This window comes from Archocentrus centrarchus, chromosome 4 (assembly GCF_007364275.1).
Source record: "Archocentrus centrarchus isolate MPI-CPG fArcCen1 chromosome 4, fArcCen1, whole genome shotgun sequence".
NCBI lineage: Eukaryota > Metazoa > Chordata > Actinopteri > Cichliformes > Cichlidae > Archocentrus > Archocentrus centrarchus.
The window spans coordinates 28,816,759-29,105,116 of NC_044349.1; the positions used below are offsets into that span (position 1 = coordinate 28,816,759).

The following is a 288,358-nucleotide window of genomic DNA, read 5'->3' on the forward strand; positions in this document are numbered from 1 at the left end:
TCACTTGTTTATAGAACGGAGACTTCAGCTGACTCAGTGATGAGTGCGGTCAGTGAGTCGTTAAATTGTTTCTCAAAAGGAACCCAAAAAGTTTAATTTGCCAACCCAATGACAATGTGATGTCTTTTTTTTTTCCTTACCTGGGGGGTGTCCCTTAGGGGAATTCATTCAGCAGGTCCAACTGAAAAAACAGCCATTGTGAAGCTGTTAGCCTGATCTGCATGTCAGCACAATATTGCATTCTCACACAGTCCTTTTTATTACTGAGGTTTTTGTAAGCAAAACAAACTTTTTCAGTGAGTTTCTTTGGAAGCAAAATAACATTTGAAAAGTCCACAAGGCAAGACAGACAAAAGATATTGGATCCAGGATATAACTGAGGATGTTACAGTGTTGCTTTAAGTTGGAATCAAAGAAAGATGGAGCAAGTAAAAATCCTCTCACTGTTGATACCGTTTTAATAGCATGCAGAAAGCTGGGAGGCAATCTTTCCATGGCTGATATTAACAAAACGAACGCTTAGAGCAAGAAAAACTCCTGAAATTATAGAGCAGTGTTTCATCTATTTATACTTTCACATAACTTAAAATCCACAAAACTTGGAGGAAAATGATCCAAAAAAGACAATGACACAGTAAAATTGCCATAAAAGTCAATCACAACTAACAAATAATTATTTACTAAATGACTGATCTGTTTTTAAAGAATGTTTTCAGCACATATTTAAGATCACGTGTCCCAGAAATGAATCCTCCAAATAGAGGAAGACATCGGTCCAAATGAGGATTTATGAACGGGCACCTTACAGTTGCCAAAGGCAGAAGCCTTAAGCACCACTTGAGATGTCACTGAGCACCTGGTACCTCTCGAGCTGCTGTATAGCTCAAAGCAAATATTTAGTATAATTAGTTTACATAGCAGTGGTTGGACCCACCATTTTCATTGGGTGGTCATACCACACGTTTCGGTGCTGTTGTAGGAGCAGAACATGGAATCGAGCTAATAAGCTAGGTCAGGCAGACAACTCGAGCTGTGCTGCGTCATACATGCTTAATCATTCTCATTACACAGTATCCCAAACGCACTACCCCAGTCTATTTGAGCTTCAAATATCTCTCCCTGTAACATATTGGTGTGGCTGCTGCTCTGCATCACAGGGGAGATGAGCTCAGAACTTATGCTAAATTCAAACTGCATTCTTCTGTTGTAATAAATCATTTATAACACGAGTTTTAGAACTTAATAGCTATCATCATGTTCCACAAATCTTTCACGTCTGTCTCGTTGTGAAAACCGACTAATTGCATTCACTCAAATACTATAACTTCAGCACTTCTGATGTACTTCATTATATCTGTTTCTGCTTTTTTATACTTCTGTTCCACTACATTTGGTAGGAAATATTTTACATTTTACTGTACTCGTGTTTGTGATTTATTACCCTTTCCAAAAGAGCCAATTTATATTTTTCAGCAGATTCTTTTCTTTGCATACTCATTAATTATCTCATGCCACATCAGATTTATTTGGAGGGGCACAAGCACTGGACCAGACCTGTGAACTTTGCTCTATTAGCTAATAAAAACTGATTCCACAAATGTAATACACAAAAGCGTAAGTTCATCTAACATGACAGATTTTACTTCCTAAACCTGTTCACAGCATTCTTTTTTAACCTGCCAAGCCCTAGAGAAAAGGAAAAAAAAAAACTTTCTTCATGCAGCGTGTTCAGCCTCAGCTCTAATCATGTGGTCTTCTGTTAAATCCGTCACAAATCTTTTAAGACACACACCAAACCACAGCAAGACGACAAACACACACTCACTCTTGATGAGCCTGTGTTCTCACCTGATCTCAAGACAAACTCTATCTGTGGCAGGCCACTTTCTCATAACCATTATATTTATTTCAGACGTGACAGCTCATCATGTCTAACCCCCCACCCCCCCACAGCCATCTGGTTTCCATGGTGTTGGTTTGTGGCTGTGCGCCTGTGTGCCTGTGGCAGCTCCTGGGGAGGTGACCTATTGCTGCGGATGGGGACCAGCTACAAATGACAATGACCTCGGGGTGGCACTAAGAAAAATCCCTGTCATTTCTGCAATCAGCCTGACCTGTCATTTGACCTGCAGGGAGATTAAAGCCATCAGTCGTGCAGAAAAACTCATCTTCAGGTGGTAATGACTTTTCTGCACCTTTTAATAAATGTGACCGAGAGGATGATATTCTGTCAATAAAAGTGATCAAATTATAAATTGCAACTTGTAGCATTTATGTTTAACTGCTTATTTATTAGTTCTGTAGCTGTAGATGTAAAACTCATCAAAGCAGCACCTCTGCTCTGCTGCTGGCTCCATGTGGGAGGTCAGCTTAGTAACCTGACTCCACCTCAGCCCTGTGTGAGGGAGGTGGGCCAAGAGATGGGATTATAAGGAAGCATTCAGGGGAATTTGACATGGTTTATTGGAGGGCTAAAATGATTTCCGGACTTTTCCTTTTTTGTCTCGGTTGGGCCTGAGTTGATTCATAGAATTCTAATCTTTTCTAAATTCCCGTTTTCACTTTCTCAAAATTTATAATTGCATCCCTAAACTTTATGAATTCTTGTATTTCTGGCTAGATTGTTTCTTTCAGCATTTCTTGAGACTTTTTTTCATCCTCTAACTCTCTTAGTTCAATGAGCTGTTACTGATGCTGGTGCTTTGGGTGTTTCAAACTCGCTTGATTTTGGGTTCGGGTTAAAGGTCAGGAGGACTGGACTGTTGGTGTGACCTCCTGTAAACACTGCCACCTATGGCACTCTATGAATCATTCAGTAATCTGACCTTCTGGAGCTGGATGCTCACCAGTCTGCATCATGGCAAATTAATTTGAGTTGATTTCATGCAGAAATAAGTTTGTATTCTGAGTGTCTGCAAACAGATATCAAAGTTAGCTGCTCTAAATCACAGCACATCGTGTTTTAAAATAGCTTTACACACTTTGTTGTGTAAGCCAACATGTTTTCTGGTTTGTGTGTGATCAGAGTTGCTGTTCTCTTCCACGGGATCCATGTTTTGCATTCCAAACACGTAGTGTTTTATGGCTTTTGGTGTCGGTGGTGGGGAAAAAGCCAAAATCCAGGCTCCGTCTGCTGAAGTCATTAGGCTGCTGATGGACAGCCTCTGAAATATTTTACTGTTAAAGGCCCAGTGCCCAGGAACTCCCGCCCTCTCCCATGTGGACCCCCACATCCAAGCCTCAGTTTGTACACACAAAGTGCAGCTGCGTGCAAAAACAGAAGTATACCCAAGGGATACTTAGTGGGCTATATACCCATCCTTTTCACTGAATGACACCAAACATATCTCAACTCAAAGCATAACACATCAGGCATTTCAGCTCATACACACAACACACGTATGCCTCATATGAACTCAGTAATACATTTAATAGTTGTCAGTGCCCCAAAACCTAGAAACTACGGTCCAAGCTGCATCACCTTCCACACCTTCATGCCCCATTTATAAATCTCTGCTTTGAAAGGAACAGACCCCTGAACCCCCATCCTAGTCCAGCCTGCAGGAGGACTGTTTCCCATGGGCAGGCATGGGGGAATGGCCCGGGCACAGACACAGAGGTCATCTTGTTGACTGCAGAAAACGAATGGTGTGCTCATCTGCTGATTGACTAGCATGAAAATCCGTCATTGTTGCCCTGATTTTAACCACTTTCACAGAGGTGTCTGCTAACCTCTAACCCTGTGGTCACGGGGGGACTATGGCAGATCCATGTAAACACACACATGCATACCAACAAACAGACTGTGGTTTAAGGCTTATGTAAAACCTCCCAGTTAAACATGACTCATTTATGTTGTCAGCCCAGCAGGAACAACCAAGAACAGTTTCAGTATCGCTGCATCTGTAAACAATGGAATCTTGTAGGTAATTGACTGAAGATCATCAAAGCATCTGACAGTGACACATACCTTACTGGAAGTGTTTTCCATTAAAGCAACAAATTTACTTCTAATGAAAATGTCAAAGCTTTTAGTCAGCCAGGATTTAACAGCTGGAGGCTAGAGTGGAGTGGTTTGTTGATTTGTGGAAATATGATCAGTACTGCATAACCCAATGGATGCAATGAGTAAAAATGAAGACATATATAGTGTGAAATTTATCAGAACAGGGGTGTTTATTCATCTAACCTTTGGGAAAAGTCCTTATATCAGGCATTCTTAGCAGAGGTGTCATGGCAGGGGCTGCAGGGTTCATGAGGCTAAACAGACTCCAGATGTTGAAGGAGAGCAGAGGACAACAGTGCACGAGGCATGACAGCAAGAGAGTATACAAGCAAGAGACGCTGCAGGCCCCCAGGGCCCCACAGGGGACATGACTAACCACTGGGTCACATCCGTCTCCTTCTTTCAACATAAAGTCATTCCTCTTTTTCCTCCTCTTCCTTTGCAACACTACAATGTGTGTCAAAGCCCTTCCTGGCAGCATTCCTCCAACCTCCTCTTCATCAATACCGTATCTGCTAAATTTACTATTTCCGCTGCCAATTTGGTTCAAATCTACTCCTTTATTCTATGTTTCATCCCTTTCCTGCACCCTTCTCTCTGCTTGTGGCCAGTGTTGAGCATACTCAGCTTCTTCACAGTGATGCCTCTGTCTGTGGATTACAGAGGAATTTATTTACTGGAAACATGAATGCAAATTAATGCAGGACTAGGTTTATTCTTGCTCAAAGAGCTGGCTTGTTTTCCCGACAACCTTATGTAGCGGAAGAAGAGAAATCTGCAGTTTCCATCAGAGGTCCTGTAAAACATTCACATGCACAAACAATCCTGTATTTCTATTACATTTTGATCAAAGGTCTCAACTTGATAAAGCAATTCTGTTTGCAGGTACAAGAATCATATGAAGTGATTTATTTGAACAAGTGTTTTATATTTGCACATTTATGTAAATGTGAGCTGGATAAGTTAACATAGACTGGTGATTTCTGGAATAATGGGATTTTTCCATCAGAAAGAATGATGTCGGCTATCGGTGGCTTGGATAGCAGTGCACACACACACATACACACAGACACAGACACACACACGCACAGACACAGACACACACAAACATACAGAGGTGCTGGAAATCTGTGTTACACTGCCATCTACAGAGACACACAGCTATGTCCTGTAGCATCACTTTGACACAGGATTCATCTCTATTACTGCTGCACATGTACGTTTCTCATGCATGTCGATGCTACAAATAAATTACAGCTGGTTCGTTTTAGAAACATTTTAGTCCAATTTAGGGAAATGACCAATTTAAATCAGGAAAAAATAGGTTGTAGCTTCAGTCTGTTTCCATTAAAGGTCTAACTGAAATAGGACACATATTTGAAGATAAAAATTTATGCTGCATAGACTCCTACATATGAATGTGTGAATAGCCAATTGTTGGAAAAAAAAAAACTTACAGGCAAAAAGCTTTAAAACTGCATCTTGTAACCAGTTATTAACTCCTCCACCTTTTTCTGAAAGGAGTCAGTCTCTGAAAAGCGCTGTAGTAAACGCCGGAGTTCATTGTTTCTGATTCAACTGAATTCCCTACTGACTGGTTAGAAGCCTGGAAAGAAAAAATGCATGCAAGCAAGATTTCAGGAGGGAATATGTGCTAAGGTGCATAGATAAACCACAAAAAGAAGATGATGATGACATAATATACAATATAAATAATGCACAAAATACTGATGTAAAGCCACCCTACAGTGTTTACTTTAGGGTTACATCTTGCCACCCTAGTCTTATCTAAACAAATACTTATGGTAATGTGTTTACTCCAGGCAAAGCAATCGATTTCCTTATCATGAAGGACTATTCAGAGTCCACAGGTGAGCCAATAGATTAGGGAAATGAGGAACTGCAATGCCACGGAGACGATAACATATATTCTAAAAAGCTTAAGTGATACCCTTGACAGGATTTGGGTCCCCTTTACCAACCATTTGGGCAATGTTAAATTTGAAGAACTGATAAAGGGAAGCCAGGAGCAATTTGATTATGCTTAAAATGTAATACATATTTACATTAGGGTAAGAATAAAAACTATTCAAAGGATCACATTAATTTATGGATTTTGTTGTGTATGTTTGCGTATTTAGTGCTATAAATGTGTGCCACTGATTGACAATGGCATTCATACGTAGAGTTGGACACGAAATTCCCATTCTCATGAAACTGCAGCGTGTAACTGGAAGATGCCTGATTGAACACATCTTCCTTCCTCAATCCCACTTGATTATTGAGCCGGCTTCCACTGACCCTGCCTCAGACAAAGTCACTCTGGCCCATTGTGACTAAGAGACTTCAATCAGAGCAGTGAGCCGCAGCTGTAATGACTTCCATCACACGAGGAAATTGGACCAAACTTTGGGGTGTTTGACTTTGCGACATGTAACAACGCACAATCATACAGGTATGCATGGGCTCGCTCACACACACACACACACACACACACACACACACACACACACACACACACACACACACACACACACACACACACACACACACACACACACAGATACACATGAAACAGCTCGTGCTCATTTCTATTCTCCATTTCTCTTATCACTATTTCAGCACTGCAGCAACAACAAAGATGCTTCAAAATAAAGGATTGGCCATGTGTTTCATTTTCTCTGTGGCTCAGACCAATCCTATTATCCCCAAAGGGCCACAAACACATCAACCCCCTGCCGTTCATCCTATCAAAATCATGGGATAAATCAGGAAAGAAAACATTTTAAAGGCAGACAAGGATTTAGTGATTTGTCTAGTAATTAGGATTTGTATGTGATCAAGCCTTTCACTGCTGTTGGTAAAACTGAAAACAGAACAGACAAGATATAGAGTAGCATTGCCACTACAGGTACAGGTCCCAGCAAGATGACATGCAGACAGGTTTTTTTTTCCCTTTAAAAATCTTCCTACTGACAAAAATCAGCTGTCAGCTGAGCGGTGTTGTGTTGGTGGCCAGAGGGAAATATTTATGGGCAAGGTAAACTATTGATAGTTATATATGCAATCATCAAAAGATTTGAAAGCTTGCTAAAGAAGTTTGTGTTGCTGCAAAGCTCCAGTCCAGATGTTCGCAGAGAAGGAGGAGGTGGAAAGACAAATATTAGTCTACAGGAAAGCTCAGAGGAGTGGGCTTTGGGTTTGGAAAAACATCAACAATGAAAGACTGAACAGAAAAATCTGGTGAATGAGGAGATAAGGGGAATAGAACACTTGTTCCAACCAAGTTTTGACAGAGGCATTTTAGGCTGGGAAGATTCTTTGTTCAAGTATATAAACTCAAAAGAAAAAAAAACATTGCAAAATGGATGTTTACTTTGTGAAAACATTAGTTTCTTAGCAAAGCTGTTCTTTATGTATTTATGCAGAGGGACTAAAATGGAGGAGCGTGTTCATAAAGTATAATTTGTGGTGGGAAAAACAGGGTCAGCAGCCTGCGAGGGAGCGTCTTTATTTTAATCAACCACATGGAAAATATAAAAGGAGTTATCTTAGATCACATCCCCAAGGATATCTATTTCTAAAGGATAAATTATACAGAAGTCTAGTATCTATGGTATATACAGGCCTTTTTATCATTTGAATATATGAAGGAATCGAATATGTCAGAAGAAGTGTGAGAGAACTTTTATGTCTTTAAATCTGCAGGCATCATTAGGTACGTTATCTGAGCAGATTTGAATATATCTGCACGTGTGTTGAATCATCTAGTCACATGTCAGGTTAAGAAGTTTGGCCAACACAACTTCAACTTCCCTTGACCCCACAAATAAAGTCAGTGTGAACCTATGCTATTGTCACAGTTTTTTTTTCCCCTTCCATGTCAAGGTCATACTGGTCAAATAGTATGTGAAGTTTTGAGGTGACCTCCTCAAGACACCTTGGTCATCCCCACTCACCAGTAAACCAACCGAGAGAACCACCTATGCCAGAGTGAACCAGACTCTCCGTGCCTCTGGGGCCCTGTCGAAGACAGGGCTCTGGGTGTTAAGTGACACCGAATTGAATTAGCAAATAAAATGGACAGGCTGTAGCAGGGTAATTTACCATGTCAGTGCAAATCAAATTATCACTGAGGTGCAGATGGCAGTGTGTCCATTACTACAGCTGAACTGGTAAACGCAGGTCGTCTTTATCTTTAGTCTGCCAATTTCCTTCTATTTGTTTTGTGTCAGAGGGAGTATGTTAAGCAATGATGATAAAAGAATCACTGATCAAATAAGATTACTGATATGGTGTTTAAGAAGCCACTTAAAGGAGGCATGCCAGAAATGTTTTGCATTGTTTTGTGGTATCATAGGTCACATTTTGGGAAACTGCAGGTTGCCGTCAATTTGCTGGTTTCTACCAGATTAGGAAAAACCTGGTTCAAAGTGGAACAAGCCTATAAAGCTTGCACCAATGCTAGAATCACTGTGGTATGGTGGTACTTTAGGCTGAGTGCTAATGTTGACACGCAGCCTTGTGTCTTAAGGCACTTATTTAGCTGATCAAAGATGACACAGTTTGACAGGAATAAAATAGCATTTTTGCAAAGCTATTAGCCGAAAATTGGGCATATCTCTGCAAATGGAGAAGTGGAGGACAAAAGAAGATGTTGAACAGTATCTGAAAAAGTATCATATCCTTAGAAACAGAAAAATGTCCAACAAAGCCCTGACACAGGACCTGAGAGATGCAGCGGACACCTTCAGCTGATCCATCTACTGCTTATTGAAGCCTCATCAGAAATGTTCTCAGTGGAATGCCTTCATTTTTCAGCATGACAGTAATTCCAAACACACCACAAATGCAGTAACAACAAACCTGGATAGAAAAACGTGGAGTCTTTATTGAAGCAGTGTTCATCTTGACAGAGAATGGGATAAAAAAGGCAGCCAACGTCCAAGGAAGAGCTTTGAATGTCCTTCAAGAATCCTGGAGAACTATTTCTGAAGAACATTTAAAGAAATAACAAGAAAGCTTCATAAGAGAGTCCAGGCTGTGTGTTAAATCATCTAGTCACATGTCAGGTTAAGAACAGGTGGTCATAGCAAATATTGACTTTCTAAACTGCTTTTGTCTTATATAGTATATATCCATGTATTTTTGCAGATCCAACAAATTACTGCACATTTCCCATTTTCCTAAATATAAAAAAAAAAAAAACAAGAAGCACTGAAGAAACATCCACCAAGGCAGCTCACCCTCTGGGCAGTATTTACTTTTAAGGGAATAGAATTGTATTTTGTATACATTCCTTTTGTTTAATTTGTTCTTTTTCAACTTACTTTAAGAAGTTTATAGTGCAGTAAAAACAAAGTGCAAAGTGCAGGCTTCTGTTATTGTTAAACCCATTTACTTCACATAATTTTGAGCATAATTATTTTGTATTCTTTTTTGATTTATGTGGATTCATTCTCTTGACAATATTTTCTTTGATAACGCATTTTGGGGTCAACCCGAAAGAAACACAAATGTATAACGTAAAAGTGAGGTCAGAGGTCAAATGTGACATGTTATCTGGATGCAAACCTAATGACCTAATGAAAGTTTGACCTTAAAGAAGAAGTCAGAGGTCCAAAGGAGCGTGATATTTAGAATCCACATATATATAATTCCCTATATGCCTTTATGTTGTCAATACAAACAATGACAGTAAGAAATAAAGCTTCAGTAGCTCTATATTAGCATTTTCATCACTTCTGCTTCCTGATTCTTCAGATCAATTCACTGACCTTGAAGGAGAGGTCAGAGGTCAAATGTGACAAGATTTTTTAAATCTTTACATGGTACTTTCTATGTGTTGACAATACACACCACACTTGTAAGAATCATAGTTTCTAAGTTATAAGGCTTTTGGCCAAGTTTGGACCAATAAATCAATAAGTTGACCTTGAAGAGCTCGGTGGATGTAAGTCAAATTTTAATGGATTGTTAACATGACCCCACTCTGCATTCATTAAAAACCTTTCAAGTTATTGTGTTCACAGATAGAATGACATGCATGCAAACACTTCCAAAAACATCCTTTGCAGAGGTAATAAGGGGTGTCTCAGTATTTTGCACATTACTGTGACTGTTTTAGTGTGCATGGCAAAATTTGGTAAGTAGCATAAAATCAAACTCTGATTCTCAGGGAACATGAGGGTGCCAGACAGGGAGATCATGTTGGTCCAAGATTATATCTCATACAAATCAATTTCAGCGTCTGGATGTCTGAATACTTCTGCTGGACTTCCGCTTCAGTGTTTAACAGTCCAGATATGAGGTTTGTAAATATTCAGGCCACTGAAATGTGATTAGTTGTTAATTTTATTCAAAAGTTGCCAGTGTTAGCTGAGGCGCCTGTTTAAAACAGATGATGGATTTCACTCAATGCCACAAATATCATCTCAAAACACAAACAATGGGCCTCGTGGGAACCATAAAGACATTACAGTCTTGATCAAAAGCGGTCGAGTGGCAGATCAAACAGAATAAAATTGCCATCTTCAGTGACATGCTGCAAGCATGGCTAAAGACATTGTTATTACAAGTGTTTCAAATGTAGGATAATATATCAGTAAGGAGAGCGCAACAGCAAAAGACTCAGACTCGTTTTTGTGCCCTGCGCGGGCTTCCTCCTATGATACACCAACCTCTCGCCCATCCCCTTACACAAATATTTAGGTTCCCCTGATACACGTAATAAAACTGTTTAGACTGTTTCCCCAGTGTTTCACCTCAGAGGAAGGACATAAACTATTTCGCAGCTCAAGAAAAAGAGGAACCACAGAGCAAAAGGAGATTGAATGCCTATGCACACCTTATGTAAATATTTAGGACATCTGCAGATTCTGGGTAACCTTTCCTGTCTTGAGAGATTAGATGCTTCCTGTGATCTGAATCCTGCCTCATCTTTCCAATAAATAGTGTATCTTTTTTTTTTTTTTATCAGTTTGTCCATCCTGTATCTGTCCTGACCCTATAAAGAAAAATAAAAAAAGTCTCACACAGTTTTGAAAGAAGCTTTATTGCCTCTACCTTTAAAATACACATGATAACCATGAAAATTAGAGTATAAAAAGAGACAGGAGGATGCATGGGAGAGATCATTATGAGTCAGACACTCAGGAGAAAATATATAACAGCACTTGTAACATCTCTCACACTCTTCATGCACACGTGTCTGCCTCCTTCCCACTGGAGCTGAGGCTTACATAAGTGGCATCACTGAATTAATATTTAAGGTTTGTTTTGGGGATGGTGCTCCTTGCTTTTTTTTTTTATTATGCTTCCCTTTCTCCCATGATGATATTTCAATTGAGCTGTTACATCATCTGGATCACGGCCACAGCTGAGATAAAAAAGCCCCGTGAGCCATTAGTGCTGGAAGTATGCTGCAGTATAGTCCATGTGATACATGTTGGGAGCTAATGGGGATAGCTGCTCATTAATATCTCTCAGATGTGTTTCCAATAACAGAAAGACTTAATAAACATTAATCTGGTGGTTATCACCAAGGTTATTTATTAGCAGTGGATTTGTGCATTAATTTGACTAATAAAGTAAGCCTGTATGGGTATTAAATCTTAATTTGATAACATTTAAAAAAAAATCTGTGCAGTTTTTTACATTTTATATGCTTTGCACATACGTAAGAAGTGGGACAGAAGGAATCACATGGGTGCTTCCTCCTTGGTATAATATGATACTCTTGACATCATCACGACCTCAGAGCCTCTTTTTAGGCCGCAGCTGACAGATTGCTCAAAAAAAAAAAAAAAAAAACATTACCGGCCAGATGAGAGAGAAGCTGAAGGCTCTGTCTTTCTTTCAGCGCCTCGATCATGTCATTCTTTGATAACAGCACTCACAGATTTATCACAGTTTGAGGCAATGCTCAGTGTTTCTGTACTGTAGATGGTGTTTCTGTTCTCTGTGATTATGCATACCAGTTTCTATTAGACGCTCATCAGCAGATAGTAACATTTTTATCTATATTGTGACAAGTTTTTTCTTTAATGACTGCAGCTACATTACGTTACCAGTCTTTGTGAATCTCCTTTGAGACGTGGCCATCAGCAGGTTTGCCGTCTTACCGGGATTCAGATGCCTAATATCAGTTTGCTCTCGCTCTGTTCAGCTGACAAGTTGATCTGGACTATGTGAGTGTGGCCGGGGGGTAAAAGAAGAAAAAACTGACTTATCGTGAGTTTAAAGTTGTTACACTTTTCACATCAGCCACTGGTATTCCTGCAGCAATTAAACTACTGGCTTTGTTTAGAGTTGGGAAACCCAAACATTCACTGTGAGGACTGCGGGATAAGTTAATTAGCTATTGATGTTTCAAGAAATCTGTGTAATGTGTGTAACTAATTACTAATATCAGTAACTTATCTGTAATGAGTAAATGGTTACAGCAGCTTGCCAAAAACTGAGTAATGGACTTTGGATTTAGCGCCCTCATGGGCTTCATTGCTTTTTATGAAGACGTTTGAGGATTATTTGGATCCTTGTAGTGTGGGTGGGCAGAGGTGAACAAGCTGTTTTATTTGTGTATTTGCATGTGGTGAATAATGTTTCATTTGATTGCCCTTATAAATTTGTATTTGTGTGTCTGGGGAAGAACCCCAAAAACTAGATGCTGCATCTTAAAGAGCTATTCAGAAAATGATGGTTTCTAAATGTTACATCTTAATGTTTCACATCTAGTGGCCTTTAAAGCTCATGAATAATTTAGTAACACTTTTTAATAAGTAGTGCTACTAAAAAGCAAATTGAAAGTTAATTAATCTGCAGTAAGTAATTATTTAATTTTAAATAATTAATCATCTTTACTAAAGACTTGTAATGTTATACATTCATGTTTATTTACAGTACTAATTTGTGTAATAAAATTGATATTTTTATGAATTATATATCATATATATACTGGTCAAAGCTGCTGTTGTCTCAGTAAGTAGTATTATAATCATGTTATAATCACTATAGTGTTTATTAACACTGTTCCATCAGTTGCAATCTTACAATAACCATCCAGATAATGTTCACAGATGGTTTATAAACTAATTCCATCCATCCGTCCATCTTCCACTTTAGCCGGGGTCAAGGAGGTGCTGGAGCTGCCATAGGACGAGAGGCAGGGTTCACCCAGGGCAGGTCGCCAATTAACAATAAATTTACCATTTAGTGTTAGCAGTGATTTAGCTTTACAGACATGAGCCCTAACTGAGCATTTGCCTTCATGTTCATGTCGTATCTTTCCGATTCCACTATTCCTGATGGTGAGCGTAACTAGGCAACACAGTGAGGCAGTAAGATTAATTTAAAAAGCCAAATAGGAAGCATTTTCTGTCATTACTGCCACACGTAATGAAAATCAAATTCCACAGCTTGAAAATAGTGCGAGCTAGATGAGATGTCACATTGACTATAAAGTTGTCAGAGTTTGTGTCTTTCATAATTATTTCCCTGAATATTTTCACCTCATACTGCTCATTATGTTGCACCCTGGTTGCTGTCAGTTATCTGGCACCTTTGGGAAGAAATAAAAGTTCTGCTGAGAAATAATCCTTCCAAAAATATGTCTTCTAACAAATGTTATCATTATTGTATCTTTTTTTTTTTTTTTTTGCTTTTGCAAGCAGAAAAATAGTTCATTTCAAGCTTGGTTTGCTACCGTAAATTTTATTTCTTAAAAATATGAAAATGTCCACAAATTTAATTACTTTTAAAAGACACTAAAATGGCACCAAGACTTACAAAACTGAGCCGTCAACAGAGGCCCTGAAAACAGACTGTATCTTTAAGTAATGCTGCTGTTCTCTGTCGCAGTCACGAAAGATGACGACATGTTTTTATTTATGCCTTTATTGTGGCTTTAAGACACGGGCAATTGTTCATAAAGAACTTCAAACACATACCATCAGCTGTTCATCCATATGGAACTGCAGCAGTAACTTTTGGCACACCGTCCACACTCCTGTTTTTCATGTCACTAGTCAGCTTCCTTGTCTCTTTGTCATGTGTTGTATATTACATCGCAGTGTCCTAGTATTCTGTCAGCTCTGGCCAGCAGTATGAGTAAGATGGCTGTCTGTATCCATCTCCAGCACCCTCAGGGTTTCTTGGGTTCCTTCCTGTTTTTACATTTTTAACACTAAGCCTTTTTATACATACAAGCCTCAATATCCCCATGGCCTGTCTGAGCCCAGGCAGAGTGAAATGCAGGGTTGGGTAGAGTAGGACACAGTGAGCAAGAGAGAGAACAATTTTGGTGACAAATTATTAGAGTTATGTTCTTTTTTTACCCTCCATTGATGGAAATGATTTCCCTCCGAGTTATATTGTAATTGATCTGCGTATTGAACTATGTTGTTGCATCCTTTTTTTTTTTTAAATTAATTTAAATATTGCCCAGAGTGGGGATGTGTGACACACTGCAGAGTGAAGACTTTCATCAATCCAGCTTCATTTTAATGCACCTCTAACCACATTTTAGGCTATACTGTGGTTTTTCCTCACTGAGTGATGAAACACTGTATATGTCTAACTCATATTCAATCTATTGTTCTTCAACATGAGGGTGTCTCAAATGAAATAAACATGAATTTATCACTTCAACTTTTTTTTTTTCCTCCTGTGTTGTGTAACATTTGTTCTTAAATTATAAAAGAGATTACGCTCTGGACTTTATTATGCAATACAGCATCCAAAGACCACTGGTGCTATATTCAGCCTGTCAGAAGTACTGGTCACAACGCACCTCTTGGGAAAAAGAATAAAAAAAAAAAAAGAGTGATGAATATTTGACATGCATTTATGATGAGAACCTTTATACTTGAAACGGTTTTAGCTTCACTGCTCAGCTAAACTTAAAAAACTCCAAATTATTAATCCATTAAATGGATTGCCTATACACAGCGGTCTCACAGCGGCCATGTGAACTGTGGAAGGTGTGCTAAGGTGTAAAGGAAATAACACAATCAATTCTATTACCCAAGTTAATCAAACCTGGCAGATTGTCAATTTCATTTATGAGAGCAAGTTTAAGGTTAACAGTTGCAATTAGGTCTGACACGTGGAGGGTGAAGGCAATCAGCAGTGTTAGACAGTGGATCTATAGCAGTGCATATGTAATTAATGCATTCAGCTATGCACAGAGTGTTCCACAGAACAAGTGAAATGCAAAGGCTGCTTTAAAGGGGAGATAAGTAGAGCTGCAGATATGAGTGCAGTTTTTTTCTTTGTCAAACCCTTCTTTGTCGCTTTGCTTATTCTGCATGTGAGTGAACTGTTAAGTGCAGAGGGTGACTTCATTTACTTGCAAACCCTTTCTTTTAATGTACTGCCTGGGTTTCTCTGCATGCATGCACTTACAGTATGTGTCAGGACATGTGTGGCAGAGTTGACAGGCCATCAGAGTAGCTGTGGCAAATGAAAGTGATGCTCAGGAGGAAAGATGCCTGGAGGAAGGCTGGGAATAAATAGCCGGATCTGTGACGCACTTTGAAGCCCACATCTGAGAGCAAAGGAGGAGGAAGGAGAGGGGAAACAAACAGGGACAAAGTCTAACTATGAGGAGGCTTTTTTTTTTTTTTCAAACCCTTACTGAGACAAATCTTTAACTGACCAGACAGCAAGTCATCTTCCAAATCAGAGTAGCTCAACACTGAGGACTCAACTTGATGCCAGCCTGTAATTCTTTCAGCATCACACACGTCTACTTATGTGCATAAAGACACGCGCACTTTGAATCAAGAAAGCTACAAGGTCGACCTGTGAAACATGGCTTCAAACTGCTTTTTGATGTCAAAAATGTTTTCTTGTATCCTGGATGAATAAAACAGGTAAAGGTAGCAGAACAAGCTGACAAGATGATGAAATATCAGATAAGACTGCCATGCCTATAGCGTCGCCCCGAGGCACTGTGACAACGTTTCTTCAAGTTCTTGTCACAGAAAAGACAAGAAACCGAGGTCCTCCAGGGGCAGACATGATGTTATAAGGGAACTCAATGTTTTGCTGCAGAGCAAATATAGGTTTTAAAGAATGTATTTACTGCAGTGTAGGATTAGGGTCATGTCATTGTACCAGCATGATAAGAGGTGCTGAGATTACAGACATTCTTATCTAAAGCCCACCACCACTATGGGCAGCACTAGTCCGCTTACTCCAACATAGGAGTGTGTTGCGCACACTGTTATCTACATGTGCACACCATGCGTGCATATGTGTGTTGTGTCATTGGAGAGTCAGATTTTCTACTTTTTTTTTCCTGAAAGTTTTTAATCCGATTATTAGGATGTGGCAATAAAGAAAAAAAAACCTCCTCTCCCACATAAAGTTATATCATGTACTCTGGAAATCTAAAACATCAAAGTGCAGTAGTCTAATGCCTGCTCTTGCTTTGGGTATATTGTCACTTTTAGAGGGCAAGTCTAGGGAATCTGGAGAACTTAAAATGTTAATTATGGGAACATTTCTTTGTCATCTTTTCAATATTAAACAAAGACTATAATCTTTCCTGCAATCAAGTCTGGCACAAACAACACACACACACCTAACACCACATACACATATTCTCCCTCCACCACTCTGCATAGTGTAATGAGCATATGAGCATCCAGAGGCCCACCAAGGTTCTGAAACAGATCAGAGATGATCTTGATCCTTTCGGAGACGAGAAGCTCTGAATGCAGGTCTCCCATTATTGGCCAGGCAAACGATGCGGAGCACAACCTCATATTAATGCTAATCGCTTCAATGTATCACCTGCACATTCTGGATGATTAAACCAGGATGCATTTATAACCAATCTCCATTTAATACCATGAAAATGAGCAGGGATGCTGGATGCTTCAGTAAACACCCGTGTGATCAAAGAGTGTCATTCCATGTGTGTTATAAGCAGGAAAAAGTACAAGAATGAGTGTGTGGGTGTGTGTGTGTGTGTTTATACAAGAGTGTTTGTGGTCTAGTGAGAGGCCATCTGTATGTGTTTGAAGTGTTTATGCATTTCAATGTGTATACGCCTGGACCAGACTGGTGATAAGTGATAAGGGTCATAGAGAGTGACAGGGTGGACAGCCGGCAGGAGTGTGTCGGTGCTCAGACAGGTTAAAATCTGGGTTATCTGACAGGGATTTTAGCTTGTGCACAGGACACAGCTGCTACTAAAGGAACAAAATCCAAGGTAGCAGGCTGTGGCCATCCCACAAAAACTGCAGCAGCCTGTGTGAGTAGTTTTTTCTTCTCTTTGACAATTCAATATGAAGCTTGATACCACTCTCTAATCTCCATGTTCATTTTCTGCTACTGTCAGGAACTGATTAGTTTAGCAATGAATCTCCTACCCTAGTCACAATACCAAAATCCACCTATCAAAATATAATTTTTATAGCATCTTACTTATTCATTCTTTGTGAAATATGAAATGGTATTTGGAGTTTTACAGTGTGAGACTACATTGCATGTAAAACAACAAATTTCCTCAGTTTTTGATAGTGGTAGGTTTTTTTTTTTTTTCCTTTAGCGCTCATTATTTTGTGTTGTCGCTGACTCTTATCTAAAGCAGTACCATTACCTCTTGCACTATCCACTGGTAGGCACAATCTTTAGAACTCCATACTCCTCACAGAAATATTGTAATCTGTTGCATTAAATTGCATCAGCTCATACCTTAAAAACTGGGATAGTTAAAGTATGTTACCTGTGCAGTTGTGTGTGAATGCCAAAAGTAAGACAGTGGAAAGAAAGTTGCAAGTTATTGTCAACACTTTGCTCAAAAAAAGCCAAACTGCACCTGCAGAGAGTAGCCAAACTCACAGGAAGCCTACATCCACTGAAGTGAGTATGATGAAACCGATGTGGTGATGGAAATCATCTGAGGCTCTGGATGATTTATTCAAAGACTGATGTTTTTTTTATTATTATTAAATGTTAATATTAATTGCAAATACTGCTTGAAAATGGGATTATTTATACATTACATTGCAATAAAAATATTAGTCCGTATTATCCATAATAATGTGATGTATGTGAAGGTGACCTGCAATAAAAGCCGATATGGTGGAAAACTCCAATAAAGCCCATAGAGGGGATGGAATAATTCAGACAGGGGAAACACAGGGAGCAAAAACAGACAGTGACAAGGACTGAGCTAAGACACCACTATATAACTATATATATATATTATATATACATACACACACACACACATTATATATACTAATATAAGAGGCCAATTAGGGAACACAGCTGGGAAAGAGGTGCAGGTAAACAGAATCTATGTAATGAGAAAAGGAGGCAATAAAGCTAAATAAAAGCACAAGAGGCAAAGGAGCACCAAAATAAAACAGGAAGTAACTAACAAATACAAAGGTGAGACACACGCCTACACACAGCAAGTTTACACTACGGAAACACTGGGGAGGCTAGAAAACATGTACAAGAAACTCAAAGGCTAACCGCATGAAACTAACAGAAAAACTAATAATCACAAAAATCCAAAACTAAAAAGCACAAAAGTCCTAGGGCCATGACAGTCCTGACAGCTGTCATCAATGCATATGGTTAAAAAGAAATTAGAACTACTAAATTACTCGTGCTGAAAATAATCCTGTAAGCGAAAAAATTTCCTGCTCTGATATTTGAACCTTTTAGTTCAGAATGCAAAAGCTCAGCACTTTAAACTAGATTTAATAACTTAATGTGAACACACAGAGCATAACAGCAGTCATAGCAATTTATATCATGAAGGTAGTATCAGCTGCAAGCTCCACTTTCAGCACAACTCCTCCGATTCTTGACCCTAGTTTGGGATCTATTGCATATTTCACTTTTATTACAATATTTTTCTTGTGAAATTGTCACATAACTGTCCTCGAAAGAAAAATTGTTATAACTTACATTCAATTATATACATATATTTAAGACTTGATTTTAATTAAGAGTAAATAGTGGTGCAATGTCACCATATATTTTGTCCATGTACTGAGTATGACTGCTCTGTATGGCATTAAAATTCAGGTGATTATGTACCTGGCCATCCAGGGAAGAGTACAGGCTGGAGGCTATTTTTCTTCAATTGCTGTGGTTTTATTAGGTTCAAGCAGAGAGCCTCAATAAGCAGTGGTTCCTGTGTGTGTGTGTGTGTGTGTGTGTGTGTGTATGAGTGTGAGTGAGAGAAAGAGACTCACAGGGAAGAAAATATATCACAGCTGGTGAACTGCAGTCAAACGAAATCTGCCAAGCAACTTAGAAATCAAACCTGACATCAGCAACAGGCAGTTATCAGTAAAAGTGCAACAGGTACAACAAAGAAAGAATTACTCCCACTCTGCAACACCAAGGCAACATAAACAACCTGGCAAACTGCAAAGCTAAACGCCCTCTATATATCCCGGGGAGCTAATGAGCAAGCAAGCAGCAGCTGTGCAGGCAGGTGGCTGATCACAAGAGCAGTCAGGTGATTTAACGGTGGCAGGGAAGCTCTGAGAATGCCTACTGGCAGGTAAAGCATGGTTGGGTCTTAAAAACAAAGTAAAAAGCCACTGCGTCACGGGCCTCCCATGTTCCTCACTGGTAAACATCAGCATGTAGCTCCCCCGTTTCACAGGAAAAGTAACTGAAGAGTTTTTTGTTTTGTCTGAATTGAACAGACACAGCACGGCACAGTGGTTACATGATTCTCAGCTAGTGAAGTTGGCAAACATTAAACAAGACTACATACCTTTCCCAAGGCTGAAAATTCCATACACCCCATGAATCTATCAGGATGCTGGTTCCAGATGATGAAACCTGGAATGTCAACACAGTGTTTCCCAAGTTTCTTATTTAATTTTTGATTTTACTTGATTTTGATCCTGTGCAGCTGCAAGCTGCTCTGCAACCCACTGCCACCCCAGCTCCTCTTTTCATATTATATTGTTATGAATGCCTGCTCAGCCCAGCAGTCTTGGTGCTGCTTTTAGAACAGAGACATCGTGCGGTGGCCACTCAGCTGCAGGTATTTTGACCCATGTGCAGAGAAATTCTCTTTCGTTTGCTTCAGGTGTTTGCCAAATACACATAACAAAATACATCTGGAACATCTGGTAAACAGTTTAAAGTAACAGTCTGACAGTTTTGGAGATATACTTTTTTACTGTCATGTAGACCATGAAATATGGAAGGACTGTTCCAGGACAATATATAATCTGAAACATAAGTCGTTGCACAACAATAGATTTTCATTTTCTGTTTGTTTCTTTAAAACAAACAAGTAACTTGTTAATCATTGACCATTAGAGATGCTGGGACACTGGTATTGTTACCTGTGAGCACTGCCATGCTCTGCTCAGTTACTCCTTTAACCAAAGCCCCTAATCGGTGCACAGCAAAAGTGCACAACCATGACAAAAACACCCATTGTGCACTAGTGCACTAACTCTTGTTGAAATTAATGCAGTATTCCTTTCATGAAGAAACTTTAAAAAAAAATAAAGCTTCTCTCATTTCCTGAGGACATGTAAGCTTAAAACACATTGCATCTTGATATGAAAAATGACTGATTTACATTGTATTGTGATTGCTGTTGTTAGTAAAAAACAACAGAATGGAAAGAAACGAGTGCTCCGGTCAAACGACGTTGGTCACCTTCACACTGACTCAAAGACACTTTCTAAAGTTGTTGATGCTTTGGCTACTCGAAGCTGCTGGTTTATGAAGAGTGGAAGCTGCTGACAGGAAACTCCCAAGAGCACCGTTAGTGCTGTCAGCAGTCGCTCAGCAGGAAATGCCCAGGCTTTGGGCCTATCAATAGACCCTTTCAGCAGTCACACACCAGCAGCGTTCAAGCCAGGTAAACAAAATACGAGTCACACCTTCTATATAAAGCAAAATATACACTCTCGCTGCACATCCAGTTCCTGATGCCATGATATGTTGCATGCATGGTCTAATTCCTTGTTTAATTGGACTCTAACAAAAACAAACTGTGAAAAGAAGATTTGCTGTTTAGTGCAGCAAAAACATCTCCAAATGTATTAGAAATGAAATGATTTTAAAGTTATTTTTGCTCACACCTGTGTGCAGAATTGACTTGCTAATTCTAAAATTATAATGAAGATAGCGCAGAATAGGTTAATTAAGTAAGTGAAAGCATCTCTGAGACAGAGGATGAATAGGAGCATTAACCAAGGACATTGACTGAAAAGAGAAGATGGAGATCCCAAAAAATAAGAATCTCATAATCATGAAGATTAATTGACTGTTTTTACTTGTTTATTTGTTTACATTTTGTTTATGGCAAGAAATTGGCTTTGAAGTTAGTGCTGATGAAAGTAAAGTGGAAACAGTGTGTGTTTGTAAGGCAGAGACAAGAGACAGGCAGAGGGAGAGGAACAGCGAAAGGGAGGGAAACCCTCCTCTAGACAGCTGGTTTTCATCGTTCTGCTTCATGCTCCGTCCATCTTCCTCGTTAGGGGCCACTCACACGGCTTTCATCGGCATTTCTCACATCTCTGAGTTTGAAAAAGCTATTTCTCTTGTGTATAACTCCCACTCTTTCATAAGTCACCTTCTAGCAGTCATTCACATTGCTTTTAAGCCAGGTAAAATGATTCAGTGCCAAGAAGAGAAAAAGAAGGGTTTGCATCAGATGAAAAATGAAACCAAATACATACAGATAGATTCTGAGTGCTGCATAATATAGCAAACCTGTTAAGCTATGTGCTTAATGATATGAAACAGGGCTTTCAGATCATCTGATTATCATACTGAGTCATTCCCCTGTAGGCTGTGAGCCTTTCACATAACCTTGTCTAATGACTGATCTCCCACATCAGAAGTGTCAAGCTCCTGACATGAATTCTGGCAACTCAAAAGGTGGCGCACGGACTGTGCGCTGAATAACAAGTAAAAGTTACTGCTTCTCTGGGAACAAGGTGTTACCCTTTCTATTTTTCCCCCTCTTTCTGTCAGTCTGCCTCCCTTTCCTCTTGTATCTCCCTCAAACCCCACTTCCCTCCCCCTCCAGGTGCCCCACCTCTCCTTACAGCTCTGATAAGAAGACAAAAGATAAACAACCCCTCCAGCATCTGCCATCGATCGCTCCGGGGTAAAAGCCTAATGGCTTGGCTCAAAGTAATAACACTCCTGGAGTTCTCTCAGCTGATGGAAATGATAGATTCTCTGCCCTCTGTGTTTGTAACCAGAGATAGTTTGTATGTGGAAGAGAGGGTGAAAGAAGGGGCATGGAGGTCAGGATGAGGAAAGAACAGAATAAGCACCTCAAAGAAATACATGAATGAGCATAAGGGAGCTTCATTTCTTGAGGCATAGAGCGCATTGCTATGCTTGCCTTCTCTCTCTGAGATGGTTTGGGATGTGGCCCAGCACGTGTCACTCATCTCGATGAGCTGCCCACGTTGGCATAGTGTCTGGCTTGTGGTTGAGTCGCCCAACATCGCTGTGCAGATGTCTGGTTTCTTTGTCTTTTTGATTGCCAAACTCAGCTCTTTTTGTACGTATCCTGAGAAAACTGAAGAGAGACCGAGAGAGTAGTATAAATGCTATTAAAAACCTCATTTCAAGCAAACAAAGGAATCGAGAGAACACGCCTGATAATATGAAATAGGATTTCACTGTCCCGTTGCTGTAATATAATAAAGATGAGTAAAAACTCATAACAGAAGGTGATCATAGCATTTAATTCAGAAAAAACAATTCAATACAAATTACTTTGGTGGTGTAGTGATTGCACGGAAGGAAGTAAAGACTTTGTTTGTCATACAATTCAAGCGGACTTTTTCAGCTTGTACAAAAAAACTCTGCACAGTCATATAGTAGAGACTTGTTAATCATAAAGGTGGCCCGCCCTAAAGCATCCTCTATTTTACCCTCTGTTTTTTATTCTAATGAGGACCGCAATTTACAAAACGAGCATCATTGATTCAGACAGACCCCACAACAAGTGATTTAGAGAAAAAAATAATCAAGAAAATCAAGAGAGCAGTAGATTAGATTAGTCTCATACAATTTGTCTTCTTTTACAAACCTTTTCAAAAACCTGAGGGAACCCCCCACCCCCACCCCCTTGCCTGCCATTAGAAAGAATGTAGGTGTATGCCTCTCCACATTGGCTTCATTTTTCAGACCAAGGAAGCTACACCCTGATCTGAAAAATGAGTCCTTTCAATTGTTCAATAAAAAGATTGCCTTGCGCATTTTTGTTTTAAGTCAGATTTTGCAAATGTGCTTCTTAGCAATGAATGTATGGAATTTGCCAACTCCAAAATTACTTCATATTGTATCTAAACATTCAGTAAGACAGGAAACTATGCTTGGCAAAAAATAAATAATAAAAATAAAAACTGTTACAAACAGTAACAACATTTGTTTTTTTAAAGGTGACTTTTAAAATTTTGCTAAGTTGGTGTGACTAAGAATGAGAAGAAGGAAAAGGACAGGAATAAATGACACTTTTCTGGCAGGACCCCTTCTCTTAATGTCTCTGTCTTTTTCAAGTGGTTTTCTTCAAGATTGGCTCTGACACTTTTTTACGGCTTAAAAATTCAGGCTCTCCCATGGGGCTGTGACTACTGCTGCCTCTGCCCAGTCAACAACAGCTTACCCCACCCTAGAGTATTTAAAATATTTACTGGGGTCCCAACTTATTTGCAACCACGTGTCAGCCCCCATCACGCTCACAGCACCATTTCCCATGTGTCAGAGCAGAGCTGGAGCTGGTCCATTGTGCAGCCAGAAGCTTTGATAGAGTGACATGTCTTCTTTGGTGTGCAGTCAGTAAGAATTTAGCTCTGTGCAGATTTTTGGTAATTTAGACAGTAATTAGGGAACTAATTAGCCATTCAGTCATTACAGTGACTTATTAGATGGAATGTGTCAGAGATTTAAACAGTGTCATTCTCATACTAAAAATAACAATCTTTTGCACTTTGGATGACTTCGGTAATTCAAGTGGGTTTACAGCGCTGCCATGACATACGCTCTCCAATCAGAATTAATCTGCTTATGTTACAAGGCTTTCTTCCATTATTTTTTTATTGAAACAAGGATTACTCAATATTTCACGAGGGCCCACAACCATATGCGTGCGATTGATGAGGTGACAGTGAACAGACAAGCTCTCCGTGCTACTGTGGGAACAGACAGGACCTCTGACCTCTGACCTCCTGCTCAGACTCCTTTTGCTTGGCTGTCTCTGTGGCTTGGTGTGCCGCCTGATCACAAACACTCACCTTGGGCATGATGGACTGTGATGGATGGTTTACCCATGAGCCACAAGGTCAACTGAGGAAGCCCCACGCAGCTTCGACTAGCTGTCCTCAGACTGGTGTGCGTGGCAAGTGATTAATTAAATAATTCCTTATGTTTTAAATAAGCTTCCTGGCATTTTTGTTTGGGTTAGATGAATTGGAAAAGCAGCTAAACTTGGAAGGATTAGAAGCAGAAATTTGCAGTGGTCTGGTGATTATTGCTTAGCAACAAGCAGAGATGGCTTTTGTTCTGTTTGGATGGAAATTGATTTTAAAAATTCAACAGAAAAAACTTGCTATGAACAGACAGCAAGGATTCAGCTGATGGCTTGTGTTTATCCTGCGCTGTCTCACTGCAGTAGCTCAATCTCCTATGTGCATGGCAGGATAATGATATCTCCCCTTTTTAATCTTCAAAGTGAGTCCTGACACTCATGAAAAGTGTCCCTCGGCATCAGCCCAGGCACGTCCCTGTTCCGTCACAAGCACGCAGATGCATTCCGCCATACATGCTGAAGGGGAATGTTACGTAAGCATCTTGTGATAGACAGGAAAGCGAGCTGGTTGACTGGCTCGTCCTATCTCTGAAATCAGAAGGGCGGAGCTTAAAGACGCATTTATACTGAGATGCTTATGATGAGGACTCAGGAGCTCAGTCACGAATAATCAGTGAAGATTTATTATTAGGCACACCAATTTGTAAATTGGAAGATGGTTACTATCTAATACACATCATATATAATTTCACAGCTGCAGCCAGGTAGAGAAATTAGATAACGGCTTCCCTGCCACCCAGAGATGCCCAGATCACTAACTGCACATTCATGAAGAAAACAGCAATAAGAGGTATTTGGGCGTTTATATACTGTAGCTTTCTCTCTTAAAATCTGTCACTGCGGCATCCCTGTATTTGCAGCAGCTGTCATTACTATAGCAACTGGCTGAATGGGACTTGCTAAAAACACATGGGCAGAAAAAGAGCCCATCTTTTATCATGAAGTGTGTTTAAATCCCCCCCCACCCCCCCCCCCCCCCCCCCCCACCCACCCCCCCCCCCCCCCACCCCCCCCCCCACCCCCCCCCCCCCCCCCCCCCCCCCCCCCCCCCCCCCCCCCCCCCCCCCCCCCCCCCCCCCCCCCCCCCCCCCCCCCCCCCCCCCCCCCCCCCCCCCCCCCCCCCCCCCCCCCCCCCCCCCAGAGAGACAGACGCACAGTTAAACATGGAGGCAGATGAATAGTTTTTACTACCAGAGGGAAAGCCTTTACAAGGCCCTTCACAAACTCTCATCGAACACTTCCTGTCAAGCAGCCCTAATAAGAAGAGCTTACTGAAACTACAGTTACCTACAACTTGGGTAGCTTGGAGTGGACTGGGCATTCTGTTTGCATTTCATCTTACAAATGAAAACATTCTGGCTCATAAAATCAAAGATGAGTTTCCCTTGTCCTATGAGCTTGCTGGCAGAAGCAGTGGTTTGTGTAGGAGAAAGTCACTGGAGTTAATTATGAGAAGGGTCTGTTCTCTGTTTAGAGGAGAAACAGCAGGCCAGCAAGACACTGTTAAGATAAAAGCCGAGGGAAAGACCAAGCAAAAAAAACAGAAGCAGACAAAGAACTTTCGTTTCTCTGCGACTGAAGTAAGAAGACCAAGAACTGAAAATTTTTGTGCTCGTTTGTCTCTTCTGGCTGCTTCATAAATAAAACCAAACCCATGTTTCACCTTTTTAATGTGACGCCAGTCAGTAGTAGAAATTATATGTGAGCATAAGCAGTAGTTCAATACAGCTTGGGAGACCACTACAAAAAAGAAGAAAAACAAAGAAATTTATAATCAAATGCTAATTGCCATGCAGCAAATTACTATGTTATCCATAGATACGAGGATGGAAAACTAGTAAATTGGTAACTGACTAAAGACTGCCCAGATGAAACAAAGGCTGGTCTGAGAACACAACTTCCAACACCAAATCACTGAAAAACCTGAAAAATAATGACTACAAACATGTCAGAGCTTACTGCTTGTAGACCAGTCAGGGTCATCTGCTAACACCCGAGCATGTGAAAATCAGAAGTGAACCATGCAGCAAGGCAAGCCATGACCTGGTCATATGGTTTAGGTTTTCGTTTTCCTCATGTGGACACTGGATAAGAAATGGCAGCCAATGCACAACTGGAAAAAGGCAAGATTGCGCTCCATCTGGCAATTTGCTTGACACCATACGACAGCTATTTTAGCAGCATGAGGGAAACCTGAAAATATGACATCGGTGGTTTTGATGTTGCAGCTGAAAAGTATACATGCAGCCAGGTGGGGGATGGGAGCCTGGAGGAGGGGGTTGCACCCCAGACAGGTCACCAGTCTTTCCCAGGGCCAACACATAGAGGCAACCATTCATGCTGATATTAACACCTACAGTAATGTTCATTTAGAATTGCCAGTTAATCTAACAAGCGTATTTTTGGACTGTGGGAAGAACCAGAGTACTTTGACAGAACTCACATGGACAAAGCGAAAACATGGAAACTCTACAACAAAAGTCCCAGCTGACCCAGGACCTTCTTGCTGTGAGGTAACAGTACTAACACTGTTATTTTTCTTAAAAGGCAAAAAGTAGCACAATATGTCCAAATCGGAAAATAATAGTAGAAGAAGCAAAATTCCAATACAGGAAATTCCTTATCCAAACACTGTATCCACATGAGAAAACCCAATTTCTTAATCACTTGACTAATTAGAACATTCTGTTTGTGACTCATGAGTGGCAACAAGGCGAGCAGATGTTCACACAACAAACTGTTTGATCAGTTGTTTTTTGCAGTGTGTTTGGCTACTTAAAGATGTCTGGAAAGTATCCATACTGAAGTTGAATATGAGTCTGTGGAGGATTAACTGCACTTTGTCTTCCAACAAAACAAAAGCACAGGCAGGCATCAGCTCACACTTTCCACTCTCACACATGCGTGCCCATCATGATGCGCCAGGAGAATAATATGCTGCTCAAGGGCCCGACTTGGATCAAAGGTCACATATTGAGTCTGTCCTCACACCGATGCTCGTCTCTGCACCTTTGAAGAGGGGTCGCACACCGTGGTGGGGAGTCCTGCGTGTCAAACAAAGAACTTGTGTAGCAAGGGCTGTCCTTCCTGTTTTAGTATGAATACTTGTGTGTGTGTGTGTTTAGTGAGTATGAGGAGAGTGAACATCAGCAAAAGTATTTTTACATCTTGCATTATTTCACCATGTCATAGTTACTGTAGTTCTTATTATTTATTTAGTTAGTAAATAATAGTTTGTGTGGTTGCCGGTGAAGCAAACAGAGATTTTGTCATGGAACATCTTTATTTTCTTTTCATTTCAGCTTTGGCTTTCTTGCACATCTCAATGAGAGGATAAAATACTAATGTGTGAAATATGAACAGAGTAAAGTTTTTTTTTTCATTTCCTTTAGCCAACCAGTTGTCATGTGATTGGTTGCCTGCGTAACCAGCAGCACCATGCACGTGAATGTCTAAATATAGCTGCTACTGCTAGATATATTACAGTGCTCACCTCATCATACAGTTTTACTCAGCAAGATATAACAATCTTTGTACACTTTCACTCTCGCAACTTTGGAGGAGTCTGGATTCTGCAGCTATTATTCAACATTTTGTGGGAGAATTTGAAAAAAAAAAAAAAAGCTTTCAGATTATTGATTATTTTTTTCCAGGGTTCTCTGCAGCACTTGTGGTAAATAAAATCCTTATTCCACAGAGAGCCTCAGCTCACTTTTCATTTCTGTCAAAAAGAATTTCTGTGAACCGATAATGAGACACAGCAGTAATAATGGAGTACCGAAAACTTACTCACGGCTTATTTGCAGCTTCACGATCTATGATGCATGTTTGCAGTTGTCCAGGGTTTCTACCATTTAATGATAGATGAGCCACAGATTTAGAGATTTCTCTCATCTTCTCTACGTTGACATCTCCCCATCCCTCTCCAATGCTCCCTCCCTCCTGTATCTCTTTTGTGCTCCCGTACATTTCTCTCTGAGCTTTCCTCCAGCTATCTCCCATCACACTTTCTCTGTCCCTCCCTCTCGTGACTTTGTGGATTTTTGCATCTCTGTTACATAATGGCACTCCGGGGAGAGGGCACTTCAATCAATACTTCAAACAGCCCTGCCCTAGAGGACTTGTCCAAATGCCACGTGACAACATGAGAGGATGACATTTGTGGAGGGGGGGGTGCCCCAAATATCTATTGCTACCAACAGTGGGAGGTGGTTATGACTGGGGGAAGAAAGTGCGCCGGGAACATTGATGAGAGAGTAGGGACCACTGGAGAGGGGAAGAAATTTCCAAGAAAAGCACAAGAACAACAGGCAGATAAAAACACATTCACTTGGGAGCCAGAGCCCAGGGTGATTCATATGTCTCAGTGAGATAAAGGTAGCCGAATAAAACAGAATGGATTATTCATACTGGTGCATCAGTAGTAGAGTTAGCACAAACTTTATTTTGAAAAGACAGTAAATCTGCATATAGCAGGCAAAAAACAGCTTCAGGGACAAGTGTGTACGCAACCATTTTTGTGAGGGTTGATGAACACTATGAGGATTTATAATAAAAATTATATATAACATTTGCTTGTAGACTGATGAAGTACTGTTCAGTGTATCGAATCTGCAATCATCTCTCAGATCTGTACAGTAACCTCCCCGTTTTCTAGCTCTTCATCAGGACTCGCTCAGAGCAGAAGGTGAAGGCCTAGGCTTCATAAATATCCCGCCTACTCATGCTATTTTAGGCCTAAGTGGCCGCATAGACCTGACCATAACTGCAACTCTCTGTGTATAAATCTTTATTTATTTGAACCACTTCCTCTGATAGTACATTGTCCTCCTCTCAGAGTTAATCAACTGAATAAAATATTGAGGGTTTGTATGAAGGACGAAAGAGAAATACAATCTCATTCATCCATAAAGAGTTATTACAGTGATAAATGTAACTGTTATTTGTAATACCTAAGCAGATAGAGGTCTTTTGCATGTTAAATGTCAGGGCAATTACATGACAAAATACATATGTGCACTGAACATAGAAAAAGTATTTGTAAAAATCTGATTAGTGAAAAATCAATGTGGGACATGTGCATACTAAAATGAAAGATGTACGTTTTGTAGGTTTTGAGAATGACTTGACAAATTTTATTGAGGAGAGCACAACCTGAGTGTATCTTTCTCTTGCAGGGGGCCAGTTTATAGCAGATTCAGACTTCCTTGTTCCGTCTGCAGACCTGACCTGAATCTTTCAGCCTCTGCACAGGTTTTTTTTTTTTGTAAACTGTTGTGTCCTCAATGTTCTAGCTCAACCTGACAGAGGAGGTTTACAATACCAGAACAGTAGAGTACTGTGTCACAGCTGCTGGGTCATACACAAATGTGTGTGTGTGTGTGGTGTGTGTGTGTGTGTGTGTGTGTGTGTGTGTGTGTGTGTGTGTGTGTGTGTGTGTGTGTGTGCAGTTTAAGTGCAGGAGTTGTGAGTGTGTAAAAAATTTGATTGGAGTATTTCAGTGCCTTGAAAGAAATCCTTTAATCTGTAATAATTATAACAATAATAACAGATCACAGCGACATCATTTGAGTCTTTTAGTTAACTGATAAACAAGTCGAGCTTACCGATTTGATTGGCATGCTAGTGTAAGGTAACAGTATATTTCAGAAGATACCATAAGTTAGGAGGATAGACTGTACACAAAAGACGGATGCCGCTGACAATGTGATTGACAAGTCACCACCAGCAGGCAGTGTCCCTCGGTTTCACAGTCAGATCTGCCCCGACCGAGTGACGTCGGGAGTTCATAAAGTTAAAAGTCTGTCAACTGAAACATCCAGGTTGATGCTTCAAAAAGGGACTTTGTGATTTGTTTGCAACAAAAGGCAGGCCAGTGTGCCGCACGACAGAAGTAGCTAAAAGCAACAATTTAACCAAAAAATTTAAATCACTCCACAGAAAAACAAAACAAGTAATCAAAGTATTACAACTAAATGCATATTTAGAATATCAAGCTCAAAGTGACCAACTGCTCCTAATGCATCACCTAAGCGTACGAGAGGTAATCTGTCAAATGAAATACTATTATCATAATAACAATGCCACATTACAGACAAAAACAATGTTAAAATACAGGTATTGTGTTGATACCCTGGTATCTTAATTCCACCTTTCCTCACATGACAATACCTGTCCAGTGGGTGCAAAGTTAAACTTATGTAAAGTCTGAATAATGTATTACTCATGCTAACATGTTCCCAGAAACAGAACTCAGAAATGATTTTTCAGAACAGAATAACAGTAATCACAGCAGGGTTGCCGTTTCCAGAGCCGCTAATGGAGCAATTTTATCTTACTTTCTCGAACCCCACGTTGAGGTCAATTAGTGAGTCATGGTAGGCTGAGAGTTTCACATTCTTAGTCACCAAAGTAAAGAGCTCATGTGGGTGAGGATACAAGAGAAGTAAAGGCAGTCTGTAATGGGTACAGATCACATGCACCGAATCCCATGAGTAACAGCTTTAAAACCTCACATTTCATTACATAAAAAATATTGATTCTGATTTTTAATGACAAACTGAAACCATATAAAAATTTGAGTTGAATACTAAATGTCAGTGAATGCCTTTTATTCCACGTCTTTACAGCTAAGAGCAAGGCTGTTGACAGTGCTTCCCTATAGTCTACAGGTCTACGTTGTTCTACGTTGTTTTGCATAAAGTCACCAGGAACTCACATTTTTTAATGTAACATTGTCAGAGTAACATTTTGGGGTAAGTTTATTCAGTTTAACAGTGCAGCTCTGGAGGAAAACAGTCTGCTCTGGCTGGCATAATTAAAGGTACATTAAAGTCTCTGGCAAATTCCACTAACCACTGTTGTACACAAATTTTCAATTAGAAATCAAGGAAATGGGAATGAAGGCATTCTCCACATCCTTGTGACTGCCGCATGATGAATAACTCTGTCTTGCACCTCTTTCACCCTTCCACGTACACCCCCCACCCCCACCCCCATCTCTGTCACATTTGCTGTGACTCAGATCATTGGCCTGACTGATCAATCACCAACAGCAATGACCTGCACAGATACCATCCATCACTACTTCAATGGAGGTGTTTGCGATGGTCTCGTCACTGCTGTGTGCCCATATTCAAACACTGGCAGCCAAGTTCCCAGAATTCATTTCATTTGGATGGGGACCGTTAGGATAATGATGATAAACACTGCTAATCCTCGTGTGTGCTTTGTTCCGGATATTAGACTTGCAAAGCTGATCCATTGATCATTTCTCAGGAGATTTGGAGAGAGTATGTTACAAAATGCTAAATTTATTTTTGGGATCCACATGGCACTGTATATAAGTTGTCTGTTGTGTAAGATAATTTTTTAAATTGCTACGTGTTTAATTAACTCCACACTTTGCCTCCCATAAGCCTTGTGTTAGATTATTATTTCTCGGGTCTTGAGGGCCAAATCCTCAGCCTGAGGTGAGATTTAATCAGCGGTTTTGTAAGCACGACAGGAAGGGAGAAGTATTTGTTTGTTTGTTTCTCTAATCTTGATTCTTTTTATCCCAGTTTGACTCATAAGCTGGTTGTATTAGTCAATGGTCATCTATCAGCCTAATTGTCCTGCATCATGTGTTTACATGTTGCCACCCCATGTGTATCTCCTGTGTCTGCTAAGCTACCTACAATATGACTCTGGATTTTAGTTGTGTGGTTAATTATCACAGCCAGTGCTCACAGAGCTGAGGGAGCAGACTAAACTGTTTGCCTGCATTTGGTCCCAGTTCATTTAGCTGCTGCCCGCGGGACTGAAGCTCTTTATTATGAATGAGGTGCCTCATTGATGTGCCTCAAAGTCAGAGGCTCATTAGAGCTAAATACTGAGTGCTGGCTTTGCTTGCATCTTGATGACTCCAAAAGCAGTGCACTACCACTCTGTTGTAATGCCATCATTTTTGTGAATTGGCAGCTGCCAGACTGATACCACTGTTTATAACTACATATATGATTTGGTTTAAGATGTCTGGAGCAAGCATTAAATATAAAGTATGCTGCAAGCAGACTGTAGCTCTTTTGATTAAGTTTTAGCCACAGCTGCTGTTAATGTTTCCATTCAAAAACACACTTAGACCCAGTTCCAATTAGTTTGGGGAAAGAGTAGAAATACACAAACTTTGAGGATCCCTTTGCTTTCTGCAACTGAAACAAAAGCTTCCCATTTAGATCGCAATGTCATGGGAAAATGAAGATCATGTTCTACCTGTAGGCAGCAATTCATCATCATGTAATTAGCAGTTAATGACATAAACCTTAGGTTACATAAATCCCTATTATAATCAAATCTATTATAATCTCTATTATAATCCCTATCTAGTTATTTATTCTATTTTTTTTATCTATTGTAAAATATGTCCACCCTGTCATGGACAAATTCAAATGAAAATACATACATTTTCATAACAACGTGATTATACAATGCACATTTTTTGATAGCTAGTTTGTCCCTTGCTCAATAATAGTATTTATTTGGTAAAATAAGGCTTCTGAAAATAGTGAAATAATTGCAAATTGTGTGTGTCTTCAGAGAATCTGTGATAGCTGTGTTTTCCTTTTTAAATAAAATCTCTAAAAATCGTGATCTGATCAGTTTTTCAAACAATATTATTTGGCAGTGATTAGTTTATTAAGAAAATGTAAAAAGCTTTTACTAACTTGTGACGATAACTTGAGTATTTTCAAAAAACTGAAAAATTACAGGGTGGACAGTGCGATGAGAGGGTGGACAAAAATGTGTTAATTGCTGACATGAGTAGATTTATTAAGAGCTTTCTCAACAAAAGTGAACATTACAAAATATAAATATGAACATTCATAAAATTTTTGCAATTAAGATATATAATAGGCTCTAAGGTGGCAAAAGGAAGTGTATGACAAATTGCTTCTCTGGGGGTCACTTCCTAAGTTCTTCATTGTATCGTATGCAAACTCTCCTGCATTTTTGTCTTAAGTTGTGTGACTGTTTGCTTGTGTCCAGTTTCCATTTGTGTACACTGTAATTCAATTCAATTCAATTCAATACAGAAACAACCCAACAGTCAAAACGACCCCCTTATGAGCAGCACTTGGCGACAGTAGGAAGGAAAAACTCCCTTTTAACAGGAAGAAACCTCCAGCAGAACCAGGCTCAGGGAGGGGCAGTCATCTGCCGCGACCCTTTGGGGCCGAGGGGAGAGAGACAGGACAAAAGACACACTGTGGAAGAGAGACATAGATTAATGATAACTAATGATTAAATGCAGAGTGGGGTATAAACAGAGGTGAATGAAAAGAAACACTCAGATCAGCGTACATAGTCTCTTTTGCAACTTGTGCCGAAGGGACCTCAGAATCTGAATTTTGTTCCTGTTATGTTTCACATGAGAAGAATGGCAATAAATCCTATAATGATACACAGTCATTTCTTTTGGTCTTTAAGTATGAACACAAAGTCACCACACTCTAAAAAGTGCCATGGCTAAAGCTGAAATGCAGATTGTTTTCACTAAGACTTTCTTCACATACACTCTTTACTGTGCAGCGAAGTTGAAACCCAGCCCAAAGAGCACTTCACAGAAAAATGCTGTGGCCACAGGGGAAATAGTACCATAACTGTTAATCACTTCTTTTGTTACCTTTTGAAAACCAAGTTTTAGTTGTTTGGATGGGGTCGGCACCCACATTTAACATTACTGCAGTTTTGTGTTAGCGTTTTGTCTTTGCAGATGCTTGCAAACAGTTGGGGTGGTGTTAGTGCACACTTGTTTCTGGTCTGAATGTAAATTGCACTTTACCATCCTGTTCATGTGCTTTTACGCAATAAAAATCAAAAGTACAAAGAATTCTCCAGTGTTGTGCTGCTCCCTCTGAAGTCAGCTGATTGTAGCAAGTGACAGTTAAAGGCCACCATTAATCATCATGACTGAACATAAATAAGATTTTCCAATATGCATCCACTTGTCATTTTTTTTTCTCATTTTCTTTACATTTACACAACAATAGCAACATTGAATAATAATGTTAAACTTGATTTAAAAAATGTAAAAACAGGTATACTGTTCTGGGAAGCACAATGGTGTGGGGGTTAGCACTGCAAGTCCAGTCAAATCCACCACCTGGCTAGTGCCATTCCATGTGGAGTTGGTATGTTCCCTGCGTGTTTGCATGGGTTCTCTCCCGGTACTCCAGCTTCCTCCCACAGTCCAAAGACATACACTTAGTAGAGTTAGGGTAATTGGTGATTCTAGGTATGAATGAGCGTGAAAGGTCGCCCGTCTCTCTGTGTTAGCCCTACAACCTCTCAAGGATTCACCGCACCTCTTGCAATATGACAGCTGGATTAGGCTCCACCCCCTCCCCCCAACAACCCTGACTAGGATGAGCGGATGAAAATCGATGGATGGATGGAAGTTTTTTTGATAACCTTTTTTCTGTCTGTTTGCTGTGATAGATGTGAAAAAAAGTTCTGCAAATATTGTTTGCTACACAAAAAAAGGTAGCCTAACTCCATTTTCAGTCTCTAGCATTTTCTGGTGTTTTTTTTTTTATCCTAAAGGATTAGCTTGACATTTTGGAAAGCGTTTGTTCAGTTATTGGAGTTTTATTGGATAAGAAGATCGATGCCACTCACATCTGTTCATTAAAATCAACAGCCGATTAGCTTAGCTTTGAAAAAAAAAAAAAAAGTTATAAAAAATCTTAAACTTCCTTTAAACTGAACACTAAAATTAAATCCTGCAACAACTATGCAGTGTATTAGCTAAATGTAAGACTCCATTGTTAGGCTCACAGCAGCTCAAATGCATTTTTTCTGCACACGTAAAGAACTGTGCACTCAACAGAAACCTCACCAAAGCTTTATTTACAGCAGTGCAACACAGATCAATAGCAAGCAATGAGACCGTGCACCTCTAACAAACCATGTGCAGTGTTACAACTGTCTTTTAATGTGTTGTGTTTCCATCCACGTGCATTCTTGCATAATCATTTTGTTATCAGTTTGTCTGTAATAACACTGTCAATAATAGTCCATTTTCAAAAGAGAGAAACAGATTACACAACACCAACTGGAGCTGCTCATTGCTTTCATTTAAATAATTTAGCATAATGTGAATAATTACTGAACACAGATGGGCTTTTTTCGGGGGGTGGTGGTGGGGGTGTTTGTTTATTTGTTTTTTCTGGAAATAAAATGACAAACGAGATTGAAATGAGGTGAATATGTACATAATTTCCTACCTCACCAGTTCACTGCTTTGCTTATATTGGTCCAAGGCCCCTCTGTAGATGTAGGAATTAATGTTCATTTCATTGTTGTTGGTAAGTAGGGAGCTCTGTTTGTTATCATGTGTGTCTGTACGTGTTCATGAGAGAGAGGGAAAGAAAGAGGGAAGTGTTTAAGGTGATGAAAAGACAGTGCATGCACACCGCCCTCTCGGGGGTTGTTAACATGTTTACATCTGAGCTAAGTCGCTCTTCTTCTTTCTCCTTCAATTGACTTATCGATTCACTCTTAATTATGTAACAATTTCAGTTTAAAAATAGACCTTCACCACAGTCAGTGCATTTTGTCATTAGTCTACCCGGCTCAGGCCATATACCACAGTATTGGGGGTAGCTAAATGGGATTAGCAGCAGTACAAGGATCCGTCTGTTATTTACTCTTTCAATCCCTCTGAGATCAATAAGCTGTTTTAGATTCCGGGTCAATGTGTTGTGCCTTCAAACACACAAAAATGGCTGAAAATCGCCTTTTTCCCCCTTATTTGTGTAGTGCATACTATCCCTTACATCTGTGTGTATATTTGTGTGTACTTGTTTTTTAACAGGGGTTTTCTTAACCATTTTATTCCATGTTAAACTTGTTTGGGGATTTTAAGTGCATTGGCTTTAACTGCACCTCGGCTCCGTGCGCACTGTGAGACAAACAATTACAGTGAGAAGTTGATGCGCCTGCACTTTCAGAACAACACGAGAACACAACCTCCACCTGGAACGTTTTTACAGTGCGCCATTTTTGTCCATAAGCTTTAACATGCTAGCTTTCCTTGAGGCTTGCGTGATGTGCTCACGCTACATACTTTAATCAGCGTCTTTGCTGCCAGAACCTGTGATTACGCCGGTGTATGTATCAGATGAGCTTGGCCTGATCACATTTGGGTCCTGAATGTACAGATACTGTCTTCCAACAGGCTTTGCTGTTGGTTACTTCTACACAGTAGAAAAACTTGGGTTATGTAAATGTGTCAAAGCTGGTTGATGTTACATAAAGACACTTCGTCTGGAGATGATAGGTTGGTCTTCTTCTGATAACTTGCACATGCACAAGCTGAACTTGCATTCCTGACATTAAGAGAAAAATGAAATGAACATTTATTTTATTTTATACCTCAAAGTAAGCAGCTTACACTCTTTTCTTATTGACTGTATGCAGGGTTGTGGGGGCTTGGTGGTGTTGTGCTGTAACAAGCCAACTGTGACTACACCGAATGAGAAACCAGGTACCACCCCACAAATGTTGTGTATCATTACACCCCTAACCTTGATCTGTCCCTGTGCACCTGTGCTGGTGGATAAAGCAGAGTACAACCATGCTGAGCACACCTGAGATGTCTGATTACGCTTCCTCTTGTTAAGAGAGGGAGAAAACTTACAAGGGAGGAGACAAAAGAGGAGAGCACTTCAGGGACATCGTACTCAGTAAAGCTGCAGTTGTTGCCATTTTATTTTAAACCTTCGACATAAACAAAAAAAAAAAAATAAAAACAGGTTGTTTTAATGCAACCTTTGCTAAATACAGATGTATGTACATTTAGGTTAGTTAAGTGTCTATTAATGTTATGCAGCAGTGCGTGTTCATGATAGGTCAGTTTCTATTTATGTCTGAGCCCACACCCACAGTTAGCTCTGCTTCACGCCTTCCCCTCCATCCTCTCAGTGATGTTAACCTCCACGTCTGTTCAGCGTCACAGGACAGCCGCAGGGGAGGTTGAGGGAGGGAGGCAGAGAAAAGGGGATGAAAGGGAAGGGATGAGGAGAAGAAAAGGAGCTGGTGTTGGAAAGAGCACAGGAAAACAAGGAGAGACGGGAAGGGACAAAAAAAGGTGGCACAGTTCCAAGTGTGACCTAAGCAGTTCTGCTAGTCTACTCCTGCTGTGGAATGGTAGTCTAGTTTCATTTTACACACATCCATTAATCCCCGGCTCTGTTTTCCTCTCATCCATCTGACATCTCTTCCCTCCCTCCCTCCTTTACACTGTGAACCAGCTATTTGGCTTAAAAGCCTTCAGTTTCTCACTGCACTCCTCATCCTCCTCACCTCGTTTTATTTCCCATGTCGACTTTCTCTCTGCTTTGTGATGTAAAAGCTCTCTTTCATTTTTACTCAGCAACTCTCCTCCGCAGTCTCCCCAAGCATCATAATAACTTCTGATTCAAATGCTGTTATTCTTTATCTGACACTGACCCTTTTTCTGCTAAGCCTCTCGCAAGAGTTTGAGCAGTACTGCTTGAACATCTGACGTCACCCTGAAGGGTAATAAAAACTGAATCAAGTCTCTTGTAGATATTGGGAAAATTGGAAACGGAGAACTGTATGGGACACACAAGAAGATACATTGCCTTTGAAACAGCCTGTGAAAAAGGCTTACACTGAACAATGAAGAAAAATACATCAAGATGTTTGCATATCATCGAGATTAATATAATTTCTAGATCATCATGGGTGTCAGATGTTGCTTAATACTTTAAGCCAGTGTTGTGAAAATGTTCACATAATAGTATGACATGTACTTAATTTTCTGTCAGGAGCTAAAGTCTGAAAAACAAAGCACATACACTCACTGGTCACTTTATTAGGTACACCTTGCTATTACTGGGAGCCCTTTTGCCTCCAGAACTACAGACCCATTCCAAAAAATTAGAATATCACAGAAAAGTTGATAAATTTCCATAATTCCATTCAAAAAGTTAAACTTTCATAGATTATAGATTCAGGGCCCACAATTTAAACGATTTCAAGTATTTATTTGTTTATTTTTACATAATTTGGGCTTCCAGCTCATAAAACCCACAAAAACAGGATTTCAAAAAATTAGAATACTGTGGAGAAATCAGCCCAAATTTTGCACATTCTTAAAGTGCTCTAGATTGAGAGTCTGGTGACTGTGAAGGCCATTTTAGGACAGTGAACTCACTGTTATGGTCAAGAAGCCCATTTGAGATGATTTGAGCTTTGTTATCCTGCTGGAAGCAGCCATCGGAGGATGGGCACACTCAAGCAGGCTGTAGGATGGACATGGCCAGCGACAATACTCAGGTAGGCTGTGGCCTTTGAACAATGCTCAGTTGGTACTAAGGGATCTAAAGTGTGCTAAGAAAATATCCACCACACTTTTACTGTCTTCCACATTTTAATACTCAGTTTAAACTTTAACAGCTCATCTTGACCGTGTCGACATGCCTAAATGCGCAGAGTTGCTGTCATGTGATTGACTGATTAGATAGCTGTGATCAAATGAGTTGAACAGGTGTACCTAATAAAGTGTCCAGTCAGTGTATATTCAAAAATACTATAAAGTGCAGCAGTTTAAATTTGAATTACCCATACTTTACTTGAGTGTCTCTATTTTATGCAGCATTCACGATTATTAAAAGGTAATATAATATAAAGTGCAGCTAGTGTTTTACTCCACTGTATTTATTTGTCAGCTACAGTAACCAGATACCCTCCAGATGTCACAGAACACAAACAAAACATTAAGAGCTACTTGTAGATAACCATTTGCTACAGAAATAAAATGCCATAATGTATGCATGAATGCAGCTGTGTGTGCCCTTTATTTTAATCTAAAAAGTGTATCACAATTAGCCAGCACCAGACAGCAGAGACAATTAGCTAATAGCTGCTGAACAAAGCGGAACATTTAACAACTAAAGGTTTGGATATTTCCCTAGGACAGGAGAGTAGTTTGTGGAAACCAAAAACAGAGCTGAATGCAGAGTGTATATCATTACAGTAGAATATTTTTTGGAAAGGTCTGCCTTATAGTGCACTGTGACATAATTTATACAATACAGTTTTCAGTGGAATGAAAAAAACAAACAAAAACGATGTACTTAATTTGTTCATTTGTGAGCTATTATCTATTTGGCCATTTTCTCAAACTCTCCTGCGCTATTTAAGTTGCTCTCTCCTGTCCTGATTTGCTGCGCACTTGCAAGCTGCTCTGAACCCACCATCACCTCAGCTCCTCCTTTTCACACTCTATCTGACAAAATCAATGTCAGATCTCTTGTCATTGATGCTTGTTCTCTTCTAAACAGCTCACCCCACCATCAACTGCACACAAAGGGCAGGGGGCTGTTCTGTCACACAACAGAGCCGTACCATTGGCCATAAATTACTGCAGAATGACATAACAAAGTTTCATAGTGAACCAAGCAGTGAGTATTATTCTTATAGCAGTAGTATTAATATAGATGCTACTGTGCACAAGCTGTTTTGTATGTATCTTTATGTCTACAGTGTTTCTTCAGCATATGCCTTGTCAGGGTCTGTGCAGAGCTGTATGTGCCCTGCGGCTGAATGAGAGCCATCAGGACGCTTCACATCAATGACTCAGTTTCCCGCCGATAGCTGGCTTAAGAGCAGAGCAGCTGCTGTGACTGGCACACGAAGGACAATAGCCAGAGCAACACATCAGAATCAGAGAGACAACACGGGGAGACTGGCACTGTACTGTGCAAATCAATACAACCCAGAAATACCGCAGCAGGTGTAGCAAGCTTCATGGATATGCAAAGCAACCAGTCAAAAAAACAGCAGAGAAAAAAACAAAAACAAACAAACAAAACAAATCTGCATGTTGTTTTTAACAAACACAAAAGCAACAGAAAAAGAAATATCATAACTGTCATAAACGGATGGTAGCACATCCAGAAAGAACAATTACACTGTTCTGGTAACAACACAACTTTGTGTTAATAGGATTTGGTGCAGTATTTTCCTGCCAAGATAATACATCTCATTTGGAACACATGAACATTTTTATCAACAAATAAACATGTTGAGTTTCACTGTACTAATAAGATTTTAGAGCCCCTATGGAAGTTAGTGCCTGCAAAGATCTGAGGCTTTTTGGCCGTGCGGCTAAGTGATCACAGTAGGGTAGAGCGAGAGGAGGAGAGATTTGTGAATATTTATAAAGCCTAATTCATTCTGCGTTCAACAGTACTTCCCAAAAGGATGTTTGCTTTCAGAAACACTAAACAGAAACAGGCCCTAAGCCATCACTATCGCAACATAAGCTTTTGCACCTGTACTTCTGCATCATCCTTCATCTTTCCTGACTGTGTGCTGGGATCATGCTCATGTATGTGGATACAGGGTTACATGGCAGCTGAGTAAAGTGACTGTCTAATAAAAGGATGAGAGGATTACAGTCATGATGAATGACTCCCGTCTGTTCGCATTCTTGTAAGTCCCGGTCATCTGGACTATTGCATCATAAGCGCAATTTAATCACTCCATAATACTACGAAATGATTGGAGCAAGACCAACACTGTCCTAAACAGGCCTCTTTTAATAATATGCTGCAACCTGACACAACTTTTACATAACCACAACTAACATTATGAAAGATGGGCAAAATGGGAATTTGAGGGATCCAGATAACACTTTTCAGAAGAGGGTTTTCCTGATAGGACAAGATGTTAAGCTGAAACAGGGAAAATGATATAAATATGATATAAATGGCATGGGAAATTAGACTGTGGATGTGTGCCACTTGCCATCTATTCTCAGTTGGCTGAAATCTGTCTTAACACATCTCTTCAGAAGAAAGGAGGTCCTGCTGAGAGCTTCAGGGCTCGTCAGTGGCTGGGGTATGGACAGGTATATACAGTAGACATTTAACAACTGGAGTGATTTATCTGTACAGTTTACAGTACCTGCAGTTTTAAACCCTGCAAGGACTTGACATACATCATTCATTCTTTTGTGCATACCTTTTAGATAAAATTGGAACCCTCTCTGTTTTATTTGTGTGTATTCTCTTTATTTTTGTCTCACATTAGAGGGCATCTTAATCAGCTGTCTCCTGTTACAGAATGTGAAACCAATCAAGCTAATGTGCTGCTACCGAAGGCAACTTCTGAGTGACATACGAGGTTGGCAGGGGTCGCCGGTAGCCTCTCACACTGGACCAGGATAATGAGACTGTCCCGCTGTCAAGCATCTGTGGCCCTGCTCTAGTTTTCCTTCGACACACACACTTCAGGCCACACAAGCAAGCACACACGCACGCGCACATTCACATGCGGGCTTGTGTACAGGGTCACATAAATGTTATTCATTACGGGTCAGAAGTAATCAAATGAATATAAAATCTAAGAACTTCAGCAGCGTAGTGGGTTGTGTGTGCGAGTATACTGGAGGGTTTGAGAGGGTTGGGTCTGCATGCGAGTATGTGTCTCAATGCGAATGTGTAGTTTTGGCAGCAGAGAGATTAACTGCATTCATCTTCATTTGCCGGCTGCTGTTCGCTGTGTTACCTCCTGGAACAGCAACGCTCTACTTCCCCCTGAGACTCAGATCACCGATTTGATGCTGAAAACTGAACCAGACATACCACTCATTTCATATCTCATTTTCTTTCTCCCTCCCTCTCTCTCTGCCCCTCTTCTGATTCTGTATTCTGCTTAGTACCCTTCCTGACTGTCCCACGTGTACAAACGCCTGGCTTAGTCTCACTGTGACATTTGACAAATAGCATAACAAACTGCACCATCCATCCCTTGCACTTTGAATGATGATATTCACATCAGTGATCACTTTTTATAGAGCAGCTGTCAGAAATGCACACATACGCATGCAGGATCTGCAGCCACAATCGCACAAGTTTCCTTTTCCTGTATAAGAAGTTGAGCCTTGTTTGACTCTAATGACTTATTGAATACGTCATTATTTCCCCATATTATATCAGCGGGGTTGGCAAAATTAAAATCGACTGCCCTACTTTATCACGGTGCCTTTTTGTGCGAATGAGAGTAGCGGTAATAAAAGAGAACTGAAACACTTAGATCAAAATGCTCCAAAACCCGTTTCTGATGTCTCAGCTCCAGACTGAAGTGTGCCAGAAGGGTGGCAGGGGGGGGGGGTTAAAAAGGTGGCAGGGCACCAGCAGCATCAAGACTAACAAACTCGTCTCTGATGTGTTTAGTACATGTACGTGTCAAAGTGCATATATTTGTAGGTATGTTTGAGTCCAGGAGCGATGAAAAGTCACTATCTGTTACTGCTGTGAGTGAAAGATGAGAGAAGCAGTATCAGACAGGAACACTTGTGTATTTCAGACTTGAATTATTCAGACTTGAATTAGGTAGCTGAAGATTACGAGGAGAAACTGAAAGCATTTGCCTCAGAAAATGAATTCATGAGCGAAAAACACAATTGCACCACTTTTTTTTTTCTGAGATTGAATAAAATGAGCAGACATACAGAAGAGAGGAAAATAGCGGGATCAGAAGGGTAAACCAACGGGTAGATGGCAAACTGGAATTGCACAAAGAGTGACAGTTTCCATTTTTTCCTGCAATATATGAATGTGTATCATGCACCTGCATTGCTGCAAGTGTTTTTCATTAAAAAAATTGAATTAAATTAAACACACAAATAATTTGTTGACGCTGTCTGCAAGACTGGCTCTGTAAGACGTGGTTAATGATTTTGAAAGGATTTCTTTTAACCTTAATCATGATCTTTTCCTACACTTTTCTTATTTATGATTTTGCTGCCTAAACCTGGCCAAACAGCAATACTATAAAAGAAAAATAGAGCTTTCTGACAGAAAGCGCTGAAGCCAAGCTTCTTCCAGGAGGAAAAGTATGACTTACTTTCAGTTTTTATCAAGCCAATTAAGGTAAACCTTTGTAAGGAACTAAATGTAAAGGCAGCAACAGCGTGTCATATAGTAAAAGGAAGTCTGAACTCAGCATGATGATTAATAGTGAATCAGGTTTGTCTTCTAGAGTCATTAGTCTCAAATTCATCACAATAAAAGGGAAATTCCAGAATTTGTTAATGTTACTCTGGTATTTTTCTACAGTATTATGGTAACATTTACTGCAATGAAACAGTAAAACATGGTCCAGGGAAAACTGTAATATACAAGATCACTACTAGGTTATGTCAAGGGTAACAGTCATTAAAATTTAAGCTAATAAAGCTTTGTAGTGTCACTTGCCAAATTACAATTATATACTATAGATAGGGGTTGGAAATCAGCCGCGACTGTGTAGCTGGCAAAGGCGGCTGGCAAATGAGCCCCCGTCAGCTCATCACAAAGCACATCCACAAAGAAAACAAGTCTAGCCGGGCTCACATTACAGCTTGGGACTTTTGGTGAGTCATTTTTTCCTGATGTATCAGATCCTAAGGTTCCCTCACTTGACAAATCACAATTCCTGCCTGACCACACCCATAAACAAATCTGCATTCATGAATGCAGCCGGTAAGTCACCCTGCAGTTTCACCGGGAAGTGTGGGTCCATTTCACTTGACAGTTTTTATTTACTTATTTTGCAAGAGCTACAGGGATTTCAAAGTGATTCTAGTTGCACTTGGATTTTTCTTGAAAGGTTTGCAGTGCTTCCCCGATTCTGTTCAAGCCACCGTCTGCATTCCTCATATCTCTACAGCAAAAGTGGTTTTGTGATTGCAGCATACCTGTTGATGCCAAATGCAGCAAAGGCTAAACATCTTTAATTTAATTTAAATTTAATATAAACTGAGTTGCTGGTTTGATCTAAATTGTTTGCATTTTTTGGAAAAATCCAAACAGGAGACCTTCAGGTTTTTCTCTTGGCTTGATACCCAGTTGTATGCTCATGACATCGAAATGCATGCAACTCCATTGACTCACACCTGCACTCCTACAACGTCTGTGCTGAATAATCACAGTAGAAAGACAAGAAGGATGCCATCTCCTTGGTGATGTTGGAGGCGGCTCAGTTGCATCAATTTGATTACTTTCATTCTCTTGTTTCCCCTGTTCAATATTCATGGTCGGTACGGCATTTGCATTGGTACCATGAAATATGGATGCTCTGTGGAAGGAAGAGAGAGATAACCGACCTTTTGCTGCCACATGAGAATGGATTTTTAAAAGAAACTAATAAAGGCTGTTTCAAATACTCATGCTCTTTATAACAGCCAGTTTTTTTTTTCTTTTCGTTTTCATCTGCCATCAGAATTCAAATCATTGCATGGTACTTAGAGGAAGGAAGGAAGAGGAATGTGAAACACAGCTATGCTGCGAAGAGATGGAGAAGTAAGACTGTTCGGTGTATGTGTGTCTGAGAGATGGAGAAGTAAGAGAAAGGCAGGGAAGTTTGCCAGAAAAAAAAGGTGGAGATTGGCTTCACCTGCACCAGTGTTTAGATAAGCTCCAGCAGCAGGGAGCTGGGGAATCAGCAGAAATGAAACAGGATGCAGGTTCAACTCAGCACTTCAAAGAGAACTTAAGAGTTCAAGAAACTCAAAATCTTTGGTTTGCTGCAGCAATACACACTGTATAAATTTAGTGAAAGAAGAATTTCATGAGCATTTCCTGGTTCTTAGTACATCCTGCCATATCATACTGTTTGCTGGAGTCACGCTGAGAAGAGAAGAGAAGAGAAGAGAAGAGAAGAGAAGAGAAGAGAAGAGAAGAGAAGAGAAGAGAAGAGAAGAGAAGAGAAGAGAAGAGAAGAGAAGAGAAGAGAAGCCCACACTCATTCAGTTTAGAGTCTATACTATACACTCTTGTTTTACAGTGGTTGTGAAAATATACAGTCAAAGTTTGTCCAAGCTGGTACTATAAGACTGGCAAATACTTCTCCAAATTCAAGGACATTTAAGTTCCTGTCAACAACCTCACATTTGTTGCAGGAGGATTGTGAGCTCCATGTGAACTGCAACTGGAACAAAATGTACGTGGAAATAAAAATGAACTAAACAAATACTGCTGGTATGCTGAATATCATGAAAAACTGAAATCTTAAACAAATGAAATGACTCACATAGTACCCATTACTTCACACAATGTTAAATCCCTGAATAGATTTATTCCAGTTCATTCATGACCTGAGAATTTTCCATTTACCAGTATTTACAGTCAATCTCTCAGACTTATAGTGCTGAATGGTATTTTGCATACGCTATGTCATGTTAGCATGCTATTGGATAGCAGCTATGAATTTACTGTATTCTCTTATCTTAAGTTTAGCATGCTACAATGAACTAATTGCAAATAGCAATCCCTGAGTGTGGAATTATTTGAAGTTTGGAAGGATTTGGGGCATAAATCCAACAAAATGGATAATTTAGAATCTATCCTATTGATGCACATCACTAAAGTTATAACAACTAATTCAGGATCACTAAATGTTTAAAATTGCTTTTATTGTGTAAACGACAATACTCAAATAAAGCAGTTCCATTCTCATATATACCAAATGTTGTACATAGAGAGACAGCGACAATACACTCTACAGTTTACCATGATTTTAATTATTTTTTCTGCAATTTTATTTTAGTTCTGATGACCTTGCCTGTTTGGCCAGTTGCCCTCCTGCTACACTTCAGCCATTGATTTTCTTTTAAGTAAAAGAAAAAGTATCTGCAGTATCTATTCAAACAAAGTAAGCAACAGATGAGGAGGGAAAAAAAACAGACAGGTACTGTATGATAACATGTGACAAATCGGTACTGTTTGAGAATATTCTTAATAAACAAGGTAAATGATTCAGCTCTGCCTGCGTCACTGAGTGACTCATGAATTGTCATTTCGTGTCTGCAGTGAGTCTGGAGCACCTGTGGCTCACAGCGTCTGGCTTTAAAGAGCAGCCCGAGGTAGGAAAAGCAGAAAGGGAAGCCACATGTGAAAACACAAAGGTTAACAACTGTTTTGTGCAAAGCTGGAATCACACACATGGATTAAAAAAAAAAGTAGCTATTCTAAAGGCAAGCTTAACCGCAACAAGAAATAAAGTCCTATACAAGCAGCAAGTATTACAGTTCCTGTCTTTTAGGCAGGTTTTAAATGCTTGCTGTACGGTACCTGAGACATGTTGTCATTTACTCAGATTATGGGCTTCCTGTTAAACTACAGAGCACACAGAGTGTTTCTGTTTCAGTAAATGTTCTGCAGAAAATCAATCATGTAGTTGTTTAAAATGCTTTGCGGGTTATTAAATCTTTATTATGTTTTAGAAAGGTCCTATCAGAACTTGTAGCTCAAACCACTGGTGGCCTTTTGCATGACATTTCAGTTAATTAAAAATATTTTTGTTATTAGCACTAGTACACTTTTGAAATGCTTCAGTTGCCTTTCATGCAAAGTCCAAAGTTTTGTTTCCTTTGCCCTCACCGTTCAGCTTCATCTGAACTGCAAAAGCAGGTTTGGGCAGTTCTCTTATTTTTTCTTTGACCCCGCCTCTATTCTCTGCCCACTTCCTGATCACCTTTGCCTGTTCAGAGGTGAGCAGGTTCTGGGCTCACACAGAAGAAATCCTTTCCACTTTAGACTGGAGAATTCCATAAAGTCCAGCAGCAGGATAAAATTTCCCACTTTCTACTTGAAGACCGTCAGCCAGTCGGCAGATTGCTTGATTTGGACAAAGTCCTCTTTACGGACTCATTCAACTCTCCTATCCTTCCCCTCCACCTCCTCTCTGAATGGTTTAAAGTTACACTGTCTGCCAGACTTTACCTGTCCAGGTGAACTGCACTGTGGAAAGTGAATGTTGCTAATGAAGCCACGTAAGTATACTTTCCCACTGAAAGTGTGGTTGTTATTTATCGTAAGCACTTCAGTAAGTAAACTCTGACTATTGTTATTGTTATCATTAGCCACCACGGCACATTGTTCCAGCATTTATTACTGCTCTAGTGCTTGCGTGGAATACATCTGCACTAAATATGTGTGCTTGATATCCAATTCATCTTATGTGCGAGGGTCGCATGTGTAGTTTTTTTTCTCTTACCTGTGTGTGTGTTTGTGTGTGTGTGTGCGCGCCGTGGTCAGCACAGTCTGTGCTGACCCACTCAGCCATCCAGATACAAGTGACGCTTCATGGAGCTTCACATCTGGCTTCAGCTGTTTTCCCAGATTGAGGTGTCAGGTCTGGCTCAGACTCACTGTTCAGATTGCTATGAACTCACAGAGAGGCCAGAATACACAAACATACACAAGAGCCTGATGTAGAGATTAGTAAAAGGGCAGAAATTATAATAATATTGGATTGCTGAAAACATCAGAAATATTGTGTTGTGTAATATTCTGTTTCCAGCTCTTAATGTGAGCAGTTCATTGCTAAAACCTTTAGTTTTCTAGAATGAAATTAGATAGATAGATAGATAGATAGATAGATAGATAGATAGATAGATAGATAGATAGATAGATAGATAGATAGATATATAGATAGATAGATAGATAGATAGATAGATAGATAGATAATTTAATTTTTTATTTCTCTCACTAATTTTATCCTGTTATGTAAACAGGTGGCTGCATGTTTCTGTTTTTTTCCTATTGTTTTGCTGTGTATGCTTACAAAGAAGATGAGATGTTTGCACACAGAGAAAAAAAAATGGATTGCTGGAATTTTTCTGTGCTTTGGGGACAAGTCTGAACACAACAGACTGTGTGTGCTGTGTGACTTCAGGCTGCCTTATGTTATTTTATGCTTAGTGTCCATGATTGTTGAGCTGTTTGAAAAAATAGTACCAATCTACTATCAGCAGGTTATCTGGTACTATTTAAATATTTTTAGGACCTGGTGACTAACTGATATGTTCTTGAGCAACTTATTGTTTCCTCATAACATGAATCATACACCAATTTACGGTCTTGATATGTGAAACTGCACCTGGGTTGTATTCCTTGTCAATTACAGTAACACAGTGACTTGATTTTACAGACAGATCAGTATGTCGCAGCATGAAATCAATTCTGAAACAATTAGCAAAAGGGGCCTTGATTAAGCAGCCATTCGATCACTGTACTTTGTCTGATTTGTCAGACTTTGACTCTGAGGGTGTGTTTTGTTTGGTTGTTAAAAGTATGGTTTGATGTCGCCGGCTAAAAATGAGGAGTGGATATGTACATAGCAACAAGCTAGCTCAGTGTAGACAATGAGAATGCTGATGCAGACACTACCTTGTCATTGGCTTATTTTTCACACGCATTCGTTAAGAAAAGAAGCTGACTCGGCACGGCCTTGTGTCCTTATTAACTCACCAAGTCATTTCAGATCACAGGAGCGAACCCTGAGTGTGAATCAACAACCTCAGTTACATAAAATGCACAATCTGTGTGAAAGAAGGCATAAGTTATGTTAAACAAAGGCCTCTCTTTGCCTTTAGTTGCATAAGGGATGGTCTGTAGAGCCAAGAACTGGCATAATTTTGGTTCAAATACAAGAGAAAGACCAGCCTTAGCGTAGTATTTACAATCGAAACATTTTCTTTCACTTTGTAGTTCAAACTGAAAGCCTTGATCCTGACAGCCCCACCTTTCTCATTCGCTTTGGATACTGGATGGCCAGTGCAGTCAATAGTCAGCAATATGTAGTCAAGGTTCAGCCAATTAGCTGTCATGTATAAAACTGCCAATAGGAATGAGCAGCAGTCCCACAGGCCTGTTGTGGCAGAGTGATCTTATCACTTCAGAGATTATAAATGATCCAGAAAGAGTCGATGCTCCTCAGGCATGGGAGTGCCCTTTTAATACGCCTGCATGTAAAAGTAGGTGTGTAAAAGCATGCAATTCTGCATGTCGATACATGTAACAGCACCCGGAAAAGCCTTTCTATTGCGCTGTGTTCATTCAAAATACAGACTTTTTTTTAATGGTAAATGTTTCTAGTAAGGCTGTTGGGGTGCTGAAGATGTTACAGTGGGGGGACTAATTATTTGATGCCCTCTGAACGTATAAGTTTGCTGACTCACAAAGAAATGAACTGACTCTAATTTTTATAGTAGGTTCATATTAATGGAGACGAAAAACCAACCAAAAATCCAAAAAAAAAAGCACATTACATAAAAATAATAAATTGATTTGCATGTCATTGAGTGAAATAAGCATTTGATCCCCCACAACCCAGCCAGAGTTCTGCAAGAATAATAATTATTATCATTATTATTGATTAAGGAGCTCTGTAGTGGTCTAATATTTGCATTTTCTTTTTGATAAAGTACCCACACTGAACTGTTGAATAGGATGCGACAGTTTTGATTTTTATTTCTCTATGCATTTGCTTTTTTTTTTTTTTACCTCACTGTATGATACTATTGTTAGTTTGAATCATCTTCTAACAGCTTTTTCTCAAGAGTAAGAAGAAAACAGGCATAAATTAAAGAGAATATCAGACTACCTTTATTTTTCATCCTATGAATTACCGTGTTCTTGTTTTCATCTCCAGCTGGCAGGTACTAGCTCTCTTTCCCTCCCTTTTCCTGTCTCTTGCTTTTCCTGTGTAGTGATGAAAGTGCTCTGCTTAATAGATAAAGCCAGACCTAAGACAGCAGTTGCCACAGTGTGTGATGAATCAGCCGTGCCACCATAAGTTCTCAGTGGGAAAGTTCATCTTTGTTAAGACTGTTAAGCCTCTTCTTATTAGCCTCCCACTCCCAGGAATACCAAAAGACTCTAAGCTTTTTATGGCTGTCACAACTTGCCACCCAACAACTTCATACTGTAAAAAGAAATTACATTGATCTGCATAATTATGCAACTTGGTGGTTACTCTGGACATTTGTATGTATTCGCACAAGAGCTAGGACAGATTTGTATGCATTACCATATTGGGATGCACATCAAAGTCTACTGTTAGTTATAATTTTTATAAATAAATTATTTAGCACAAGACCATGGGAATGTGTCCAATTAAAACAGAACTAGGGCCTGGATTACATAAATATTTTCTAGACTCCAAACACAAGTTTTGTTGTTGTTGGTACTATATTTCTAACTTGATCTAGTGTCTCATTAAGCAGCCAAAACCCAGCAGTGGGTCCAGAAACAAAGCATGTGGAGAGCCAACAAGATTGCTTATGCCAAGGTAACGTGTGCCTGACTGAGCCCATCTGTTTGTGTCCATGTGCTCGCCGAGCATGCCTGTTTTGGATATGACGTGTACATTGGCAGACTCACAATGTAAACCTGTGAAGTAATAATAAAAAAAAAAAAGACTTGGCATGTCTGAAGTCATGTCACATCCCACTGTGGATTAACAGTGATGTGTGTTTGTCAGGCAGTACATTGAGCAGGAGGCTGATTCTATCTGTCTCTGCGCTTTCTGCTGACATGAGTAGTATTGATGTTCCTGCATCCACAGAAGAAATCTCACTTGTTCGATCTCTCTTCTCTGTGTCAGTGGAGAAAATCAAACTGAGGAGAAAAGAAAGGTTTGGAGGACTGCTGCACACATCATGTGCTGTGGTTGCGTGTTTGAAAAAGAAAAAAAAAAAAAAAAAAAGATTCTCAGTGTTCCTGTTCAGCTCCACCAACATGGATCATGATTCATGATATAACTACAGCTGCCGTTTCCCGTTCTTCACTATAACATTACTTAGTGCATTACTCAAGCGCAGTTCTGAGGTACTTGCTACATGGTACTACTTTTTAATGAATCACATTTATGTGACGCTTCTATTTGGTATCAATTACAAATAAATGACGTAACCACTGAGATGTTGGCCTGTGAAGTGTTGTTCTGAAAATTTCAGAAATTTCGCCGTTTTATTTTTGTTTTTGTGTGTGTGTGTGTGTGTGTGTCTGTGTCTGCGTGTGTGTGTGTGTGTGTGTGTGTGTGTGTGTGTGTGTGTGTGTGTGTGTGTGTGTGTGTAGCTAGAATGAATCTTATTGGTATAAGAGGGTGGCATGCTAAGTTATTAGCTAACTCTAGGTGTCTTGTTTTAGACAGTTAGCATCCATAAACTGTATGGGTGTATCGCACCGAAATGGATGCCTGATAATTACATTAGCCTGTTCTATTTCTAAGAGTGCATAACTAAGTAACAAATAAAATATTAAAATAATACTCTCCAAAATCTGCCAGGTCAATCAAATAGACACAAACCATGTTAAAAAGGTCTAAAAGGTATCAATATCACAAATTTCACTGTGCATTGTACTGTGTATAACTGTGCATGTGACAAATAAACACTATCTTATCTTATAACTTTGCTGTTTGCTAAACTTACACATATGTTTGTATTTTAAGTTATAAAAGTAGTTTGCTGTTTGTGGTTTTCACAGTAAAAAAATTAACTTTTTTCTACCCAGATTTTATGTTTTTGGTGTGATTTTAGGTGACAAAATGTAAATAACTGTACAGTCACATGTGATTGCCTACTAAAAGTAACTATGGTGCATATAGTCACTACAGGTTGGATAGAAGAAAAATATGAAGTGAAAGTAAGATGAATAAGTCACAGAAAATAATTAAGTCATTTAATGTTATGTCGCTGACCTTTATTGCACTCCTCCTCACCTCTCACATTATTTAAAGCGAATAACAGCACAGAAGTAAAATTGCAGTAAAAATCGCCTAAGTCGGACTCAAATGGCCCATGGAATTTTATCCAACTTGTAAAAAACATTGTCCTATGCGTAAATCGGATAAAATCCGATTCTTCAAAATTCTTCAAAATATCAGACAGTTTGGGGTCTAATATAGAATTTCACGGCAGTGACTTTCTGCTTCATCTCTGGATTTGCTTCCAAAAATTTTATAATCACATATTTTTGCTTGTAAGTGTGAGTTTGTAGCTTAGCTTGCCATGATTGTCTCCGTTGAAATGAACTGATTCGCCCGGTGCAGCCCAATCCAGACATCACGTGACTGTATTGCCACTCACCTCCGGGGGTTGTTAGAGTGTGTGGGCGTGACAGCAGCTTTGCGCTAAACTCTTCCGACTTATGGGATCACATTTAATTGGAAATGCATCACAATAGGACCAGATTTAGGCGAAAATCTGACTTTCATGATTTAGGTGATGATTTTTATTGGAATTAAGGTAAGGAAAAATTGGGACCTGCACAATCCATCCACCTACAGCGAAAATCCGATTTGTGTGACTTCGACTTAAGCAATTTCAACAGTATCATCAAAAATGACAAGCATTTCAGAAAATTTCCAAAAACCTAAATTTGTATTGGAAATAAGCTTATTTTCATTTCCTACCACATAACTTATCTCCCTTTTAGAAATATGCCACCCTTTGGACCCCCAATAAACTAGCTCACAGTAACAGTTTGAACTTTATAGTAACTGAAACAGAAACATATGGCTTACACAGTGACGTATTAGTATTACCTAACAACTTCATATAAGAGCACTCATAGCTGGTAGTACTTTTGTACTCGAATTTTGAATGCAAATTATTTTTACGCTGTTGTATGTTTACAGTGTATTTATTTTCCCCACAGCTCTCTTTTGCTAATGACCTCCTTACCAGCTCCAACATGGCATCCCAAGTGCTCTCCAAATGAGTATCCAGGAAGCAAGTACACAGCCTGAAGTTACCACAGCAATGGCTGAAGCATCAGCTCCACCTCTTTCCCCATCAGACTACGGATCATTGTCTCCGCCTCCTGAACTGTGTGCATCATGTGGCCACAGTCATCAGCTGGAAGAGAACCATGAGTACCTCTACAAGGATGAAGTGGATGATGACCTCATCTGTCATATCTGTCTGCAGCCACTCATCAGGCCTCTGGACACGCCCTGTGGACATACTTACTGCCAAGAGTGTCTCACCAGCTTCCTGCTGGAGAGCGACTTCTGTCCTGTGTGCCGTGAGCCCCTTATGCTGCAGAGCTGCAGGAAACCCAGCCTGCTGGTGCACAAGCTGCTGGACAAGTTGATGGTGGCTTGTCCCTTCACTGACCAATGCACTGAAACAATGCCCCGTGGAGAAATGGAGGACCACATCAAGTTCAGGTAGGCTGGTAGAAACACAGTTTATACCATTAAAGTCCCTGTTTAAAAAATGATATGATCAATAATGCTGTTAAACAAGTAAGCAAGTATTTAAGCTTCTGGTTTTCTCTGTCTCGTATTTGGCTTTGCTGTCTACAAAACTCCACAATGACCTAAAGTAAGAACACACTCCAAGTCTTCCACCCTCCTCCTCTGCCTGTCGTCATTAGCCCACAGCTCCAGTCCCAAAGGGGAGAGTTCTTCCAACCAGACTTTCATCTAAACTAGGCCCAGATCCTCTGTTTATAAAAGAAAGTACTTCCTTTTTTTCTCAGTCTGGGTCTATTTTCATTAATGCTCATTAACACTTCCCTGGCCCAAAGGCCGCTGGGATAATTAGTGAATCTCGCTCCACATCATACACAAGCACCAGGACTATTTCCTATTCATTTGCACTTAAAACTTAGAAAATCAACTTGCCTAAAACTCCTTAAACTCTAAAAAATGTGTCCCTCCCTGAATCTCATTTCCCACTTCCAAAATACTCGTTTCATCTGCTTATTCTCTCTTTACACCTTCTTTTCTTGTTCATCTTCCCGTCTGTCATTTTCCCCCCAGTCTTTTCCTTCATGTGATGTGAATGTTATAATGAGGTGTGGATCTCTGAGGCCGGTTCCCAGAAGGAGGTGAGAGGCTACTTCAAGTGAGATGACTACAGACGCTGTTTTCAAGAATGTGGAAAGGTTTCAGTGAAAAACCACTTTTAACATTTCTATCAGGGCCCGGTTGAGTTTTTGTTTAAAGACATTATCAAGTCTATATAGATTGAATGTATCAAGTACATATGAATTAAAAACCGTGGGATTATATTTTCCATGTCTGCTAAATTTCATCATCAGATGGTGAGTGTGTGTGCCCGCCTGTTTTTTGTGACCTCGGACTTGTCCACTAAGAATTTACATTACAATGCAGCAAGTACACATGCACCCCAGGCAGCAGACTTCAAATAAGTATAACAGCTGTCTGTGGCCATACCTGCAAGAAAGTATAATCGAGTGTGATTTTATTTCAGTCTGTGGGCAGGGGGAGTTTGGGGTGGTTAGATGGGCCACTCAAGTGTCTGATTTCAGTGACACGGGAGGAAAGCGCATGTAATATTCTTACAAATATGTTCTTTTCACCACAGGCACAAACCTCTCATACAATTAATCAAGGTCTTATAACCATAAGAGAATTGGACATTAGAGCTAAATTGTGATATCTTAGAAACTTAACCAATCTTTAACCACAGAGGTATGAGTTCAGAAAGTTGTATTATTTCACAGTGAGTTAGAGAGGAATTAGAAACGGTGCATTTTAGCATTTCAGTCGCAAAAATGGGCAAAATATTTTTTTCATGCTCATGAAGCTACTCAATGTTCCCATGCACGCCAAACAAGCAGCTTCATTAATTTTGCTCCCACTCTTCAGTCATCTCCTTTTTTCATCTCCTTCCGATGGCTAAATATCTAATATGAGAATAAGAGTTTGAAATGTGAGGGTAAATGCACACTATTTTGCATGGGATGGAAACCTAGAAATGCTTTCTGCTATAGAATCTGTACCGTGGTATTTTGTTTTATGCACCTCCCAGCAAACAGCAATAAGACATCGCTTGGATGTGCTTGAATCGAAGAACTCAGATAACTTGGACTGAAATCAAGTTTCTCGACTTTCATTAAAACTCAAAATGGATGTCGGTGAAATTGAGCCAGTCCAGACATGCTTTCAGTGCCTTTTTTTTTTTAATGTGTGCGACGCTGCTCTTCCCTGGGCCTGAATTTTGATTCTAGTGATGGCAGGGTGCACTGTTTCTGGCTGTTTTGCTACCCCCAAAATCTGGCAGTGTGTCAGGAGTTCTAATGACTTAGACAGCCTTGCCATCTGTTCAGAGCTGATATCATACTAATCTAATCATTTGTGACCTTTATTGGCCTTTGGATGGAGAAAATGCCATTCTGGACACATCCCTGCAATCAGGAACATCTTAACTATATTATCTTCGGTATCTTTTCAGTTTTCTGTTTGTTTTTTTCCTGTATGGTGTTAACACAGCATTTGGCAAAAAAAAAGAGGCTCCTCTCATGGTCCATCAGGTACTTTCTTTTCTTTTCGTTAGCCAGGTTCATGTAGCTACATATGCATGTCTGTTGATAATGCATGAAACTGCTTTTCTCTGCTCTGAATGTCTCTCACTCTCATATTTTTCATATTAGCCAGGGTTTCGTGTTGATTATATTTTGCCTTGAGCATGACAGCATTTTCTTTCTCGTCTTTTTTCTTTTATGAAAACTACCTCGTTTTTCAAGTACGCTTCCAATGCCCACCACGGAGTAGTTCAAAGCTTATGTAAATACATGGGAGAGAAACTCTGGCAGACACTTCTTAGTCCATTCTGTGAGTTTATTTTATATTATTCTGTTTATGCTGTTTGTGAATATGTTCAAATGAGAAATTCAGCAGGCAGACGCTGAGCGAGGGAGAAAGGTCAACTTATATTCAAAGCCGCCCAATGAGGGAAGTGGAAAAGTTAATGTGTTTTTCCTATCTATGTAATTCTTATAGCAGATTTGTAGTCATTTAAATATATCTATTTGATAGGAGAGGACATTAAATGTTCACAGACCTGTGCAGAGAAGGGTGTTATGGGTAGCCTTAATCTCTGAGACATTTATTCTTTTTCTAATACATTAGTGGTTCTCATCTGGATTAATGTGTTATGACGGGTTTTTTGTCTCTGTTTCAAAAGGGCGCTAAGCCCCTAATTGCAGAGTAAATGGTTTGGTCCTCGACACCTCCACGTGACAGGTGTCTCAGTGAAGGTGCCCAAGCTGCTACCGATGGCAGGCAAGTGCCTCCTTGGTTTGTGAGTGCTTGAGTGGATGAATTAGAAACACGTAAAGCACTTTGTGGAACTGCTAAGATAAAAAAAGAACTGAGAAGATTAAAAGGTGCTATTTAAGTACAGACCTATGTCACACCACCGTGTCACACATGAAGTGCCCCATTTTTATTTTATTCTTTTACAGTCAGCAATATTTTGAAACCAAATCATTTCAATCGCAAGTTTGTTTTGTGGGGACGTGTCCCCTTTGCACCCAAGAAAGCAGAGCTTTGAAAAAAAGTGGAAACAGTTCTACTTTAATGTAAACATTGATTATTTTTCCTAAGCCTAAACAAAGTAAGAAAGTTTTTTATTGCCTGTACCTTTTAAAAAATTTTAAAAAATCTTGTCACTATTTTGCGATCTGCTGTGACACTGGGTTGATGATACCACTCTGAGCTTTTCAGATTTTGAATTTCATTGCTACACCATCTACACCAGGAGCTAGATAAATGTACTGTTCCAAGATGCTTTTTCTCTTAGTACTCCCATAGAGGCAAAGAGCAGAAATACACAAAGTGTTACTGCATAATTTATTTTTTAAAAAAGCTCCAGGAAAAGAGAGCAGACACTTCCAGCATACTACTAGCTCTTGCAGTAGAGAGTATAATGGGGCTGGGGAAAAAGATGGAAAGCAAATAGCCTCTTTAATATTGTCATGCCATCTTGTTCCCTTTACATATTACTTATTACATGCAGATAGGGTCCTAAACATCCTTGGTTTGGAAGCTGTCTTTAAAGCAGAACATCAGGAATACAAAATAATACTCACAAAGATTTTAACTTCGTGTCAGTTTGATGAATTGGCTGCTGTGAGTGGGAAGTGAAAAGTAATAATGGTGTAGGAGTATGTGTTTATGTGTATGTTATGATGCCTCTTTTGTGAATCCAAGTTAATGTGCTAGAGTATGAATGAGTCCTGTGGGGCAGACTGGCTTCTGTTCACAAACTGCATCCTGTCACAATCCAATTACTTTTCCATTTCCTCCATGCCCTGTGGTCTTGTTGCTGTGCATACTGTTCAAATACTGTAGGACAACTTATGCCTCAGTATGCACGCGTGCATGCATTAACACACAGTAGCTCAAACACATAGAGAAAAAAAAAAATCAGCCGGTAACTACACTACCTCCATCCATGAAATATTCATTCAGACAGGGTATTTACACCACAATTTACAAGTGTGTTTCTTGAGTGTAGCAGACAGCTCAGTGTTATGAAAATGGGATAACAGTGAGGAAAAAAAAACAACATAAGCGCAAAATAGAAACGAGAAAGCAAAGGCAGACTTGTAATTTCAGACTATATAAATAGAATCTGGCCTGATGGCTCTACTGAGAACAAAATGCTTAAATGAATTATAAACTGCAGGAAATGGGACTGAGGGTGAGATTTGATAAAATGGAGTAAAAATAGATGAGGTCCTGCTGCATTTCATATACAAAGTTATTTAGCCAACATCTCTCCCCACTGTGCTGTGTTTACTACAAATGAATGAAAGAGACACGAGGATGAAAGAAATTCTGTGCCTACCTTCCTCCATCAGTGCAATTAGCAGAATAAATATATCTTGCTTGTATTTAAAAATCAGATCACAGAAATCAATGCTGGTTGCTGCCACCGACCCCTGATACAGTTTGTAAACACAAGCCTCTCCCCCAGTCACGTCCCAGTTTCCCCACAGCTTCACAATCAATCAAAACAGGTGGTGATGACAGATGGGTTTAACCTTTGTTATTATGAATTACCTTTTCTCTTGAATGTGTAATGAGTGGCTGGCTGAATGAATGAAACTGGACAGTGTGTCAGTAAAGACTTATTCTAAATCCTCTCCTTTTTCTTCCATCTTTCTCACTCATGTCACTCAGGATAACAAGACTCCACCTGTGCAGAGAATATTGATTTGCCAGTGTGTTTTGGTCATGCTCCTTCTTTTTTCTTTTTTTCCACACATGTAGGCAGATTCTTTTGAGCGATCAGACCAATCTGCTGCACTGGGAACAATCCATCGTAAGAGAGGAGGGGCGAGGGTTTGGAAGGCAACATATTCTATATACTCCCCTTCACGGGTGATTGTATGTGCAGGCAGGGGGGGAGGTGAATGCAGAGGTTGTGCTTGTGTGTATATATGTCTGAGAGTGTACGTGTGAGTACGCATGTGAAGAGGGCAGAGCCAATCAGAGAAGCACCAGGTACCTCTCTCCCCTCCTGTCTCTTTTTTGGTCTGCTCCATTCCCCCCCACTCAGTGGTTTCTGCTGCAGTATAAGTCACAGCCTGCGCTGTTCTCTCTGACATACACACACGCACACTCACACGCACACACAGAGGGAGACTGACATGCACACACACGCATACGAGCACAAATCCTCTTACAACTCGCCAGTGCCCAGAGCAGATTAAGGGGCCGTACATCTCAAATTGTATTCCAAATGTGCCACCTTTGCACGGGTCTTCTTCCTGTTCTTCTTGTACTTTTACATCTTCCTCTTGTGCACCAGCGGGACTTCTCCTCTGCACCTGCTTCTGCTGCTTCTTCCTCCTTCACTACGTCTTCAACCTCTGGCAACTGGCCCGTTTGCCTCTGCAGCTGAGATGACCAGGCAACCAGCTTGAGGCAGAGGAAGAAACTCACACAGGCAGAAGTAGAGAAGGGAAAACAAAGGGAGAAAAGAGAGGCTAGAAGGAAGGAAGTGAAGGATCAGTTCAAATCTGAGAGCGCCCCTTGAGAAGAAAGGCAGGCGAGGAGGGGTAGGTCAGCACGGCCAGGTTCGGAGAATTGGAGGTGGAGGAGGAGGAGGGGGAGGAGGGGGAAACAGGAGAGGAGAGAGCTATAGTTCAGAAAGGAGAAAACGAGGAAGAAAAGAGAGGAGAAAAGAAAGGAAAAAGAGCAAAGCATTGATCATGAAGGCTCTGTTGCTGCTGGTTTTGCCCTGGCTCAGCCCGGCCAACTACACAGACAATTTGGGCAACCTGCACATCCTCTATTCTGAACTGTGAGTACAACACTCAGCCTCCTCCTGCATCCTCTTCATCAACATCACCCCATCCTACCCCTCCATCAGTAGACCATGCAGCTGTTACAGCATGTGCACTTGTGCATTTAATTTACTTTTAACAAACATTTGTTTGTGTCTCCATTCATAGCATTAATGCATATTTGTGTGTTGCTTCCAATGTTGGCATCCGAATCATCACTTGAAGTGTCAGAGTGTTCTTTGTTTGCGAAAACAACCAGTCAGTTGCTTCCTGATGCTTTGGTCACTGGTTGCTGTGGTACTAAAAGGCAGTAGAGCCAGCAGGTTGTGCTTTATGCTGTCCAGGACAGTTGGGATGCTACAGAGCGGCACTGCAGCATGGCATCTCTCCCTTTATCTCTTTCTCTTTAGCGGCATGTGCGAGTGAATGACTACTGTATTGACTGGAGCAAAATGTCAGCACGCATTTGGTCACACTTTTAGACTTCAAACACTGTGTGTATACAGTCTCGCAGAGCACTTGGAGGGTTGTAACTGGGCTGTGTTTGTTTGTGAAATAGACTTTCACCTGAGCATTAAAAATTCATACCTGGCTACTCTCAGATTGTAGCCGTTCAAAATAAGTGACACAATCACTTATACACAAATCAACTTTGTCACACTAGACAAAAACAAAGTCTGTTTGTGTTCAAAACAGCACAACATAATAACGCACCTGTTGCTGCACATTTCCTTTTAATTAAGGCAGACAGAAACATTTGTCAACATTTTTGTGTTCATAATTAACTGATCTGTACACTGTATTTCTGGCTAATACTAATGATGTGATATAACTTCTTGCTCGTGCTTGTTTTGTCTGGCCAATAGTTTGATACAAATCATTTAAAACAGAGAAAAGTTCTCTTATTTTTGCTTGCAAATTGACTTTGATAACTGATAAATGATTGATAACCATACATTAAAATTCCATTATCATAACTCTATACTGTAGGTCACACCGTCTTCATTCTTGGCTCCACAGTCTCTCTTCGTGTGGGAGCTAATGTTGACTACATTCACTAGCTCTGTGTGAACTCAAAGCCCGCTGATCCCTGAGCTCAGCTATTGCGCTTCTCTCCAGTCTGTCGGAAATGTCCCATTATACTGCATGAACACATGGAACAATGGACCGCCTCGCAAATCCCCTCATTTCATTGTATGCGCTCTCTGCACTGAGTGGGGCTTTAGCTCCTGCAGACAGCAAGAGCCCGTGTTGGGCAGCGATGGATGCCAAAGAGGAGAGGAAAGAAGGGTGATATACTGTAAACACTGTAAATTGAATAAAAGAGGTTTACTATATTAGGTAGGTCGAATTGGTTTAATTACACACAAATAATGGGTGGAGGATGTAATAAGAATAGAGTGGATTACAGAGTGCAGTACAGAGAAAAGAGGAGAGGGGAGATGAGAGGAGACAGGAGGGTGTAAGGTCACTTCCTGTGCCTGCCTTCCATCTGGCTATACATACGGCTGCCATGGTGATGGTACCCAGCATGCACAGTATGTGGGTCCATGCAGCGAGTGCTTGTTTGTAAACAAAATCATATGATTTCTCTCTGACACTAAGTGAAAAATATTGACAGCATCTGTTGGCGAGCGGTGCCAGTGAGGTTTTTGCTGATTATGACATGACAGAGAGAGAAACTAGACGCAGACAATCGCGGACGTGGTGTTTTTCTGCCTGGCTAGAGAACAGTGGCACACCATTTGTCTTTATCCATACTGTTGACAGCAGCAGCCTCCAGCTCCCCTTGTGCAACTACCGCCTCAGCCTACACCCTCTCTCCTTCTTTCTTTTCCAGATGTCTTTCAGTGCGCGGGATTACTACAGTGAGTTTATAATGTGTGGGAATAAGCAAGAGTGTCTGTAATCTGTTTTACTCACACATCAATGTGCAAGCACAGGCTTGTATACAGACTATATTTGCTGTACACAGGGGGTAAATGTAACTAACATTGCAAGTGCAGAGTTAATGTCTCTGTGATGAAATGCTTAATAGGGTTATTGCCATTGTACTCTGTCAGCAACAGCCAATACAAACACCGCAGTGGCACGCGCAACACAGCAACCGGGTTGTGATATTTACTGCTCACATCCTAAAGCATGTACACACAAACACGCACACCAACCACTAAACCTTGCCTATTCCCTCCCCCAGCCCTGAGCTGAGATGCCTTAAACACTATGATTAGCTTAGCTTCCGTCCTTTCAGACCTCATCTTGGAGGTGTTTGATCACAACGAGCAGTATGCACTCCTAGTGCTCCAGACGTCTTCAGCGTGAACGCATCCTAACAGGATTAGCCATCCGGCTGCTGCTCACTCGCTGGATCTGAACAATACCAATAATTTGTTTGTGCCAGGTCCACCTCGAGTCAAAGGCAGTGCGCCATGCCATGCCATGCCCCCTTTGGCCGCATGTCAGAACCTAGTGTGAGGCAGGCTTCACTAATTAGAATTTTGTTTGGATTAAATATTAATCCTTGTTCTGTAGTCATGCAGCTCCCCCTGTCTCATTGTATCTAGCAAGGCAGATACAGTGAAGGCCAGTGGGAGAGAAGCTGAAAGATAAAAGTCATGCTTACCACCTACTTTTACCCTCCTGAACTACTTGCACAGCTCTCTGAAAGAGACAGCATTAAATCAGCTGAATTATGTCTTTGCATGGGATTCTACAATATGAAGCACATTCAATGAATCAACCATGGAAGCATTTAAATGCAAGGGCGGGCAAAGTCTACAGCAGTAATGCAATCAAACATGGAAGGAGACATGGGCAAGGACACATGTAGAGGACACACTGAAGCCATTCAGACAAATGCATTAATCTAAAATTGCACATTACAGTTCACATAAAACAAATATGGACTAATCAACACACCAAAGACACATTTGATGTTGTATAATTAAATAGTGCACCATGCATGTGTAAATACACAGTCACAAGAGAACAGGTGTGTATTCATTTATTCATGAACAGCAGTGAGTAGCAGATCAGTGTGTTTACTTCAGCAGAGCCTTCCTTTCAGATTCCTCTGTTACTCTCAGCATGCAGAGACGGTTTGGAGAGGAGACTGAAATTGGTATTTCTTTAGAATAGAGTTTTACTAAATTAAAACATATGCTATTTATTCCTTGATACAGAAATATTTAAATCAAATGCCCTACTATCACAGAAGACGGGTGTAGTTAACCTCTGCCTCTGGGTGAGTCCAAGTCTGGCTGCTGTTTATGGGTTTTGATGCATGACATGTTTAACATGGAATGCTTTCTGCAGCCTCCTGTCTGCAGCGGCTAATCTCCAGGAGGCGTTCCATATGAGCAGACTGCAGAGCACGCAGCCAGCAGAGTGTAACTGACAGCAGAGAGGAAAACAGTGTGGAGTTAATCTCTCACGTGAAAGGTCCCCTACTAAGTGTCAGGGCTTTGGGTTGAGCTAACCAGTGCTGGCTGTGTTTCAGGCTGTTGTACCATGGCACGTGGAGGTAGAGAAACCAGGACACTGCCAAGGGCTAGTGTGGCATAGAGTGAAAAATATAGGCTAAAAGGTGCCAAGAGCAATGTGGGACAGCAGCCTGGTGGGGATTCTCTATGATCATGCACTGTAGTGTAGTGGAGAGGGGATTACAGTTAGAGTTGTCCACACTTCAATGTACACATCTTGTTTGACTGCAGCACTGGAAAACAGCAACTGTTGAGCTGGGCATATGTAAGGTGTATTAGTAAGCTGAGATCCAGCTCAGCCACACAGCAGAGAATACATCAGTTTTGGTACTTCCTTAACTTATCTTCTGTGTTGACAAAGAGTTTGTGATTGCACTCTTGGTTGAAACCAGACTCTGACACAGTAAATGCAGCATAAATATTCTTCAAGCCTGATCATGGGGTCAGGGCTCAACTGATAATCACAGATATCGATTTGCTCAAAAACCATGACTCAGAGTTTGGGCTGTTCTAACAGGCTGACTCGACTGACACTGTGCTGGCTTGTCATCTGCGCTTGCGAACACTCGGATACATTAAGCACGCCAAACTTGCTGAGCTGCTGCTCACTGAATGGGAGCACAATGGCAAGTTCAAACAGAAAGACAGGATTTATCAGTTACTGTATGCATTCACGTTTGTTCTCGACACCCACTGATCTTTAAATGCGGTAAGAAGTCACACCCAACAGAAGCTCACCTCCTACTTCAATTTAGCAGATCTGTCTTTAGAAACAAGCTTATACAAACTGTCCTTACGCAGTGGACACTGTCCATTCTAGGTTTGGCCTCATCTCCTCCTCATGCGGCAGATGGGATTACCCCTCACAGCAGGCGGATCCAATCAACACACCAGCACAGCCTCTGATTAACACTCTTCTAGTTCATCATTAACTGGATTACTCTGCCTTTATGTCACTCTCTCTTCACTCGTTCTATGCATCTATCTATCATTCTGTCCATTCCCACCCAGTGTGTGGTAAAGAAGTGATATACTACATTAATTAAAGAAAGAAATTTGATTCAAGGTTTTAACAACATCAATTCAATTAATAGCCCCAACTCCTCCCCATACTGTGCTAGCATGCTTGTATGGCTGCTTTTTATGTGTCTGTATTTGTGTGTTGTGACCACAGGTGCTCCCCCAGAGCCTTTTATTTTTATTTCTGCTCAGACTATTCAAAAACAAGTTATGCTTGGGACTCAGCCAAGAGCTGTTACAGACAGGCAGCTGTCTCTCCCTCTATCAGCTAGACTGGATGTACACCAAGGCCAGAGTCTATGCATAACTGCTGTATTTTAAAGATAGATTTTGTGATATTGTTTTCCTTATTTTTTGTCACATATATCCTGTTAAAATAATGAGGTCATTGTATGTACAAAACTGCTCTTCAGACTGTTCTAAATGCTCTGTTTTCAACTGTTTTTTAAACTCTTGGACCTGTATGATGTCAGAGAGAGCAGATAAAACTAATATGGTCATCCCACCAACACAGATATGATTTTGAACGCAGAAGCCTCACCCACCTGCTATTCAAATCTTCTCTTTACAGTGGGAAAACCATTAGAAAAGTGTGCTCAAATCCAGGGGAAGGGAGCTAAAATGGTTTGTTTCAGACTGTGGCTGAACTGAGGGGCTACATCAAGAGTAAGATGTGCAGATTATTTTGGGACTCGTACAAAGCTAATTTAGTAGAGTCCAAGAATAAAAATATGGATCTGGAAAAGAGCTTAATAGGTCCACTTGAAGAGAACGATAAGGGTAGCCAGGCGGTTCTTGGGCACATACCTTACATACCAATGGAAAAGACAGCAAAAAAAGAAAAAATGCCTTTCGTGTTCTTTGGCGCAATCCATTGGTTATTTTTAGTTCAGCGTGGCAGACAGAAGTATTTTTTTTTTTAGCTCTAAAATGACTAAGAAAATGAAAAAAAAAATAAATAAATATATATATATATCCATCTGCATCTGTCCATGCTGATATTCATTAGTCCTCCATCACACAAGAAAACCCTCTGTACACAGATATACATTTCTCATTTTCCCTGACTTCTTACATGTTATGTGTCCCTGGTAGATTTTCAAGCCCCTCAGAAGGTTGGCTGTTGGAGTCAGCACTCGTCAGGAACAACTACCTGCTGCTCTACTTAGCATTAATAAAAAAAATGTTGGAAGAAAAGCACATTAGTTATGCAAAGCCAGTCAAGCTGTAGTTCGCAGGCAGGTCAGTCAGAGGCTGTGTCACCACACACTTAAAGTGTGAGTTTGTGAATAAACTTCGGATAAGCTTTTAGAGTCCAAACTATATGGATCATTATGTGTTACACACGTGAAAAAATGCACTGAGCCCAGTTGCTTTATCCGACAGTCTGACCTGGAATTGTCACCTTATCAGAGGTAATTTGCGTTGTATGCGGACTGTGGCCCAACATGACTGTCCGTGGCAGTCAGGGAGCGGAGAGAGTATTTGGGTTAGAAAGGATAATCCACTCACCCCTAAAGAGGATTGGAGAATCTCATGGGCTTTGATGAGTTGTGAGCTGGTGTTTATTTCACATCACAAGAACAGGGCTGTTTGTGTCACAGCCAGGGCGCTTGGGCATGATCATCGTGTCTCCGAAAGCATTATGGGTAATTGTTATTGCGCAGGGAAAGAGTGCAGGGAAAAAGGAGGGGAGGGCAGTTTCGTAAAAGGGAGCAGGAGGGGCTGAGCGCTAAGGTATTTTAGTGTCATCGCTCTTTATCTTGTCACAGATCCTGGGGTTTAGAGAGATGATGTGATAACTGAGGCTGACCAGGACAAGCATACTGCAGTGCTAATGAGAATCCTCTAAGCTCAGTGATCATCTCCTGAGACATGATGCTGACAAACAGCTTTGCATAGGCACTCAAAGTCCCATTATTAAAATGAAAGGATGTTTTATGATAGAATGTAAAAATGATTGAAAATAAAGAGAAGTCTATGTATGTATGTATCGAACTCTCTGTGGATGTGCAAGCACTTTACCTCTCCAGTGTACAGACTTAATTGGCTCATTTTCCGTGGCTCTAAGGTTCCAGGGCCACCCCGGTGAGAGAGACAAGGGCTTTCTGTCATGCTTCCTCGCCTTTAACCTCACGTAGTGCAGACTCTGGACTTAACATTAAAAGACAGACATTAAAACTTTAAGCAGCTGAGATATGGTTATGGTTTTAAGGAAACTCCTATCCCCTAAAGAAAAGAGAGGAGATTTTAATTAACGGGGGACAAAGCCCTTAATAAACTGGTCGCAAACTAAACAATGGTGCTCTGCTGCTATCTCGCAGACTTTGTGTTATGACGGCCTATATGTTTCAAAGTGTAAAGGGTCTCAATAGATTTCTGTCACGTCTTTATCTGAGCTCAATCGCAGTACAAGAAATGAAGCCTTTAAGATCTTACATGATCTCCTGGTAACACACACACACTCAAAACTGGCGTGTAGTTTGCATTCATCAATTTTTTTCTAAGATTTGGGTGGCCTGTAAGAACTGAGGTAACTGAATGAAACCATATTCATTAGTATTTGCTCGTTTCCGTGGGCTGACTTTGGTTTTCCATATTCCCAAGGTAGAACAGGGGGGGGGACTTAAAAATCTTCTTTGCTTTTATTTTTATATTTGTCTGTATGTCGAATGCATGAGGTTACTATGTTGACTGAGAACCTACAGCCATGATACTGATTCTTATATCCAAACAACCCCTTCATTTTTTTGCAGGCTGAGTGATTCCAGGGTTTTTTTTTTTTTTTTCTGTGTGACAGCGCAGTGGGGACCAAGAACTAGTTAAGAGGGGACCAAGGGAAGCCAGAAAATACTATCAGGAATAAATCCAGCGTTGAAAATTGGCTTAGAAAATATTGAGCACAATTTTCAGGCTCTTGTCCAGTGCCCAGTGCCTTAATACAGATAGTAATACAGCGAAAGTTGTACTATGTAAGAGTCTAAAATAATTTTCAGTTGAACTGTTTGCATACTGTTGAAAGAAGAACTGAAACCTGACACGGGAAAAAAAGTTCCAAGAAAAATTCTAAATCCCGTTTAACTTAAAATACAGAGGAATTAAAATTAAAAGATAGTTATTGATTACGCAAAATGGCCCATTTCACAGTTATACAGACATTAAATTACTGGATCATAATCACTGATTCATTAATTTATGAAATGTTAATGTCGCAGCTGGAAGTGGTTTTAACTGCTTCGTATGCTGCAGAGTAGCTTAATCTATAATATAGCACCATTTGTCAGTGTACCTATATTTCATATTTATAATCTAAATCTGAATAACAGATGAGCCACTGATCAACCGTCAACCCAGCAAAGCCATCTTTAAAGGAATGCCAACATACAGTAACATGACTACTGCTCTCCTCACTCTCATTATTAGAAATATTACAAAGATGGAGGGAAGTGCTGCATGCCTTTGCCCTTCAGTGGTGCCAGTAAAAACATAAAGCCCAGAAGGTTAATATCTAACTTATTATACACCAAGACCTTCTGGACTTGCAGTTTTCACACACATCATACACAAGAAAAAATGTTCATGTTGTATCAGGTGCATATATATATATATATATATATATATATATATATATATATTCTTTCCATGTATATTTGTGCATATACATTTCTGCTTTCTTCAGCAAATATAATGCTATCAGTCCGAGTAATATGTTCAAGCTGCATTTAGCTGTAATTTTCTAATTGACAGTGAGCGACACAAGGAAAGCTTCTGCCCCTCAAGACCGCAGAGCTGCCCTCTCCTCTTGACTGCAATATTACTCTATTCAACCACTTCACTCAGTTAAGTGGTATGTTGCTGCATGGACATGCTTGATGGCGTTCAATTAACTAACTGAATGAACAAGAATGAGTCACCGTGGCACTGCCCACACACAGGCAGACACATGCGGTGTAATGCAGTAGCATGTTTCTAAGGTCAGAGGGAGCTCAGTAGGTATTTCAGCTTTGTGTAATGTTGTATCTGACTGAGAGTCCGCTGACTTCTGACTACAACCGAGGTATAAAATCTGCTTCAGGATTAAATCATTTCCCTTGCAAAATCTGAACAGAAAGCATGCCCCACTGAGACAGATTTGTTATAGAGACCAAATCCTGTTTCTAGTGACGTGGTGGCCTAAGAGGGCCAAAGGCCTCTCTGGGCTCAGTAAGAAATCTTGTTCTTCTTTTTTGCAACTGCTGTGATGCCCACCATTGTACCTTGCTTTCATTTAACATCTCCTTTCCAGTGTAATATCCTCCCTGTCAGACCACAGCACAGGAGAATGGGTGCCGCTCCTCTTGTTTTTTTTCTGAGCTACGGTTGAACCGGAGCCTGGGTTTGATCCAGCTCATTAAAACCCAGTTAATGCTTGCGCTGATGGCTCCACAGAGACAGCCGAAGAGACAAGCCAGAGTTATTCCTGCCTCTGATGAAGCATCAGCTCAAAGCCTTTATGACTTTCAGATGGAAGAAAATTCTCCAGCAATACAATACCATGCTCTGTAGGGATATCTTTAATTTGCACACAAACATTCCCAATTTAATATTGTCAGCGTGAAAAGCCTTTTATGGCTTGTAGCATTATGTGTGTATAATTCTGTGTGTGTTGTATGAAAGACTGTGGAAATGTGTTGCGGTTGTGTTGTTTACAGTAAGAAGACAGCTGGAACTTAGGAATTAGATTTGTTTTTGAGAAAAACAACTATCAAAGGACTTCTGTTTCATATTCATATTTTGTGTCAATTATCCCCCCCCCCCCCCCCCCCTTACATTTGTATTCAGTCATCTGTCAGGGAGGTTCACGCGCACAGCCACAGAAAACCCAGCCTACATGTGACTACAGATACTGTCAAAAAGAAGCTACAAAAACTCCTTTTGCTTTTTTTTTTTTATTTGAGAGTAAATGTGAAATTTCTAGTACATTCTCGTAGAGGATGAATTCTAAATGCAAGCCCTACAAAATGTATCCTGCCTCACCATTTGTTGTGTGTGGATTATTGTACAGGCTGTGTGGTATCTCAGAGAGGTCCTGTTTGAGTGTTAAGGTCAGATAAGCAGCCTTTGTGTAAGGCGGTCCCAAAGCAGAAGATAGAGGTCGGCATGAATAAAGCCTCGGGCTGGAGGAGATGCTGAAATCTGCTTGCATTTGTCTTGAGAGTCTGACCTTTTCATTGGCTGTTAACATAAATGTGTTGACTTTCACTCTGCTTCAGCATTCAGTTTATTAGAGAATTTGAGCATGCTTTAACACATCATCAGTGTCATCATTTCAGCGTGTCAAGCAATAATTGCACCCGCTTTGTAATCTGAGTTTGATCCTGACATTTTGTTTTTCATGTGTTTAGGTGTAAAGGAGCCTCTCACTATGGGCTCTCAGCAGAGAGAAAACGACGCTCGCAGGAGGGCGAATGCACCGACAGCACTTCAGAACTCACCATTGCCACCCTGCCCGGTGATGGCCCCACTTCTGCTGCTGTGGCCCTCCTGTCAGATGAACCGGGGCTGGTCAACCCCGCCTTTGATCCCAGCATGGAGGACAACAGCCAGTCGGGCAGCACGACTAGCCTGGCTGCTCGCAGCACCACCAAGAAGAGTGAGTGTGAGTGGGCGAATAGGTGTTTGTGTGTGGTCATGTGTCGTCCCATATGACGTTAACCTGAAAGAGAGAGGGCAAGAGCTAAAAAGGCGTATGTTTGCCAGAATGACAAACTGAAAACCAATAGAGTGCAGAGCTCTCCAGTCACAGTTACCCAGTCTCCAGTCAAAACCAAGTATGTAATGCATGTAAATGTATGCATACATACATTTACACCTGCAGACTCTTGACACATAAGAGAGGGGCTCATTGAGCCTTAGATTGTCTTTGTTCCACACAGTGGTTGCTGCCATTACACATTTAGCTCTACTAACCAATTAGCTCCACTACCCTGTTTTTTCACCAATCTTTAAAATGTGTCTGTAGAAAACAGCAGAGAAACACAGAGAGACAATGTCACTGAGATGCAGGCACATTATGCAGTCAAGGAGAAATGGAAGGAGAGGTAGGTTAAATATAGCCTGTGCAAGTTTGTGTTAATGCCCAGTGACGTGATCGCAGTTCCTCCCTCATTTCTCCCACCTGTAAAACCAGGAAGCAGTCACGAGTGTTCCTTTCTGCCCCTCCATTCCTCTGCTAAAGTAAGTGCATAGGCAGCGGGGAAACCAAATGACGCTGCACCAGCACTTTAGGCCTGGTCACTCTCCGCCACCACCACGAGCACCACTACTGCTGAACAAGCTGTCAGCTCCAGAAGCGGCTGGCGCTTTTAAAGAATAATGTGGCTGTCAGGAGCCCTCGCATCTCCATGGGCCTGCAGAGGGAGGGAGGGGCACTGCAGAAGCTTGCTGTCCCGTGCTCGAAGCAGGCAGGCTAGCAGCCAGCCTAAAAAGCAAAGTACCAGACAAGAGTCTCTCTGGGAGGGTCTTGTTTGGACCTGGTCACTAGAGTCCACGTGTGTTACATCACTGGGGTGGTTACGCAACCATGTAACTCTACTCGGCATGGATTTGGTTTATTAATTAAAGAGCCACTGGTTGAAAGCAGTTCAAAAGATTTGAAAGTTGCCAAACAAGTAAAACTTGCCTTCCTATAATACTTGCAGTTTCTAATAAAGCATCAAATACACTGGACTGCATACCAGCAGATACCTCGACTTCGGTATCATATTTTATCTGCTAATAGCCGTATTTCTTTGGGGGGGGGGGGGGGGGGGGGGGGGGGGGGGGTAGTGGCATTTCGTTACCACCTCCAGCGGCACATTAGCTGAAAACTGTGAAACCTGCAGCTGGAATGTGTTTTTCTTTGTGAGTCCCCCTTTTTGGACAATGCAAAGGAAATGGAGAGAAAAAAAAAAAGGTTTTGCTCTATAGCCTGAGGGCCAGTTTGTGGTCTCTCAGAACTCACTGAAAGGGCATGCTCTCTGACCACACTGGAAACAAAAGCTGCCAAATGGACACACTCAAATGTGGAGGGGAAAAGATGATCTCTTTTTGAGGACAATGATAATGTTGTACTTAGTTGTTCATATAGGAAATTAGCTGCTCCAAAGATAAAAATGTCAGTGTCTAGCTGCCTTTGCCTTCATGCTGCTGGCCAGCTTTTGTTTGAAGTGGGTGTGGAAGCTTCAAAAAGTTACTCAAATGTCAAACGCTGGTCTCCCTAATCCAGAGATAGGAAACAGGGCTGCCAAAGCTAACCCACCATCTGGTAAGCAAGGTGGAGTGCGAAGCCCATTTTACAAAAGTCAAAAACACAATAGGGAGATGCAACACAGCAAGGCACTGTGCTGGCCAATACAGTGCCTTGTGAACAGTGTTAATAGTTTAATATTATCACTATGCACTGTTTAGGCATCTAGAAAGATTTTAAAGTCTTGGGTATTATTAAAACTGCATTGCTGCATTATACAGGTACTTTACCTTTTCACAAGTTTTTATTGTATCAATAGATTGCTTTTGTGCAGCTCAGAGGAGGCTTTCCATTGGCTGTGAGGAGTCATATTCAGACATGCCTGGGCATGTTGAGGGTGAGGTAATATTTAAAGTGCCTCTCTTTCATCCCTGCAGTCAGAAACTTTGACCGCTCTTCAGTGAGGAGTCGCTCCTTCAGGAGGTTAAACAGGGCCTTCAGTGTCTTGAGGAGGACCAAGAGTGGCAACGCTGTCAGCAATGAGACATCTGAGGAAAGAGACAATGCCAGAAATTCCAGTGTGCCGCAGGAAGGTATGGATTAAAGCCTTTATATTCTGTTTTCAAGGTCTCTGAAGAGGGTGTGTGTTTCGAAATATGTATACTTGAGATGTTTCCTCAGCTGTAAGAGGAGGGTGACACAGCTGGGATCCCACAGTGTAACAGTAGCGTATGGTTCTTTAATAATTCAGCTGCAGGTTGCATAAGCTTGTGCTTCATCACTACAGACAGATCAGGGGGGAGAATGGTAGCCTGAGGCGGGATAGCCAGAGGTCACTGAAGATAAGGCAGATTCTTCCTTCCTTCTCCACTACCTGTTCGCCTCTTTTGTCTCATCCTCCTCTTCTCATCCATATCCCTTCATCCTTGCCATCTTGCACCAACTTGATGACATAGTCTCAAGAGAAAGCAATGTTCTAGATATTGTAGAACCATAAGATGTGGATGCAGTAAAGATCGTGTACTGTAGTGATACTTAATGTAATATCTACAGACTGAACCTTGTGGAGGAAATACAGCCAACCATAAAACATAAGGTTAAAGTAGCATCGCAGCGTGATGGGAAGAAGGAACATGGCATTGCGTAAGAACGAAGGATGACGAATGATCTGGGAGTAGATTATTCTCAGAGGCCATCACTGAGGGGGCTGAGAGAATAGATTAAATATTCATTGCCTGCCACCGGAGAGACAAAGATAGGCAGGAAGGATACAAAAGTGAGGTAAAGATAGTTCCACAAATGGAGGGAAAAGTGGATACAGAATAAAATACAATGGAAATAAATAAATAAGCAAAGGCATCATAATGTCCCCAAGGAGTGGGCGAAAAAAAAGAAAAAATAAGTGGCACAATGAAGACAGAGTTTGAAAGGGTGAATGATGGAGAGAAAGGAGGATTACATAATGGCTGTGAGTCTCTGTTAATGTGCTCTCCACCCTTGAAGCAATCTGTGCTGCAATAAAGACAAAATATTGACTTTGGATTGGAAAAAGTGCAGCGAAGAGTAGAACAAGTGGCTGAGGCTACAGAGAGAGAGAGCTACACAGGGCAACGGTCCACGCAGGAATAAGAAATGAAATGAAAAAGTCATCTTTGTCAGATTTTGGCCGAGGCTGTTAGCCACGATAAGGTCCCCACCCATTTTCACATGAGCCAGTTCAGGATGCATCATTCTGCTGTTTGGTGAAATTGAACAAATTCAGCACTGGGCATACGGGAATATTGCAAAGAGGAATGAGATAAAACTAGCAGAAATGTACACTTTCAACAGAATCCTTTACTTTTGCGCAGCTGTCCAACTACTGATGTGAAAACAAGTGAAAAAATCTGCTGCAAATCAAAGTTGTTGGACTGTGTGCAAAGTTTGTGTGTATTACAACTTTTCTTATGTCCCCACCCAAGTAATAACTTTGTGGAAATGTGAAATTGAGGGTTTTCCCAAGCATACTTGCTACAGATGTATGTGACTAATGATACAAACATCACAGAGGATAATCAGCCAAGCAAATTTTCCCTCTTGACTTATACAAGTTTGTTTTAGTATCCTTAGGGAATGGAGACAGCTGGCTCCATTGCTGAACCTCTACACTACGGTATACCTCTCTTTCTCCCTGGATGTGTTTGTCTTTTCCTTCTGAGTGCTCTCTTTCTCTCCCGTTTCCTCTCCTGTTTTATTTGGCTGTGTTTTTTTGGCTGCCATTGTACAATAGAACTTAATACAGCCTTTTCCTTCTTCCCCAGTGGTGGCTCTTCCTCAGCTCCATCACCTGATCCCTGATGGTGAAGTTACCAGTATTAAGATCACGCGGGTGGAACCCTCAGAGCCACTGGCCATCAGCATCGTTGGTGGCAATGAAACCCCTTTGGTCCGCATTCTTATCCAGGATATCTACAGAGAAGGCGTCATTGCTCGGGATGGACGCTTGCTGCCTGGGGACATGATCCTGAAGGTATAGTGAGTTTAATAAAACAGTAGGAAGCGGGGGAGGAGGGGGGGGGGGGGGTCCCCTTTTAAATTACATGTCTGTTTTCCCCTCAGGTAAATGGCATTGACATTAGCAACGTACCCCACTGCTTTGCTGTGACCACCCTCAAACAGCCCTGCCAACTCCTCCGGCTAACTGTGCTCAGAGAACAGCGCCATCGCTACCGCTCACATTCGCATGGCTACCCACATGGCCATGGCCATGATGTTACCGGAGGCCACCCATCTCACGGCCTACCCCATCATCCCTTGAGAGATGACAGCATCCATGTGGTCCTGAATAAAAGTACTCCAGAGGAACAGCTGGGCATTAAGCTGGTGAGGCGGCCAGAGGAGCATGGAGTCTATATCTTTCATCTGCTGGAGGGTGGACTGGCTGCACGTGATGGGCAGCTGTGTGTTGGCGACCGCGTGCTGGCCATCAATGGGCACGATCTACGTTATGGAGCACCAGAGCATGCTGCTCTACTTATTCAGGTCTGTCAGCAGAGGGTCACAGAAAGACGCCAGAGATTAGCATTATATAGAAAGTTCACAGTTGTGACAAATTCGCACTCATGTTGTTACAGACCATAAACAACTGTGTTGTGATCTTAATGTGAGTCTCTGAGGTATTAAAGATAATTGTGGTGATTCAGGCTAATTGTGTTGTGCTGTGCTGTTGCGTCTGCACTCAGTGCAGTTAATAGTTTTTAATTGTGGTGAGTCCCCGATGGACTGGGCCATGTGGCTGCCTCTGGTTCTTGGTTAATGCCAGTCAATGATAGTGTGTTTTTGGTTAATAGTGGTTAATTGCAGTGTGTCTGCGGCTGACTGTGTAGGGTCTCTGGGCTCCAAGTTCCTGTCTGAGCTGTTTGACTGGCTCTACTGGGTCTCTGTGGAGCCAAGATGGCCTCTCAGAGCAGGCACTTTCTGTCGGAGATTAAGAACTAGCAGGATATAAATTAAATTAGTCCAATTAAGGCAATAATGAGCTGGACTGGATAATTCAGGACTCGGCTCTTTGCTAGAAAGACCAGTGGAACTCTCCAAGGAATGAGAGCGTGGGGAGAGGGATGTAGCCAGCCAGTCTGTGTGGCCGCCGCATGCATACAAATGTGTGAATACATGTAGCTCGACCTGGAGTATAGTTCTGTTTTAGCTATTCATAAAATTTCACTAAGAATAAAATACATTTCTTCATTTAACTGCAACTCATGCCAAAACTTTCTGTTGTTTTCTTTAGGCAAGTGAAGAGCGCGTCCATTTCATAGTGTCTCGTCAGATCTGCCTGCCCACCCCAGACATCCTACAAGAAGCTCCGTGGGGCATGGATGGTCCCCCACCATATTCCCCTGTGGATATAGAACAAACACTGCTGGTGAGCCGCTCGTACAGACACATATATATATACATATACAAGAGACAAGGACAGCACTGATACACAGAGGAGCTTTGTTCCCCCGACTCCCCTTCCCGTGATAAATATTCGCTTTCAGGTGCAAATGATCCATGAAGGTATTATTCTCCAGTCAAAGCTGAGCATGTCACTCAAGTAGTGCAGCAGGAAAGTACACACTTCTCAAAGAATTGCTGTGCACACATCAATCTTCTATTCTTTTCACCACAAGGAAGACATCCCAACCCTTAATCTTTACTGAGCATCACCTTTTCTCTGGCACTACTACAGTATAACACCAAGGTGAAAATTCATGCTATAACTTCAGGTTGATCAATTTGGCACGCCCTGCTCTAGTTTTGATTTTTAAGAGGCAAATTTTTTTTGACTGCCTGCTTTAAACAGAACTTCTCTGATTTCAGATTTGGTTTGAATGCAATTGGAGAAGTGCTTCCTGTAGAAAAAAATTCAAGCCTGGGGCACCTTCTATCTGGACCACAATATTTTAATCACTAATAACAGCACACGTCCTGACAGATCTCCACTTTGGAGACATTTTACATATATCTCGTGGAGATAGGAAATTATTCATTGTCAATCCAGTTCAGTGTTTTCAGTGTTCTAGGGCAGTGTTGACAAACCAGTGATATTCTGGTTAGATTAGCACAGTATTTTATGGCATTAATTGAATCATAATTTTTTTTCCCAATGTCAGTTTAAATGGAATACCGCTGACAACCTGAGTCACTTGCTCTGGAAAAGAGATTTGGGTGGTTTGGCCACAGCATTTCTATTCCAAGATATGAGAAGTACAATAATCTGTGCTTTGATAGCAACTGCATTCAAAAACTGGACTGGAAAGTGAAGTCAATGCGGAAGTGCCTCAAGCCTGCATTTTTTTCTAATGGCCATCAGGGGGCGAATCCTCTGATTGCAAAAAAATTGACTTCCATCCGACTGCATAGAAGTCTACGGGAAACCGACCCACTGGCGTCCTTGCTCTATGACCTCAGTAAACACTTTCCTGATGAGTTTAAAGATCTCACTTACTAGTTTCAAGGCTTATTGAAAACACAATGATCATTTTGCAAATTATGATTCCATTAGTGTAAAAAACAGTGAATGTGCTTTAGGATGGGCCAACCTTGTGATTGATGAGTTGGACCCGTATGAATGTGCCGTGTCAGTTATCCTTCACTTGTCACATCAGCTTTAAAAACACCAAGGTGGAATTGGCCAAAATGCTCAACTCAAGGCGTCGAGATTGCACTTCATTAACCAGTGAGTGATGTCACATTGGCTGCACCATCTTTGAAATCCAGTCTATAAGTTGTGAACACACTGAGTGATTAGTCGATATAACAACTACCCAGCATTTTGCCTAAAACAAACCCAGTAAAAATAGCTGGCAAGCTGCAAAAATAAAGGCCTTCTCTTGAACTCCAGGTGGGTATAATCCTCACATGAATTAGCCAGCTGCTTGGCTAAGCAGAAGAAGAATAGAGATGACAAAACATATTATGAGCTACGTAACAAAATCCTTCTAGCTCCTCTAACGCTCACTATACAGCATTAACGTTAATTAAAAGACACCAAATGGTTGTGTACAAACCACAACTGACAGTGTTTGAAGCAGAAAGCCAGGTAGTGTGGACAGTTTTCACACCGCTATTCACTGTTGTGCCATAAGGTCGGTCCAATGATCTCTTGCTGTGCGCGCAGCTAAAATGTGTGAATGCAGCACATTAGCGAAGACGCACAAGCTACATCCCATCAACCTCAATGTGTCCATGTGTTATTCATTACTACTCAACTCTGCCTCATATGACTCACACACTCGCTATGAATAAAACCTCGCTCACTTTGTTCAAAACATCAAATAGCACATCAGGACTCTATGTATGAATCCCTTTCACTGCATTCAGCATGGACAGAGACTGAGGAGGCACTTGAGCTGCCTAATGTCCTACTATAATAACCACCATATATTATACATTAACCAGTTATGTTGATGAGGTCATTTATCAATCAGCTTTTAACTAGGTCTGTGGTATTGGACTCTTGTTCCCATAACCCAGCATGGGTGGCATTCATGTGACTTCTACCATTATCGCAAGTCTCAGAGAAAACGGTCCTCATTATTATGCAAATGCACTACATCTAAATCTAATTACATTATATAATTTATTTAAGGTGCCCTTGGTGCAAGGCATTATTATGTTTGGAGTGATTGTGCATGTGGATACTCAAGACACCACAGTGACAGCATCAGTTCTGAATGCGTGGCATGTCCATTAACATCACAGTTGGAAAAGAAAATAGGAAAGGGGGAAAAAAATCAACCTTGCTGGTTTTAAAATCAGGCACTTCTATCCATTATACACAAAACTCTCCACTTCAACTATTCTGTTTGTCTGCCTCCTATCCTCTGTGAAGGACTCTTGTCAGAAGCCTGCATGCTATGAGAAGACAGTCATTCTAAATAAGGAGCCGCATGACTCCCTGGGTATGACGGTGGCGGGTGGCATGTCCAGCCGAGGGTGGGACCTCCCCATCTATGTCACAAATGTGGACGCTGACGGAGTGGTGGGACAAGAGGGCTCCATACGTAAAGGTAAAATGAATAACTTGTGATCTAAATATCTATTATCAAAATATTACTGATTTTTTTTTTTTTTTAGAAGAAATGTAATGTTGAGTGCCTCTGTGCAGATAATTGCTCATATAGTGGATTAAGCATGAGTTTCATTTTGTAAAAACTATGACAGCATTTATGTGGATTTGGTAATGAATACTTGTACAGAGCAGACGAGGTGATTGATGCACATTTAAGGCTTGTGTTTCATTATGAAGGTTATTCATGGAGCTGAAAGCTCTGGGGCTGCTGTGGTTCAGTGCTCCACAAATTGGCTCTAACAGATTTAAACAAAAAACACCAACAAACATTAGCAAAGCAGCGCTAGAGACTTGTACCGCGATTGTATTGCAGAGGAGAATTTGTCAAGTACTTAATTATTTTGCTATATGAAATCAGTTAAGTCTGAACCAGCAAAACATTAAGAGGCATACAATAACTGTATGTAAGAGCAGCAGTCTTAAAATCCTATAATACTACTGAAGGCAGGAAGAGTGGAAGATTTTTGCCCCAAATGCTGATTCTCGCATATTCACCTTAAAATATAACCATATTAAGCCTGTCATTACTCTCAATCCCCCTGCCTTAAGCTCTGGTTATGAGAGGAATGAGAGAAATGCTGTGATGGGGCATAAGTAGTACAGGATGAAGGCTTAATAAAAATAGAAGTAAACTGAGTCTGTTGTCCTATTCATGGTTCAAGGTGCACATTACTGTATTCATGAGGGACCAGCAGCAGCAGCTGTCTCTTTTTGTGTGGTTATGAAACATGTTTGCATTTTGTAATGGAGTGTTAATTTGCATTTGCATATCCTCACAGGGAAAATGTGCCCTTTGAGTTGCTTACTAGCAAGCTGGACTCTGCGATTATCAATTTATCTTTGCACCACTTTCATCACTAGGAGGCTTTTTAAAGCACAGGTGGTGCTTAGTTTCCATCTCTTTGTCTTCTAGTGTGGAGGCTGATGAATATTAACTAGGCAGATGCTGTGTCCATGTCCTGTGAGGTCTTTTAAAAAGCTGTTATGAGGGTCATCAACTCTGGGCAGAACTTGAGCTGTGCTGTCCATTTCTTCGCCCGCAGGTGACATTTTGTTAAACGTGAACGGTGTGGATTTGACGGGGGTCACGCGAGGTGAGGCCGTGGCCAATTTGAAGAACACCTCCTCTCCTGTTGTGCTCAAGGTCTTGGAGATGCGTCCTCCTGAGGAATACCTGCAAGAATGCACATTGCCACCTTGTCTTACACCATCACCCACAGATAGCATCAAGAGCCCGGTGCCTAATGACGATTACTCCCCACTGTGGGTGTCATGGCTTCAGCTACCCAGGTAGAGTGCCCACTGCTGTCTTTGCATCATCTACATCTACATTTTTATACTTTTTCTGAGCCCAGTATAAATTGCACCCCTCACACCAGTCCTTCTGACCTATGCCAGCTGGTGCCAACTGAAATTTTGACAGAGCCAGCTGGGAAAGGAATGCTCATTATACTTTTAAAACTAACCTTTCAGCTTAAATATTTACCGCTAATATAGCTGTAAAACTTTCTCTCTGTTCGTAGCATGTGAATTTACCAGGTGTGCTGGGAAGACAGTGGAACACTGATAGAAATAAACAACCGCTGCTCCTGGTTTTATAAAATATGATGAAATAGAGATGTTTTGCTTCCACTACGGTGAGCTGATAGTAAGTTGAAACCAAGCAGTAAGTCATGGTGGAAATGTAGCTTTATATCAGCGGTGCACCTGAAAATATTTGTACATTTAATTCAGCCCTGGGCTGCCTGTATGAGTCCAACTATTCTCAGTGCTTTATGTTTCCAAGAAGGGAAAAAAAAAATCAGTCAAAGGGTAGCCAGAAGAAGAAAGAGCTTTATTTGTCACATACATGTACATGCAGTGAAATTCAGTCTCTGCTTTAACCCATCACAAATGGAGTATGTAGCACACACAGCACAACATGGAGCAGGGGGCAGCCAGAAAGCCCCCAGGGAGCAACCTGGTGGGGTAAGGGCCTTGCTCGGGGACCCACAGTGATGCCAGGACAAGGATTCAAACCAGGGTCCTCTCAATGATGAACCCTCTTCTTCTCCCCTGGGCCCCTCTTCTTCTCCCCTAGGCCACCACTCCCAGTGGCCAGGCCTTTGTCTTCAGAGTAGGGCAGTCTAGCTACAGCACATGTACTCGGTATAGATGCACAGTATGTGTAATCTAAAGATGCCGTTGAGAGATTAGTGTGTTTAATCTCCCTCTTGGCTCATGCAGGCATCTGTACTGCTGCAAAGACATCGTCCTGCGGCGGAGCACCTCGGGCAGCCTGGGCTTCAGTATTGTGGGAGGACAGGAGGAGGTCAACTGCAATCAGTCCTTTTTCATCCGCTCTATCGTGGAGGGGACACCAGCTTACAATGATGGCAGGATAAGGTATCCACTCATTCCATGTCACCCTTTTTTCATAATTGCCCATGAACAAAATATAGAAGTCGACTATATTAATTTTTAATTCCCATCTTCTCTCTGTGTAGGTGTGGGGACATCCTGCTTGAGGTGAATGGAAAGAGTACTTGGGGTATGACACACACAGCACTGGTTCGCCTTCTGAAGGAGCTCCGGGGCAGAATCACTCTGACCATAGTCTCCTGGCCGGGCAGCCTACTGTAGCAGTGCTTTAAGCCATCCGGCACTGTTTCGGTGGCACTAATCAAGGAATGTCAAAGGCAGAGCTTTAGTCTGGCTGACTACCTAAATTTGCTGTGAGGGAGAAGCTTAGAATAGTCGTGTAGCTGTTGGGATACCTCACGCCTGATGGACAGCTGTGACTTCGGCAGGAGTTTGGAGAGGGACCGACATAAGACTGGATTGTTACCAGAGGTTAACTTGCCCCTCAGAGAATGCTGAACTGGGAGGATCCAGACCTGAGGCACTTTTAACTAAGATGTTGGGTGTTATCAGTTTAGAGGACGTGGTCATTCTCTGGCGTCGAGTGGGAGGATTGAGAGGAGACACAAAATGTTGCCAATTCCAGTAGTTATATATTAGGATATGCGTTAAGTTGGACTCACATTTCTCTACTGTAAATGTTGGGTGTCTAAAAAAGATCCAAGCACTTGTAATATGTTTATTTTGTTTGTTTGTTGTATGGCCTTTTAATGTAGGCTTTATTCTGTTTGTACTGACAGTGGTTGTCATCTTCATCTGTTGATCTGAAGACACGTTGCCAAGTAGTAGTCTGTGAGGTTTTTTTATGTTATGTCAGAAGCTATGGCTAAATTATAAAACCACTGACAAAGAAAATATATGAAAAAAAAGGATTAATGTGTTCATAACATGTTAAAATATTTAATTAGATAACAGTGTGGAGGCCTTACTAATTTTCTTACATTTAAGAAAAAACTGAATTGGTTTCTGTGTATCAGTAGAAGGGCTGAGGCCCATCTACTGCAGTTCTGTCTGTCACGCTTCAGCCTGTGTAGTATATCTGATGGTACATTTGGTTAAATGATCAATAAAATCATTTGAAAAAGAGAATGGTGTGAGAAAAATTATTAAAAGCACATTACCCTGGGATTCACAAAGCTACACGCGTACATGACTTTCATCTGAAACAACACAACGAATGCACATTGCATGAAACTTACATTAAATTATTCTTAGTTTGTCAAATAAAATGAATTATTAACAAATTAATTACAGTGAATTAAAGATATTGTAAATATTAATTCCTAAACTATAGCCTCTATTAATTAATTTTCTGATACAACATAGTGTAAGCTGCCATGGTGCAGTTCTCCCTTAATCAGACTGGGAGACTGAAAGTCAGTCAAATTTTAATTTCCTTTCTCGGTCAGCAGAGACCATCCGGCTGTTTTCCTTGTCCTTCCTACTTCTCTTGGCTTTTTTGTGCTTACGTCTATTCTCCTTGTTCCCACCAACATCTCTGCTACGTCTGCTGCAGCTGACACTGCTGCTGTTGAAGACACAAGATAATAAACATTATAAATACTCCTGATGCTTTTCCTCCTTTCAAAAGTATGTGAGTGTGCTCGTTTCTCTGTTAGACCTTTCTGATGTTTTTCGTGATCCCTCGTCTTTGTCTCGCCGCCTCTTTTCTCTACTGCCTCTTTCAAATCTGCGATGCTCGTACCCTCGCTTCCTAGCATCCCTGTGCTTCCTTTGCTCCTCCTTGCTGCAGAAAAATGTTTTTTTTTTCGTTATTTCTTTTACTTTCTTTTTTTTATTTTATATTAATCATTAATAAAACTGGAGAGTTTCTCATTGAGATATAATAGAAAAGAAATAAACCTCATGACCCACAGAAAGACTGTTGCTCTCTTGCTCCAGTGAGAGAGATAAGTGAGGACTTGAGGGATTACAACCGTAACCACAGTGTTTGGCCGCCTGAGCTTGTATAACCTCCCCCTGGCCAAAACTTTGAGCAACAAAGAACCAAACACAAGAGTCACAGCCTGCCTTTTACATTAAAGCCATGCATCTATGCTACTGTATCTTTTAAGCTAAAAAAAAAAAATTTATTGTTCACTGTACGACCTGCAGTCCTATGAGACTTAAGGACTCAAGGACTCATCTGATCATTCTTTACTTCTTCCCACATATGACCTCCAGAAACACACACACACAAGCATATTCAGCGGTGAATGGTGTAAATCAGCAGTGGAGATATATTGGAATGAACAGCTGCAAACAGCTATGATTTATTTATTTTATTTTTTTTAAACCTGTCCAGCAGCTTAAGCAAGAAAAATTATAGTCTCTATGCTGCGTTGAGCCAGACACATTTGCTTTGCCAAGTGGGTCTTTAAAAAAAGGCTCCGCTTGCTAATCTTTTTTTTTTTTTTTTTTTTTTTTAATCTTTCTTTCTTTTATTATTGATATTGGCATTATACAGTTTGGCTGTATATACACGCAGTACCAGTCCAAACTTTTGACTGGTACTGTATAATACATTAATACACACATACATAAACAGACACACACACACATATATATATATATATATATATATATATATATATATATATATATATATATATATATATATATATATATATATATAAAGTAGGAAAAAACTCAGATACACAAACAATCCTGCTATGCTGCAGTGTGTGTGTGTGGGGGTGTGTGTGTGTGTGTGTGTGTGTGTGTCTTTGTCATAAAAGTCACTCAATAATGAGGGCAAGAAGCCGCAACAACATCCCCCAGGATCCAGAGGTAGACAGATAAAAACCCAAGGGACCCAGGCTGTCCACAGCCCGCCAGGAGCTCAGATCTGAGGCCGCACATCATGACCGCAACCGCGTGCACAGCTCAGAAGAGGAAGGAAGGAGGCCCCGGATGGAGCCCCCACAGTCAAAGGCAATGAGCAGCCCACCCCGCTAGAGGCTGACCACCCCAGCACGAGCTGAGAACACGGTCCCAAAGCCCCAGGCGCCTGAGAACTGCCCGACACCCAGCAGAGCCACCCCCTACGCCAAAGAGGCCCGAGTGGACCTTCTTGGGGGAGACAGCAACAACCAACATCCCCCACCCTCCATGACCAAGTCCCACAGGGGCAAAGACTGATCATGACCCAGGGCCAGCTGCGCGCGCACACACACACACACACACACACACACACACACACACACACACACACACACACACACACACACACACACAGAGGCCACTCACACTCATGTACACACACCCATATACCCATCATACAAGGACATACAAGGACACACCCATCCTCACCAAGCCCTCCTATGAAGTGTAAGCAACCAGGCCCTTCCTCAGAGCCAGTGGCAACCTGGGGAAGCAGCCGACATAGCCCCGAACCACCAGCCAACCCCCACCCCGGGCAGGGTGCAGGAAACAGGGGTGTGGGAAGACCCGCCAACCCCCTTTCCCCACTGGAGTGATGTGTTCGGTGTATGTGCTGGTGTATGTGAATTTATGATGTGGAAAGGATGTGTGTGACTATGTGAACCCTACAGTGCTATTAAAATTGAAAGGACATGCGTGACATGAGCACTGATCAACAGTGCCCATCTGCACCCCCAAAGCCCTATATGTACTGTGACGTGTCGTGATCCATTATGACTATGATGCAGTTAAAAACACCTGTGGCTTAAAATTTATAGTGCAGCGGTTCTCAAAATAAGTGAGATGCTGCTTCTCTGTTTGAGCACTCTGAAGCGCCTTAAAGGACAGGCAAAGGCTGACCGAAAAATAATTAGCAATTTTATATCGTACAATTTTCACAACATGCATGTTAAAATTTTACTTTTCTATCACATCTTCAGTGGTGACACCTTGCCAAGAGATCACCAAAAGAATTAAAAAAAAAAAAATGTAACAATTGGTAAAACTGTACTGACTCATAAAAAGGTGCTTATGGCTCACCTGGTTGCACTGGCAACCCAAAGCTGCTGTAGGGGCCTGGGTTTAAGTCTGCCACAGGCCATATCCTGGATGCCATTGTCCCCACTCTCTTCCTGCTTTTCTGTCTACTTACTAACTAAGCTCAACTCATCCTCTTTGCCACTTTTAACACTGGAAGATTTTCTCTTCTGCAATGAAGTCCTTGGAACAACATTGGGTGATGAATTATAGAGTACAGACAGCTGAAAACATTCATGAAAGAATTCTGACTGAGGGGCAAGAAAACTGTGTTTGAGTGTGTCAGCAATGATGAACAATGATGGACCGCTAAAGGGAAATTATTGGTTGGATTACTGCAAGTCTGTCAATGCTCTTTCACCAAGTACTTGTGTCCAGAGGTATGGAGCCAGCGCTTCACTCTGTTTTAAATAGTTGTGAGCTCATCGGCTCCAGTGTTAGGGTTGTTACTCAAAAAAGTAATGTATTACACATTAGTAATGCAGTATGTTACTTAATTACGCACTGGACAAAGTAATTTCTTATACTACTAGTTACATTACTTTCATGGTACTCTATAGCATGATCTGAAAAGCACTGTCACATAATTACCAGTTAACAACATAACCCTTAGGCTACAGTCCTACACACAGACACAAATCCCTATCCCAGTGAGGACATACATACAAGTTTTTTTTTTTTTTTAGTGTTTACATATGAACACAAGACCAACAACACAAAGCAAAGTTGAACACCAGTCCAAAGACACTTCAAAGCAGTCGCCACAGTCATTCTTCTGTAGAAACATGTACAGGTAGAAATGAAAACCACAATTCTACAAGCCTGACTGCTCATCACTGCCTTTGTTATCTGTTGAGGATCAGGCTCTGGCTACTGGGCTGTAGTTGGCATACAGTCAGCTTTAACATCACTCTGGGTTCCTGGCTAGCTTTGAGTTAGCATGCCATCTGTGCCGGTGTTGTGTTAGCAGTATAATGCAGCTGTTTCTGTCCTGGACGCAGTTTGCACTTTACCACTGCACTATTGTCCTTTTGTGCACTAAAAAAATAAAAGTAATGTCCATAGGTCCACTCCTCAAAAGTTGTAGACCCCTCCACCATTTTCCTCCTCCTCACACATGAACTGAAATCAGCTGACTGTAGCAAAAGTGTGCAGGAAGAAAAAGATGTTTGATGTTTTTATTTCTTTCTATTTGAACTGCCTGCAGATAACTGAAGAACCTTTGTAACGCAAGTAACAGCACAATTGTAGCTGTAATGTGATTACTGAATTAAGTAAAGTAACTCTTTAGATTACTGCATTACTGAAAAATCTAATGTGATTATATTGTGTTACTTTGGAATGTGCCAACAGTGGCCAGCTCTAAATCAGAACTGAGAAGCTATGTAGTGACAGGGCGATATCTCATTGATACAGTAAGTGTTTTGTCATTGCAAATTGAAAGAAATGATTAGACCCTCTGTCATGGTCTCCATGCTTCCAGTGCAATTTGCTGCTTTTACATGGCCATAAAAATCTAATCACCCACAGTATTTAAAGACCAGCTCTTCCACCAAATCATTACAGCAGTCCCAACAGTGGCAATGTTCAGGCTCCTCTCATGATTATCTTTGGGTTTTCTGTGTGATCTTGATTTTTCCTATGTACCACCCAGCTTTCTACGTATGTGTCAAGTCTTTGGATCCTCACTATTTCAGATACACTATTGTAGCACTAAAGCCTACGGTCAGTCCCGAAACACACACACAGCATCACCAGGTTGTATGTCACAATACCCTTTTATTTATTGTGTACTCTTTCTGTAATTTTTACACATGTGGCAGGCATCCACCTCAGCCCAGCTCAGTCGTCCCTCTCAGAACCCACTGCCCCACCTCTCCCCTGCAGTTGTGCCCCAAACCACACCCCACCGCCACAACTATATTGCCAAAAGAATTTGCTTGTCTGCTTTCACAAGCATATGAATTTGACTGCCATCACATTCATAATCCATAGGGTTTACTATGATATCAACTCACCCTTTGCAGCTATAACAGCTTCAGTAACTAAAACCCTTTATCTGTGCCTTAATGTCCCGTGTTCTGCATCTTTCAGTCTGCCAGCAGTCTGTCTCCATCTTGCCCACCACTAAGGGTGAATGAGTAGTGTAAAACTTGTTTTCCTCTCTATCCAACCTGCTCATCTCACCACCGTGTCACAGCCAGTGGGTTGTAATTTTAAAATAATCAGCCTGACCTTTAGGAATCATCACACTAAAGGCACTGCTCAAATCCACTTTCTCCAAAAAGTCTATAGGAAAAGTGCAGATACTGCACTGCTTATGCAGACAGTGTGCTCACACATGGTTGGAGTAATTACCATTCACTTGAACAACACAAAGAAGGAGAGAGAGAGCCTTAAGGGGCAACTGTTGCAAGTACAAAGCTGAATATATTCAATATTTGTAGACAGCTCTTCTGTTAGCAGCAGGGATTAGGACCCTAGGCCCACATTTGTTCTTGCTCAGAGCCATTAGTTTTAACATAGCACCAAGAACACAGTTAAATGGCTCCCAAGGAAACAGTGTTGTAAGAGTAAACTACAGTAAATTTGCCTAAGCTTTTCAGGATGAGCACTACCATAGAATTCACAACCTGACTCAGAAACCCTGACTGTTCAGGGAGGGTTGTTGGGGACACCAAGCACAATTTAGGAATTGACAAAATTAAATAGAAAATCTCTAAAATAATATAATAAATAGCAGCAGTTAGAATCAGAATCAGAATCAGAATCAGAATCAGAAGGTTTTTATTGCCATATGGGTGAACAGGTTCACAGCATTAGGAAATTGCTGCGGTACTTCGTGCTTACAGAAAGAAACAAATAAGTATAAAAACTATAAGACAATATACAAGTATACAAATTGCAAATATACAGAGATATTAGAGCTATAACTATAGCACAATATTACAAAATTACAAAATATACAGTGCAGAGACTAATTAAAAGATAGAAGAATGTAGACTATATTCCACTAATATGTACATCAGTGCAGTCAGACAGGTGCATAGACATAGGGTCATCAGCGTTTGTGGAGGGTGGTAGTAACAGTCTTAGGGTAATTGTTCATGAGTCCAACAGCAGAGGGGAAGAAACTGTTCTTATGGCGGGAGGTTCTGGTCCGTATGGACCGTAGCCTCCTGCCTGAGGGGAGAGGGTCAAAAAGTCTGTGCCCAGGGTGAGAGTGGTCGGCTGTGATCCGACCTGCACGCCCCAGTGTCCTGGAGGTGTACAGGTCCTGGAGAGATGGGAGGTTACAGCCAATCACCTTCTCAGCAGAGTGCACAACGCGCTGTAGTCTCTGTTTGTCCCTAGTGGTGGCTCCAGCGTACCACACAGTGATGGAGGAGGTGAGGATGGACTCAATGATGGCAGTATAGAACTGCACCATGGTCCTTGCTGGCAAGTTGAATTTCTTCAACTGCCGCAGGAAGTACATCCTCTGCTGGGCCTTTTTGATGACAGAGGTGATGGTGGGCTCCCACTTGAGGTCCTGGGTGATGGTAGTTCCCAGGAAGCGAGAAGAGTCCACTGTGGTGATGGGGGTGTCAGTCAGGATGATGGAGGGTAGAGGGGCTGTGTGCTTCCTAAAGTCCACTATAATCTCCACTGTCTTCTGGGCGTTCAGTACCAGGTTATTGTGGCTGCACCAGGACGCCAGACGTTTGACCTCCATCCTGTAGGCCGACTCGTCCCCGTCTGAGATGAGTCCGATGAGAGTCATGTCGTCTGCAAACTTAATAAGCTTGACAGACTGGTGGTCAGAGGTGCAGCAGTTGGTATACAGGGAGAAGAGCAGAGGAGAGAGGACACAGCCCTGAGGAGTGCCAGTGCTGATGGTCCGGGAGTCCGAGACATTCTTCCCCAGCCTCACGTGCTGCTTCCTGTTCGTCAGGAAGTCAGTGATCCACCTGCAGATGGGATCAGGCACGTTCATCTGGGACAGCTTTTCTTGGAGGAGATCAGGGATGATGGTGTTGAAGGCAGAGCTGAAGTCCACAAACAGGATCCTGGCGTAGGTTCCCTGGGAGTCCAGATGCTGTAGGATGAAGTGCAGAGTCAGGTTGATGGCGTCGTCCACAGACCTGTTGGCTCTGTAGGCAAACTGCAGGGGGTCCAGAAGGGGGGCTGTGAGGGACTTGAGGTGGGACAGCACCAGACGCTCAAATGACTTCATGACCACAGAAGTCAGTGCCACAGGTCTGTAGTCATTTAGTCCAGTGATCCTTGGCTTCTTGGGGACAGGAACAATGGTAGCGGTTTTAAAGCAGACAGGCACGTGGCAAGCCTCCAGTGAGGAGTTGAAGATGTTCGTGTCTAATGTGGTCAGCAATTAGCCACCTTTCTTTAAGATTTCATAATAATGTTTAATTAAAACACAATTATGACTAAATAAAGCATTCCTTAATGGCTTTGTCATGCCCACGTCTTCTATTCTACTTTGTGATAAACATGCAGGATGCTTACATATTAGAGCTAATTAATATGTCAAATCTACTATGTGACCACACTTAACAATCACTAAATCAACAATAAATGCGCACTAACATAACCCTCAATAAATACATTATCAAACAGGATATCCTGCTCAACTAGACACTGGGCACGAGTCACTGGGCAGCTCTTATGTGAAAAGTTAGGTTGTTTCAAAGATTAAGTGTCACCACCAAAAAGCCTAAGTCACCTCTGTTTTGAGCCTGGATGTCCAAAAGCAGTTACTTCATAGACCTCGGGGCTCTGGCAGGCATGTAGGGCTGTAAAAGTTCAGTTAAACAGGTTGGCACCAAATTACTGATACTCTAAAAAAGAAGGAATAAAATATTAAACTGTATCCTGAAATGGACTAGAAGCCAGTGTAAGGGAGGCCATTACAGGTGTGATGTGATGATGCCGTTCTTTCTGTAAGAAGGTGAGCTGCTGCATTTTGCACAGCCTGCAGGCAATGAAGGAACAACTGATAAAAGCCAACATACAACGAACTACAAGAGTCTAATCGAGAGGTAATGAAGGTGTGAATTACTCTCTCAAAGTCATGTAGACGGAGGTAGACCTTCCCCTTACTGAGGAGCCTTAAATGAATAAAGCTTGTCTTAACAGCAGAGCTACTGTAATCTGTTTATCAAATTTAAAAGCACAGTCAAAATCACGCCAAGGTTCCCTGCAACTGGGTGTCAGTAAGGAGCCAAAAGGCCAGTGAAGCTATCACACCTTTTGAAAGGGTTGGGTTGCCAAAATAAAAATCATTTCTGTTTTGTTTTTATTCAGGTTGAGGAAATGTATCTCCACCCATGACTGCACATCTCTAAGACAGCTCAGCAGAGCCTGTACAAAAGCATGGCTGTTTATTTGTAAGTCTGATATATTTGTAGATAAGGAATGAAAGGATATGTTGTGCTTTTTAAAAATGTGTTTCTTTTTCATTCACCACTTTTAAATCTCCATGTGTCAATAGACCACTCTGCATTTAATCATGAGTTGTAATTATTCTCTGGCTCTCTTCCACAGCCTGTGTTTTGTCCTGTCTCCCTCCCCTCATCCCCAACTGGTCGTGGCAGATGACTGCCCCTCACTGAGCCTGGTTTTTCTTTCCCACTGTCGCCAAGTGTTTGCTCATAGGGGTCGTTTTGACTGTTGGGTTTTCTTTGTAATTATTGCATGGCTTTTACTTTACCATTTAAAGCACCTTGAGATGACTATTTGTTAGGATTTGGCACTATATAAATAAAGTTGAATTGAACTGAACCCCAAGGGAAGCAATATAAGGGTGAGCTACAATCAGAGTGACATAAATTATGTTATCAGAGGGTCAATGCGAGGCTCCGTAGGCATGATATCTGTCTCCTCTCCAACTTACTGTGACATGCATATTCCAAAGAGGCTACAAACTAGTATAATGAAAACAACTACCTGTCTGAGGTGTCCCCACTATCCCTGTGCATGTCTGCAAAAGTGTATAATCCCAGCCTAAGACAGGCTTTGGCTAAAGTGGTAAAGGGGGTTGTCTACTAAGTGCAGGGCTAAAGATTTGATCCTTGGCCCCTCCACGTGCAATACATCCTTGAAAAGGACATTTAATTTTAAGTTGTTCCTGATATTAGGAGAGTACCTTTCATGGCAGCTCCACCACCATTGGTGCACCAGTGTGTTTTTAAATGGATGAATGAGAATCACATGGAAAAACTCTTTATAGAACCTAAGATTAAAAGACAGTATGCAAGTACAGACTATTTGGCTGTTTGTTTAAGAATAAATATGAATGCAAAGACAAGCAAACACTGCAGAGGTATTTAAAAAATTTAGGCACAGACCTCGACTGGCTCTAGGAAACAAAAGAGTTTCTTGCAGAAAGGCAAAAGCATGCCATACTAAGAGCTTAAAAACTCTGGTGGAAGCCAAGTAAAAACAGATGTAGGTAGAAGAATGTACAGGCCCCAAGACAGACCCCGAGGCGAGGATAAGAGTGGCATCAGGCACAAAAGTAGCCCAAAAAAAGTGGAAATTTGGACCATGCTCTGATCCCTAAATCCAAATTTGATGAACAATGTGGTTTGAAGAAACAGCATTGTTCAAAGTTGCACAGAGAAACTGTTTCCCCAAATCACACGCAAAACATATGAAACTTCTGAAAATGTTATTCTGTAAATGTTTCAACTAAGGAATGAAATGACTGTGCAAAGATAGTAAAATCCTTAAACATTTTATTTCCACAGTTTTGCTGTTGTGAATTTGCAGTGGCCTGATTTGGTTGCACAGCGTAGCAGCAAGCCCCCCCCCCCCCCCCCCCTTTTTTTTAATCAATTATCAGATCCTTTTTTAATAGAAAGTCAGGCATTCCCTCTGTTAACACTGAAACGAGTCTTGAAGCATAATGATGCTTTTACTGCAAGTTAATGGAAGATGATTATAATTTTAATTTCCTTATCACGCTAGAATTTCTCCACTCCATTATTATCCAGGTTTGATTGAACTAGCTGAGGGGTATTTAAATTTGATCTATGCCTTGAGTGAACTGATGCCACGTTTAAGAAAAAAAAGAGGATATTGCATATCATCATTGTGTTGTGCAAAGGTTGGCACATGTGTGCATGAAGGAAATGAAGAGAGAATGTGAGGCAGTGCCAACTAGAAAGACCCACATTTATTATCCAAAGCTGAGATTTACAGTCAGGGGACAAGTGTTGACCAAATGGCCAATCAGCTACTCAGCCTGAACCCACCAGTAAAGGCAAAGGGTGCCCAAAAAGTACAATATATCACTCACTCTGAATAAATGCTTTGGTGAACATGTGAGCGTTAGCCTTGTGGAATCTATTAGTACTGGTGGTAAATCCAAGGCATGCTGTCACAGCCACAGCTGATAACCAACAGCTGATACCTAGAGGGCTTCCTTGCCACTCTCTGCCTGTGTGTGTGACTCAGCGCAGGACAAGTGGGCAAGCAAGTTCCAAATTAACAACCCAAACATGCAATGTAATACTCCTGCTGACACAGTCAGTGAACAATAAGAGTGGCTAGCAAAGCGATGGAGGTCTCCATCTGCTTCTCGCTCCTGCCCACACACACTAACGATAAATCCCCCCAGGCCTAGTCTAAAAATAATCAGAGCACAGTCATAAATCAGTGTAACAGAACACATATAACTTGTACATACGTGTGTGCGTGTGTGTGTGTGTGTGTGTGTGTGTGTGTGTGTGTGTGTGTGTGTGTGTGTGTGGATCTGAAGTCTGATCATCTGACCAGAACGTAGGACAAAAATATCAACAGAGCCCATAAGGTGTGAGCAACACATTCTGGGCCACAGGAATAGTCCTTTGTGAGCATAACATTGGACTAAATCTGTAGTATGAATGCCTAAATCTCTTGTGCATTCCCTGTGTGTCTGTCATGCACATGTGATTCCCATTCTTCCAATCTTCTGCATTTGGCCTACAACTTCCCAGCTGTCCCATGTCCCATTTCCCTTATTCGACCCAAAATGTTGTTCTGAGCTTTATGTATAAACCTGAATTCAGACATCTAGGGCATACATACTCAAGGAAATGCTCACCATTTCATGCAGGAAAAGTGCTGAAAAGCAGAACAGTGTGTGGGGATATTTAAACAGAGGCCAGTACAGTAAGAAATACTTCAGCCTGTCATTTTTGCTATTTTGCACTTGTTTTCATTGCAAGTTAATTGCCAGCAAAGCTCTTATAGTAGCTGATGCAGGGATTTGTTGTTAGCTACAGCATTACTGCTTTTGAAACCAAAGAAACAGAAGAAGAATCTAAAGAACAATCAGCTTCTCTGCATGTATTTGTAGTTTCTCGGATTTAGGGGCAAAAGGGCTAGCTTCCTACTCCAGATCTGAGGAAAATGCCTTGGTTATGAGCAATGGTTAGAATGTTACCTGGTACTATCATATATTTTGGTTTGAAATCTTCTGTCACAATAATTACATCCAATTACATGCAATTTAATGTTATTTAAATAACAAACATTCACAACAACAGTCTTCTCGAGGCACTCATATTGTAAGATTAAACCTAACAATACTATGAGCCTGCTTTTTCCTACAGTGTGAGCCTCAGGTCAGCTGAGGAGTATGCGATGAGCAGGAAAGATGTGCCTGTGTGTATTCCAGTTGACAGCTGTCCAAGTTGATAATAATTAAATAGAAATTTGGCTAATGGTCAACACTGAGAGAGCAGGAGAAATGTAGGGCAGGATTTGGCTTGTGCACACGTGAGCCTGTTTGAGAATTTGTACAGCAAGCGCTCAGGCTGTCACACTGTAGGGTAGTAGGGCACTACGTGAAAATTGGAGAGGAAATCATATTGGCTCCAATCACCTATAAGCCTCAGAGAGAAAGGACCCAATTTCCATGCTGAGGAGTGCAAACTCAATCATTCTCTGGCAATAACTGGCAAATGTAGCAAGTTATTCCCTCGTCTCACCGCACCAGAAATAGTTACGCATGCTGAAAATAATTTTCCTTGTCTTGCATTAGTCTTGATTTGTGTCACAATAGCCTTATGCTCTTCTGCAACAGTGTGCATTTCTTTACAAGAGCTGTTTCTCACAACGATCTGTTTATTTTATAGCTATCAACTGGCGAGCCGAGAGGGAAACATTTTGGGATAAATTCATACGCTAAACTAACTTAGCTTATGTCTGCATACTCAGACACAAACTAAGTTATTTAGAGAACTAATGAATGTGTGCAAAGCAACCCTTTTTTAATTGTATTTTTTTCATTAATGCTTGTCTTCAGCAGCTTTGGTCCTTTGCCTCCTCAGACAACATAACACAGAAATTGGCTTCACAGTGTATTATGAAGTCAAGCTGAAATATTATGCTTCTCTAATGCCAACACCATATATTGCAATATCTCATCTCACCTGAAGAAACAGGACTGTTTATTCCACACTCCCCTTCATGATAATTCTTCATTCTGTTTTTCTTCTTTATCAAAGGTTTTCAATTGCTCTACAGAAAAATGTGCCTTCTCCGCGCACACATATGTGTGTGTGTGTGTGTGTGTGTGTGTGTGTGTGTGTGTGTGTGTGTGTGTGTGTGTGTGTGTGTGTGTGTGTGTGTGTGTGTGTGTGTGTGTGTGTGTGTGTGAAAGACTGCAAAAAAAAGAGAGGCAGGCTACAAATGCACACACACTGAACAAGGCCAGGAGGGAAAGAATATCTGGAATACTTCCAATATATTATGTATTGCCTAATCCAGAAGGCCACAGCTGCTAAGCAAGCATTTAAATTCATCCTCTGCAGAGGCACCCAACAGTGGAGAAAGGAAGAATGAAGTGAAAGGGTGCACTACATCAGGTGCTACATGCAAAGAGTAAACTGAAATGTATACATTAAATAAATTCATCATCAATTCACTTAGACTCACCTACACCGCGAAGAGAAGCAGCTCTCCTTCTCTTTGTATCCACTTCTTTTGCTGTTTCTATCATGACCGTGCTCTCTGGATCTGTCTCTATCCTCGTTACGTTTTTCCTGCAATATGTAGCATTCCCAGGCCTTGGTAGCATCAATCACTCCAGGGCTGATGGTGATTCTCCCTGGGATTAAAGATGATACACCCATCAAAGAACAGAACCAAAGTGAAGAGAAGATTTGGGAGAACGATTAACAGCTGCCGCTAGCAACTGCATTACTGTTGTTAACTCGGTGCATATTGCTTTGAGCAAGTCTCTGTATTCAGAGCAGCCTTCAAACTACTATAAATGTACACCAAGCTGTGTAAGAGGCCCATAGTTTCAAAGTGTAGATCACATACTTCATCATAATCATAAGAAAATTATTCAGTTTTCCAATATTCCAGACAGGTGAGAAATATGAGCAAGAGAGCATGGCTTGAGGCAATTTTCAGAATGGTGGGGCGCATTGAGACAGTACCTACAGAGGCTCTCAAAGATGGTGTAGTATACAGTACATGGACTGAAACAGTTATGAAACAGTATACATTATGAAGAGAAATGTACATACTTGATGGACATGGGTATAGTGAAGTTGCTGGGTTGTCGAAGCCTTTAGAGTTTCCACTGAAAAGGAAAAGGAAAGAAATATGATGTGAAATGATGTATTTACATAAAGTCCTGGCAAATATATAAAGTATACTTGCATTTTTCTTTCAAATTTCAGTTTACATAGATGGCCTTCATGATAACAATACAAATTACTCTTACTGAGCAGAATTTAATAAAATATATAATAATTAGTAGTTGTTCTGACAAAAGGACAACATACTTTACATACAGGATAAACACAGCCAGCATGTGAAAAACTTAAATAGTACTTAAACAGTACTTCCTGTCTCTTGTTATCTGTTCCTGGCAGACTGTACTCCTAATTGTCCACCGACTTTCTTTAATGTTTAAAGAATGTTAATGTGTTCTAAAAAAGGAAACAGCATGAGCAAACAAATTTACAGATGAATCAGTGAATGAAAAAATAAAACAAGTGGGTCTGCAAAATGATCAAAGCCCTTTTACAAATGCACAGCTGTGTTCTCCAAGTGTTTGAAGTGACTGGCTCATTGTCAAAGCGCAGTGTGTGCTCGCCAACCCATGAGGAAAGGATGGAGGGCATATTACTGATACTATCTGAATCTTCTGTCCATCCACGTGGCCCGGACACACTCGCGCTTCCAACCGAAAACTTCCGAGTGAGCTGAATGCGAACTTGGTTTTTGTTTGAAGCTCATCCAAATGAACACCTTTCCAGCAGGTGTGGGACAAAATACGTTGCTTCATAAATCCGAAAGTAAATAATTCCATCACACAGGAATTTTAGTTTTTGGCCCAACATATGAATAAGTTGAAAGACCTACTTGTGAATGGAGAAGAATAAATGAATGAATGAATGAATGAATGAATGAATGAATGAATGAATGAAGCAAAAGTCTGGTTCCATGAGCATGTAACTGATAGTAAAGCCCAAAAAAATGGATACTGTAATGTACAGCTGAAGGTTTACAGTGCTCACAATCAACAACCTGTGGTCAAGGAGTCTATGAGCAGGATAAAGTCACAGATCTGTGATGAAACACTAGCTGTGGATATGGCAAACATGCAGGAATTCAACCTGGCTTATTTTGAATGAGTTGCACCCCAAATAAGGTTAATATATATATTTTTTTTAAGTCATAATATGCCCAGTCATTCATCTTTAAAAACTTCATGTTCATATCTTCACTGGAAAGTTTGGAAAATGACTGGACAGATTTTTCTAGCGATTATTGTTCGCAATGTTATTTTAAGCTAATCTCCCTATAAAGGCACATTTTCATGCCTTTATATTAAGATCAATGGTATCATACTGTCACTATAAAGGAACGATATTGTGGAATTAACACAATCCAATTCAAATATTAAATAAGGATTTTCTGGAGCCCTTATGTCCTTTGGCCCTCCAGGCAGCATAGGATGCCAAGGCCCATATCATGCCAGAAATACCTGCTGTTCCTAATATCCCCAAGGGAAAGGCATCAACAGCAAAAGCAACAGTGAAGCAGGGACATATGTGTGCTTTAAAAAAGAAAAGAAAAGTTAAAAAGGAAATGATTCATAAAGTGTACAGGAGATGGCTGGCAGAGTTCATAGGAACAGTAAGTCCCTGAAGGATGTGAGGATTTGGCAGATGGACTGAGATGTGAGAAAAACCATCTTTATGGACAAAGTACTGAGCAAATTTAGGCACACATCAGACACAGCAAATTAGGAGAAAGGGAAAAAGTAGGAATGAGAAAAGAGAAAAAAGATGAAGGGACAGGAAGCTAGTGAGACAGACAAACAGAGCTGGACTGAGGAAAGCTGGATACAGACAACATCCAAGTGAAACAAGCACAGCAGCAAACAAAACTGGAGTAGGGCTGCATTCATTAATGTGTAAGAAAATGTAAGAGAGCTTTGGGTACAATCTGACCCACTTGTGAGCTAAGTTGTGTAAATTACTGCTCAAATGTGGGAGTTTGCAGACAGGTTGTGACATAGATCGGAAGAGCGGAGTGGGGGGGGTGCCTGGGATACTGATAAACAGGGGACAGGAGGTACAAACAAGTTTGCTATCTTGCGCTCTACCTTATATGGCCATTGATTCAGTTGGAAGTTTAGCAAGAGTGCACAGTGTACAGAAATACAACCTAAATACAAGTTGCCCTTTGGTGTCAAATGAGAGACACCTGGTCTGGCTCAGTTAGGCAGCAACAATTTTACACCCTTTATTAATGATTTCTAGTCCAGTCTCTTGTTAACATTTTTTTCTTCTTTTCCCTCTCTTCCCACATTTGCTGAATTTGTTTCTTACTTTTTCCTGCGCCTGAGGCAAACCTCCCTCAATACAGATTTTTACTTTTTCCCTGACACAGTTACCTCCAATTTCTCGTCTTCCTCCACAGCAGTCATTACATACAGAGCTGACGTACCACACATGCATAAATACTTACATATATTATTGGGCTCACCTCACTAAAGTAGCAGTAGGAAAGGGAGGCTGGGGTCCTGGGTGGAAAAGGAAAGCTGCGTGGAAAAATGAAAACATTATGACTATCGAGTCAGGTTGAATTACAATATTTAAATACATTAGTATTAGTGCCACTGCTCTTCTCTGTTGTCATAATTTATGAAATTCTTCATTCCATTTTTATGCAGACAACATGTATATATAAGTTATCTATTGTTCCATTCAGTAGTACAAAACCTTTAATACCTGCAGCCTGCCTCTAATGTTGTTCAGACCCATTTAACTCAATTTAGGTTGGCCCTGAATGCAGGCAAATCCAAGTTCATGTTATTTTTAAATGGCAAAGAGTTGCCATCTACTCTTTTCAGCTGGAAAAGTCAGTCATTACAAAATTCACACTGAAAAGCTTGTCTCCAAGCAGAAACTTAAATTAAGTTTCTCGTCTAGTAATAATTCTTCTTCCTCTATTCATATGAGGAAACACTTGGTTTCTGCAATTTTTTTTTTTTTTTTTTACCTTTACTTGCTTACAGTGATCTACTCTTCATGAACCCAAAATCAGGTAGCAACAGTGTCAGTGAGCTAGCAGTGTGTACCAAATGTGAACAAATTGTCATCTGCGTTTTTACCTTTGAATGCCTTCTATCAAAAAACAGCTGCATAAAATGTAAGGAATCAATATTATTGACTTTGTCAGGGCTGCCCTTTGTCACCGATTCTGTTCATAATTTTTATGGACAGAATTTCTAGGCACAGCCAAGTGGCAAAAGGCTTGGCTATTTTTGCAGATGATACGGTCCTGTTGGCTTCATCAGGTGTTGCCCTCCAGCTCGCAGTGAAACGGTTTGTAGCCGAGTGTGAAGCAGCTGGCATGAGAATTAGCACCTTTACGTCTGAGGCCATGGTCCTCAGCCGGAAAAGGGTGGAGTGCCCACTCCAGCTCACGGAGGAGTTGCTGCCCCGGGTAGAGGAGTTTAAGTATCTTGGGGTCTTATTCACAAGAGACGGGAGAAGGGAGTGGGAGATTGACAGATGGATTGGGGCTGCATCTGCAGTGATGTGGATGCTACACCGGTCTGTCGTGGTGAAGAGGGAGCTGAGCTGTTAATTTACCGGTGAATCTCCATCCTTACCCTCACCTATGTTCACGAGCATTGGGTAGGGATGGCAGATTGGGCAGAGATAGGGTGAGATAGGGTGAGGAAGGCAGCCATTCGGGAGGGGCTCAGAGTAGACGCTCTGCGACCCGGCACGTGGACAAGCAGAAGAAAATCGATGGATAGACAGATGGATATTATTATCTTACAATGCTAGTACAAATCCATTAAGATGAAACATTATTTCCTATTATATTAGCTTATTTTTTTTAATAATGTAACTATGTTCAACCTGAAAATGTTTTCTTACTGGTCTTCAAACCAAGACAACAAGCACACAATCATTTGCTAAATAATATATTGTAGTGCTTTTATCACTGGAGCAAATTTTGTTTCTTTAATTATGCATGAAAATCCATGCAAAAAAGCAGCATATCAAAAGTTGTAAGCATCAACAATTTAGAAGGTTTAGAATACAATAATAGATGCAAATTTTGTCCAACACAGAGCAAATATTTCAATTAAATGGATGCACACACGGTCCAAAGCTACACTTTAAATGTGGGAAGATGTGTTATTATTAATATGGGAACAAATAAGAGAAACACAAGATAAAAGCTGGAAAACATCACCCATTACCAGCAACACACACTTATAATTTATGGTGCTGCACCTTTTAATGTCGAGAAATTAGATTAGCCTCAAAAATGTCACTGCAACAAAATGTACCAAGTGCTACTTGCTTTTGCCTCCATCAATAAAACAGAACAAGTCAAATGCTTGAGTGCACACTTAATGAACCCACTTGTTATATTGCTCAAATCTTACATGACCAAGCTACACAATCAGCTCACACACTTAGTCTGCAGTGCATACACAAACACACATTTAAAGAGAGATTCCTTTGAAGAAGTGAGGCATAAACACATTCACATCTGGATACCATCCCCTTCTTTTTTTTTAAAGACCCCTAACGTGAGAGCGGCTAGAAGCAGAAGAATAATGTGAGCTGCTATGTGTGCTGTATATATGAGCTGCCTGAATTTGAAAAGAGCATCAAGCTTCTCTCCTTTATGAATAAATATTAAACGTCTTCTTTCTCTTCAAATACAAGCCCCACACCGTGTGAGATGGCCTGAAGTACTCCTAGAGGACTGAGGACTTTGATACCTTAGACACCTGGATACCCAAAGAAAAGCACAGAGTTTAACATGCACATACAACTTTGTCAAAATCCAAGTCAGCAAAGTCAGAGAGTGTAGCCCGGAGGTTCTCCAGGCAATTCCCTTCAATAAAGCAAGCCAAAAGACAATGATGTGACTAATCAGGAGCATGAAGTGTGCTGCATGCAAACAAACACCTGAGACAAGGACTCATTACTGCAAACAGATGAAGTCACTACATGAGACACCACCAGGAGTTTGTAGAATGAATTATTGCACAGAAAAAATAGTAAAAGTAGTAAAGCAGATTTTTTTTAAAGTGATTAAGAGGAACAGTAACTGTGCTCTAGGAATGCTATGTAGTGCATACACCATGCACAAATGGACACACAAAGTACACACTAGCTTGTCCATAAATGTGTTATCAAGGTTAGCGTGAGTGAGTAATTGTTTTTACCTGCGGTGATCTCAAGTGAGTGTTTGATGGAGGCTGGAGTTGCATGCTTGGCAGCATATGAGAGAGCAAATGGCTGAGGGCTAATTGCTTCTGATTGTTTTTGCGTGGTTTTGTGTCTCATGCTAATGCTTCACAGAGCTACAGGCTGCAGTGTTTTAGATGCAGCTGATAATTCACATCGGACAACTGGCTGCTGTTCTGCACTGCAGCAGAGGCCTAAGTGATCTTTGCTAGGGTTAACTACTGTCTCCCACACGCTCAGACACAGCGATCTATAAGGACAGCATCCTGTCATTAGGCTGTCACCTGTAGAAAGCATGCCTATCAGCTCTTCACAATAAAGCTAGCATTCTCCACTCTAAACTTCAAAATCAATACTGGGCACAGACTTTTTTTTTGTACTGAATCAAATCTCAGAATGTTTTTCTTTGTCAAGATAACAGACTTTTTTTTTTTTTTTTCAAAAACTTATTGCTCACAGTAATGTTGCTCTTTTCAATTCAAAGATTTCTGCAAAGATAAGAGCTGTAGAGGTCAGGACTGCATACTGATTGCTCTCGTAAGAGGACATTTGTTTATGGTATGGTCAATTCAAAGAGAAGTTTTGAAAAATGTGCTCAGTTCTGATCTTCGGTTAGTGAGGAAAGTCACATACAAGCTCTGTTGCTACAATGATTATAGTGACCCACTAACCAGCTGTGTGGAACACTAGCTCCAGCGCACAGCAGCAGGCAGCGTCACCTTCGCTGTGTGCTGTGCTGCACTGATAGATGACACAAGTATAACCCTGTAATGACACAGTTCCACTCCAAAATTTGCACCTATGAAAAAAACACTTGGCATCTAATGTGACCTTACTGAAAAACAAACCAAAATTAAAACAGCCCCTTCTTTTCCTCTGCCCTATTCCCCACAATTGGGTCTGTTCAGCACTTTTCTCCTGCCTCAATCTGCAGACCCAGCAACTTTTTTCTTTTCTATTTTTTTTTTTTAAACCAGGGGCTATTTTTATCATGCTACACATTTGCCTCACACAAGGAGGCAGGGCCTATAACTTAAAGAAAGGGGAGTGAGCAGCATTAAAGCTATGCATATACACTTCAAAGCTGGTGCCAGCAGGATGTTTGATATTTTGGTTGTATTAGCGGCTCTGGCACGGGTTTTGCTGTGCAGTATGGGGCTCACAGGGTAAGGGGCAAGAAGGAGGCCTAAGCCGGCATTTCTCTTTCAGAGCCTTTGAAGATAAAGATATGGCATGTGCTCAGCTGTGCGCGTACGCTAGGGAGCCTTCCTGGATTTCAATTTGATTCACTACAAAGACTAAGAGGAAGTCTAAAGACTGTCAGACTCCCACCTGGAGAGCACTAGACACCTGGCTGCAGGAAGAGATATATCCATACAATGCCAAACACATGCAGGCAGGCACACACATATACACACACTCACAAATGTTCACCTCTGTCCTTCAACGCCACAGGATAATTTATTATGACACGTGTTGCAGCTTCACAAACACATGGTCTGATTGCTATTAGTCATTTGTGCAGCTGCATGATGCATGGTGTGTCCAACAGAGGGTTCTCCTTGGGCCCCTTCCACCTGAAAATCTCAGTATTCAATATAAATATTCTCCCCCAAATGCTTAAATTATAACTCATATGTTCATAATCATCACATCATAGGAAAAGGAATATACAAGGACCTTTATCAAATTGTTTTGGAGATACAGTGAATAAGTTTTTGGATTAATGAGTGCATTGCTTTTATTCTAGTGGTAGAGTGACTTACATGGTGGAATAAATTCAAAGAGAGAGTTCATATTGACTGGAGGTGGCAGTTGATCAGCATTAATATTGTCCTCATTATAGTCCTCACAAAACACCTGAAAAGTAAACATAATTATTAATAAAAATGATGATTTTTATTCCAGTCATTCTCTAATTTTTTTAATAACAACAATTAAAAAATGCTTATTAAAAATGAAACAAAACAAATGGAAAGAACACAAATGATAAAGAATAAAGTTGCAGGCTGAAGCTTTAGCTTAATGTATATACTGTACCCTTTTTACATAGTATATTGTTAATGATAACATTTTTATAGGTCTCACCAAAAACAACGCCCAAGGAAAATAATAAATGAAAAAATCAGAAGAAAAAGGAAAAAAATCATAAACAATGTTATTCGTAACTTAGGTTTTTATTTGTTTACCTGCTTATTTGTTTGCTGACTTACAAAAAAATATGAGCAGTCTCTAATTTTTATGGTAGTTTCATTTTGAAGGACAGAGACAATCAAGAATCCAGGAAAAAAAGCACACAAGTTACAAATTGATTTGCATATCACTGAGTGTAATAAGTACTTGATCCCCTATAGCACAGCCAGAATTCTGGTTCCCACAGATTGGCTGTGTGCCCATGTGGCACAATTCTTTCATTCCAACCTCTCCACTACCACAGGTAAAACCAAAGAGCTGTCAGAAGATGTCAGGGACAAGATTGTAGATGTGCACAAAGCTGGAATGCGCTAAAAGATCATCAGCAAGAAGCTTGGTGGGAAGGTGACAGTTGCTGGTGCGACAACTGTTGTTATTCGGAAATGAAAGAAATATAAAATGACCATCAGTCACCTTCAGTTTGGAGCTCCATGCAAGAGAGGAGGATGATCATGAGAACGGTGGTGGATCAGCCCAAAGCTACATGGGAGGAGCTTGTTATTGACCTGAAGGCAGTTGGGATCACAGTTACCAAGAACACCATTGGTAACACACTACACTGTAATGGATTGAAATCTTGCAGCGTGCACAAGGTCCCGCTGCTCAGGAAGACACATGTATAGCCCTGTCTTAAGTTTTCCAGCCAATCTCTAAATGATTCAGAAAAGGCTTGGCATAAAGTGCTGTGGTCAGATGAACCCAAAATTGAGCTCTCTGGCATCAACTCGACCCATTGTGTTTGGAAGAAGAGAAATACTGAGTATGACCCAAGGAACACCATCCCTACAATCCAGCACACAGGTGGAAATATTATGCTTTTAGGGCTGTTATTTGGTTGATATTCTGTCAGTCCATTAAAATGAAACTACCATAAAAATTCTCTGGAGCTTGAAAAAGGCGACTGGACTTCTTTTTGTTTCTTGAAGACGTTTCACCTCTCATCCGAAAGGCTTCTTCAGTTCTCAACCAAATGGTGGAGAGACCCAGGTATTTAAACCCCTGTGGGCGTAGTCCCCTGGAGGTGCACCTTGCACCTTGGGTCCACAGTAAAAGGACATAGAGCTGACCAAATTCTATGGAGAGCACAGAACCACCTTTTAAGTGAAAGGATAAGACAGGTCCATTTCACCATAGATGCACTCCAGAACAAAATCCACCAGACTCAGCAGAAACTCTCATCACTCTTACCTCACACCATCGCAGAAGAAGTTTCTACATTTGTGGACAAAGCCCAGCTCGCACAACACATCAAAGGCAAGGAAAGACAACTACGTAAATTTCAAACTCTGCAAACCAAGGCATACCATTCATCTGTTAACAAACAGGACGACACGATAAACAATGGAAACCAAGGAAAGTGGGTGAAGAACCTATCAGACAGGGTCCTCACCAAACCAGAAGAAAATGTGCTAGCCAAAGGACTCAACTTTGCCATAGCCCCACAACAGCTTCCTATAGTAGACCTCATCACAGCAACAGAAACCGCTATAAGAAATAACAAACTTTCTCATCCTGTAGCAGAACAGATCAGGATGAAAGTTTCAGCCACTCTCTCCAGTGCAAGACTTCCTCCATCCAACCTCACCATTCAGGAGAAGAAGGCCATCACAGCCCTAAGCAAGGATCAAAACATCACCATACTGCCAGCCGACAAGGGGAGGTGCACGGTTGTGCTGAATTCATCGGATTACCACAACAAAATTACTACACTCCTCAGTGACAACAATACTTATGAGGTCTTGAGACGTGATCCCACAAGCAACTACAAGAAAAAAAGTTGTTTGCTGCCTGCAACAACTTGAAAAGGAAAAAGCCATTGACCGCCCCACTTACTACCGCCTGTACCCTGGAGAAGCCACTCCATGCATTTATGGACTCCCAAAGATCCACAAAGAAGGAGTCCCACTTCGACCCATTATCAGCAGTATAAACTCGGTCACCTACAACATTTCCAAACACCTCGCCACCATCTTATCACCGCTTGTTGGCATCACACCCCACCACATTGAAAACTCTACAGATTTTACTAACAAGGTCCAGAATCTTGTACTGGATCCAGATGAAACCATGGTGTCCTTTGATGTGGTTTCACTTTTCACTTGCATACCTACAACTGAGGCAGTGGAGACCGTCAGAAGACGACTACAGGAAGACGATTCCTTACTGAACAGAACCAGCTTCACCCCAGATCAGATTTGTGCACTTTTAGATCTCTGCCTTACCACAACATATTTTAAATACAATGATGGATTCTACAGACAGAAGCATGGATGTGCCATGGGCTCCCCAGTGTCTCCCATTGTAGCCAACCTTTACATGGAGGAAGTGGAAAGTAAAGCTCTTGGTTCTTTCAAAGGGAAGGCACCTAGCCACTGGTACAGATATGTAGATGACACCTGGGTCAAAATCAAAACCCAAGAAGTAGAAGCCTTCACTCGTCACATTAACTCAGTGGATAAATACATACGTTTTACCAGGGAGGACACCAGAGATAACAAGTTACCATTCCTGGACTGTGCGGTGCTTATCGAGGAAGATGGAAGCCTCAACATTGAAGTTTACCGGAAGCCCACACACACAGACCAGTATCTCCTCTTTGACTCCCACCACCCTCTGGAACACAAACTTGGGGTGATCAGGACCCTACAACACCGTGCGGAAAGTGTTCCCTCTAAGGCAGAAGGGAAGCATAAGGAACACACACACATTAAGAAAGCCCTCAAAACATGCGGTTACCCCAACTGGGCCTTCATCAAATCAGCTAAGATGCACAGGAATGAAGGCCAAACACAAACTACAGAGAATGGGAAGGACAAGAGGAACAACATTGTCATCCCATATGTGTCAGGCTTGTCAGAGAAACTCAGAAGAATTTTCTCCAAGCATGACATCTCAGTATACTTCAAACCAAGTCACACCCTAAGACAAAAACTGGTTCATCCCAAGGACAAACCCGCCAAACACAAGATCAGCGATGTAGTGTATGCTGTTCAGTGCAGTGAAGAGTGCTCGGACCTCTACATTGGTGAAACCAAACAGCCTCTTCACAAACGAATGGCACAACATAGAAGAGCCACTTCGACAGGACAAGATTCAGCAGTACATCTGCATCTGAAGGAAAAAGGGCACTCTTTTGAGGATGCCAATGTTCACATTTTGGACAGGGAAAACAGATGGTTTGAAAGAGGAGTGAAAGAAGCCATCTATGTCCACTGTGAACAACCATCATTGAACAGAGGAGGTGGATTACGTCACCAACTTTCCCCCGCTTACAGTGCTGTCCTGAGCTCCCTTCCCAGACGTCTCAACCCCCATTCACACCTTTGTTCCAGTGACCTCAATAGGCCACAGGAAACAATGGAGCGGAGTCCTAAGTTGGTTTCAACTGAAACCACTGATTAAATATGACCCACGCCCCCTTCACACCTGGGCACATGTGTTCAAGCACATGATCAATAGAGGGTCATAACCACCTCCAGGGGACTACGCCCACAGGGGTTTAAATACCTGGGTCTCTCCACCATTTGGTTGAGAACTGAAGAAGCCTTTCGGATGAGAGGTGAAACGTCTTCAAGAAACAAAAAGAAGTCCAGTCGCCTTTTTCAAGCTCCAGAGACTACTATGACCTGGATAACTGAGAATCTACACAGACATACCATAAAAATTAGAAACTGCTCATATCTTTGTAAGTCAGCAAACTTACAAATTCAGCAGGGGATCAAATTATTTCCTCCACTGTAAGTTTAAAAAGAGGAATCGGAAAATATTTTTAAAAAGCTGAATTTCTAAGGGGTAAGTTGGGGACCTGTGATGAGGAATTACAACTATGTACATTTTAAAACAGATATTTACATATAGGCTGGTACAGGATAACTTCACCGCATTAAGTGGCCAACAAACAGAGCCATTCTCTTTGTAAAATCTTGGGCAAGAACCTCCTTGTCTCAGCCAGAACACTGAAGATGGGTCATGGATGGGTCTTCCAGCATGATAATGACCCAAAATATACTGCCAAGGCAACAAAGGCGTGGCTAGAGAAGAAGTACATTCAGGTCATGGAGTGGCCAAGCCAGTCTCCAGACCTCCATCCTATAGAAGGGAGCTGAAGCTTCAAGTTGCCAAGCAGCAGCCAAGAAACCTGAAGGATTTAGAGTTTCTGTCAAGAGGAGTGGGCCAAAATCCCTCTTGAGATCTGTGCAAACCTGGTGCAAACCGCTGTGCTTGCCAGCAAGGATTTCTCCACCAAGTACTAAGTCATGTTTTGCTTGAGAACCAAATACTTATTTCACTCAATGTCATGCAAATCAATTTAGAACTTTTATGTAATGTGTTTTTTTCTGGATTTTTGGTTGATATTCTGTCTCTCTCCATTAAAATGAAACTATCATAGGGTGCCAGGGTGCGCCCAGTGTCTGAAGCAGGTGACCATGTATATACCACATGACTGTGGTGGAGGCGGCCTAGGTTCACGCCTGACTTGAGGCACTTTCCTGTCTATCTTCACTGTTCAATAAAGGCAAAAATGCCAAAAAAAAATGAAACTACCACCAAAAAAAAGAGACATGAGTTCATTTCTTTGTAACTGAGCAAACTTACAAATTTAGCAGGGAGCCAAATAATTATTTCCCCCCCGCTGTCTCTCCATACGTCTCTCCAATTTCAAGCAACCTCTGAATGCAGTCTAGAAGTAGATTATTTTTACTTTATACAATAACAGAGCAAAGTTAAGATCAAGTAAATCATAACATTTTGAGGCCTGTAGTTTAATAAATAGCATGTTGGTTGGTTCATGATAATAGCTGTTATGAACAGCTTCAGAGACTGTCCTTGCATCCCTATTAAACCCATACTAACACACTACCTGAATATTGCTGACTCCATCATTAAGATATTGGTGCCAATGCTGTCTGCTGGATTCAGGTTGTCCTCCAATCAAATCAGCGGTAGGATCTGACTCTCTGTTGGTGAGGTAATATGATAAACAGCCAGCAAATACACATTTGTGTAAAGTTTTGATATTGTCCCAGAAAAATGGCACGTAAGGTTTCTTGAACATAAATCCTTTTCATGTGCACATGTGGTACTGACGTGTACTTATATAATATTTTTAAAAACAGGACATTAATTTATCCTAATGTCACTTTCAATGTCCTTACTTAAACCCCTTGCAGATCCATTAACGCATTAAACCTCCTTATCTGGGTCATCTTGCCTTCTTCACAAAACAGCCCTTTACAGCCCTAAACCCTCCTACACTCACGCTGCATGAGCTCATACACACACATACACACACAACTGTTAACCCGCTTCTGTCACAAGGACTTTATCAACTGTGGAGGAAAACATACATAAAAAAGTAATAACGCCTACATTTAATGACAACTCAATAGGGATGTGCCTGCAGCTCCTTAATGCGTCTTTGCTCCAGATCCGAGAACACAAACACTTTTAACCTGAGATGCACAAAAAAAAACCCCAACACTATTGTCATGTAACACACTTTTAAAATGAAGTGCTTGTGTACCACAGGGTACACTTTTTGCATGTTAGGCAACCCCAAATTAAACATACCCCAATTAACAAACACAACAGTAACTTCCTTAAACAAGAAGTAGACTCACAGAGAATAAGCCATATCAAAGCCACAATTAACGCATCATCTATTAGATAATATAGTGTATGTATTTGTCTTCAGCACACTATAATATAACTTCCTTGTTCTACTTTGGTGCAGCCCTGTCATGTGGGAAGAGAGAGATGTGACGCATATACGACTCAGATCCATGACCTAACCTTGCCGATGGGGAAAACTGCATCAAGTAGGACGGATCTTTAATTGGATGGCCATTTCTGTCAGTCAGTCTCAGATAACAGTCAGGGCATCCAACAGACATCTTAATCACCATTAAAGTAAATGAATGGGAATAGCCGGAAAAGAAGCAGCTTTGAATGGGAAAATTTCCTTTAAAGGCAGAAAATACATTTTCATAAATAGAAGCAAACTAACTGCTGAGAGTGAAGGCTACTTTCTAGCATTAAAAGAATAGAGCCCTCATGAGTGCGTGCAGAAACTTCTGCTGGTTTTTAAATAGCTGTTGGTGAATGACTACACACATAAGCACGATCCATCCATACAGTAAAACCAATTGTTTTAGCCTCTTTGACAGAGAGCTATGCTTTCTGTTATTTTTCTGTTACTATTATTAAAAATTATAAATAAAATCTGTTTAGTAGTGCACCAGAAATGTCTCTACGCAGGAAAGCACACTTGTGCACACATAAAGTGTTTGGGGCTTGTAACTGGGTTATAAAGCACAATAGGCACGATCTAAACCGCAGTTATGTTTAATGCATCGGTCACTGTGCTCACAAATTGTGACGTCAAAACGCCAAACCTTTTACATTTGTGCTTGACTGCTTTATACTCACTGCAGGAAAAGACTGCAGTGAGTCACGGCTGAGACAAACACATTGCTACCCAATGGAATAGCAATAAAAGAAGTGATTCACTGATAGCTCAAAATCTCATCTTTTCCTGTTGTCTCCATCCACAAATTCTGTGTCATCTAGAAAACCAGGGCTCCCACACTGATGGATGGCACCTCCAGGTCATCCATTTTGCAAATGTACTAGCAGTGCCTCAATCATCTACATTATCAAAAGAACAGTATACATCAAATAGAAATGCTATTAGTCTAAATCCATCCATTCATTCTCTTCCACTTATCCTGTTCAGGGTCACAGGAGGGCTGGAGCCTATCACAGCTGTCACAAGGCGAGAGGCAGGGTACACCAGCCTGTCACAGGGCTAACACAGAGAGACAGACAACCATCCACACTTACATCCATACTTTTGAGCAATTTAGAATCACCAATTAACCGAAGTAATTGATGTCTTTGGACCGTGGGAGGAAACCGGAGTATCCGGAGAAAACCCACGCAGACACAGGGAGAACATGCAAATTCCACAGAGAAAGGCTCGGGCCAAGGTGGATTCAAACCCAGACCTTCTAGCTGTGAGACAACAGTGCTAACCACCACACCACCATGCTGTCTAAATCAATTCTATAATTTATCTATGTAATACACTACATTTTATTGAGTTGCTACAATTAGTAACAAGAGCTACAGCTGTTATAAATGTTGTGATAGGGTTACACTATAGAGAAGCATAAAATGGCAATACTCAACAGGGTTGTTCCTGACTCCAAATTGGCCTTTTGGGGGATGACTATGCATGCCACTAAAATTTGTTTGTTCAGATGAAGCAATGGGTGTTACCCAAATTAAAATGATACTTAAATTAACAAAAGTGGTTTTAAAAAAAAATACAGTTTCTGGTTAAATCCTTTTGGTGGGACAAGACTTTTGCACAATCTATGATCACAAAGTGGTGTCACACTCTTGTTGGTAGATAAAAATCAAATGTATGAAATGTAAAAAAAAAACTGAAAAAAGAATGGCCAAAAGACTGCAAAAAAAGCATTAACCTACGACAAAATGTTGCCTCAGGCTTAAACAGATGAGCATAAGTCTGTGTTTACCTCAACATTTTGCAGTCCCTTGCCAAAACAACCCTAATATGCTGAGCCCATCTAAGGATCACAGAAAACAGATGGCATCAGGCAGATAGATGTCATGTCACAAACAGAAACAACCAGCTGCCAGCTTCTTCTGGCTCTGAGCTCAGAGCTATAGCATGGAATGGGCTAGAGTGTGTAGCACTGTGGACACAAACTATAACAATAAGTAGAAGACATATTGCTGACCTGAAAGCTAGAATAGATGGTGTGCCTGGGGAAGAATAAGCACAAGAAGTCCCCTCTTCTCTATATCCAGTTTGCCTCTTCTGGCCCTGAGCGGAATAACAAGTTCTCAGGTTCATCCAAATTTATTTTTGCAGATTATTTTCTCCTGTTTAAGTTAAGGGTGCCTTAAAAATAAGACCGAAGACGAAATCAAATCAGTGATATCATTATCTTACCCTGTTTTTAGCATTTTCTTTTCTTTTCAGTCCATGGAGTTCTGCCTGTTTCCTACGATAAGCGTTCCAGCTTTTTTCATCAAAACCATAGTTAAAGTAATCTGAGATGTTAGCACCTGAAAATAAAAACACAAAATGGTAATGACCAGGTCTGAATGTAATCGATGAATACATTAATCTATTCCATCTATGCGTCGGCTCAAAGACCAGTACTTACCAGCTTTTCTCCATGGCTTCTTCTCTAACAACTCTACATTCTGGTTCATTTTTTCATTTCCTTGGATATTTTCTAACTCTGGGTCCTCTGTAGTACCTGTATATTATTTAATAGCAGATAAAATGGTATTAAATATATCTGGTGAGTATTTTTTTTAATCATATGGACACGAGTTAAGTTAGCTGATTTGCAGTAATGAAGCTGCCATTCTCAGTGTACATTTGAATATGTTTGAAATGACTTAAAGTTCACTTTTTAAAGGTCAAATACAAAGTAAAACTCATATATGCAAATTAATATTTAACTTATTTTTTAATTCAAGGTTCAATAACACTACAATTTAGAAAAGATTTTTTACAGTTTAAAAAAAATTTGAATTTTCTGGCAATTATTTCAGGGTTACATTCTTGGCTTGCTCACCAGAGAAAAATTACAGGAACTGTGCATGTTTGGAAGCTGAATGTCTATCAGTTAACTGTTTAATAGATTTCTTAAATCAAGTGCAAAACAAATCCTGGTCTTTGTGTGCCTGTGTTGTTTTATTGTGTTTTCTTTGCCAGAGCACCTACTCACCACCTGCGTGTCGTGTCCTCCTAAGGTGTTCAGATGTATGACCAGAGCTGCAAAAAATTAGGAGGCACTCACATCCTCACCACTGTTATCTCTGTCATTATGACAATAACTTTAACTCTGAGAAACATTTCTGTCTCAGTTCGGTGCTTCTGACTTTATTTCAAATGGCACCACCATTTACAAGACCAACACGTCACCGGAAAAACTGTGGAAATATCTCAAAGCTATATTTTGACAGACGAGGGTTCTTGACAAATAAAGCCCATTCATATTATGCCTAACAGCCAGAAAAACACAATAAAAAGTGTAAAAATTCAACATTATTTTGTCACAAGATGGATGGTAAGCTCATCTGCTCAGATGCACTGTTGTGCAAAAAATAACTGTATTCATCACCAGCATCATTGTCATTGTCATTGTCCTCTTGGCTTTCAAATTGTCCCATAAACAAAAGAAATGGATGAAAATAATAATGATCAAAACAGAAAAGAATTTCCATTGAGACAGATTCTTTGCAGAATGATTTTACATTATTGCTACACAAGATGAGGACAAGCCAAAAAAAAGCATTTAACCATGCCTTTTTGTTCAGGTTTTTTTTCGTGGGTAGCTCAGCAAGAGAAAGACTGTCGTTATTTAAATTGCTTGCATGATTTCAATCACAAATTCCCAATGCAAAAAAAGGCTAAACTATCCCACACACACACAAAAAAACAAGACTGTTGAAGCTTTGGTGTACGTTACAGTAACTAACTGTAATTGGCATGTTATGCTACATTTATTCTGAGGCATAAAGGCTGGCGAAAACATACCACAGCTATTGCCGGGGCTCCAGTTGTATGAGTGCTTGCATTGTCCCAAATAAATAAAATTAAATCCACATTTCCCAGCTCACAAACAAACACCGCTCGCCTGGCAGCAGATTTAATGAGCATCAAATTCTTCTTAATGCCCGACATGACTGGATGCACATTTCAAGGCGGCACACAAGGTGCCGTCACACGAATTGTGTAACTGTAATGTCATTATCATACTCTGAAAACTGTATTATACCTGAACGCTTCATTAGTATAATGCAGTTGGAAATGCTTGGAAATGAGCATGCCATTTGTTTTCTGCTCACTGCACTTTATGGGCTGTCAGACGTGCGTGTAACGCCGCGATATAGATCACAACAATATCGATAGCACTTTGTAACTTTCATTCGTTTTTGTATTCAGTTTGTAATTTCTTTACTTGTTATTTGTTTAAATTTAGTTAAACAATCTTTCCTGTATAGATATGTTTTTATTATTTACAATATCTTTTTGGTTAGTTTTTTTCACTTATTTTGACCTTTTAACTTAGTTTTATCTAAATTAACTATAACCTTGAATGATAGTAAGAGACGATCTAATGTTACATCAATAGTGAACAAGTTCAAATGAAGAACATCAAATCCTATTTTAGGTATGTAAGATACAATACTGTGCCAAAGTCTTGAGCCACCCCGCATTTCTTGATACTCTGCTTCCAAGACAGCCAGACGTCCTTGTAATTTTTTAAAGTGGTCTTTTTTATTTTTTTCCCAGGACATTGGCAGTCAGGTCATTGTAGCTGACCATTTACAGAGGAATGGCTTTTATTTATTATTTTTAAAGCCACTTAACAATGACCTATGAATCTTTCAAGAATTAAAAGGGCACTTAACTCAAGGGATGAACCCATGTTGTGTCTACACATACCACAACTTAGTGAAGAAACAATTTAAAATTGTATCATCAGGCACTTCGTTACTAGCAGCGTGTCTCAAAAACATTTCTTCCCATTTCTCCTTGACAGGGATAAACAGGCATAAAATTGTAGTTTTGTGCAAACAGCTTGACTTCCAAAGAACTATTCGCATTAAACTTGGCATATCTCAGCAAAACATGTTCTCAAAAAATGTGAGGAAACCAGACAAGTGGAGGACAAAATAAGAAGTGGCAAGACTAAAAAAAAAATCCACAACAGAGGAACAGTATCTGAAAGCCATTTCCTTAAGAAATAGGAAAAAAAATCCAGCAAAGACCCGACACAGGACCTGAGAGATGCATCTAGCCCAGTTGATCAATCTACTGTTCGGATGTCAAATTATACAAGTACTGAAAATCAGTGAGAACAGGTCTTCCAAAGTGATGAATACAAATTTGAAAATTTTGGTTCAAATCATTCTCAGCATGTATGGATGAGGTCAGGAGAGAGGTACAACAATGAGTGTCTACAACCATCTGTAAAACATGGTCAAGGCTTTGCTCTGGTTTGGTGCTGCATTTCAGTCAGTGATCTTGTCAAAACTGATGAAACTGATAGAATTATGAATGCAGAAATGTACCATCAGACTTTGATCCACCATGCAATACCATTCTGGAAAGCGTTTGTTTGGCATTGTCTTAATTTTTCAGCATGACAATGATCCCAAACACACTGCCAATCCAGTACAAGGACACCTGAATAGAAAAACACAAATTTGAACACTATGAGTCACAGATTTCTCTCCCCACAGCCCAGATCTCAACATTATTGAAGCAATATGAGATCATCTTTTAAGAGATTGGAACAAAAGGCAGCCAACATCCAAAGAAGAGCTTTGAATGTCCTTCAAGAAGCCTGGAGAACTATTCCTGAAGGCTGCTTAAAGAAATTACAAGAAAGCTCGCCTAAGATAGTTCAGACTGTGTTGAGGAATAAAGCTAGTCATAGCAAATATTGACTTTCAACCTCATTAAAATTATACAAACTCTGTTTTTGCCATATTTAGTATACTTCCATGTGTGCACCCTTCAGTAAATCACTGCACCTATTTCCCATTCTCCTAGTGGAGTGGCTCAAGAGATTTGCACAATACTATTTATGTATTACATATATACTACATGTATTGCTCTATGACATAATTTGCTGGTAGCTATGGGAAGGAAAGACGATGGTTATAAAAGACTGTAAATTTGTATACTTATTTATTTAAAACCATTGGCTACACACCTGGATGGGATTTCTACCCTTTGTGTCTCTTCTTTGTCATCTGTGGTGTCCATGCCATATACTCCTAAAACAAGGAATCCAAAACAGAATTAAGTCAAACTAAGTAGCTTCATTTTATATCATCTTCAGGATAGAGTAGGTCTGTCAGCTAAGGTTTTTCTATGGAAAACAGAAGAAACAGCTGGCCTCTTTGAGTTTAGCTGTATTTTTCCGTCAAACTTTGGAGGAAGTAATTTAATGTAGGCAGAGGTGGGAAGTAACGAAGTACAAATACTTCGTTACTGTACTTAAGTAGATTTTTTTTAGGTATCTGTACTTTACTTGAGTATTTATTTTTCTGAGTACTTTTTACTTTTACTCCCTACATTTTTACACAAGTATCGGTACTTTCTACTTCTTACATTTTCAAAACAGACTCGTTACTTTTTAACACGTCAGTGCGCCGTCAGTCATCAAGCGATCTGAGCCTAAACGGAGGAATATTAACATATAAGAGACAATCGTACTGGCGTATCCTCCATCACCGGGGCTTATCGGGTACAAAGGGATTAAATACACAAACTCATATAATTAATGTCTCATTTATAGCGCTATAATCAGGGGTCACAGCGGGCCGGACCGATTCCGTAACTTATGCTCGCGGGACATAAACAGCTTAGCTAGCGCTACTGAAGAGGAGCGAGCATGAAGGGAGTAACGTGTGTCAGGTAAATGCAACGTTTTTAAATGCTCAACAAATATCAGCAAACACACAAAGTGTGTGCAGTTTGTCACACAGTGTGTCTGCTAGCTAAAAGAAGAGCTGCTGCATTTCAGGGAGAGCAAAGAGAGAGAAGTTCACTCAGAGATGGAGAAAGAGGACAGGAGAGGAAGAAGAGAGGCTAGAATTAAAGGTAAGGACTGGAAAATAAACTGAAGTATGCTGACTTTGTGTTATTCAAAGATTGTATGAAAATACTGCAGTTTAGTACGTAATAAACAGGTTATCTTGTTGTACTGTATTTACAGTAAAGCTCTGTGTTGATGCACTTTGTGTTCATGGTCAGAGTTACAGGTTACATCAGTGCAGCAGAGATGAGTTTGAATCAAAGCTGCTGATGCTGAGATTCATTCACTGAGTCCAACATTTCTACAGCCTGTATGCTGTCAGTGTAGGGGATGGAGATCAGCTCAGATAGCTGTGAAATACTGGGTTACATCTTTGTGAGTTCAGTTCATCCATACAGAGCAGTAAACCTCAGAGCAGCAGCAGCAGGTCAGCTGATCACAGCCTGCACACCAACATCATTTACTGCAGCTCACAATAGAAAGTTGTGATTCTTCTCCCCATGCAGAGCCACTACAGCTGATCTTAGGGTTCCTCCACCTTCTGAATCCCACTGTAACCCCTGAGTATCCTCATGTTTGTGTTTAGGTGGAGACACAGTCACCCTCTACTATGGAGGACACAGAGAATAGAGCTGTGTTTAAATTCCCTTTCACAGTTTGTGATTCAAGCTGAGTACATTCATTAGAATTAAAATTTAGATTGGAATAACGTTTGTGTTCTCATGCATTATTTTATATTATTACAATAATATATAATAAGGTTCAGTTAGCTTTACACAAAAATAGCAGGTAGAAACGTCCTCCAAAGAGCTACTTTTACTTTCTTACTTTGAGTAAATTTCAGAGCCTGTACTTTTTTACTTTTACTTAAGTAAAAAGTTGAACCAGTACTTCGACTTTTACCAAAGTATTTTTTAACACAAATACTTGTACTTCTACTTAAGTACAGAATGTCAGTACTTTTGCCACCTCTGAATGTAGGTACTTTTAAACAAGAACTCACAAATATAAGCAATAAACATTTGTGCCAAATGGCATTTTCATTCAAGGTATTTCTATGGAGGAAGTTCATGTCAAAAATCGTCTTCCTACCTCTGACATCCAAGACAAACTGCTACATTTTAATTAAACTTACTGGTTGGATTCGTTTCTGTTTTGTTTGTTTTTTTCACCCTCGCCTTTTCAGCTCCGGTCGTTGTTAGTTATAGTAGTGAAGTCTAAGCTTATCACTTACTGACTGTAACGGTTGCTCTCGGGATGCTGGTTATTGCCATAGCGACGACGTTCGGGTGACGTTTTTATGCTGCGACGGGATATTGCCACGTCACCTTTAAGAGACTCGTGTTTTGTTTTGTGGGAGCTGAAATTTCCAATGTGTCTTTGATTTCGTTGAATTTACCTAATACACGTACCTGGGAAAATGTTGGTGACCGAGGAGTTTACGCGATTTCCCCTCCTGATGTGGGAGAAGGTGCTGTCGAAGGTAAAGAAAGCGGTTGTTTTCATGGATGACAAATGTGCAGAGGCTTTGCACTGGAGTGGAGGGGCTGCCACTTTATTGGAGGCTGGAGCCAGAAATTTAAAGCAGTTTTCAAGCTTCGAAGCCTGCGGGGCCAATGAGCCCAAAGCCGTGTTTGTAGTGAGCACATTGTTGAAAGGGAGGACAGTCGACATCATTAAAGACATCATATCCCTCAGTCACTTTCAGTACTGCGTTGTCTTCACCACTGTTGCTCACTCCGTGCACCTGCTCGCCAACAAAGTCACGACAGAAATGGAAGGAAACCCTGTATTTGAGCAATTTGAAGAAAAGTTGTGCGAGTGGATGGGAAACATGAACTACACTGCGGAAGTCATGCATGTTCCAGTTGTCTTCGCCCCTGTGTCCCAGCAGCTGATCGTTACACCCCCGTTTGCACACCTGTTCCCTCTGCTGCCGTTGGACCTGGAGACCATCAATGCAAAACGACCAGAGAAGAAGAGATTTGCAAGTCTGAGTGATATAGATATGCACTGTCTCACTGCTGAACTGCAGATTGAAGTCAAATCCCTGGCTTCAGCATTAAATTCAATGTTTGAGACCACCGGTACCAGAGAGGAGAGCTTTGCTCTGGGTCCAATGAGCCGCATCATAGCAGGGGAACTCGCCAATCATCCTCAAGCAAAAAACCGAAGGAAGACAGCCCCTAATAAAGCATCAATCATCTTTGTTGATCGAACAATGGATCTTACAGGTGAAATTTCCGACTATGTTGTGTTTGATCATTCTGCATGTTGCATAACCCCAATCACATCCACGGCTAACCAGTAACTGTCTAGTGCAGTGGTGGGCAAGAGGCCACATGAATGAGAATGCTGTAGGATGGTTTACAGAGTTGTCTCCACTGTTCTCTCGTTGCACTCACAAAGTTGGCCTTCCTTGGCTGGTTTTGTATGCACTGGGAAATATGTACTTTTGTTTGCAGGCAGCAGCCTCTTTCTTTCTTACTGTGAAAGCATCTGACTAATGATACCTCACAACTTAAGCTGATATCCCACAAATAAATGAAATTAAAAGAAAATAACAAATGTGTCAGGGTTTGAACATGCCCACCAAATAGGGCCTTTCTGTGTTGGGTTTCCACAATCTTTCTGTCCTAATGGGGCTTTTGTTTTTCGTGCTCCAGCTTCCTACCACAAGGAAGACTCCATACAATTATTTGTTGTCTCTTTTTGTATCACTGTCTTCTGTAGTGGGGTTACATTAATTGGTGATTCTAAATTATCCATATTTGTGAATCTGAGTGTGAATGGTTGGCTGTCTCTCTGTGTTGGCCCTGTGATAAATGGGCGGCCTGTCCAAGGTGTTCCCTACAGCCGGGATAGGCTCCAGTTCCCCTGCGACCCTGAACTGAATAACTGGAAGTAGATGGATGGATGGATGTCTTCTGTAATTTGATAATGACTAAAATGCCACCCAAAATTGAGTTTAGTTACTGAAGAGCACTGTAGATATTATCTTAACCACCTCCCCAAAGAATATTAATCCTAAATTATCCTCTGACACAACCAGAACATACATTTTTGCATACTTTTCCCCACAGACCAAAAGTACATGTGGACAAATGCCGACTCTCCAGCCAGAGCCACCCACTACACCAAGCAGCCTGAATGGCCTGGAAATGCTGCAAAGGGCCGCACCGAAAAAGCTTATAAAGAGATTAAATGAATATTGAGCAGAGCTGGGTTCAGCTTATTCCTCCACAGCAGTCCCAGATTCTCATATTTCTCCTTTTAATTAATTGATTTACAGGGGCTGTTGGTCATCATGGTGACAACCTGGTAGAGAAGATTCTGACCGTGCTCAAACCCTTACCTGGTCATGTGACAGATATGCAGGTGGACATGCTGGAGCTCACAAGTCTGCAGCAAACCCCTCACTCCAAGACTGTCCTGGCCCCTGGCTGTCTTGCACAGACTCAGTGAGTGTATTTGATTTCTCTATTAATTTATATGTCAGCTAAATTCAACAAAATCAAAGGCACATCAGAAATTTCAGCTGAAGTAGCCCCAACAAAACAAACACATTAGGCTCATAAAAGTGATGTGGCAGTAGCTTGTTGCATCATAATAACGAGCATCCAGAGAACAGCTGTTCTTATCAATAGACATGGTTATTAATGGCTTTCTACACCACATATGACGTATACATTACGGACATGTCAGAACATTTTAGATTAAATGCATTTTAGAACATATTGAATATATACCCAGTATTTTCAGCTTTAACCATGACTCTAAACTATATACATACACAGAGAGACATCAGAATCAGTCGCTTTGATATTGCATTTGCTGTTTGATTTGTTGTGATCATTTGATGATTCACCTGTTTTCAGCCAGTAGTTGAAACAATGAAAATGTCAATATCGGTGCAGGATTTCAGCCTGCTATACCCTCAAATCTATACCCTACCTACATCAGTATGTCTCAAGTTAAGATTTGAAATTTTTTTTTAGCACTCCGTACAATATGTTAGCACGTTAAATTCTGAAGCCATGGTTCTCAGCCGGAAAAACGTGGTTTGCCCACTTCTGGTTGGGAATGAGTTGTTGTCCCGAGTTTAAGTATCCCAAGCTTTTGTTTGCAAGCGTAGCTGGAGATTGTCTGTTGAACTAGTGTGGCTGCACCAGTCCATTGTAGTAAAATGATAGTTAGAGTTTAGAGAGTCCAAGTCTTCATTGTTCTGTTGTTGCACTCACAAAGTTGTCTTTCCTTGGCTGGTTTTGTATGCATTGGGAAGTGTGTGCTTTTTTTTTTTTTTTAGTCAGAAGCCTCTTACTGTGAAAGCATATGACTTAAAAAAGCAATTTTAATTAAAAATGATACCTCACAAATTAAGTTGATATCCCACAAATAACATTAAAATTATGTCTGGCTTTGAACCTGCCCACCAATTAGAGCCTGTGTTGAGTTTCCATGATCTTTCTGTGCTAATATGATATTTTCCTCCTGGTGCTCCAGCTTCCTACCACAGTTTAGACATGCAGGCTAGATTGATTGGAGACTCTACACAATTATATTGTCTCTTTTTATATTACTGTCTTCTATAAATTGGCAGTCACTAAAATGCCTCCCCAGGCCAAACACACATATGGACAAATGAGAGCCACCCACTACACCAAGTGGCCTGAGCAGCACATGACCAGCGTTAGTGCTAATAGTTGAGTGAAACTTGCCTCTGGTCTTGGCTCTGCAGATGCACACGGGGTGGGACTGTTATACATGGCAAAGACTATTCCTAAATCATGTGTTCCATTCCGGATTTGCCCCTTTATGTGGTTGCTGAAGGAAAAGACTTTGACTGAGAAGAAGAGTTTAGTGGCCTGAACTGAAGCATTTTTAATGAACGGGCTTACACATATACTGAAGGGTGCAGGTGCTGTTGTCAGCTGTGGTAGAGATTCTCTTGTAAGAGAATCCATCTTTCCAATCAGTGCTACACTTAATAATAATCTGAACACACGTGGGCAAGTTCACACCAGTCCATAGATGGATGTAGGGCTGAAATTTGGATTCATGTCTCTGGATATTGATAAGAAGATTACCCTGTTATTGTTAATTTTATGATGGTGGAGAGAGGAGGTTTTAGACAGAGCACCCCAAAGAGAAACTGGTAACTGTACAGAAGCTGAGATCCCAGCCACAATCATTGTTCCTGATCCCTTCACCAAATATGACCAGACTCTCAACCTTATCAGGCAGCAGTGGCCGTGGAGTATGTCTCTGGTCAGGGCCAGTTGGATCAGCAGGAGGGTTATTCCCTGTGCTATCTCTAAGCAGATGGCCCAGCTGAGCCTTATCACAGATGTTTAGGAGATTGAAGTGCTGCTCATGCAGAGCAATGGCGATGCCTAGAGTTGCCACTTTCTTTAACTGCCTACAAGTGCCCAGCTCACCACAGGGAGCGTTTACAGTATGTCACTCATTCTAATAGGTTCAGAACAGGGTTCTCTAAATGCATGTTTTTAGAGGTCTGTTCTTCCCTCCTACTGAATGTTTATTTACCCATGATTTGTTGATCTATTTTTAGCCTGGGCCACAGAGTGTTTTTATTGGTTTTGTTGTGTATTATCTCAACCCTTTAAATATTAGGTGTGGAGTTTTTGCATGACATTTTCCTCAGTAATTCCAGGATATTTTTATAGATTACTATGTCTTAAACATTCTGTGGGTGGCTGTTGATTCTAGCTCTACAGGCGAGACCCCACACTTACTGTGCAATTTGTGTAGTATTGTCTTTCATAACTTGGTGTGATTTTCCATATCCTACAACCTGACTTTCACTCTGTGGTTATAATGATCATGCCAGAAAGAAAGCGTACAGTGTATGGGTGGGTACACATGCAAACACAGGTGCTTTGTGCAGTTTCTTCATACATCTACTAATGCTATCTACTCAAACTGCTGCTGTCCCTTTTCAGCCATTAAATAGCGCCAGGGTGCCCAACTTAGTGTATATAGAAAGATGATGAGTGAAAGAGGCAGTGAAAGTGTTGTATGTTTTGTACGTGTGTGTTTGTGTGTTTGTGGTCAGGTACCTTCCAGTCTCTTCTGTGTAATTTGCTGTGCTTGGCTTCACAGCCCTTTTGATCCTGAGTAGGACATTTGAACCCCATTGGCAGAGAACGCCGAGTTTTCCTCAGTCCCAGACTGAACCCTGCTCCCCCATCATCTGGCCGCCGTGGGCCTCGATGCTGTGGTGGGAGTGTGTGCAGTGTGGGCAGAAGCAAGTATGGGTGGCCAAGGTGAACTGGGTCTGCCTCAGGAGCTGTAGAGATTGAGCCAGGCAGTTACCGACCGCACCCTGCCATGAGAAAACACTGTATGGCTGCCATCTCCTCAAGTCTTCCCTGCAGATCCTGCATGCATACCACCAGAAAAGAGAGAAAGCACCTAATTCTGTCCCAGCTGGGAAATATGAGCACGAGTAAAAGCCATGAACACTGATTTTGAGCTGTATGGGAAAAGTAACAAAAACAGTAGAGATAGTAGGGGGGGGGGAGGAGAACACAAATGACAGGCAGCTGAGGATAGTTAAACCTGTTTTTACTCCAAGAATAAGAGTGGAGGATGAAAACTTGCCAGGCTTATTCTATGGTTGTTCCTTATAGGTTAGAGATCTTTTGTTATTCTGTATTTAGACCATAAACAGTGGCATAAACAGCCAAATAAGTCTTTCAGTGATTTATGAGCTTGACCATTCTACTCCTCAACCACAGTATAGTATAGAGTTCCCATCCAGGCCTGCGTAAGATGGACAAAGAGAATGTTCTTTAAACAGGGTCAAGCACAGTTGAACCATGTTATGCTGCATAGGATGTCTTCTGGCCAAATGTCAGGTTCTTGCCATTGTGTTTGGATGAACACAGTAACTGGTTTCAATGTTCCACTATCATGTCGGCTGATTGTACCATTAGTGATAAATACTGGTCCGTGGAAAACCATTGTGTTTATACAGAACGTGTGCTTGAATGGGAGGACAGACACCACAAGGGGAAATTACTTTTTCATTTCTAAGACATAATAGTCACAACAGTATTTCAATTTTATAGCAATAAAGTGTGAAAGTCATTTGGGTGCAATTTCTAATCCTTTTACAAAAGTGAGCCAGCTTTCAGTCTGAGCCACATTCAGCTTCACTAGCATTGTTGGCCATTTTATTCTAATGTTTTATTAGAGGTCCAGAAGACTAATGTCATCTGTTTTCATGCACGGTGGGCTCTGTGCTGTCTGGAAATTACACTAAAACTGTTGAGTGGATTTTTCTCAAATTTGGCAGAAACATTCATTCAATCAGAGGTGTCCCGATTGAATATCTGGGGTCCCACAGGGCCCCAAAAAGGGTAAAAATAGCAAATTTTCACACATGTTGCTTAATTGCAGAAAAACTGTTAAGTTACTTTTTTTTAAGTTCCGACAATTATTGGTTATAATAATAACTCATTGAATATGAATGTAGTTTGAGTGTGCCAAAAAATGACAGTTTGCATACTTTTTTATTTCTTGAAAAATACATCATAAATATTTTTCTGATAGTGATTCTGGAATGTTGTTGTCAGTGTCAACCCTTATAGATACTTTTGTACCCTTAATGCCCCCCCAACCCCCCAGCAAATATGTAGTTTTTTTTGTATAAATACATTTATCACAAGTAAGCTTTCTATTTCTGTGACCTTGTATTAACTTTCTTATGATATATTGTTAATGTTAATATATTCTGTAAAAATTGATTAACTGAGTTTGATTCTCTATAAGGACCCCCATGACCCCCCAAAATGGGGGTAAAATCACTTTCTAATACAAAATCTTTGTGTTCTAGTGATTATTGCTAATAATACTACCTCTGATATTAAAAAATATATCTTTACTACTTCTTGCTGTTCCTATCATGCACCAGGGTTTTCTGTCTTACTAGAACAGGGATGGCCAACTCCAGGCCTCCTATATTTGATTTAGGTGTGTTGGATCAGGGACACATCTAAAACCTGCAGGACACTGGCCCTCGAGGCCTGGAGTTGGCCACCCCTGTACTAGAACTATGAATGCCCACGAGACTTCAGGGTCTCTGTGACCCTAGTTTTATTTAATCCATTTTCACTAAAGATTAATGACAGATATAGCTGCTTGCAAAATAAGATTTATATCAGTATCAGAGGTGCAGAGCTTTAGCTGTATGGCATATTTAAGGATCAAGTAAGCTGATATGTCTTGTGGTCCTTCTCTTAAGTTGTTTCTGTTGCATTCACTGCCTAATTCTGCTTTCTCTTCCAGTGCAGAAGGTATCTGAAGCTGAAACTCAGAGTACATCAATCAAGTAGATTACTTGCACCTGAACAATATGTACTCTGTGTTCCCATCTAGACTGAGATAACATAACCTATTCAGTCTTGTATGCTGTCTTCTGCTCAGTAGTTTAATTTTCGCTACAGAGCACAAGCTCTGAAACTTTGTGTGCATTTGTTCACTTAGTTGATAAAACATCTTGCTAAAATGGTACTTTATTTCCTCCAGGCCCATTCCTTCAAAGAGCCCCTACTGCTGGCTTGTATTTGAAATGTGAACGTAGCCAAGACAGAGGAGGAGAGGAAGACTCCTGCATTTCAATTTCCCCCATTGAGATCCTTTCATTTTTAACCTTCTCTCACATTTGACCGTTCTGTCTGTGCTGCAAAATCAGAAACTTTTTAACATATCTTTACTGTAACCCTGTTAAGAAGGCTTGACTTTCCTTTACACGGGTGTTTTAAAAGATATAATTGACACAATATTTGATGCATTTTTTATGTTTAATTAGATTTTTTTAAAATTGAGGCTTGAAACTGCCTCATGACAAATGACAGCCCTTTGAGTTGGCTATTATAGCGTAATTGCATAAATAAATTATAAAATACATTCAAAAAAAAAATACGTTTGAGGAAATAAATGGGGGGAAGGTGCAAGGAACATAGCACAGAGCTAAGTATGGAAACAAATTCATAAAAATTCATAAATTCAATTAAAATTAATAACTAATTACAGTTGAAAAATACATTTGAAAGTAGATAAACAGTGTCAGATAAAAAGTGTCAAAGGTAAACACAAGCAAAATAAAACAAATGTCCATTTATTTCACATTTTATAAATTAACACATTTTTTTTTCATAATTATATAGGTGCATTGATATCATTTATTTATTTATTGTAGCAGTTTTAGTTAACCATATTTTTAAAGTGTTAAATCTAAATGTACATAATTTTAGAATTAAATAATTCACACATTTCTTTAGTCCATGCATTTTTATTTCTTGTCAACACCTATAACCTACATTATCCACCAAGACTGATTCAATTTAGATTCAGACATATGGGCTTGTAGTGGCTTATGTACACACACGGAGCAGGATACAGAAGTTAGATTAGGTTTCATTGTCAACGTTTGGTTTGCAGCCCCAAATTTAAGAAACACTTGAGGACATTTCATTCAGCTTAACTTCATATGCAGCTGTAGACTAACCCCTAAGTCCTGTAATTTTTTGTACAAAATTCCTTAAGTTTTCTTTCCTTTAGTTCAGTTCAGTCCATTCCCGTAACAACATTGTGGTCATAGGGAGGTATGAGAGATGCTGACATAGCTGTCTGTGTCATGCAGAGGCTATCATTGCTGTCTTTCTCCACTTTGGCCTGTCCTTGACTTCACATGCGGGCTGTTCAGACCAATTATGGTATCAATAATGTATTTTACTATTTTATTTAGATTAGTAAAAGGACAAACCATTTACTATTACCGGAGTGTAGTGTTAGGATACATAGAACGGCCCCTAAAATTGTCATCTCTGTTTATTTTTTTTACATTTTTTATTTCTCTTATTATTTAATTTATTTGTATATTTGTTGGTGTACCTCTCCCATCCTTTCCTCACTTCCTGCAGAACTCCTCTGCCTCTTTTTCTCTCCATAAATCCATTGGGTCATTTGTCCCTCCTGCCAGAACACACAGACACTCAAGGCCAGGTCTGGTTTTACTCCCCCACCTTCTTTCTCTCTCATGTCATGTCCTGTGCTGTATGGGGATGTTTACAGAAAACTGACAGTGTTTTTTGCCCCATTAAACACGCTCCATAAATTAACTCCGCAAGAAATGGGGCTGACCTTGCACAATTCTGTTAAGCCATGTCTGTTACATGCAGTCCTGTTGGAAAGTACACAGATCATCTGAATCAGGTGTGAGTGGGAATGGATTACTGTCTGGTTTTATAGCCTGCTGAGTGTGAAATTTCAATACTTTTTAACACATTGTGGTTAGTAATGTTGATTTGCAGTAGCGTGTAGTGTTAATGTGACTTTTTGCAGAGATGCTGCCTACTCTATGAAGTAGTTTCTTAGACTTTATCCACTGCTCAAAAAAATAAAGGGAACACTCAAATAACACATCCTAGATCTGAATGAATGAAATATTCTCATTGAATACTTTGTTCTGTACAAAGCTGAATGTGCTGACAACAAAATCACACAAAAATCATCAATGGAAATCAAATGTATTAACCAATGGAGGCCTGGATTTATAGTCACACACAAAATTAAAGTGGAAAAACACACTACAGGCTGATCCAACTTTGATGTAATGTCCTTAAAACAAGTCAAAATGAGGCTCAGTATTGTGTGTGGCCTCCACGTGCCTGTATGACCTCCCTACAATGCCTGGGCATGCTCCTGATGAGGTGGCAGATGGTCTCCTGAGGGATGTCCTCCCAGACCTGGACCAAAGCATCCGCCAACTCCTCAACAGTCTGTGGTGCAACGTAATGTTGGTGGATGGAGCGAGACATGATGTCCCAGCTGTGCTCAATCGGATTCAGGTCTGGGGAACGGGCGGGCCAGTCCATAGCTTCAATGCCTTCATCTTGCAGGAACTGCTGACACACTCCAGCCACATGAGGTCTAGCATTGTCCTGCATTAGGAGGAACCCAGGGCCAACCGCACCAGCATATGGTCTCACAAGGGGTCTGAGGATCTCATCTCGGTACCTAATGGCAGTCATGCTACCTCTGGCGAGCACATGGAGGGCTGTGCGGCCCTCCAAAGAAATGCCACCCCACACCATTACTGACCCACTGCCAAACCGGTCATGCTGAAGGATGTTGCAGGCAGCAGATCACTCTCCACGGTGTCTCCAGACTCTGTCACATCTGTCACATGTGCTCAGTGTGAACCTGCTTTCTTCTGTGAAGAGCACAGGGCGCCAGTGGCAAATTTGCCAATCCTGGTCTTCTCTGGCAAATGCCAAGCGTCCTGCACGGTGTTGGGCTGTGAACACAACCGCCATCTGTGGACGTCGGGCCCTCATACCATCCTCATGGAGTCGGTTTCTAACCGTTTGTGCAGACACATGCACATTTGTGGCCTGCTGGAGGTCATTTTGCAGGGCTCTGGCAGTGCTCCTCCTGTTCCTCCTTGCACAAAGGCGGAAGTAGCGGTCCTGCTGCTGGGTTGTTGCCCTCCTACGGCCTCCTCCACGTCGCCTGGTGTACTGGCCTGTTTCCTGGTAGCGCCTCCAGCCTCTGGAAACTACGCTGACAGACACAGCAAATCTTCTTGCCACAGCTCGCATTGATGTGCCATCCCGGATGAGCTGCACTACCTGAGCCACTTGTGTGGGTTGTAGAGTCCATCTCATGCTACCACGAGTGTGAAAGCGCCACCAACATTCAAAAGTGACCAAAACATCAGCCAGAAAGCATAGGTACTGAGAAGTGGTCTGTGGTCCCCACCTGCAGAACCACTCCTTTATTGAGTGTGTCTTGCTAATTGCCAAATTTTTCCACCTGTTGTCTATTCCATTTGCACAACAGCATGTGAAATTGATTGTCAATCAGTGTTGCGTCCTAAGTGGACAGTTTGAATTCACAGAAGTTTGATTTACTTGGAGTTATACTGTGTTGTTTAAGTGTTCCCTTTATTTTTTTGAGCAGTGTATAAAAGTCAGTGAAGTCACTGTGTGGTTGCCTTAGGCTTAAGTCACTCAATCCTGAAGACAGAACCAGAAATGGTTGCCGTTCCCTTCAGTTGTGCCTTACTGCTGCAAACAACACATTTCACAAGGCACAACTTTAAATTTAAAGGCAAACAGGCTCAGTTTGTGGTTTGCCTTGCACTTTTCACAGTTTCACGGCTGCTTGGCGAGTAGTTTTCAGGGTTTTGCAGCCAGGTCGATGACTTCCAAGCAAACTACGTGTGAATGTGGCCATCTGCTAGCAACCAAAACAATCGCAAGAAGGTTTTCAGTGCCGCAGTGTATAATGATTTGCAGTCAAGTTCACGCTGGCAACTACAGCAACCTCCAGAAACCAACCAGTCCCGGAATACACACTTTTCCCTTGTGACCAATAGTTTTTAGATGGACACTAACCGGTATCTAGGCCTGTGTGACTAAGACCTTACTTCTATTCTTTATTAAGAAGAGGTCCGGTTGTATAGAGGTCTATGACTAAGCGGCCTCATTGCTCACTTTATTATAACCTCAGTAAATACTTAAAATGAGTTTATGGTCACAGTTGCTAATTCCAAGTCACTATGTGTTCACTACTTATAATTGTGTAATGTCTGTGGGTTTCACAGTCAGGGCCAACCCCCTCTCATGTGATCCAGTTTCATAAAACCAAAATGCTCAAGACTTCAAAATTGGATTTCATTGACCAGTGGGTCATACTGTAGGTGTCTCCTTTTTTTTTTTTTTTTTTTTTTTTTTTATGTACAGCTGTGACCTGCAGCATGAAGTTTCTCAGACAGAAGCAACAAAATGCTTCTCAATTTGTGGTTTTTGTCTTGGAAGAATCAGAGTAAATCAAATGATCCAAATTAAAACTGTATTTTTTTTCTTCCTTACCTCTCGTTGTATCTGGTCAGATAGATGTTTGAGCTGTAGCTGAAGAGATTATATATACACTTTTCTTGTAATTCTGAGTAATTGTGTTTGTGGTACAAAAATATATATATATATATATATATATATATATATATATATATCAGAAATGTGTTTATTGCTCCTCTGAAACAAAGCCCTGGTTATTTTGTATAATATGCTGACCACAAAGTTTTCATTAGAGCTGCTTTTCAGAGCATAAATACTCTCCAGGAAAGTTGTTAACAGCATCTTAGTTTGATTATGTGAAGTACCAAGGACAGTTTCCTAAAAAAAAAAAAAAGAAAAAAAATGTGTTGCTGTAGACTTTACTGTTATTTTTACTTTCGCCTTCAGCACTTGAAGCAAAATTTCATTTACTCCTTGTATATTGCAGCAGCAGCGGAAACCTCTGATAATTGCATTTTACTGCATAAACCAGCTAACCCGTTAGATCCCGCTGAAGGTAAGTGAGGAAATAAGGTTAGGTTTTTTTTTTGGCAGGGGTGATCATCTAACACTTATTCTTCATACTGTACAGTATCAATCACATGTATGAGTAGTGTGACTCACTCCTGAATCAGAGATATTAAATTCTGTAGTACACACGCTGAAATGTGTGTGTACGCACATACACGTTTGACCAAATGATGAGGGGGCCACAGGATGAGGAGGAAAGTTTAGAAATCCTGAGTCAGGCTGGTTTGAGCAATTCTTTTCTGCTGCATCATACTTCCAGGAATACTACCCCCCACCCCCACTGTCTCTAATGACTTCGATATGGTCAGAGGAACTTTAATGGACATGTACGTGGTCATTCTTTAAAATGGAGCACGCATTGTTTTTCAAGCAAATATTTGGCATTTAACCACATTTAAATGTTACAACACTCATTACTAATAGAATTTACTTCGGGTACAAACTCCCACACAGTCCAAACACCCCCACTCAGCGTATTCAAGGAAGCTGGAGAGGACATCATGATGTACGCAAGTCAAGTGCAAGACTGCCCCCTTCAGTCTCTGTCTGAGCAGCCTTTTAACTAAGGGAGCCTTCATTGTTCACTCAGGCACAGCCGCGCAGATGACCAAGCACACGAGCCCCAGTTTCCCAGCCACCCCAGCTCCTACCCCTTTCCATAGTAAAGTAGTTACTCAATAAGGTTTCTGGCTGGTTCTGTTGCACACCCTGCCAATATAAACCTCACCCCTTGGGGGGGGGGGGGTTACTTCAGCTCAAACCCCCACCTTTGTCTGACCAAATGGCCTGAGGAAAGCATCAGGGGAGTGGGATGTCTGTGGTTTTTTGGGGGGTGTGGGCAATAAGCCAAATGAGAGCCATATTTCATTCGTACTCTGCAGAGGCCCTCCGACTCACAAGAACACATACAGATGTGCAAGGTTGTGCACAGACATATACATGCACACACCCTCAAACAAACTTGTGGCTGCTCACATATGGCCTGGTCAAGTCACAATATTGGTATTTCAGCCATGACAAGCATGTGAGGCATGATTTGGTTAATCTTAGCAGTTCTAATACTTCATTGAGTCCAAGTTTGTTCTCTGAAAGATTAAGAGGTGTTTTCAGGGAATGGCCCTCTGTCATAGCTCTTCATTAATCAGAAAAATCTGGAAAGAATTCAGAAAATCAAGTAATTGTTATTAAGTATCTGATTCTTTTTTTGGTTTCTTTTCCTTATGTTTCTAATGTGTCCGTCTTTACATTAAACACTTGTCCTGAGCTGAGACGTACTTGCTGGTCTTTGTGTCTAGCTCTAGTGTGAAGATGGCGGGTGTCCCATTGTGAGCCCCTCTTCTCCCCATCTAGCCCCAGCCCAAGGTCTGGAACAGATTACATCTGATATTAAACACATGGCAGCAGTTAGAAAGGAGAAAAGGCGAGAGAAGAAAAAAGTTCTGAAAAAAGACAAGAAAGAAAAGAAAAACAGAGTGGATTTGTCAACTAGGTCCCTCCTACCTTCCCTCTGTCCTTAGTTCATTTTCTCAGTCTAGTCGCTTTTTCTCCTTTTGTTTTTGGGCACTCCTGAATATGTAGAAGATCGCGTCCGCTTGTCTGAATAGCTGTCAAAAGTGCAGCCAGATTTGTGGGCTTCTTATGTCCTGTTATTTAACTAGCAAAGTTTAAGTTTAAGTTTTAAATTTAACAAATATAAAATATGTCTGTGGCTGAAATCCAGATATCAATGCTGTTTTGTAAGAAGAACAAATTGAATAATTGAAATTCTGTGACTTTAATGACGATGAAGCTCCTCAGTGACACTCTGATCATTTTAGGGGAAGACTTGAATCCGTTTGTGCTCGCAGCAGATGGTAACAGTCTTACGCACATGCCTTGTCGTCAGTCTCCCATTAGAGATGTGGATCAGCGTGTTTCGTAACAGCGTATAAAAAACTGGGGCCTGAGATGGCACGAAGGCGAGCCTCAGTCTCCAGACCTGCTTTTGTAAGGACAGTGGTGATCAGTCCAGAGGAATGTTGGCACACAGATGTTTAAGGTGGATACAGAACATTCCTAATGTTCCCTCCGCTAATGTCAGTTTTTTCCTGTGCGGGCTCCCATCGGGGAGTCACCAATCCCTAGTCGGCAGGCTTTCTATCGCTGAGACGAGCACTCAGACATGTTCGTGTTGTCCTTTTGTGTTTGTGCCCAGAGGCCTGTGTACTCTGAACAGGGTTATAATAGTTTTGGATTTTACATTATAGTTTAGTTTTAGTTAGTTTTTACTTTTTTTTCTCTAATTCAGTTAGTTTTAATTAGTTTTCAGAGTGGTTTTGCTCGTTTTTATTAGTTTTTATTTTTGGTTTCATGCTTAGTTTTAGTTAGTTTCAGTATTAGTTTTAGTATTTTCATACCTGATCAGGTGCAAGATTCAAGGCGCAAAAGTGACTATTGTGTAATGAAAACTTGACAAAAGATACAGTTTAAAGAAATATAGTCAACAACCAACTGTTCACAAGACATGCTAAATTTGTGTAATATTAAGGACACACATGAGCATAATCAGGGAGAAACAAAGAAAAACATGAACTCCCAAACTCAATAAATTCTACAATAAACTCCACAATAAACTTCAGCATCAGTGCAGCAGATTAATAACGCCTACATGTGGTGTTAAACAAAAACAAACTCTTTGAAGGAGTCAAAGCTCAAATCCATCTGCATCCTGATGTTCTCACCACCTGAAGCTGCTTCTGTTTTGGAGCTAGCTTGGTTAGATGCTCGCTAATTAAACCTGCAGGGTCTTTGCGGCCTCTGTACACAACCTACAGAAGTTGCCGACCTCATGTCCGCATTTATGCTTGTGTAGCTGGATTGTGTGTGTTAATTACCTTGTGGTCGTGTGCAGGTGTTTGTACTCAAAGAACCTCCATACGGGACTCGGCAGCCCGCAGCCATTACTTTGCGGACCAGCGCGGTGAGCGCCCGCACATGCGCACTCACACAGCTGTCCTGTGGCGCTCCCAGCTTAAACTCGGAGAGCGGAAAAAATGATTTCATATCAATCCACAAGGCTTAAAAAACCCCCCCAAAAAAACAAGTAAATGAAAGTCAGTTTATCGATAATTTCAGTTAGTTTTAGTTAGTTTTGTAAACTCACAATTCAGTTTTAATTAGTTATCGTTTTTTCCTTTTAATTATAGTTTTTATTTATTTCAGTTAACGACAATGTTTTTTCAATTTCAGTTTTCGTTATTTCGTTCGTTTTCGTTAACTATAATAACCCTGACTCTGAACAAACAAACAAGAAAAGCAACCATTGCTCAGCTTGTTAGCGCTAAAAACCACAGTTCATTTTCTGGTGCAGTGTTTTGTTTTCCTCATGACTAAACTTGGCTGTTTTGATTGCTCTACCTATCAGGTCATCTGCGAGGTCACTGTGGGAGACCATGCTGACCAGTAAACACAAAGAGGGGCTGATGGAGGTCCGTCGGCAACTGGTGGAAGCAGCCAGTAAAGAAAATCTGCCAATCAAGATGAGCATGGGTAAAAACCACAATACCACAGATAGCACAAAGCACATAATCATGTTTCTCATTAACCAAAAACCAACATGCAAAACACAGAACTGCAAAGCATAAACATTCATATCATATAAAATATGTCGGATTTTTCATGCTTAAAGAGAAGCATGTGCTAGTTTTGTCATGTTTTTCAGTGCCCTCAAAAACATTACAAAAGCGCCTCCTATTGAAACCAAGCTTCTTTGCCTTGCTGTGTATTTGCCCATGTGGCCACAGAGGAAATCTGAACCACATGTTGGCTCCATGACACACACTTACACACACACACACACATGCTGCTTTCGAAAACTTTTGTTGTTCGTTAATGAAGCAAGGGGGACTGAATCGAGGGATAAAAATATGTGTAGACACGCAAAAAATAAAGTCATTACGTGCACAAATTTAGAGTGTCCTTGTGCACGTTCACCTTTATGTTACCCTCTGACTTAAAGAGGTAATGGATGTAGTACACTCCCACAAACACACACACACACACACACTCACATTCACAGTCATGGCTAATATGCAGGTTAGCATCTGGCAAAAAAGAGGGTGTAAAAGGGAGGGGCACTGTGGTCCCTTAGCTCCTATAATCTATGAAGTAAAGAAGGTCTTGTCTCTCGTAACAGGCAGGTTGTAATATGCTGGAGGTCGCACATATACGCACACACCCTAGACACTCTGTCAAGCATCCAAATGTGCACATGGCAGTTTCCCTTCACATACAGCAGTCCTTCTAATTCCAGATGACTGCTGCCTTGTGGATTCATTTAGAGAAATGCACAACATCAAGTGACAGTAAAAGCAAAACGTGTGAAGAAGGTGCAGCATTGAAGGTTCTCCTGCTTGCTGACCGACGGCCTGTTGACTCAATGTTTTTGCTGAGGAAGAGAAAATGAGAGAAGCAGTGAGAGAAGGGGGCACTGCAGTATCCCTAACACACTGAACCTTTATACCCTGCTGGCAGAGGACCAGAATCCATGAAGCCCCCTGAGCTCCACATAGCACCCCCCACACAGTTCCCATCCTGCCCACCAGCAGAGTTTTCAATCCATCACGCTCTGCTCATGAGACCAAGCTAAATCGAGTAACACAAAACGCTTAGCATTAATACCTATCTGCTCTCTCAGTGCCCGCTTGCTCACTAGGAGAGGACGATTTTTCCCCTTGCACCCAAGTGTGTTCTCGGTCTGGGAGGGTTATGCAGATCAGAAGAGAAAATAACATATCAGTGTATTGCAGGCCCTGAATTTTCACATACACACTGACCCAACTTGGCTTCTTTGAATCTCAGCAGGATAAGATCATCCAGTGAGAAACAGAGCAAACAACCCATTTCTCAAAGCCTGATATAACATGTCAGGTTTCTCACAGCACAATAGAATGATGAAATTCTCTGGCTGTGTGTGTGTGTGTGCAGATATGTACAGTATGTGGTTTTGCAGAGTCCAGTGTTTATCTTTGGTGTTTTTGCTCTTAGCAGGGAGTTTGTCAGACAGCTTTGGTTTCATCGTCCATAAACGTGCGTTCGTCTCATCCATCTGCCCGTGTTTGTATATATGCGTGCATATGTGTGCGTCACAAGTTTATAGCGTCTGTGTATGTACGGACACAGCAGCGTAAATGAGATGTGCTGACAGGACTTTTCTTCCTGTGGTGCAGTCCGGCCTTTTAACAGCAGAGGAGCGTGAGTCAGTGAGATTTGGGAAAACTATATTTTTTGTAACAGCAAAGATGGATTTATGTTTAGCAGTCTGAGTTCTTCCTCTTGATACGCCCGTCGAAAGAACAGCGGGCGGGTGTCCGAGCGGCGTCCATTGAAGTGTCCGCTCAATAACTCGAGAACTGTTCGGCCTACGCTTACCAGACTTCATGGGTAGATAGCTTATGACCGGGGCAAGGCGGGGGTCACTGGGGTCAAAGGTCATATGGGTAAATCTATGTTTTTTGTTAATTTTTTTCACGTCCACTTCATATCTAAGAAATGGTTTGAAGGAATTTGCTTAAACCCTGCATGATTATTCTTCGTATCGAGACATTGTGCACAGATCAACTCCTGGAAGTCAAGTGCAAAAGTCAAAGTCACATAATTATTAAATCTTTGTTTTTCATGTGACAATAAACAGGGTTAATACAGCACAACAGGCATATTTTGCCTGCTAGGCGGTGCTCTTTGTTTGTTGATGAATAGAATTCTCGCTCACTAAAACATTTTCCAATTTTTGTCTATTTATTCATCCTGTTTTAACAACTGTTCATCTGAGACATTTAACACTTGGTAGGAGAGATGCTGGCAAACCTGAGAAGTTAAATTGGAAGTGATTTTCTCCAATGTCTTCTTTTCTCCTGATGTGAACTGATACCACAGTTCACATACCATTCTAACTTCTTATGATTGATTTGTCACCTCGCAGATGATGCCACTTTCTTTCATGTTACCAGCTTACATAGTATAATTTCTGAATGAACTTTTTAAAGCAAATATTAAATGAAATAAGTTCGACTAGGCTTCTTAGATAAAATGAAAGACACTGGCAGAACAAGTAACCTTTTAAAAGTTACTTGTTAACTTGTTAACTTTTTAAAGCAGATAAAATGATCATAGCATTTGAAAGCACAGGTATATGTTTTTTAGTGCTGTTTGCTTCTGTTTCTGACTTGGAAAAACCACTAAGCCGCATTTCATGAAACTTGAAGAGGTGAAAGGACTGGTCTTAAAGATTGGCCCTCTAGTTTTTTTTTAATATCATTTACTTGATCAGGACACACCTCTTTTCTGCTCTTGGATGTAATTACGTTACAGCCAGTCTTTACAGTCACACAAATTGTTGAACTCAAATCTTTTTTAAATTCAAATCATCTCAGTTTTATGTTTCAGGAATGGAAATCATTTTAGTTTAGAATGACCAAACTGCTGCATGGCCTACCATGATATTTTGTACATACTTCCATAGTTGTTCCCAGTTATTATTATTATTATCATTATTATTCAGTATTTATGGTTTTGGTACAGATATTCACATTTACATTAACATCGAATTGTTATTTTGGTGATTCTCTGATTTTGCTCTGGTTCCGGGGTAAAAATGTAACTTTGGGCAAATATTAAACTAAACCAAATGTAAAAATATTACTATATGTTTAGTTTCATTCTAGTTTTACCTTTAAAAAGTGATTCATTATTTTAGTCATGTTAAATTATCCCACAGAAACACAGCAATCAAAATATCCAGTGACTTGCTCCAGACATAACACTTAAATGTGAATGAATAAAGCCCACCACTACACCCACCCCAGCAGATATTTCAGTCTGAAAATTACTTAAAGTTTTAACTGAAGAGAAGCCACAGATAAAAGCTTTTTTGGACAGACACTGAAGACACTGAGTGCTGTGGCAGTGTAGCTGCCCACTTGTAACCTCTGCTCTAATGTACAGTAGAGTCTTGAAAGGGTCCCTTACATACATCCTCAGATAAAAGCTCCAAAATGTTCCTCCTCTTGGAGTGCATAAATAAAGGTCTCTCAGCCTTTACTTATGAGGCTATCCAGCTGCTGAGGCAGGCTACCGCTCAGCTCCACTCTGACATCAGCCGACATTTACCCTCTGAGTAACCCTGTGCACCCAGAACGCAAGTCGTCTTCCAGTAACGGGACTAAATCATCGTTGGCCCTTGCCCCTTCTTGCATTGTTGAAGACTTTGATCATGGCCAAGTCTCAGTTGCCACTTCTGCACATCAGGCTAAAATGGGCAGCAGCTCAAGATGTTTATAGCATGAGGCTAAAAGTGTGATTTGTTTTATGGCTGGCTTTGCAATAAATGCACCCAAAAGAATCTTAAAATGCCCAACAGGTTCAGGTTTCTCAACCATCTTGGGTAAAAAAAAAAAAAAAAAGCAACGAATGGCAGGACTGCCGATGCCTGAAGCCTTCGGATATAGGGTGCTTCTTAACAAAATGGACATTCTGAAGTCATAGGTTTATATTTATTTTGAACAACTTCTTATACTTCTTACACCTAATTCACTGAACACTTGAATGGAAATATTTCTGTGCTTGTAACTACAAGAAAGGAAAGCAAGGTCCTTTTACTGCAGATATGGCAGTTAAATGGAGAGCTCAGCTGACAGATCATCTGCCTGAGATTCATTTTTGCATCTGGCAACAGGATGCCTGAAGAATCATAACAGGGAAGTTTAGAGACACAGATAAGAGCTAAGCCTCAACCAGGACTGTTTGATTGTGTAATGGAGAGGAGGCTTTTGTGAGGCTTTCTTGGCTAAAGTACTTTTTTCTGTGTTTCTTTCCGATGTTTTTTGGTTTTTCTCATTCTCATCTGGTCCCAGCTGGTCTGTTCTAGCTGTAAATTCTGATTACCTTTAGCCTACAGGATACCATTCTTGGTGAAATTATTCCTTGGTCCTGTGCTGAATTATAGTTGGCACATGAAGCTCAGTGAACTTTAGTTGTACTGCCAGGATTTTTATGGCTGGACATGCTCACAAAAGCGCTTTTCAGGATTCTGTCTGGACTCAAACGTATTCTTTAAAAAGACTTTAAATTCAACAAGAAACTTGATTCCCCTTTGTAAGCACTTGTTCTATTTTGTCTGTGCCACCCAACACACCCGATCCTTCAGTTCGCTTTAGAAGGTTTTTTTCCAACGCCCACATGGAAATATATGTTGCTGTCTTGTTTACTGATTAGCTGTTGTGAATAGTAGCTGCCTTGTGTGATTTTTTTTTTTCCCCCTCCACATGTAATCCTTCTGAAAATAGTTCATATCTATAGATTTTAATCATCCGGTTTAACATGCGCCTCTTTACATTTCTAGTGCTGTGTCCCCATATTGTACTTAGTATTCTTTAGATTTCTGTTTCATTTGTATCCTGCCTGTCTGTTTCTCTTCTAGTCATATGTTTTGCCTCACTAAAGAAAACACTGGCCATGTAGTCCAACAGGAAATACTCCCACATCTGGTGCTGGTTCAGAACATCAACATGAAGAAGTGGGCTTTATGGAGAGTTAATGTGTGCCCTTTGTCTATCCCAGCCCCTGACACAACCTCTCATACCTCTAGGTCTCCCTTCATACCACCCCTAAACTTTAAACCCTTTACGCTGCTTTTCCTGTATCTCTTTAAATGGGAGATGTGGGGGAGATTCAGAGGTTCCTAAACAGTGTAAGGAGCCCGGCCCCTTTCTGCTACCTCTATAAATAATCAGCAAAAGCCTCTGATTTACAGTTATTAGTCACACTCAACACGGGCTCTCAGCACCTCTTGTCAGTGTTGCTGCACCTCAGCTATATGTAGACATGGTTACGCACCTACACACATGCTTACATAGTCAGTGACTCATAAATGTTGCGCTAAGAAGTATCACAGCAACTCTGTGCGAGAACAAGCACATATGGAGAATAGAATAGCTTTGTGACTGTCACACAGACACACTCATGCACGCTGCACAGCTATTCCTTTCTCTCACCCTGTGGAGTTTTTGCTTATTAAGATAAAATTATGCTCTACTTTGGTCTCAGTCATTCCCCTCTGCCCTAAGCTTGAATGTATGATGGTTTTTTTAAAATGCTGTTATGCTTGGTAAAAGGTTGTCTATTATTCTGTTTCTGCTTTTGGCTCTTCCCACCTAATCATTTTCCCCTTTTAACGTAACTCTTAAAATACTGTACATATAGAGTATGTGTACAGTATATGATGAATACTAATCAGAACAGATCTGATCAAGCAATTTTAATCCCTAAAAGTTAGTAATTATAGGGCTCTAAAATCTTGCTTCTTATAATCTGGGAGGCCTTTAATTCTTTTCTTTTTTTCGGTAAAATTCAATCCACCTTCCATGTGTCTCTGACTGAGTAGAGGCGTCCACTCTGCCATAAAGCGCAATTTGTTGGAGTGCTGCGAAGAGGGTTGCCCTTCCGAACGTTTTTCCCATCTTCACACTGAATCTTTGCAGCTCCGCGTGAGCGACCATCAGGTTTAAGTTCTCGTTCTTACCGAGGCCTTTCTCTCGCATTTGCTCAGTTTGGCCAGGGGGCCAGCTTCAGGAGGCTTCATGGTTAAACCAAACCTCTGCAGAGACAGGTTTGTTTTTGGAAACCTTCAATACTCAGGAAGGAAGGAAGGACCCACCAAACAAACCAACAAGCGAAGGAAGTTAATCAAAGTTGATCAAGAGAAGTTGCAGAATCCTGAGCTAAAGCGTTTAAGCAAGCACTCTGAATACTTATGTCAATGTAATATTTCAGGTTTTCCTTTTTAATATATTTTTTAATATATTTGTCACCCTATTTGTATGAAATGAATTTTAATAATTTCATAATAGAGCTGTAATATAGTAAAAAGTATGGGAAAAGTCTATATTTTCTGAATGCACTGTATATGTGTGTAGTATATACAGTGCACTTTGTCAGATTTTGATTGATGAATTTCTTAAAACTGTATCGTCTTCCCTCCTTTCAGGCCGTGTGACCCCTGAACAGCTGTGCTCTTACATGCAGCTGTTCCGGAGCAGTTGGGGGGCGCTAGAGAGTCACTGTGGGGTGCTCCAGCTGGGCCTGGCCACGGCCCAGACTCTCCGACACCCCAGCCTGTCCCGCTGGGATGCCTGCCTGGCCTTCGAGAGGCTGCTGCTACAGGTGCGTGCTCATCGTACACACTTATTATTCATATTTTATTGGCTCATGTGTGTTAAAGATGCAAGGAATTCTCTTTAGAATATGAGAACAGATAACGTCGAGAAAACGTATTGCTTTTAAATAATGGTTGAAACAAAGTAACTGTAATAGATTTAACTGAACTGGAAAACTGTATATTCTCAAGCATTTTTTTAATTAGCATTGCTCCTGTTAGTAGATATTTTATTACCAGTGCACAGCAGGTGTGTTAAACTGACAGCAGCAGAAAAAAAGCACAGATTCCTGTCCGGCGTAAACAAGGTCAGTTTTGTTTGTAAGGAAAACATTCAGATCCAGTAAACACGGATAAAACGCCAGCTTTCCGTGATTTTGTTTAGAGGCTTTGAATATAGAGGAGGTCTTTTTTTTTTTTTTTAAATTGGGGATGGCTGAGGCACATGAACATGTGTGTTTGACTACTGAAAGTCTGACAGAGACGAGGTGGAGTAAAAAGGATAAATCCAAAGTGAGAGCACAGTCGGTCACCACTCATTCACCTTTAACTTTGCTTCCGCAGCAGTGATTACTACATGTTCTGTACTTTCTAACACACAAGCTTAATGGCGCCAAACTGTGAGCTCACTAATACAAAAGCCATTTCCTCCTCCTCTTACCTTGGTATTTTCATTGAGTCGCTCTATATTCCCGAAGCTGTAAAGCCAGCAGTAAGACGGCCGAGTATTTAGGAACTTATTAAACTAAAGCACGGAAAAATAAAACAAGCTCTTAGCCATGCCCCCGTGCCAAATTAGAATTTGAAAACAACCTCATAAACTTTCATCCTCAGCTGGGGCCATCACTGTTTTACTTAATAAAGGAAGAAGACCTTAGGGCTTATTGTTGCAGTATCCATTTACTTCATGAACCCACTTTGATCCTCTGCCCCATGGTTGTCTTCTATACCTGGATAATTCAAAACAACTTTCTCACCACACTGTATTTTTTTTTTTTTTTTTTAGTTTTAGTCTCAACTTGTGAGAACTAACTGAAGTGACTGTGTCCTTAAGAGGTACCGGGTCTGATTAAACTGATGGTGTCCATGTTAATAACAGTGTAGTATACGTAGCATTTGCCCCAAGTTCAAAATTACATTCTTCAAGAAGCAAATCTCACAAGCAGGCCTTGAGCGTAATGTGAGAGTCGATGTTTGCAATCAAAACTGGCCTGAGTTTTATTGAGGAATTAAGAGAAATGAGTTGTGTGTCCTCTGTGCCCCCTCTGTTTATTTAATTTCCATAAGATTTTTTTTTTTTTTTTTTTTTGGCCTCTGCTCAACATGGACAGAGAGAAGTTAATTACTCCATGAAATGGCAGGATGAAATGCCTTTCAGCTCTGCCTGGCGGTCTGGATGTGTTTGCTCTGCCTGAGTGTGTGAGGGCTGCTGTGGGTATGACCAGCCAGAGCTGGATGCTCCATTGCTGGTGGACAGTGTGACTTCATTCAGACCAACTCCTCTGTGGTTCGCTGGGGCTTCGGGTGGGCAGTGACTGAACTGAGGCAACGGGCCATTGAGTTCAGGGCCTAGCCTAGTTCATGCCTTTCCCAAAAGTTAGGTGCACACACACACACACACACACACACACACACACACACACACACACACACACACACACACACACACACACACACACACACACACACACAGAGGATTTGGCCCAGGACACTAACAAACGAGATCTTAGCTCACTGTCTAGTGAAATAAAGGATTAAAAACATGTATGTAAGATGCTGTGTAATATCCACTGTGTGATCTGAGCTGCTGCAGAATAGTGTTCTGGTCCGGTTATGAATGAGTACTATAACATATTAAAAAAAAACACTATTTAGAAATGAACTCAGCTTTTGGAGAGTTAAAATGTCAACCTTAGCTTGCAAGCCCACTAACTCGTGAGGGTCTTGCTGCTGGGAGGTTAATAAGAAAAAGGCATAGATGTGGTTCTGGAGGTCAGCATGTTAGCGGGACTGCGATATAAATGTGGTTAGTGTGATACTTAGTTTTTTTTTGCTTTTTTTTTAACTGCCAGTGGATTTATTACCTCCTTAATATAGTTGTTATGTTTGTGTGAGATGGCCAGATATCTTCTTGCCTGGCAGTGCCACCCTGCCTGCACTTACTGTATACCCCCCTCGCTGCTCTTGGCTCTGGCTGTCTGACATAAAACTGGGGTTTCGTCTGAATGACTCAAATTGAGCAGGTTTGGTTGCACTCCAGCCCGCAGTAACAAAATGTGTAGAACTTGCAAGGGGTGGGGCGGCAAAACTCAACAGGCTTACTCTTTCACCACTTCCAGGAACATCACAGGCTCATTGCTTTACCTTCCCATCAACATCCCAGCCAGAGCCTCTGCCTTACCAAACTAAACAAGTACACTTCTACTGTACATCCCTCCCAGGGAGAGTAGACTTAGCAGCTGCATTTTTTTGTAATGACAGACTTTTTAAGGTCCATGGTGCCTCTGAATAGTGTGCTGTCCAGCCTACTGTTGATTAGTCTGTCACATCACTGAACTTGGATGCGATGACAGCAGTGCAATAGAGAGGAGCTAACCTCTTTCACCCCAGCCTGTTGCTTTACTCTATTGGGATTACCAGGGCACGCCTCTGCAAACATTCAGGCTCAGAGTTATTGCTGGTCACAGCGCTGCTCAGACAGAAAGCTGCACTCGGCTGTGTGTCCCCATCTCCCAAGGGTAACTCAAGCTGGTTGCCTGGTTCTTATCTCTGTCTCTGCTGTAGCTACGTGTTTGTGTTGTAGTCTGAAATGGTGTTCATGTGATTAAAACTGAGCTATGAATCCAAACCCAGTTCCTTTGACATTACTTTGTGGCAGATAGATTCCATAGCAAATAAGAGTCTGAAAATGCTGAAAATCTGTTGGTGTGGAATTGAATTCTGAACAAGTCCAGAGTAGTGGGATCTGAGCAACTGCAAAAAAAAAAAAGGTCCAGACTAATATTAGACTCAGAAGTTGGACCAGGTCCCACCATATTGCTTTCGATCTCAGGTGTGAGCGTCAGTATGTAATGCCTCAGTGGGATCAGTTTCATTTAATTTCATTGGGAAACACAAGACTAGACAGAGTGTGGCCTGCAGTATTCAGGAAAAATTACATGTAATGCTACTTTTTTTGATTGAAATTGCTCCCCAGTTGGCGTTCTCTCTCTTTTTGGGGTCTTAGTGCGCTGACAGCGTTTTGGATGGGTCTTATCCTCTGATCTGTGGAGCTTTTGTGTTTCCAGAGAAAAAATGTAGCCAAAAATGCTGGACCTGTGAGAACCTCTACCATCGTCATTTACAAATGATTCTGCAAGCACACTTTAAACCTACAATTCGCCATGAGGCATGTTTGATTCGTCAAGATAATTCCAGAGTTTTTCAGATTTATTTATTCATTTCTTCACAACTAAGCTGTAAATTATTACACAGCCAGGTTGGAGCCTGGTGACCCTCACACTCCATTGATAACCCCCAGGACAGTGTCAGTGTGTTCTGGCCTAAAGACTCACGACCCTCAACCTCTATCCGTTGACCTTCTTGGATGTACCATGACCTGCAGAGAATCAAACCTGCAAGTCTGCAGTATGTTACTAGCTTCACAATAGAAAAGCCATGGCATCTCCTATTATGTAAAGCTGTAAGAAAGTGCACCAATCCCCAGAATACTTATGCTCATGCAGTTATATATGCAACATCTGGATTGTATAATTTCTTATGGTCACAGAGGGAAAAATGTTGATATTGGTCCCAAGTAACTTTCATCTTATCTGAGCTGCATGCCACAGACAGGCAGGGAGCTTTAAGCCTGTAATTGGCCTTTCCCCAGGGTATGGAGCCTGTCCCCACATCCCAGACATTCCCCCCTTATATTCCAGCGCCGCTGTGTTCCTGCTGCTTGCTGTATTTTGCTCGATTGTAACAAATGAGTGTGAATGACTTCGGGGTGCTGCCCTCAGATGTCCAGCATTGACCCCCCTCTAGTTCCCTACTGTTTAACAGCCTCACATCTGTACTGACCTGGACTGACCGTCTCCCCATCCATCCACTTTCTATACCCCATTCACCCTCATCCAGCCTCTGTTTTATGCTCTTTGTGATTTTGTCAGCCCTGGAGCAATGCAGATCCACTCACAGAAGAAACCACAGGAGGTTCAGGATCAACTCCTGTCTATTTCTTTACAAAGTGGCCTCTTTGTCTCTCAGCTGCTGGTTCTGTTCATCCAATTTTTATTTTTTTTTTGTAACTTCATCATGCACTTCCTTTTAAATGTGTCTTGTTAATCCTTTTCCCCTGTCATGCATTCCACAAATACATGCCTCTCTGTAGCATAAACTCACGTGGATCATGTGAACTCCTGTACTCCACTAAAGCCCACGCCTCTGTATTTTCAAGCATAACAAGCTTTTAAAAAACTAGAGGAAAATGCAGTGCGGGAAAGAAATGGGTTTATCAGAAGATCAAGTTATTTACCTATCTCTTCCTTCCTGTGTTTAGTTGGAAAGGATTACAGTGAGAGAGACGAGCAATGATGATCACTCCCAGGAAGACCCGGGAATAGTCCGCATCTGAAGCCAACCCCCCCCTCTTCCAGCACCAGTACCCTTAGACGGCTGTGTTTACATTGTTCTGCACAGCTCAGGCCTAATGTACTATCTGTTTAATAGGCAGCAAGAGGCCTGTTTATAGAGGGGGGCCTTTTTAGTAGAGGTGATGGGTTGGTAGGCCAGAGGGCAAAACCAACTCATCTCACTTCCTGTTATCATTACCTCGCTCCTCTCAGACAGATAGGTGCTTGGCTCACCCAGCTTTCTGCCTTACTTATCCTTAATCGTCTCGCCATCCTGCTGGCTCTAATTGTGTTCAGTCTGTCTCCCCTGGAAAATCAAGTAACACAAGAAGGCTCAATCAAGTTGCCTCACTGCATTCACTTCACAGCTCAATAGTAATTTGCATGTGCTGCATTTTAAGTGCTCTGCTAAACATCTTTCTACTAAATCTATATCTCAACCCACTGAACTGAGACTTTATAGGAATTGCTTTGATGTTAATGGCTGTAGAATTACAGTGCTACAGCACTCTAAATTTTAAGGGTGGGGGAATATGATGGTCTCATAAGGGTTTAATGCACTGAACATTTTCTCTTTTACTTAAAGCGGACGTTTTTTTTCTAAATTTTGCACTTCTCTGTGTCAAGCCAGAGTTGCACTCGTCACATATGTGCATCTGCGGATATTTTTTGTTCTGGTTTCTATTGTTTATTGCGGCTGTTAAGCTGCAGACTCAAAGCCCTTCACATCAGGAGGATTTTTCATGTGGCCCTGAGTTTTTTTTTCCCCTCATGAATGTGTGTGTTTTGAGGTTTCTGCAGAATGTTTTTCACAGCCTTGGCCAAAGGAAACTCGTTTTTCTCACCCTTGCTCAGACCAGACTTGCAGAATGAAATGGTTGATCTTTCTTGGAGATCATCCATGCTGCTCTCTCCGCTTAGGCACACTTTTGATACTTTTGAAATCTGTTGTACTGAGGTGCATTGTCATCTTGTAGTGTTTAGGTGAGGTGGTCTAGGGAACGTGATCAGAAGGCAGGGAGGTGGGCTCTTAAAGCTTCCACTAACACTCTCCATCCGTGGTGAATCAGGTCAGTGTGGTCTGCTGACTTGTCCTTCTGGCGTCAGACTTCATTTGAGCATGTTCCAAAAAGACACCACAGACTGGGAAAAGTCCCACAATGCCCAGCATTCATCCTTGGATTGTTAGCAGGGAATACCGTAGAAAAAGCTGACCATTAGGGAAGATGGCGGGGGTTTGCAAGAGGCCCAACAATGACCCACTGTCCCAGATGAATCTGGGCAACGAACCGCATCATACCTTTATGTTCCTTTGACTGGCACACAGACTCTACCTTCAGTTTTACATGTCACTGCTCACTGATGATATTCTATATTTTTTCCCCATGGTGGCGTGCATCTGAAACTATGGCCAGATGTTCTCGTAAGCAGGTGCACGTGTGCACAGCTATGTGTGCGTGCAACCATTCATGCATGTGCGTCCCTTAATGTGCTTATTCTTGTAAGATTGTCTCAACTTCCTGTTGTCACAAACAGGCTCTCTGTTCCCTGTAGAAAAGCTCCACCTCAGGACAGATTTACTATCAGGTCATTTGTCACTACCTGCTGAGCACAGGCCAGGGAAGGTCACAGCCCACAGGACATGCGACTTTGTGTTCATGTGTCTGGTCTGAAATAGAGACAGAAGAAAATTCCAAGACCTTTGACTGTCCTCTGTGGATACTGTTTAACTAGAAGTAGATGAAAGATTTTCATCAAAGATTTATTGTTTATGGGTCAGTTTATCAACAATCAAAAAAGAAACCTCACTGCTAGTTCTTGCAGCATCAGCTTGTTTTTAACCATGCAGGGTTACACATGAGTTTTAGGTGACTGATGGTGAATGCTCAGCCTTGTGACCCACTTAGGTAAGGATACAAAGGTAGGACTAGGGGTAGGACGGATGGGTAAAATACACATGACACACGACTATCTCAATCAGTGTCCTAAAATGAAAAGAACACAACATCCAACAAAATCAAGGCAGAGATGATGTTCACGAATAACTTTAGTGAGTCTGTACCACTAGCTTAATGCTATTTCAACAGAGAGCCCTCCGTGTGCGTGTTTGGACAAACGTCTTCTGTGATGACATGTTACAGATCTCAGGTAATGGATAAACATGTCTCCTCTGTGTTTTAACATCAGCTGTTAATCCAGATTATGATGATGTTGAATAGATGGTGAGGAGTTCCTCCCATTAGGCTTAATAACACAACTTGACACATGGTATCACTCTTAAGATGTGATTTCATTTTAAGGTGTTTCAGGTTGTATTCTGTCATTCACTGTATTAAAGAGCGCATTGATAACTTATAGAAGAACTATAAATGAATTATGAAATTTGCATGCAATTTAAATCAACTTAAATCAGATGCGTTGCATGCAGTTTGTTTATATTTGATTTAGCAATCCACATCTGTTACTGCGGCTGCATTAGAGTTTGAGTCAGCGTCACAGTTAAATCTTACACAGTTGTAAAAATCCGAATAGAACAGAAAATGATTTGAGCAAATTACCAGTCGGGCATGTATTTGTTCATTGAAAGAGTCTGCAAATAATACTTTTTACATTTTTGTGTCATATATAAAATGAATACAGCCTTTAAGCACCTTATTTTACACAGGCTCATTGTAAAGCAGTATCTTAACATGTTTTGAAATTCATGGTGTAATTCAACACTATACGTATCATGTTTCAATTCACATTTCCATTAACGTGGTCCTTCCCTTTTCCTGAGCTGATTTGTCCCTGTTGAAAAAATGGTGCCCACCCTCTGAGCTAGGAGCTCTTATTTGCTGTAGAGTGTAATTATACCCACCTGAAACCCCTCATGCACCTCCTCCTTTGCTCTACCCTCACCCCTCTGTTATCTCATGCCCCCTCTGCAGACTACCTTTTTGCCCCAGGGATTTGCCCAGTCACCCATAGGGAGCAAGACTGACCAATCACTATGGAAACTAAGCGGCAAGGGTCAAACTAGGTCAATCGGAGACAGACTGTTGCCATCCTTGTTCTGTCATTAATTACTTACACCTCCCCGGGGCACTGCTCCATGTGTATCCACATAGCTGGAAAGGGCTGGAAACACATAGTTTGAGTGCATGATCAGGTGAAGTGCACCCACTCATTTCATCTGTGTATCTGTGACAGGGTCAGTCTTGTGTTTATTATGAACTAAGAGCGGGTGCCACCGCTGACTGTGTTTGGAAACTAGTGTGTCGAATAGATATATCATGTTAGCAATAAGAGCGCAAATGACCTGTGTGATGTTACAGAGACCTCTGACTCTAGAGGAAGGCTTATTTGATGATTTGATTAAATCCAGCATCATCTCAGTGTTGTGTGAGCCTGTTCTTTAGAAGTGGGCATTTAGTTTGATTTGAGGAACCAGAGCGTACAGATCCCAGTCCCCTCCAACTTTAAATGTTTGAATGTTTATAGGTTGTGACAACACTTGCTGTATCTGGTTTAGAGCTCAGCTTTCAACTTGAGCTGGTATTTGCATTTGTTAGGAGCTATGAAGATGAAAAACTGCATGCTGCGCAGCTTCCCTTCTTTCCTTCTTTGTGTAATGCGTGTGTGTGTGTGTGTGTTTAGGAAGGTTGCCGTTTGTTGTTCTTGGACTGATCTTGTGTGAACTAGAAATGAAACTGTTCTGTGGAGGGATCTTTAGGGAACCAATCACTCTGCTCTCCTTGTAACATGATTGCCATAAGGGCCCAAAGAATAGGGAGCTACCCCCCAAGGCTCTCTGCTGGGGTCTGGTGATAATTAAATATTCTCCATTCCCCTCATTCCATGTTATTAGTGTTTTCTTTCATGGTTTAGAAATTCAGTTTCATCTAAGTGTCCCTCTAGTTCCACCTCTAATCCTTTTATTTTTTTTATTTTATTATGATTGGTCTGTTTGTACAAATGCGTCTGATGAAATCTATCTTTATCTGGAGCAGAAGGGAGAATCTGGTACTACAATGAGAGGGACTGTGACCATGTAAGAGGCTGGAAGCAGAATGGCCAACTTGAACGAGTACACACGGATGAAATATTTGTAAATGGATTTGTTTGAAATACCTCAGAACATTTGCCAAAAGACTGGATGTGTTTAGTGCAATTATGACGAATAGAAAGACTGCCCACATGGCTGCTAGACGCAGAGGGTAAGTAAGTATAAGTATTTTAAATGACCTACACATTACATAAATACATCTAATTTGCAGAAATAACTAAAACATGTTGGCTATTGGACAACAGTGCATTTCAAAAGGCCTCCGGAGTCCTCTTGAAAAGTTTCCACTGCCTGTCATGGTGTACACTAACTGAGGCCAAAACTAAGCTGTTCCAGCCCTCCGCACTGCATTTCATCCAATAGGAAAACTCAATTTGAGAACATGTGAGTGAAAAACCTCACTAATTCCTGTGTTTTCCCACTCTAGCCTTCATCTAGAGTGAACTCATACACCCCGCTTTTCTTCTTCTATTGTTCTCGGTGCATTTGGAGACGCATGTGTGTCTGTTTGTCCCACTGCTGTTTTCATGGAAATGGAGTAAGGAATAAAAGTAACCCAAAACGAGCAGCGACGCCGAACCGCTAATTATGAGTCGGGGGGGGGGGGGGGGTGAAGGGGCCCGAGGAGGGGGAGAAGACTGCTTATATATGTTCCCCCCTTCTCACAGTCTCCTGCCATAAGTCTCCATCTTCTCCACCCTACCATTTTGTTTTGTCGCTTTTGTTCTGAGTTATTTAAGATTCTGTGTGGTGTCTCTTTCATGTTTGCAGCTGTAATCTCTCTGTGTTCTTAGCACCGTGGGTCGTAGCGCGGCAGAGACGTCTGCGCGAGGGGTGCCACTGACAGCAACAAGTTTTATGCTGTGTGCTCGTGAGGCATAATAAATCATACCTTTTATGATTTGATGAGTTTGTGTTCTGTTTGGGTGGTCATGTCTGTGTTAAAATTGTCATAAGCTACCTAATTTTTAGTTGTTTATTGTGTTGGGATATGAGCTTAGAGAAAATAAAGCATTTGCTCAAATGACACATTAAGCACATACTGCACATCTGGCCGTGAGCATCACAAGTTCAGATGTCCTCATTCACACTGCACTAACCGCTTCTCCACATCCTGTCTAAAGCATAACAGCGCAGAGGTGAAACTGCAGAATCCAATTTTTATTTTTGCAAGTTTGCACGACTGCAGTCTGCAGTTGGCCGTCTCTGACCATACTCTAATGTTTCTTCTTTTACTTTGTTGAGTAGGCAAAACCTTTGCTGGATACATTTGCTGAAATATGTCATAATGTATTCGCAATATTGTACATGACTGATTTAAGAAAAACACAAATTCTTTAAGCCAGGCTGTGTTGCCAGGTACATACACCTATCTAATCTTATCCAACACAGAAGCTCTGTAATAAATCCCTTTATGAAGCTTATCATATTCAGTTTGTTTTAAGACTGTGCCAGAGAGGTTCTGACTCAGCTCTTTGGTCATACAGAAGGCTATAGTGAAAGGCACTCCATTAAATTATAGTAAAGTTGGTTGCACTAGTTTTTCCGCTCCTATTAATGTCAGCAGTGGTGGGCAAAATATTATAAACACCAAGCTCCTTGTGCTTTATCATTTTTATAAATGTCCATAAATCCTCGTGAGTTTAAAATAAGTTGACATCAGCTATAAAAAAAAAAAAAAATTAAACTGACAAATTTAAAAATATATATTTTGACTTGTACGTAAAACTGTGCCCTCCTTGTTAGAATGCTTCATCTTTCTCAGCCAGTGTTGGAGGAGGGGGTGAAATTTAAAAAATGTACTCAAAGTATATGAAGTAAAAAAGTGGTATGAAAAGTAAAAGTACTGAAAGCATGGAACTTGCTTCTGTTAGTGATCATATATATACTGTTAATATCAGAGCTTTAATATTTAAGGTGGATGTATTGTACTGTCTCTTATTTTCTGTCATATGTATGCTGTTAATGTTGCAGATCCTCATATAAAACAAGTGTAAGTAATCCCTGTGAGCAAAAAGCTCCGGCCACAGACTGCTCTGATTACTCTGAGACTGTTTTTTTTTTCAACTTTCGGATCTGTATGATATCAGTAATATTGTCCTCTCAGACATGCAGCTGTGGCTGTGAGCACAGAAGAAACCTTGTTGTTGGTCAAATCGTCTGTTTGTAAAGGACAATCAGAAGAAAGCTGACATAATTTAAAAAGGAGGGTGGTCTTGAAAGGAGTGAATAAACAGTGAATAAACTGAGGAGCTGACCAAGCACCACTGTAAGATAAATAAGGATTATTGCAACTTCATTGTGAGTAATGTAAACCTAAAGGCAAATTAACAAAAATATGGAGATGGAAACGGTCATAATAGGTTCCATTTGAGCAGCATTTCACTCTTGTCTTTGGTTGGGGTAGAAATGTGGTTTGTAATGTAATTTGTAAATCCTTTATGAGGTCTGTAACCAGTGATACTTGCATTACAGTCCAAGATTAAAGGTGCTTCAAAACTTGTGTAATTTGGAAAATGTGCTAAAAAAAAATATCTTTTTTTTTTTATTATCCAAAATAAAAGAAATTTTTTATTTTTTTTTTTTTGGACATAGGAGTGACAAAATGGCTCAGTGGCACTCGTTATAAAACTTAAAAGTTGCCGGTCATTCTATTTACAATATGCAGATGTGGACAAAAGTGTTGGTACCCTTCTGTTAAAGAAAGAAAAACCCACACTGGTTAATGAAATAACTGAAAAAGTCATTATAAATAAACATTTGCTGAGAATTAACTAATGAAAATCAGACATTTCTTTTGGATTGTGGTTAAACAGAATCATTAAAAAAAAAAAGAAAGAAAGAAACTGGCCTGGACAAAAATGATGGGACTGTTAGGAAAGACTGAAATTAAGTTGCCCATCGGGACATGTTAAACTAAGGTGTGTCCTGTAATTAGCATCACAGGTGTCTTCTAACTTAATCAGTCAGTCTGCATATTCAAAGGGTAAAAAGTTGTCACTGTGATGTTTGGTATCGTGGTGTGTACCACACTGAACAGGGACCACAGGAAGCTAAGGACAGAGTTGTCTCAGGAGATGAGAAAGAATTATTGACAAGTATGTAAATGTAAATGCTACAAGACCATCTCCAAGCAGCTTGATTTTTCCTGTGACTAAAGCTGCACATATTATTCAGAGGTTTACGGGACTGTAGCCAACCTCCCTGAATGTGGCCACAAGAGGAAAATTGATGACAAATTGAAGAGCCGGATAATACAAATGGTAACCAAAGATCCCAGAACAAGTTCCAAAGAGATTGGAGGTGAAGTCCAAGGTACATCAGTGTCAGATCACACTGGAGCTTTTTGGCAAATCACATCAGCAAAATGTTCTCAGATGCAAAAATGAAGCATCCAAAGAAAAGAACACTGTACCTACTGTGAAACATGGATGATGCTTGGCTATGTTCTGGGGCTGCTTTGCCAAATGTGGTGCAGGGACTCTTGAATCTGTGCAGGTACAATGAAATCTCAAGACTATCAAGACATTCTGGAGCGAAAAGCTTTTGTCTCAGTTGCAGCTCATGCGTCCTCCAACAGGATAATGACCCAAAACTCACAGCTAAAAACACGGGACTGTTCTGACGTGGCCTTCAGGAGCAGAAGGTGCAGAAGTCTCAATGAGAGTTACAGAAATCACTTGATCGCAGTGATCAACTCAGCTCCGTTTAGCCACAATTCAAAAGCAATGTCTGATTATCATTAGTTAATTTTCAATAAATTTCCATTTATAATTTTTTTAATCTTGAAATTTTTCAGTTTCAAGATATTTCTGTGACCATTGTGGGTTTTTCTTTTTTTAACATTTTTATCCACGTGAATGGTAAGTGGACTAGTTCATATATAGTGCTTTTCTACTCTGAGCACTCAAAGCGCTTATAAAGAAATGGCAGAAACGCTACAGATAATTTGTGGGTGTTTTCTAATGGGTAGGTAGTAGTCAAAAGTTTGGACTGTTACTGTATCTGCAGCCTACAGCAAAACTCCTTTGACTGTTAGTAGTAGTTAAGGTTTGTAAAACATGGATTAAAAGAATGCAGCAAACCTCTGGACAGTTAAACCTTCACTGCTTGTCATTGTCCAGCTCACGTTCTGCATTATATCTAAAGATACCTCAGCTGTCGAGTGCACCACCTGCACAAAATTGTGAGTTCCCAACCATCGCTGCTTTTAGTGCTAATTGTTTTTGTTTCTGTTAATCACATTTTTTCTCATTCCATTAATTGTTTTATTTTTACACATCAGAAAATCGTGAAAATGGTCATGAGCACCGACCAGAGCTTTATTTAGAGATTAAATTATCTAATTAAATTAACTAGTATAACTATAATTAAATAAAGTAAAGTTGTATAATAGTTTGAACTATAGAGGCATGAGGTCCTGTAATGGAAATAACCAAAAGTAAAGTATATCAAAAGTGTATGGTGAGTATGAGACAACAGGCTATTGAATACAGTAGTTGTGGTCAAAATTGGATAATATTAGCTGAGTGGTATACTTGGGGCACTTTAGTACTTAGGCCATCAAGCGCAAAGTGACATTATAGTTCTCACAGTCTTAGTGGTGTTTGGAGAAGATGTACCTCTGCCAGTGTGATGTGTTTAGTTCTTGTTTAACAGCGAGGCTCTGCACTGCATCAGAGGATAGACAAACAGACAGACAAGGCATTAGTGATGTGTTTACCATCTGTTCAGGAAGGAATGACGGGAGGATGAGGAAGAGAGACATTTTCACGGTGTATGAAGAGATGAATGGGGCGGGGGCATCTAAGGATTTACTGCCAGGCATCAACTGTTACTTATCACAGAGGTCAGTCAAACATTGTCGTACCCTCTGTGGCACATTGTCAAATTTAACTCCGAATAAAGGCCGGAGATTGTCAGCGATGCCATCTTATTTAAATCACAAGAGCCAGCTAGGTTGTTTTGTGGACCCCAAAGGTGAAAGGAAGATAGTCGAATCGGAAACAGCTGCCAACATTTTGAACTTTTCTTAGTCACATTAGTTGAGAAATTACCCACACAAGTCGTCAAAATGTGTGAGAAACATCAGCGAGCTGTTGTCTGCAAGTTGCCGAGGAGGGTTTTTGATGTGTGAGGGGAGCACAGCACGTGACCCAAGAGTTCTGGGAAGTGAAGCTGAGCCATAAGACCCCAAGCAGGAGTATGATGAGGATTCAGGTATGAGGCATGAAAGGGAGTTTACTTCAGTCTGCGTTTGGTGGAGCAATCAATCCATGAGTCCACTCCTTGTCCAACACCATCTCAGTCCTCAGTCATTTTAAACTTTCTTGCAAAACCCCCGCCGGAGCTGCGACTTGATTAATGTTATTGTGCTTGTTAGTTTTGGCAGTTGTGATTTCACCATTCATGATTTGTAATTGAATTTTGTGCGTCAGTACGGCAGTCATGTTAGTATAAGTCATTTCTGGGTCTTTTTGCAGATTTATGGAGGTGGGGCGTCCGTCCACAAATCATCATAACTTGCTGAATTTTCAGCCAGCTTTAAGAAGTTTGTTGCAAATGCCAAATGTGTATATATGATGCTCGATATTTGGCTAAATTACAATGTGGGTTTTCATACTTCTTTTTAATAAAATATCAGATTAACTTACCCTTTTCATTAGTTTTAAAGTATATTAATTTTCTCACAACATGGTTGCCATGATGCCATTTTGTGTAAACATTTGAAAGTAAAATAAGACTCAATTCGTAATTCATGCAAGATTATGAATGAATTACAATGAACACAGTCCAGATTCGTTTCTGGCAGACTTCACACAGTTGTGGTGTTTTATGCACTCATACACTTTTTAATCCACTTTTATACACCTGATGAGGGCTTTGTTCAGTTACACATCATGCAAGAGTGCTTTTAGTCAAACCTAAAAGTTGAACAAACCCTTAAATAATTGCTCTTAAAAATTGTTTTTTTGTTGTGTTTAAATAGTAAAATAAAATATTTGCTCAAATTTTATTCAGTACAATACAATTTTCCATCTTTTCACTTGTATTAGGGTGTGAGACTGCTCAGGTTCATGAAATTGTGCCCATTTCTATTGACTGGTATAGACCAGTCAATAGAAATGGGCACAGGGAGACCAGTGAAGAGAATAGTCTCCTGACTGGTCTCCCCGAACCTCTGCATTTACAAGACCCAGAAAATCTTTCTAATACACTATGGAAGTGAATCTGGGAATGGGGAGCCAGAAATGAAGAGGATGATGTGCTGTGTCCAAGACAAAGTTGAAAAAAAGGTGTTAGCTGGTATTAAGCTAGTCTCGGTGCCTCTCCTGTTAGTGTTTTTAGCTGAGCTGTGGGCTTAAAGCTCTGGGAATGTTTGTGCAGTAGAAATCCGGGGTGATTTTGTTTGTATTGTTCTATTTCAGACTGTGTTTTGAACCACAGTCAGCAGACCAGGACTGTGTCTCATTTTCACACACACACACACACACACACACACACACACACACACACACACACACACACACATACATACATACATACATACATACATAAAGAGAAGTCAGCCATGTACTCATCACCCTGCCTGTCTCCACCCTGACCCCAACTTCTGTCTCCTTCAGCCCCTGTACTTGTTTGCGGCTATCAGTCTTTAACCCCTTTCATGAAATGTGGGTCAGGCTCAGATGAATTGCCAAAAAAAGATCCTGTTAAGCCCTCCGATTCTCAGTGTTATAACAGATGGAATTCATGCATGGCGAAGGGTGTTAATGTGCAGACATGTAGTCTACAGACAGATTTCTGTATGTCTGTGCTCTCTTTCATTCTTGCCTGCATTTTGTGTTGTGTTTAGCTTTTCCTGTGACACGTCAGTAAACATAAGCATGACACGTATGGCTTCTGTTGCATGTAATCTGGTGTGTGCGCCTTAGTAAGACGAAGCTAAACTTGTATTAGCGGTGACATGCTTGTATGTATGTGTGACAGAGGACTGTTGTGCGTGCAGAAAGTAACCCATCTCAGGCCTCCGATTACTCACAGAACAAGCTTTCTCTTCATGATCCACTGCTCTGACATGCTGAGCACAGAGGGACAAGTTAGTGTGTTTAAAAAAAAATGCCCTGCAAGGGAGTATTTGTGAGTGAAGCACTTCAAGTTCTGAGATAGATGAATAAAATAATGATAAGTGAAGTGTATATACTTTCAAATTATGAAGGGAGAATTAGAGATACACATTTTTTATTGCTTCTCAACTTTTATTTTGAAAGTTCCTTTCATCACAAGCCCTCACTGTGGCTTCAGTTTCCTAACCCGATTTTCTTTTCTCCTTTATGAGTCGTGTCTTTCCAATAAAAAACTGATAGAAGGCACTGCCTGTAAGTCTTTATTATGCGGTCAGTCGTGGCTTTAATTTCAGTGTTTGCATGCACACAGTGAAATGCAGGTCTTCCTTCACACTTTGGCAATTTTTCTGAACACTGAGATGTCTAAAGTCAGCCCCAGCTCAGACAGTAAAATGGCCTGGTTAATCATAATAGACTGATAAAGAACCGGTCTGAGTCTCATCACAAATTAGGTCATCGGGGAGCATCCTGGGCTCTAGCTCACTCACCGATAGCATCTCTCAGAGGAGGTCTCCCTTCCCATTATCCCCAACTTTTCCTCCATCTTTCCTTGTCTCTGTATTTATTCTTATTGTAAGTCTTTCAGGATTTTTTGTTTGTTTTTAAAATGTTAAAATGTTCCAGTGCATCTCAGCATCCACCCATGTGTGTGTATGAGTATTCTATAAATGTTTAGGGAAGAGCCACCACGAGTAGGCGTGTTTGTCAGTGTCCATCGCTGAGATAGTGAGACAGGTTGGCTAGACAATCGAGATTATGATGTAGACCATATTTACACACACACACACACACACACAAAAACAGACAAATTACACACTCTTCCTTTACCAACACCATTGCTTTAAAACAGATGTGCCCATTGCTTCTTTTTTTTCATTTATAAGTGCTCTGTAGTAAATACAGTGTTACCTCTGACCTCTGTGTTAATGTGAGGTCAGAAAAGAAGTCCTGCCTTCTCCCATATGTGGCGGACGATATATCTCCTCAACACACACACACACACACACACACACACTACCCTCCTCCTTTGAGAGGCAGACAACGCACTAGCTGTACCTCAGAGTAATGAGTCACATCAGAGAACAGCAGTCAGTGATGCAGCTCTCGGTTTATTCATAATGAATTCCATGTTTTATTCAAACTTCAATACATAAACTAACCAATGACAGAGTTCTGCAGAAGCCTGTGATGACACACTGCTGGATTAGAAATTTCTGCACGGACAGACCTAAGGTCAGCTTATGCAAGACAATCCCAGAGCAGTGGCCTACCAATATTCAGCGTATAGTTTAAAAATATTCATTTTAACTGCAGCCCATTTCCTGCCCATTGAAGCCTTTTCCAGGATGGAGTTTTGGAGGGAAAGAAAACAGACGTGGTTCAGGCCATGCAGGGTGCACTCATGGGTCGGATTTGTCATGGTGCAGCAGTGCCCCCTAATGTTTGTGATTCTCCTCAAGCCCTGGATCTGTATCAAAGTGCAGCATCTCTCAGAGGCAACAACTCTATCCCTTTCTTATGCAAACAGACTCACATTAACTTAAAAATGTGTTTTCCTTCTCATAAATCAAGTTTAAACACATTAAAGGATCATGCTTAACTGCCAATAATGACCTACAAATTAGAATTTCGCCCACACTTTCCCTATTACTACAAGCCAAACTCTTATTTTGAAAAAACATCTTTTTTTTTTTCTTTTTTTTTTTGTTGGTTAACTATGCTCAAACCCCCCAACCACCCTGCCCCTTCAACTATGCAACCTCTCATGCATGTGTGAGACAGACCCTGGATTCAGAGGGGCTGTTTTAATCTTTCATGTTCCTTCAATATAAAAAAAAAAATTATGATGCATGAAAAGAAAAGTGATTATGAATCTTATGTCTGTTCTGAATGGATGCACAGGAAAGTGAAACTGAGGAACAGTAAAGACAGTCAAAGACAGTTGTTTTGCTTTGAATCCCGTCGGACAGATTGCGGTTGTTTCATTCTGTTTCGTCTAGAAACCGTGTGTTTACCTCAGGATGTTTTCTCCCTGCTGGAGCCTCCTGAGTCAATTAGTAGTGGATGTAATGTACTATCCTTGGCAGTATTAGGGGGATGTTTGTGTGTTTCTGTGTGCATGCGCATGTGTCTACGTATGATTTAGTCTTTCTCAGTGTGAGAAAAGTGCGGGAGGTTTTACATGGCCCTGGGGTTTGTGGCTGCAGAGTAACTCTCATCTGGTGAATTGCGCCATAATCTGTTGCAGCCTATGCAGCAAAAAAATAAAAAATAAAAAGCCTCATTAATTCCCTCATGTTTCCAAACACTTTAAGTCTACTACCTTAAAAGCTTGTATGAGTTCTAGCTTGCATATTTTACCAACCAATAGCTAAAGAACTGCAGGTCTTAGTCTAAGTGAGATAAGCAGGCATGGTGTCGTGTGCCAGGCAGACAGAATCCAGCCACAGTGACCAGCATGTGGCTGACTGGCGGTGACAGGGCGGAGTGCAGGGACTGTGTTTGTTTCTGTGATTGGGTCTCATGTCTCCTCTAAATTATAGTCTACAAGCTGTGTGCCAAACCAACCTTTGACACACAGAGAGTGAAAGAGGAAAAATGCAGATAAAAGACATAGAGTTGCATGGGGAGACAGCTGATTAAAGAGGATAAAAGGTGAAAGAGAGGAATACTGATGTAAAAGCCGCCGAAAGCTTTCACTCGTACAGACAGAGGGCCAGCTGACCATCCATCCCTCTGTGTGCAGCAGTCTCTTCCAACAGTCTAGCGTGCAGATCAGCAGCCAGGCTACTTGGCTGAGCAGAACCAAAACACACACCTCAAACAGTGTGTGGTAATTCAGGCTTCATTTAAAACAAAAGATTTATGTGTCTGTGTTCCAACAAGCATAACAGGCATCAGGCTGGTGCAACCAGACTGGGGGTCACCTTACCAGTAAGTACTAACTACTAAGCTGTCTCACATTCTTTACAACAGCCTGAGAACTCAGTGCACTACAACACGATGAAACACATGCAAAACTGGACAAAGATGAATAAATTCTGCAAATATTTGCTGATAAAAATCTTCTGACGGTAGAGAATGGTTTTGTGCATATACATACAAAATCCAAAAGCCTTCATTTCTATGGCTAATTTATTGTTTTGTTTCCTTAAAAGACAGACAATATGTAGGGAAAAATAAACCAAATACAAGCTAGTTTTGCACAAAGTTGAGTGATTTAAGTTGGTTTTCCGCTGCTCAGTATATCTGTGATCCTATGTGCTCTTCTTTGTGTCTAAAGTTTCCGCTGTTCTGGTTAAAGACCTGATGCAACATCCGCACCTTTCACACAAGACAGAGTAATGGCTGTTAAAAGAGATCCAGATATAAACTTTATTTTTCCATTCCTCCTTAACTTGAGGCAAATTTCCGCCTTTTAATAAATGGTGAACCTATTCTCAGATCCGTCATTGTCATCGCAGCAGGTTACAATGACCATGTGTCCCCGCTGAGATACTGTACACGTGCACTCGTGCCAGCGGGCTTAGATAAGGCTTGTTCATTAAGAGAACGTGAGTTTGCTCTGACTTTTGGTGTTGTTTACATGTTGAGAACCCTGCCAGTTTCCCTGAGGGTAAAGACTTATTTGTTTGTCTTCCAGCTGTTCTACTACAAATCAATAGTAAGCTTGCCTTACATAATTTAGAGGCAAACTTTAGATGCTGCCTTCTTTTCTTGAGGATTTATGTATTTTGTTTTTAGACATTTACTTGTATCCCTTCCAGCTTTGCGTGTTGTTATTTGTGAATGCAAATTGGATGTGATTATATATTTGCAAATGAAGCACATGTGTGCTTCTCCAAAAGAATTCAAATGAGTTTTTTTGGGGGTTTTTTTTTCTGGTTCCTATGGTAATGATAAACTGTCTGAAAGCTCTTTGAGGTGACTCCTGGCCAGAGAGTCTTTGGTCGACTAGAACATCTCACCTATAGCCAACTTTGTTCATGCTCCCACAAGGACCCACACCTCCAACACCCACCCCCTCCCCCTGCCCTCAGGCCCAGAAAAAGGTTCATTGTGCAGGCAGGGAGCAATGCAAGAGAGGCCTGGTTCTGGTTAGTGCACTGCACTGCATCTGAAACACTCACCTTCCTCCAGGGGCTGCATCTGGAGCTGGTTTCCTGTGCAGGCAGCACTAGGCAGGGGCGGAGTTTGGCCCGACTCTGTGATTGGGCGAGATTGAGCCTTTATGGACTCCAAGATGGTTGGAGTTGCCAAACAGTAATCTGTCAATCACTGGCAGGCATATTTAAACCAGAACATAAGGAAGAGCAAGCTTATGATTGGTGTAAAGGTCTGAGCAAGATGTCAGTGACATTTCAGCTTTCTACCAATAACCCACTGGCAAACTTTGCATCAGCCAATCTCCTGAGCCTATTTGAGGAACAAAGACAGGTTCTATATTTTTATCCAAAGTCAGCTTTTCTTAGAGAAATACTATGTCATGATAAGAAACTCAAGTAATTTGAAGTAATGGCTTTGTCTGAGTAATTGCAAGCCCTAAAATTAGCTTTGTTTTGACAGAGTAATGCCATTGTTATTCTATAATTGTGTGTAATGGTCACATTAGAGCATGGCAGCAGGGGCAGTGGATTCAGTAATTTTCTTTAATAATAATAATAATGCTAGCTTCCTGCTATTACGGCAGTAAGGCCGCCACTAAATCAGCACTCTTTATAGAGTAGACGTGTCATGAATTCAGCAATCTTTCTGTCATTGGGAGTATATCTTACAGTGTTTCCTGGGAAACACTGTAAGATATGTGAGTTTAGATAAATACTGTGATTAAGAAAAGGACTCTTACAGCACATATGCTTGATAATTACACTTGAATTAAATACACATTGGCATGAACTTAACTGGCAGTTTTTGAGTGCATTAACTTGCTGATGCATTGATCTGTAAACCAATAAGAAGTACTTAAATGCTGTATGAGGTCCAGAACTTGGAACTTGCACTGGCCAAAGTCTTATCATTTCTTTTGTAAATTCTTACTCTGCATTTTAATCTTTCTTTGTGGTTAAATTATCTTCTGAAATAATCTGAATGAAACACTCCTGGCTGTTCTAAATTTCCACTGAAAGCACAGTTTACTTCACTCCATCATGTTCACAGAGGTGTACAGTTCACCACCACCTTTCCGCTTATCCCGTGTGCCAGAGTCGTGAGTCGGCCATTGTTGAATTTAACTTCAGTCCTGGAGAGAGCGCTTTAGTCAGAGTTCCCACTCAGCTTCACTCAGCTCAGTCTCAGTTCTCTACCAAGACTTCCATTTCCTGCTCTGGCGCCATGGCATGCAGCTGACAGCAGCTTTTATAGATCTCTTGAAAGGACCTGGTTGCAGAGCACACTTGTCTTGTATGTGAAAACATGCGCATATAACAGTACACAGTTTATACACGTGGGTTAGCAAGGAATACTCTGGATTTGTACAATCTTGGAAATAAGGGCAAGTGTATACTACACATGTTTTGATATGTGATATGAGTTTCTGACTGTCTCTATACTGATCTGCGACGGGAGTGTGTCCTTGTGTTAATTTCAACAAACTATGTTAACAGTGCAAGATTTCATTGGGTGTTCAAAAACCACATGTTCACTGGATGAATACAAAAAAAAAAATGCAGTTTATTTGAAGTTCTAAATGCAAATGTAATGTGCAGTTCTTGTGGGAATCTATATATCCTTCCATTTTCTACAGCAGGGGGGCAGCAGTCTAAGTAAAAATGTACAGGCCTCCCTACCTGCTTACAGTTCTTCTGAGGGGATACTGAGGTGATCCCAAGCCAGTTAAGAGCCACAACCTCTCCAGCTTCTCCTACGTTAAAATTGCCAGAAATACCACATGTAATACCACCTAAATGGATCCATTTGATGCCCAGCACCTCTACTTTGAGTCACTCCTCAATGACTGAAGTCCTTGCCCTAACTCTTAGGGAGAGTTCACCCTCTCTTTGGAGGAAGCACATTTCTGCTGTTTATATCTGCGGTCTTATTCTTTCGGCAGTTCATGGTCATAGGTGAGAGTAAGAATGTAGAGCATCCATTAAATTGACAGCTTCACCTTCACACTCAGGTCTCTCTTTGCCACAGCAGGGCAGTACAGTGTCCACCTCAGTGCAGATACTGCAGCAATGCATTTGTCAATCTCCCAGTCCATTCTTTCCCTGCTTGCAAACAAAACCAAGAAACTGACCTGGCGCTAAATAAAGGTAAAATAAATTTTAAACAAGTTGAAGCAGTTGGTTCGGGGCGGGTAGTCGTTTACCAAATAAATATTGGTATCATGAGGTTTTCCTATTTTTTCTAAAATGTCATCCAAATATATTAATGTAAGAAACAAAGACTGATTCTTAACTTGAAATGCTCACAACCCGAACGCACATTGTTGCCAAAACATGTCATGATCTGTCACAGTGGCCATTGCTTCATTTGAAAAGGCCACAAGCCACAAAGGTTGGGAGCCAGCCAGCCACCCATCCATTTTCTTCAGCTTTTCCGATTCATGGCAACGGTAGGCGTGGAGCCTGTCCCAGTTGTCATGAGATGAGAGTCAGGGTGCACCCTGGACATGTTGCCACTCTATTGCAGGAGTAGTACAGAGAAATAGATAACCATTTTTGCTCAGTTTCACACCTACGGCCAATTTAGAATCACCAACTACGCTAACGTGCGTGTCTTTTGACTGTGGGAAGAAGCCGAACTCACGCATGCACGTGGAGAACGTGCAAACTCCACGCAGAAAGACTCCAGCCAAGCCAGTGGATTTGAAATGAAGCAACAGTGCTAACAATCGCACCACCGTACCGCATGGGAACCAAGATACATAAAAAAAAAAAAAAAAATTGTATGATATACTAAATTAAATGCTTTCAACCTCTATTGTAGTGTGATTACCACAAGTGATGTTATTTGGGGTGGGGCTTAGCTTGTCAAACAGAAGTTTCAACCGCAAGAGCAGACACTAAAAAAAAACACTGAATGCTTACAGCTGACAATATGTACTATAATGTTTGAGTGAGCTAGTTTTTGTTGGAGCCCAAAAACGCTAGATCTCGTCTTTCAGCTCCTCCTCTCTGCAGTACCATATAACAAGAGCTTCTGATGCCAAAGTTATAGTGCAACCGGTACTTTCTCAAGCCAGCTTTGGTCGAAATGAAAATGTAATTTGCTGACAGTGACACGTTTGTTTTCGAACCCGAAAGATCAAATTGAGCGTCCTGGCTCAGACAGAAGTGCAGGTAATCAATATTTGTTCTAAAGTTAGAGAGGAGGGTGAAAGTGCTCAGCAGTTTGCATTTCAGCAAGAAACCCGTAATGTTCTTTGTCTGTCTTTCCTCACTGCCGTCCGCAAGCAGAATGAGCAAGGGAAAGATCCCAAGCATTGTTTGGCAGTTCAAATGAGAGCAGCTTGGAGAGGTATTTGATTTCACAATGTTTAAGAAGAAAAATGTGTGGTGGAATTGTGTTTGAGCAGTCCCCAGGGCCGAGGGGTTGGCCAGGGTCTGATGCAGGAAGGGGGCCTCATTAGAGTGAACATACATATAAGAGTGTGTTCCTATGATACCTGCATGCTTGCAGGATGTGACTGATACTGATTCAGTCAGGGCCTTTTCTTGCCACTTTAATTCAGAGTATTTATGATGTATGAAACTGCAAATATCACCTGAGTCACTGTAGGTGCCCTTGTTTTTGAAACAACTGTCCAGAGCTTCACCATAAGCTCTACTTCTTAAGGGACAGTCAGTCAGCTCTGTGGCTTTGGCTCACCGTCTCTGGACTGTGTTGCATCTTTGGCTCAGTGAGTAGTTCTTCTGGGTCAGATACAGGATCCCCCCACAGGGCCCTCCACAACATCCAAAGCTCCTCATTTTCAGAGCGTGTTTGTCTTGGTGAGAGAAACACAAAGGTCTTTACAAAGGAATCCCTTGTCAAATGAAATATATCCATATCCATGTGGGCATTTGCAGCTACATCCGACCCAAGCATTCTATCGTCTGTCAGAACCCCCCCCCCCATACTATCATCTGACGGTTAATTACTCATGTAATACCTCAGTGTCTTTCTTAGCTCTTTTTCTGCATTGCTTTATTTTTGACTTTCTTGTCTCTGTTTTCCCCTTTTTTGGCCATTCATCCATTTTTTTTTTTTCATTTGAATTTCATGCTGTTCATCGAACAGATTAGCTCCACACCCTTGTTTTACAGGTCTGTATAAGCTCACCCTTGTTGTGAGACTGGCCACTGTTCCGAAAACGGTCCTGTGATCTACAGCATGTTGGACTAGAACACCATCCAACCGTCATGAGGGCCTGACTATTCAGACCTGCTCAGACAGGCTCACAAAAACAGGTCACTGCACATAAACATTGCCCCAAATGTTGGCTTTGTGAGTGTGTGTCTTTGTATGTGTGTGTGTTTGTGATAGAAAGAGAGGGTGGAAAAAAAATTGTTCTGTATCCAAGCAAATCCAACAAAAGAATAAAACAAAATTAAGCATTACCTCAGCCACTCCGAGTTGTAAAATTAGCGAATGGAACGATGAGCTCACTCACACTGTCCCCATGATTGAAACACTTACAGTGCAACACAGTATTTACGCACTTATTCCAGCCAACAAGAATGTATACATATGGCTTAATTATGTCAAGTAATGTAAATAGTTTACATCCCAATGCACTATATTCTTCATTTTTGTTTATTTTCAAATTTTGCCTGTACTGTACAAACTGCTGGGGGGGGTATGAAAATCAAGTAGCTGTGATGGTTGAACAATGGGGGTTTGATTGAAAAAAAAAAAAAAAAAGTAACTTTTGATAATTAATCATGTTTTGGAAACTGTTCTTACAAAAATTAGAGACTACCCTTGGCTACAAAAACCTGCCAGTGAACCTGTTTGCAGTTTTGACTGTGACAAAACTGATGTTATATCCATTATTTTCCACTGTGTCATTCAAAATAAAAATTTATATTAATTTTATAGACAAGAAATTTCCAAAATGGTATCCTCTACAATGTTCATTTCTGTTTCATAATTATTGAATATAATTTCCATATTAGCAACTTTCCATACCAAAAAGCAGACTTTACTACTTTATTTCTATACATAAAGATAATCTGAAATTTAGCCTTGGGGGAAGGCTATCAATATTATTTGTGCTCGACTGTACTTTGTTGAATTGTATGTTGTCTGTCATATGTTTGAATCTGTTTACGTAAATGCTCATTAGAAAAGAAAACACTGTAAGAACCGGCACATCTTGCAGTAATCATGATTACAGATTAGGATCCATGTGGTAATGCTAACTCAGCTACCTTTCACGTCACCCTTGCCTTGAAGGCAGCTATGTTTTGCGAGCCTCCCATTTGTAAGCTTACAGCTTAGCATCTGCCAGTTAGATATCGATTTAGGTTGATTTAAACCACAGTTTGTAAGTGGTAAATGAGCTGGTACCTGCAGTGCCAGTGCCAGTGTGGCTGAATTAAAACAATTCTGCAGTGGAATGGGCCAAAAAATTCCTCCACACCAATGTGAAAAACTCATTGCCAGTTATCACAAGCATTTAATTGCAGTTCTTGCTGCCAAGGGTGGTACAACCAGTTATTAGGTTTGGGGAACAATTATTTTTTCACACAGAGCCCAAATAGTTTGGAGAGCTTTTCCTCTTAATAATAATTTTTCCTTTTTCCTCTGAATAAATGAAATTATGAGTTAAAAATGGCATTTTGTATTTGCTTGAGTTATCTTTTACTATTATTAAAATGGTCTGAAATATGTAAGTTTGACAATTATGCAAAATGAAAAAAAAAATCAGTAAGGCAGAAAATACTTTTTTACGATATTGTACATTGTACTTTTGAAGCATGTGTAAATGGATTGGTTCTTATAGCGTTTTTCTACTTGAGCACTCAAAGTGCTTTATATTCACCCTCATTCACACCAGCACTTTTTTCTACTCCTAAATGCTTTTCTATCTAACATTCACACTCCAGTGAACACATTGGAGAGCAACTTGGGGTTTGGCATCTTCCCCAAGGATACTTGTGTGTGTAGACTGGAGCAGCCAGGGATCAAATCACCAACCCTCTGATTAGTAGGTGACCTGCTCTACCTCCACTGTCTTGGAGCCACTGGCACACAACCACTAAAAACTGTAAACAAGCCCCTGCAAAAGAGTTAAACAGCATTTAATGAAGTCCTGGACTTTCCACTAAGCTAAACTAACAGGTTAATTGTGGTGGCTTCATATTTGGCATAGAGACATGAGAATAATATTGGTATTTTATTGATATTTAACTTCCAGCGTGAACGTATGTTTTCCAAACATGTCCAATCATTCCTATGAGAAATATCCATATCAAGCAGCTAGTCATTTTCTGGTATGATCATTAAAAATAATGAAACCCCTGCAAGGTTCAAATAACTGCATTCTACTGACTAACCGCTTGTTTTTCATGTGTTTGTGTGCTTGTCACAGGCTCTCGGAGACTCTGACTTCCCTGCTGTGCTGAGGCAGCTGCTGCCTTTGATGAAGCCCCGTGGAAGCGAGGACGCCTCAGCCTCAGGGTCGAGGCTCAGGGAGGACGAGTGCGGTCCCGATGAGCTGATCCTCCTGCTGGTCTATCTGTACTCCCTGGCTGATGAGGCACAGCCCGCAGATCATGATACAGAGGAGGAGCTGGAGAAGCTGGAGAGGGACCTGATAGGAGCGCTCACCCTAGTCATCACCCGAGAGACAGAACTCAGCCCATTGCTTCAGAAACTGGCTGGTGAGAGAAAGTTATTGCCATCACAGCTTCATCATTGCTTTTAGGAGCCTGTTCAGTTTTGTAGACATGTGGTAGGAAAGTGAGAGCAACTGGTTTGTTTATTGCTCCTCCACTTCTTGGAGTAGGGGGAATTTTATCACAGTCTTTACACCTCATCCTTTTCCTGCAGTCGTGTCACACACTTTGTTGTACACACACACACACACCCACACACATTTTCTACTGAGTTTGCCAGGCAGCTACACTGTTGTCTGTGGTAATATCTGAACTTTAAACATTTGGATAAGCGTGAGAGAGAAATTACTTTTACCTTTAACCCTTACAGCCTCCCTTCCACAACATTACGATTAACCTGTAGTGTGTGCACCTACAGGAATCCTCTTTTTACCCTTTTAAAGCTAACAGACATGAGTTTATTGATTTCTTGGGCTTCTCTGTTCTTCACCAGACCTTTTACTGGTTTAGCTGAGCTGGTAACTGTGTGGTAGAGCCACTCTTAAGACAAATTAACGGTCTACCTCCACACCACAGCTGACTGTACCTCCCAGAGTAATGGCATCTTTAACCTTGAGCCTCTCCTCCCCTGCCACATAGTTCATAATTAGCCCTACTTTTAGTTTTGGCTGTACCTTAGCACGCACCCTGAAATAATACACTGGGATTGGGGTTTTTCATCTCATTCACACATAGGGTCATATGGTATACACAGGGCTGGTAAATCTGTGTAAAGCACTAATAATGATTGGTGATACCTCTTGTGTATTTTTTACTCTCTCTCTCTCCCTCTTTCTTGCTCTCTCTCTCACTCTTCCTGTTCTACTTGGCCAAGTGTAGTTTGGAGTTGAGGGGCCTCTTGGCAGGCACAGGCTGTGAGATGTGGCTCATGTTAAAAACCTGACTCTCTGTTATAAACACTTCATTGCAAATTAGCCTGTCATGGTGTGCCAGGTGTGCTTTAGACAGAAAAAAAAACAATGTGTGCATGTGCTCACATTGCGCATGTCTCGCCCATTCAGTGTAATTTGGCAGCGTGCGCACTCTTTTAAATCTGAGCCTGTGTGCGTGCACGCACGAGTGTCTACGAGAAAGGTTTTATGGCAGCCGATGAAGTGCTTGGCTGGGGTAACATGAGTCGGGAGGTCGTCTCTTTCAGCATCCAGAGCAAAACATTGATTGTGACATTCTCCCCCAATTAAAGGACTCAAATGGAAACCAGACATTCAAAGAAAACCGGTCGCCATGAGAACAATGTTTTTACAAATTCTTTTATTTTGTTCCCCTTGGCTACAGTAAGCAGCGAGAGCTTAGCTAACACAATGCAGATACACAGAAACACAAAGTGCAAGCGCAAACACGGTGCAGAAACACAAGAATAATATACACAAGCCAGAATGCCAGGAAAAAAGAGTAACAAATAAGGACAAGTAAGTTTGGGATAGTAAGCAGCAACACACCCTAACCCTTCTAACTACCTCCTTCTGGGAACTTAATTAAAGATCATCTTCAGGAAATGGTGTTCCTCAGACTGTCGTCACTGCAGATTTGTTTTCTGTTCCATGTTTCCTGCCAGCCATAGTGGACTTTAGTTTTCGTTAAACTCCTGTTAACTTTTTTTTAATATATTCAAACAAGCATGTGTGTGGCAAGGGTTAAATAAGCACTGTTTGAGTAACTTGCTTCAGTTAGCACGAGGTGAATGTTTGGCATTTTTATAGGAATATGAATGCTAATGAGGGCAGTAAAAACTTTCCCCTCATGACTTGGGTGAATTTTGGCCCACAAATTTGCATCAGGGACAAATATCAAGATTGTAGACAGTGTTCATCTTTAAAGGGATGGAAGGCTCAAGAGTGCAGCATGGAGGAAGCAAGCATATAGACTTTTCTTGTTTTTCTCTGGGCGTAGCCAGACTGGTGGCAGAAAGAGACAGTACTGCAATCTTGCAAAAGTACTGCATCTTTACAAAAGAAAAAAACTAAGCACATGAATCTCTTGAGTCATACTGTTTTGTATTTTTCACTTATATCCGGGATGTTTAGTCAAGATTTGTCAGTTGGTTTTAGCGATGAACTATCTGTAGTAATATTATCATCTGTCCCATTCATTCATTCAGTCCTTGAATAAATACTGAATGGTTTTATAAGAATACCTTTATTAGTCCCACAATGGGGAAATTACAGTTAAACAGACAGATAAACTGTTGGCATGTTTATATATTACATCTGATTACATAAGGTGAGGCTCATTTTAAATATCTAATATCCAAAAGCATAAACTTTTTTTTCTCTTTTCTTTTTTTGGGGGGGGAGAATGGACAAGCGCATTAACTAAGCGGTTTCATCTCTCTGCTTTATTAAGCCTCCTCTGTCTGAGAATGATGCACGCCACAAAAAGTAGTTTAACTTGATGTCTTTGTCCAAGCAAGTAAAGCTAACCGCCTATAGGCATGTCACAAGAACCAATACAAAAATTCTGAAAACGTGACCGTACTTGTTTTTTATGAGTAACAATTTTTCCTGAACAGACAAGGGGCACATACGTATGCTCCCCCTGCTGTCTGTCCTTTCATGCTAAAGAAGAAGAAGAAGGATGCCCACAAGCTCAGTTAAAAGCTACACACAGTTGGCAGCTAGTCCACAGCTGGCAGCATGATGAATGAAGAGTGGATCTGCCTTTGATTGACTCTAAATGGGTGTTTACTTATGGGAGAGACGAGGAGCTATGTGACTATGGACTGTCACTGACATTCAGCAATTTGTAGCAACATCCGGCGGAATAACTGTTAGTGACACAGTGCTGTCAGGTCATGAGTTAAACTTAACTTTGAGGCCAGTGATATCCTCAACTACCAATGGCAGTTGAGGATATCATTGACTGACATACTATATAGCAGGGTGGTAAAGGCAATTGAAGTCCTCTGGTGGCCAAATGTCAGTTATAATTGATGTGCATTGAGCAGATCACTTTATTTGTGGACCTTGCTTAAAAGGAATCATAGAAAATGAATGTAATGGCTTCAGTAAGCCTTAAATTTAGAGAGCTGCAACAGTTTACCAAAAAGCCCTGTAAGCAGTCACACATGCACTAGGCTCCTTGAAACAAATAGTGTGTTTGTGTTCATGGGAATTTTTGACCATTCTTCCAGAAGCGCATTTGTGAGGTCAGACACTGATATTGGATGAGAAGTCTCCACTCTAATTCATCCCAAAGGTTTTCTATCGGGTTGAGGTCAAGACTTTATGCAGGCCAGTCAAGTTCTTCCACACCAAACGTGCTCATTTATGTTACATGGATGACTAGGTTTGCTTTGTGCACTGGTGCAAAGTCATTTTGGAACAGGAAGGGGCCATCCCCAAACTGTTTCCACAAAGCTGGGAGCATGAAATTGTCCAAAATGTCTTGGTATGCTGAAGCATTAAGAGTTCCTTTCACTGGAACTAAGGGGCCGAGCCCAACTCCTGAAAAACAACCCCACACCATAACCCCCCCCCCCCCCCCCCCCCACCTCCACCAAACTTTACTTGTCTGACTGCACATTGCAGTCAGACAAGTACCGTTCTCCTGGCAACTGCCAAACCCAGACTTGTCCATCAGATTGCCAGACGGAGAGATGTGATTCGTCACTCCAGAGAACATGCACCACTGCATCCAGTGCTTTGCATTGCTCTTGGTGATGTAAGGCTTGGATGCAGCTGCTCAGCCATGGAAACCCATTCCAATAAGCTCTCTACTCACTGTTCTTGAGCTAATCTGATGGCCACATGAAGTTTGTAGCGATTGACTGCAGAAAGTAGCCGGCCTCTGCACACTATGCGCCTCAGCAGCCACTGACCCCACTCTGTGATTTTACCAATCGCTTCCACTTCCACAATTGACTGTGGACTATTTAGTAGTGAGGAAATTTCACGACTGGACTTGTTGCACAGATGGCATCCTACCACTGTACCCCACTGGAATTCACTGAGCTCCTGAGAGCGACACATTCTTTCACAGATGTTTGTAGAAGCAGTCTGCACGCCTAGGTGCTTGGTTTATACACGTGTGACCATGGAAGTGACTGGAACACCTGAATTCAATGATTTGGATAGGTGAATGAATACTTTTGGCACTATAGTGTATTTCACAAAGAAGCACTTTTTAAAAAAAAAATAGTTGATGAAAATAATTATTTCCTTTGGGCAGTGTTGTTTTTAGCAAAATTTCTCAAACCGGAGAAAACACTAAAATTATGAGGGGCTATTTTCAGTAAAAGATTTGGCACAGTACTGAGTATTTATGGGCCGTGAATATGGGACTGACTCGAAATAAACTACAGTATTAATGTTTCTGGTAGTAAGACAACATGTTGGCCAGTGAAGGAGTGTGGCTTAATGCCCTTTTAATGCTCATAAATTCAGATATAATGGCTAGAATATCACCAGCAATTAAATACCAATTCTCATCACAGTCCTTCTTTGTGTTGTAAGTTTGCCTTTGTGCATACAGTGTGGCTTTCTCATCATTGTCAGTATGTGAAATGAATTTTTATACTATAGACATGTTGCAGTATGTCTGCAGTATGTATTGTTGTTTTAGGGCATGGCTTTGATTAAAGGGTTGAACAGTATTCATCCAAGAAAATTGTTCCGCTTATTCCAGACTGGGAAATGAGCTCTTAAACCAAATGCTCCGCAGCCAACACCGCATCTGGAATGAAGCGGATTGGTCCAAGGCAAGGCATCACAGACAGAGCAAATGATGGGATTGGATAAGGAGCCCAGTTTGTCCTGAAACCTAGAGTCTGATTGGCTGCAGGCAGGCTGTCGTGTATATGGATGTGGTGTGTGTGATGTGTGCAAGTTGTAAATAGCTCCAAGCATTTACTGTTAATCCCTCATTCAGTTGTGGCAAAAACTACATTTATGGTGGCGGGAGAGCAAAAATTTTGCATTCCTATGTGCTTTATGAATTTGTTTCCTGTCAGCCTTGGTGAATTTTGGTTTTCTTTGGTTCAGTATCAAACCTACTCCCTCTTCTTCTAGTTTTTTCCCACTTTTTCTCAGCATTGTGGTACAGAGGACAACAAAAGACTCAAATGTTCTTACTTCCCCGTTCTAGGACATCTAGCTGGTTCAGGATGATGGATCATAGTTTGTCTATACTTATGTCAGTGTGTGGGCGTACAGGGCGTGCAGTCCACAGTTTGTGCTGATGCCTGTGATTTACTCGCTGTGATGACAGAAGAAGGAAAGAAAGTTACAGTATGACTTCTAGAGAAAATTTTGAATTTTAGCTGGAATGGTTTCACAGCATGCGCTCTCACTCTCTTTCTCAGTGACACATTTTGTTTGTTATTCATCCTGTCAGTGGGGTGTGCATGGGGCAAGGAAGAGGGGAGCAGTTGGAGAGTCAGACCTCCCTTATGCTGCTGTTTGGGTTGGCACAGCAGCTTGGGCCAGTCAAGGGACATGAAAGAGATCACACATAACTCTGGCCACCAACACTCTGCCTACTTTTTAAACTTGACTTCTCTTTGCTTGTATGCATCCTTTTTCCATTCTCCCTTTTTTTCTCTTTTCTCTACCTCCTTCCTCTCTTCTCCTCCTTTGAGCACCAAGCTGGTTGCAGGGGGTGGGGGGGGGGGGGGGGGGGGGGTGGAGCATTAGTTAGTCTAATGGTTGTGCCTGATTAAATATATTCCCCCTGTTGCACTGTTTATGAAATTAGTCCCAATTATTTTTAATTGGTGGTCTTGCTTTACTTCCGCTACTGTTACACAAACACACTGATACATACACATGCATACATATATGAGGTGAAAAGTGTACACCCCAGGGTGAACAAAGAAGCCCACGGCGTTGTTCTCTCCAGTTCGCTTCATCAGATAAGCTCAAGATTTGAAGTTCAGGCTTTAATTAGCAAAAGCTCATCAGAGTCTTCACTCTGGTTAACAGGCTGGGCCACACACAGAGTTTGATGAGCCCCACAGTCTAGCACCCAAGAAATCTGTTCCCAAGTCAACACTGTGGTTGTTTCTCAGTGCTGCCAGATACTGTACCTTTTCTTATTTCCCACTCCCTATGTAACATACTTGCTCTTTGACAGGGCTAAAGGGAGACTGTTCATATCCTGATGAATCAGACACATTTTGGAAAATCAGCCCATTAACTTCTGTCTCTCTGTCTTCACTGCAGTTTCTCTTGCAGTTTTGGGGGAGCTTGCTACTCATTAAATTGCAGAGATGTGTTGTGTTTCATATTGCACAATATTGATGGTATTGAACCTAAAAGGTTGAAAGTGATTAAACTTACTAGCAAGAAAAGAAGAAAACTTTTAAAAGTAGCCCTTTTCATGCATTTTTATATAATTTTTATGGTATGGCTAAAGCTTCTTAACCAAAATTCATCCAGTTTTCATTTAGGCTCCGTTTATCATTTACCTGTTGATATAATTTTATCTATTTCTTACTCTGTTTTTTTCTGGTCACAGGAGGGTTAAACCTGTTAAACCTTCATTTCAAGGTTATTACTAAGCAATGAATACTGACCTGGGATTAGTTGGGTGGTCAGAATGAATAGAGGCATGGATGTATATATATATATTGATAGAACCACTGATGTTTTCTGCTGCATCAGACTGCATGCTGTGTTATACTTGATTAAAAATTCATTACATGTTTCTGACCCACATCATAAAACTCAAATCTAAATGAAACCAAAAAGTGACACAGATCTGAAGATGTTTTCAGAAAAGTAGTAAAATATAAGCTGTACAACTTCAGTCCAGTAACTTTTGAATTGTCAGTGTTTGAGACAAGGAGACTTTGTGTCTATTGGTAGGGATTTATTTGCATCATAGTTTTAAAGACCTTTTTTCCTGAACTGTGTACTGTCTGCAGTAACTGTAAATGATACCTATGCTCTGATCACTCGGCAGCAAACCCTTTCAGTCAGCAGTAGCTACGGTTTGCCGGGTAGATTTCACAGAACTGGCCCAGTGTGTAGTTTACACCTCTGTTTGCTTTATGGAGTGTGTTAGCGCTCATCTGAGAATCCCTCTGCTTCTTATTTATGACAGGAAATGCACATCATAAAAGGCTCGTAAGCACTTATATCTCTGCTGGGAATTAGGCTTGATGAAAAGAGACACTATCGTGATCCCACACAGACTTGCAAATACATGCACACATGCTTTGCTTAATAAAGCAAAGAAAGAAATGCATACCAGACACACATCGAGGCTGGCCTCTAAGGGACTTTAAATGTGACTGCGGCCCATGGCCTCTGCACACGTGTCAGTGCAGGCGTGGGTCACACTGTGACCCCTGGACAGGGAGTCAGCGGAGGAGTTTTGGCAAAAAACGCGCATACCTCTCTGCACATACACACCTTTGCTGCTGTATATACATACGTTTCTGCTTTACAGTCTGCAGCAGAATTGAAGTAAGGTGTTGGAGGATGTTTTTGTTTGAGTCTGTGGGGGTCTCCGTGTGATTTTTCTGCAGTCTGATGGTCATAGAAGCACACATCCTGGCTCAGAAAGTATTCATAAATAAGTGTATTGAGAAGTGCAGTTCACTATGCGTGCATGTGAGTCTGTTTTTTTTACCAGACCCACTTGGTTTTACAATATATCTGCGTTTTATCTGTTGGTGCGGAAGAACTTGTTTACATTTAGAATTCCAGTCAGCAGTGAAAGATGACCTGTCTTAATGTACCCACTTTCCTCCCTAAACTGTCCCCTTTCCTTCTCCTGTCTCCCTCCCAACCCCCCCCCCCATGAAACTTTTTGAATCAGTGGACTTGAACTTTCACCTCATTCATGTCACAGAATGTTCACGTAACTAATTTGCTGTATTGAAAACTGATAAAGTCACAGAAGATGATCGTGATTATGGAGGCCTAGACTGAAAGAGCACAGCTTTTGCCTCATTTGACCTCGAACAACAGGAACAGAATGACAGTGTCCTGTACGAGCACTGGGATTATTCTAAGCAGTCCTGGAAGTGAAATGTGTTCATTCACTTCTGCTCGGTTCGGAGTTCTCCTGGGTGGAGGACTCAGCCTCGACACCAGATGGAAGCTCTCCTGGCGCTATGAACTGGCCGGGTCATTTCCTGTCAGGACGCCTGGTGTTAATCAAGGGCTGAGCCAATAGGAACACCCCCACCTCCTCCTCCGCCTCTTCTTTTTTACAGTCCCTCTCCTCTTACACCCCCTCAGCTTGCAGAGAGACTAAGAAATACACATTTTTCTCTCCTCCCCCATTTTCCCCCTTTAGTTTCTGTTCTTTTGTCTTCCATACTGTACCCCTGCTTTGTTTAGTTTATGACATACTACAATCTGGGTGTATTTAGGTGGTCTTCAATCATGGTCCATGTTATCAAAGTGTCCCTACTGAGAACTGCAGGCCCAGCCAACAGATAGAGGGAGATAATAAGGAATGAGTAAAAAGGAGTCTTTCTTTACTTGCAGTCTGGTGTCTGGTCATTTTCTGTTGTGCCTGTTGGTGTCTTCGAGTGTGTGATGGACACAGTCACAGATAGGCTTATCTACATGCTCCACCTACTCAGCTGACCTGTCCACTGAGCAGACACAGGCCTTAAATGTGTGTGTGTGTTGGGGGGGCTCAGTTTTAGGGAATGTTTAAACTTTATTCCTACTTGTATTTGTACTACGTTTTCCTTAATTGCTTAATAGTCTACGTGCCTCGTCTCTTGTGTTCAATGGTGACATATTGCCTAATAAGATGTAATTTTTCATGTGAGTTATTTAATAATAATACGTGCACCAAGGTTCACGACGTATGCATCTCATGTGGCTCGTGTCCTAGTTTTGAGTTGAGATAAAAACATAATCCTGTAAGAGAAAATTCAGTTAAGCTAAGTATAAAAAAAGCTCAATTTAAAATTTGCTGGAAGCATAATAATCTGTTCATTTTTCCCTCTTTTCATTGGAATAGAGTAGACTGCTATTTATATTGTACTTTTCTAGCCTTAAGAACAACTTAAAGCACTTTATTTTCACCTTTTCGTGTAGCACTTTTTTCCATACCTACCTCAGGTATGACCAGTTTAGAGTCATCAGTTAACCTAACTTGCATGTCGTTTGACTTTTTCGGGATGCCAGAGTACCTGAAGAGAATCCACAGAGACATAGAGAGAACTCAGGACTTGCTGTGAGGTCACAGTGGTAACCGCTGTCCCCCCCTGTACAAACTATTGTTGCTGTGTTATCAGACAAGTGGTTTAGTTCTCATGACCAGTTCCGACTAGCATCTGAAAACACAACAGATCTCAGAATCAAAGAGCTAACAAGTTGCCAGCAAAGTAAGCGACTGGTAACACCAACGAATTCAGGCGCCTTTTTAAATGGACAGTGTTTAGTTGCACACTTGCTCCATGTTTACACTTCATTTCAATACCTACTTAAAGGTTTTATACCAATCCCAAAATGTGAGGTGTTCCAGTTGTTTGCCTTTGGTAGTGACGTTCCCCTGCTGTGGGACTGAGTCTGGTGAAGTATATAGTGTTGGGGAAGATATCTTGTGTCTTTTAAATCCTATTGTCAGTAGAACTGTTTTCCTTCATCACATCTTCTGTCTGCCTCTCCATCATTTGATCTAATCTTCGCTTAGTTCAGTCTGCTTCTTGGTCCTTTCTAACTGCTTGCACACATTTAAGCATACATACACACCGGACTTCTCTGCTGCCGACAGCCATTTGGCATCTGCGCTGTGTCTGTGAGCCCAGCACGATCACTCTCTGTCCAGGTAAATGTCTCACTCTGACTGACAGGAATGGAGGGAGGAATAAATTGGCTATTTTAGCATTTTATGTGCAGTCTCTCACAAAGCGAGTACCATTTTAGTGGAGAGCACAGTCACTGCCATACTGCCATTAATCATGGGAATCCACATAGTGTGGGTGTATAGACAGATAAAGGACCTTCTGCAGCCTGTATTGCTGCAGTAAGGCTAGTATAAACTCAGCCCCCCACTCCCCAAAATAAACACATTAGAACACACACATACACACATCTCCTTTATAACTGTTGCACTCTTGACTTGGGGCCAAGATAACCCACCTACTCCTATTTTACAACTACCCCTGTAAAGCAGCTCTTTCTCATCCCTGACCCAGAACACACAAACTAATGCTTTCACTTTGATAACACTCACTCTTTTTGACTGTGCTTTAATTTCCCCCTCCATACTGTAGCAATAGCAAATCCTAAAATAATCCACTGCAGGGGTGGGGGGTGCAGTATTTCCAGGATGGGATCTACAGTATGTTTTTAATTTTCTCCTTTTCCTGTTTTCTCCTCCACACCTCCTCTCTCCTAAGACTTTCTCCTTGCATATTGCTGCTGAAAGTGCGCACGGTTTTTTGGTAGCATCCCTCCAGGGTTTCACAGTTGTATACAGCTTCTCTTCTCTAATGAAAGACTCACTCATTTATCCACTAGTGCTGACAAAGTGATATTAATGCAGCATGTTAGTGTGCTAAACATTCTCAGAAGTAAGACTGCAATAAAACAGAATCACACAGGAATTATTGTAAGATTGTACTAAAATGAGAATATGTGTGTGCTAATAGAGTGTTTTTGCATGCAGAAATGCTATTAGACTAGTAGTTTCTACTTGGTGCGCTGCCCCATTTCTGCCTCTCAACACAAATGCTTACATTCTTATTGCTGTTTACAACTGCAAAAAAAAGTTTGGAATGAATTTTTAATTAACTGTATCAGCAATTAGATTCAACTCTATAACCTAGAAAAGTCCTTTAAAATAACTTCTGTCAAAAGGAACCCCAGTCTGTTCACTTTTTTACTAAATGGTACTAATTATGAGAGCGTGACTTATCAAAGCTCAAAGGAAAAAACTGTCAGTAAAGAGTATGTAGAAGCTCCCTGTATATGACTATCGGCAGACTTGGGATGTCAGCAACCCTCTGAAGTGTGTAATCTGTTGGGACAAGTTGGTTAATGCTAACATGGTGCCAAGTAAGCTCAATATACACTTGGAAACCAAACATTCCCTCTCAAGAGAAACCTCAAAAGAGGTCATGATCTCAACAAGAGCCAGTAAGACCGTTTGTTGGACTGGCTGCAGGGGGAAATTTCAGCTTTTCTCTAGGTGTGCCTTAGGCACAAAATGTTTGAGAAAGACTGTGATACACACACTAATGTGCATTTGATAGCATTATATTGGAAATTCTGGCCCTCTCCTGTCTACCTGCACAGGCACATGGACACACACAAACATCTGTCTCTCAGGTGAGAGCAGCCAGCCTCTGGGAGACCTCCTTGCACCACTGCAGCAGTCAACTAGTTCAGCGCGCGCGCACACACACACACACACACACACACACACACACACACCTGCCTCACACTCTTGCTTGAGCTTCATTGTGATGCTGTTATTCCTGGTTCATCTGTGACAGCTCTGTATAGCAGCGTGAGAGTACAGATTAGCTTCTTCTTTGTTTTGCTTTTATGGGTGTTTCTGAAGGACTGGTGTGCATAAAAATGTGTTTTTGTGTTTTGCTAACTCACTTTTGTAAGTGGTACAATACATCTCTTCAGCAGAAGTCAGACTGTCAGCCCTCAGATCCATCCATTCATTCATTTTCTTCCACTTGACTGCGGCCGGGTCACAGGGAAAGCAGCAGAAACCCAGACCTTCCTCTCCCCAGCCACCTCCTCCAGCTTATTTGGGAGAACACTGAGGCATTCCAAGGCCAGCCAAGAGATATAATCTCTCCAGCATGTACTGGGTCTCCATAGGTGAGGGTATGGACATAGATTGACCAGTAAATCAACAGCTTCACTTTTTCGCTCAGCTCTCTCTTCACCACGAAAGACTTGTGACCTCACCCTCAGTGATGCCAAGGTTAGTTATTCTCGTATCCCCTTGGCTTGCTGCCTATGCGTGGGAGTTTTTACCAGGGGACTAGAGGGTTGTTTTCCTGTGCCTTTGGACCAAGGAACGGGTCTTGACTTTCATTTGCACTTATACCCCAAAGGACAGTTTAGGGTACCCAGCCTTCTTGGAGTCACTGGGTGGGGTGCTTGAGGGTGCTCCATTTGGTGACTCTGTCGTCTTACTGGGAGATTTGAACACTCTTGTGGGCAACAACAGTGAGATCTGGAGGAGCATGAATGCCCTACCTGATCTGAAACTGAGGGGTGTTTTGTTATTGGACTTCTGTGCACATCACAGCTTGTCCATAACGAACAGCATGTTTGAACATAAGGATGTCCATGAATGCACGTGGCACCAGGACACCCTAGGTTGCAGTTTGATGATTAATTTTGTGATCATATCATTAGATGTACAGTATGTTCTGGACACTCGGGTGAAGAGAGGAGCCGAGCTATCAACTGATCACCACCTGGTGGTGAGTTGGATCAGGTGGCGGGGCAGGATGCCGGTGCACCTAAAAGGATAGTGAGGGTGTGCTGGGAACGACTGGCAAAGGCCCCGGTCCACAAGATCTTCAACTGCCACCTCGGGCAGAACCGAGACAGCATTTCAAGGGAGGCTGAGGACATTGAGTCTGAATGGACCATGTTCCACACCTCCCCTGTTGAGGCTACTGCACAGAGCTGTGGCCGCAAGGTGGTTGGTGCCTGTTGTGGTGGTAATCCTGGCAGACACCAGAGGTGAAGGGGAGCCATCAAGCTGAAGAAGGAGTCTTTTTGGGATTGATTAGCTTGTAGGACTTTGCAAACAGCTGATGGTCAGGCCAAGCAGAATGCAGCTTGGGGCGGTGGCTGAAGCAAAAACTCGGGTGTGTTTGGTGAAACCATGGGGGGAAAAAAAAGACTTTCAGCCCTCAGATGTTGAATATAATACAAAAGCACACACACATGCATGCACATTATATGGTTAAAAGCCAAATTAACATTATAATAATGGAAAGTGGGTTGGCCTATAAATAGACTGCATATTTGCGCATGTTTTTGTGAAGATGAAACATTGCAATGTTCCTTTAAAACAAGGGTGGTGTCAACGTGTCAAGGTCAAAAATAATAAGTGGTATGTCTGCTAGTGGTCACTGTAGCGCTGGCCTCATCCACCCTATAATCCACGTTGATGTGGACCTAAACCCCAGTAGGATCTAATGTTTATGTAGGATGTCTGCCTGTATGGGTAAGTATATGTATGATCCTCTTTGGTTTGTGGGTATCGTTGTGAATGCTTGTATGAAGTCCAGCTCCGGGGACTGAAAAGGGAAGTGGAGCCATGATTAGGAGGATCTGACATTTGCAAGAGAAGCTTCCTGTGATACGAGGCTTCCTCTGTGTCTGTGGGACTCACCTCCTTATCTCGCCCTCCACTCTTTATCTGGCAATGACTACCTTCTCTTAAAGTTCACTCCTTTCTTTCTCACTGTTGCTCAGACATATTTCCAGCTAATTTCACACTCATCAGCTGGTGGAAATAGGTGAAGAAAGTCAGTTCATGGAAAATCCCAGTAGATCAGAAGTTTCTGAAATACTCAGACCAGCCCATCTGGCACCAACAACGATGCCACGTTCAAATTCACTGAAATCACCTTTCTTCCCCATTCTAAAACTGAACTTTAGCACATCATCTGGTCATATCTGGATACCTTATTGCATTAAGTTGCTGCCATGTGATTGGGTTAGATATTTGTGTTAACAAGCAGTTGAACAAGTGCACCTAATAAAGTTGACTGGTGAGTGAATGTGAAAACCTTTATTTCACAATGTAATTGTTGTGAAGTGATGAACAGTGTAATGAAATATGGAAAATAATAGAATTAAATAAAATGGGCACAAAAATCCACATTATGAGCAAGAGAGAAGTTCTGCTATGACTAGAGGAGTTATAAAGATATGTAGATGTGTGATTTTACCATATAAAAAAAAGATGTAACTCTGCATATAATACACGTAAACAAGTTGGTGAACAGATTCTTCACCTGTAAAGACTTTAATGTGAAAGCATTATTTTATTATGAAGCAGTAGTAATGAAATTGCTGTGTTTTTATGTGTGTTTTTATGCAAGTGATTTATGGAGGGCACGTGTTATATGTTTTAATCTCACTTTTATTCTGTTTCAGCCTTTTGATTTATGTTGAATAAGAGTAGGCAGCACTTTGCATGATCCCCGCTGCTTGGCTATCGCAGCAACACTGTCTTTGTCCTGTTTCCTGCATTTCAAAATCCCGATTAATAAACTCAGTTACACATATACACGGCCAACAAATCGCTGTTCTCTAGGAGAAATTTTGCTGCAGAAATGAGATTCCCATAATCCCCCAACCCAGAAACTGCCTTTTTTGTTATCCGTAATGTTCAAGAAATTGGGTTGCTGCAGAGAGCTGACTAATGCTTTTCTAATGCTCTAAATGTCCCCATTACTTTGCAACTACATGCAACCAAGTATCTAGGCCCTTGCCAGTGTGATGTCATTCTTTTTTAATAGATTCACAAGCATATCTTCCCTCATGTTGATCTAATCCCACTGTAGGCTCCACCTTCTTCATCACTATGGGATCATATAGAGAGTTAACCCATCCTTCCTACTGTGTGCTACTCTTCCTACAGTTCAAGAAACATCAGAAACTTCTTCATAAAGTAGTTGGCAGTGAGGAGAACACGACTGCTTCCTCTGTGGTGCTGTAGTGCTATTGTAGAACTGGGTCTTAAAGAGGAAGAGTACCTCAGTCTCTTTGTTCCCTGCAGCTCCAGTTTGCACAGCTCAACACCTCATCGCTCTCCTGTGTGGAGACAATGCGGTGAGTCATCCCATCGTACAATACACTCTGTCTGAATGAGAAGATGACTATGAGTCACACTAAAGTAAAGCCGGCCTGACCGGAAAAACAATCCCTGTAACTGTTAATCTGAATGAGCAGTGCATTGTTGTCTGTTTTGGCCTTGCTGTGGAAATTTTCAGAGAGAAAAGAAAAAAAAAAGTATTCCAGATTAATCAATCAGTCTGCGTGCGCATGTGTGATGTGTGCTACGCCTTCACATGTGGCTTCAATCTCTGCTCTCTGTTGCGTCCCACCCCTCCTTTACCCTTCACAGAGACTTGTGACCACCGAAGACGTCTTTGTGGTTCAAAACAAGTCATTTCATATTGAAATCTACATCGGATTTGTCCTCACACTTTTTTTTTTTTTTTTTTTGAATTCCATCATGAATCAGAATATGTCACTGCAAAAAAAAAAAAAAAATCCAATTTTGCGCAGCAGTCTTCCATACGAACGGGTATCGTAAGACTGTTGTGTTGACTGATGAGCCAGTAAACAGACCCTGCGTCTCAGATATCAGTGGAGTTTATTGCTCCGGGTTTAGATCTGCCAGTTGTTTATTTGGCTTCCAGGTATGAAGCGAGTGAAACCCGCAGCCCTCTCTCACAATCACATGTGAATTCCCTCAGTCTGACCATACAGTAATAGCTCTGTAGAGTCAATAAACAGTCATGCAAGAACTTGTTCACACAAATACAACTTGGTGTCCAGCACATATAGAAACTAATCTCTCTTTTCTGCTTTCCCACACACACAGTCATTCTCTCCCTTCGTTCTCACTGCTCACTTTTTCCAGCGCTCATTTTAACATACAGTAGCAGTCAAAGGTTTGGACACACTTACCCGGTGAGTGTGTCCAAACTTTGGTACTGTGTACACATATAGAATGATACTGCATCTCATAATTTGTCCCTGGCCACACTTGGCGTTTGGAGGTCCAACCCTCCATCCCCCCCATGTAATTCAGACCAGCAGCATCCAGTGACCACCGTGGCATAGAGGCTACACAACCATCCCAACCAACATGTCACCCACTCATCAAACAAGCACACAAACATACACAGCCGCCACCACAAACCCCCCCCCCTCCTTCCTGCTCCATCCATGCAGCCATTATCAAAGGATCTGACCAACGTCAGCGTTATCTATCGCTGTCTCCCATGGGAGCAGCCGAGCACATAGCACACTTATCATTCAGCACACACACACACTCTCTCTCTCGCTCTCTTCCAACACACTCTTAACATACTTGCATGCACACACACACAAACACACGCTACAGAGTGAAGATCAAAGGTTAAACATCACTTTTCATCAACTGCACCACCCTCTCCTCTATCTGTCCTCCTCCTGTCTAATGGTTGTGTTTATGCGTGTGTGTGTGTGTGTGTGTGTGTGTGTGTGTGTGTGTGTGTGTGTGTGTGTGTGTGTGTGTGTGTGTGTGTGTGTGTGTGAGAGAAATTATGTGCACATGAGTCCGAGCAGACGTTTGTCTGTGGTTGTGGGAGCAGTTCTGTCCTCACTAGGCGACATTTTGGAAAAGCTTTTTTTCTGGCATACAGTAAATAAACAGTGCTGTCCTCCTCCATTGTTTTCTTCTTTCTCCATCTCCTGGATGTTTTTTTCCTCCTATGAAACTACAACTCTGTGTTTGCATTAAATGACTTATTGGAAACTTGGTGTTTCTGTTGTAGTTGTGAAATTGGCTATTAATGTGATGTACGCTCCAGTAAAGGCTATAACAAAGGCTTTCTATAATTTGATAAGTATGTGAGATTTAAACTGCATGTTTAGGAGTCTGCAAGTAACTGTTTCAGTGTTTAAAAGAGAATCAGAGAGAGAGAGAGAATGGGGTACTTTAGAGTCTTAGCCCCCCCCCTGTGTGAACCCCAGTCCTGGCTAAGGCAGGAAGTGAGTACTCATTCAGGAGGTGTACATTTACAGAAACCCCTCCACTGCACCCTAAAGTTTTTGAAAATGGGTCAGGGGCTCAAAATGGCTGGATAAAGTATTCAGGTTTTATACGTGCAGTTTAAAGGGACCGGTTTCTTCTAGTTGAAAATGTTTTATCCAACACCATTAGCAGTGGACCTTGAGAACTCATGTCGTTTCTTAAATATGAGTTTGGAAAGTGGATTTTGTGTTGTTTTTTTAAGCTTTTCTCATGGCAATAATTTTTAACTTCACAATTATCTCTGGTATTTAGAAATATTCTTCTGTAAGTGTGTTTCAACATCAACACTTACGGCAGCGTGCATGTAAAATAAATTGTGCATTATCTGGGAAGGAGTTCAGAATCTGAAGCCTGGTATGCTAACAGTTTCCGCCTAGTGCTGTATGAATTTGTCCAAAGTGGTTTGCATTTATTATTAAAACCCATTGCTTTCTTATTTTTTTGTAATTACAGTTCTCTCTTTAGCTTTAGAAAGCAGACTTTGCTGTGTAGTCTCCCTTTAATATTTCATCTATAAATCATATTGCATTCCATCCTCTATTATTTGTTTTGCGGCGCTTTCTCGTTGCATCTGGAGGACTTTCATTGGGAAATCAAGCAGCCTTGGAAGAGCAGATGATATTCTGCCATGAATTACGGCACCCTTGCTCCACAGTTCATTAATGATAACCCCATCAGTGAGGTTGGCCACAAGCCGTCCCTCTCCTCCAGCTCTTCATTAGCATGGAGCTGTGGGCTTGAGCTTCGCAGCAGCCAGGCTGCACTCAGGGCAATCTAGGCTGCCATGCATATTATCACATTATCATGCTTCCTAGTGTGTGGGATTGGACATTTGCCATAAGGCTTCTAAGCTCTTTTACCCACTGATTTGACACACACTTGTAGAGGTTTTGATGTCTTTGCAACCTACATGTAAATGTAGATTATTTTTAAGTCAAGCATCATGCATATCTTTGCTCTGTTTTATATAAAGTATAATGCTCTTGGTGGATTTATGCTGTGCACTGGAACATGCAGAGTGCATAAAATAGCAGATTTAATCAAATAAATACATTTATCAGCAAACAGCATGCTTCAGGGTTAAATGTATACTTATGCTATGCTATATAAAGATTGTTTTAGAATGTTAACCTTGTAAACTTTTAGTTAATTGTCTCTTTTAGGAGTTTCGACACCTCAGTAATAGGCCCTTATGAGCTATTGCTTATGTAACTACCTCCAGTGTGACAACAAAGTTAGACAAAAGTTAGATGTAGAACTTGATTCTGTTTTCCCTCATTTGCTTCTCCTGGAGGGTGCTGCCAGTCCTGCTCTCCTGTGGATGGCTGCTAATGTCCTCTGCTAGAATGATGCAGTCTACTTTCCTGTACCATGGCAACAGCTCCTCTGGCTCAACCATATGTCAGATTTTTAGATTTTGCAGCAAGGATTTAATTATGTCTCCAGATGATTTGTGCATTAAAAAGAATTGGCTCAGCTTAGTTTGGTTTAGCGTAAACACTGGACCACATGGTTATCCTGGTTCTTTCAAGGTTTACAAAATCCACCTACCTGCATCTTTATAGCTTACCAACTAGTGCTCTATATTTGTTTAATTTAATTCTCACAAAAACAAAGTGGTTTAGGTTGGAGTATAGGACTATTTTTTTGGGAGCGATCCAGTAACTTTCTTTAGTTTCCGCCGGCATATTAAAAGCTGGCAGCCATGCCAACAGTTTCCACCTATCTCCTGTCTTGATGCAAAACTAAGCTGCTGCCTTGATCCACTGCAGAAATGAGACTCTATTATAAGCCAGTCCAAAATGTCTATTTTTGAGACCTGACAAAGATTTTATTTCCTTTATTGTTAAACATTTTTTCACAACAGATTTTTAATTGATTTAAAATATATTTTCAAATTGTTTATTCACTGCAGTCAGTGCATTGCTGCTTCTTTGCATGTTAACGCCATCGACTGCCAATCCACATGATAGTATGGATTTTACTCCCCAGAGCTACTGGGGATCCTGCTGAATTTTAGCTCACTGGCAGTTCAGTACTCTTCACCAGCCATTTATTGGTCCCTGCTCTATTGCAGAGCCCGTTTGCTTTACTGAGTTGTTCTGATGGAGGCCTCGTTGGTTGGGTTGTTTTCTTTTTTACCTAAATACTAGGTTTGAATCTGTATGACAGTCTGGCGTGGGGTTGGTTTTCTAAGAATTCATTTACCTCGGCTTACTTTCAAAGGGCCGGGTACTGCTCTTTCCACTCAGTGTCTCGGTGAAATGCCAAACTGTGTCCATTATGATAGTGTATTACTACCGTTTATGCTATTTGAAAGCAGATCAAACCTCTATTTTAACCATCATTACCATGTTACAGGTCACAATTTCTGTGTGAGGCTCTGCGCCTCCCAGATGTGGTTTGAGAAGTGTACTGTAGCCATCCTGCATGTCACACCCAAATACTGGAGCTGCTTAGGGTTGTGATTTAAAAGAAAAGTCAGGTATGGCTGTGTATACAGCTGTGTACATTTTTAATCCAGTGTGAGAGTCACCATACACATAGTGATATTTTTTTCTTGTTATTGGCTGCTCTGGGCCACAACAAAGTCAAACACATGCTGTGATATGAAGACTTGTGTCAGTGGAGCAGATTAGCAATTCTGCTGCTAAAACCGTTGTATTTTTTGGATGTTTCCACTCTTCCACATGATGTATATTTTTGAAATCTTTGCTCAGCAGAAACCACAAAAGCAAAAATTAAATTTCTGTTCTTGTGGTTCTAGCAATATGCAGTTAGCTTCAAAATACAGCAAAGGAGAGCGACCAGAAACACACAGAGCAGAGAAGGAGGGAAAGTGGCTGTGTTTCTTTTTCTTTGCAGGTTTGAAGTTGGTGCCCCACATCTGGGCCACAACTTGACTGTATTATCAGAGAAGTTTGAGTTTAAAAAAAATGACATTGATCTCCCCCAGGAGAACGAGAGAAAACAGTTCATTCGTGGCAGCAGCCTGTTTAAAAGTGGGGGCTGACACGTGTGTGTGTGTGTGTGTGTGTGTGTGTGTGTGTGTGTGTGTGTGTGTGTGTGTGTGGGTGTGTGTGTGTGTGTGTGTGTGTCAGAGTTCAGTGGTGTAACAGTGCACTCTATTGACCATGTTGGGAACTGCGTCATTATGAGATTGTGAGAAGCTGAAAAGAATAAAAACAAGGTATTGTTTTAAGATCACATTTGTTTCAGTGGTTTATGCAAAATTCTTTAGAGCACCATCAGCTCTGCAGCATTCCCAGAGTAAAACGGGCCTGGAGACATAACCTTTTTATTGAAAAAAAGGGAGGCCTGTCACAAACGCCAGATATTCTTGCCAAGTGAAATATGTTAGTGCTTACACAGTGTTTACTTAAGGGCTGTTTTTAGCCTTGGATTTCTTGGTTCAATATGTAGTAATATAATAAAAACGTCAGGCGCAGCCAGAAGACAATCAAGTTGTCGGTCCAGCTTTCACTGGAGACGAGCTCCAATCTGCCACGTTCACACGTTCACAGTGCCCCAACAGCCAGGACACTGAGGCTGCATTCCTCAGCCTGCCTTTGAAGTCTGTGGCGTTTATATTTCAGCTAATTAAAAAGATGTAAATTTTACATAACTTCACTGTAGTAATAATAATTATGTACTACAACAGAGATAAAGTCCATCATGTTCAAAATGCCCTTACATTTTTGTGTGTTTCTCTCCGGTGTGTATGTGTGTATGTGCATGGTAATGTGTCCAACAGTGCACATGTGTTTATGCGTTCCTGTCCACCAGTGCAGCTTGTAACTCTAGCCCAGCATGTTGCACAGAGGAACACCACAGATGTTCAGATGTTTCTCCTTGGAAAACAAACACAGAGGCCGTTCTCTCCCTGGACAGAGTGACTGTCAAAATAAGACTTTGGACTTCTCCTGAAACAGACTCTCTTATTCATAAGGAGTTCATTACTCGTTCTGTCTTGTATATGGATGTCTTAGGTTTAGGTATAAGTTTCTTTTACATTAGAATTTTATATATATTTGTTTGTACATGCTTCTGGACTGCACACTGTTCTTGTGGCACACAGGGGAGAGGCTTTGAAGGTGATGATGGTTCAGACTGAGAGAGATTTAAAGTCTGGGGAGGGGACTGGAGAAATCATGGTGGGAGAGCAGGGCGCCCTCTCCTCCCTCTGCCTTCCTCTTTCTGCTCCACATATGATTGATGTCTCGCTCCCCACAGTGTATGGCAAAGCTCCACCGGGGCCTTACGGGGCCCCAGGTGGGGACCTTGGGGAGACAGGGATGAAGAAGAGAAAAACATGAGAAATGGAGCTGGCTGTGTTCTTTTTTGGATGTTGCAGGCTAGTCAGCTTTATAAAGATGACATCATGGGTTGTTTTAACCTGACACATGCATCAATCTTGCACAGATGATCATGAGACAAGAAATGGAAGGATATACTGTTACTGAAAAGAAACACTGCTTGTGCCAGTGCTGATAGTAGGAGATGAGTGTGATAAAGTCAGAGCACAGGGGAAAGAAGAAAACAAGCTGTGTGAGCTGTGAAATTGAAGAGGATCAAAGTGTCAGCGAGTCATAAATAAATCCTGGTCCCTCCCTGTGGGTAGATATGCAGGCTGTTGCATTACACTGATTCTGTGAGGCAGCCCTGCGAGCATCAGGAAACACACTCGAACCTCTGTGACTGCATGCACAGACGCTAACACTCTCATGACTTTTAAGTGAAGGCAATACCGCTGCGGTTACTCATCATGACTGGGGAGGTGGTCCACTGAACCCTTATTGGTCAGCATGCGTTCCCAGAACTCTCTGCCTGTGTTTGTGTTTGGTGCAGTGCTGGAGACTTGCAGCGCTATGAGCTTGTTTCCTCTGAGCCACATGTGCTCTCCGGTGCTGAGCAGACTCAGAGCACAGCAGTAATGAGAAGTCCAGGTGCAGATTTTACCCTTGGGGAGGAAGTCCTTGTTTACTCATATTTAACCTTGTTTCTGACACCCCCACCCCCTCCCCAATTTTTTTTAGGCATTCTGACCCCACAGACATTCTGCTGTTGAAGTCAAACTACTCCACTAAATGTTAATGATACTCAACTAGTGGACTTTGATATCATATACTCAGTGATCTGGAAACAAGAATGTTATTTACGTGTTATAAACCAAAAACCACAGATTCATTCTAGTCACAGGCTAACACAGAAACACGAAATGATGACATCAGCGCAGGTGTTTCAGCAGCATTTTTTTTTTTTTTTAAGATTACATAACATCTATATAAATCATAGGCTAGCAGGGATTCAGATCTCACTAATGCTCTACAATGCTTTTGGCTCTGTTCTGCACTTCTTGCCTCAAAATATCATCATGTCATCATAAGGTCACAATTATGTCACCTTTATAGACCAGACTTTCTTAGCTTTGTTCCCCTAAGTATAACCGGACAAACTAGTGAACCTTGTTTTTATCAACATTAATATCACCATCTCAAACTTGTAAAAGTCAGAAGCTGTGTGTATGTGTTGTAAATTGTGCTTAGGCTGTATCAGCATGTATTGGTTCCTCAGGCAGCGGTAACACCGGCCTGATGGGAGCAGGGGGAAGAGAGAGTGGCCAGGGTGGTTGGGCCGTTTAGTCTTAGCCCTGAACTTACACTGTGTGGTGTAAATGTCCTGCAGGACGGGGAGGGTGGTTCTGATGGTCCATTCAGCTGAACGAAGCACCCTTTTAAGTGCCATGAAGTCCTGTTTGGTGCAGTTTCCCATCCGGGTGGAGATGCTCCCACGCAAGGTGCTCTCCGTGGTGCAAGTTCCTGAACACCTTGAGTGGGAACTTGAAGTCTCTCAGCCCCCTGAGGAGGTAGAGATGCTATCTGGCTGTGTTGTTAAGGTGATGAGTCCAGGACAGGTCCCGTGAGATGGTCACTCCCAGGTATTTAAGTGTCCTCTCTTTCCACCTCAGCACCACTAATGAGAAGTGAATGCTAGTCCCTCTGCTGCTTCCTGCTGAAGTCCACAATCAGTTCCTTTATAGTGAATTTGGCAATAAGGTCAACTGGTTCGCTCTCAGTATTCAATGCTAGAATTGTTTTTGGGTGCAGCCACTTTCTGTGAAAAATATCTAAAAACAGCAACATGTAGCAGCTAAACTGCCAAATGTTTCCCTTAGGACTTTTTGGGAAAAAGAGAGCGAATATTAGACATACATTCAGGTCAGGCCAGCTGGCCAGAAACTTTACACCAGATTAATAGCAATATCGCTCCCTAACTGCTGGATGTGTAAATGAGCAACTGTTTGCTAACAGTAGTTGCTTGTTGCTCTCTGCTGCCCCTAAGTAGCAAAAAATAAATATTTTTCAGGTTTAAGGAAACTTAGGTGTGCTTCAATAGATGACTCTGCACTATATTAATTAGGCAGAGCCTGTTTTCCAAAGCATCTTTAGCCATATTTTATAGTTTGCCCTTATGGTTAATGGCCATGAAATCTAATCTACAGTTTAATGACTTACAGTTATTATTTGACAGTTGCACATCAGATAGTTTTTATGTTGCTTTTGACCACGTCTTGCCTATTACAAATGCAGCATCATAAACTTTTATACTGTTTAGACTACTGAAGGACCTTCAGCCCTGCGGCCCTATAGACACTGTTCATTCAGCTTTTTTTCTGGCTCCAAAACAAGCCACAATTTATTATACCTGCATGTAATTCAGTCTCTGCACTGCTGCGGTTGTCCTCTAGGGGGCAGACCAACCCAGATTTTGCTTACATGTGTGTCTTAAGTTTTGCCAGCGTGTCTTTACTGCTGTCTGTGGCAGAGGGAGCTGGTGTGTCAGGATGCATCTGTATACAGCAACTTTCCTAAATGAGACGTGTAATCTCACTGCCCATCCTTCAGTCAAAGTCTTTGTCAGCAGTTTGGAGGAGTTCACAAGTTGCCAGCATCTGCTGAGAGATTAGAAAAGGAAACACTGTGAGCACTTTTTCTGTGGAATGGCCTTAAGTCTGCAGCCGCTGACGCCCGGCCTCAAGAATGATCTGGAATTGAGGAGTGATGAAAACTGCACCTTACCCTCTAGGACACACACAAGCACACACACATTCACACTTCTGCTGAAGTGTGCGCTGTGCTTATCCAAACACGTGCACATAACCAGAACATATTTTAATAAATTACAAAAAAAAAAAAATTCTGTCCCGGTTTGGCACATGCACGCACTCAGTCATCACAGTGCTAATGACATTCTTTCACACACATGCAGGTATGACTGCACAGCAGGTTCAGTTGGGTTCAGTGCCTGACCTACTGGAGATGTTTTTCCTAAAATTCTCACTGTGACTTTGTGACTGTAGCATTACAGATTCTAAATTTTTCTCTTTTTTACAGTCAAAACTAGATTTCATATTTAGGAGTTTCTGTATAATGAGGTCTTAAGTCTTTGGGTTTTTTTTTTTTCTTTGTTGCATAACACTTTCCTGGCCAGCCAGCTGCGTGATGCAGTACCTTTGGCTCCTGTAATCAAATCCCTCATGTTCACGATTACTGTTCAGTTGTTTCAAATAGCGACAGAAGCCATTCTCATGCACACATGCATGTTTGTATATGCCCAGGTACCCCGTATACTTACACGCTTTAGTGCACACAAATGCACAAAAGATCCTGAGCTTTTATGAGCTATGCTGTGCTAGTCATTGCAAGTGGCCTTTAGAGTGTTTCTGAAGGGCTGCTTATGTCAACTTCCCTCATACCTGCAGAGGCTCAAATCCTGCAAACTGGCTAGATAAGCACCTTGTGACACACTTTATGAACTCAGACACCCTAAGTAAGAGTGCCTACAGTTTTCAGAGCTTTATTTAAGTAACTCTGCTTCCCAGTGTGTTTGCAAGTGTTTGCTCCTTAACTAAACAGCATTTGTTCCATACAATTGGATGTGCATTACTGGTTGCACGTTGTATAATTTAAAAAGTTTTAGTGAATACAACTGGATATTCAGATATAGCAGCAAAAAGTTCACATTTCAGAAACATTCTAAAATGTCCAATTTGTGTTTACAGCTTGGAAGATTTAATTACAAAACTTGTTCTTTTACATTTTGTGTTATAAAATAAAGACGTGCAGCTCATAGCTTTTACATAATTCCTGCTGTAACAGCTGACAGACTTTAGTTGCCCTGACTGGACTGCATTACAGTGAATAATGATACATGTATCACTGACAAAAACGACTGCATAATACACATTTGATCTGATTACAGAACTCATGAAATATTCAGCAACTACCCAGCAGACTTGTGTAAATGAATTAAGTCTTTCCGAGAAGAATATTTTGCAAGTGCTTAAGTGCCACTGAGACGCTGTTATGTAACTACTGAGAAATTCATAAGACAGAAGAGCTAACATGCTGCATATGCATTCAGTCAGACAGCCCGTTAAACTGATTCAACACCCCCGCCATATTACACTCTATACAACACACACTCCCTTGCCCAGCTCTCCCTCGTCTCCTCACATGAAGGAGAGGGCTCATGTTGCATTGCGTGCTGCGTTGTAATTTTGACTTTGTCTGGAATTGGTGTAATTCTGTGTCCCTCTCCAGATTTCTAATATTTCTACCCCAAAACCTTGAAACACTGTAACTGCTGAGATAATAACACACTCCGCCATTCAAGCGCACTTACAAACACACAGCATTGTAATTACAAAGGATCAAAGTCAAATTTTGCATGCCCGACAGCTCGGCTAATAGTACATGACAGCAACTCCTAAGGAGCAATATCAAAGAGAGAACCAACTTTAACACTTTTTTTTCTCTCTTTTACAGTGATCAAAGTTTTTATGTCCTATTTAACACTGAGTCACATGATGTCTGGCACAATCAAAGGATTTGAAATGAAAAAAGATGAAAAAAATGTGAGTAATGACTTTAATATGAAGAGCCATAATGTGTCATTTCACAAAGTGGGTTAAAGCTGCGAGCTTCTGTCATTGGCAAATTGTCAAGATTTGCGCATTTTGATTTGGCCTGTGTGCAGCTTTGTTCACACAGTGAAAGTATGAGCGCGTATGTGTGTGTGTGTGTGTGTGCGCACACACACACCTACCGACTGATCTGTTTTTAAAGACCTCAAGTTAGATGGGGGAATTAGGGGCTGCCATTCTCTAAATGAGCAGACTGATATATTACCCTGTGATTTAAACTGCTGTCCCCACATTTATCTCAAACATGGAAGTCTCAGATAGCATTAGACACATGTACCCTTATTCTTGCCAGTCATTTATTATATCCTTGCATACAAGCAGAAACTGCCTTTGGTGGTGACAGGGTGTTTTCCCCATCAGAGGTTGAGTCCCGTGTGCTCACTGTTTGATCACACCTGTTAGCAAACGGCATAACATCTGAGGGTTGCCACACCACTGTGCAGCCCACATTCCTGTCCACTAACATAGCCACCAAGCTGACATGAAAGTACTCTGTGGTATAAATGCACATCCTTCTGCTGTCCACAGTTATGCCGCCTGCGGGCTACTTTGACCATGGTAGTTTTCTCCACAAGTGGCAGAGTGGCGACCACACCATCCTCAGCATATGATTAATCACATCATCTCACACTGGCTCGTGCAGCAGAAGTCTGAAGCTTCAGACACTGACATATTGTGTGTCTGTGTGTTCTTTTCTTTATATTTCTTCTTGTCGGCATTCCCTAAATAAACACAGATCCATACTAAGCCTTGTACTCAGCAAGGTCTCATATTGGTGAGGAAGGCTGGAGTTAAAAGTGACTGCTTGATGGCCTAAAGGGTGCGTGTGTGTGTGTGTGTGTGTGTGTGTGTGTGTGTGTGTGTGTGTGTGTGTGTGTGTGTGTGTGTGTGTGTGAAAAGCATTGTTCTGTACTTCCTAAAGAGTCAATGAAGCAATTCAGATAAACAGGTCTTGTGTTTTTTCTCAAGTGGGCCACTCCAAGAAGGATTAAGCTCTCACACTGGAATTCACGCAAGTATGTGCCCGATTTCTTGCAACTTCTTGGGTGCTGACGCAGCAATCCAGAAGCTGATGTATTGTTTTGTTGCGTGGTTGGTTGTTTTATGTTGTTTATGGGTGGCAAATTGCTCTCAGCCAAGAAGTCACACTTACACTGTATGGACAAAAGTATTGGGCCCACCTACACAGTCCACCTACAGGAAGTGCTCAGCATTGGAAACCAATGCAGTGAATGCACAGTTTTTGTGCTGATGTTAATACCAGAGGAGCTTTGGAGCTCTGCAGTTACTGAGTGAGCACGTAGCCATGAGACTGAAAACACATGAATTCAAAGATTAAGAGGCGTGGCCCAATTCGTCTGTATAATACATTATTTATTTATCCGGGCATGCCTGCTATGTAGAAGTACAATATGACAACTTCAAATTGCAAATTGCAATTTAAAAAGATTTTTGTGCTGTTAAAATGTGTCTATGTGCGAACAACTGCCATTGAGAAATGCTACATCATCTCCCCTTAATGGGCTCATCGGTGTTGGTCTTTAGTCTCCGGGTGCTGTGGTTGACCTCAAGAGGAAATGGAGACACCTTAGGGAAAATGCATTGTAAACATTTGAAAATCTGCTTGACAAGATTTTATCAGTATGCACACGCTTGCGTCACAGTTCTTCCACTTGAGCATAACTTATGCAAATAGTGAGCAGCAAAAGTCCACTTTAATTTTTCTAGATTTATAATTGCGATACGGGGCAGAGAAGCCTTTTAGAAGCACATGCAGATCACACAAATCACAGTTTACCAAAAGTTCCACTTCAGTGATTTTTGGGGTTTCATGGTTCGTTTTAATCTGCAGATACATCTGAGGATAAATTTGACCTTGCAGCATAGGATGTTTGTTTTTCATTTTCCATTACTTTTTTTGGCAGGAAGCATCATCATGTAAGGTAAAAGATGAATGACAAGCATGTAGTTCAGAAAGCCCGTTACTTCCGTCTCTCCTTTTTCATCCTGAGATTCGGTAGGAAAGATTTTCTTCCTCAGCATTCCACACTGGATTACCACGTCTGATATAAACTCCTTTTTAGAAATTTGTGCTCTGCAGCATGGATTCTCCACCCTCTCGCTAAAAATCACGTACGCTCATTCTTTTCTCAGACCAGAATAGAATTTTTGATTACGTTTCAAAATAAGCCGTGATATTTATAAGTAGTCGGGTTGTCTACATTCCACTGATAAGTACAGAGTGATTAGTTTGATTGTGGGGTCAGGCATAGACGGTGAGCTGTTGCAGTGCAGTCTCAATGTTTTGAGGGTTGTTCAGGAAACAGACTGTGTTATTCTAATTTAATGTTCCCTGTGTTCTTTAGCAGAGAGCGTATTTCTTATGAGATGAACAGTGTGGCGATGGTAATGAACACAAATGTTTCCACATTTCTTACTTCCTCTTCTTTGATAATTTTTTTTTTTTACTTGATTGTTTGCGTGCATACTGCATTCAGTCTCTGTTTCTTCAGCTGTTCTGTTATGTGCCCAAGAGAATGTTTTTCTCGAACCTCAGTTAGAACTGTACATTTGTTATTTTTCATAATGTGGGGAAAACTCGCAAAAAGACCTCAATAATTGCTGCACTGACCCTTGTAACAATTATTTTCCGTATAACCAAAGCCTGATTTATCTGATGTGTTTCCATTGTTCTGTCATCGCACCTTGTGACATGTTTCTTTGGTAGCAAGAGAATTGCCACCCTCCTGTATTTTGGCTCAGTCCTGCTGTTGCCATAATAACTCACCAGAGTAAATGATGGCTGAAATAGTTCCCAAAAAATGCACCTCCTGTTTCAGTAATGTGTGATCTAAAGGTAGTATGAAACCAATAGGAAACTATTTAGTCTTTGCAGATGGATGTGTCTCAGGTTCCTGAGGTTGTTTAAACCCCGGTTCCTCCAGTCCACATCAATGCTATACCCAAAAAATTGCCTTGATGTATCTTTAGCGAGTGACTTTGTTACAGAGAAAAAGCCCTGTTTGTACAGGATAAAAGTTATGTATGAATGTGTAAAGTGGCATAGTTGATGGTGTTTTAATGGACAAAAACAAATGTTTTTAATTGACATTAAATGTTTATTTTTCTTTTGGCTTTCGGCTTCTGTAGGAGTTAGTTTGAGATTGAGGGCCACCAGTAGAACCTCCTGAGACTGTGTTATCATAGCCTCTACTACATACAGGCGTGGTCAGAAGTTTACACACTCGTCATGGACGTGAATGTCGCAGTAATTTTGGGCTTTTAATGATTTCTTTGAACTTTTTCTGAGGTGGAGTGATTGTAAAAACGTACATATTTAACGACTTTAAAAGACGCCCTTCTGCCGCTTTCGTTACGCGTTCTTGGTTCGAGACCAGCTAGTTTGCGGGGCCGGAGTTGAACCCGTTTTTTGGCCGAGCACCAAGTGCTTCCGCGGTGGAAAACCCGCCTAACGGTTCCAATTAAGGCACCGGCACTGGAACCCTGTTGGTGGGAAAGAGGCCTAAGGGAACTCAAGTACTCAGTATTTGGCACTTGGCCTGTTTCTTTGGATTTGAGCCTCTGAGGTTGTCACTTGAAGTTTTTCATGGAGTTTCTTAACAATAATGAAAGTTTAAAATGACACCTGCCTTTTCTTTATCTACAATCCCACACAGCTGTGGTATAAAAGCTTGTTATCTGAATCATCCAAGCTTGTTATCTGAATCGATGCATTCAAAAAGGAAAAAAAAGAAGCGCACAAGAAGGCTCGACCCACTTTTATGAGAAATGATCAAATCCTTTTCTATATTATCTAATCCTATTACTTCAAGAGTGAACATTTTTAATGTTCACAGGTCTTTAAATGACAACATTAAGTCTTCAACATCATTTTTGATTTCATTCCTTTTGCATTTTTTTTTTTTCATTTTCAATCCCAGTCCAGCTCTGCACATTACCTAACATTCCTTTGTGCTGCTCTGGTTGGTTCTTTTCACCTTGTGAGCGTCACAGATTATGTTCGCACCTCTCTTAGTGATGATTGTTCACCTCCGACTCAGTTAGATTTAATTAAGGAAACACTCAATCAGCCGTTTCCTGCCTGGATGCTTAATGGCCCATTAATGGTATCATACCAAAGTACACTTTCTCTTTACCTAATCTCTTTTTCTCTAAACAGTGTATTGTAGTGATGACTCAGACTTAGATAATATTTTTCTAATCTACTGAACAAGTTGGTGTCTCTTAAGTGAGGTTGTTTCTGGGAGCAAATGCATAAACGGAAATGGCAGCTGCAATCAGGAGTATGCATCATTTCCCATCACATGCCTCATATTCACAAAAGCTGTAATCATATAAAGGCAAGGAAATATGCCAGAACACAGTCAGATGGCTCTTCAAAAAAATCACGTTGTTCACTTAATTAAAAAAAACAAAAAACAGAATTCAGCTTGTATATTTGCATGTGAGACGTGTGCTGTGGTGCCGATACGGTGGTTGGCAGGACGGTGCCGCGTGACGTGAATTCAGACGCAGGTGTTTGGCCTCACAGCCAAACTGGATGTTCCAAGCTCAGCACCTGGTCCTGCTCCTGCTCAGGATCTGCAGTGCCACGATCAAAATCAAAACCACAGATTGCCCGGAATGGGACCTGCATCCAAACTCCTACCTCTGGGCTTGTACTGTATGCTTTGGCAACAAGTCAACCGGCCCTCTCATGGCAGACACGCAAGCACTCAAATAGATTTCCACGTCTCCTCCTACCTAACCCTTATATTTAGCCCATTCCTCTCCGAGTGGACTCCCACCACTAGCACACCCACTATGCATAGATAGTATTTTGGTAGATTGTTTCTGTCAAATCAAAACTGCATGTTTGCATGTTCCATTGCCCTTTTTTTTTTTTAAATGCTCAGTGACAAACATTTATTATAGGTTGTTTTTTAGGATGCTTTTCCCCTCTGCGGGTGTCTGGAAAGATAAGTCCCACATCTGTCTGAGTCTTCACGCTTAGCTCAGTTGAATAGACCCGCTGTTTTTCATAAGAGTTTACTGCTCAGCCCGGGCAACGCGGGAGAGCAAACCCAGTGGAGCAGACACTTTGCATTCCTGAAGACAGCAACTCAAAACAAAGACTCTCCTTGCTAAATTTGATATCATCTATATGGGAAGGGGAAAGGAACTAATAGAAAACAAAAAAACACAGACTAAGACTTTAAAAAAATGTTCACTCTGCATTACCTAACTGCTGACAGTGATATATTTCTCAACATATATAACATGCCAGATAAAATAAAGCAAACTATTTTTGCAGGTCTGTTTTTAGCCTTGTAAAAATCCTCTTGAGGATATAAGAGTTTGAGGTGACATTGCTGCTCTTACATTCCATCAGTTTTGAATATGCTGCAGAGAGTAGATAACTGTGCATAAAGGAAGATTTTTTACCACATGTTCTGCAAATGTTAGCGCTAATCTTCAAAACTCGCATATTACTAACACACAATGTATACATCTGGCTTTGCTTTCATTCCAAAAGTAGGTCTGTGTTAGATATGAGCTCATGGGTTGTTATGTAATGTTTAAGTAAGAGCTTTCAGCCAGTTTCCAGGATTCAATGGTTACCCTGTGGTGGTAGAAGTCATGCATAGCCTTTTGAGTCGCTTAATTAGACTGGTGTCTGGTTGAACTGAGAGCAGGGCAAAGCAGAGAGAACAGGTATGCTGTTTGTTAGCATCTTCTGTGTTCTACAGTATCATTTTTGCTTTAAACGGATGTCCCCAAATTCTTTTTCTGTCTGTTTTTGCCTGTATTGACAACTGTCAACAAATTTACAAAATTGAAAACAACTTCATGCCTGGTGTGTGTGTGTGTTGCTGGGGAACTGAGGAAGTGCATTTCCAATTTGTGATCATTTTGGATGAGCGGTTCTTGTATTTTGGCTAAAAGTGTTTTCAGTTCCCAATATTTTTATTGCTTTTGGTTTCCTACTCCGCTCTGTGTGTTTGTTTGGCTACCTTTATGAGGACATTCACTGACATTCCCAAGCCTCTTTGCCCCTAAGTTTAACCACCACAAATTAGTCCATGATTTAAATCTACTTCAACCCCAAAACAGGGTGTGAAAAAACATAAGAGCTGGCCAAAAAGTTCTAATTTACAAAGATTTCATCACTCTGATGACCCAAAACTCAAATCAGGAAGTCTTCTCACAAACATAGCTCGTCATTTTTTTACTTCCTGCAACACGCATTCTGTCTATTGTGCACAGGTACACGCTCATTCAGTCAGCGTATCCTTAATACTGCCCTCTTTTGCCTGAATGTGACGTGCTTAGCGGATATCTGTAAATTGTGCCTAGAAACATGTGTGACGCTCTTCCTGAACGGTCACTGCACTTGTTTAAGAGAAAGCAGCTGTTTCTACAGCTGATGTGTCCAGAACTGGGCAACTCACACAAGAGCACTCTCGATCGATAAATTGTACTGCAGGCCACAGGAAAAATATGTAAACTGTCCCATTAATGCAGCCATAATCAATTCCTTTGTAATAACAGTGTATCATTTGGCATCATATGTCAGAAACTCCCTCATCCCTCAGCTTTATAAACCCTCATAATTCCAGCTCAGTGTTACTGTATCCACTACGCAGCTTAATTGTTTTGATTCACTCACATGGCTCTGAACAATATTTTTGTCTGTAGCAGGCATCTGTTTTCATTTGTTTCATTTCACTGTAGACTTCCTGTCTAGAACAAAATAGCAGACATACACAGTTATGTCCCTCAGGAGTTGGGAGATACTAAAAATGGAGCTAAAAAGGTATAAATGCTGAACTTTGCATAAACTTCAGGTAACTAAAAACACACCAGCTGAATCGTTCCATTACTGATGGCTATGAAAACAAGCAGGTTTTGCTTACAAGGAACACACAATAACTATGACTGGCAAGTAAAAAATACAGTGTACCTGATTATTATGATCCACTACAGGGATGGATGGTTGGTAGGTAGGTAAGTATGTAGGTATGAATTACTGTTCAGCCATGCTAGTAGCATTACCTGAGTGGATCAAACTTGCTAAACATCAGAATGTTTCCATTGTTATTATGAGAGCATGTTTGACCTTTATCATATTTCAGGATGAAAGTGTGGTTAACATTATGTGGATGTTTACATAATACAATCCGAGGTATGCATATGCTGCCACAGACCACAAATGTGGACTAGAAAACGTGATGAAAACCTCATACCAGCAAAAATGGAAGCTCCCAGTTTGTTGTTTGTCTGATGTGAGAAAATCTAAAAAGAAAAGTTTGAATTTTAAGATGTGGGTGAGAATGAGAATTACAGAACTTGCATTTCTGACAAAGCGTTCTAATTTACAAAGAACTTCTCTACGTGGATCCTGGCAGATTACAGCAGAAAACAAAATATTTATCAAATGCACACTTGAAACCAGGCGGATGGAGAAACAATGACTTGGCCCTTAAAGCATCACTGTGGCTAAGTTGTACTGAGCCAACAAAATAACTGTAGACTAGTGCTGTTGCATTATTGTTGGTTTTACCTGGGGACGCATCGATCCGTCAGTACATTTTCTGAACTGCTTATCCCATTCAGGAGTGCTAGAAGAGTGCTGGAGTCTATCCAAGCTGTCAATTGGGCGAGAGATGGGGGTACACCCTGGATTCGGTCCCCAGCCACTGAGGTCTAGAGACAACCCCCCCTCAGCAGACCCTAATTTATAAAGCTCTATTCTAAAGTAAAAGGAAGAGGCTCAGAAACATTCTTTTATCTTTCAAGGAAGCATCAGACTCAGCTTAAACATTGCTTTCCTAACACATTGTATTTTTATCACTGAGTGGACCAACATATCCACGTGGGAGATATTAATTGGCAGAAATTAAGTTTATACTTTTTAACACACCTGCCAGCTCCTGACTGGGAGGAAGCTGCAGCTTACTGTTCCAACCAAGGAAAATCTGTTGTGTAATTATTCTCGCGTGAAAACCACTTTTATATGTAAATGATTTCCAGCGATGGAGTCATCAGTGTTTCGTTTTGTTACGAGTCTCTCAGAGTCTGTTGTGCTGATTCAGTTTTCGGGTTCTGTGTTCTGTAACACAGCTGACCACCTCGTTAATTAAAGGCAGCCAAATCCCTGAGCTGCGTGCTGGGGAGCTGCAGGTGCCACGCAGCCTACTTTGCCAAAAGCTCTCTAAACGTACGTCTTGGCTGCTGTCGTCTAACCTTCTTCGCTGTCCTCTCACTCGGTTTGTTTCTCTTTGATATTTTTAAGCTCCGCTCTCTTTTTGTCACTGCTATTTCTCTTTCCTCTTAAACGCTGTCATTTCAGGTTTATTTCACAGTAAGTCTTTGCTTCCCTAGGCACTTCTTTAGAAAGAGGGGAACATTAGATTTTGATTAGACTGCAGTGCTTTCCGCTGGAATAAAGGAGCTCTTGTCCTCTCGCTCACTTGCATTTACCTTGATAATTGGTTTCAGTACACACCCAGCTGAGAAAATTACCCACAAAAATGAACATGCCACATCTTATGGCCAATTGTTTTTGCAGAATCAAATGGTTTTTTTTGTTTTTTGTCTATTTAGCCTCCCTCTCTGGCCAGTTTTGAAGCAACATGTAATGTGTTTAATTTAGGTGAATCTGAGGTTTTAACATTCTGTTAATGAACATGTGTACAAGTGTGTTCATACGTGTGTGTGTGTGTTTTTTATTAGGTTGTACAAATCCTGAGGAGTTGACCACAAAGCAAGTTCATTCTGCAGTGGAAAAGATCTTCAAGACCCTCCGAGGTTTGAGCAGCACCAGAAACCACCTCAAACAGTTACGCTCCATCTACACTGCCAGCGATGGAGTTCACCAGGTTGGAGGCGCACAAACATTGACTGCCAACCTCAGAACACACACAGTTTTTGTTTCGGGGGGGGGGGGGGGGGGTTTGCGTTACATGTATCAGCTACAAACCACCATCACAGCTTCAACACGTCAGAATTCTCCAGCACATTTAAGAGAAACTGTATATTTTGGTAAAAATTGTCACATATACGTATAACTTTTTACTTTGTGTTTTATTTATCTACCCTATATAATTTCAACTCTCGTTGTGGTTCTAGCACAGGCACAGATTTACCAGAGGACCTCTGACCTCTCCTGCTTTTGTTCCTCTGCCATTTGCGTCACATAGGCATACAAGCGCAGGGGACTTCACTGTGAGAGCCTCATCACACTCGTCTTGGAGCTTATGTAACTCCAAAGGTCCTCGCATTGCATCTGAAAGCTTTGTCCTCGTGAAAGGCTCTTGCCTTTTGGTATAGGCAGTGACATTCTAGAGTGGCGGCTTCGCTGCTGTTGTCCTTCGCTCTGATTGTCAGAGAATTATAGGCGAGGAGTTTTAAGGCTGGTCAAGTGAAAGACATATTCTAGGAACTTGAATAAAACTTGAGCAAAAGCTGAACAATAATGGAACTTCTATGTCCTTCTCTTGTCTGTGTATCTTCATTTTATCTACCTAGGTTTATTTCTTGGGTGATTCTCAAATCTTACATAAATCATTTATCCAATCACACAGCCATTATGTACAAAGCCTTGAAGGTGAAGCTCTGGTGCTCATCAGAATAGTGAGATAAGTAGTTGTTATAGAAGTCATAGAAAAATGTAATCGTTTTGTGAAATCAATTTCTTTGCTTTTTTTCTCTGTTAAAATTAAGCCACAGCTAACGGCTTGCTAACTTAGCTTACTTCAAAGACTCGGATCAGTAACTTCATGGAGTTTTGCCTCTTTGCAACATAAACATCTTCAACCAATAAACAATCTAGACATGACAACTATACAATACTCATTTGTTAACACCTTTAGTTCTAATCTGTGCTAACAGGGCTGTTGATCCTACTAAGAAAACAATTGTATTATTAAATCTCTGTTAAACCAAGTTTCATATATTTACTTTAAGTACAGTGAAGCTGCAGTAGGTAGAAATTGGGAAAAGAACAAAAAAAAACCAAACAAAAAAAACCCTAAACCCCTTCAACCGGACAAGCACTAGCTTATGTTATTCAAATACACTATATAGACAAAAATACTGGGCTACTACTTTAAACTCTACTACTACTTTATACTACTTTAAACTCCTAAACTGATTAAGTCTGGGTGTGTTCAGGCAAATGTGTCCCCGGGGGGTCTGAACACTATTTAAATGTTCCAGGTGAGACCAAGGAGGAAATTGGGTGGGGGAATTGCTTGGGATGTTTTTTTAGGTGTTTTGGAGGGTTTTGTATGGGTATGTGGTTTTACTGTAGATATGGGGTTTATGGATATTGTTGGGTGATTGTTTTAATTATAAATGTTAATATATAACTGGTTGCATATTTTAATTGCTTTTTGGGAAAGTGTGTGATACACCTGCCAGATTTTTAGCAAGGTGTGGCTCATCAGCAGCTGGGTATTAAAGGGGCTGCTAATTACCCAGTCTGGTGGCTTTCCTCTTTACTTTGTCTGGGTTGCTGGAATGGGTCAGACCTGCGTCACAAGGCAGCTGAGCTGATTGTTGTATATTGAGCCTTGATAAATAAAATGACCAAATGTGGACTATAGTAAATGAAGTCTCTGCCTGCAGTGATTAAGGCCTTGCCGCTCATGGGCATTCGCGTCACACTGCCAGTCCAACGATGTTATATAACGCTTCCTTAACAAAGGAATATCTGGAGAGACATAATTGTGTCTTGACATGGTTCAGAATCTCTTGCTCTGACTCTGTGTCACAAACTGTGATGAGGCTCAGGGAAATCGTATGTTTTTATCCTAGTGTGAGTGTATGAGTATTGTGTGCCATTAGTTTAAGTAATCGAGGGTTCTGGGCTCATCTGAGTGGTGAACAAGTGCAAATTGATTAAGTAGTAGCTTATGTAGTGGTGTTTTGGGGCGGGGCTCAACAAAAAATATGCAGTGTTCATATTCATTTTGAATATGAACACTGAAGCTCTTCAACTGGCTTCTATCAAGCTTTGTTTGTTCCAGCCATAATTACTCTGACCAGCAGACAGCAGCACTGATCATACGTATTCTTGTTGCAGAGTTGCATAAAAATTGCACATTTCCATGCAGAAGTCATGGTGTGAGTAACTGAGCACTATTGAAATTCCCAGAAGAAAAAAAAACACCAGTGAACTATGAGTGCTCAAGCTTGTAACAGCTGGACTCTAAAAACTGGGTTTTAGTTCAACAGAGGGCTTAATTTGATTGCTTTTGTGACGTTGGCTGGAAAATGTTCCTTGTAGCGAGTGTTTGCATCATTATGAAAAGTTTTAAGTTTCAGAGATTACCAGAAAGTCAAGGTGGGAGAGCTGCGTAACCAAGCAAACACCATAGTAACAAGAAAGTGATTAATTTGAGTCTGCATTCAGCAGATTGTGACACATGAGCATACACACCTATGACTAGACACACTGTCCTCCCTTTTGCGTAGGTGAACACAGGCCTTCTCCCAATAATTACATTAAAATGGCAGTAAGATATAAGGCAAAAAATTGAGTACATTTTTTTAAGTCTGTGAGAAAATGACTATTTCTCACTTGTTTATGAGCTTGGTTAACTTTCTTAATGGGTCTGTGGGCCAAAGCTCTATTTGGAAGTCTTATTTAATACAAAACAATGTTAATGTTGTAAATTATGGTTCTATTTTGTGTGTGTTGGGTATTATTTAGGGCTGGCCTACCTAGTAACTGGCTGAAGTTGCTAACATAGCACGCTAGTTTTGTTTTTCAGTCTAATATTCCCTCATATGTGAGATCTCGTTTAAATAAAATAAGATGGCAAAGGTCAAAGTGCTCAGTTTTAGGCTGCTGGAAAGAAGAAAGTTTGAGAGTGTGAATGGGTGTGTTGATGTGCAGAAGTTATGGATTTTAGTCAATATACTGATGTAAGCACATGGCCTCAAACATGCTCATAGTTGTGGTGTAGTTACCTAAGTTTGATGGTAGCAATGTCTGAGATTGCTTTGCCCTCAACTTTGTGCATTGGAAGTAAATTCATTTTCATTCCAATGAAATTATCAGCTTAAACAATTCACAGAATACAGAATACTGGCATCAGTGTTTCTCACAGCTACTTTCTCCTGTGGATAGTCTATCCCATTACAAACATGGAGGTTTAGTATGCCAGCCCACAGGCTAATTAAAATGAAACACCCTGTTTTTAGGGTTTTACATGAGATGCATAGTATAACTTCAACATATTTTTGACTGGGTTGTTTCCAAAGACATGCCAGACTGTTGTTTTTCATTTTATCACCTGTTGTTTTGGAACATTAATTTGTTCATCTACCTCAAAGCCAATAAAATCCGTGTGGAAACCTGATGCTCGCGTTTGAGACGGTGTGTATGTGCCCTCAAATGTTTGTGTTTGCAGGGGAATATTTAAGCACTGACATTATCATATGACTAATTCTGCTATTGTTTTTATCATGTGGGTGGTGATTTAATGGAATTAGTTTTAGGTTGTTGAAATTCAGATGAAAACGGAGAATGCGTGACTGCGGGTTGGATTTGTTTATGCCTGCGATGATGTTGTGTATGTGCATTCACGAGCGTGTTATTCAGGCAGAGGTGAATCATTACTGTGTTTACTCCAAGGTTGGTTTGTGCAGAGTGACCCATGCAGCAGAGTCATTTGGTGGGGGGGAGTTATATGTTAGTTTATATAATTCGGACAGCAGGATTTCCCCAAGCCTAATTTGGATTCTCCTGCAGGTGGTAGAGGAGTGGGGGGCTCTGTGGTGTCTGTTAAGAATGATGCATACTGAGAGGATACCTGTGGGCAGAAACACCTGCATGCATTAATTTTTAGACAGTATTGTATGTGTGGGTTTGTCTTTTTAATGCTCGAATCAGTTGTGTAGATGTGGTCCCAACTGCATCCCCCGAGATTTCTTGGAAATATCTAAATCAGGGGTGGGCAATTAATTTTCCCAAGACGCCACATGAGAAACTGGGACTGTTGTGGACCGCTAAGCTGAACTCATTTCTGCTCAATTTAATTTGATCTCTTTAAAGGCTTATTGGTGCAGCCCTCCACTGTCCAGTATTATAGTACTGGAACATATTCAACATGTTTACATTTGCAAGCTTTGCAAGTCTTATCTGGGTCTTTATTGTTCTGAGAGACAGCAAGCTTCAGCCCCATGGAAAAAAATCTGCCTTGAATTCTTGATCCACTAGCGTTGAGGGCTATAAATGGTACGTTTTGTCCTGGGTCGTCGGGCAGAAAAAATTAGTTATAGTCGAAGACGTTTATGTCACTTTAGTTGAGGTTCTTCAGTTCAGCTCCTTCAAGGACACAATTATTGAAACGCCTTCTTTTCTCTGTCAAGTGGGACAAAACACAAATTGTTGCGATTATAAAACCAAGGCTGCTGAAACTTGGGAAAAGTGGGCCAGGTGTCTACTTTGAAGGAGCATGTTACATCATCTGGTACTATCAATGTGTCTGTGATCATGGGAAAGTGTTTTTTTTTTTTTTTTTTTATCAGCACATACACACACCAAGCTGTCCAAACAGGGAGGAGGAAGTAATGTGTTCACTAAATTTCACATTGGCCCATCCAGTAATTTGGAGACATTTCATAACCCTTCTCTACTAGATAATAATTCAGTCTGGACATAGAGTAGTTAAACCACTGAGTATTAACTGGAATAATACTTGTCAGAATTATGTTAGCATTTCTGGGAATCATGATAATGGAAAATAACATCCTTGATTTGATTTATTCTATTTATCACCCACCAAAGTGCTGTTTTTAGCCACATTTAACCGTGTGTGGTTCTTTACCACACTGTTTAAAAAGCTCTTCTTCCTGAACTGACTCATAAGTCAGCAGCCTGTGTGCTCGAACAGAGCTGTTTATAACTCCTGTCTCCCACCCACAGCCATACACACAACCCTGCAGAGGCTAAAAGCAGGGACCCCACAAAAACACCAACATTTCTTCAACCATCAATTTAAACACATGTAACTGTCTGTATATTTATATACAGGTTATTATAAAGAAAAAAAAAACCCCGCTGCCATTGGAGGTGTTGAGCATGCTTATATGTATTGTTTGATGTTTATGCTTTTCAGGCCACCTATCGACCTTTCCTGCGTCAGATCCTGGAGGAAGTCTTTCACCCCGACCGACATGAATGTCCTGACATCGAGCACATGTCTGGAGGTCTCACAGACCTGTTGAAGACCGGCTTCAGCATGTTCATGAAGGTTAGACATTGCTCACAAACATTAGTATGCAATAGCGTAAGCACTGTCACATCCATCAACCACCTGCTGCTGACAGAATAAATGCCTTTTTCGGTGCTTGAACATGACCTGATTTGAGTTATGTCTGTATATATTTGTAAATACACGCAGCTGTCAAGGCTAAACCAAATACAGTGGCTTGCAAAAGTATTCATACCCCTTGAACTTTTCTATATTTTGTCACATTACAACCACAAACATAAATATATTTCACTGGAATTTAATGAGAAAGACCAACACAAAGTGGTATACAACTGTGAAGTGGAAAGAAAATTATATATGATTCAAAACATTTTTTACAACTAAAAAACTGAAAAGTGCAGTGTGCAAAAGTATTCAGCCCCCTTTTCTATGAGTGCAACCAATTGCATTCAGAAGTTGCCTGATGACTGCTAATGACTAAAGAGTCCACCTGTGTGTAATCTAATCTCAGTACAAATACAGCTGCTCCGTGACGACCTCAGAGGTTGGTTAAGAGAATATTGGGGAGTAAACAGCATCATGAAGTCCAAAGAACACAGCAGACAGGTCAGGAATAAGGTTGTGGAGAAGTTTAAAGCAGGCTTAGTCCCGTTTGCAGTTTGCCAGAAGCCATGTTGGGGACACAGCAAACATGTAGAACAAGGTGCTTTGGTCAGATGAGACCAAAATTGAACTTTTTGGCCAAAATGCAAAATGCTATGTGTGGCGGAGAATTAACACTGCACATCACTCTGAACACACCATCCCCACTGTCAAATATGGTGGTGGCAGCATCATGCTCTGGGGCTGCTTCTCTTCAGCAGGGACAGGGAGGTTGGTCAGAGTTGATGGGAAGATGGATGGAGCCAAATACAGAGCAATCTTGGAGGAAAACCTGTTGGAGTCTGCAAAAGACGTGAGACTGGGGCGGAGGTTCACCTTCCAGCAGGACAACGACCCTAAACATAAAGCCAGGGCTACAATGGAATGGTTTAAAACCAAACATATTCATGTGTTAGAATGGCCCAGTCAAAGTCCAGACCTAAACCCAATCCAGAATTTGTGGCAAGATCTGAAAACTGCTGTTCACAAACGCTCTCTATCTAATCTGACTGAGCTTGAGCTGTTTTGCAAAGAAGAATGGGCAAAAATTTCAGTCACTAGATGTGCAAAGCTGGTGGAGACATACCCTAAAAGACTTGCAGCTGTAATTGCAGCAAAAGGTGGTTCCACAAAGTATTGACTCAGGGGGGCTCAATACTTTTGCACACCGCAATGTTTTGAATCATGTATAATTTTCTTTCCACTTCACAATTGTATACCACTTTCACATTAAATTCCAGTGAAATATATTTATGTTTGTGGTTGTGATATGACAAAATATGGAAAAGTTCAAGGGGTATGAATACTTTTGCAAGCCACTGTAAATGTAATGTGATTATAATAATGTGATTATAATAATGGGTAATGTGAAAAAGCAAATCTAAGTAATGCTTTGTCACTTAACAAACATGTCACATGAAAAGCGATGCTACTGTACTAAATATGTTGTATAGATTATTAAATTTATTCTATATACTGTAAAAAAATGAAAAAAAAAATCAAAATTGTCCATTTTCTTTCCCCATTGCCAAATAATGCATTAAATAAGTGTTTTGAAATATTTGCTCCAAACCTATACGATGTCTCATGTGCCAAATAAGTGCCATAAGCAATGAATGTGCAGTTTCAGTATAAACACATCTAAGAACTGAGTGTGTAGTCTGCTGTACTCCAGGGTTTTGGCCTGGATCTGGTAATAAAGCCTTCAAAACAGATATCCAGCTCACAGTAGAAGCCATGCCAGGTCACTGCTTCAAAGAATCACATTTATTTTAAGGCAGAAAATAATCCTCGGATGACACCAGCACGGTGTGTGATCCCGGTTCTTAAAGAGCGAGATCTTGATGGGAACTGAAACAGAAAAGAGAGAAAATGTTCTGCTTTTCAAGTAAAGCAGCTGGATTATTGAGTGTTTGATGATTATTGATTCATTCTTTTGTTGTTTTAGTTCTTTATTGTGTGTGTGTTAAAGTTTTTAATACATCAAATAAGCGTCCTCATGTTTGTTTGGGTGGGTTTTTCGTTTTTTCCCAGCTAACATAGATTTATTGTTAATAATGTATGTTGACTGCAGAGCAGATCACTATCCACAGTCTGATTATCCCACATCTGGGCCTGCTTAAATTGACGATTAACCAGTGGAAGGCATTAAACAGTTGTGTAACCGTGGCCTGGTTTCACACAAATTGAGAAACTTGGCTCAAGAACCACCAACTCAGACAGCCTGAACCTATAAAGCTGACCTTGGAGTCTATAGGAGCCCAGGGCACACCCTTTATGCCATAAAACACCTCCTATAAAAGTTCTATTTTTAGCCTCAGAGCTTACTGTGAACATAGTTTATATTATTAAAGCACAGTGGACCCTGCTGTCTGGACTACGACCCACTGACAGCCTGTGCAGTGTTGTTTCAAACTGTCATCTTAAACTGTCTGTAACCAAATTATTTGTGTCTGGGGTACCATATTTAGCCTTTGTTTAAGCAGAGTCCCAGTTGTGCAAGAGATCTTGCCCCTCCCCTGTTGAGTTAACGCAGCCATAGTCCTCACTATAACTAACAGCAGCAAATCTCAGAGAATAGATGATTTATGCGGCACAATTTGCAAGTAGAAATAGTGCACTAGCTCTATTTATGTGTTGTGAGCAATGACAGAATGTTTGACAGTGGTTCTGAGGTTCAATATCAGGAGTTCGGGACCCACTGACCTTTTTACTCCATGATAGTAATAATAACCTGAAAATCAGCTGTGATCTTCAAAAAACAGCTCTCCCAGCACAGAGGCATTTATGTGCCTGTGTGGGTCTCAGTGGATCACAGGTTTCAGCTTTGTTCAAAGAGCAAAAATGAATCTGTTGATTTAGTGGAAGATGTTACGTTGTGCAGATACAGAGTAGAGGTTTCTGGTGCGACTTCACCTATTTCCAAAATGCATGGAGGAGAGGAGAAAGTCTGAGGAGGTCAAAACAACAACACTTGTAGTATGTGGAACAATTTCATTGCCTGACGCGTTTCTGCTTGCAGCCTTCATCATGGTCACACATCTGATAACCCTGATGACCCCGTCGTGTCGGTCAGACTGTAAACTTGTTCTGTGTACTACACGTGTTGCTGAAGACTTCACCTCTTCACTTTGCTGCATGTGATCGCCCTGCAGCTACATTTTATTAGAAATCTGAACAGTTTTTGTGACAAGGATAATTTAGGGTTATTTATTGATCCCTGTAGGGAAACTTTTTTTTTTCTTTTATTAGCATGAGCACGCTAATAAAATGATCAGAACTGATGAAGACTGATCAGAATGTGTTTCTGTAGGTTTTATTAGCTGTGCATTATATAACATTGGGAAAGCATGTCACTTGAGTGTGGCTATACCAATTATACATTAACAGCAAACCCGATTTTCCAGATTTTCTGCAGTAAAATTCCAGACTGGATTGAAACTTTGACTGAAAACAGTTTCAACTGATGTATTAGTTGCTACGATTACAACATTTTTTTAAAAATCTAAATCACTAAATCATTACCACTGTTTCTTCACATCAAAAAGCTTCTTGGTTTGAATTCCCTGACAGGAAGACTGTTTAGATGGAAATTATCAGATTGCATTTTGTTTTGGTTTACCTGTGAATGGTTACCAGATGTCAAAGGGGAAATCTCGGCCCCGAGGGTCCATCCATCCTAATTGAGCATAGTGTTAGTTTAAGCAGGACAAGTCAAGAAAAGGCCTGAGTCACAAAGGCCTAGAGACTGGTCCCAACCACATGGCAACCTCTGGTTGCTATAAAAAAAATTAAATAAATTAAAGTGTATTTCCCAACCAGTTGGCAAGTGGTTGCTGGAGGTTGCTGACTGTTGCTGGGTGAAATCAGTCGCAAAGGGGGTGCTACACCCAAAGCATCCTTGTGATTTCTCACTTGCTAGCAGATTGCTGCAGTCTGTTTGGAAGACGCCGACTTGACAACAACAAATTACTAGCCAAGTAGTTGTGGGACTTGAAAAATGCAAACCTAAAATGAGTTTATATCCACTGTCCCTCATCTGCACATGTCCAAACTATCTGTACCTTGTCTCTCTAAAGTTGTCTTCAAATTGTTCAACCTGAACTGTTCCTCTGATATACTCATTTCTAATCGTGTCCATCCTGCTCACTCCCAATGAAAATCTTTACAACTTCGACTCTGTCGACTCCAGCTCGGCCTCCTGTCTTTTTATGAGTGTCATCGTCTCCATCTCCAAACCATACATCATAGCAGGTCTCACTGCCATCTTGTAAACCTTCTCTTTCATTCTTGCTGCTGTCTTTCTATCACAAATCATCCCTCATACTCCTCTCCACCCACTCCACCCTGCCTGCACTCTCTTCTTCGCCTCTCTTGTGTTGCTCCGTTGCTTTGGATGGTTGACCCCAGGTATTTAAATTCATCTTTCTCTTCTTGTTAATATATTGACTTCTACCTGTCTCCCTCTCACTCACCCACATGTATTCTATTTTGCCTCATTCCTCTCCTCTTCGGTGTATACCTCCACCTCTCCAGGGTCCCTTCCACCTGCTGCCTACTCTCACTGCAGGTCACGGTGTCATCAGCAAACATCATAGTCCTACCTGACCTCTTCTGTTAATTTGTCCATTACTATTGCAAAAAAAAAAAAAGAAGCTCCTGGCCAATCCCTCATGTAATCCCAACCCTCTCTCCTACTGCACTCCTCACCACTTGCTGTCCTCGTAGATGTCCTGCACCACCCTCACATACTACTTTGCCATTCCTGACTTCCAAGTGCAGTACCATAGTTCCTCTCTTGGAGACCTTATCATGTGTTTTCTGTAGCTCCACAAAGACACAGTGCAACTCCTGTCCTATACCTCTCCATCTGCAAACATCCATCCGTAGTCCTCTTTCTGAGTATTTGGGAATAACTGATATGTGTGTTTTTATGGGTTGCTTTGAAACTAAACTGAATTTAATTTAATAGAGCTGGTATCTAGCAAAAAACAGAGGCAGATAATGTTTTTTTTTTTTTTTTAAAGAATTCACATCAAATATTTTTGAAAAAGATTGATAGGATGTTTTCTTTCCCTCAAACACACTCTGCTGCACATTTCAGCCCACAGCCCCTCCCTCACGATCTCATGGCAACACACATGGTTCAGCCAGTGATGCAGGGAACACACACATTTACTCGCACATGGGGGGTTGGCATGTATGTGGTGTTTGAAGATTGATCAGATCGGTCTAAATGTACAACATATAGCATGAGCAGAGTACACTAGAAGTCATTAGTTCACAAAATGTCCGATGAACACATGTTAAATCATTCCTGACATGCTTCATCCCAGCCAGCTGCTGCTTCACATGGATAGCCACTCTCTCCTGAGGTCCACCCCCTGCAGCTCTGATTGCTTGGTTAGCATTCACAGGCTCATCCTGACTGCTGCCCACTGACCAATAGCACAAAGCCATTATTCCCCACCGTAAGCACCAGACCTTACCTGCTGTTAAAACAGCATTTTAAATGACAGTTAATAATGTACTAGCACAATTCTTTTTATCTCAGTCTGCGAGGTACGCCTTGACACAGGTGATGTGGGACATGCATTGTGTAAGTGTGTGTGTGTGTGTGTGTAGGGCTTTCATGTCCACGTGTTAGCCATCATGACACCAGTGTGAGGAGACATCTCCCTCTGAGCTTTGTTAGCAGGTGCACTGTCATCAGTAGCACCACACTATCACAGGTATCCAGCTGAGAGGTGACTAAGCAACAATACATAAGAGACAGCTCAGGTGATATATAGAAAGGTGTACTGGAAGTGTTACCTGGACAAAAGGATGTGTTTATCACAGGAAGGAAGGAAGGAGCATTAACAACGCCAGTGGCTTAAAAATACCAATCAAAATATCTCGTCTTAACTCCAGGTGAGCCGTCCACATCCCGGCGACAACCGTCTGCTCTTCCTTTTCATGGTTGGTGGAGTCACACCCTCAGAGCTTCGTCTCATCAAAGAGATTGTTACCACACACAAACCAGGGACCCAGGTGAGTCTATAGTCTCTCACTGTTAGGGGACTAACATTCGTTCACTCTTTCCCAGTTACTTTTATGGTCATGATTTCACTGGCGTTGAACTGATGTCGACATTATATTGTTCAATAATTGGGGAAAAGTTTTGTTCAAACTATGAGCAGCTTCACAGGTGAACTGAAATAAATCATGTCATGTTTTCAAAATCCACGCTGGCAAAGTTTACCAGCATGCAGTAATCTCATGAATGAGCACGACAATTAACTTATACTATTTTCTCTTTTTTAATGCAGTCATATACACCATTCAAGCATAACATCATGACCACAGCCTAATATTGTGTTAGGCTGCCCTTTGCTGTCAAAACAGCCCTGGAACTGAAGGTATCTCCACCAAAATGTGCGAGATGGGGCCTCCGTGGATCGGACTTCTTTGTCCAGCACATCCCACAGATGCTAGATTGTCAGTGTGATAATCAGTGTTATTCACTTCAATAGTCAGTTTTCATAATGTTATGCTCAGTGTAAGTGATGCTATACAAACAAAAGCATGATTAAACTTACAATTAAAAATGTAGTTTAATTGAAGTCAGAATCCTAATGCCTCAGCTCCATATTTTGCTTTATGTTGCATTGTGATTATGATATCACTCAACTGACACTTTATTAGGTACCCCTTGCGAGTGCCGAGTTCAATCCCTTTTTGCCTTCAGAACTTTCTTAATTCTTCGTGATTGAGACTCAACAAGGTGCTCGAAACATTTCTGAGATTTTGGTCCATGTTGACATGGTAGCGTCGTCCCGAAGGCGCTCTATTAGATTAAGGTCTAGTGACCGTGGAGGCCTTTTGTCTTGTCCAAGAAACCAGTTTGAGATGATTTGAGCTTTGTGATATGGCATGTTATCCTGCTGGAAGTAGCCATCATAAAATGGGTACACTGTGGTATAAAGGGATGGACAAAGTCGGCAACAATAGTCAGATAGACTGTGGCATTTAAATGATGCTCAACTGGTACTAAGGGTCCCAAAGTGTGGCAGGAACATTTCCCCTGTTACACCAACAACAACCTGAAATGTTGATACAAGGCAGGATGGAGCCATGTTTTCACCTATCAGCTCAAAGCAGTCTGGCTGCTCCCTGGATATTTTTTTCTTTTTCATACCAGTAAACCCTAGAGATGGTTGTGCGGGAAAATCTCAGTAGATCATCAGTATCTGAAATAATCAAACCAGTCTCTCTTCCCCATTCCGATGCTTGGTTTGAACTTCAGCGGCTCCTTTTGGCCATCTCTATGTGCCTAAACGCATTGAGTTTCTGCCATGTAATTGACTGATTAGATTTGAATTCTGGAGAGACTCGTGTGGCTCTTTAAGGTGAGCCATGGAAGGCACTTTTATAAACTGACTGCCTTAAGACAGATTTCAGGTTGTTCCTGGCAAAGAATATGACCTACATAAACAGGTGGCTCAGATCAGGCATAAAGGTGAGCATGTCATCTGATCTTTACACTTTTTAATGCAGTAACTACGTACACAAGATGTCGAATCTGTCTACCTCTCTCTGTGTTTGGGTGGTTTGAGTGCTTATTACATATGCAGTCAGCACTAACACACAAAACATGCAGATGAATGCATTTCCTCTGGGTGAGAGGAGTGCAAGGAAGATGTGAGCGACATGAGGCTGGGCTTGTCTTAATAAAAGGCTTCGAAAAGGAGGCCAGAGGCAATGAAAGGCTTGGCAAAGATCAAAGCCTCCCATCTGTAATCAGAAGAACTGAATAAAGACCAGCTTATATAATAACCTGCAGGGCCACACACATTCTAACTCTTACAGATAGATGTGTATTACACTTTGTCTAATGTCTGTGGACCAGAAGTACATGAGCGTTTACACTGAAAATAAACCCAGCTGTGTTCTTATGCTTGGATATAATTCCTCTGAAATACACTCACTCTGCCACCACAAACAGCCCCACTGCCAGTTTTAGGCACTGACCCGGAGTTAAGGCAACACTGCTGCAAAGACACAGGGCTTCTCTGTTATACAACATCAGAAGAGATGGATGGGCTGTGGGAGTGCATACTTCAGCTAAAGCTGTTCACTTGTGTACTTCTATCATTTTAAATTTGCGTTTCTGAAATCTGCATCTGAACCCAGACCTGCGTCGGAGAAACTTTGATCCAACATCCATTATACTACCAGACAAAAATTTGGACAATCGCAACAAAAAAATTCAGAAAAAGCATACGTGGGTTAGCGCAGTAAGCAAAAAGAGAGTCCATAAAATGCCTTATATTGCACACTATTGGCAATAACTTCATGGGGTTGTCACCCAGAATGGATTTCATTTAACAACAAGCCTTATCAGAATTTGTCAGTCTATTTAAGCTGCAAAAATTCCCACCTCTCCCTTTGGCATGTCAGTGCTTCTGCTGCCCGGCATTGCTACTTCCCATTTCAATCCCTCCACCACACCAGCATCCGCCTGTATGCTCCTGTGTGTGTCATATTTGCAGGGATTGCTGATCTCCGAGCACAACACCAAACTGTGTTCAGCTGTTCTGCTGTCAGTCATTTAAAACCTGAATTCTCTGACTGTTATCGCGAGAAACACCCCAGGAAAGAAGGCCGAGAGGCTGTGTTTATTAGTTATCAGCCTCAAAAATCAACAATTAATGGAACCCCAGGTTATGTATCAATGGCACATTAACGCTTTCCAGAGCGCAAGGAGCAGATGCAGCTTAACATAAGCTTTCAGGAGGAGACAGAAGAAGACTGTGTTTCATGGTCCAACTGCTATGTCACACACCTCATATCACCTGAGTTTGTTTAGCAGAGATATAGTGCAGGATATAAAAGGTCACAGAGCACACAGGCTCACAAAGCACTGGCATACTGTGTTGTTGCTGGCCTGCAATTTTTCTGAGCATATTTTACATTCTTATTGAGTTTGTTCTGAATGGCTGAAAAATGTGACAGGCAGCCAAGTGCCCAGCCATCCTAATTCACCCAAAAACAGGCAGAGATCTTTAAGTAAAGCCTCACACGTGCTGCGCAGCAGCTGGATGTCCCTGATGTGATTCATTTTTCTCTGCGTCTTTTTCCATCTTTCACTTCCGAATCGGTGCCAAACATAAAAATAAATAAATAAATAAATGTTTCTGGACCCGCACTGAAACTCCATCACTTGTTCATCCAGCCTTGCACAGCTTGACTTCTTTTTTCAGAAATGCACCTTATCGTGTAAAAGTGATGTCAGGTTTTTAAATGTATTATTTAAAAACCTGTTTGCTGTATTATTGCAGTCATATTCACCACCCCACCCCTCCACCCCCAAATTAAATAAATGGAGAACTACTGTTGCTGATGTCAAATGGCACTTTCTTACAAAGGCTTTACACAAGTGACCTCCCGAAAAGTAAGTCTTTTAAAATTTTAAAAAGTCAAACGAAAACGGGGTCCAAACCACAACCTACTGAGCAGAAGTGCTAACCAAAATAACCCACCTACAAGGGAGCCTGATTCATGCAGCGTTTTGATTTTCGCTCTGCACATTTCTCAACGCGACGCTTAAGTCTGCTTCATTTATAAGTGCCAGCTTACACATGTCGACATACTTTGACCCTGATGAGTGTGTTGTTTCCTGCTCCAGGTGCTGGTTCTCTCCACCAGGTTACTAAGACCGACGGATATCCCGGAGCTGCTCTTCAGTACCCAGAGACTGGTGCCTGATATCGGTGTCTGAAAGGCCGCCACGCGGAGAAACGGCCATTAACACGTGGATGAACACATGCACCACAAATGTCTAAACACTTAGGTGTGTAGCAGGATCGCAAAATGTAAGATTGTGTCAGCAGATGATATGCAAATGAAGCAACATTCCTGTCCTATAAAAAGCCACTGCTCTAAGCACGAGGTGTAAAATTCCATCAGCATGTTTCAGGTGCTGTTTGCATCAATTGTTAATATAAAACAATAAAGATGCCCATGTGTGATTTTTTTTTTTTTCTTTCTTTCTTTCATTCGCATACATGCACAGGACATGAGCAGCAGCCATTTAAAGCAGGGACTGTGTGTGAACTCATGAGTGTGAACAATGGGAGGCATGCTGTTGTGGCTGGAAGAATACGCACTCTGTTAGCAACATCACCTCGCAAACATCATATGGTGACAAATAAAAGCAGGATCAGCCAAGGCCGATACATTGCTCACACTTAAAGCTCACCTCCTCCTTCCGTCCCTCCCACTCTCCCCTCTGTCTTTTTGCAACATGAAACACCACAGATAGAGCTCAGAAATTTACCCGCACCTGGGACAACATTGAGTCTCCCTCATTTTGTCAAACACAAACAGGTGATTCAGTGAATCCTCATCTGGCGTGTTTGAACAGGATATTCAGGATTCCCTGATTAGATTCTGAATTCCCGAAAACCAGATCTCCGGGTCCTCGCAGTTCTTCAGTCTAATAAAAACAAGGTCAGCTCTGAGAAAGCAAACTCTCCCACAGGGATTCGGCCGCAGTTACGCGAGCAGCTTTTTTTAGTCAGATTACTTTTTGGGAGGTCAAGGACTGCGCCAGGCTTTTAGTTTTAAACAGATCACAAGATCTGAGAAGTGGCTGTACAGTCATGCTTCTATTGTATCCACGGTATTCATCACTACTCTGATATCAAAGCCTTTTTAAGAATCGCTGCATTCATGGGTCAGACTACCTTTCTGCGTGTGCGTCATCTGCTCACAGCATGAATGAGGCTTATCAGTCTTCCAGTCCCAAGGACATCAGTGACTCATGAGTTCTATAATCTACGGTTTGTAAACTTTGTGCAGATAAAGAAAGCGTATAAATGAAATTGATGAGTACTTGTTTGACTGTATTTCCAGCTGTTTTTGCAATAAAATGCACACATGCAAAATGAAGGAAGATCCAGAGACGTTTCATTTTAAATTCATCGTTTTATTCTGAAAAAAAAAAAAAAAAAGAACTTGTAACAAATAAATAATAGGCCCTTTGGACTTTTTTTTTAATAAAGTGCATCAGTGACAATCACCAACACATGCTACATACTGGCTGCTACCCCACAAGGATACTTCAACCCCCACCCTCCCCTCTGTCAATTGTGTACAAGGATGATTTTGCAAGTATCAAAAAATAAACTGCAGATACTCAAATAAAAGAGTGAACACACACAGAGCTGCACAGAGACCCAGCTTAAGAGGCTGGTATAATAATACCAGCGTTTAGCCTTGATGAAGTGGCAGTCTGAATAAAGAGCAGCCACAATAGACACAGCACAGCTAAATATAAGCAGTCCTTCAGAGCTGTTGTTGCCAGGAGGGCTTTATGTACAGTTAATTTATTTTATTTATTTATTTTTTTAATTTATGCAGTTTTTGGTTCTCTCAGCTTCATTCGGCTGCTTCTGCATCCTCAGAGGGAATTTCTTTCCTCCTGAACAGATCCTGAACTTCCTCACTGCTGCTCTTCACGTCATCTGACAGATTCCTGCTCACCACAACATCATTATCTCTGTAAAGATTCATCCGCCTCCTGCTATACTGTTTATCTCAGACCAACCGGACTGGTGCAGGACTCAAGTGGAGAAGCATGAATCTTCTCTGTCCTCTTTTCCAATGTTTAACACTTTCTTCCCACGGCCACTTGACCACTTTCCGTTTGTAGCTCTCCTCACACTGAGGTAACAGTCCGGACTTTCGCCGACAGCGCCTGCTTGAAGCGCCTCTTCAGATCCTGCATGTTGGGAGACTTTGGCCTGGGGATGAGCAGGGAGCGCCTCTTCTCTGTGACACCGCTGGCAGAGGTGGGTGGAGAGCTGCTGGAGACAGGGGGTGGCTGCTTGGCTAGCTGGCAGCACAGCCTGTGGAAGGCCCCGTGTACCTGGCTGTAATCCTCACTAGCAGATACTTCATAGAAGGAGCAGCTCAGGTTTCCTGCCAGAATAGGACCCTGCTGGGAGTCAACACGCCTCAGGTGCAACAGGTCTGCCTTATTGGCCAGCAGGATTATCGGGGGCATATTGGGACCGCTGCTACGAACAACCAGCTGGTGCAACTGATCGATCAGATCAAAGCTGCTACGGTCAGTCACAGAGTACACCAGCACCACAGCATCAGCCCACTGGATGGAGCAGGTCACATGGTCAGGTAGACTGATGCCATTATCTGTCATCTGGGAACAAAAGCAAAATAGAAACTGATTAATGCACAGCTGCCTCTGAGCAACATTTTCAGCACTCTTGTTCTGATCCACAAAATCAATCAGAATTCTGGGAAGATTAAATGTTCCGCACTTTATCCGACTGAGCTTTTGTAACGACTGGAATGCCAACCGAGGCAGACAAAAAGCTATAGGATTACTCCTCCAGAACAGAGAGGTGTGGGTGATTGAGAAGTCTGGATGTGGATCAGGGTATCATTTTCTCTGGCCCCAGACATCCATTAGCTTAAATGGAAGATTAGACAGCCAAAACAAAGGGCTCTACTTTAGGAGGAAAACACACATGTTCGGTTTTGGAGCAGTGCCTGCAGACGCTTCTTTACAACCAGACGGTGATTTTGATTACAATATCCCGGCTGTCCACTCTGTTACCCTACAATAAAGCCCAGACATATTTCACTGTAATACGTCTCTTTCTGAGGGGAGGGGGGGGGGGGTTCTTACCTCTGCACCAGGAGTGTCCTGCACCTGGATGGTCACTTGCTCTCCATCTACCTGGACTTCTCTGGAGTACAGATTACCTGCACACAGACACAGAAGAAACAAAACCTTTAGTGGAAAAACTCAGAATTTATTGCTTTTCATTCTTAAAAATACAGATCTTTAACTTACCAGCATTTCGCTCATAATCTCCGATGAAGCGCTTTGTTAGGAATCTCACCACGAGTGCTGAAGACAAGTGACAAAACAGTATTAAACATATATCATACGTGAGGTTATAATTTACCTGCAGCACTTGTATTCGTTTCCCCCCTCTTCTTACCTGTTTTCCCCACACCGCTGCCTCCTATAACGGCTATTTTAATGGCCCGGTTGGGGGCCGAGTATTCAGACGCTGGATACTCCGCTATGGTTGTCATGTTCTGGATGAGGCGCATTGTTTTGGTCCGTCCAAAAAAATAATAATAATAATAAGAATAAAATAACGAACAGACAAAATGATTTTGGAGTCTTTCAATTCTTCTGCAGAAAGCTCTCAAATAAAGCGAGTGAAGTAAATCCTTTATCGCTCCCAGCGCGGATCGGTGGCTGTTGCTCTTTTTTTAATTCTCTTTTTTTTCTGAAGACGGGAAAATTCAACGCCAGCACAACCTGAATGTGAAAGAAGATCTGCGTTTATGCTGCTGCTGAGGGGCGCACGCAGCTTTTATAGCGCTTGAGAGGCAGGCAAATCTGATTGGGTGCTGGTGATAATCCCCCACCTCCCCTTAACTCGTGCGTCCCCGCCTACACGTGGATATGCGAGTTATCCTCAAGGAGAAAAAGCTGCTACAGGTGAGACCTCAATCTGGGTGTCCTGATAAAACAGCCTTTGTTTTTTTCGGTTTTTTTGAAGTGGGGAAAGGTTGTTTCTCCTCTGCAGTTATTTCACCATGAATTACACAGATTTGGGATAAAGAAATAAACAAAGCTATGAGTATGCGGTGAAATATCATGATGGTTTTTTCCCCTAAATAAACAAATATACAGCAGCCGTCATTACCCTAAATACTTGAAATTCAATCACTACTTTTCCGACTTTTTAAATTCCTATATTGGATATTTATTGTGTCTTAAACCATTTTTGTATCATAATTTATTTCTTGACTGCATATACCTCCCAGCCTGTGTTGTTTAGTATTGCAGCTGTGACCTGTTCAGACATGCCCCTAAACTTGTCCACACAGGGGGTTAATGATTGTTGATGCTGCACCAATACACCCCCCCCCCCCCCCCCCACACACACACACACACACATTACACACATTCATGCATACCTTACAAGAGCTCATGCAAGCATATGTCCTGCATCTCAGCTTTCAGTGCCAGCTGTGCATTAAAAGTACACATTTGTATATATTTTACATGTAAAGTCCACTTTGAAACTGCTCTCTGTTGTGATTTAATCCATTTCATCCCTTTGTCCAGTTTTCTTTTGCCTCCTGTCACACACCCCTCCCTTCCTCCTCCTCCTTCCATCTTTCATTTATGCTCATGTGCTCTGAGGTATTTTGGCATCCAGTTCTCCTGCGCTGTGATTATGGTCTGGTATGTATTTTTGATAAGAGTGCTGATGACAGGCAGCTGCGCTGAAATATGAAATTAGGGCCCAGGATTCACGAGCAGACACCGTTGCTGGGTGTGTACACATGTGCACACATACGCAGCTGTCCCTCTGACCACATCACTGCCGGTGTGGTGAACTCCACCCCGGCGGTGATACCAGTGCCTGTTTTCTTGCTAATAGTGATTACATACTGTAATTGCATTTGATGGCACATAAACTGGGTTTTCTGGGGTTCACCCACAGCTCAGCTCAGAGTGTTTTATTTAAACATCAGGCTCAAGGTTTTACCTTTTTAAGGGAACGATTTGAGTGAGGCGCAATTTCAGCCCACACACCGTAGCATAGAAACGTTAAACAATAAAAGGCATCACTGTTGCTCTCCCCTCAACACCAGGGTAGAAGGCAGAAGATGACAGATACTAAAAGGAGAATGCTTGTGGGGGTGTTTTCCATTTGTTAGCCTAATGGAGGGCCAGGATTCACTCTTTTGACACACCTAGAAATGCTGAGTGACTCACATCAGTAGGCAAAGCAGGTTGTTAACGTAATGACTTTAAACTGTTTTCTGAATGATGCATTGCAGCATAACTCAGTCTGTATAGAAAGTATTTATCCACACACAGAAGCACGGTGACTCCAATAAAGTGCACTCCCTGTGTAGTCGTTCCTTTCTGCTGCTGTTGCCGTCACTTTCTTTGAGGTAAATTAATGCCATTAAGTGAAGAAAATTATAGCTACAGCAGAGCAGAGCAAGGCCTGTTTTAGGGATCAGGGTGTCACTCACACAGAGGTGACAAGAGATGGTTAGAGAGGGTAGAATGGGGCTAATCCTTTAGTTGCAGTGTGGGCAATTGTTAGAGACAATTTGGGGTATTCAGTGCATACAGAGGAATGTGGAGTTAATTGGGAGGGGGGGCATTGAAATCTGGAGAGGGAGGAGGGTGGTGTTCACAGAAAGATGTCCCCGTTGACACAGAAGCGTGGACTGATTTCCCAAGGTGGCCTCAGCTTTTGCAGTGAAGCTGAGAAGAGACAGCCTTCACTTTGCACGGGGCATGAGCCCACAAAAGAGGGTAAATTGGGATATCAGAGAAACACAGGCCAAGTTACACGGCTTTCCAGGGGTGAAACCTTATAAAGAAGCCGTCATTTTTTAATATCGGTGAACGCCGTCTAAACGTGGCGTTCTCAGATTTTTAATAAATGGGTGAAAATTTAGGGAGCTAGCTCATGATTGAAGGCTGCAAAGGAAAAATGCATCAAATTAAAAAAAATAGTGTTTGCATGTTTAGAGGATGGTGGTTTATTCTGGCAACTTTCAGCTTTGTGTTGTTTGATAGATTTTGAAAAATTAGTGAGGCAGACAGCACATTTCTTGACTAGCTGTATTGATCAGTGTTGTGAAGCTCTGTGATGGGTAGAGTTGAAGAGTTGAAACTGGATGTATTAAAATAAAAAGTAGAGCAAGGAGTCTTTTCTGTGTTTAAAGGCTGCATAAAATGGGTCAAAGAGGGATTGTCTGCTATAACAGGTTTTTCCATTAAGAACATTTACTACAATTATAAGAAAAGGAAGAAAGACAGTTATACCACAGCTGGGAAAAGACAACCACCAACTTAATGATCATCAGGCATAGTCTACATATGATTACGCACAAATCACACAGTAAAACCTGTTAAAAACATCGTCATTGTAGCTGAGTGAATTATAAGCACACTGACCACACCTTTGACTGAAGGTGCTGCCAGCTGCAGCACTAAAAACAGTGAAAATGCCTCAATTAATGATTAAAAAGACCTCATGATGTATACACTAAGCTGATACTCAATAAAAAATAAATTTAAAAAAAACTACAAATGGGGCTTTGCAGTGCCAGAAGTGTTGCAAACTGACTCCCACTTGCTGTCCAACTTGGAAAAAATATAAACTTTTATCAGCCAAACTGTCCAGCGGTCTGCCAGTACCAGATGTTGCAAATAAATATTTTTTAGAAAGGTTTGTTCAAGACTTTTTGTTCCTCTTGTACGCACCCGTCTTATTATTAACACTGACAAACAGACCGTGGCATGTAGAGATGACACAAAGTAGCTCTTTTTTATCATTTTGTGACTCTCACATGATTGGCTTTTGCCATAGACTTGATTCATATAGTATTACTGTACTATACTATGTCAGTATAATGAGAGTTGCCTATCATTTTCAGTGCCTTTAATCATTGTCTTTAATAGTGATGTCATTATTTTACCATGAGCCTGCACTTAGATTTTACACTAATCACCCACAGTCACCTCAGAACCCCCAAAAGGATCCTCACAGACCACAGAACCGTGGAGGAGTGGACAGAGGACACGGAGAGGCTACAGCAGTTAAAGCATAGACTGGATATAAAAGATGGCAGTTGGGTAGTTTGTGAGGCCTGTTTGGAGTGCTTTTATAAACCAGGAGTGAGTGTATTTACTGTGTTCCTCCTCTGTTTTTGCTCCTTTGTCTTTTAAGGATGTTTGTTGTTTTGAGCTTCTTTTGGATTCATGGATTTTGTGTTGTGGACCTTCTACCAGCAGCAATAAAGGTCAGAAATAATAATTATGAAGAGAAGAAGCTGTGTGATACAAAAACAAAAAGCTTCCTACTTCATATTTAGGCCCTGTTTACACAAGAACTTTTTAGTGGAAATGTTTTTTTTTACCATTTTTGAAAAGTAGCATGTTCAAACACGCTGCAGTTTCTGCCGCCAGGCTGCAAGTTGGTGGTGTGGATATAGGAGATGCAACCATAGTGCGCATGTCCCGGCACCCCTATTTTCAAAAATGTGCATTTTTGCCCATTTACACAGTAACAGAGACTGGAACCGTTTCTGGAACCCGTTTTGAAAAAGTATCGTTGTCACGCCGTTCTCGTGTAAACGGGGGCCTTAGAGTCGATCAGCAGCTCTGAAACAGGGTTGTCTCTGAAAAGCAGACCCATTCAAAAATCTTTTCACTGATTTCTTCAATTTATCTGCGACACATTTGCATCTCCACTGGCGCATGGAAATTGAAATGGCCTGCCGGCACAAGGGGCTCTGAGCTGTTCAGTGGAAGAAAGGTTGTTTTTTTTCTCATTGAAATGTAAACCTTCCAACGTGTTTCAGCATTTGCATGCCTCTGAATGGTTAGCAGCGGCAGGGTCAAGGCAGCAGTAGTTTTGCAGTTGTGTTTGTGATGGCACTAGCTTTGAATGACAATAGTTCCCCACCACCACCATGCTACCAAGGCACACGCGCATGCGACCTCCTCCTACTCGAGGAATGACAGCTTTTAGCTGTTAAAAAGAAGTTAGCAGTTTGGCCTCTTAGAAAGCACAATGTAAAATATTTAAATCTCGAGTGGCCGTCTCTCATTCACGCTGCACCTCATCTCTGGCTTTAACCGGTTGGCTTCACTTACATATGTTAGCCCCCAAATGGGGCGTGCGTTCCAACATGTTCTGCTGTATGTGTGAGGCAATGCAGAAAAGAGGGGGAAAGCATTAGTTGCTGTAACAGAGGATAGGAGTGTTTTTGTCTGATGTGTATGTGACCAGAGATATTGGTACACAAAGTACAAGCTTTTCCTGATTGAGAAGTTGTGTAAAAATACACTCTATTGTTGGTATTTTTATGTGAAAGATTAAGATGAATTTTTGATTTTATTTCTAATGGAGTAAAGTGTCAGTTACTCTTTTATCTGTGTTTTATTGTTTTGTTTTTTTAAAGACAGTGGATCCAAGTTATGAATTATCTTAAATATGAGCCGTACAGGAAAAAAAACACCTTTATGTGTCACCTTCAGTGTGAAAATAGAAGGAAACCTAAGAGTAATAGACCCATAAAACAACCTTTTCTGCAACTGTTATTAGATTAAATGCATCATCTCCTCTCTGTGTACAGAACATAATGGTGTAATCAGAGCACATTTGTAGATAAATGGAAGGTGGGTTGATTTATTAGCCTCTTTTTCATGAATCATTAGCATTCATGGCAACAAATACTCATTTATTTGTAAAGTAAGTTCTCTATAGAAACTGAGAACTCGGCTGCAATCCGCAGATGAAGCTGTCATCATCAGGAGTATGACACAGGCACAGAGGGATGGGGACACGATCATGTTGGGACACAGCGTTCACTAGTAGAGATTTATGGTTTGGAGCTTCCATTCAGACTTGCCCCCCTGGGGCTTGTTTCTCAGTCTAGCCTGGTTTACTGCCCAGGCTGAGCTGGAGTGGCTCATGCTGGAGGCACAGTAGGGATCGGTCTCTGTGGTGGCTTAATAAAGACAAACGGCTTCTTTTAGGGCTGATTCAGGGCCCAGCCTGGATCTCCAATCTGCCAAGTCCTCCTTCACATACTGGCAATTACACAGACAGTATGAGAAGTCCATGCATAGTACTGTCTGTACTGTGCCATAGTGTATCAGATGTGGACCGGTTTTTGTGTGTGTGTACTGTATGTGTGTTTTTGTGCAACAAAAAAATGAAACTGAAATATGTCTTTCGGGTGTGATCCTGGCTCTAAACACTCCCTTCTATCGTGTGATTGTTATCACAGTTCTTCTCGCTTCCTCTCAGTGGGACACAGTGACCTGTTCAGCTCGTCAGCTCGCAGGTAACAAGAACTCAGTGATGAATAGGGGTTAAAAAAAAAAGAGGGCACACCCACATGCAGCCTGATTCAGATGTAGATTATATGACGGTAAACATGGACAAGAGAGAAACGCTATTTGGATTTTGATACTTATTAGTTATACTGATTATGTTTTCAATCACACAGACCTCTGTCCAACTTCTATGAGCATCAGTATTCAATACTGACAACTAATTACCTTTTACTACGACACTAGCCCTGTATATACTTCATCTTACCAAAGGAGGTAGGCCCGTTGTGATGAGATCTTAAAATGGAAACTATTTTTTCATTTATCCAGATAAAAAGTTGTTTCTTTTAATGAGAGGAAGTCTGAGGTGCTTCCACAGTATGCTTACATATGATGCCGTGAATAATTATTTGCCCCCTTCCTGATTTCTGTTTTTTTTTTTTGTTTTTTTTTTGCATACTTTTCACATGTTCATGTTTCAGACCATCAAACAAATTTTTATATTAGTCAAAGATAACCTGCGTAAATACAAAATGCAGTTAATAAATGATGATTTAATTTATTAATGGTAAAAAGCTATCCAAACCAATCTGGCCCTGTGTGAAAAAGTAATTGTCCCCTAAACCTAATAACTGGTTGGCAGCAACGACTGCAATCAAGTGTTTGTAATAACTGGCAATGAGTGTTTCCCATCACTGTGGAGGAATTTTGTCTCTCTCTTCTTTGAAGAACTGTTTTAATTCAGCCACATTAGAGGTTTTATAGCATGAACGGTCATGTTTAAGGTTATGCCAAACACATTTCAGTTTGATTTAAGTCTGGATTTTGACTAGGCCACTCCAAACCCTCCATTTTGGTTTATTTGATTTGTTTTTTTGAGCCATTCAGAGCTGGACTTGCTGGTGTGTTTGGGATCATTGCCCTGTTGCATGACCAAAGTGAGCCTGAGCTTCAGAGCACAAACTGATAGCCGGACATTCTCCTTCAAGATTTTCTGGCAGAGAGCAGAATTCAGGGTTCCATCAGTTATGGCAAGTTGTCCAAGTCCTTAAGCAGCAAATCAGCCCCAGACTATCACAGTACTGCTGCCAGGTTTGTCTGTTAGAATGATGTTCTTTTCCTGAAATGCTGTGTTAGTTTTATGCTTGCTGTAACAGGACTCAAACCTTCCAAAAAGTTCAACTTTTGTCTTTCGGATCCACAGAATAGTTTCCCAAAAGTCTCGGGAAACATCAGTTGATTGCCCAGTGATTGGTATTACCGCAATTATTAAGCAGGTGCTTAAATATTTAAGTGATTTTTTTTTTTTTAATTAATGGGCCTTGGTTTGGCTAGTGAAATGTAATCCAGCTGTCCAAGAAATGTTGTTAATCACAGTTAATTCATGATTTAAATAATATTAAATCTAATATTAAAATTTGTTTAATGATCTGAAACATTTAAGTGTGACAAATATGCAAAGAAACTAAGAAATCAGGAAGGGGGCAAATACTTTCTCAAGGCACTGTCTCTGTTCCTTAAGTGTGTGCTGTGACTCAGAAGAGCTTTAGAGGACTCATTTTGGAGCGGCAGTGGGGTAGCTGCTCATTTGCCCTCACTAATGGGAGCAAGTGTCGTCACCTCATTGCTGAGATTAACATTTAATTGCTAATGCACTTGATGACCCAAAATTGGCCGTAACTTTTTATGGTTTAGCTGCTGTTTTTGCATCAGCTTGATATTTGTGTTGAGGTCATGGTGTCTGTTCATGGTGCAGTTCGCAAGATGAGTTGATCTTCTTTCCTTCACTGTCCACCAGAAAACCCCTTCAGCCTGTGCACATGGAGTCAGACGGAGGAACAGCTGACAGAGCTTCCGACACGTTCACTCATACAATATACATTCATGACTCAATGCCCCGCTTTCATTCACATGCAGAAACACACCCACACAGAGACCCATGCTTTGGCGTATCCTCGGAAATTATGCAGCCCGCTCACAGATGTCATACACAAAAAGGATAAAACATTTACAATTGAATATGTGTGTGTGTGATGCAGTTTGGCTGGCGGAGATGGCTCTCCCGGATTCTCAAGGTCCCTCTGTGTGAAGCATCTCTCGTCTGTGTGGGCACGTAGCAGTAAGAGTGCGTGCGAAACCAAAGCTGCTGGTGTTTTTAGCATGTGTGTCAGGAGAAGTGTAACGATGTTTGGGAGGATGTGAATCTCCACGTTTTGTTAGCTCACGTGTCTGCAGTAAATGGCTGAGATGCAAAACGTTTAAAGGCAGGACGCTTTTCCATAACTGTTCACATTTATATTTTAAAGGTGACCCAGCGTGCTTTTATCCACCTCTATATTTTGTTCTTGGGTTGCTTTGCTCGATTCACAGTTCACCATAATCCTTGTTTATCTCATATTGGGCCTTGGTACAGCCCCCCCAGTTCAATCACTGTCTGAAACAGGTCTTTTAGCTCCTTTCCCTTTAAGACAACCTTCCTTTTCAGACAATTTTCTTCTGAGCTCCTGCCTCTCATAAACAGAACACTTGTTGGGTGAGCTGCTCTGCTCACATCTAGAGATGACCATATTCAGATATCCTCTCTTGCTGTCATCATACAGCATCAGAAAAAAAAACATGATTATTTGAAACTACCATTGTGGTTCATTTTCAGTAAATCCTGCACACTTTTTTCAAGCATCCTTTAACTTTTAGCATCAGGATATTGCATTTCCTTTTGTTTTCCTTCATGTAGTCAACACATTTATCCCTTTACTGAGCAGCTAATCACGAAGGTTCCTTGAGTCCCGGGCCTCTCATCCCCCACCACTGACCGTGCATGGATGCTGGTTTAGTACACACTGTCTTCCCCCAGCCTGAAACACATTGTGTGTGCTTCAAATAGGAGGAGTGGTGTAGCTGGGCTATTAGGATGCCAGAGAAGGAGAAGAGGAAAACAGTTAGACCAAACAGCCCTGGGCAGTAATGGAGGATACGTGTCAGTGTTCTTGAAGGGTACACACTGTACTCAGTGTGAAAATTGGCACTAAGCCCATTGAAAAAAGAAAAAGATGTGCGTCAGATACTTCCTGAAGGAAGGAGTACTACAGCATTATGCCCCATTATAAACCATTGAATCAGCCTTCATAAACAAAAAGCTGCACCTTCCTGTATGAATAAACCACATTTGAACATTAATTTGTTTGATATGTTACAGAGTGATGCGTAGTGGATGTATGACAATTTCCTGTGCAGCTCGTTTTCTGTGGCAGGCCTTCCTCTGGTTTGACGCAGGAGAGAAAATCAAGGTGATTTCTCTCTAAGGAAATTTTTCATTCCAACACATTAATAAAAAAAAAAACAACTTTTCTGCAGCTGCATCAGAGAGGCCATCAGCACGCTGTCGAAAAGAAGATTCCTGCACACTAACATTGAGTCGCTAGAATTAAGTGGCGTTTACAGCCTACAAATCTCGGAGAAGGAATGTGTTTGCAAAAAAATGTACGCACGCGTGTTAAAGGTGCACTCCAAATTTTCAAGGGCCACAAAATTTCCCTCATTTGAGTCTCATCACAGCTGAATGTTGGAGCATCACCAGAATCTAAGGTTTTAAATAATTTTGGTAGTGAGGCCCAGTAGCTCCACAGAGCTATGAAAGCTTTTGCAACATTAAGAAAACAGACTGACATCCTACTGGAGGTTTCGAAAACTCAACGTTTTTGCCTCGTGGTTCCCTCAAACAGCGTACTGAAAACAGCACATGTTGCATCCAGTGTGTGGAAGCCACTGACAGGCCTGCAGACTTCGTGGGTTCATAATGGGGAAACAAAGTTGGCCCCTGTATAAGAATGTATTGCTCACTCAGCTAAATATAATATAGCTAGCTGGCTCACCATAGCATACTTTCTCACTAATGGTGTAGCTATCAAAATGTTATCTGAAGACAGATCAGTTTTTGTTTAGTTTTCTTTGTGATATTTAGTCTGTGCTGCGCTGGGAGTCCGTCACTGTTGTTGCTGGCACTGTAGGGAAATGGAAGACAAGCAATGATTTCTACTCACAAAGAAATCAAATCACAAAACAACCAAGAGAGCAAATTTCTTAAGTTTCATTACAATTCATTCAAACACTGCCAGTGAGCATCTAATACATGAAAAAATGGCACATACTGTAAAACATCTGTATACAGTACCAGTCAAAATGTGTAAGAACGTTGCATTATTTTGCCCTGTTACATCAAAATCTAATCTTGTGTTATGTTTAAGGAGTAAAAAAGAAGAAGAAGAAGAAGAAGAAGAAGAAGAAGAAGAAGAAGGCTACTGTACTTTCACTAAACAGACCTCCAGGCTCTGGAGCACCTGGCAGAATGAGTTAATGCGGTTCACAGGACTGGAAAGTGGGTCAAGCTCCAGTGCTCTCTGAAGCATTCTCAGCTCACTGTAGACATCCACTTATACAAACAGATCTATTGTTATTGACCATGATCAGGACAACATGCTCCTTCCATGTGAGAAGGAAGGCAGCTCAGGAATCTGGAGCCGCTAAGAGAGATAGGGGGGGAAATGCAGGTGATGTGGTATTTGAGCACATGAATGTATGCATGTGTTATCTTCGAAACGGTACTTCTGATATATTACCCATTTCAAGGCTCTATATGGGCATGTTCTGTCTTCTTTGTGTTTCCTTCTCTTTAGATCACTCTCCTTTTAATGTCCAAATAAATAACAGTCACTCAAATTTTATGGTCACCCAGGATTACCCATGACCTGATATCAAACAAGTTTGTAAATCCCACTGTCCCTGTGGGAGATGGTGAAAAGCCCATAAGAATTAGGTCAGTGTTTTTATATTTATATATATATATATATATATATATATATATATATATATATATATATATATATATATCTCCAGAGTACCGCTGTCATCCACTAACGCTGACCTTCTTCCATAAACCTGAGTGTTTCAATGAACTGTTGAGTGAATATTGCGTAAACAGTGTGTGTTATCCTTTCCATTTGGCCACTCTACATTGAAGAGGATTGTATTATGACCCAACACATCTGTTAATGTGTAGTCGCTCTTATGCACACATGTATAGAAGCAGTCAGTTTCGAGGGTTGCCTGAATTAGATGGTCACAGTTAGCTCTTAACTGCTCCCTCCCGTGTGCAATGAAAACAATGCAGCTATTGTGGCTGTGGAACAGAACAGGTGAATTTTTAGGATTTCTGATGGTGATAATAAAAGGCTATGGATGTTTTTATGATAAACTAAATGAACATTTTTGTTATTTGGGTCTCCAGGATTTTGTTATTATGAAATGTGTTATTTGAGTTTCTGTTTTGCTTGGAGAATAATCTTTTATTAGCTAACAGTGTGGAATTTGATTTCAGTTTCCTTTGGCTCCTGAAGTCAGTACACTGTGCATGCAGGCCAGTGAGATGCAAATCCAGTTTGAACTGCCACTGGAAGCATATAGAAAGACTGCAGGAAGAAGAGCAGCAGTACGACCAGGACAGACAAAGGATGAAAATGATGAGCTGGCATGGAGGTGTGTTACAAAGCAGCTTGCAGCTGCAGCAGCAACCGTACACAGACTAAAGCGACCTGAACAACGTGTCCTATGATGTAGGCTGGCAATGAAATCAATTATCAGCTGATCTACTTAGACTGTCTGCTGTGGCCTGAATTAATGTCACACTCACTTAATGGATTTATCAGGCATGTTTATCAAGAAGATAACTGGTTAAAAACTCTCAAATGTGAAGATTTTCCATTTTCATCATAAACTTGTAAACGTTTTGGTTTTGATTGATGGTTGGACCAAAGAAACACTGTACAGACATCAAATCAGGCTTACAGAAGTTGTTTTTTGTTATTAATATACATGACCTCAAAGAGATCTTTTTCACATGCAATGTTACAGTACCAAAAGGGTGGCTCAGTGCTGCTTGATTCAAATTTTACAACACACATCAGCCAATCAAAAAAATAGTTTTTATTTATTTTTTGCAGGGAATGCAGTTCAAAGAGTGCAAAACAAAACTTTATAGGTAAAAGTAAAGACTAAACAGACAACTGTGAAAAATAGATAAATCAATAATGAAGATATTAGCTGTAGCTTTTATAAAATAGTTTCTTCATATTATTTCTACACGTTGAGACTCTGATGACACAGACAATATAGCGTATGCCAGTGTGCTAATACAGCGGCAAGTCTGTTGTGGTCCAGAGAGCACCGAGTGCCAGCACCCAACATGCCCTTCTCCTCTGTTTATAGAAGCAGGGGTAGTACATATAAACCAGAGACTGTTTGGAACAGTGTGTACGAGAAGCCAATGAACGAGCCAAAGCTTGCGTGCACGGCTACCAATTCCCCCACCCACCCCAACCCCTCCATGTTTTTGCTGTTCTCTCTCTCCCCATCTCCCCTAATATAACACACACTGAGTTTGTTTTGTTAGGTTTAAGTGTTCGGAGCATGGAATGGTGAATGTAACTTGACCGGGATACAAACTCTAACAGGAGCTCGCGTCTGATTGGACGAAAGCTAATCATAATAGAATTTAATCATGCAGAGGATTTGCTGGCTGCATAAAATATGAAGAACAACACTTACCTTAAAGTCAGTGTTAATAGTCCTGTGCATTTTTTGAACACACTGCAATCTTTCCCATGGCGCTTTTGTATTACTGCAAAAGGATCGTGCCACCTAATGCATATTCTTTTTCCATTTGCCAACTATAAAATCTTTGTGCTGAGAAACCTAACAAGATAATAAATAAGACAAAGGCTTCCTCGTGCTTTTGAGACAGGACATAAGATCCAGACCTCTGGCATACAATCAGGCCCACACTATAACCTGCCTCTCCATTTCGGATGCCCTGCAGCTGCGGAAAGATACTAAAACCTGCTTTGTTTCTGCTTCCAACTCAAAATATGAAACCGTCACAAAATAAAAGGAAAAGCAGTCACCAGTATGATGTGGCGCTATCACTGTCACACAAGCTGAATCTCTAGCTTCTGTATCAGATCAGCAATATCAAAATACGCCTCTTTGTGGAGCAACATTTATTTGACATGCATATCTAAGGTATTTGTATACACACAAATAGTTTTGATAATTACTAGGGGTTTTTTGTTTTTTTTTGTGGAGTACAAATTGTGGCTTAACACGTGAGAAGGGTTCAGATCAAAGCAAAAGGCTTCAACAAAATGCTTTTGTTTTTCACTTCAAATGCTACAACTGTGCAAAGAAATGTCACACTAACTGATTCATTCTGAACATGCAACAATTTTTTTGCAAATATTTGAGTTGTGAATCATCCTGTATTAGCAGCCATCATAACACAGTCCCCAGGAGCAGACCGCACAGCGGCTGGGATGTGGTGCGGGTGGGGGTAAACTTTGGTACAACAGTCTTAATGAAGTGTTCCTAACCTTGATGTATCAGAAGCCTGTGCCAGTGAATCACAGCCTAAACTGTGGAAGGATTATTTTCTTGGCGGCAGGGAAGTGATGCATAATTCATTTCTCTTTGTAGCAGCTAAAGAACAGGAAGGTCATCAGTGCTTTTAGTGGTGGAGCCAGACTCTTTGACTGGAATTTTTATTTTTTTACATTTTTTCTTTGTGTGTTTGTCTGCCCCAAACATTTAGCCCCACTTCTGGTCTCAAATGGGGCAAGCAGAGAAGGTCCTTTGAGGTTCATTATCACATGTTGTGAATACAGACATCCCTTCAGCTCAATCTGAACACGAAGAGGAAAAACACTAGATGAGAGAGATTAAAACTCCAGATAAGTGCAGACTGATTGACCCATCTTTTCAGTTCACCTGAGGCCTTGTGTTGATACATGAGCTGTCCTGCAAAGCCTGAAGAGATAGGAGATAAAACAGTTTTGAGCTCATCAGCAAGGCTGGGAATAGATCATCAGATGTACACAACAGGACTTGTTTTCATGCCTATTTGGGCTTCATTGTAAATGCTTTTACACTGAACATATTTTTCATACCCTTTATGCTTCTCACTGAGCACCTAAAGAGCAGGAATAATGACAGTAAAAGGAGTATGAGTCACGGCATCTGCATCCACTGCGCCTCTCTGTCCTATTAATACTGACTGGACTGAAAATAGAAAGCAAGTCTGGGAATGTTTTGTGCCAAGAGCCAAGAGCATTAACCACATGTAATTGTTTCCCCATCCATCAAAAGTTTTCATAGATAAACCATGAGAACACATCAGTCAGCAAGTTTCTGAATTACTACATACAAAACATCTGATCAACAATGAGGCTCTCCCATCCTCCTCAGCTCAAACTGCCACCCCTATTATTGTGTTATTTGTTTTTCTGTGAATACTTTTATTCCTTTCTCCTTTTCCCGTTCCTTTTGAAGTATGTCTATCATAATTATCTGCTGTTTTCCTTTGTTTTTGTTCGTATTGAAATGCTAAGGAGATAATTGCAGAGGGAATGTTTTGAAAGCACAAACAAAGCCGTTGGTAAATGAGAGCGTCCCGAGGGCCCGGGACTCCTGCGGAGCTCTTACCTCAAATGCCCTCCCTCTTCCTCATGGTCAGCTAATTGGCAGTTAGAGAGCCAAATAACTGCAAATTAAATAATAACTAAATACATTTACAGAATGTCACCTTACAAAAGAATGACGGCCAGTACATAACAGAAGTTTCCAGAGTGTAAAGGAGTGTCTCTGAGCCCTGCTGGCTTCAGAGAGGATTCCTCGAAAGCCTAAAGAATTGTCTTTATGATGTTATCAGGGCTTGAAGATTGCATTTTTAAACAGAAGGCCTGCATTACAAACAGGCCACTTGAAATTTAAAAGAAGCAGAGGTTTTGCAGGCAAGGAGCATCTCAGTAAAGATCTCAAGGAAATGCATCATGAGAGCATTATGTTACCTTTGCCGAATTGATTTTGCACAGGTGAATTTGGTTAGCACTGATCCCTCACAGTAAAAGGGTTCTTGATCAAGCCCAGGCAGGGCCCTTCTATGTGGCATTTGCATGTTCTCCATAATGCTTGTGTGGGATTTCTTCTGCAAAAAAACCCCAAAATGAACAAACAAAAAAACATCCTAAGCTAACCGTACCTATCTTGGCCCCACCGGAGAATCCTGCAAAAGAGATTCTTAAGAGTTTCACTTCCTGGACAAATAAGGAAAACTGACCGCCCTGTGAATGCCATATGTTTATGGTTACTGGAATGATACATTTATTATATATATCCTCTTTTGGTTATTGTTTTTGTTTGTTTTCAGGTTGTCCATCTCATTCACATGAACACAATATCTGTTTGATAGAAGTTCTTCAGATATGACCACATTCACTTGGGCTGATTTTACTTGTATTCAACTTTTTGCTATTTTCAACTTGTTAGTGCCAAGAGAATAATGTCAGGACATTCCAGCTGGACTTTCTCACATACAACTAGAGAAACACATTGCTTCACTACTGGAAATATTTCACCTGGTTTGAGTTGAGTAGTTGAGTAGCGCATGCAGGAGACAGAATACATGACGCCCACTCCTTTACTCTAAATTCACAAGACAATGATCTGCTTTGTTCACACATGGGCTCAATTGGATATCACACAAATTTTATGCCAGAGATCTGGCAGGTTAAAGACCATTTACTGTCTGATCTGAGTGAGTCAGACAATTGGATTCCCATGTGTAACTCTGCCAGGGAATGTGGAGCAATGTTCGGGGCTGCAGTGGATGCATGATAATAGTGCAGAGAAGCTACCCAAACTCTACTCCCACAGAGGTCGATCATCTTGTTAATATTGTTACATCCTCATTGCGTATGACTCTGGATACTGTGGAGAAATAGCATCTCACTAATTTAGAAGATTTTCATTTAGCCTGGAAGAATAGTTTGTTAGTCTTTTTTTTTTTTTTTTTTTTTTTTTTTTTTAAAAAGCCCTCTGTGAAGCTAGGACATCTTACAATTTATTGCTGATTGAAGAAAAGAACAAATAAAAGAATAAAAGTTTAACCATCAGAGAAAAAAATATTCACAGCCATCCCACAAGTATGTCATTAAGTACAGCAGCTCTAAGAGCTGCTGATATTTACTTAGACTCTTCAACAGAGTCAGCAGTCAACTTCAAAAATATCTTCCTCTAAACCAGGGATCCTCAAATCCAGGCCTTGAGGTCCGGTGTCCTGCAACTTTTAGATGTGTCTCTGCTTCAACACACCTGAGTCAAATATAGAAGTCATTAGCAGGACTCTGGAGAACTTGACTGCATACTGCATAATACTGCATAATTTCCCCATTGTGGGACTAATAAAGGTATTCGTATTATTCGTATTATAATTTGTTCAGGTAAATGGGAAGTCTTCTTCATACGCTAAGGTTAATTATGGAGTTCCACAGGGTTCCATGCTAGGACCACTTCTATTTATGCTGTACATTCTGAGGCAGTATTATAAGAAAACAGTGCATACAATTCCATTGCTATGCAGATAATACCCCGTCTTTTGTTTATCCATGAAGCCAGATTATACAAATCAATTAGCTAAACTGCAGGAATGTCTTAAAGACATAAAGACTTGGACAACAATTCAGACAAAACTAAGGTTATTGCACTCTATCCTAGAAATATTAGAAACATGGTGTCCAACCAGATACTTACTCTTGATGGCATTACCTTGGCCTCCAATAACACTGAATCATTTTTGACCAGGATATGTCCTTCAGTGAGCATATTAAACAAATGTGTAGAACTGCCTTCATTATTTGTGCAATATTTCTAAAATTACAAACATCCTGTGTCAGAGTGATGGTGAAAAACTAGTTCATGCATTCATTACTTCTAGGCTGGACTATAGTAATTCATTATTATCAGGTTATCCTGAAAATTCCCTAAAAAAAAGCCTTCAGCTGATACAAAATGCTGCAGCTAGAGTACTGACAGGGACTAGAAAGAGAGAGCATATTTCTCCCATATTGGCTTCTGTTCATCGGCTTCCTGTTACATTCAGAATAGAATTTAAAATCCTTCTCCTCACATACAAGGTCTTGAATAATCAGGCCCAATCATATCTTTAAGACCTCATGGTATCTTTCTTATCTTTTTTTGTTGTTTCAGAGTTTTAAAAGTAGAATGGGAGGAAGAGCCTTCAGCTTTCAGGTGGGAACTGTGAGCTGGTCTGGATCTGGGAGACAGGCACTCTCTCTACTTTTAAGATTAGGTTTAAAACTTTCCATCTTAATAAAGCTTATAGTTAGGGCTGGATCAGGTGACCCTGAACAATCTGTTAGTTATGCTGCAATACATTTAGACTGCTGGGGGGCTTCCCATGATGCGCTCACCTCTTCTCACTCTGTGTGTTTATACACCACTCTGCATTTAATCATCAGTTATTATATTTAAACTCTGTCTCTCTCTCCCATGGTGTCTCTTTTGTCCAAACTCTTTGCTCACTTTTCTTTCTTTGAAATTGAATTTATTACTACAAGTCTTATTCAAACATTCATACAAGTGTTTTTTTTTTTTCTTTTTCTATGATTAGGTGTTTTTAACCTAGCATTCACACACACACACACACCGATGGATGCATTAGGGGCAACTCAGGGTTCACTGTCTTGCCCAATGACACTTGAACATGCAGACTAGAAGAACCACTGACTTTCCAATTGGTAGATGCACTACCTCCTGCGCCACAGCCGCTAATCTTATGAACATATGTGTTGACAAACACAAAAGGAATTTTGTAGCAAAAAAAGAAAGAAAAAAAAAAAAAGAAAAAAAGTTTCTGGTTTAAGATTATGCTGTTTGTGTTGTTAGATCTTTGAAAACAGAATTCTTTTGATCATCACTTGTGATTAATATTTTCTTCTTTCTATAACAGGGAAAATACTTCTCTGTTATAGAGCAAAAATATATTTTATGTGAACATTTGTATGCGTCACATAACTTAACTACAACTCCCCCAAACCCCTGTTCTAAACCACTGCTGATGATTGGATGCAGCTCACTCAAACTCCACCGTGCAGGTCTGTGTGTGGCTCTTCGCTCATGTCAATCAATTCGGCTAAATCCGGACCAATCAGCTCTCGGGGGTTTCCTCTGGTGGGTGGGGCCGCAATGCTTCCTCACACAGCAGGCTTGTTTCCTAAACGTTGCTAACAACCTGCAACTTTCTCCTGTCCTGTTGTGCACGGACAGTTTCCAGCTGAGGCGTGTTGGATATGTGTGCGAGGATGCAGCCGTGTCCGCAGTGAGCGCAGTCCGACCCCCAGCTCCGTGCCGGCTGCATGGTGCTCCGTGTCTCTCTGCCTGCTTTCTGACGCTTGGGGTTGCAGTCTGGCCTCCAGCCGCGGCTGCGAATTAACTTCATTTCTCAGTATCGCCCTGCTCTGTTTATTTTATAAAGATGGCGGTGAGGAGGACACTGTAAACTAAATGACTGTCAGAAACATCGCCTCCATTTGTAATATGGTGAGTATCTCGCTGCTTTTCCGTGTTGATATCGATCTGCCTGCAGGCACTGTGCTGATCCCGGTGTGTGTGTGATGAGTCGCCTCCCACCTGCACCCAGACAATGTGCACACTGCAGGCTATTTTATAATGACTGTGCACAGTAATTTAAATCGTGGCCCCTACTTCTCAGTGCTGCTGGTCAGACAGGGCCCCTTTTGTGCACCTCTGCACGCTGCAGCTTCCCGGGAGCTTTGACAGTGTGTGCTGCATCCTGGCGAGACGAAAACAATGTGCAATTTGTATAGCTGTCAGTGGTGATTGACAGGAGGGATGAGACAGCTTGCTGCCTTTGACAGCTTGGTGTGATTGCATAATGTGGTGCTGCAGCAGAGGGCCGGTTACATCCTGGTAGCACAGAGCAGGAATCTGCACTAATCTGTGCTCCTGGTGTGTTCAGGGGCAGTGAAGAGTGGGTAAGAACAGACTTAAACGGCTCTGCCTAATGCCAGTGCCCTTTGCTTTATTTAGACTAATATGAAAAGCCTGCAGTCAGTTCATACACTATTACACACTGATATATTATTTCATATCTCAGCAGGATATTGTGCGTTTTACAAACACATAGGTGGCAGTGGGCCTTCTAGACAAATGCCACACAGTTTGAGTGGACACTGGTTTTCATTAGTAGGGATGCATTGAACTTTGTGAAGTTCAGGTACAACACTTCCACTAACAGTGAGCCCATTGATCAGCTGTATTTTTATTGCTCACCTAATTTATTTGAACTGGTGTCTTTTAAGCTGAGTGTAAAAGTGCCACTACCTTTTACAACTTTTACGAAGCCTCCATGCAAGTGTTACACCAAACATAGAGCAAGAACAAGAAATTGCCAGGGAGAAAAAAAACATCATCTATCTTTTCAATCCCGTCACCTCACCTGACCACAAGCTGATCAAAATATCAGCTCGGTGCATCTCTAGTTATTAGATGTCACTGTGTCTCAGCTGGTAAAATAGTCTGCCTTGCTGGGTGCTGAGGTCGAAATCGCAACAGTAATAATAATTTTTTATTTATTTTTTTTAATATAACTGACTAACGTGGAGGAAACCTGTGCAGGGACGGGGAGAGCATGCAGACTCTACACATACAGGCCAGCAAATTCAAATCAGGAACCTTCTTGCCGTGAGGCGAGAGTGCACCCTCAATGTTAGAGGAATAAGGTTTGTTTCAAGCTGTGCATTGTAAGCAAAAAGAAATATATGAAGAGAGGAGCATAATAGGTCCCCCTTTAAGAATTAATTCCTTTCTAAACTAACAATACCACTGCCTGCTTCCTATTTATGAGGAGGAGCTCAAATTCCAAAATGTGATGGATTCTTGGGTTCACTTAGGATATGTTTTCAACGGATTCTCCTTGATAATTTGTGTCTCCTGGGACCTGCATATCTCCCAAAACATCCTAGACTGGAAGTGGTAAATCAGACAGACGGGTATGCATTGTCTGCTTTGACAGATGAGAAATGACAGTTATTAGAAGCCAAAGGCTTCCCCAACCTAAATTGTCTTCTGTGTTCGCCCAACAAAGCTGTGATTCATTTGAAAAAGCTTTGAGCTCTGACAAGTGAAACGGCCCTGACAGGAGATAAGTGCTCTGTCTCAGCAATTGGGTGCAGCAAGACTCCTGACTTTTGACATGGGTCTACCTGTTCAGGCCATGTCCGTTTTCTACGTTGACAGGACTTTTTTTAAAATTGTGTTTTATTGCAGTCCCTTCTGTGGATAACCGAGACCTTGAAACATGTCAATTGTATTGTTTTAGAAGGAATCTTTCTTTAGTTTACCCTGTAGCTGCAGCTTTAAAGCTTCTTGCTTCCCTTTGACTATGCTTCATTTCCATATTTATTTGCCTGTATATAAACACGCCGGACTAAACAAATAAGGCTGTCATCTAATTCCACATGAAGACGAAGGATTAAAATGTTATACGAGATGATTGTGATGATGGTGTCTCCTGTTTTGTCCTCTCAGGGCACCAATGCCTCTGCTCTGGAGAAAGACATCGGCCCGGAGCAATTCCCAATCAATGAACACTACTTTGGATTGGTCAACGTGAGTATCACTAAATCCTCACATGCATGAACAGAAGCTATTGCCAAAAAACACTGGTGTCATTTTTCAAAATAAAATGCCACGGGACTGCAGTGAGTCATGTAGCAGCATTGTTTGTGAGACTCTTGGCTGAAATAGGGATGTTCTGTTCCCTTAATGAGACATTTACATAAACACACAAGTTTCTCAACACTCCAGACACTGTGTCTGCTGAATGGATAAAAACAAAAGAACACACTGGCATTTTTCCACCAATTCATAACAGATAATCTAAAAGAAATATTTGAGTCACTGTTGTAAACAGCTTCCCCCCCGTTCTCATACTGGTTTGCGTTGGTGTGTCCCTGTGGCTTCCTCCCTCAGTTTGGAAACACATGTTACTGCAACTCCGTTCTCCAGGCTCTCTACTTCTGCCGGCCTTTCCGGGAGAATGTGCTGGCCTACAAAGCCCAGCAGAAGAAGAAGGAGAACCTGCTCACATGCCTGGCTGACCTCTTCCACTCCATCGCCACGCAGAAGAAAAAAGTCGGTGTCATACCGCCGAAGAAATTCATCTCCCGCCTACGGAAAGAGAATGGTGAGCACGGATCCTGATGAAAGTACTCACGCTGTTATTTTCAAAGTTTCAAATCAATTCAACTCCATTTTATTTATATAGCGCCAAATCACAACAAACAGTTGCCTCAAGGCGCTTTGTATTGTGGGTAAAAACCCTACAATAATACAGAGAAAACCTAACAGTCAAAACGACCCCCTATGAGCAAGCACTTGGTGACAGTGGGAAGGAAAAACTCCCTTTTAACAGGAAGAAACCTCCAGCAGAACCAGGCTCAGGGAGGGGCAGTCATCTGCTGCGACCGGTTGGGTTGAGGGGAGAGAAACAGGACAAAAGACACACTGTGGAAGAGAGCCAGAGATTAATAACAATTAATGATTAAATGCAGAATGGAGTATAAACAAAGTAAATAAGGTGAATGAAAAGAAACAGTGCATTATGGGAACCCCCCCAGCAGCCTAGGCCTATAGCAGCATAACTAAGGGATGGTTCAGGGTCACCTGATCCAGCCCTAACTATAAGCTTGATCAAAAAGGAAAGTTTTAAGCCTAATCTTAAAAATAGAGAGGGTGTCTGTCTCCCGAATCCGAGCTGGGAGCTGGTTCCACAGAAGAGGCGCCTGAAAGCTGAAGGCTCTGCCTCCCATTCTACTTTTAAGTATCCTAGGAACCACAAGCCAGCAGTCTGAGAGAGAAGTGCACTGTTGCGGTGATATGGGACTATAAGGTCTTTGAGATAAGATGGGGCCTGATTATTCAAGACCTTGTATGTGAGGAGAAGGATTTTAAATTTTATTCTAGATTTAACAGGGAGCCAATGAAGAGAAGCCAATATGAGAGAAATCTGCTCTCTCTTTCTAGTCCCTGTCGGTACTCTAGCTGCAGCATTTTGGATCAGCTGAAGGCTTTTCAGGGAGCTTTTAGGACAGCCTGATAATAATGAATTACAATAGTCCATCCTAGAAGTAATAAATGCATGAATGAGCTTTTCAGCATCACTCTGAGAAAGGATGTTTCTAATTTTAGAAATATTGCACAAATGCAAAAAAGCGGTCCTGCATATTTGTTTAATATGTGCATTGAAGGACATATCCTGGTCAAAAATGACTCCAAGATTTCTCACATTGTTACTGGAGGCCAAAGTAATGCCATCCAGAGTAAGTATCTGGTTAGACACCATGTTTCTAAGATTTGTGGGGCCGAGAACAAGAATTTCAGTTTGATCTGATTTTAGAAGCAGGAAATTAGAGGTCATCCAGGCCTTAATGTCTTTAAGACATTCCTGCAGTTTAATTAATTGATGTGTGTCATCTGGCTTCATTGATAGGTAAAGCTAAGTATCATCTGCATAACAATGAAAATTGATGCAATGCTTTCTAACAATACTGCCTAAGGGAAGCATGTATAATGTAAATAGAATTGGTCCTAGCACAGAACCCTGTGGAACTCCATAATTAACCTTAGTGTGTGAAGAAGACTCCCCATTTACATGAACAAATTGGAGTCTATGAGATAAATATGATTCAAACCACTGCAGTGCAGTACCTTTAATACCTATAGTATGCTCTAATCTCTGTAATAAAATGTTATGGTCAACAGTATCAAAAGCTGCCCTGAGGTCCAACAGGACAAGAACAGAGATGAGTCCACTGTCAGAGGCTGTAAGAAGATCATTTGTAACCTTCATTAATGCTGTTTCTGTACTGTGATGAATTCTGAAACTTTTCAAATAAACTGTTCCTCTGCAGATGATCTGCAGAAAGTGCACTTGTAGCCCCGATACCTCCTGTCAGAAAAAGGACTACTGTCAGTACAGTTGGAGTTTGTCCCTGGGGTTGAAAACCTCACTGGAGAGGCAGCTCAACATATCCTTAGTCACTTGGCAGTTGAAGTATTTGCAGAGGAGCACCTTATAAATATTTAATAATTAATGTGCCCCCTCCCCAAAGTAAAACATAGTAGGAAAAGTTTTCATATTCTGATCTTAGGTGTCCCACTTCCTGGGTTCTGGTACTATGCTGGATTACTGGAGGAACAGTCTTCCATTAGTTGTCGCACTCATCATTTTTCTTGTCAAAATGTATCCTCATAAAATGTCAAAACAGACACAGAATGTTTAAAAATGATTTGAAGTATCCATCATGTGCATCCTTTTCCCACACATGGATAGCTGAAGGCTGTGGTTTTGTGTTGTGTGGCGGTAACTGCTTGAGCTATATTACAGTCTGAATATTTGAAGTGAAGGGCAGGTGCATGTTGGTGGTAAGGTCATCCAGAGTAGAGCTGAGAGAAAGGCCGACTGTTCACTGCTATCCATATTGAGGAAGCTCTTTATGTACAGGAACAATGCAATCTCTGTTTAGCTTCAGTCAGCTGCCTCATCTCTGGACTTTTTTTCCTCTCCATGCTCCCACTCTTCCCTTCTTATATTTTTCCTCTTATATACAGATGTGTCAAAACAAAGAGTGCGCATGGATGTTTACAATGTAAATAAACCTCCTGATTTTACTTCACTCGTGACTTAAGTCGAGGCAAGCATTTTCACTTTACAGTTGAAGTCACTGTAATGATGACAGTTTTCTGTTTGAGCCTGCAGTCATTAAAGTTATTGATCACACCTGTAATTGTCAGAATGTTATCAGCGAGAAAAGGTTTGTCAGTTCTTTCTCCCCCCTAATAGAGCGTGCAACAACGTATTCTTTGAAACAAGATTTAATTAGCTAATAGCTTCAGAGGTGCCTTGAGGCAAATTTTGCTAATGTATGCAGATCCCAGCTAACCGCTTCCCCCAATTTGCAGTCTTTCCGTTAACCTAAACTGAGATTAGCCGCTGCAGCCTTATTGGTCTTTTCTTTGGCTTCAATGAAAAGCTGTGGTCCAGCCTTTTATCCTTAGCACTGATCTGTTAAAATTTCAGAGCTCTCGGCTGTATTTAAATCGTTGCGTAGGTTTGAATAGCGGCCCGCTGTAGGCTAAGTGTGGTAGAAATATTATTTACAAATATAATCTGTATTAAACGCAGAAAATGCTGTCTCTGGGGTATCCTAGTCTGTTCCCCTCTTTGAGCTGTCTTCTGTTATCTTGGTATTTCCCTCCAGATCTGTTTGACAACTACATGCAACAAGATGCCCACGAATTCCTCAACTACCTGCTGAACACGGTGGCCGATATCCTGCAAGAGGAGAAAAAGCAGGAAAAGCAGAACGGGCGCCTCAAGAACAACGGCACCGCTGTCACCACGGAGGCCGAGACGGAGAACAAGACGGAGCCCACATGGGTTCATGATATCTTCCAAGGCACACTGACCAACGAGACGCGCTGTCTCAACTGCGAAACGGTGTGTGCGCCTGGTTTTCTGCATTTTGAGTGGTCTATAGAGAAGTAGTTTCATCTCGTAATAGATCTGCTAGTTCCTGCATAAGAGAGCTCATCTGAATAAGTCTGAAAAGGGGATTAGCTCTTTGCAAAGGTGCTGAGAGATGCAAAAAAAAAAAGAAGAGTCACTGAGCGAGCTCTGACCACCCAGTTTACGTCAGAGCCATCCGAGGCTTTGTCCTCACTTTTTTGAGCGCAAGGAGTGGGACATGTTGCCCAGAGCAACCCCTGCAAACACCAAGGCACTGCACTGTGTAGAGACAAAAGCCATTCACTCAAATCAGCATTTCAAAGACTGGCTGAGGGTGTGTAGGTGTGGGCGGGTGGTTGTTCTGTCACAGCGCAGCAGGCTTATCCTTGCCGACTCTGTCAAAGTAACGACAAATGAGTTACATCGGTGTCTCTCTCGCTGTCTGACAGGTGAGCAGCAAAGATGAGGATTTTCTGGATCTTTCCGTGGATGTGGAGCAGAACACATCAATAACCCACTGTCTCAGGTAGTATTGATTTGTTATACATTCAGACAGAGCTGACATAATTCCTTTGGTCTGAGCGAGACTGAATAATTGAGCCTCCTGTGGTCGGCTCTTTCCTCCAGGGACTTCAGTAACACAGAGACTTTGTGCAGTGAATACAAATACTACTGTGAGACATGCTGCAGCAAGCAGGAAGCGCAGAAACGGTCAGTAAAGCTCTGAATTTGATATCAGTGTGACGTTTCCCTGTGTAGAAATGCGCCTTCCTAAGCATGTGTTCTTCACTGCAGGATGCGTGTGAAGAAACTTCCCATGATCCTGGCGCTACACCTCAAGAGGTTTAAGTACATGGAGCAGTTGCACCGCTACACCAAGTTGTCCTATCGGGTGGTTTTCCCACTAGAACTCCGTCTCTTTAACACGTCTGGGGATGCAGTCAACCTGGATCGCATGTATGATCTGGTAGCCGTGGTGGTGCACTGTGGAAGGTACAATATACTGATTACTGTCCATTTAGTAAAAGTATGTGTTATGGATGCAGTCACACTTGGTACAACTAGATATGTAAGGCTATTGTTGTCATATTTTAGGATTTTAAAAAAAAAGTTACATTTCTTAAGCCTTCTGACTCACTGATCAAACATTTCTTCAACTGACCCACAAAGCCAGAAAGCAGCAACCTATTTTATGAAGCGAGTTCAACGTACCCAGGATATATTTTTCTTATCTGGCTTCACCTAACTCAACATCAGGAATCAGGCTAAGCAGTTAGTCAAAGTTGGTTAAATAGCTCTGATCATCAGGGAAAGGCAAATACATTGCTAAAGAACTTCAGACCCTCCTAATGTTCATGCACAGAGGTCTGAGGGATCTTCCAGGAATCGTGACGTTCTTTCTGGAGAATCAGTTAGTCAGTAGATGGTGACTTCATACCTGTGGATCTCTGATCTCCAATGTAACCTGTTTCAGAGCAGGTTCCATAAATGTACCCCTGTAAGAAGTGAACCACCTTACTGAAAAAACAAGGTTAAACCTGCAGTTATTTAACTAAGCCCCAAATCCTGTTTTGTAGTAAGGCCTCAGAGGCCTGAACTATGAAGCAGGATTTCATCTTATATGGGTAACTTCAGGGCTAACCCGGGTTTTCTGTACTACAGAAAAAAACAGAGAAAACCTGTACACTTCTTACTAGGTAGCATCACTGTGGTAAACCTAACCTGCACCAGAGCAGGATAGGTTGCAGATTCGAGATCAGCAGATATAAAATCACTGCCTACTGACCAATCAAGTCTCTGGAAAATAGCATCACCATTCCTGGAAGATCCTTCGGACCTCTGTGTGTGGATAGTAGGAGTGTCTGAAGTCCTTGTGTTTCCCGAATGAGCGTTAGGAATAAATACATAATCTTAGATGCATCTTTATTATTATTATTATTATTATTATTATTAATAATAATAATTTATTTTAACCTTTTGGCTGCAAACAATTTTGTTGTTCTAAGAGCTTCAATATCAGGACACCTGTTTGTTTGTACTTGTGGACATTTGAAATATGCTTTTGTATTTATTCTTTACTTGCGCTCAGACCATTAAACGCCATCCATAATTTAATGGAATACTAGATTATAACCCATCATTCTGTGTAGAGTCTTAGTCATCCAGGTCATGATAGCCCTGTAGCCCATCAGATTCTCGCATGTCTCAGTGATTAAGTTGTGATATTGATAAGTTGGTTCACTCACACAGTTGGCGCTTGTACCCAGATCAGGAACCCCTGGGTTAACTTAGTTGATAACCAGCTTCATGTGGCTGCTCATCCCGATTGCCCATGGTAGGGTAAGTGAATCCATATAACAAAAAGCTACTCCGGGTATGCTGAACTCACTTCGTAGTACAGGGCACAGGTATCACAGCACAGGTATTTTTTAAAAATGCATCAAGAACTAGCACGTCTTACACAGTGTTTTCAACCAACCACAAAAATGAAGCCGACGCAGAAGTGGCAAAAACTAAAAGTGAGTCACTCCAATAGACTCCCATGTTAAAATCTTCAGTTTAACAACAGATGTAAACAGGTTTACAGCCGTGTACAAAAATAGTCTAGGACTCTGTAGCTAATTTCCCTCTTCAACAGCTGTGAAGGACTTTGTATAACTCACCGCTTAAAAATCTATTAAGACTTAATGTCTGCAATATTATTGGGTGTGGCTGCTTTAACTGGCAGGTGAACATCCACAAAGGCAGCTGTCTGCTGGGCTTCACCCCAGTCTGTCAGTTCAGTCTGTCTGTGCAAGGCCATCTAATAACTAAGCACTCCACCCTGTCATTTAAATATGGTCACTTCTGCTTCCAAAAAACTAAGTGATGGCCAAAATGATAATGTTGAGAAGTTGAACACAACTTCACGAACCAGTGGATAACATCACCGTGGCTGTGTCCATCTTTTATACCGTCTGTGCAGTCAGCTTAGTTGCTTCTCTTTGCAGAAGTGCACACTTTGCTCGTTGTATTTAAGGTTGTTGGCGGTTGTATAGACTGAATTTTAAGATGATTAACATACATAAGAAATCTGTGTTTAATGGCAGTGAGTACACGTGTGGCTGATTGTGGGTTAATTTTGTGAAAACGGCAGGAGGAAGGAAGTTTGCAGTGGCAGCAGAGTCACTGTTTGTCTTTTGTCTCCTCAGTGGCCCAAATAGAGGTCATTACATCACTATAGTGAAGAGTCATGGCTTCTGGCTGCTGTTTGATGATGACATTGTGGAGGTGCGTCACTCTTGAGTGTTGGTCTTTTTGTTCAATGTTCCTTGACTCATCTATTTGTTTGCATTACCAGTAAACCCCATCTTACCTCTGTTGTGCAGAAAATTGATGCCCAGGCTATCGAGGAGTTTTACGGTCTTACCTCAGACATCTCAAAGAACTCTGAGTCGGGATACATCCTCTTCTACCAGTCCAGGGAGTGACACTGGAGAAATAGGAATAAACCTTTTCTCTTTTTTTACCGTCAGCCTCACAGACTCCTCATCTCCATCCCATCCCGCTCCCCCGCCTCCAAGTCAGACCTCTCAGACGTATGTGCCAATCCTCTGTCCCAGTCTCACCTTCTGGGTTTTACCTCTTTATCGCTCTTTCTGTCTCTCTCTAGTTTGATTCTTGTCTTTTAGCCACCTGCATTTGGACTGCACTTTAAAACAAAAAGCAAAAATGCTCAACAGCATGACAGACAGTGGGACAAAGGCGTTGCACCAAGCAGACGCTTGGATGCTCTCTACCAGGAAGGTTATGGTGCACATATAGACAGTTGTCGGAAATTGTACTATATCATTTTTATGTATATAAGGTGTCTACTTCCATGATGTGCCACCCAATCATACTTACTTCCATTAGGGCTAAATCCCCTTCCTGAACTGATCGTTGGTGTATCTGTGTTTTTAGTGGGTGCACGAGAAGTGAACGCAGCTGGAGACAAACGCTGTATAATACGCGTTGAGAGATTTCATGCATTTCTAATGTTTTTCAAGCAATATCTGAACACTAATTACAGAGAACTCACAAGCTTTAAACTACGTGAACATAAAGCTGTCAACTGTTAACAGTAGTAGATTTTATTTTGGCAAGTTAGTCTGACCAGAGGCAGTCGGTACTTAAACACTACCCAGCTGAGCCGCATACACCGAACACTACTCACCGAAAAGAAATCCTGCTGTTTTCACTTAAATCCGCTGAGTCTTTATATTTTATTCACATGGAATGCCCCTATTTATTGAACTCAACATATTTATTACTTTTATATGTAATGCTGGTAATGAAGGTGTAATTAATGATGTAAAATGCTTTTTTTTTCTTCTTTTTTTTCTTTTTTTTTGAGAGCTTATACTGTAAGGTTAAGCTCTCACTGTTGAGGATATAGTGTATGTAATGCACAATTTGATAGGACAGCTAAAAAACAAAAAGAAAGTAGGTATAATTTTGTATTTTACATGTGGAATAAGAGATTAACATGATGCAAGAGAGACACGATCCACTCTGTTACTGCCTAATCTTCTGACTGACTGAAAGAGATAAAATGGTGCAATTGTCCAGAGGTGGAAGTACCCAGTGTGGTGTTTCCCTTTGAGATTAGAACACAGCCCATTTCATTATGAGTAGTAGATGTGCTGTTTTTTTGGGGGGGGGGGGGTTTGTTGTTGTCTCCCCCCACTCCCCCGTGCTGTGTGTTTGTGATATCAAAGTAATGCATCTGCTGGGATCCTCTTTCATCAGTCTCTTTGCAACCTTGCATTGCGTCGTACTTTCGTTTCCATTCCTGTGTTGAATTATGATGTTTTCCCTCGGTTTGTGTCTGACTTCGATTACATAAATTGTGTGTCGTATGTAGCACATGGCAATCCTAAAATCCCTTGAAATTTAGTGTAAATGATTTCCCTGTATTTTTTTGTTTGTTTTTTGGCCTTGCCCTGTAGAATAGTGCAACATCAGACACCTTGTTTTCATGTGAACAACATTCCTATTTGCTGCACAGCTGAGGAAATTACCATTTCTAACACATCTCATTATAAATAAGAAATAGGAATAAGATTTATCTGTTAGGTTAGTGTCTGTGTCTGTACACGAGAGGCGTGTTGAATGCACTTTCCGCTGTCTCATCCATGTAGTCCGTTTCTGAGTGAAGTCATGACGAATACGTGCCAAACTGGAGTCTGACCTTGCTACAGTCTTTAACAGAACATTATTTTCTTTGTAAAGATGCAGCTGTACATAAATATTATGTAGAAAAACACTTCTGGAAATAGCTAAATATTTTTTTAAAGTTGAGTTCTTAAAATGTTAAGACACTCATGTCAGAGATTTTAGCGTAAGGTTAACCAGTAATGAAGAAATACTGTGCTGTTTTACAATCACACTTGCATAATCAGAGGACTGAACAGGAGCCGCCATCTGCCGCTTTATGGTGATGTCCAGGTTAAACTGAGCCAGGGTAGAAAACAGTGGCCGGAATAGTAGAAATTTTCAGACCCTGGTGTGATGAGAGCGACTCTTTCACGCGCTGATCTTCCATTAACACTTATGCACTTGCCCTTACTAAGATTTTTCAGTCGTTGCACTTGGTCTCGTGTGTCTGACTGTGATGGTGTTCTACCGAGAAGAACCGAGGTGCAGAGCGTCCTGCACCGTGTGGGACCTGACTGAACTTGTGTAAGGGAAGGAGGCGAATCTCCATTTGGCAGTTAACTGAAAGTGCACTTTATTAGTGATGAGCTTCAATGCTTTAACATGATGAACCACAGTCTAACGCACTCACTTTGAGAGATTTTCTTCTGTTCAATAAAAATGATTATCAGCTATGTTCCTGAAGTGTTGGGTTTCATTCCTGTGGCGGTCTCTCCTTCCATCATCCCATCACCGTGTGTCTGCAGTTAAGTGTCAGCTGATCAGTCCCTTCGACCTGGAGCAGGACCAGAGTTCTCATTAGTTTTTATTTCATTTTCAATATTTTACAGTAAGTTTACTTGAATTCCCAAACTGAATTTGCTTATTTCACTTTAGTTTATATTGATTAAAGTCTTAAGGTCTGTCAGGAGCAGGTTTAAGATTTACATAACATAAAACAATAGAAACACAACACCTTGAACAGGAAATTGACTCACATCTCAAACATCCCAGTCTCAATTACCAACGTCGTGTTTGGATAGCAGTGAAATTCAGCGCAGATGTTATATTTTACACTGATGATGTTTGGTGTATTGATTTTTTTTTTATAGCAAATTAATACATCAGAATTTCTTTAAAACGCTGGTTTATGGTCCAGTACCTGCACAGGTAATATATTGTGTTAGCTTTGCTGAAGTCCAAATTAAACACAGTGCAATAGGCACATAATTACAAATTCAGGTGACTTATTCAAACATGATGTAAACTTAACATTTAGTAGTCATCTATGTAATTTCAATAAAGTCAAATGGAAAAAGTAAGTTCCTACTTTATCAAGTCTGTATCATTAGAGTTTCCATTTTAGGTGCTGATGATTCATGCTGGGATACAAAGAGTTCTATAATCCTGTCAGGAAAAGGGTGTTGGGTCTAATTCCAAAGAAATTATTTTAAATGATTTTACAGTATTGCAGTAATATATTACATGGGGCATGAATTTCAAAAGATGCAAAATGAAGTCTCAGAAAAAAATACCAATATTGTTGCAGGATCTGCAGGTGACATTTGAAGTTATTGGTAATGAATTCATCAGTTTGCAAACACAAAAACGATGGGAGCCATGCTAGAAAAAAAAGCCTTTGCCATCTAAAGCATCAGCAGTAGTGTTGTTTGCAAAGAAACGCATGTGTAGGCAAAGACCATGTCTTTTGGAGTGATGCGCTCTGAACGGGTGAATCAAAGTCGATTCACAGAAGTAAGAGTCGATGTGTTTGGAGAAGGCAAGTTAATTTAGCAGTTAACCTTTCAACAAGCTCGTGATTCTGGGCACAGTTGTAAAGCTACCAAAAATACATCAAAAAGAATAAATGGAGCATTTGAGTCTGACTGAAATGCTGTGGAAACTGGCAGCGTATGCAAGAACAGCTGCAAACATCTTGGATCTGAATGAATTTTGCATTGAAGACATTTCAGCAAGCAGATGTCAGAGGGTGCACGAATGTGCAAAAGAAATTCAAAATGTACTATCATAATGACTGTGTTTTTCAGTGTTTGCAAATCCATTTCACCATTATCTACAATTTATTTTATTTTCACAGGAATAAGAAGAGCACCCATCAGCAGGACAGCGTAGTTTATTTTTAGTTTTCCAGTCAGAAAACACTACACTCCCAATCTGCTACCAATTAAAATGTAGTGAGAAACTGGGATGTACCTTTAATCTTGTTACTACTACAAAAAATTAATTGGATTGATCACTCGTCACTTCTACATTACCCAACACTGTCCACGGCGTATCTTAGTCTGAAAGGAACTTCCTGTTTGTTTTGGTTTTCTTTGAAAATTCAGCAGCACGTCCATCTAACCAGCTATCGGCTCAGTGTCCTCTCAGTCACCCTGAAATCTCAGCTAATCCCCCAGGAGGCAAAGTACCGCTGCCGTCAGGAGTCTGGCACAGTCTTCACTCTGTGTTTATACTTTCACCCGTTTCCTCCTGTCTGTCTACCTGCTTTCAATCCAAGCCTGCATCCAGCGAGGAAACACAGGAGACAGCTGCGGCATTCACCTGTCTTAAACTTGTTGAACCTCGTGCGTCAGAGTTGCCTAACTGTGGATATTCTATATATTTTTAAGCATCCCATGGCATTTGCATTTTATCAGTTAATGGGATAAGATCCACTAGTATTCACACAGATTCAGTTTTACATTCACCTTCACTGTATTGGTGCAGACTCAGAGTTCTCAGACATTTTTAGAGAGATAAACAGAGAGAGAGGCAGGTAATCTCTAAAAGCTCAGGCTTAGGGCTCAGTTTTTGGTGTGTTTTTTTTAAACTCTTGGATCTGCATGATGCCGAAGAGAGGCAATATATAATCTCTTGCACACAGCACACAGCAGCCCCACCCACCTGCTGTTCAAGTCTGTCCGTGAAGGGTGGCCAATCAATACAATTTGGCTTAAACCGAAGGGAGGTAAAAGATGAACTAAGTGGTTGCACCAATGCTCAGTGTAAGAGAAATAAGGATTATTATTTTTGAACTGCAAATCATGCAAAGCAACCCTAGTAGAGTCCAAGAACAATAACAGGGAGCTAGAAACGGTGAATCCCCTTACCTTCTTTCTGAGATAGTGTATTTCATAATTGTTGGGGTACAGTTCCAGAGGTGGTTGTTTCACAGTCCTGACTACATGATAATAATGGTTTTAATCTGTGTCCACTTGCCACATTCTGTTCCTGTTAATTAGTTTAGCAGGCTTACCTCATACCTCTCCTTGTCACATCTCACTGGCACATCCCCATTAAATTCCAAGTGTTTGTTTTACATTTAGGATGATCTGAAGTAACTTCTCTCTCTACAAGAATTTATCCAACCATGCAAATTTCTCCCAATGGGATTAATAAAGTTCATCTTATGTTCCAGAGATTATCCTCTCTTGGTATGACATGTGAGCTCTAAATGATTATTTTATGGTGACTTGATGCAGAACTCCAATTCATTTGCAGCATCCTATACAACACATACAAAAATAATAAAGGCATCATAGCTATTTTGTTTTCTGGGCCTTTATGTAAGGTATTAAATGGTATTCACTGAACTCTACAATGTGCTTGTCTTACACAAATTGTAAATTTACTGGGCCCCTGCTGACTGGCATTCAGTAAACCTGGAGCTTTCAGACATCCTTTAGGACATGAAGATTTTTTGCCCAATTGATCTCAAGGCAGTTGTTGAAATTATTTATTGATTTATTTATGGGCATAATTTGCACTCAAAGAAAAAGAAACCATTTTTAAATGTTTTAATTAAAAAGCAAATTTATACCTGCTGTTTGAAAAGCTCCATCAAATACTGACATTTTTACTCACCCCCTATTCAAAACTCTAAAAAGCCAGTAAACGATGAGTCAGTGAATGAACCTTTTCTAAAAGTTCTCCATGTCAGCTCTACCAAATTTCAGTCAGCAGAAATGAAGCTCAACAAATCCTGCATCTATTTTAGCCACGTGCGTGGTAGGTGGCCTCTTCAGAATGTGCTGGCAACCCTCGAAAAATGGTGTCAGTTGTGTTTTTATAACAAATACAGCCTGGGTGCAGAAAGGCACTAGGACGAAAGAGGGTGAAAGACTTTAAAATGAGGCATGAAGCAAACTAGCACGCCTTCTCAGAAACTGGAAACTTTTCATATTTGCATTAAAATAACCGCATGACTCTTTGAGGTGGCCGAGAAGCCGCGCAAATACCTCTCTGCAGTGTCTTTCCTACTGTGTGGCCAGTGGCAAAGTAGCAAAAACTGCTGCTCACACTAGACAACAAACACAATCCATATCAGTGCTCCTGCCGTGCTGAAACACTTCAAATCGCTCTAAAGCAGTGGCAAAAACCAAAAAAGGACCTGGTCCTGTCTTGGTACTGATGCTTTCTGTTTTTAAGATTATCATGCACTGGCCATAAAAGAAACACATTAAGACTGTAAGAAACTAATGGCAGTTTATGCCACCATGCTCAAAACGACCGACTTCCAGTTTAACTCTCTTGTTGTGTCTTTAGGCGGATCTGTTGCTTAACAGCGTTGCTCCAGCAGGTAAAAGTTCAGTAAACAGTGAACGTCAAACTGCACACTTTGGGAGAGATTGCAGTTCTACTATCAATGCTTTCAGGGTGTTCTCTCACAGATCAAAATTCGCCCCTGCTCCAGCAGTATTTGCTTTGTTGTCACGGCGCTCAACAAATGTGTTAAACAAATCTGACAGTTGCAGCAGCAGGAGGAGAGCTGCAGAAAACACAAGTGAAGAGTCAGAGTCTGCCGTCTCACGCTCAACGCAGAAAGTCATTTATTAACAGCTATTAACGCCCAGTGATGGACGCTGACTTGAAGAGCAGTTTGTTCAAATTAGCACTTAGTGTGAGTGTCTTGGAGAAAATATACCTAATTTCTGGACTCATCAGTGACTAACCCATTTATTTATCTAATATATTATTATTTCTTTCAAATTTCTCCATGGTTAGTGTTAAAGGATTGATTTTTCCATCATATATGTTTGCTGCCTACTTACTTGATGTTCCATTGATGCTCAGCTGGTATTAAGAGGAGGCCAAAAGTCCCCCACACCATCAAACCACCACTAGCAGCAGCAGCATGATGGATTCATGCTTTTATGTCCGTCTTAACAGATTCTGACCTTACCATCCAAATGTTGCAGCAGAAATTGAGATTCATTAGCTCAGGCAACACTTTTCCAATCTTCTGTTCTCCAGTTTTGGTGTGTGTGAACTGTAGCTTCCGTTTCCTGTCACTCACTGCATATTTTCAGACCATTTTCTGTAAACCCTGGAGATGGTCGTGTGGGGAAATCCCAGTAGATCACCAGTTTCTGAAATACTCCTGTCTGGCACCAGGAACCATGCCAAAATCACTTAAAATCTGATGTCACCCACAAATTTTTGAAATTCTGTAAAAATATCAAGAACAAAAAAAACATCTACACTGAGAAACAAAAAAAAAATCTAATATTTATTTTACACGCTAAGACCCACAAAAGCTGATCACGGCTTCTTGCAACTTTTGTTCTATGTCATATGTACGTCATCATTTCTCCTTTGCAAAGCTTCAAAGGACACCAGTGAATCACAAATTATTTTAACTATGCATAATTACATAATATGGACACAGGAAAAGCCTATTGTATGTCAGATTAACAGATAAATTACATGAACGAATCATCTGGGGAAAATGATAGATGATTTAGAAAGATTTTGCTTGTGCACAGCCGCGCGTCCATAATCCTCATTATATAATAGCAGTCACATGTCGATAGTACGTACTAATATGTAATTTGTAGAGGGAAATGATCCCTTTCTGTACCAGAAACGATTACATTCACTCTGATAAGCCTATAATAATAATAACACGTACACATGTTGTACAAATATATTTTATTTTAACACCATGTTAGTTGTAAATTTGGGAAACTATATTAATATGTTTGGTTCAGCATAATATTTTAGATATATAGGCTCATATCCTACAGTAGTATTTTGGTATTTGCAATGTACTGTAGATCTCACCAAGGAAACACACACACACACACACACACATATCTGCAATAATAATAATGATAATGATAATGATAAACTTTATTATACAGCGCAACAAAGTGCTTCACATACAAATAAAATCAATCAGTCATTGGAATATAACAAATATTGTGTAAAATAAACAATGAAAAAAATAAAATTTAGGTTTAAAAATACAAAAAAGTTAAGGAAATAAAAGGAAATTAAAAAGTGACATAAAAGAAAGTGACCAACTCTGCCAACCTTTAGTAGATCATTCTAAATCTTTGGGGCCTTCTCCGTCTCCTTCAGTTATCAGCCAGGCCCCCCGGAACAGACTAAACACCATTTTGTAGTCCATCTTCTGCACATTGTAGTTTCAACACGGAAAAACACAGACCTCCATGACATTTTCATCGAGGTCAAGGAAAAGAGGTTTGGAAAAGGAAGTGGGAGGTACTTTTTCCTTATCTTTAAGATAGTGTATGATGGGGCCTGGTTATTCAGGGCTTTGTATGTGAGGAGAAGAATTTTAAATTCAAGTCGTGATTTAAATAAAGAGAAGCTACTATGGGAGAAATATGACTTCTCTTTTTAGGAGTGTAGCATTTTGGATCAACTCAAGGATTTCAGGCAGCTTTTAGAACTACCTAGAAGTGACAAGTTTTTCAGGGTCACTCTGAAACAGTTTCTAATTTTAGCGATACAGATGAAAGACAGCACTCCTAGATCTTTGTTTAATGTGCTCACTGAGGGACATGTGCTGGTCAAAAATTATTCCAAGGTTCCTCACTGTGTTACTGGAGGCCAAGGTAATGTCATCCAGAGTATCTCATTAGGCACCACGTTTCTGAGACTTATAGGGACAAATTGAAATAACCTCAGTTTTTATCTGACTTCAGAAGCAAAAGTCCTGATATTATTTAGCAGGGAACCACCTGATGGCAGAATCTGTTTAATCGTTGTTGGGAGTTGGGCCCAATAAAAAGAATGTCTGCTTTTTCTGAGCTTGGTTGAAGAAAACTATTTGCTACCTAGTTTTAGACTTCACAAACCTGTCAATAAGACAACTCATCACACCAGGATCAGATGATTTAATGGGCATGTATAAGGAGAATGGAATGGGTCCCAATTTGACTCCTGTGACACACCATACCTGACAGATCTGTAGAGCTTGTGGCATCAGTGACAATCATTGTAATGTTATAAATAAGATAACTATAGTGTTGATCATACAGCTTGCCAGTCTGTTTTCCGGTTATGAAACCACTGGTTGTTTGTATAAGGCAAAACAAAAATGAGGGGTGACTGAGGGTGTTTGTGTTTTCCTGTAACTTGATGTAAGATTTAGAAGTGAAGATGCAGCGAAACCCCACAGGTGGTCTCGGACACGATACCTCTCACTCTGATTCTATGAAAGGATGCTGGGCACTTCTGGGAAACACTTCAGCTCCCATAGAGCGAGATGAACAAAAGGATGCATACACCCACATGGACACGCACACACACACACAAAAAAAAAATAACAGCATCTTGATTATGAGCACATTATGAGCAACTCCTTCCCAGAAATGGAAGAAACGAGTGTGCCGGTGTGACGCAAGCAACAGACACCTGCAAACTTTCTGTGAACAACAATCAGAGTTTGTAATTTTGTAAATGATCAGCATAGGTTTACTTACAAGGTGGTTATGATGTAAGATGGGGAAACATTGATGGCTTTTCAGCTAAATTACCCGAAAATTATGCAGCACTTCAGTTTACTTACAGGATATTTATGGCCTTAGTCACAGGCATTATAAAATGTTACCCAGGTTTATTTCAGTTTTCATGTGACATGAATTTCTGTGTTTTATGAGATTCATAAAGTCTTTTGTTCAGCATTTGGCGTAGTTTACATCACCATGTGTTCAGCTTTCCTGTTCACACTAAACCTGTTATTTCACGTTCATTTCCAGTTTTAAAACATAGTTTTACACTGATATAGTTTTATTGTATCTTTATCTTTGTTTGTCCAATACCTTTGACTTTGACTTTCACTCTTTCTTCTTGTGCATATATCTTTTTTATGAATCTCACAACTTCCCTTAAATGGCAAAAAATAAATAAATAACAGTATACACCCTTATTTATGCTTCACTGGAGAGCAACCATGCAGTCCTTAGTCACAGCTATTTTAGGTAACAGCTGTTTCGGAAAAGACCAAAAATAACCACCCTTATTGTTGTAGCAGTGCTCTAAAAATAGATGTTTGATGAAAAATTCCTTTTCTAAATCCAAAAAAAAAAAAAAAAAAATGGCCTCAGTAACTTCCAGTTCCAGCCCTTCTGGCCTTAAATCTGCCAACTAAACAACTTGTACAGCTTGTACCGGCATCACTATGAGCCCTTTTCTGTCCACTTTCCCATATATGTTCCACAGAAGACATTAAGGACTGGATATTTACATTAAAATTCATCAGTATGTTAATTTGAAATAGTTGACTAGCATTAACAGAACTGATGTATAACAATAATGGAAATAAAAATTATCATTTTAAACTTTCCCCTCTTCATGACTGTTTAAGTGTAACTTTGTGATCTCTCAGAGTGATGACTCATTTGTACACTAACTTGTAATGACTGCCAGATGTTGCTCTAATCAACACACACCGATTCCATCATTCACCCATAATAAACATTTGCCTCTCTTGTCCCTTGACCTAGTTCTGAACTAACTTTCAGTTTGGTTTTATTTATATAGCACCAGTTCACCACAAGAGCCATCTCACAGTGCTTTATATTGTAAGTTAAAGGCACTATAGTCTTATGAAGAGAACCACAATATTAGCAACCACTTAGGGGCGATAGAGAGGAAGAATTCTTAGGAGAAAATGGTATTACAGAGCTGACAATCACAGTGGTTGTGGGCTGCATCCACATGATGTGTTGTTACATTTGTAGGGAGGTGCATGTTAGATTGCAGGCTACCTACAGCGTAGATCAGAAGCATAAACGCCACTTTAGTGAGGGGCAGACGTCTGCTGTTCCTAATTAGCAGTGAGGTGAAAGAAAAGAGCATAAAGAGACAATAAACAGGACATGGCAGAAAGTACAGGAGCAAAACAAACAATGTGGAGTGAAAAGAGCTGAACAGAGGAGAAATGCTCAGTGCATCACGGAAGGTCAGCCAGCAGTGTGAGCATATAACATCATAGTTACGGAATGGTTTGGGCTCAGATCATCTCTAACCAGCACCTCGATAAATGCGTGTAGATATAAGAGTATCATCAGCAAACTGAGATCCGACTTGTTTTCTTATCATTAAGTGGTGACAATCAAGAGTGTGGACACAGATTTACACAAAGTTTACAAAATCCACCAAATCTCGCAAGATAGTAAGTGTTGCACATATACAGTTGTGTTCAAAATAATGGCAGTCCAACATGACTAACCAGATCAATCAATATTTTTGGTAGATATCATATTACTACATGGCAAATAATTTACCAGTAGGTGTAGTAGAGTCATAGAAAACCATCAGACCCAACATTCATGAGATGCATGCTCCTGAGTCTGTGTAACTGAATAATTAATTGAAAGAGGCATGTTCAAAAAATAGCAGTGTAGAGTCCGATCAGTGAGGTCATTCATTCTGTGAAAAAACAGGTGTTAATCAGGTGGCCCTTATTTAAGGATGAAGCCAACACATGTTGTACATGCATTTCTCACTGAAAACCTGAGAAAAATGGGCCGTTCCAGACATTGTTCAAAAGAAGGAGAAAACATATAAAGAAGTGCAGAAAATGATAGGCTGCTCAGCTAAAATAATCTCTAATGCTCTAAAATGGAAAGCAAAGCCAGAGAGACGTGGACCAAAATGGAAGACTACCATTCAAACGGATTGAAGAATAGCCAGGATGGGAAAGACTCAGCCAATGATCAGCTCCAGGGTGATCAGAGACAGTCTGATGTTACCTGTGAGTGCTGTGACAAAAAGAAGACACCTGTGTGAAGCTAATCTGCTGGCAAGAAGCCCCCATAAAGTCCCACTGTTAAAAAAAAAAGGCATGTGCTGAAGAGGTGGCAATTTGCCAAAGAACACATCGACTGGCCTGTAAAGAAATGCAGAAACATTTTGTGGACTGATGAAAGTAAGATTGTTCTTTTTTGGGTCCAAGGGCCCCAGACAGTTTGTCAGACAACCCCTAAACACTGAATTCAAGCCACAGTACACAGTGAAGCATGGTGGTGCAAGCATGATGATATGGGGATGTTTCTCTTACTATGGTGTCGGGCCTATTATCACATACCAGGGATCGTGGATCAGTTTGCATATATCAAAATCCTTGAAGAGGTCATGTTGCCTTATGCTGAAGAGGAAATCCCCTTGAAATGGGTGTTTCAACAAGACAAAGACCCCAAACACACCAGTAAGTGAGCAGCATCTTGGTTCCAGACCAACAAAATTAAAGTTATGGAGTGATAAACCCAATCCCCAGACCTTAATCCAATAGAAAACCTGTGGGGTGACATCAAAAATGCTGTTTCTGACACAAAACCAAGAAATGCAGAGAAATTATGGAAAGCTGACAAATCATCCTGGGCTGAAATACCTGTTCACAGGTGCCAGAAGTTGGTCGACTCCATGCAACATGGATGTGAAGGAGTTCTCAGAAACAGTGGTTATGGTGCTAAATATTAGTTTAGTGATTCACAGGAATGCTAATTTCTAAAGATTTTTCAGCTCATAAAGTGAATATTTGAGTTTATAAAGAAAAATGCAGACACTGCTATTTTTTTCTTTGAACAGCCCAACATTAATTTTTCTTAATTTCCCGTAAAGTAATTGGAAAATTTATATATTTTTCTACATGTTTTGATTTAGAATATAATGTGCAGTGTCCCCAGTGCCTGTGAATAAAAACTATTGTAAGGATTCTGAGCTTTATTCATGTTTTTGAATGCACTGCTATTATTTTGAACACAACTGTAAGTATAGAAACCAGAGGCATGCTGTCTTTTGATGAAATTATATTTTATTTGTTTAATCGTGCTGTCCAGCACCTATTCATTAAGTATTCACCAGAGCCTGACAAACACATAATCAGTCTTAATTAACTACCAATCATGGGTAACAATCTCCCAACATCTGTGGCATAATATATATACATAATATATAACCCACAGGGGGAAGTAAATTAAAGGCATATATACAATATATGTATATTGTATTGGGTCACACATCTTAATAGTTGAATTCAGGTGGTTTTAGTCACATTGTCACACATGTATAAAATCAAGCACCTAGCCATGCAGCACACCTTTACAAACTTTATGAAAGAATCCAAAAAAATTACACTATCTTTGGGTGCAGCAGGTCAGTTGGGTAAATTTCTTCCCCAGATATTCCACAATCGACTCCAGGTGGTATTATTGTGGTTGCTGAGGTGTGTACTGCATAAAAATTGCCCGTAACTGCAGAGTTCCAAACCTCTTCTGGCATTAACATCAGCACAAACCCTGTGTGTGGGGAGCTTCATGGCATGGGTTTCCATGGCCAAGCAGCTCCTGTAGGTGTAATGTCAATGTTTCCCAGTACTTTTGTCCTTATAGTGTATGCCAAAAGAGTACAAGAGCAGAAAAAGTAATAATTTTACATAGTATTTTTAGGTTGTTTTCTATGGTTAAACTTGCACTGCATTATATTTGGATTTTGTTTTTCATATTGCACAGTGTCAGAGACAAATTATGGGGTTTTGTTTGTTTGTTTTTACATAAGATAGTTAATTTGCTTGCATTCAAAATGCTCATCGTGCCGTGTGTAAGAAAAGAAGATCCACCTGGTTAAACTCCAAACATCTGGCTGGAGTAACACAGACGCTTATTTCTAGCAAACCCTCATCTGATACCAAAGAAATCTGGATTTCTGTCAAGATACTCCACAAAGTACTAAAAGAGCATCCCAAAGATCAGTAAACAATTTCCCCTGTTACATTTTAAGAATTGTGAAGTAGTTCTTCCTTATAACTCTGGTCATGTGTCACTGACAGGATGTCATGCTACCAAGTCCAACTTGCAGGAAATGTGGTGGACTTCTTTTGATGGAAAAATCAAGAGAAGAGCAAAATAGCTCTTACAAAAACGAGCAATATCTCATTGAAAATATGGTCTTTGAGTCATTTTTAGAAATGCAAGCAAGAGACGAGTATTTGCAAATAATTTTGACAGACTATAAATGGTTCATGTGGGCCTAGTTGTTAAGCATCATAAGTATCAGCTGATTTATAGGAGAGTAGTTTTGTTATTTTTACCCACGCTGTAGGTGTGTTGACACACTACTTAAATACAAAACAGTTCATGAATCATTCTTTGACCCAAATATCCCCTAATTATTATTATTTTGTTCTTCGTGTCTCCCTGTGTGTAAATGAGAGCACTGATGGGTACAGTAGCAGAGCTAATTTAAAAACTCAGCCCCCTGTGGTTCCACTTCTTCTTCTATTTATTTTAATGCATTTGTCACATAGAGGCTCCATGACCTACTGTAAACACACAACACGCTGTGTTTGTAACCCAAGTGTGTTTGTGCCAGATGAAATTCTAAGGAATCCCTGATTCAAATTTTTACCGTTTTTCTATTTGTACTAGATTAATTGGTTTTTCACACGTCGTTCCTTCAGACCCGGTAGCTGCCAGTCCACTCCAGACCCTTTTGGTCTCCTTTTATGGCCAAATGCCTGAGGGAATGTACCAAGAGTGGTATAAGAGGAAAAGGAAAGGCAGCCTGAGAGCAAATTCCTTCACTTAGTATAATTAGATATGTTTTTCCACTGTTAACCTATTACATTTGTCTTTTGAATAATAAGTTAAGCACCTCCATAAGTGAATTTATTACTTTTTTTCTGAAATGGGAGGAACTATATCGATATAGGCAGGAGCTGCAGCTTCTCTTCGGAGTCATTGTGTGTCGGGCCAGGGTCGCAGGTCACAGTGGCTATGCTAGTAGGAGCCCAATGAAAATACTGTAGGGTATATCTTTGCATATGCCTGTGCAGAATTGCTCCCTCAGCTGTTATATTTTGTTTTCGGTTGTCACCTTTGAGTTGGAGATTGAAAGTTATTTTTCTTATTTTTTCTTCTAGTTTGAGTCTTTTCCTTAGCTTGAGTTTTCTCCAGTTTGGGCCAGCTTAATATGCACTGCAGATACGGCACACTAATCCACTGCTGTGAAGGGAAAGAGGGAATAAAAATGAGATTCTCTGTTGAACTTTTCAAAGGACTTTTTATTTCCCTTTATTGCCTCCACTGTTCAGCAAACCCTCACGGTCCTTATTGTTGGTGTCACTTTTATGCAGGCAACACTTTTATTTACTGCTGTGTGCCAAGGTCTGTTTTAATAGAAATTGCACCACTTTTCACTGTTGTTGTGTCTTTCTTGTCAATCACAGAGCTGCTGAAAAAAAAAATAAAGTGAGGCTTGCATGTTATTTTAGAAATGAGTCTGTTTTGCTTTTGAGTAAAAAGAAAAATCTTGAACATTCTTCATTCTTACTTCACCCAAAATATCAAAAACAGTCCTCATATTTAAAATTACGTTTGTTTGTTCAATTACTTTTGAGCCGGGGGCACTATGTAAGAATGTATGTAATTCTTAGACAGTTAATGCAAAACTTTTGTTAAACTTCCTGAATTAAAGCTGAATTTCTGCACTTCAATCACATCTTGATTATTTGATTTAAAATCCACTGTGGTGGTGCACTGAGGCACCTAACTGTGTTCAAACTATTTAACGAGCTGAGCCTCACAACTCATTTTTAACATGTCAGATTTGCTGCATGTGCCGCATAGAAATGCTGCAGGGAATGGTGAGTGAATGTGGTTTTGAAAACAGAAAAAGGGCTTCTGATAGAAATGTAAAGTGAGAGAAGAAAAACATCAAAACCATCTTTTAAATTGCATTTCTGTGTTACTGTCCCATTCCCATATATTGTTGCATGACATTTTTGTCCAGATTGGCAGCACGTGTCTTTTTTTTTTTTACACAGACACATGATGAGTGAGTGCTTGTTAACGAGAAAAGCATTTCAAGGATGACAGACTGTTAAAATGCGAATAATTTCCATTCTAACATTTTCACAGCAGAGGGTCTTAAACCCTTTCAGTTATGAATAGCTATCTTTTTTTTTTTTTCACAGCCATTGAAATCTTGCCAGGAGAGCTCAAATATAGCTACAGTCCATTCAAGGTCATTAAGATAATTTAGCAGAAATGAGGCCTCAAATATAAAGCACACAACACAAAATAAAGCAGAATTTTCAGGTTCAGATGCACAAGGACACAAATAGAAGCATTTCACATTACATACTGTCACATTGTCATATTGTCTGAAAGTGTCTTTTACGGGTTAAATCTAGGACAAGCAGATGTTGTCAGCAGACTGGTACAAAGAGGGGATTGTGTTTGTAGCTAAGCAAATATTGGTATTCATGCCTCTTCTATTTTTCCATCCTTGTCCCGATTTGCCTTCCTGCTCCTTCTCTGTGACCGACTGTGGGGAACACAGTAGAGAATACTGGGGGGGGGTCCTGGACACCACACAGACTTGTGTTAATTCAGAGGTCCCAGGCAGACAAGAATGTATATATAAGAGGAGATGAGCTGGAACATGTTTGTCCCACTGGTGCAATTAGGAAGTTCATGTTAACCGAGAGGTGTCCTGCGAGTAAGAAGATTATTTGTCATTTAAGTGCTGCATTGAATGCAGTGGAAAGAAAGTAAATCCCCTACTCTGGTACTGCAGTGAAGTACTATTTTAATGACTTCACTCTAAATCCAGAAGAATTCAGAGGCAGATGTTGTACTTTTGATTCACTGCTTCTAACTGTGAGCTGACACATTAACGCATTAAGAGGTTCACTGCAAAGCTCCATATATAGCTGTAATTCAACTATCTACAACACCACAATGGTCATGTTTAAACAGTAATGCATGTATTACACAAGGCTGCCACTTTCCAAGTATTATGAATTTTTTAATGTATTCTTTAAGTATATATGGCTCAGAATTTCACTAGTTCTTCCACTGAGAGGGTCAGTGTTTAATAGTGTCTAACTGCCATCTAGCGGTGGAATCTAACACAGCAGGTACAATCTTCATTACTGGACATGTTACTCAAAATGTGGCTTAAGGAATAATGGCAGCACTTTTGGTAAGATCCCTCAAGTCTGGGAAGGAATAGCTGTTGTCATTTACACTTCATTAGCAGCCCAGAACAAAACCAAGAGAGCCTGTTCCCCTCTTCTTCTGCCCTAAAATGGCCATATACACATATTACAACAATAACAATAACTAAAAATGTTTGTGCAATTTCCTTTGCAAACCTGAAGGCTTTGAGAACCTCTGCTGGAAGTGATGGGTTAGTGTGACCAGTACGTTTTATCCTTTGTCCCTGCTGTGTCACATATTGAGATGACATCCCACATTTTGATTGGCTGCTGTTTACAAAAGTAAACAGAAGAAACACGTGACTCACAAAGGGACGTGCTGATCTATGGATTATCCTAAAAACCCAGAAATGTTTAGCAGACAGAGCAACAGTGGAAATAACAGTAAAATAGTTTAACAGTTTAAGTTATCGGGTGAGAAAATATATAACAGGGAACATTCACACATGTGAAAGCAAATTTAATCTTCCTGCTTATACGTTGTAAGTTGTGAGGATTGCATTCAAATAAAATTTATTATATTTGTCCTTCACATGATCAATGCTTGACCTTTACTCTGCATATTTTGACTGTGGTTATGTCAGGCTTGATCTCAGCATCATTAACATGTTCCGCATTTATCCCGAGGATCTGGACAACCTCTCTGAGGTGGAAAAGTCATCTTTTTATCTTTAACCATGCACAACGGAGCACAAAGAAAATTACTGATTGTTTTGGTTTTCTGTTTGATCTGTCCAATCTTTCCACAGCCTCTTTTTGCTCAGTGTGATAAACACAGATTTTATTTCTGTCTGCTTTGTCCCAGTGACAGATTCAGCTCCTCACAGCTCCCGTTAAAGAAAGCGATGAAAGACAAAGGCAGGCTGGTCAGTAAACGTTAAGACTCCTAGAGGTCAAACCAAAGTCACAAGAAAGGTTTCCATATATGACAGTGAAGCTGTCAGAATAAGGAGATTTCTCTCTTTCCTTTCTTTTTCATGTTTTCCATTTTCTCTCGTCCTCATTCTCTTATTCATCATTCGGTTCCTCCGTCGCTGTTAAGGGTGGGGGTGTTCAGGTTAGAGGCCAGTCGGACCGAAGAGTGGCGCCAGGTTTGATCGCGCGTTTCCGTGCGAGTATCAAGTGTAACAAGCCCCAGTGGAGCCATAACCTTCAAAACTCACACCTGCAGCCACAGCACTCAGTCCTACCAGTGCTGCTCTGTGATGTAAATGGTTGGCTGTTATTCAGATTAATCACACCATCCAGATGTGTTATTACATTTTACATGGAGAATTCCAGCATCCAGGAGCGAACTCATACTCGAGGACAAGGAACGGGTCACGTTCACCACCATGTATGGCCCCACAAAGCAGATCGTGTAATTGCAGCACAGAGTCGCAGCTTTACTTCGCAGCTGTGAAATTTTCCATTTGAATTGTAAATTGATTTCTCTTTGCCAAGCCATTGACATCAAGCTGATCTCTTCCATCCTCGAGAACAAGGAAAAGGTCAGGGCAGCCTCCGAGGCTTTAATGGCGTGTTAAAAGCTGTTCTGTGGAAAATTATGAACCAGACCACCTCACTCCAGGTCCCGCTTTTGTGTCCCCGCTCTCTTAAAATCATCAAAGGCAGAGCACAGAAAGCAGTTACACAGGGAAATGTTATTGTTTGAATGGAGGTGGATGATAGTTCCCAAATGGCACATATGCTGTGGGATTTTGTGAAAATCATACATTATTATTGCATTTGTATGCGCTCATTTCCTCTTAAAAAAGTCCTTTAAAAAACTTGTCAAAGAAATCCCCAGTCACTTCCACAGCTGCCTGATGGTGGGAAGTATGAGGGGCCACATCAATGGTACTATCTGACAATGAGGAGATTAATATCACAACTAACCACCAGTGCAGATGACCTGCCACCTGTTTGGCTAAAGCCAACATGGTGCAGAGCAAGCTAAAGGGGCACTTTGGAAAGTGAACGTTAGAGAAACATATTTGTGGATCAGTCTGAACCCGAGGGAGGAAGACAGTTTGCTGAACTGTATAAAATTGAAAAGATGACAGAAGTGAGAAAATGCAGGTGTCGATCCAGATGCCATATACGGGTTGCCAAAAGTGCCTTTGTCTGAAAATACAAGCAAATGAAGAAGATGGCTCGGAGGCTGTTTTGTGCAGATATGAATAGATGTGGCCTTGAACTTTTGGCTTGCTCTTTAGTGTGCCTTGGCCGCAAACCATTTGATGTGGATGTTTTCTGCATTTAACCTGGTCACTGGAACATTTCAGTCTCCCCAAATGACTTCTGATTACAAGTTCATCAACACAGACATAAACCCAGAAACTATTATAAACAGAGCATTGAAAATCATTTGATTTCCAAATATTCTTATTTGCCTGCAATAGCCCAGATGTGCAAAGGATGACAGAACGGGAAGGGGAAACAGTCTGGACAAATGTCTGCACTGGGAAAACGAGAGTCCAAATTCAGTAATTTTTCTTTATTTGATATGATAGCCTTCATAGAGAAAGGAAGGAAGTGTTTATCCATGGTATCTCTGGCAGTGGATTTGGCCACTAAACATCTGATATCACTGGACCTGGGAAGAAGATCAGCAGTCACGCCTATTCGCTCCTCAGCATCCGTGGGGCCGATGCCTGCAGAAAGCCTATTGCTATGACCTCACCCGCTGCTTAGTGCCAGGGAAATTGCCCTTGGGTGTTTCAGTGCTGCTGAAAATGGGATAAAACAGGGTGGGGTTTGCTTATCCATGAGGTCCACTTACAGTTATTCACACACACCGATGCATGAAGCCAGAGTTATAAATGCTGTCGTTCTCGCTGCCTCTCTTTTGTCCTTCCTGTCATAAATTGTGAAGTCCTCCTGAGCAAAACCTGCATCCTGCTCCATTCCAGATGTGTTTAACGGCCTCTCCGGGCCAAAGATATCGCTGTCTCTCTTGGAGACGCAGAAGCCTCGTTGACTTGCAGTGGCTCATTGACTCCTGTGTTGAAGGGTGACTCCATCATAGCACGGATTGCCTGGATCATATTTAGTCACTGTTGCTTTATTTTCTGTCATCTCTTCCATCCTCTATTTTAGTTTTGCTTTTGATTTACAAACTGCAGTCTGGTCATCCATAACCATGTCATCATGTTCTCAGATCTACACCCTCATTAATATTTCCCCTCTGGTTGTGGGATAAGGGTGGGTTCTCCTCAAGCTCAAGCTCTCGAAACAACGCCGTTGCCAGTATGAAGCACATTATGAAGAGCCAGAGGAAACATCACATGCTCCAGCAGCACTGAGTCAGGCCTCTGCCACAAAACTGGAAACTTTAGCTGGATTTATAGCTCTCTGTTGTCTGTTTAGGGTGAGCTCCAAGTTCTACTACTGTCTTTCTAAAATGGCGCTTGTATGAAGATTTTACCTCTAATGCACTGAAACTTGCCACTCTGGTCACAAGGGAAACAGGAAACTAAACCGAGATTATAGAGGCTTACTCTCCCTGTCAATTAAAATGCATGAGGCCCACAGCGGCAGGCATGGTGTTTTAAAGTATTTGCTGTCTAAAGCACAGGAAAAGAATGGCATCTTCTCCATCTATCCACAGTCTGCAGTTGCTCTGTCCATGACCACATTTGACCACAGCGCACCTGAGCAAACAATTACCCCCCAGACTCGCAGGACAACTAAGCTGAAACAGACCACTGCCTCCCCCCTATGGTAGCAGGACCTGCCCCTGTGGCCAGGACCTCTCTGAGGCATTGTAGATGTGACAAGACACTTACTGTGCAGGAATATGTCGCGCAGGCATAGTGGAAGTTTCCATTTTTTCCATTACATACAAGCTTTGCTATATTTTTGTTCTTCACGCAAACAGCTGACTCTGAAGTTGCTAAAACCCACCATGTAATCTTTAATCAGTGACTGCGCAGACCCAAAGCGCTGGTCACAACAACTGAGTGTAATCACCAGTGGATGACTGTGATTTCCATCTAATCAAAACAACAAAAGCGTCTTTCTCATCAAAAACTCTGGGTAATGGTACATTTAAATAATATGGCAAATAGCTGGACAGCACTACCACAAAGTGCTGCAGTTATTTGTGAGCACTCGTATTCTGCTCAGCAGTGCAATTGCCTGATTTCAGATATTAGATCTGGTCTGATGAGCTGACAGTGTAACTGGTGTGACTGGTGGGAGAAGGCCTGCAGACAGGGAGAGTTAATTAAATTTCAGGAACCAAAAAAACTGCCACAACTTGGGTGTTGCTGCTGGTGCTCCTCAAAGAAATTAGTCCAAATGTAAAAAATAATGTGGCACTCTAATTATTACTATTATTCCTTTATATTATTCACATACTTAAAAAAAGCACTGCTGTATCAAAATAAAGTTTAGGTTCGCCTTTCTATTTAGAGCACAAGTTATTATAAACATTGCATTTAAATTGTCATGGCCCCAGTTATTTGAGATGTAATGTTGAGTTTTAGTCCTTGAGACATTATTTTGGTTCCTGTTCTGATTTTATTGTTGTTGTTGATGATGTTTATTATTCTTCTCACTGTTTCCCTCTGCCTTGTCTTGGTGTTTGTGCCTTTGTCCTCCTGTGTTGTTTGCCCATATATAACCTCTAGTTTGTTGTTTCAGTCTTTTTGTTACTTCCTGTTTTACTTTGAGGGTTGTTCTCGCCTATATTTTGTTCTAGTTTGTTGGTTGGGTGGTTTGTTTGTTTGTTCTCTCAGACCACACCCTCATTGTTTTCACCTGCTGTTGATGGTCTCACCTGTTCAAACACTGCGTATACATAAAATAGCATTTTTCCCCTTTGTTCTGTGTCGAGCTCCTTGGTTTTCTCATGCTTCCTGTGCTGTTTTGGTGGGGATTTCTGTTCTGTGTTATTTTGGGGTTTACTTTTACCAATAAAGGTGCCCTTTCCTCTCCACCACCTTTATGCAACTTCATATTATGATTGCAGATGTTTTGATTCTTTGGTTTTTGGATGGACTGAATCCAAACTTAAGTTACACTTTTTTGCCACTTGGCTCTCTTGAATTTGATGGAGTAACAGCGCCCTCTATTGTTCAAACAGAGTAGTAGGTAAAAATGAAGTACACCACAAAATAGGAAACAGTTTGAAGTTGTAGTAAACTGCACATCAGTCATTTATTTAAAAAAAAATGATATAAGGCACAATTGAAGGATATATTTATCTGACAATGCAAACCAAATCATAATAAAATAAAAATGTCATAATTCTCCTTCAAGTCATTAGAGGGCAAATTAAGTCCAGCAGTATCTGAGTCAGTGATGATAAAGAGATAAAGCTAAATGATGACAAGACATACATTGTTGCACTGAATACATCTGGATACTGCCCCAAATAGCTGCCTCCTGGCCCTACTCTTGATCACAGTAGCAAACTATTCTTACTGGAAAAATCTCATAGCCAACTTATCTGAGAGGTTGGTCTGGTATTACATATGTACATGAAACAACAGGACCAAAAATATCAAAAATATATATGAAAAGAATAACAACAACACAGCATCCAAGAAACACCAAAAACACTGACCAAAAGTTTGTCACTCAAGTAGTGGAGGATGTTAAATTAGCACTGATCACTAGCACCGTAACATATGTTCCACAGCAGCTCACAACACAACCCACCACTGAAATGTTGACTGATAGGGCTGCGTGTTGATTATTGTCCCTAATTTTTAGCACCAATAAAGTGCTAGTGTGCAGGTCTTCTTTCCCCCTGAAACATGTGCTTCCTTTAAGTTCCTCAATATCACTGAAATACTGTTAGTATCTAATCAATAATTAATAGAGTTAATACAGTATACTAAGAAAATTGTTCATTTATATACTAAGCTAATTTTGTTCCATCTATATCATCCTATATGTGCTGTAAAACTTCATTCCAACAATGCAAACAGCCTTTGGCTGGTAAGGTAATGAAGGATTTTATTGCTTTATTTGGTAGAAGCATAGAAGCATCCATGTGCTTTACTTGAGACTTTCAGCACATTGGGCCAAATGTCACAGGTGGCTAGCTCTAAGACGTCCGGGAGACAGGCTTCTTCTGCTGTTAAATGCCTAAAACAGACAACGATGATGATTATACTTACAGTATTTGAGTAAATTAAAGCTTACACAAATCCAATCAAATGAAAGTAAAGTATCCTGAAATACAAACCCTCAGAGCCATGGGTATGCATGCATGTCGTTAGGTGCAAAAAGTGAAAAAATTCATGAGTAGCTGAGTTATGTTATACCCAGGAAAAGAAAATTATCCCCTTAGTGACCAAAACCCCCAAGATATGCTTTTCTTGCTGTGTGGTTGGACTATTTAATATTATAGTGACTTACAAGGCTGTGAGTTGGGCTGAGAGAGCGAGAGCGCACAGGGCTGATACTCCTGCTTCTGCTGCGGCTTCGACTCCACTGCAAAAACAGAAAAACCACCAGCATGCACATGAGCTTTGTATGGATTTTCATGTCCTGACATAGCCTGTAAAACAGCATCCAGTAATTATGATATATTTAAACATTATAAAACCAATACCAGAGCACCACTTCTAGTCACGGCCTCGCCCTTCACTATTACAGTGTTTTTTTCCATTAAGGCTGGCCAAACATGGTACATCACCAGAGGAGCAGTGAACTCAGAGTCATAGCTGCGCCGGTACCTGTTAGAGAGAGAGAGACAGGGAAGAGCTAGGAGTGTGCATCTGAGTGTTGTGGGTGACATCTACTGGTAGAGGCTTCCAGTGGCATGCTGCAGTTCAGGGAGTGATGTTCTGCAATGCTTGCAGCACGGAATGTATGTTACTTAAAAGTATCCCTTAAAAAATTACTAAATGGCTTCTGGATGCACAAAAACATCCCTGCTCACAGGACTGACTTGATATCATTGTATAGTTCTCCATCACTGGCAAAGGCCAAGTCCAGTGGAGGGTCCAGTGTCTGCATGGTGAAGGCCACCTTGCATGTCTCTCTGATCAAGGAACTGATGAGGACGAAGTCCACCTCTGGCGGGAAGGAGATCCGAGGGTTTACATTCATAGCACTGATGGCGTCCTGCAGAGATGAAATACAGTCATGTGCTCATGTTTTCCTCAGAAACATTTTGTTTATAAATGTTGCACATCAACCATGAGACACATCATCCTACATTAATGCTGGCCTGAACATCATAAAGGTCCAGGTTCCTGACGATGTAGTCCACAGCTGCATCTTCTAGACTTTCTGGCCCAAAGTGAGATGTGGACAGTGTCTTTCTGACTCTTAGCCTGAACTGACGGTAAGCCAGTTTTGCTGTCTTGAAAGATTCCTACAACAGGAAAACATGATTAAAAAAATATATATATATCTCTGTATAAGTCACCCCTGACAGCAGGACAAATGATCAGCTCTGTGTACACACGGCTCTAAAATAGTTACAGCCATACCACAACTGCAATAAAAATGATTCTCTGGACCATCTCCAAGTCAGGAATGTAGCGTCGAAGCAGGGCCTGGGCATTCAGACGCTCCACAACATACAGGTCACTGAAGCGCGATACGAGGCGGGCGTGGCGGGAGGAGTTAGTGAGCTGGGCTCTGGTGGGTGACTCGCTCCTCCCGGGGCTGGAAGAGCGGCTGTGCCTGGACAAAGGGCTTGGAGAACGACTCCTCACCAACCTGAGAGGCAGAAAAAAACTATCACATGAATTATTTAAGACACTGTACGGTGTCAGTGTGTGAGCATGTGATGTTTGTGTGCGTACCTTTCTTGCAGCATGACCTTCTCTGTGTTCAGGTAAGACACTTCGTCTCTCAACAAGCGGATCTGCCGCTCGTAGTCGTCGAGCGTTTCCAGCTTCCTTTTGTAAATCTCTACCTGCTCTTGTGCGGATCTCAAGCTGAAACACGGATGCGCTTCACATTAACAGAAAAAACACATACACTGCATTTTTAAAACAAGTAAATTATCTGCACCACCTACTCAGCTTTCAGCTGGAATATTTCATCCTCAGTGGCCAGAAGATTCGTAGCTGATTTGCTCTTTGTCTCATCCAGGTCCTTCTGAGCATCAAGCAGCCTGTTTAAACAGATCAGTACTTCTGTTCACGCATTTTTTTTCCCAACTATCCAAAACATAGTTAAATATGAGTCATGAAAGCTGAAGTATGAAACTCTGGCTGGTTTTTATGTATGAATCAGACTCACTCAGCTCTGACTGACTCTAGCTGTAGCTGAGTGGAGCACAGCTGAGTCTCCAGCTTCTGCATGTCATTCTCATGGGAAGCAGAGAGCTCCCTGATCTTTCTGTCCTTCTCCACTGAATCCTAACAGTAACAAATGATGATGATACAGTAGAAACACGGAATGGTTGAACACTCTGATAAATTTAGTGATTGATTGAGTCACCTGGATGAGCTGTAGGCTTGTGTCTTCACTGACTGTGGGCCTCGCCATTGAGAAACAGGTTCCAAGCCACGGCAGCAGTCGTGTTTTCAGAGTGTCTACTCCGGCATAGTGTCCTCCTGATTAGTGACAAGATATTTTAAGAATACATGCTCAAAAAAATAAACATAAATAAATGGATAAAGCCTATACCTTCTGCAGCTGTGAGGTTAAGGATGGCAAATAGCTGGCCCTGGATCTTGGCAGTGAGTTCAATCAGCTCACAACATCTGTTCAGATTCTGGTCACAGGAAATCACCTATGAAGGTTAAAAAAAAAAATAAGGCCAATTCAGGATCACTGATTAAATTAGCATGTATGTACTCAGCAGGCACAGAGAGAAATCAGCCAATGCATCTGAATCCAGGACTTTCTTGCTGTGAAGCAACAGTGTATACAACAGTGTACAAATAAAGCAAAGTAGCCTAAAGACTGTTGTGTAAATGTAAAGTATAACCAGCAAATAAGTCTTGCAACTCCACGACTATTTTTAAAACATCATGTTATTTTGAGAGAAGTAACAAATAAATCACAAAACTAGAGTTTTAAGCCTTTAAAGAAAGCTTTCTCCTGTGGAAGTCATACTTCTACTACCATCGATGCTGTTGGAGTTTTCTCCCACAGATTTCAGATTTCTCTGGCTTCACTTTTCAGGACAGAAGGCTGCAGCCATGATTTATTCAGAATTTAGCCAAGCTCGAAATAGCCCAGCAAAAAAAAAAAAATTGCAATAAAAAATGCTTTATGCCATGTACCAACTTTTGTGTCTTTCTTTTTAGCTGTTCAAATAAAGTAAACGTAGATTAAGTAAAATAACTGCTGTGTTAATTTATAGTAAGCTAACCAGCAGGTAATGTCTACATTTGAAGTTGCTGCCTCTACAGGAAGTAAGGGGAAGTGAATCATCTCAACGTGAAGCAAATATCTCTGGAAGTCCAACAGTAGCCATGGCGACTAGCGTCCATACCAACCAGACTCCGCCGGGAAATCAATGTAATCTGAACAAATGAATTCCTTTGCTGTGATGTTTTTAAAAGTTTGAAGCTTTTCAAAAATCTGCCTGGAACAGTTTTATCCATAACAATAATGATAAAGGGGGGAAAAACAAAATAAAATGAAAAACACAGAATAAAAATCAGAGTAGACAAGAGTAAACAAAGCTATTTGTCATGTCCTGAAGACGAGCATGCAGATATTACATCTGAAACCCTTTGGCTAAAACTTTCAAGTGTGTACAAATATAAATTATTGATTCAGAGGCTAGTGATCGTGGAAATAGGCCTGGCTAAGGGCACGGATGAAGTGGTGTGGTCAGATTTAGGTCAATCATGACTTATTGATGAACTTACATGGTAGTCTTTGTGCCAGCTCTCGAGCTTGTCCTGTAAGACGCTGAATGAAGATGTGTTGGTCAATCTCCTTAAAGTGTCAGCCATGTCGGGCCACAAACCTCAGGAGGTCTTAAAATGCACCAGGAGGAAGACTGCAGCAGCAGCAGCAGCAGCAGACGGGCGGGGGTCCGTCCTAACGGGGAGAGTAGTAAAAATTCCTGGACTGGTCGCTTCCTCCACCTGCGACGCGGATGCCAAGCGACGCCTTCAGTTGTGGCAACCAAATGAGGAGACGACGGAACCAACGAAACCACGCAGGGTTTTAAATAAATTACTTTTGTCTCACTCAGGCCTCTGCAGGCTGCGCTGGCCCCAGATGTAAATACGATTGTAATGTCATACTGTTAAACGAAACCGACGCCGGTGGAGTTAAATAACCCCCTTTGGGTCAGGTGCTGCTGACGTTTCCGCTTGAGTTGATTCAAATCGGATTATATGATAATATGACATGCTAAATTAAAAGTGCAGTTCGTTATGTTACTTAAAATGAGATGATTTTTTTTCAATCAGTGCAATAAATTTATGTAAATCTATGTCATCCTAAATAAGTCTTTTTGTGTGCATGATCACAATTGTGTCACAATTTTTGTACGATAGCAACAACGACTAAAAGTAGACTACTACAGATAAAAACAGTATATATTATTATTAGTAATAATTTTTTTCTGTGTAATATAATTGCTGTTGTTTCTATTGTTGTTGCTATTATTATTAGCAGGAGCAGTAGTGGTAGTAATATTATTATTGTGTTTATATTTTATTGTCTGTATTAGCTTGTAGATATTATTATTATTATTATTATTATTATTATTATTATTATTATTATTATTATTATTATTAACTTTAATATTAACCGCGTTTGAAAGAGGGGCCAGTGTTGGCAGAGCAACTATGGAAAATATGAATGAATACTTCTATTTTAGGATCTTTCTGTCATTGGCTGGTTGAGTTTGGAATGGACCATCTTTCAACGTCATCGATTTTTTTTAAAGGATTTATTAATTTATTGAACATTTATAGATATTGTTCGAGTTTTTCTTGACGTAGACCTTTTTGTCATTGTCAATTCATAGCCAAGTATCATTCAGTCAGCAGCTCAAACTTAACCATCATGTTTTCCCCTTCAGCTGTAAAAAGTGGTTTGCTCCGATCGCTCCGCAGGCAGAAGAGGGAGGGTCAACATGGCGTCCGAACAGGTCCGTTATGTTCTGTATTTATTGTTATTCCTGCGTTTTTCTCAGCTTATATTGCAATTCAATGAACAGATCACTGATATATGTTTTAAAATAATGCAAAAATATAAACTGGATGAATTAACATTAACGTACTGGGCTTTTGTCTTTTGGAATAGGAGTATCAGTGTCACAGAAAACATTATATAGGCCCCCGTTATTATGGGTAACGAAAACGTTATATGGGAATTAAAATATTATTATTCCACCAGACCTGCTGTTTGTCAACGGATTAATTACACTACTATGAAGAGAGTACAACTGTATCTATATAATATTGGGACAGCAGAGGTTATTTCCATTTTGCTGCCAAAATGAGTGCAGTTTATTTTTAGTTATTGCCACAGACAGGCTGTCGGGGGCATTTAACAGACGCATTCCGGTAAAGAGAGCACTGAAAACAGCGAGGAACTAAAAACTTTGACTATTTTAACAAAAGGAGAAAGTTGTGTCGACTTAAACAAGCAGGAAAGTTCAGAAAACACAATTGTTTTTGCATAAATATGAGATTATGGATAAACAAATCTCAGTAAGTCAGTCTTTCTGGGTGTAGTGTGTTATAAGTCTATCAAATTAGTCTTATGAATGGATAATCTAAAATACAATCTGGACTCCTAACAATACTGTGTAATTACATTGTAAAAAGAGAAACATTGTCTTCAATTAATTAATTAAAAAGTACTTATAGTGTAATTTGTGTCTCCATTATCCTTTTTCTACTGTACCTACATTTTAAAGTATCTACCTTTAGAAACAGCGGGTATTTTTAGATACTTAAAATTATCCTCTAAATTTAGAAGAAATTTGTAGTAAATGTGGGGCTGTTACACCTGTATTAGGTATTCTTAAGTGCAACCAATTTAATAAATGATTCTTTATGGTCCTGCTAAAGCTACAAGTGTTATGCCTCAGAGGTTGTTTTCTGGCTTCTAGGAGAGCTCCAACGGGCCAGTGAAGAAGTCCATGCGAGAAAAGGCCATAGAAAGACGCAGCATCAACAAGGAGCACAACAGTAACTTCAAAGCAGGCTATGTACCCATAGAGGAAGAGCGTCTTCATAAGACAGGCCTAAGAGGACGCAAGGGAAACATGGCTATTTGCATCATCATCCTCCTCTTCCTCCTTGCCTTAATTAATCTAATTGTGAGTACCTAAAACAGCAATATTTGTCTGTGTGTCGCTTTCTTTAGTGTGTGATCAGTATAGTTTGGTGCATGCTGCCCCCTTACAGATCACACTGGTTATATGGACAGTGATCCGCATCGGTCCGAATGGGTGCGACAGTATGGAGTTCCATGAGTCTGGCCTGCTGCGCTTCAAGCAGAAAGCAGACATGGGTATTGTCCACCCGCTGCACAAGAGCACAGTAGGAGGCCGTAAAGACCAGGACCTGGTCATTGTTGGTAACAACAACCCGGTGAGGAGCACAGTTTGTATTACAGAGCACAGTAAAAGCTGAGTATTAATAAAAAGAAAAGAAAAACCCATTATGTGCAGACATTTAGAGCTCTCTGCTTTTATTTCACATGTTGCTCTAGGTAGTCTTCCAGCAAGGCACTACGAAGCTGAGCGTAGAAAAGGACAAGACCTCAATTGTCAGTGACGTTGGCATATCCTTCACGGACCCTCGGACACAGACCACATTCTTCAGCACCGACTTTGAAAACCACGAGTTCCATCTTCCCAAAGGAGTCAAAGTCCTCAGTGTTAAAAAGGCTTCCACAGAAAGGGTGTGTACATTTGCTAATAACTGACCAGTGGGTACGAGAACAAAGTAGTTCATTAATCATGTCAGTTTTTTATAATCTGTGCAAAACATTAACTACAAATCCATTAAGGTAAAGTGAAACAACATATTTGCAAAGCATGGAAAAGTCCCCATGAAAGATGCTGAGTGTAGGTAGAAGAAAGGCTCCTTTAACACTGCAGAGACTGAAGTCGTTTTCACACATGTACTGCAGATCAGAACATCTACAGACGTCACATCGTGCACACGGTCCAGATTACAATGGAGTATTCTAATGAAATATATTTAAATCTGAAAAACTTGAAAGTCTGTGGAGGGATGTAAAGTTTACAGTTCAGCGCGACCCCAGTTTAAGAGAACCTGAGAGAACCTGACAAAAAAAGCAGGCGTCCAAAGCTGATATACACAATTTCAAGAAGATTTAAAAAAAAAAAAAAAAGAGCTGTAATTCCAAGCAGTGGTGCTTTCCTGAGGATTCAGACTAAATAACCATATACAAAGATACCCTTATTACATATTTGTGATGCAGCATGCAAATAACGACTCAAGTCCAAAGTTTTTCTAAAATTTCCAGACTTATAGATTAAAATGCAAAAAAAAAAAAAAAAAAAAACAGATTTCATTTATCTTTGTTTATTTTAACTTGAAGATGTCAAACTACAAGAAACTGTTGATCGATCACATTGAACACAGCAGGATCGCCACAAGCCAAAGACAGAAAAGTTGCCAGCAATCACAGAGGGGGCAGATTTCAATGGCTGACTGTCCAGGTTGCACCCCTAAGGGTGTGTGGCTGTGCTGACCCCGGGCAACACAGTGTGCTGTTTATTTGCAGAGGATGAATCAGAAACTGTTCATACATTCCATTTTCAGACATACAGTAGTTTTGAGCGATATTTGCGGACAGTGAATTAATATAAAATATGCTGGAAATATTGGAAAATCTGGTTGTTCTTCATTGCGTCATTGCCGGACTGTTTTTCTACACAGCCATTATTGTTGGGCTGCATCTGTGACCTGCTTTTCCCATGCTGCTTCATATTTAATAAGCAGAGGTAGAAACAATCTTCAAAACTTTCTTTCATGCCATAATTTTTTATTTTATTTATTTTTTTGTTCACAGTCTTATGTTGCTCCTCACAGCACTGGTAAACCTCATATTATCGCTCTGATTTTTAGATCACCAGCAGTGCAGCATCTGACCTGAACATTAAAGGAGATTCAGCTATCATTCGCGGTAATGAGGGGGTCAACATCATGGGCCGGACCATCGAGTTCAAAATGGGTGGAAACATTGAGCTCAGGGCTGTGAGTATGGAACATCTCCTACAGTAAAGCTGATGGAGACAAGAGCCAGAAGGTGGATAAGTAATGGTGATTTATCTTTGCAGGAGAACAGCATCGTGCTCAATGGATCAGTTATGTTCAATGCCACGCGTATTCCAAACTCTGCGGGAGATCTGTATTTCAACGAAGGCCATGAGAGGTACAAGCTCTGCATGTGTGAAGATGGGACTCTGTTCCGTGTGCGGGTCAAATTTACCAACATGGGTTGCCAGACTTCAGATAACCCATGTAAGAAGGCTCATTAGGACTGGAATCTGCTGTTACATCTCACTACAGTCAGTCCACACTGAAATCAGATAAACCACTTTCAAATTTTTGATAGTGTATAACTACAAAATACGGGACACTCGTAATGGCTTGGACATAATATCTCCACGAGTCATGTGTCAAATTCTGTGTTTCTTATTATGTTTGCCACTTGGCCAAAGATTAAAAACTGTAATATTTTATTCTGCAGATTTGCCAACTTGAGATGATACTAGTCCACATTACTCCTATACAGTATTTAAGAGGATTATCATGGTTTACACTCCCCATTTGTTGTGATGAGGAACTACAATGTTTATTTTTTTGGCTTACCGTCCAGTATTAATAATATATAGACTCTGTAGGCGGCTTGTGTGAGATCCCATTTGCCGTTTCATTATATCTGGCAGCTGTGTGATATTTTCTCTGACATGTTAACTGATGTGTAAGACACTACATGACTGTAACGAACTGTAATTAATGAGAAATTGTTATATATGAAACATTTTAAGCTATCCAGTGATGCTAAAGCAGCGTAGGTTTCTTTCTGCATATCTTGAGCTGTTCATGCACGTGCCAATGGATATACAAGGGAAGATATATCATCAGATATATATAATATTTTAATTTTGTTGCAAAAGCTTTTTTTACAGCAGAAAAATAGAATATCAGAAGAGATTGTGCACTACATTCTGCTACAGATTAATGCAAATGCTGAGAGTTTAAATCATCAGCTACTTTGGCTGCAGCCTATATGGGGTGGTTTGAATTTTGTGCAATATAATATATAATATTGAACTTTGCTTTGGATTGTCCTGTCTGTTGTTCAACATTACCGATGTTGACAACATCTGTAGTCGTTCTCAGAGCACAGACTCGATGCCTGTTGTGAAAGAACAGTTTGTTTGATCGATTAAATGGAGAACAGAAAAAAAAATCAACTACTGCAACCAGCCTTATTTGAATATTTCTCAAACATTTCATTGGTATGTTTGTTTCAATAAAGAATTGTGTTGCTATCTGAAATGTCTTATCATTGTTTCAGTAAATGCTCCCATGGTCATTTAAAACCATAAAAGTATGCTGCGCCTCTTTATGCAGGTTTATTATCTAATAGAATGTGAAGCTGGAAGGCTTGGTCCCCGCCATAAACTTACAGGATCGCAGTAAGACAGTACTGTGACAGTAAGGCATTAACTGGATATGTAAATGATTGAATGAATCACAGCATGGCATCTTTGGGCAGGGATGTGTTAAGCTAGACGCAGCAAAATATGCTTCAGACTTTGATCAGGACTTGCTTGGGACAGCCGAAGTTGAGCTCTCTGGGTGTAAAGAGTCACAAGTTTTCCTGCCAGTTTGGTGAAGAGTGGACGCACAGGTGAGTTTTCAGTTAATTTACTGTGTTTTCATGTACACGTTTGACCCTCTGGGGTCCAACCAGTCACTGGTGATGGCCCTAACCCTAATCCTACATTTTGGAGAAAGGGAAAACAAACTTTTTTGGGGGGAAAATATGTAAATACTTTTTTGATGCATGTCCATTAGATTATTATCTTTGTTCCCTCAGTGCCAAGATTAAGGAGAACTATTTTCCAGAAAATGTAAACTTACACATTCTGAGTGCATAGCGTTAAGGTTGGGCTCATCACCTGTGATGGCTTAGACCTCTGAGTGTTAATGTAATAGCTTAATTTTTTTTTTTTTTTTTTTAGGGGGGTTAAACTTATCCTTAAATTATTACAAAATAACTTTTCTTATTTTACTGACATTTTACAATCTGCACTCTCAGGCTAGGTTGCGATGGCAGTACCACAGGGGCCATTTTTGGCTGCTGTGCTGCTCCTTGTGTCTTCGCTTCCTCTCTGCTCCTCTTCCTCGCCTGCCTGCCCACAATCCTGCACCTGTGGGAGAGCTGCCCTGTTGAACTGTTCCTCAGCCGGCCTTTCCTCGGTCCCCCAACACATCCGGGACTCTGTCACTGAGCTGGACTTGTCTCATAACCTCCTAAAATCTGTAACGCTCCACCGGCCACATCATAACCTCAGGAGAGTGTGGCTGGGAAACAACAGTATTCCACACTTGTCAGTCTGCATCGGGAGAAACCTTGACGGTCAGTATCTCAGAGATACATATCGCTCAGGACCTTGGAATAGGCGGAGATGTGTCTCTTGGGCCCCCACCCTGCAGCTGCTATCTGTTGAGAGGAATCAGCTCGAGCAACTCCCAGAGGGTGAGTCAGAGTTATATAGTTATAAAAATGCAGTATAGCACAAATAGATCATGTGCTTTACATACAAGCAGCAGTTTAATGATGTACTTCATTTTTGTTGTGACAAATTAAAGGAAAACCCAATACAAAGCTTCTTAGCAATGACATAAAATGCACCTGCTTGCTATTGATTCACCAGGTATCAGCAACTCTGCTAGAGGGATAAAACACCATTACTTTTATTTCTATTGTATCATTTGGGGTTTTAATGATGGCAGTGGAGCACGCTGTGTGGAACACTGTTGGTCCAAAATTGGTAGGTGTTTAGCTGGGTTAAGATTTTATTCATCTTAGTTACTTAAGAACTTTCATACTCATCTCATGCCCCATGGATGAGATCCTGGAAGAGATCACTCCCATCAGGACAGAAAAGTTTTATTATTAGATAATACATCTGTACTGATTTACAGTGAACCTTCCCTGTCGAGGCAAGCATGCAAAATACCTCTCCCAGAATAAGAAACCACTCTGTAGAGTCAAGGATTAAAGTTTTTACTATAATGTGTCAACCGATCTATGCCTATAATGATCCATCACAACTGTAACATTTCCCGCAAAAATGTAACGCAATCTAAGTATAAAGGGAAGTCAAATATGCTCAAACAAAGTAAAATGACCTCAAAAACTGTTTTTCGTTACAGTGCTTTGGTAAATTCTGTAGGTGCTTTCCAATTCTGTTGAATACACAAATATCGTACAAAAAGCTGCAGATTTTAATAATCTTATGTGGATTATTATCAGGTGGTATAAAAACTTACTTTAACTTTCAGTGTGAAACTTCTCATACAAGTCTCAATAATATCCAAAAAAGCAAAAAAAAAATAATCAAACTTTGGGTCCTTTTTATTAAGGGCGTTCAAAGCGTTAATCATCTTGTAACTACCTAGAGATGTTTTGGCTTCCAGGCTGCTATGAGGCAATTTGATCACATTAATTATTTGTGAACATGACTTCATTTGTGCATGGGTTATTAAAGATTGTACATTGTACAACAGTGATGTTGCACATTCCATGAAGGCACACCTTTAATTTCAATATGAAGTGTCATTGAGAAATGTCTATGAGTCACACCAGAAAGATTGGTCCACCTCACAGCCATGTTCAGGTGGGTGCACCCCGTAATCCATAGTGTAATAAATCTCTGACCTGTATGCACTTCTGTTACTTTTTTTTTCCTTTTATTTCATATAAACAAATCCTCCCACTGATAGGCTTTATCTTTGGTACTTTGGTCCAGGCAGAAATGATTAAACCACAGCAGATAGCAACACTGTACAGTCACTACCCAGTCACTATTTTTACTGACATTTCTCAAAGAAAGCTGGAAACAAAACATGCAATGCCACTTTTTCCTGGGCATCATCGTGTTTCTCCTCTTTCTGCTTGGTTGAACATGTGAGTGTTTCAAAGGAAAGCATTCACTATAGGTCTTTTAAAGGAATGTGTAGACAGCCCATTTACTTGGCAAGAGCTCTGTTGACAGTCATAGACCTGGTCCTGTTTGGTATTCAGATCACAAAACCTTCAGTGCCTCCCTAATGAAGCACAGATCCACAGTGCTTTGCTTCAGCCCAGCAGTCTCAGGGAGATTGTCTCTACTAAAGAGGAGGAGCCAGCAGAAAATGCCCCCAATTAGACATATTGTTCACTGTGAAATCATAACAGACAATTTGATTTTGTTTTTCATTGATGAGCTGCACACTGATTGATGCTTGTATTTCATGTTATATAATCTCAGCCCTGATAATACTGCAGACCTGCAAGCAAACTGACTTCATAGCTCAAAATGATCAGTTACAAATCATACTGAACAACAGCCGGACAGGACTGAGAGGACAAGCGCCAGACAAACCTGTTATTCCCACTGAAAACCTGCAAGACTGAATAAATTCCTTGCTTCTTCTGAGCCACCCCATAGTGGTTATCTCTAATTACAACTCTTATTTTCTGTTATACAGGGCTGGAGGGTATTAAATCTTTGCAGGTTCTGCACCTCTCTTTCAACAGGATCTCAACTCTACAACCAGGAGACCTTAGCCACCTTCAACAGCTGAAAGAGCTACACTTACAACATAACCTCATCACAAGTCTCCATCCACAGATGTTCCAGGATTTAGCCCAGCTCAAGGTAAGAATTTTTTTTTGTTTGTTTATTTATTTTTGGTTTTTCTTGCTTTTTAGGGCTTTTTGTATCAATACAGGTGATTGTTTTTCAGCTATTTGTTCATTTTGCTCCTTCAAAATCTAACTTATCTAACACCTTAAAGCCTCCTCTAATTAAAAGATAATGCAAATATCTACCAGTCAAACTCATTAGCTGTGTCTAAATATTATGTCACCCTCAAAGGTTCTAGATCTGAGCTTCAACATGTTGACCAGCCTCCATCCTTTAATGTACCTCACTCTGCACAACATTGGAACAGACGTTAGGCTTCTTGGAAACAGGTGGCGGTGTGACTGCAGGATGCACAGCTTAAGAAGGCGGATGGCCTTTGATAGGAACAGAGGCCTGCAGGTATGGAGCATCGTGTGTGCTTCTCCCACCATATTCTCAGGCAGAGACCTGCTCCAGCTGCAGGATGATGACCTGAACTGTCTCAGTGCTGCTAACATCCCAGACCTCCATCAGGATGTGACAGTCTATAGCGGTTCTGAGATACTGCTGTCTTGTTCAGCAGAAGGTAACACATCAAAATTATGCAAACATGATTAATGCAGATTTAACAATATAAATGGATCATACTGTATGTCAATGTTACCTTTTTCTTTTTTTAGACTCAATGTGGTGGACTCCCAGTGGTCAAACCTCTGTAAACCAGCCTGAGGGTGGTTTGCTCATCAGTGACATCACAGAGAGGGACACAGGACTGTATGTGTGTGTGTCTGAAGAAAAACAAGTTGTGTCCATTTTTAACCTCCAAATCAGTAAAATAGGTGGTGCAAGAAGAAAACCTAGAAGTTTGTCAGGAACCAGCCAACACATAATCCAACAGGGCCCCTCAAACAGGATAGGTAGAGAGATAAATTCAAAAGCTCGACCGATTACTCAGTCTGACTTGGCACTGGCTGTGTGTCTATCTATTTTAATCACATTTCTGATTGCCTTTATTCTTGGAATCCTAGCAAGACCGTGTGTTGATGTTTTTTGGAAAAAAGTCACCAAAAAGAAAAACTCCTGTGAAACTAACACTGTGGTCTCTGTAGAACAAAGACAATATGACAATGAGGCCTTCTCCAGCGGTGAGCAACCAGAAGTGATAGGACATCACCGGGAAAGGAGAGTCACATTTAGCACTGTAGACTACAGAGAGGGAAGCAATGTGCAGTATTATGATACTGTAGCCAGTGGTAATCAAGAAAGCATCAATAACATTGTAACAATTGAATGCAAAGCTTCGGAGGCTAAGAATATTAAACATACTGCTGAAGATTCAGGAAGTGAAAGTAGCTCTCATCAGAGTAGTTCAGAGGATAGACTGAACGATGGCAGAGATCACACCAGTGCTGGACATAGATACAGCATGGAGTTTGAACCTATCCCAGACCCTGACGAGCTAGAGGAAAGGAGAAGCCTATCTTCTTCAAGCTCAGCTTCTTCACTATCTGAAAAAGAATTCAAAGAGGACCACACAACACCTAAGTATCCTAAGCTGACAGAGGACCCTGTTCAGCAGAAAGCTGATTTCTCTGTAGCTACAAAAGTAGATGGGTCACAAATATCAACAGATGGCAAAAATGAAATGTCCGGATTTAATTCTGAGCCATGGTCACCACACACAAATAACAGAAACCCAACAGACCCTGGTGATTTAAAGGAGAATGAAGAGTTATTTGATTTTAGTGATTCTGTTCAAAGCCCATCTCCCAGGTCAGGAAGTATGTCTGATTCTTTTGAAAAGTCAAAAATTCCTGTAGTATCCACTTCAGAAAAACAGAAGAGGGATTCTGTGTCCAGCTACAGCTCACACATCAGTGAGGATGAGCCTACATTTTACACTGTCAACCCTGACGAGCATGAAGATCATTTTAAAAAGCATGCGGTGAGACCAGGTCATTCATTTTCCTCTGATTCCAGTGAGAGTGACAAGGAGCCAGACCAGCACATAAACAAGCCAGAGACTGATAAAGATACCAGGGTGAAAATCACACCAAAGCCACGGACAAAGCGGCGTGGTGTCTACTGGGATACAAATCAGAGTGAGACTCTGGATGCCAATGAGAGTAATTTGGACAAGAAAACTCAGTTACACATGTCAATAGCTCCACCAGAAGTTTCTCGAACAATAGGTCACAGTGCAGAAACAAAGTGGCCTGATCGTGAGCATAAAACAGATATAAAAGTATCATCACCAGCTTCCGATTCATCTTCCAGTAGTGACAGTGGGGATGAAACAGGCCATACAAAGAAGCAGAAGCCAGGGAAGTTGGGCATTGCATCCCGCCCATTCCAAGAAGCGCAAACAAAAAGTCACCACAGTATCAAAGCACCAACTGTAGATTCTAATATTTCTTCTAGCAAAGACAGTGAGGAGGAAACACCAAAGAAACAAGTGCAAGAGGGTGTACATATGCCAATTATTCCAAATAGGTCATCTCAAAAAATAAGTCATGAGCATGAAACAGGAAGGCCTCCGATTCCTCCTGAGCATCCCAGGAGCATCAAGAGACATTCAGATATCAAAAAACCTTCATCAGATTCTAGTTCATCTTCTAGTAGTGACAGTGAGGATGAAACACGCCACAAAGTGCAGCAGAGTCCAGGGAAGTTGGGCATTGCACCACACCCATTCCAAGAAAGTCCTGATCCAAATGCAAAGTGGCCTACCATTGATCTTCAGCATATCCCTCATATCAAGAGGCGCCTAGATATCAAAGCACCATCCATCGGTTCTCATACATCTTCTAGCAGTGACAGTGAGGAGGAAACAATAAAACACATAAAAAAAACAGGCGCAAGGAGGTGTACATATGCCAATTATTCCAAAGAGGTCATCTCAAAAAATAAGTCATGAGCATGAAACAGGAAGGCCTCCCATTCCTCCTGAGCGTCCCAGGAGCATCAAGAGAGATTCAGATATCAAAAAACCTTCATCAGATTCTAGTTCATCTTCTAGTAGTGACAGTGAGAAGGAAACACCAAAGAAACAGGAGCAAGGAGGTGTACATATGCCAATTATCCCAAAGAGGTCATCTCAAAAAATAAGTCATGAGCATGAAACAGGAAGGCTTCCCATTCCTCCTGAGCGTCCCAGGAGCATCAAGAGAGATTCAGATATCAAAAAACCTTTATCAGATTCTAGTTCATCTTCTAGTAGTGACAGCGAAGATGAAACGCGCCACAAAGTGCAGCAGAGTCCAGGGAAGTTGGGCATTGCACCACACCCATTCCAAGAAAGTCCTGATCCAAATGCAAAGTGGCCTACCATTGATCTTCAGTACATTCCTCATATCAAGAGGCGCCTAGACATCAAAGCACCCTCTGTAGGTTCTCATACATCTTCTAGCAGTGACAGTGAGGAGGAAACAATAAAACACATAAAAAAACAGCCGCAAGGAGGTGTACATATGCCAATTATTCCAAAGAGGTCATCTCAAAAAATAAGTCATCAGCATGAAACAGGAAGGCCTCCGATTCCTCCTGAGCGTCCCAGGAGCATCAAGAGACATTCAGATATCAAAAAACCTTCATCAGATTCTAGTTCATCTTCTAGTAGTGACAGCGAAGATGAAACACGCCACAAAGTGCAGCAGAGTCCAGGGAAGTTGGGCATTGCACCACACCCATTCCAAGAAAGTCCTGATCCAAATGCAAAGTGGCCTACCATTGATCTTCAGCATATACCTCATATCAAGAGGCGCCTAGATATCAAAGCACCATCCATCGGTTCTCATACATCTTCTAGCAGTGACAGTGAGGAGGAAACAATAAAACACATAAAAAAACAGGCGCAAGGAGGTGTACATATGCCAATTATTCCAAAGAGGTCATCTCAAAAAATAAGTCATGAGCATGAAACAGGAAGGCCTCCCATTCCTCCTGAGCGTCCCAGGAGCATCAAGAGAGATTCAGATATCAAAAAACCTTCATCAGATTCTAGTTCATCTTCTAGTAGTGACAGTGAGGAGGAAACACCAAAGAAACAGGTACATATGCCAATTATTCCAAAGAGGTCATCTCAAAAAATAAGTCATCAGCATGAAACAGGAAGCCCTCCCATTCCTCCTGAGCGTCCCAGGAGCATCAAGAGAGATTCAGATATCAAAAAACCTTTATCAGATTCTAGTTCATCTTCTAGTAGTGACAGCGAAGATGAAACACGCCACAAAGTGCAGCAGAGTCCAGGGAAGTTGGGCATTGCACCACACCCATTCCAAGAAAGTCCTGATCCAAATGCAAAGTGGCCTACCATTGATCTTCAGCATATCCCTCATATCAAGAGGCGCCTAGATATCAAAGCACCATCCATCAGTTCTCATACATCTTCTAGCAGTGACAGTGAGGAGGAAACAACAAAACACATAAAGAAACAGGAGCAAGGAGGTGTACATATGCCAATTATTCCAAAGAGGTCATCTCAAAAAATAAGTCATCAGCATGAAACAGGAAGGCCTCCCATTCCTCCTGAGCGTCCCAGGAGCATCAAGAGACATTCAGATATCAAAAAACCTTCATCAGATTCTAGTTCATCTTCTAGTAGTGACAGCGAAGATGAAACACGCCACAAAGTGCAGCAGAGTCCAGGGAAGTTGGGCATTGCACCACACCCATTCCAAGAAAGTCCTGATCCAAATGCAAAGTGGCCTACCATTGATCTTCAGTACATTCCTCATATCAAGAGGCGCCTAGACATCAAAGCACTATCCATCAGTTCTCATAAATCTTCTAGCAGTGACAGTGAGGAGGAAACAACAAAACACATAAAGAAACAGGAGCAAGGAGGTGTACATATGCCAATTATTCCAAAGAGGTCATCTCAAAAAATAAGTCATCAGCATGAAACAAGAAGGCCTCCGATTCCTCCTGAGCATCCCAGGAGCATCAAGAGACATTCAGATATCAAAAAACCTTCATCAGATTCTAGTTCATCTTCTAGTAGTGACAGCGAAGATGAAACACGCCACAAAGTGCAGCAGAGTCCAGGGAAGTTGGGCATTGCACCACACCCATTCCAAGAAAGTCCTGATCCAAATGCAAAGTGGCCTACCATTGATCTTCAGTACATTCCTCATATCAAGAGGCGCCTAGATATCAAAGCACCATCCATCAGTTCTCATAAATCTTCTAGCAGTGACAGTGAGGAGGAAACAATAAAACACATAAAGAAACAGGAGCAAGGAGGTGTTCAGATGCCAGCTCTTCCAAATAGATCACCTCAAAAAGTAAGTCATCAACATGAGCGTCCCAGGATCATCAAGAAGGATTCAGATATCAAAAAACCTTCATCAGATGCTAGTTCATCTTCTAGTAGTGACAGTGAAGATGAAACATGCCACAAAGTGCAGCAGAGTCCAGGGAAGTTGGGCATTGCACCACACCCATTCCAAGAAAGTCCTGATCCACATGCAAAGTGGCCTAACATTGATCTTCAGCATATCCCTCATATCAAGAGGCGCCTAGATATCAAAACACCATCCATCGGGTATCATACATCTTCTAGCAGTGACAGTGAGGAGGAAACACCAAAGAAACAGGAGCAAGGAGGTGTACATATGCCAATTATTCCAAAGAGGTCATCTCAAAAAATAAGTCATCAGCATGAAACAGGAAGGCCTCCCATTCCTCCTGAGCGTCCCAGGAGCATCAAGAGACATTCAGATATCAAAAAACCTTCATCAGATTCTAGTTCATCTTCTAGTAGTGACAGCGAAGATGAAACACGCCACAAAGTGCAGCAGAGTCCAGGAAAGTTGGGCATTGCACCACACCCATTCCAAGAAAGTCCTGATCCAAATGCAAAGTGGCCTACCATTGATCTTCAGTACATTCCTCATATCAAGAGGCGCCTAGATATCAAAGCACCATCCATCGGTTCTCATACATCTTCTAGCAGTGACAGTGAGGAGGAAACACCAAATAAACAGGAGCAAGGAGGTGTACAGATGCCAGCTCTTCCAAATAGATCACCTCAAAAAGTAAGTCATCAGCATGAGCGTCCCAGGAGCATCAAGAGAGATTCAGATATCAAAAAACCTTCATCAGATTCTAGTTCATCTTCTAGTAGTGACAGTGAGGATAAAACATGCCACAAAGTGCAGCAGAGTCCAGGGAAGTTGGGCATTGCACCACACCCATTCCAAGAAAGTCCTGATCCAAATGCAAAGTGGCCTACCATTGATCTTCAGCATATCCCTCATATCAAGAGGCGCATAGATATCAAAGCACCATCCATCGGTTCTCATACATCTTCTAGCACTGACAGTGAGAAGGAAACACCAAAGAAACAGGAGCAAGGGGGTATACATATGCCAATTATTCCAAAGAGGTCATCTCAAAAAATAAGTCATCAGCATGAAACAGGAAGGCCTCCCATTCCTCCTGAGCGTCCAAGGAGCATCAAGAGAGATTCAGATATCAAAAAACCTTCATCAGATTCTAGTTCATCTTCTAGTAGTGGCAGTGAAGATGAAACACGCCACAAAGTGCAACAGAGTCCAGGGAAGTTGGGCATTGCACCACACCCATTCCAAGAAAGTCCTGATCCAAATGCAAAGTGGCCTACCATTGATCTTCAGTACATTCCTCATATCAAGAGGCGCCTAGATATCAAAGCACCATCCATCAGTTCTCATACATCTTCTAGCAGTGACAGTGAGGAGGAAACAACAAAACACATAAAGAAACAGGAGCAAGGAGGTGTACAGATGCCAGCTCTTCCAAATAGATCACCTCAAAAAGTAAGTCATCAGCATGAGCGTCCCAGGAGCATCAAGAGACATTCAGATATCAAAAAACCTTTATCAGATTCTAGTTCATCTTCTAGTAGTGACAGTGAGGATGAAACACGCCACAAAGTGCAGCAGAGTCCAGGGAAGTTGGGCATTGCACCACACCCATTCCAAGAAAGTCCTGATCCAAATGCAAAGTGGCCTACCATTGATCTTCATCATATCCCTCATATCAAGAGGCGCCTAGATATCAAAGCACCATCCATCGGTTCTCATACATCTTCTAGCAGTGACAGTGAGAAGGAAACACCAAAGAAACAGGAGCAAGGG

General features: G+C 41.0%; 7 protein-coding genes across 16 annotated transcripts; 4 read left to right on the forward strand and 3 right to left on the reverse strand.

Moving 5' to 3' along the window:
• The first annotated feature begins 46,885 nt into the window (after positions 1–46,885).
• Positions 46,886–81,038, forward strand: lnx1 (ligand of numb-protein X 1). 3 transcript variants are annotated; one of them, XM_030726786.1, is made up of 11 exons: positions 46,886–47,178; positions 52,853–53,366; positions 69,132–69,379; positions 71,392–71,547; positions 73,255–73,463; positions 73,553–73,975; positions 74,724–74,858; positions 77,313–77,490; positions 78,596–78,842; positions 79,779–79,937; positions 80,039–80,174. In XM_030726786.1, the coding sequence occupies exons 2-11, from the start codon at positions 52,912–52,914 to the stop codon at positions 80,172–80,174; spliced, it is 2,346 nt and encodes a 781-aa protein (XP_030582646.1). In that variant the 5' UTR covers positions 46,886–47,178; positions 52,853–52,911. The 3 variants fall into 3 exon arrangements, with proteins under 3 accessions (XP_030582646.1, XP_030582647.1, XP_030582648.1); XM_030726787.1 differs by lacking the exon at positions 46,886–47,178 and having other exon boundaries at positions 52,912–53,366; positions 80,039–81,038; XM_030726788.1 differs by lacking the exons at positions 46,886–47,178; positions 52,853–53,366 and adding an exon at positions 59,089–59,262 and having other exon boundaries at positions 80,039–81,038.
• On the reverse strand, positions 80,993–115,735 carry fip1l1a (FIP1 like 1a (S. cerevisiae)). 7 transcript variants are annotated; one of them, XM_030726792.1, is made up of 13 exons: positions 115,679–115,735; positions 113,617–113,680; positions 110,617–110,663; positions 110,044–110,139; positions 109,827–109,942; positions 109,612–109,697; positions 106,704–106,800; positions 101,416–101,509; positions 96,912–96,966; positions 94,436–94,491; positions 93,837–94,008; positions 81,574–81,695; positions 80,993–81,477 (listed from the first exon to the last, which is right to left on the reverse strand). In XM_030726792.1, the coding sequence occupies exons 1-13, from the start codon at positions 115,716–115,718 to the stop codon at positions 81,341–81,343; spliced, it is 1,182 nt and encodes a 393-aa protein (XP_030582652.1). In that variant the 5' UTR covers positions 115,719–115,735; the 3' UTR covers positions 80,993–81,340. The 7 variants fall into 7 exon arrangements, with proteins under 7 accessions (XP_030582652.1, XP_030582651.1, XP_030582650.1 ...); XM_030726791.1 differs by having other exon boundaries at positions 80,993–81,480; XM_030726790.1 differs by having other exon boundaries at positions 81,574–81,699.
• Positions 115,736–115,759: 24 nt separating this feature from the next.
• Positions 115,760–215,603, forward strand: scfd2 (sec1 family domain containing 2). Of its 2 annotated transcripts, none has more exons than XM_030726796.1 (9): positions 115,760–116,678; positions 117,737–117,905; positions 131,248–131,372; positions 137,866–138,041; positions 164,341–164,632; positions 199,080–199,225; positions 204,476–204,610; positions 210,626–210,745; positions 214,383–215,603. In XM_030726796.1, the coding sequence occupies exons 1-9, from the start codon at positions 115,865–115,867 to the stop codon at positions 214,473–214,475; spliced, it is 2,070 nt and encodes a 689-aa protein (XP_030582656.1). In that variant the 5' UTR covers positions 115,760–115,864; the 3' UTR covers positions 214,476–215,603. The 2 variants fall into 2 exon arrangements, with proteins under 2 accessions (XP_030582656.1, XP_030582657.1); XM_030726797.1 differs by lacking the exon at positions 214,383–215,603 and adding an exon at positions 211,024–211,213.
• A 65-nt stretch (positions 215,604–215,668) lies between these two features.
• rasl11b (RAS-like, family 11, member B) lies at positions 215,669–218,072 on the reverse strand. The gene is made up of 4 exons (XM_030727129.1): positions 217,729–218,072; positions 217,578–217,634; positions 217,410–217,486; positions 215,669–216,917 (listed from the first exon to the last, which is right to left on the reverse strand). Exons 1-4 carry the CDS (start codon positions 217,841–217,843, stop codon positions 216,417–216,419), a joined length of 750 nt encoding a protein of 249 aa, XP_030582989.1. The 5' UTR covers positions 217,844–218,072; the 3' UTR covers positions 215,669–216,416.
• Positions 218,073–235,681: 17,609 nt separating this feature from the next.
• Positions 235,682–247,910, forward strand: usp46 (ubiquitin specific peptidase 46). The gene is made up of 9 exons (XM_030727954.1): positions 235,682–236,066; positions 238,077–238,157; positions 238,521–238,734; positions 241,811–242,049; positions 242,508–242,584; positions 242,686–242,769; positions 242,854–243,051; positions 245,250–245,328; positions 245,427–247,910. The coding sequence occupies exons 1-9, from the start codon at positions 236,031–236,033 to the stop codon at positions 245,526–245,528; spliced, it is 1,110 nt and encodes a 369-aa protein (XP_030583814.1). The 5' UTR covers positions 235,682–236,030; the 3' UTR covers positions 245,529–247,910.
• A 19,734-nt stretch (positions 247,911–267,644) lies between these two features.
• On the reverse strand, positions 267,645–272,731 carry spata18 (spermatogenesis associated 18). The gene is made up of 12 exons (XM_030727878.1): positions 272,257–272,731; positions 271,061–271,166; positions 270,872–270,987; positions 270,671–270,789; positions 270,447–270,542; positions 270,229–270,363; positions 269,911–270,142; positions 269,634–269,792; positions 269,364–269,539; positions 269,025–269,148; positions 268,829–268,903; positions 267,645–268,555 (listed from the first exon to the last, which is right to left on the reverse strand). Exons 1-12 carry the CDS (start codon positions 272,341–272,343, stop codon positions 268,499–268,501), a joined length of 1,482 nt encoding a protein of 493 aa, XP_030583738.1. The 5' UTR covers positions 272,344–272,731; the 3' UTR covers positions 267,645–268,498.
• Positions 272,732–273,358: 627 nt separating this feature from the next.
• On the forward strand, positions 273,359–277,896 carry sgcb (sarcoglycan, beta (dystrophin-associated glycoprotein)). Its single transcript, XM_030727879.1, has 6 exons — positions 273,359–273,494; positions 274,464–274,673; positions 274,762–274,947; positions 275,069–275,260; positions 276,457–276,585; positions 276,669–277,896. The coding sequence occupies exons 1-6, from the start codon at positions 273,480–273,482 to the stop codon at positions 276,867–276,869; spliced, it is 933 nt and encodes a 310-aa protein (XP_030583739.1). The 5' UTR covers positions 273,359–273,479; the 3' UTR covers positions 276,870–277,896.
• The last annotated feature ends 10,462 nt before the right edge of the window (positions 277,897–288,358 follow it).

What these genes read in the sequence shown, in the direction of transcription:
- lnx1 (XM_030726786.1), top strand. Translation starts at nt 52,912, where the DNA reads ATGAGTATCCAGGAAGCAAGTACACAGCCTGAAGTTACCACAGCAATG. An exon ending in TCGCAGCACCACCAAGAAGA is followed by an intron (nt 69,380 to 71,391) that starts GTGAGTGTGAGT and finishes TCATCCCTGCAG; the next exon opens with TCAGAAACTTTGACCGCTCT. An exon ending in CTGGGGACATGATCCTGAAG is followed by an intron (nt 73,464 to 73,552) that starts GTATAGTGAGTT and finishes TTTTCCCCTCAG; the next exon opens with GTAAATGGCATTGACATTAG.
- fip1l1a (XM_030726789.1), bottom strand. Translation starts at nt 115,718, where the DNA reads ATGGCAATAACCAGCATCCCGAGAGCAACCGTTACAGTCA. An exon ending in AGGGTAGAAATCCCATCCAG is followed by an intron (nt 110,664 to 113,616) that starts GTGTGTAGCCAA and finishes AATTTTTTGCAG; the next exon opens with CTCTGGTCATACATCTGAAC. An exon ending in CCTACTGCTACTTTAGTGAG is followed by an intron (nt 94,492 to 96,911) that starts GTGAGCCCAATA and finishes TTTCCTTTTCAG; the next exon opens with TGGAAACTCTAAAGGCTTCG.
- scfd2 (XM_030726796.1), top strand. Translation starts at nt 115,865, where the DNA reads ATGTTGGTGACCGAGGAGTTTACGCGATTTCCCCTCCTGATGTGGGAG. An exon ending in TCGAACAATGGATCTTACAG is followed by an intron (nt 116,679 to 117,736) that starts GTGAAATTTCCG and finishes ATTGATTTACAG; the next exon opens with GGGCTGTTGGTCATCATGGT. An exon ending in CCAGCGATGGAGTTCACCAG is followed by an intron (nt 199,226 to 204,475) that starts GTTGGAGGCGCA and finishes TATGCTTTTCAG; the next exon opens with GCCACCTATCGACCTTTCCT.
- rasl11b (XM_030727129.1), bottom strand. Translation starts at nt 217,843, where the DNA reads ATGCGCCTCATCCAGAACATGACAACCATAGCGGAGTATCCAGCGTCT. An exon ending in AGATTATGAGCGAAATGCTG is followed by an intron (nt 217,487 to 217,577) that starts GTAAGTTAAAGA and finishes GTCTGTGTGCAG; the next exon opens with GTAATCTGTACTCCAGAGAA. An exon ending in AGGACACTCCTGGTGCAGAG is followed by an intron (nt 216,918 to 217,409) that starts GTAAGAACCCCC and finishes TTTTGTTCCCAG; the next exon opens with ATGACAGATAATGGCATCAG.
- usp46 (XM_030727954.1), top strand. Translation starts at nt 236,031, where the DNA reads ATGACTGTCAGAAACATCGCCTCCATTTGTAATATG. An exon ending in TCGCCTCCATTTGTAATATG is followed by an intron (nt 236,067 to 238,076) that starts GTGAGTATCTCG and finishes TTGTCCTCTCAG; the next exon opens with GGCACCAATGCCTCTGCTCT. An exon ending in TCAATAACCCACTGTCTCAG is followed by an intron (nt 242,585 to 242,685) that starts GTAGTATTGATT and finishes TCTTTCCTCCAG; the next exon opens with GGACTTCAGTAACACAGAGA.
- spata18 (XM_030727878.1), bottom strand. Translation starts at nt 272,343, where the DNA reads ATGGCTGACACTTTAAGGAGATTGACCAACACATCTTCATTCAGCGTC. An exon ending in CTAGAGTCAGTCAGAGCTGA is followed by an intron (nt 270,543 to 270,670) that starts GTGAGTCTGATT and finishes CTGTTTAAACAG; the next exon opens with GCTGCTTGATGCTCAGAAGG. An exon ending in AAGGTCATGCTGCAAGAAAG is followed by an intron (nt 270,143 to 270,228) that starts GTACGCACACAA and finishes TCTGCCTCTCAG; the next exon opens with GTTGGTGAGGAGTCGTTCTC.
- sgcb (XM_030727879.1), top strand. An exon ending in TTGTTGGTAACAACAACCCG is followed by an intron (nt 274,948 to 275,068) that starts GTGAGGAGCACA and finishes ATGTTGCTCTAG; the next exon opens with GTAGTCTTCCAGCAAGGCAC. An exon ending in AAAAGGCTTCCACAGAAAGG is followed by an intron (nt 275,261 to 276,456) that starts GTGTGTACATTT and finishes TCTGATTTTTAG; the next exon opens with ATCACCAGCAGTGCAGCATC.